The 249,129-nt window shown below is 35.2% G+C and overlaps 50 protein-coding genes, 3 long non-coding RNA genes, 1 other non-coding gene and 1 pseudogene across 70 annotated transcripts; 24 read left to right on the forward strand and 31 right to left on the reverse strand.

Annotated features, from left to right (window-relative positions):
* The first annotated feature begins 2,019 nt into the window (after positions 1 to 2,019).
* Positions 2,020 to 4,129, forward strand: LOC103871298 (transcription factor bHLH122). The gene is made up of 6 exons (XM_009149532.3): positions 2,020 to 2,701; positions 2,849 to 3,117; positions 3,193 to 3,351; positions 3,432 to 3,497; positions 3,584 to 3,652; positions 3,733 to 4,129. Exons 1-6 carry the CDS (start codon positions 2,224 to 2,226, stop codon positions 3,775 to 3,777), a joined length of 1,086 nt encoding a protein of 361 aa, XP_009147780.1. The 5' UTR covers positions 2,020 to 2,223; the 3' UTR covers positions 3,778 to 4,129.
* Positions 4,130 to 7,605: 3,476 nt separating this feature from the next.
* LOC117126362 lies at positions 7,606 to 7,723 on the reverse strand. The gene has a single exon (XR_004448931.1). It is a non-coding gene; the product is annotated as a U5 spliceosomal RNA (small nuclear RNA).
* Positions 7,724 to 7,878: 155 nt separating this feature from the next.
* On the forward strand, positions 7,879 to 10,225 carry LOC103871301 (non-structural maintenance of chromosomes element 4 homolog A). Its single transcript, XM_009149534.3, has 7 exons — positions 7,879 to 8,274; positions 8,354 to 8,434; positions 8,520 to 8,772; positions 8,861 to 8,951; positions 9,319 to 9,535; positions 9,625 to 9,716; positions 9,796 to 10,225. Exons 1-7 carry the CDS (start codon positions 8,043 to 8,045, stop codon positions 10,021 to 10,023), a joined length of 1,194 nt encoding a protein of 397 aa, XP_009147782.1. The 5' UTR covers positions 7,879 to 8,042; the 3' UTR covers positions 10,024 to 10,225.
* Positions 10,198 to 12,201, reverse strand: LOC103871300 (AP2/ERF and B3 domain-containing transcription factor At1g51120). The gene has a single exon (XM_009149533.3). The coding sequence runs from the start codon at positions 11,345 to 11,347 to the stop codon at positions 10,331 to 10,333; it is 1,017 nt and encodes a 338-aa protein (XP_009147781.1). The 5' UTR covers positions 11,348 to 12,201; the 3' UTR covers positions 10,198 to 10,330.
* Positions 12,202 to 12,439: 238 nt separating this feature from the next.
* LOC103871302 (probable plastid-lipid-associated protein 12, chloroplastic) lies at positions 12,440 to 14,783 on the reverse strand. Its single transcript, XM_009149535.3, has 11 exons — positions 14,473 to 14,783; positions 14,343 to 14,396; positions 14,170 to 14,244; positions 13,962 to 14,084; positions 13,701 to 13,892; positions 13,527 to 13,610; positions 13,361 to 13,453; positions 13,234 to 13,287; positions 13,065 to 13,144; positions 12,879 to 12,986; positions 12,440 to 12,643 (listed from the first exon to the last, which is right to left on the reverse strand). The coding sequence occupies exons 1-11, from the start codon at positions 14,758 to 14,760 to the stop codon at positions 12,571 to 12,573; spliced, it is 1,224 nt and encodes a 407-aa protein (XP_009147783.1). The 5' UTR covers positions 14,761 to 14,783; the 3' UTR covers positions 12,440 to 12,570.
* Positions 14,784 to 15,171: 388 nt separating this feature from the next.
* LOC103871303 lies at positions 15,172 to 16,107 on the reverse strand. Its single transcript, XM_009149537.3, has one exon. The coding sequence runs from the start codon at positions 15,951 to 15,953 to the stop codon at positions 15,318 to 15,320; it is 636 nt and encodes a 211-aa protein (XP_009147785.1). The 5' UTR covers positions 15,954 to 16,107; the 3' UTR covers positions 15,172 to 15,317.
* A 231-nt stretch (positions 16,108 to 16,338) lies between these two features.
* Positions 16,339 to 17,547, forward strand: LOC103871304. The gene has a single exon (XM_009149538.3). It carries the CDS (start codon positions 16,564 to 16,566, stop codon positions 17,407 to 17,409), a length of 846 nt encoding a protein of 281 aa, XP_009147786.1. The 5' UTR covers positions 16,339 to 16,563; the 3' UTR covers positions 17,410 to 17,547.
* Positions 17,548 to 17,748: 201 nt separating this feature from the next.
* LOC103871305 lies at positions 17,749 to 19,558 on the reverse strand. Its single transcript, XM_009149539.3, has 4 exons — positions 18,907 to 19,558; positions 18,204 to 18,560; positions 18,020 to 18,132; positions 17,749 to 17,935 (listed from the first exon to the last, which is right to left on the reverse strand). The coding sequence occupies exons 1-4, from the start codon at positions 18,988 to 18,990 to the stop codon at positions 17,749 to 17,751; spliced, it is 741 nt and encodes a 246-aa protein (XP_009147787.1). The 5' UTR covers positions 18,991 to 19,558.
* A 919-nt stretch (positions 19,559 to 20,477) lies between these two features.
* LOC103871674 (lon protease homolog 3, mitochondrial-like) lies at positions 20,478 to 24,207 on the reverse strand. Its single transcript, XM_033272815.1, has 9 exons — positions 24,098 to 24,207; positions 23,898 to 24,022; positions 23,686 to 23,816; positions 23,327 to 23,431; positions 23,136 to 23,249; positions 22,728 to 22,997; positions 22,467 to 22,649; positions 21,773 to 22,381; positions 20,478 to 21,637 (listed from the first exon to the last, which is right to left on the reverse strand). The coding sequence occupies exons 1-9, from the start codon at positions 24,205 to 24,207 to the stop codon at positions 21,464 to 21,466; spliced, it is 1,821 nt and encodes a 606-aa protein (XP_033128706.1). The 3' UTR covers positions 20,478 to 21,463.
* Positions 24,208 to 33,489: 9,282 nt separating this feature from the next.
* Positions 33,490 to 45,402, reverse strand: LOC103871676 (lon protease homolog 4, chloroplastic/mitochondrial-like). The gene is made up of 17 exons (XM_033274197.1): positions 44,097 to 45,402; positions 43,802 to 44,002; positions 43,654 to 43,719; positions 43,537 to 43,578; positions 43,341 to 43,445; positions 43,018 to 43,113; positions 42,838 to 42,927; positions 42,719 to 42,751; positions 42,513 to 42,519; positions 42,252 to 42,423; positions 41,878 to 42,002; positions 41,662 to 41,792; positions 41,349 to 41,453; positions 41,148 to 41,261; positions 40,803 to 41,072; positions 40,113 to 40,673; positions 33,490 to 40,008 (listed from the first exon to the last, which is right to left on the reverse strand). The coding sequence occupies exons 1-17, from the start codon at positions 44,325 to 44,327 to the stop codon at positions 39,835 to 39,837; spliced, it is 2,523 nt and encodes an 840-aa protein (XP_033130088.1). The 5' UTR covers positions 44,328 to 45,402; the 3' UTR covers positions 33,490 to 39,834.
* LOC103871675 (lon protease homolog 4, chloroplastic/mitochondrial-like) lies at positions 33,692 to 38,129 on the reverse strand. The gene is made up of 15 exons (XM_033272819.1): positions 37,977 to 38,129; positions 37,623 to 37,883; positions 37,471 to 37,536; positions 37,347 to 37,388; positions 37,133 to 37,255; positions 36,789 to 36,977; positions 36,548 to 36,655; positions 35,648 to 35,693; positions 35,370 to 35,541; positions 35,014 to 35,138; positions 34,800 to 34,930; positions 34,492 to 34,596; positions 34,291 to 34,401; positions 33,954 to 34,223; positions 33,692 to 33,826 (listed from the first exon to the last, which is right to left on the reverse strand). The coding sequence occupies exons 1-15, from the start codon at positions 38,127 to 38,129 to the stop codon at positions 33,692 to 33,694; spliced, it is 2,037 nt and encodes a 678-aa protein (XP_033128710.1).
* A 790-nt stretch (positions 45,403 to 46,192) lies between the features above and the next one.
* Positions 46,193 to 56,240, reverse strand: LOC103871306 (phosphatidylinositol 4-kinase alpha 1). Of its 2 annotated transcripts, none has more exons than XM_009149542.3 (26): positions 55,301 to 56,240; positions 54,826 to 55,167; positions 54,511 to 54,672; positions 54,261 to 54,428; positions 53,969 to 54,127; positions 53,752 to 53,879; positions 53,267 to 53,507; positions 52,962 to 53,130; positions 52,617 to 52,834; positions 52,280 to 52,438; positions 52,031 to 52,213; positions 51,206 to 51,631; positions 50,753 to 51,112; positions 50,322 to 50,536; positions 49,981 to 50,161; positions 49,763 to 49,884; positions 49,519 to 49,672; positions 48,904 to 49,170; positions 48,559 to 48,636; positions 48,435 to 48,479; positions 47,944 to 48,116; positions 47,651 to 47,846; positions 47,274 to 47,414; positions 46,989 to 47,197; positions 46,748 to 46,909; positions 46,193 to 46,660 (listed from the first exon to the last, which is right to left on the reverse strand). In XM_009149542.3, exons 1-26 carry the CDS (start codon positions 56,012 to 56,014, stop codon positions 46,402 to 46,404), a joined length of 5,631 nt encoding a protein of 1,876 aa, XP_009147790.1. In that variant the 5' UTR covers positions 56,015 to 56,240; the 3' UTR covers positions 46,193 to 46,401. The 2 variants fall into 2 exon arrangements, with proteins under 2 accessions (XP_009147790.1, XP_009147789.1); XM_009149541.3 differs by having other exon boundaries at positions 50,753 to 51,115.
* A 1,632-nt stretch (positions 56,241 to 57,872) lies between these two features.
* On the forward strand, positions 57,873 to 69,881 carry LOC103871309 (early nodulin-like protein 3). Its single transcript, XM_009149544.3, has 2 exons — positions 57,873 to 68,927; positions 69,012 to 69,881. The coding sequence occupies exons 1-2, from the start codon at positions 68,762 to 68,764 to the stop codon at positions 69,419 to 69,421; spliced, it is 576 nt and encodes a 191-aa protein (XP_009147792.1). The 5' UTR covers positions 57,873 to 68,761; the 3' UTR covers positions 69,422 to 69,881.
* On the forward strand, positions 58,993 to 60,239 carry LOC103871677 (putative FBD-associated F-box protein At1g50980). Its single transcript, XM_009149954.3, has 2 exons — positions 58,993 to 59,760; positions 59,847 to 60,239. The coding sequence occupies exons 1-2, from the start codon at positions 58,993 to 58,995 to the stop codon at positions 60,237 to 60,239; spliced, it is 1,161 nt and encodes a 386-aa protein (XP_009148202.3).
* LOC103871678 (putative FBD-associated F-box protein At1g50980) lies at positions 63,189 to 64,022 on the forward strand. Its single transcript, XM_009149956.3, has one exon. It carries the CDS (start codon positions 63,189 to 63,191, stop codon positions 64,020 to 64,022), a length of 834 nt encoding a protein of 277 aa, XP_009148204.2.
* LOC103871310 (protein disulfide-isomerase 5-3-like) lies at positions 69,541 to 73,839 on the reverse strand. Its single transcript, XM_009149545.3, has 15 exons — positions 73,572 to 73,839; positions 73,282 to 73,372; positions 73,058 to 73,152; positions 72,892 to 72,949; positions 72,006 to 72,190; positions 71,852 to 71,909; positions 71,641 to 71,681; positions 71,478 to 71,552; positions 71,327 to 71,383; positions 71,167 to 71,233; positions 70,676 to 70,801; positions 70,375 to 70,596; positions 70,144 to 70,305; positions 69,874 to 69,951; positions 69,541 to 69,784 (listed from the first exon to the last, which is right to left on the reverse strand). The coding sequence occupies exons 1-15, from the start codon at positions 73,610 to 73,612 to the stop codon at positions 69,707 to 69,709; spliced, it is 1,434 nt and encodes a 477-aa protein (XP_009147793.1). The 5' UTR covers positions 73,613 to 73,839; the 3' UTR covers positions 69,541 to 69,706.
* A 988-nt stretch (positions 73,840 to 74,827) lies between these two features.
* LOC103871679 lies at positions 74,828 to 79,036 on the reverse strand (annotated as a pseudogene).
* A 130-nt stretch (positions 79,037 to 79,166) lies between these two features.
* LOC103871312 (serine/threonine-protein phosphatase 7 long form homolog) lies at positions 79,167 to 82,823 on the reverse strand. The gene is made up of 3 exons (XM_033272823.1): positions 80,387 to 82,823; positions 80,097 to 80,344; positions 79,167 to 80,064 (listed from the first exon to the last, which is right to left on the reverse strand). Exons 1-3 carry the CDS (start codon positions 82,008 to 82,010, stop codon positions 79,708 to 79,710), a joined length of 2,229 nt encoding a protein of 742 aa, XP_033128714.1. The 5' UTR covers positions 82,011 to 82,823; the 3' UTR covers positions 79,167 to 79,707.
* A 324-nt stretch (positions 82,824 to 83,147) lies between these two features.
* Positions 83,148 to 87,714, reverse strand: LOC117125901. The gene is made up of 3 exons (XM_033272824.1): positions 87,188 to 87,714; positions 86,265 to 87,011; positions 83,148 to 86,109 (listed from the first exon to the last, which is right to left on the reverse strand). The coding sequence occupies exons 1-3, from the start codon at positions 87,712 to 87,714 to the stop codon at positions 83,148 to 83,150; spliced, it is 4,236 nt and encodes a 1,411-aa protein (XP_033128715.1).
* Positions 87,715 to 88,388: 674 nt separating this feature from the next.
* Positions 88,389 to 89,626, reverse strand: LOC103871311 (vascular-related unknown protein 2-like). Its single transcript, XM_009149546.3, has 3 exons — positions 89,042 to 89,626; positions 88,883 to 88,954; positions 88,389 to 88,762 (listed from the first exon to the last, which is right to left on the reverse strand). The coding sequence occupies exons 1-3, from the start codon at positions 89,585 to 89,587 to the stop codon at positions 88,643 to 88,645; spliced, it is 738 nt and encodes a 245-aa protein (XP_009147794.1). The 5' UTR covers positions 89,588 to 89,626; the 3' UTR covers positions 88,389 to 88,642.
* Positions 89,627 to 93,890: 4,264 nt separating this feature from the next.
* On the forward strand, positions 93,891 to 97,075 carry LOC103871314. Of its 2 annotated transcripts, none has more exons than XM_009149549.3 (11): positions 93,891 to 94,041; positions 94,209 to 94,367; positions 94,439 to 94,551; positions 94,632 to 94,698; positions 94,807 to 94,835; positions 94,921 to 95,014; positions 95,281 to 95,370; positions 95,472 to 95,667; positions 95,795 to 95,983; positions 96,278 to 96,466; positions 96,666 to 97,075. In XM_009149549.3, exons 2-11 carry the CDS (start codon positions 94,218 to 94,220, stop codon positions 97,019 to 97,021), a joined length of 1,473 nt encoding a protein of 490 aa, XP_009147797.1. In that variant the 5' UTR covers positions 93,891 to 94,041; positions 94,209 to 94,217; the 3' UTR covers positions 97,022 to 97,075. The 2 variants fall into 2 exon arrangements, with proteins under 2 accessions (XP_009147797.1, XP_009147798.1); XM_009149550.3 differs by having other exon boundaries at positions 96,281 to 96,466.
* On the reverse strand, positions 96,888 to 97,718 carry LOC103871313 (protein LHCP TRANSLOCATION DEFECT-like). Its single transcript, XM_009149548.3, has 2 exons — positions 97,414 to 97,718; positions 96,888 to 97,327 (listed from the first exon to the last, which is right to left on the reverse strand). Exons 1-2 carry the CDS (start codon positions 97,684 to 97,686, stop codon positions 97,070 to 97,072), a joined length of 531 nt encoding a protein of 176 aa, XP_009147796.1. The 5' UTR covers positions 97,687 to 97,718; the 3' UTR covers positions 96,888 to 97,069.
* A 4,346-nt stretch (positions 97,719 to 102,064) lies between these two features.
* LOC117126230 (putative F-box protein At1g47790) lies at positions 102,065 to 107,658 on the reverse strand. Its single transcript, XM_033273955.1, has one exon. It carries the CDS (start codon positions 105,816 to 105,818, stop codon positions 104,640 to 104,642), a length of 1,179 nt encoding a protein of 392 aa, XP_033129846.1. The 5' UTR covers positions 105,819 to 107,658; the 3' UTR covers positions 102,065 to 104,639.
* Positions 107,659 to 107,898: 240 nt separating this feature from the next.
* Positions 107,899 to 110,511, forward strand: LOC103871318 (protein MAINTENANCE OF MERISTEMS). 3 transcript variants are annotated; one of them, XM_033273954.1, is made up of 2 exons: positions 107,901 to 109,738; positions 109,775 to 110,511. In XM_033273954.1, exons 1-2 carry the CDS (start codon positions 108,159 to 108,161, stop codon positions 110,283 to 110,285), a joined length of 2,091 nt encoding a protein of 696 aa, XP_033129845.1. In that variant the 5' UTR covers positions 107,901 to 108,158; the 3' UTR covers positions 110,286 to 110,511. The 3 variants fall into 3 exon arrangements, with proteins under 3 accessions (XP_033129843.1, XP_033129845.1, XP_033129844.1); XM_033273953.1 differs by having other exon boundaries at positions 107,904 to 109,709; positions 109,746 to 110,511; XM_033273952.1 differs by having other exon boundaries at positions 107,899 to 110,511.
* Positions 110,512 to 111,829: 1,318 nt separating this feature from the next.
* Positions 111,830 to 112,677, reverse strand: LOC103871319 (protein FATTY ACID EXPORT 5). The gene is made up of 3 exons (XM_009149557.3): positions 112,398 to 112,677; positions 112,224 to 112,311; positions 111,830 to 112,137 (listed from the first exon to the last, which is right to left on the reverse strand). The coding sequence occupies exons 1-3, from the start codon at positions 112,597 to 112,599 to the stop codon at positions 112,056 to 112,058; spliced, it is 372 nt and encodes a 123-aa protein (XP_009147805.1). The 5' UTR covers positions 112,600 to 112,677; the 3' UTR covers positions 111,830 to 112,055.
* Positions 112,678 to 113,230: 553 nt separating this feature from the next.
* Positions 113,231 to 113,873, reverse strand: LOC103871320. The gene is made up of 2 exons (XM_009149558.3): positions 113,534 to 113,873; positions 113,231 to 113,464 (listed from the first exon to the last, which is right to left on the reverse strand). The coding sequence occupies exons 1-2, from the start codon at positions 113,782 to 113,784 to the stop codon at positions 113,368 to 113,370; spliced, it is 348 nt and encodes a 115-aa protein (XP_009147806.1). The 5' UTR covers positions 113,785 to 113,873; the 3' UTR covers positions 113,231 to 113,367.
* A 153-nt stretch (positions 113,874 to 114,026) lies between these two features.
* LOC103871321 (VPS35 endosomal protein sorting factor-like) lies at positions 114,027 to 120,605 on the reverse strand. 2 transcript variants are annotated; one of them, XM_009149560.3, is made up of 23 exons: positions 120,251 to 120,605; positions 119,903 to 120,112; positions 119,730 to 119,760; positions 119,458 to 119,639; positions 119,212 to 119,371; positions 118,928 to 119,024; positions 118,674 to 118,843; positions 118,077 to 118,240; positions 117,690 to 117,881; positions 117,522 to 117,611; positions 117,268 to 117,348; positions 117,046 to 117,189; positions 116,821 to 116,903; positions 116,445 to 116,586; positions 116,281 to 116,364; positions 115,971 to 116,132; positions 115,809 to 115,896; positions 115,308 to 115,382; positions 115,109 to 115,175; positions 114,847 to 114,946; positions 114,581 to 114,697; positions 114,448 to 114,504; positions 114,027 to 114,363 (listed from the first exon to the last, which is right to left on the reverse strand). In XM_009149560.3, exons 1-23 carry the CDS (start codon positions 120,365 to 120,367, stop codon positions 114,253 to 114,255), a joined length of 2,724 nt encoding a protein of 907 aa, XP_009147808.1. In that variant the 5' UTR covers positions 120,368 to 120,605; the 3' UTR covers positions 114,027 to 114,252. The 2 variants fall into 2 exon arrangements, with proteins under 2 accessions (XP_009147808.1, XP_009147807.1); XM_009149559.3 differs by having other exon boundaries at positions 117,046 to 117,204.
* A 1,272-nt stretch (positions 120,606 to 121,877) lies between these two features.
* On the forward strand, positions 121,878 to 126,514 carry LOC103871322 (stigma-specific STIG1-like protein 3). The gene has a single exon (XM_033273959.1). It carries the CDS (start codon positions 124,598 to 124,600, stop codon positions 125,180 to 125,182), a length of 585 nt encoding a protein of 194 aa, XP_033129850.1. The 5' UTR covers positions 121,878 to 124,597; the 3' UTR covers positions 125,183 to 126,514.
* Positions 126,515 to 128,018: 1,504 nt separating this feature from the next.
* Positions 128,019 to 132,005, forward strand: LOC103871323 (AUGMIN subunit 4). The gene is made up of 13 exons (XM_009149562.3): positions 128,019 to 128,648; positions 128,741 to 128,788; positions 129,385 to 129,510; positions 129,599 to 129,919; positions 130,030 to 130,126; positions 130,284 to 130,329; positions 130,690 to 130,783; positions 130,980 to 131,051; positions 131,131 to 131,189; positions 131,274 to 131,342; positions 131,432 to 131,483; positions 131,571 to 131,648; positions 131,749 to 132,005. The coding sequence occupies exons 1-13, from the start codon at positions 128,514 to 128,516 to the stop codon at positions 131,809 to 131,811; spliced, it is 1,260 nt and encodes a 419-aa protein (XP_009147810.1). The 5' UTR covers positions 128,019 to 128,513; the 3' UTR covers positions 131,812 to 132,005.
* A 260-nt stretch (positions 132,006 to 132,265) lies between these two features.
* LOC103871324 (AP2/ERF and B3 domain-containing transcription factor At1g50680-like) lies at positions 132,266 to 133,839 on the forward strand. The gene has a single exon (XM_009149563.2). It carries the CDS (start codon positions 132,342 to 132,344, stop codon positions 133,371 to 133,373), a length of 1,032 nt encoding a protein of 343 aa, XP_009147811.2. The 5' UTR covers positions 132,266 to 132,341; the 3' UTR covers positions 133,374 to 133,839.
* A 244-nt stretch (positions 133,840 to 134,083) lies between these two features.
* LOC103871326 (AP2/ERF and B3 domain-containing transcription factor At1g50680-like) lies at positions 134,084 to 136,308 on the forward strand. Its single transcript, XM_009149564.3, has one exon. The coding sequence runs from the start codon at positions 134,595 to 134,597 to the stop codon at positions 135,609 to 135,611; it is 1,017 nt and encodes a 338-aa protein (XP_009147812.3). The 5' UTR covers positions 134,084 to 134,594; the 3' UTR covers positions 135,612 to 136,308.
* Positions 136,295 to 138,577, forward strand: LOC103871327 (OVARIAN TUMOR DOMAIN-containing deubiquitinating enzyme 2). Of its 6 annotated transcripts, none has more exons than XM_009149566.3 (10): positions 136,332 to 136,497; positions 136,563 to 136,637; positions 136,932 to 137,028; positions 137,119 to 137,164; positions 137,432 to 137,540; positions 137,648 to 137,739; positions 137,815 to 137,877; positions 137,959 to 138,077; positions 138,166 to 138,241; positions 138,316 to 138,577. In XM_009149566.3, the coding sequence occupies exons 3-10, from the start codon at positions 136,961 to 136,963 to the stop codon at positions 138,370 to 138,372; spliced, it is 630 nt and encodes a 209-aa protein (XP_009147814.1). In that variant the 5' UTR covers positions 136,332 to 136,497; positions 136,563 to 136,637; positions 136,932 to 136,960; the 3' UTR covers positions 138,373 to 138,577. The 6 variants fall into 6 exon arrangements, with proteins under 6 accessions (XP_009147813.1, XP_009147815.1, XP_009147814.1 ...); XM_033273957.1 differs by having other exon boundaries at positions 136,932 to 137,025; XM_009149565.3 differs by lacking the exon at positions 136,563 to 136,637 and having other exon boundaries at positions 136,295 to 136,497.
* Positions 137,106 to 137,637, reverse strand: LOC117126231. The gene is made up of 2 exons (XR_004448750.1): positions 137,402 to 137,637; positions 137,106 to 137,305 (listed from the first exon to the last, which is right to left on the reverse strand). It is a non-coding gene; the product is annotated as an uncharacterized LOC117126231 (long non-coding RNA).
* A 516-nt stretch (positions 138,578 to 139,093) lies between the features above and the next one.
* LOC103871328 lies at positions 139,094 to 142,332 on the reverse strand. The gene is made up of 3 exons (XM_009149569.3): positions 141,621 to 142,332; positions 141,329 to 141,442; positions 139,094 to 140,849 (listed from the first exon to the last, which is right to left on the reverse strand). The coding sequence occupies exons 1-3, from the start codon at positions 142,053 to 142,055 to the stop codon at positions 139,377 to 139,379; spliced, it is 2,022 nt and encodes a 673-aa protein (XP_009147817.1). The 5' UTR covers positions 142,056 to 142,332; the 3' UTR covers positions 139,094 to 139,376.
* Positions 142,333 to 150,536: 8,204 nt separating this feature from the next.
* LOC103871329 (stigma-specific STIG1-like protein 4) lies at positions 150,537 to 153,201 on the forward strand. Its single transcript, XM_033273176.1, has one exon. It carries the CDS (start codon positions 151,206 to 151,208, stop codon positions 151,725 to 151,727), a length of 522 nt encoding a protein of 173 aa, XP_033129067.1. The 5' UTR covers positions 150,537 to 151,205; the 3' UTR covers positions 151,728 to 153,201.
* A 4,641-nt stretch (positions 153,202 to 157,842) lies between these two features.
* On the forward strand, positions 157,843 to 159,101 carry LOC103871331 (ethylene-responsive transcription factor 3). Its single transcript, XM_009149571.3, has one exon. The coding sequence runs from the start codon at positions 158,207 to 158,209 to the stop codon at positions 158,816 to 158,818; it is 612 nt and encodes a 203-aa protein (XP_009147819.1). The 5' UTR covers positions 157,843 to 158,206; the 3' UTR covers positions 158,819 to 159,101.
* Positions 159,102 to 164,041: 4,940 nt separating this feature from the next.
* LOC103871332 (probable disease resistance protein At1g15890) lies at positions 164,042 to 166,948 on the reverse strand. The gene has a single exon (XM_009149572.3). It carries the CDS (start codon positions 166,767 to 166,769, stop codon positions 164,211 to 164,213), a length of 2,559 nt encoding a protein of 852 aa, XP_009147820.2. The 5' UTR covers positions 166,770 to 166,948; the 3' UTR covers positions 164,042 to 164,210.
* A 9,209-nt stretch (positions 166,949 to 176,157) lies between these two features.
* LOC103871333 lies at positions 176,158 to 179,499 on the forward strand. Its single transcript, XM_009149573.2, has 4 exons — positions 176,158 to 177,125; positions 178,073 to 178,522; positions 178,763 to 179,081; positions 179,176 to 179,499. Exons 1-4 carry the CDS (start codon positions 176,697 to 176,699, stop codon positions 179,310 to 179,312), a joined length of 1,335 nt encoding a protein of 444 aa, XP_009147821.1. The 5' UTR covers positions 176,158 to 176,696; the 3' UTR covers positions 179,313 to 179,499.
* A 5,142-nt stretch (positions 179,500 to 184,641) lies between these two features.
* LOC103871334 (scarecrow-like protein 5) lies at positions 184,642 to 187,216 on the forward strand. The gene is made up of 2 exons (XM_009149574.2): positions 184,642 to 184,863; positions 185,394 to 187,216. The coding sequence occupies exon 2, from the start codon at positions 185,394 to 185,396 to the stop codon at positions 186,969 to 186,971; it is 1,578 nt and encodes a 525-aa protein (XP_009147822.1). The 5' UTR covers positions 184,642 to 184,863; the 3' UTR covers positions 186,972 to 187,216.
* Positions 187,217 to 191,476: 4,260 nt separating this feature from the next.
* LOC103871336 (pirin-like protein At1g50590) lies at positions 191,477 to 194,403 on the forward strand. Its single transcript, XM_009149575.3, has 5 exons — positions 191,477 to 192,805; positions 192,882 to 192,920; positions 193,279 to 193,307; positions 193,397 to 193,578; positions 193,691 to 194,403. The coding sequence occupies exons 1-5, from the start codon at positions 192,643 to 192,645 to the stop codon at positions 194,211 to 194,213; spliced, it is 936 nt and encodes a 311-aa protein (XP_009147823.1). The 5' UTR covers positions 191,477 to 192,642; the 3' UTR covers positions 194,214 to 194,403.
* Positions 194,404 to 195,102: 699 nt separating this feature from the next.
* LOC103871337 lies at positions 195,103 to 196,847 on the forward strand. The gene is made up of 4 exons (XM_009149576.3): positions 195,103 to 195,481; positions 195,740 to 195,868; positions 195,950 to 196,134; positions 196,202 to 196,847. The coding sequence occupies exons 1-4, from the start codon at positions 195,278 to 195,280 to the stop codon at positions 196,584 to 196,586; spliced, it is 903 nt and encodes a 300-aa protein (XP_009147824.1). The 5' UTR covers positions 195,103 to 195,277; the 3' UTR covers positions 196,587 to 196,847.
* Positions 196,848 to 197,934: 1,087 nt separating this feature from the next.
* On the forward strand, positions 197,935 to 200,409 carry LOC103871340. 4 transcript variants are annotated; one of them, XM_033272554.1, is made up of 3 exons: positions 197,935 to 198,268; positions 198,792 to 198,842; positions 198,976 to 200,409. In XM_033272554.1, the coding sequence occupies exon 3, from the start codon at positions 198,984 to 198,986 to the stop codon at positions 200,196 to 200,198; it is 1,215 nt and encodes a 404-aa protein (XP_033128445.1). In that variant the 5' UTR covers positions 197,935 to 198,268; positions 198,792 to 198,842; positions 198,976 to 198,983; the 3' UTR covers positions 200,199 to 200,409. The 4 variants fall into 4 exon arrangements, with proteins under 4 accessions (XP_033128445.1, XP_033128444.1, XP_033128446.1 ...); XM_033272553.1 differs by lacking the exon at positions 198,792 to 198,842 and having other exon boundaries at positions 198,969 to 200,409; XM_033272555.1 differs by lacking the exons at positions 197,935 to 198,268; positions 198,792 to 198,842 and adding an exon at positions 198,287 to 198,558 and having other exon boundaries at positions 198,969 to 200,409.
* Positions 200,276 to 202,569, reverse strand: LOC103871339 (cytochrome P450 705A22-like). 2 transcript variants are annotated; one of them, XM_009149581.2, is made up of 3 exons: positions 201,598 to 202,569; positions 200,842 to 201,526; positions 200,276 to 200,648 (listed from the first exon to the last, which is right to left on the reverse strand). In XM_009149581.2, the coding sequence occupies exons 1-2, from the start codon at positions 202,507 to 202,509 to the stop codon at positions 200,885 to 200,887; spliced, it is 1,554 nt and encodes a 517-aa protein (XP_009147829.1). In that variant the 5' UTR covers positions 202,510 to 202,569; the 3' UTR covers positions 200,276 to 200,648; positions 200,842 to 200,884. The 2 variants fall into 2 exon arrangements, with proteins under 2 accessions (XP_009147829.1, XP_009147827.1); XM_009149579.3 differs by lacking the exon at positions 200,276 to 200,648 and having other exon boundaries at positions 200,711 to 201,526.
* Positions 202,570 to 202,599: 30 nt separating this feature from the next.
* On the reverse strand, positions 202,600 to 205,255 carry LOC103871338 (pseudouridine-5'-phosphate glycosidase). Its single transcript, XM_009149577.3, has 12 exons — positions 205,000 to 205,255; positions 204,808 to 204,901; positions 204,599 to 204,709; positions 204,379 to 204,461; positions 204,020 to 204,079; positions 203,876 to 203,936; positions 203,665 to 203,771; positions 203,506 to 203,583; positions 203,370 to 203,415; positions 203,158 to 203,278; positions 202,991 to 203,076; positions 202,600 to 202,897 (listed from the first exon to the last, which is right to left on the reverse strand). The coding sequence occupies exons 1-12, from the start codon at positions 205,078 to 205,080 to the stop codon at positions 202,827 to 202,829; spliced, it is 999 nt and encodes a 332-aa protein (XP_009147825.1). The 5' UTR covers positions 205,081 to 205,255; the 3' UTR covers positions 202,600 to 202,826.
* A 1,447-nt stretch (positions 205,256 to 206,702) lies between these two features.
* LOC103871341 (AP2/ERF and B3 domain-containing transcription factor At1g51120-like) lies at positions 206,703 to 209,863 on the reverse strand. The gene has a single exon (XM_009149585.3). It carries the CDS (start codon positions 208,041 to 208,043, stop codon positions 207,021 to 207,023), a length of 1,023 nt encoding a protein of 340 aa, XP_009147833.2. The 5' UTR covers positions 208,044 to 209,863; the 3' UTR covers positions 206,703 to 207,020.
* A 306-nt stretch (positions 209,864 to 210,169) lies between these two features.
* Positions 210,170 to 212,413, forward strand: LOC103871342. The gene is made up of 2 exons (XM_009149586.3): positions 210,170 to 211,731; positions 211,956 to 212,413. Exons 1-2 carry the CDS (start codon positions 210,232 to 210,234, stop codon positions 212,271 to 212,273), a joined length of 1,818 nt encoding a protein of 605 aa, XP_009147834.2. The 5' UTR covers positions 210,170 to 210,231; the 3' UTR covers positions 212,274 to 212,413.
* A 692-nt stretch (positions 212,414 to 213,105) lies between these two features.
* LOC103871344 (ubiquitin-conjugating enzyme E2 20) lies at positions 213,106 to 214,616 on the forward strand. Its single transcript, XM_009149587.3, has 6 exons — positions 213,106 to 213,370; positions 213,631 to 213,658; positions 213,755 to 213,982; positions 214,062 to 214,125; positions 214,216 to 214,275; positions 214,352 to 214,616. The coding sequence occupies exons 1-6, from the start codon at positions 213,252 to 213,254 to the stop codon at positions 214,396 to 214,398; spliced, it is 546 nt and encodes a 181-aa protein (XP_009147835.1). The 5' UTR covers positions 213,106 to 213,251; the 3' UTR covers positions 214,399 to 214,616.
* Positions 214,617 to 214,756: 140 nt separating this feature from the next.
* Positions 214,757 to 218,075, reverse strand: LOC103871345 (formate--tetrahydrofolate ligase). The gene is made up of 4 exons (XM_009149588.3): positions 217,807 to 218,075; positions 215,976 to 217,301; positions 215,748 to 215,894; positions 214,757 to 215,230 (listed from the first exon to the last, which is right to left on the reverse strand). The coding sequence occupies exons 1-4, from the start codon at positions 217,957 to 217,959 to the stop codon at positions 214,955 to 214,957; spliced, it is 1,902 nt and encodes a 633-aa protein (XP_009147836.1). The 5' UTR covers positions 217,960 to 218,075; the 3' UTR covers positions 214,757 to 214,954.
* A 2,100-nt stretch (positions 218,076 to 220,175) lies between these two features.
* Positions 220,176 to 223,904, reverse strand: LOC103871346 (hexokinase-3). 2 transcript variants are annotated; one of them, XM_033272551.1, is made up of 10 exons: positions 223,759 to 223,904; positions 223,063 to 223,619; positions 222,236 to 222,386; positions 221,961 to 222,140; positions 221,591 to 221,665; positions 221,332 to 221,487; positions 221,138 to 221,236; positions 220,923 to 221,050; positions 220,704 to 220,782; positions 220,176 to 220,624 (listed from the first exon to the last, which is right to left on the reverse strand). In XM_033272551.1, the coding sequence occupies exons 2-10, from the start codon at positions 223,332 to 223,334 to the stop codon at positions 220,268 to 220,270; spliced, it is 1,497 nt and encodes a 498-aa protein (XP_033128442.1). In that variant the 5' UTR covers positions 223,335 to 223,619; positions 223,759 to 223,904; the 3' UTR covers positions 220,176 to 220,267. The 2 variants fall into 2 exon arrangements, with proteins under 2 accessions (XP_033128442.1, XP_009147837.1); XM_009149589.3 differs by lacking the exon at positions 223,759 to 223,904 and having other exon boundaries at positions 223,063 to 223,703.
* Positions 223,905 to 227,099: 3,195 nt separating this feature from the next.
* Positions 227,100 to 227,960, reverse strand: LOC117125866. Its single transcript, XR_004448320.1, has 2 exons — positions 227,716 to 227,960; positions 227,100 to 227,581 (listed from the first exon to the last, which is right to left on the reverse strand). It is a non-coding gene; the product is annotated as an uncharacterized LOC117125866 (long non-coding RNA).
* A 234-nt stretch (positions 227,961 to 228,194) lies between these two features.
* Positions 228,195 to 231,165, forward strand: LOC103871347. The gene is made up of 12 exons (XM_009149591.2): positions 228,195 to 228,562; positions 229,178 to 229,260; positions 229,383 to 229,509; positions 229,587 to 229,650; positions 229,755 to 229,852; positions 229,931 to 230,015; positions 230,096 to 230,219; positions 230,304 to 230,405; positions 230,486 to 230,550; positions 230,639 to 230,720; positions 230,813 to 230,892; positions 230,981 to 231,165. The coding sequence occupies exons 1-12, from the start codon at positions 228,232 to 228,234 to the stop codon at positions 231,036 to 231,038; spliced, it is 1,299 nt and encodes a 432-aa protein (XP_009147839.1). The 5' UTR covers positions 228,195 to 228,231; the 3' UTR covers positions 231,039 to 231,165.
* A 239-nt stretch (positions 231,166 to 231,404) lies between these two features.
* LOC117125857 (scarecrow-like protein 3) lies at positions 231,405 to 236,398 on the forward strand. The gene is made up of 2 exons (XM_033272552.1): positions 231,405 to 234,565; positions 234,740 to 236,398. The coding sequence occupies exon 2, from the start codon at positions 234,838 to 234,840 to the stop codon at positions 236,170 to 236,172; it is 1,335 nt and encodes a 444-aa protein (XP_033128443.1). The 5' UTR covers positions 231,405 to 234,565; positions 234,740 to 234,837; the 3' UTR covers positions 236,173 to 236,398.
* A 137-nt stretch (positions 236,399 to 236,535) lies between these two features.
* On the reverse strand, positions 236,536 to 241,190 carry LOC117125856 (helicase-like transcription factor CHR28). The gene is made up of 10 exons (XM_033272545.1): positions 240,768 to 241,190; positions 240,194 to 240,687; positions 239,697 to 239,768; positions 239,545 to 239,622; positions 238,536 to 239,460; positions 238,264 to 238,394; positions 237,950 to 238,168; positions 237,286 to 237,861; positions 236,998 to 237,207; positions 236,536 to 236,915 (listed from the first exon to the last, which is right to left on the reverse strand). Exons 1-10 carry the CDS (start codon positions 240,838 to 240,840, stop codon positions 236,811 to 236,813), a joined length of 2,883 nt encoding a protein of 960 aa, XP_033128436.1. The 5' UTR covers positions 240,841 to 241,190; the 3' UTR covers positions 236,536 to 236,810.
* Positions 241,191 to 244,669: 3,479 nt separating this feature from the next.
* On the reverse strand, positions 244,670 to 247,065 carry LOC117125859 (probable mitochondrial import receptor subunit TOM40-2). Of its 2 annotated transcripts, XM_033272562.1 has the most exons (9): positions 246,842 to 247,065; positions 246,658 to 246,753; positions 246,512 to 246,562; positions 246,334 to 246,426; positions 246,076 to 246,177; positions 245,904 to 245,972; positions 245,745 to 245,828; positions 245,550 to 245,645; positions 244,670 to 245,459 (listed from the first exon to the last, which is right to left on the reverse strand). In XM_033272562.1, exons 1-9 carry the CDS (start codon positions 246,935 to 246,937, stop codon positions 245,400 to 245,402), a joined length of 747 nt encoding a protein of 248 aa, XP_033128453.1. In that variant the 5' UTR covers positions 246,938 to 247,065; the 3' UTR covers positions 244,670 to 245,399. The 2 variants fall into 2 exon arrangements, with proteins under 2 accessions (XP_033128453.1, XP_033128452.1); XM_033272561.1 differs by having other exon boundaries at positions 244,670 to 245,645.
* Positions 247,066 to 248,610: 1,545 nt separating this feature from the next.
* LOC117125864 lies at positions 248,611 to 249,128 on the reverse strand. The gene is made up of 3 exons (XR_004448317.1): positions 249,076 to 249,128; positions 248,824 to 248,946; positions 248,611 to 248,704 (listed from the first exon to the last, which is right to left on the reverse strand). It is a non-coding gene; the product is annotated as an uncharacterized LOC117125864 (long non-coding RNA).
* Between the last annotated feature and the right edge of the window lies 1 nt (position 249,129).

Raw genomic sequence — 249,129 nt, forward strand, 5'->3', positions numbered from 1 at the left:
ATTTGAAAACAAGAAAATTATTGAATACATTAGGCTTAATACCTTTAGGGAATCTTACTAATAAACAATTAAAAAAACACAGCATAGAAGAAATATAAGAAAAATTCTACGATAACACATCTTTTTTTTTATCGAGTTAACGTTTTAAATAAAATAAAATTAAAAGTTATAATTTTTTGAATTTTTTTATGCAAGTCTCTTAGACTCTTACCGTTAAATTACTTACTTAAAAGAAAGATTTAATTTATTCTTACTGTTAAATTGCTTTATTGATCAAATCATAATATACAAACTCAAAAAATTTAAAATAACAGCCGTATGAAGCATATATATCAGAAAATGGGACTCTACATAATGAAGTACTAATCCGATTTATATATACGCATTTCATTTCTTAATTTATTAACCTAAATGTATATTGATGAGACTGCTTAATTTACTAAAACGTTTGAAACAAGGGAAAATTTGGAAAAATACATCAATATAAGATTTTAATTTGAAAAATACACTATTATTTTTTTTTTTTGAAAACTACACTTGTGTATATGTAAATTGACTAAACTACCCAATATATATATATCTATCTATTTTAAAATTATTCTATATTATCGTTTCTTCTTTTTTTGTGCATGGTATATTCTCATTTCTAGTATCACCGACATCGTCTCTTTCAATAGCAACATCAACTACGTTTTTCAAAACTTAGAGAAACAGACATTTTATGGTGGATCTGTTGAAAATTATTATGCTTTTTGTTAATTTATTGCAGGATACTATGCTTTTGATCAAAACTATACAGCTAATGAAACAAGAAAGAGCTATGTTTTATTCACGAAAAACAAAGTAAATCTGTTTTATACACAGAAACAAAGCTCCCAGATATAAGCATACAAGCAAACCAACACAAACACGAACCAAAATAACCACAACGTATTCATGAATTAAATAATCGAACATATATACTAAAATGCTTGTAAAGAAACTTTGATTAAAAAAATGCTTGTACAGAAAAACCGAACACGACCTAACATCAAATCACCACCTCCGAACGACTTAACCGGTTAACCCTGAATCCTAATCAAGAGCAATTTCAAAGCATAAGAAGAATTCACTCATGAAAAGTCACATACGTAACACTTCCAACCAAGTCATCAATGGAATGTGTTACAATTCCAGATATCTACTTTAAGATCCCTAAGGCCTTCAAGCAAAATGAATTGTAACTTCTCATGGAATACAAGGCTTGTTTCATCATTTTAAGAATTATAAAATATTAACTTTTTCAAACTATACGAATGAACAATAGGGATTTCTGCAGGTTCTGGTTTATAACGTAGTGGTCTAAGTTTTTGTGGTTCAACTACACATTAAATTGTCGAATGTATTTAACATTAAAAACAATTCTAATACACGAACAACCAAACATACATGAATCCAAAAATCATATAGTGATTCATGAATTAAATTATTAACATGTATTTATTTCATAATTGTGTTTATCTCAGAACAAATCATTTATTGTTTTAATTTTGTTTTTAGTTTTTAGTTTAAAACAAAATCTGGATATAAATGACTTTTCACATATAAGAAAGTGCAGTTTTCAAAAAAAAAAAATCAAAATGTATTCTTCAAATTTGAAATCATAAATAGGGTATTTATCAAATTATCCCTTGAAACAACTGGTTTAATATGACAATATTACTAGATAATAGACTAGATATACATCGAATATCCCATTCCAACTTTTAGTCGCCAAATTCATGTCTCAAATCTGAAATGAACTCGATTCTACAGTGAAAACAAGAAAAAATTGACATAAAAACTATTTTATTCAGAGAAAGAAAAATATTACTGTTATAATAATTCTATACAAAAATAATACACAAACAATTAAAAACTATGGTCCCCACATGACCCATACGTGTCAGCATCATCGGTTACCACTCGTAATAAACAGACAACACAAAGGGCACTTTTGTCTAAACGTAAATAAATCCCAATCTCTACCTGCCCTCTGTTGTTTCTTCCTCACCTCTCTCTCTCCCACATAACCTTCCCTCACGTTCTCTTTTCACCTCTCTCTTTCATTTTATATTTATCATCATTATCTCAGTGAGATCTCTCGCCGGGAAAAAAACTCTCCCGGCGAACTAGCTAAACGCCCGGTGTTGTCACCCTCTTACGAAAATAACACAGGAGGAGAAGAACTCTAAAGCTACTAAGATGGAGTCAGAGTTTCAGCAACACCACTTCCTTCTCCACGATCACCAGCACCAGAGACCGCCGAGAGCCTCCGGTTTAGTTCGGTACCAGTCAGCTCCGAGCTCGTACTTCTCGAGCTTCGGAGAATCCATCGAAGAGTTCTTGGATCGACCGACAAGCCCCGAGACGGAGAGGATCTTGTCTGGCTTCTTGCAGACCACCGACACGAGCAACAACGTCGACAGCTTCCTCCACCACACCTTCTCCGAGACGGAGAATAAGCCTCCGGAGGTGAAGACAGAGGAGGAGACGGTGGTTGATGATATTCCGGCGATGGAGGTCGGTGAGATGGCTCCTCCTGTTTCGACTGGGTATGCTTCGGTGGTGAGGAGTTTAGGTCAGAACAAGAGACCAAGAGATGACCGGACTCCGGCGAGTAATCTCGCTCGGCATAACAGCTCACCGGCGGGGTTATTCTCATCCATAGACGTGGAGACAGGTTCGTGTGAAAACTTTCCTTTTTTAATCTTTTTAAAGTTATTTCCTTATTTGGAAACTTTTTCTGGTAGTGGAAAGTCTTTCTTTTTTTAGAATCTATAAGCATACCTGGTGTTTATTGTTGTTGTTGTTTGTGTCGGAACGACAGCATATGCAGCTGTAATGAAAAACATGGGAGGTTTTGGAGTGATGAACATGAGTAATAATAGTACTGAAGCTTCATCTCTTACTCCAAGAAGCAAGCTTCCTCCTCCTTCCATGGGCTCAATCCCTGAGATTGATGATGTCAAACCCGTTTTCTCCTCGAGGTTGCCTCCTAGGACGCTCTCTGGTGGGTTTAACCAAGGCTCTGCTTCGTCTAAGCGTATGGCAATTGCAAGGACACAATCTGGTGGTTTAGATCAGTACAAAACCAAGGTATGTGTTAATAATGAGTTATGTTCTGTTTCTGTTGGTGTTCTTGATTCGGTGTGATGAAATTAATTTAATCAGGATGAAGATTCGTCAGCTAGTAGACGTCCTCCTTTAGCGCATCACATGAGTTTGCCTAAGTCTTTGTCAGATATTGAGCAGTTGCTCTCAGATTCTATCCCTTGTAAGATCAGAGCTAAACGTGGCTGCGCTACTCATCCTAGGAGCATTGCTGAGCGAGTAATATGCTTTCCCTACTATTTATGCGCAATGATATTTGTTACATGATTGTAAGATTATGTATATATTTTGTGGAACAGGTGAGAAGAACAAAGATTAGTGAAAGAATGAGGAAGCTGCAAGATCTTGTTCCAAACATGGACACGGTGAAGATAGATCTTCCTTTCTTCTCATTTTTCTCTTTTGACATTCTTTGATGAATATGTATTTATAAGCTTTAATTGATATGCAGCAAACAAACACAGCAGATATGTTGGATCTTGCGGTTCAGTACATCAAGGACCTGCAAGAACAAGTCAAGGTAATGTTCTCCCATGTAACACACTACTCTCTCTTTAATCTCTTGCTCTCTTCTTTCTCAAAAGTTGGATATTTGGTCAGGGGCTGGAAGAGAGCCGGGCAAGATGTAGATGCTCTTGTGCGTGAAACTAGAAGCCGAAGTATGCGCTTGTGAGTGCCAGGGAGGGATTTGTGCATAGAAGTATGGGTTCGGTCTTTGGTGAGAGTCGAACATAGCGAAGTAGAGAAGAGATCATGAACAGAGCTATAACTTTGGTGGCTGATGGACAAAAGGGTTTGTAAGCGTTGGAACCCTTTTTTGGTTGGGGGGTAAAAGGAGAAGTAAAGTTCATGTTATGGTTCGAACTCCAAAGCTATTGTATGTTGTTCTTACACCCAAAACTCAATGAAAAAGCAGAAGAGAAGTGATGTACTAGGATGAGAAGCTTCTTTTATTGTTAACTCAATAATAATAATTCAGGGTAATTATTTTACTTTCTTTTGTTAGTAGTACATAGAACCATCAACAAACGTGTCTTAAGTTCTTGCCAAAGATCATAGACAAATTTCATAAATATTGCAACAATAAACACATGACCAAAGAACCTTTTTGATAGTGCAAACACTACAAGAACAAGTACATGATGGTCATAAGTTTCACTCGAGATGTTAAATGATTTTCTTGTAACACAACTTGCTTGCTTTCATTCATTAATTTTCTTGAGTACAAATACAAAAAGAATGATCCATCCTCTTTGATAAATAGCATAAGGTACAATAACAAACCAAACTAAAAAGATACATCTGCAAAGGAAGATGGCAACGAATTTAAGACAAGATTTGGATGCGTCGATGGAACATTCCCGATATAGTCGGATAGCTGAAACTTAGTCATATAATATGTCAGAGATAAATTAAACTCTCACATGCGAGACAATACATGGTAATCTCGATTGCATCTTCTAACCATGTACATATACTGCTACGCAAGATAACAAATCAGTGATAAAGTTGAAATCGATGTTTGGCGACAAGGTCGTAAAAACATCTTCTATGAAAATAATGTATAGTGAAAAATCCTTTTTCATAGAAGAAGAAAAACAAAATAGAAATCGTTTCGATGAATCTACCGATAAATTTTTCTTAAAAAATAATAAACCAATAATATGCAAATTAGAAGTTCTGATAAATCCACTGAAAATCCTTATAAAACAAGCCAATACAAAACCACATTTTTCGATAAAATCAGGACAGTTAGTACCTTCAAAATTAGTACCGTATTACTTGGTTTTTCTTAAAAAATATCTATAACAAAACTAAAAAATATTATATTGCTGCAGGATATAATTTTGAACTAGTAAAAGAAAAAGAAAAAAATTATACTAGTCGTTGTGTTTTTTAATCGGCCGTACCAACCATATACATCACACTCCATAAGTCTTGTCCAAAAGATGGGTAAAATGCTGCCTGCATTATAGTTGGGGACCATTCTCTTGTTTGTTTTTTCCTTTGCTCTTTTGGGGGAAGTCATGTCATGTGAAGGTGCACTAAGTTGTAGGGGTGACAAGTGTTGATATATCATAATTGGTTTTCTTCTAGAGGATACAAGTGTTAATCATCAGCTAAATCTATAAAAGTTCGTTAGGTGAAAAGGTATTGCTCAATGATTACTTTAGCGATTATGCGCATATTAATGTGTTGCTCTAAAATGTTCGCAGACAAACTTATCATACTCACGTACCCTTTACGAATCGTTTTTGCTTTTAATCAGTCGGATGAATTGATTTGATTCTGTTGAATTAGAACAACGTAGCTTATCTAAATATGGAATTGAGATATGCAACATCTTATGTAAGGGAGTGACCATTTTGTTCAATTTACATAATTTAACTATTAATTTTGAAATCTAAAACTAGGCTTGGTTGGTTGGTGAGCAATTTTTTATTTTTTTAATAACCACGGGGTGGTGGGTTAGTGGTCTTGAGGTAGTTAACACACCAATATGGACCCGGGTTCGAATACCTTTGTGGCCACGGAATGCTTTACGCCCTCCCCAAGTTTAAAGTTATCGCGGCGTTGGTGCCGGGTCCTTAGGTAATGGGTATTAGTGCCGGCTGGTTCCGGGCCAGGGGGATTAGATGGTTGGCAATCGGAAACCACGTGCGGATTACGGATCACCTTTGAACCTCCTGTTAAAAAAAAAATAGCCAATTTTTAAGTATATCATCTAATTTCGCCATTTACTACTTAATTTTCTCTAGTTAATCTCTTTACTATTATTTGAGGAACATTCTAAATAATAAATCTTTGCCTCATGTGTTATTATCAAGATTGCCATTACTTATGTGTCATCATGAGAGCTCTTCTCATAGCATTTAGTGAATAAACCTTGCTTGCCTAGACTAATTACATATAGTGTCATTGGACATTTAAGTTTCATATTTATGAATAATATAATTGGTTTTGATAAATTATACATATATCTCTTATTTTTATACGAGTTTTAAAAATGTATTTATTGCTTTCATGCTTATATCTTCTCATTCTTTCTTGGCTGTATTTTTTTTGTTTGCAACCTAACAATAGTAGTCAACTGTATTGTAATCAATATTGCATTGTAAACAAGTTTCTATTTCTTATATTTCTTATTAGATGATTTATATTCTACAAATATAATATTGGTGTATGAGTTTTATATGGAGTAATATGAGTTTTTATATAGAGTGATAACATATTTCGTAGTTTGAAAAAAATAAGACCATATATTGATCAACGTTGTAGAAAGTTGCTATATTTCTAATAAACTATAGTTTACTACATAAATATAATGCATAATCTAACTTCTTTTTTTAATGGTATACGTACTATGTAAGCGTATAATTTAAATATTATATATAATATAATGCATAATCTAATCTTTTTTAATCTTGTATGTACTATGTATGCGTATAGTTTAAATATTATATATAATATACAATACTTGAGTTTTATATAATTGTAAGATATAAACTATTAAAATTAAAATTGAAAAACTTTATGTATTTTCGTCCCCACGACTAGGTGGTATCCAAACAAATTATATATATGGAAATTTTTCAATGTAATTTAATAATATTTGCCCAATATTTCAAATAATTGAATGTATAACAATATATATGGCATTACTTTCCGTTATATATGCACAAATTAGTATTCTAAAAATTATTATAGGAAAATTTTGACTCAGACCAGTATTTGTATGGAAATTAGAACAAATTATGCTATAATTATTTATTAATTTAAAGTTCTATACAAATTCTATTCAATTCCTTAGATTAAACAAATTTTCTACTCTATAATAGTGTAAACCTATTTTTTACTCTATATATAGAGTAACTTTTTTATTTTTTGTTCATCACTCTATTTTTCACTATAAAATTGAGTGATAAACAAAAAAAAAAGTTACTTTATATTTGGAATAAACCTATTTTTCAATTATAGAATGAGAAATAGAGTACCATTGGAGCATTTTTACTCTAAACTCTATTTTAGAGTGAAAAATAGAGTGTAGTTGGAGATGCCATTAGTTCATATATTGTAGGGTCTGTTATTAAAATAATTTATTATTCAAAAAGAAAATTATTTTAATTGTTGAAAAAATACATTTTAATTTAATGCAATCACAGTTCTTGTTAAATATTTCACTTATATATACACTGACATTAACGAAATGGGTAAAGCATAAACATTTCGAAAGCCCGTTTATGTCTAACAAAACTAGCCCAACTATGTAGTATGTAAGAATCGTTTGGGCCGAAAGGATTAAAATGATGTTACCGAGATAATGGCAGTAAGACGGTTCAAACAATATTTAACAAGATTAAACAGAAACCAAAACGCAACTCCGATTCGTAATATCCCATTAATCGTGTTACAACTAGTCCAGTCAAAGATTATCAGTCGATCCAGACAAAAACTTTTAAACTAAGAGCTGCTGGGCCCACTCGAAAGCAGGACCCTCCAAAAATAGGCGTATGCCACTTAGCATGGAGAACACACGGTATTCTTTAGTAAAAGGCGAAAGAATAGTTCGCTTTGTGTTCACCACATGGCTGCGTGGTTTGCAATGATCAGTGAGAGCCTCTATTTATAACACAACTTCTACTAAACTACTCCAACTCTTCCGATGTGGGACGTTAGATCAAAACAGCGTTAACTTATACAAAACTCCCCGTGGGCTTTAATGGGCCTAGCATTAAAAAGATATCAGGCTTTCGACTTTTCATTCGGCCCAATAAAATTGAATCGGAAGCTTTGTTATTTGCTTTGGGCTCGGCGGGAAAATCGCCGTTAGGGTTTGCTTTTCCCTTATTTGTTCTTCTCCTTCTTCGAACGCTTCCCCTTCCCTCTGGTGATTGTGGAATCAATCAATCATGAGGAGGACGAGGACGGTGAAGCGAGAATCGGAAGCAACCAGCGGTGGCAGAGACGGCGACGAGTCCGCGCGGTTTAGGGCTGTGAAGAAGGAGAAGAACAAAGGCGTAGCTTCCTCCGTGCGAATCGACGAGCCGCCGAGTCAGGAAGCAGAAGAGGAACGTGAACAGGGAGTATCTGATCGGAGGGTTCTCAGATCTCAGTATCTCGCTCTCATTAACAAAATCAGCGGTACTTACATACGGTAGCTTCTCTAATTGCTCATTGATTGATTTTGACAATTAGTTTTTTTTTTTCGTTTGTTTTGCAGATTCTAAAGATGATTTGACGAATGTTGATTCTGACAAATTCTCCAGAATTTTCAATGAATTTGAGAATTTGCACCAGAAAGGTAACTCTTTTATTGTATTAGCAATGATGTTTTGCTGAAAAGACTTTTTTTTTTTATGTTTGGTTTTGTTTTAATTGACTTGCAGTTCAGAAGCCTAGGGAGCAGATTGCAGATGCTGAGGCGTTTCTGGATATAGCGAACACCATGTTGTCATCTGTCAAGTCTCAGTCTGTTAATGGGGTTTCTCCGGCTGAGTTTGTTAATGCTTTGGTCAATGGGTTTGGTCAGCCTTCTCAAAGGATTGACACTGATGAATCTGCCCCTGTGTCTATCAAATGGAAGGATCTTGGGCTTGCTGTATGTTCTACTGTTTTGGTATCATGTGGTTGTTCCACAATGTGAGTTCTCAAAATAGCCACTTCATTTTGACTTGCTCTGAGCATGAATTAAACAATGTAGTTTTTTTTTTGCCTGTTTCGTGGTCAGGTTGGGACCTATGGACACTGAACTGAAGGAAAGGAAAAAGGCAGTCTACAGAAAACGTACAAAGCCTGGTGAAGGCGTTCGTCCGGATGAGGTAAGAATTGTTTTTTTTTTTGTAGATTCCATCTTTGTTTGAGGTTTTGACCAATAATGAGAACTAATATGCAGTATTAGTATACATGATTGTTCAATTGTGTCTTGTAGACTTCACATCTGTAACTTTGCGCTCGTCCCACCTAGGCTATGCTGAGTGCTTTATATCTCTGCCACTGACGTTTTAGATTCATTTGCATGGTCTGCAATGTTGTCTATGTCTTGAGCATTTTTTGTAATCTCTCACCTGTTGATTGGGTTCCTTGTGAAATAGGATGTGATGCTTTGTATGAAACTTGTTGATTGTAATGTAGTTTGAATTTAGATAAGAACCAAAAGAGCTGATTGTAGTTTATTGTGATCGCCAGGTAGACGATACCCAATCAGAAGAGAAAACTGATACAGACAAGAACATGGCGATAATGTTTAACGTCTTACGGCAAAAGAAGCGCGTGAGGCTTGAGAATCTGGTGCTCAACAGAAGATCATTTGCGCAGACTGTAGAGAATTTGTTTGCTCTATCTTTCTTGTCCAAAGACGGACGAGTAGAGATCATTGTTGACAAGAATGGCTCACATTTTGCCTGTAAGATCACATTTACATCGTCTTAATGTCTTTGTTTGGATATTCAATTCATTCCACTCACATCTTGATCTCCTAATCTGTCTCTTCAGTGCCGAGAAACGCACCGGCTGCGAACCTGGTGGCGTCTGGGGAAGTCACTTACAACCACTTTGTGTTTAGATTCGATTTCAAAGACTGGAAGGTAACTAAGTAGAATCTCACTCATACTCTCTATTGGTGTAGATTATTATCCTGAAGATGTCTTGTATTTGTGGTAACAGCTGATGTCTGAAATGGTGCCGATGGGGGAAGAGCTAATGCCACACAGGGAAACTGCAGTCGCTTCATCTTCTGGTCCCTCTGACTTCCCTCAAGATTCTCAGACAACACCGATAAGAAAACTCTCGAGAAACAGAGGTTTGGTTGTACAAGAAGACACTGTTGTAGAAGATTCTCCTGACGTTGAGGGCGATGGAACTCGGAGGAGATGTAAGCGCAAACTCACCTGAGAAGATGAGTCTCATTGTAGGGAGTATATAGAGTAGTACTAGTGATCTAAAACTCATTTTGCTGTTTGATTTTCTGACATTCAACTTGATGTCTTCTTTAGGATTGATATATTCATGGTAGGTTTTGTTTTAACTGTTAACCCTTTTTAAGTTTGATCAAGAGAGACATTAATCTAATTAATGTCAAATATCAAAATCAAAATCAAATCCCAAGTTTGCAAATCTTAAGGCTACTTAATACAAATCAAAACCATACTCTAGTTAAGTTTTTTTTTTAAAATATAAAAATCACCTAATATGAAAATAGCTATTGAATCCTAACACCAAACAGCATAAACCCTCCTTTGGTTTCTGTTTTCATTTCTTCCTCGGAAGTGTTGTGAACCATCTTGTCTACTTCCTTGGGAGCCACGGGACCCTTGTCAGTAAAGTAATCAACATCAATCATCAAGAAGCTGTTGTTTTGACCTTGTAATGTCATAACATTGGTCGGGACATCACAATGGTAAAAGACTATCGCATCTTTCTCCTTGAGTCTCTTCTCCCTGACGAAACCATTCCATCCTCTGGTGAAGACAAAGCTCTGGCTACTTCTCCAGTAGCAATACCTAAACTTCCATTGTCTCATCGCCCTGTCATAAAACACAACCTCAACGTCGTCTAGAGCTCCTCCTATTTCGCCTTCTTCCCTCTCTTTCTGACCGTCGCTTATGAATGGCAAATGCTTCACCGCATGCTTCTTTGGTATCACAAGCCTGTTGAGTTTCCCAACATCGCTCGGCGTCAGTTCCTTGCTAAAAAGCGGCGTGCAAGAGAAAGGCTCTTGCACTCCTCTCCCTCCTCGGCTCTGTTTTGATGCCGCCGCCACGATGTTGATGTTGGCGAAGTCCACCAGCTGAGATCTTCTTCTGAGATACTCCATGAACTTGTGTTGGTAAGAACAGTCTTTGATCATGTTCAGCACAGCTTCTGTTGTGTAGTTGGCTTGAAAGGCCGGTTCATGGGTTGTGATTTCACACCAAGGGAAGTTCCGGTACGAGTTAGCATCAATACCTCGGAGTTTGATAGATGCGCTATCGTAAGAAGCAGCGGCTTCAGCGGCGGACTTGAACGTTCCAAGCCAGATCCTTCGATGCTCAGAGTATATCTGAGCGCCCCAGTGACCGTTCGGTTGTTGAACAACACCTTTGTATTTTGTGTTGGACAAGACACTTCTTGTGGTCGTGGACACGTGAGGCTGCTCCATGGGGTTTGCTAGACACAAGACAGAGTTACTTGAGCCTGAAGTTTCCGTCATGGTCTTGGCTTCATTGAGGCTATTCATCGCTAAAAGAAACACAAAAAGAAAACAAATACAAGAGAGACAGAAGCAACAAGAAAAATATATTTGAAGGAGAGATTTGAGGGGAAAAAATCAGTATTATGGTTCTCTGTTGTATCGTTGGTGATTTGTTTGGAATGTTACAGACTTACAGTTTCCTTTTATGGTTTTTCTTTCTAGTTTTTTTTGACAGAGTAATTAATTACACCAGAGTCTGTTTATGGTATGTTTCCCTTTTGAATGATTTTCTTTTTGTCAGATTTATTTTGCTTGGTAGAAAATTAGTTTTACTTGAGAGTTAAGACAAAACAGGAGTCTAAGTTTTTTTTTGGGTCTTAATTTAGACAATTAATAGCGAAACTTATATAATTATTGTTATATACCCGTCCAATAGAACGGTCAAGATTAATTTTCAATAAGAGATACGGTCCAACAATAGATTTTTTCTGGATATTCAAATGAACCGTAATTAATGAGTCCATATCCACATAGTCAAACAATATAATATAGTGGGATGTTTTCGAATCTAGATTACTTAACACTAAATTTTACCACTAGATTAATCGGGTCGAGATCTAGATTACTTAGCGTGGATAAAATTTCTTATTAGTTACATTACATCTAAGGAAAAAAACTATTTTGAACAAAGAAATTTAACTGTTAACCTCCATTGCTGTGAAATTTCTTAAAGTTTAACAGTTAGACAAAAAAACATTTGAAAGTTTATTTATTTACATGAGCATTATAACATTTTTTTGGTAACCTAAAAATAAAGTCCCCTGGACGCGGCTAATCTCTCGGATATGCAGGAAGATAATGTTATCATATAACAATTTCGTATTTCCTTTGTTGTTCTTGTTTCTAGTTTTTGACAGAGTAATTAATTACACCAGAAACTGTTAGTGGCAAGTCTTCCTTGTTAATGAGATTTTTTCTATTTGTCAGATATATCTTCTCGTTAAAAAAGTTAACTTTCCTTGAACAAAGCTGGAAAAATATTCAGATTTTTTTAAAAGTTGTCTTGATTTAGACAATTAGTAATGAAACTTATACCATCATGTCATGTGGTTTCTTGTTTTTTTTTTCGGGTTCTTGTTAGTTAAATCTAAAAACTATATTGATCAGAAAAATTTAACAATTAACTTAAACAGTTTACAGTTTTTTTTCTTTACATGCATATTCATATAGGAGGAGCACTATAAATTTTTCTTAATCCCCTAGCATAGCTACATTTCTCGGATGTGCACAAAGACAATGTTATCAAAGCCACGACTTATTCTCATCTTCTCATCTGTGTATCTGCAGACACCAAAAGTAAACAAACATTTTTGTATTAACAACACATTGTTCTTTATTAGCAGTTAAATGAATCATAAACACTCTTGTGAGGCCAAGAACAAAGATAAAAAGATATCTTACAGAACTTGAAGCAAACAAACATGTTTGTATTAACAACACATTGTTCGTTGTTAGCAGTTAAATGAATCATAAACTCTCTTGTGAGGCCAAGAACAAAGATAAAAAGAGATCTTACAGAACTTGAAGCTTGATATTGTTTGTCAATTCGATCGGATATCCAAACGGACCACCTATAATTGCTGCATCGTCCATCTTCAACTCATAAGTGCTACCTCCTGATTTCCTGCACATCATGAAACCAATCAGGAACACACACAAAAATGTAGTAAAATGACATTGTAAAAAGACATAGAAAACTTACAAAAATTTGCCTTTCATGGAGAATCTAAATGCTGGTATGATGTTAACTTCAAACTTTATTCTTCCATCCTTCTCAATGATCTAAAATCAAAATCCTCATACAAAACAAGCTTAAAGCAACATATATTTATATTATACTATGTAAGACATGTAATAAAGTGTGTGTTTACCTGCCTTCCCATAAGACCATTTGCTGCATTCTCAAGCCAACTATCTGTATACATCTGCAACACAAAACCCGTAAAATCGCTTATCCTTGTTCTATCAACAGGGGGAATGTGTTATCAAAGTAGCAACCTGTGAACTCCAAATCATTTGCCAGTTTCCCTCTAGAAGCTCATAATCATCTTCCTTGGAGTTAGTATTAGAAGCAAGAAACTCATCTATAGCCTGTGGTTACACTATATGAACATGATCCATTGATTCTACTTCAAATGTTTTTGTTAAATGCATTACACATTACCTCTGCTACTCCTTTGTCTTGAGATATGGTAGCTAACAGTTTCTGCCTAGGCACTGTTTCTTTCTGAAGAACAAACGTTGTCCCCTGCGCTAAAGACATGTCACCTTATTACATGAAAACACTACAAAGCATTTTAGTCTTGTGTATCAGAATCAAGAAACTCATTTTTTTTACCTTGTTTCCTCTTGAGATCCTAAGGTTTCCTGAAGGCGACAAGTACGTAGTATCTAACCAACCTTTTGCTTCATCACCAAGAAGTCTAAAAGGAACTGGATATGGAACTTTGAATGGAAGGAACTTCAATGCGAATGCTGCTCTATCGAAACGAAACAGAACCCTTTTGGGATCTTTGATGGATGCAACTGCCTGTTCATGGAACAAAGAAGTTTAGATTCTCTTCAGTCTTAATGATGCAAAGAGTTTAAAGATGCTGACCTCAACTTTCAGCTCTCCAATGAAGTCAGAGAACTTAACAATGTTTGAAACACGAGGATCGTTTGTTGTCTTTAAGTATACATCTTGAAACACAGTGAACACATCTACTCCTGTAAATGTTCTCTGCAGAGAAACAGATTCTTCTTTCTTACATTCAAATCATCAAGAAGATAGAATACTAATAATGACTTGTATGCGAAGAGCTAACCTGGATTGGAGATGCAGTTCCAGGTCTTGTGGTGAACATTAACTGCCAACGACCTTCAATCAATTCAGATTCAGCCTAAACATTTAAAAAAACTACAATGAGCAAATACACAAAACAAAAAGAGAGGAGTTGTAACTTGAAGATGAAAGGCTTCACAAAGAAAACATTCATACAGGATTTGGAATGCCCTCTAAACCTTCAAGAACTTTCACAGCAGACTCCACATCCTAACACAGCAAAAAAAAAAGATGTTTCAAACCAGACATAACTCAAGAAACATGCAAAAAAGTTTTGAACACATACATTAAGCTGTTTAGGAGAAGCAGATTTGCCACGGCCTTGAATACCGATCAAAGCGTCAATGAGTTTCATCTCAGCGTCGTTGAATGACGACTGTTGTGTTTGTCCTCCAGTGAAGGTAGAGGAAGATGAACAAGTTACACGCAGAGTTCTAAAGCTTCTGAACGAGTCTACTCTCTTGTTTGTTCTGTTAAGAAGGTGGCATCTCGGAGAAGACGATGAAAGAGGGCATGGACATAATAGACATGGTGATGACATCTCTACGCTGTAGAAGAATCTAAGAGACGCCATTGTTGATTGTCTGAGTAAAGCTAAATCATTTAAATGGTAATAATCTACAATTTTATTGTGTGGTGTACAACGAACCAATGAACTGATAAAAAAATATCTTTCAAAGAATGAAATTAGTGGAAGTATATTTTTCTCAATAAATTAAAACAAAAGCATAAATCTTTTTTATTACAGAACTAAACTAGTTAAGATCCTAATGGTCTTAACAAGAAGAGTTTGAAAACCAAATGGTCTTAGAAAACAAAAGCATTGAATCTTTTTTTTCTTATTACAGAACCAAACTAGTTGAAACTATAAACAATTCATAGGCAGTTGAAGAGTGTGAAAACCAAATGGTCTTATAAAATAAAAAACATGAATCTTATGAAAATGAGATTAGTGGAAGTATATTTTTCTCAATTAATAATTTTGAAAAGCATAAATCTTTGTTATTACAGAACCAAACAAGTTGATATCTTTTAAAGAAACTATAACCAATTCAGACAGAACAAGAAGAGTATGAATCTTTGTGATTATTACAGAACCAAACAAGTTAAAGATCTTTTACAGATTGGGTCTTAAAAAGAATTAGCAACAAGAATAGCTTGTCTACATCTCGCTCTAGCTTGCTCAATCCTCTCACTAAGAGTCTCTTCTTTAACAGAAGCTTTAACCATAGCCAAATCCATCTCCATCAACTTCAAAACCCTGAAAAGCTCAGTCACCATCCTCTCCTCAACTTCACCTTCATCTCTCAAAACCTCAGCTTCTTCTCTCGCTCTCTCGGCCACTATCTCCCCAGCTTTAGCCAAAAGCTCCTTGGAACCAAACTCTCTCGCCATCAACCCTTCGAACTTCTCCAAGAAGTCCATTATCACGTACCCTTTGGGCTTCTCCAAGTTTATCTCTTTCGTTCTCTTCCAACCTATCTCGAAGTTCGGTGGCTCTGGCTTCTCGATGCCTCTCTGTCTCCTGTCGCGTATGATCTCGGATCTTCGACGTTTCTCGATGGGGAAGGTCTCGGTGCTCGTGGTGTTGATGGAGTCTGGTGAAGGTGTGAGGTCGAGGAACTGCTGATCTTTTGGTTCTGGGGTTGAAGAGCACTTCACTGTTCGACGAGTGTTGTGTGCGTTGAAGGTATAGGTTCTTGGAGCTGCGACGTTGAGACTCGTGGGAGAAGAGAGAAGTTGAGGAACAACAAGTGTGGAAGCCATTGAGTTTTAGCGCTTAAACGAGGGAGAGGACTGGAGAAAAGATAAGGCCTTCCTTTAAGTTACCAGTCGTGTCGTGTATATATTTTATATAAGAACGTCACGTCGTTTTTCGTATGAAAACGTCGCCGTTGCGATGATGATTTGATTATATAATGTCATTTTAATATGACAGTTAGTAATAATATATATTATATAGCGTATTAAGATAATATTAGATTTTAATCTACTTTTTAAATTTTTAAAATTCAAAGTTATTTTCTTTTATTTTTTTTCTTCTGATAATTAGTCTTTTTAATATTAGTTGTAGACGTAAAATTTGAAAATATGTTGATTTAAGAGTTTTTAACAAATTTCATACATCAATGTATTAAATTTTTGTTTAAAAAAAAACTGTATTAAATTTTGACTTTAATAAAATGTATGGTTCAGACTTTTTGGCTCTTCAATTCTACATTTTAGAGAGAAAATTTGGTAGACAGTAGTACCAAGTAGACCAACATGTTACATATGTAAACAGACTAACATATAAAATAACTGTGTGGATGTATAAGATTCAAGAAAAAAAAAAGCAAATTATTGGAGACACAACACAACACAACACAACACAACAATGAGTTTCTCGGTGGTCTTGTTCCACAAACCCTACTCTGCAGCACCAATCTTACCCATCACTAACATCTTCACAATCTCATCATCATCATCTTTCAGACCAAGAAGACTACCACCCTCTTCAACCAATCGCATCTTCCCCGTAAACCAACCAAAACCCATACTCAAAACCCCCCAAACCGAAACCCTCGCCGCCAGAGACACAATCATAGACTTCGGCAAGCACAAGGGCAAAATGCTCGGCTCTTTACCCTCCTCTTACCTCAAATGGGTCTCCAAGAATCTACGCGCAGGAGACACCGAGTACTGGGCGAAGCTCGCAGACCAAGTTCTCGACGACGATGTTTATAAAGACAGAGTTGAGTGGGAGTTTGCAGAGAAAATCCTCCACGGAAGTGACGAGAGTTTAAAGAAGAGCAGAGAGGAAGAGCTAAGCTCTGTTTCGATGTTGTTGGAGATTAGCGAGAGGTTTGGTTGGGACAATGAGGATAAGATTGGTTGGAGCAGAGTCAACTTCGAGCTTCTGGGGACAAGCAGAGGTGGTCGGATTCCTAGGTTGGGAGAGGAGAGTGGAGATATGGTGAGAAGGAGAGAGGTCAAGAAGAAGAAGGGAGAGGAGGAAGATGGTAGCGGGTGGAGGAGGAGAGAGAGGCGTGAGAGGATGAGGCAGAGTCTTGGGAGAGAGAAGGAGAATGTTGATGGCAAAACTGTGAATATGAGTGATCAGAAGGGTGTTTTGGGAAGGTCAGGAGAAGTAGAGAAGCAGATTGAGCCGAAGATTTATAGTCCTTTTCCAGGACGTGAGAGTTTGTTGAAGAAAGTTATGAACAAGAGAAGGTCTCAATGACACATAAGATTCATAGTCCATGATTGAGTTTACATTTCACATTATTCACTAGAAGTATTAGTAAAGGCAGTTCCTTATGTGTATCTGAAAGATCAAAACTTTATTTATTCATCTCAACTTCCAGTAACTTCCTAATCATTTTTACAATTTTTTTTAAAGCAAAAAAAAAAGACTTTTGCACAATGAGTTATATTATAAGAACCAAGACTTCTAGTGGATTATATTTGGAAAGGCAAAAAATATCCGAGTTTTTATGATTTGTCCATGCAATTATTAAAATCAAAGGTCTACCATGTATTATATTTATACAACAAGTAAAAGGAAGAAGCTAAAACTTTGTTACCGTGGAACTCTGTTGCCATCATGCATGTTGTTCATACTGTTTCCATAGCCAATGTCGTAGAAGTAAAGATGTTCCAAAGTTGGGAAGTGGACCTTGACCAGTTCTGACCAAAACCTATCGCCTGAAACAAGCTTCTCCATATTCTTCTGCAGAACTCCAGGAGCAAAATGAAGTGTATGTATCCTGTTGTAATATAATAAGATCATTATGTATAGAGCTGGAATCACTTTTAAATGGTACTAAAAAAAAGGCAAAAATAAAAAAAACCTGTTACGAGAAGCAGAGTGATTACGTGTGAAATCTTGATACAACTGTTGCCACTGAGTGTGTTTTCTCGCCTGTGGATTAGTCTCTATGAAGAACGTTGGAGGTTTTCTCAACTGTTGAGAAAACATCAATCATTAGAAAGCTCTAAAGAGTCTTTGACCAAATGTGTATGAGTAGTAAGTACCTCGACTTTAAGGATTCCGGTTTGGTCATGTGGATGGTACCATGGTTTAAGAGACAAGACATCACCCCATTGCATCTCAATCTTCCTATTCATCCCAGTTGTTGTTGAGACATCTTCGACACACTCCCACATGATCTTCTTCCTTGCGAAATAGATTTTAGCCTTGAGATCTTGCTCGTAGACTGCGTCAAGGGTCCACTCACCAATTGTGATCTTTGAGATTGGAAAACTCATAGGTTTTGTTTTTCCAGGAGGAGTTGAGTTGGAGTCTTGTTCTTGTTGTTGTAGGAGTGATTCAATCTGCTTGAGAAACTCTGGAGTGATTGTTAGAGCCAAGTTTAAAGGTCCATTCTCTACCTGAAAAAAACAACCCATTGAACTTAATAATAAAATTTCCAAAATAAATAAATTTTGATCGTTAAAAGAGTACAATTACTAAAAATATCAGAGAGATAAACAATAACAAAATAACTTGAAAATGCTAATCAAGATCGAGAAAATGCTTATTACTATATCACAAGAAAAACAGAGTACAATGGCGGAGAGAAAAGGATTTAGCAGAGTAGATTAGCGATATCTTAGAGATAAACCATAACAAATAACTTGGAAACAGTAATCAAGATTATGAAAATGCTTATTACTATATCACAAGAAAACAACAAAAACAGAGTACAATGGCGGAGAAGAGAAAAAAACAGAGTACCTCTTCATCAACAGATCCAGGTATCTTGTTCGGTGATGATCCGCCATTGTTGGAAGATTCAAGTTCTTCTTGGGATCTCTCCATCGAACGTCAAAGCTCCTCTCTCTCGCTCTGATCTCTCTCTCTGTAATCAAATGTGTTTGTTGCGTAGTTTAGATTTTGCCTCGCTTCATGATTATATATATATAAGGCCCGTTAAAGTCGGGTCCACCCCGTTTGGACTACCGGGTCGAAAACTTTTTATCCGCTCCCTAATTAATAATTACGATAAAAAATTATAATCAGGTCTATCTTTTTCTACGAGTTTACATTAAATTTTGTATCAGTCTGAACTTTTAACCTAGGACGTATTTGTATTTTATTTAAATTTTCTACAAAATTTATATTATCCTCAACAGTTAAGAATATTTTCTAAGGATTAAATCCAAAAATCTTACAAAACAATACGAAAACGAATAGAAATCGTTTAAAAAAAATCACCGAATCTTAAAAAATATTTATAAAGAAAATTCCACAACCAAAAGGTGAAAAAAAAAGAAATTTTTACTCTAGGAGACACATTCTAAGTTGTCAATTACACTAAGAGACACATTGGACATAGAAGACACATTACCCTAACAAAATTACCAACATAACCTCTAACTAAAGGACATCTACCTAGACAAATAAAATAAATTAAAAATCAAAATATAACATCACTTTATTTCTTTGGCGTCTGTTCCTCTTTCAAACAAAATTCCTAATCTGAGAAAACTGTGAAACGACGAAACTCTATCCCCTTTCTTTCGTGCGACAAATTTGTAATCTGAGAAAGATACTTTCGATGCCGCTCTAAATCTTCTTGATTTGTCTCTCTCGACATCGTATTACGGTATTCCACCTCTCGATTTCAGTATATGTATCGTTCCTTGGCCTGACCGCCGCCGCGTAGTCTTCAAAGCTCTTGCTGATTAGTTCTTGATCTCGATCTCTGTTCTTCTCCGCCTCTTTTGATTCACAGACAAACTCCACATGGAAAGTTAGACCCCGCTTCTTAGATCAACTAGTTGACTTTGTTTTTTCGGCCAAACCCTATGAAAGTGACGGTGGCTCTCTTGGTCAATGTGTGCGTGGATATTGTTGATGTGGTCGGAAGAATTGTGGATGATGATCTCGTAGTCAGTGGTTGTGTTGATGTTGTTGATGTGACCGGAAGAGTTGTGGATGGAGCTCTCGGTGGTGGATACGAAAGTGGTAATAGAGGGAGAGGAGATACTGGAGGTGGTGATTAATGGAGGTGATGATAGCTCTTTTGGTCAATGTGTGTGTGGATATTGTTGATGTGGTCGGAAGAGTTGTAGACGGGGTTCTCATGGTCAGTGGTTGTGTTGATGTTATTGATGTTGTTGATGTCGTAACTTGTGGATGAGATCGGTGTGTACGGCAGTTGTGTGGATGTGGTGGTTGTGGACAGTTGTGTGGATGTGGTGGCTGTGGACATGAGAGTGGGGGGGGGGAGGGTCAAGTGCGCAATGGGGTGGTCAGATGAGATATGGATAACAATGAAGATCCCACTTTTGTCTTCCATGTTCTTGGTATTTACAAGATTTTTATAAGATGAAAGTTTCTGCATTTTGTAAACGTTTGTATTTTTTTCGTATTAACTAATTAGATTTTGTTCATATACATTTTTGTTTAAAAACCAAAAGAAAAATCTATCAGTGAAAGGGTTAAAGCTGTGTGGTTCACATGACATCACGCTACTCTCACAAACAAAAACTATACGTTAAAGAACAACATTTATTAAAGCCAAAACTATACGTCTCTTCTGAGCCATTAGATCTTGTTTCACAAAAAAAATCAACGGTCCAAACAAGAGACCCTAAAATCCATATACCTACTTTTACTTTTTCACCTTCTGCATTTATTCCAACCAGAGTGTTATCTAGTTTAGTTCCTTAAAGGGATCATTCTCTTTCCAAACTCACGCGGAGGGCTTTAATGTCCAACGAAAAAACAGCTGTCTCAATATGTGTCCCATCTACACAATGTGTCTTCAAGCGTTAACAAAAGAGAGAAAGTGTCCCTCAGCGTAAACGTCTCAAAAAAAAAAGAACACAAAAACAAAAAACAAAGAAAGGTGAAACAAAATAAGTTTGATTTATCCACTAGGAAAAAGTTGTTGACTGCATGGTCCGCAACATATTGATATCGGAGAGGGCCTTACGTCTTTCAAACTCCACTGCAATAGCATTCACCAGGTTGATGGTTAACGTTTTCCCAATTTCTTATATCTAAAGGAGTCTGATTTATCAACAACAACATTTCATGATTAGAGTTTAATTTGATTACTATACTCAAAGTACAACCACATATATATAATATGGAGAAAAAAAGAATTTGATAGAACGGAAAGAACTTTGACTCTTTTATAGTTCATCCTGTTTTATGAAATATAATACATAACAATGGTAAAAAAAAATCAAGAAAGTTATAATATCAGCCTATAGAAATACATACCAATAGTATATAGTAAAAACAACAAGAGAGGAAGATCCCAAGTGAAAGTGACATTCTTCTAATGGTCATGGCCAAAGGCTAGCTCGAAGATCTGCTCATATTCATCGACAAAATGAACATCGAGCCCTTCTTTAACGCTTTCCTCAAGACCCTCAAAATCTCTCCGGTTAGCCTCTGGGAATATTATCACCTTCACTTGACTCCGCCTTGCAGCCATAGTCTTCTCCTTAAGCTGAGAAATATAGATGTTTAGTGTATTAAAATTCACTTAACAGAAACTGGTAGCTAATAAAACCAAGTAATTCTAGTCAGGCTACAATCCAGTGGCAAAAAAAAAGCAATTCTAGTGTGTTGGTTGTTTACTTACGCCGCCAATTGGAAGAATCCTACCGGTCAGAGTGACCTCTCCGGTCATTGCAAGATCCTTTCTTACAGGCTTCTTCATGGCAAGTGAAAGCAAGGAAGTGATCATTGTGCAGCCTGCACTTGGACCGTCTTTTGGCGTGGCTCCTTCAGGAACATGTAAATGAAGCTTGGAGTTCGCAAAAAAGAGGTTGCCAGGATCTTTATCAAACATTATTCTTCTGGCAACTGTGTGAGCTATCTCTGCGCTTTCTTTCATCACTTTCCCAAGGTGACCCGTTATATGAAGACCACCTTTGCCTTCACCTTCTTCTACAAAGGTTGTCTCTATGTACAATGTTGAGCCGCCCATGGATGTCCAAGCTAGACCCATTACAACCCCTACTGGCGTCTGCTCATAGATCTTTTCTCCTCGGAAAACCGGTTTGCCTACATAATCTGCAAGGTTTGATGCGTCAATAGTAAATTCAGGTACTGCTCTACTCTTGTCGCTCATTGGACCCCCAGCAAGTGCGTATTCTAATTCCATTAAACGTAAATATTCATTGTAAGACTTTAAATCGGTCTTAGCCGCTTTGGTGGATGCTTGCTGGCGTCCAAGTTTAAGAGCAATCTGTTAATAAACCAATATAATTTCAGATTGCGTGGTATCCAAGTTTAAAATACTTTTGGAATATATAGTGTAATTTTTCAGCTACCTCTTTGCTCTTCTCCCTCGTTGGACCCCCACCAACTGCGTATTCGAATACCTTAAGAACGTCAGCTAATCGTAAATATTCATTTGTCAACTCAATGGATCCTTTAGCAGCGGTTTCCGAGGACTTTAAATCGGTCATAGCCGCCAAAGCGGATGCTTGTTGGCGTACAAGTTTAAGAGCAATCTATTAATAAACCAAAATAATTTCAGATTGCTTGGCATCCAAGTTAAAAAAGTTTGGTAATATTTTAGTGAGCTTTACCTTACGAAAAATCTTCTCAATATGCTTCTGGATATTTCGAACTCCTGCTTCTCTGCAGTAGTTCTCTATCAAGGAAAGAAGAGCCGTGTCGCTCACATCAACCTGTTCAGGCTTAAGTCCACATTTTCTTTTTACATTTTTCAGCAAATAGTCTCTAGCAATATGCATTTTCTCATCGGTAGTGTACCCTGCGAGTTCTATAACCTCCATTCTATCTAGCAATGGACCCAAAATCTTATCTGTATCGTTTGCTGTGCATACAAACAAAACCTACAACAACAAAACTCATATGCTTAAACCAAGTTTTGATCGTTAGAAATATTATTTGAGGAACAAACCTATCTTCAATAGTGTACAAAATGATAAATGAAAGTAAACAAAAATGGTGAATAATATAAAAGAGAATACCTTTGATAAGTCGATAGTAACATCAAGAAAGTAATCTAGAAAATGTGTATTTTGCTGTGGATCCAGAAGCTCCAACAACGCACCCTCTGGATCGTCTCTACTACTCTTTCCAAGCTGCCAAAGAAATAAATGGCCATTGATGCAAATAATCTCAAAATTTAAAAATCTAATTCAAGTCCTAGCTTAACTACCTTATCAATCTCATCGAGCAGAACAAGAGGATTCTCTGTTCCCACTTCCTTTAGACATTGCACCATCTTTCCTGGAGCGGCACCAATGTATATTCCACGTTCCCCCTATAGGTGCACACATTGTAGATGATGACATGTTATAAAATTATTTCACTTCTCTAGTTTTTTTGTAGGAATCCCTTAAAATATTTTACATATTACTTAGTTAGAAGTTTGCGATATGGAGTTCTTTTCTCTATTAGTTTTTGTCAATAATTTTATAAGTGAATTGGCCCAAATTTCTTAAATTTTAATTTGTTAAGAGTTTGCTATGAGAGATATTTTCTCCAATAGTTTTTGTCATGCAGTAGTATGTATACCTTGATCTCCGCACTATCAGATAGTCCTCCAACAGCGAGCCGAAAGAACTTGCGGTTAAGAGCACGTGCGACAGAACGAGCAATACTTGTTTTTCCTACCCCAGGAGGGCCAGAGAGACAAATGATCTTTCCTGTTTCACACACAAAAAAAAACAGTTCAGTTTCACAATTTATATAAAGAGAAAGTGAACCCGAAAAGGAAAAGACACGACCTTGTGGATTGCTCGTAAGTGTTCCGACAGCAATAAACTCTAGTATTCTTTCTTTTACATCACGTAAACCGTAGTGATCCTCGTCAAGAATCTTTTCTGCCCGTAAGACATCAAAACTATCATCACTGCAAAACAAATAAATCAAGTTTTATATAACTCTCTTAAGAATAACCATCAACATATGAAGCAAAATGGCAAACCTGCATTCTCCCCAAGGCAACGCTGTCAACCAATCAAGGTAGTTATAGATACTTTCGGTGCTACGGGAATCTTTTTCTCCCCTATCAAGTTTTTCAAACTTTTCTTCCATGACTTTTACTACATGTTTTGGAATTTCCTCCAAAATAAGTTTACTGTAAACCCTTTCCCTAAACTTGTCTGCAGAAAATAACAGACTTTATTAGCTTCAATTGCTTGATAAGAAAATTACTCCTAGAATACTATAGTAGTAGACTAACCAGAAGGTTGAGTTTTTTCTACGTAATTAGCAGAACCAGACTCCTCCTGCATTGAGACACTTATAAGTCATACAAAACATCATACACTTAACATAAATGTAAACTGTTGAAAACCTTTTTGTCTTCAACAGTTTTTGCTGTGGATTCCTATATATGAGTGCAAAGAGATAAGGATTCATTCTATATAAAACATATAATTTACTAAAAAAAATCTTGACCAGCTGAAAACCTGCTTGTCTTCAACAGTTTTTGCTGTGGATTCCTATATATTACGAATGAAAAGAGATGAGGATTCATCCTGTATAAGAACATATCATCTACAAAAAAAAATCTAGTAGCATGAGTCACCGGGAAAATGGAGGCATGAAACACTTGAATTTTGTCAACTTCCACTTGTTTTTTAACCAAGACCAGACGCTTATGAACCTAGATTGAAAGAAACCAATATGAGAAGCTTACTAAAAATGGAATACCATAGTAATTTCAGCATAAAATGGTAATAGTTAAACTACTTACATCCAATTCTTCAAGAACCTCCTGAATTTTATGTTTGTTAGCACCAGAGATCCCGGCCCCAAAATCGGCTAACTTTTTATAATTGAGGTCATTAGCGTCAAAGACCCCAGCTCCAAAACCGGTTAACTTTTGATAAAAGACGTCAATAGCCTCAAAGATCCCAGCTCCAAAACCGGTAAACTTTCTTCTTCTTTTTTGTAGTATAGTCTCGGCCAACTTTCGATAGTTGGAGCCACCAATATCCTATAGAATTCAAAAGAAATCTACTAAATATTCGATTCTGCATTACTACTATGTAGTTTACTGTGCGTTTGCAGCTGTGATATTCTCCGACATATATAATTTGTGCTCAACATGCAGTACCTTATTTGGAGAGAACATACCTGTGTATATGTCTGAACTTGATCCCTCCAGAGTGATTTTGTCTCTAAGACATCCCTAAGCATAGAAATAACTTCAAAGTATGTTGCCTTGATGATGACCTCATCGTCCTTGTCATATGGCTTATCCTGCAAACAAAGAACACAAAGGCACATATGAAAAGGATTATAGATGTTTTTTTTTTTCATGTAAGGAAAGGCTTGAAAACAGAAACACACCTTTATATGATGAGTTTTGACAGTTAGAGGATCTTCACTCAGCTGTATAAAAGACAAAGCGCATGGTTACTTTTAATGAACTTTTGAATGAGTAAAGTTGAAGAATGTTTCTCCATTAACTTACCATCTCTGTTATTTGAAGTCGTTTGCGACCAATAAGGATGACTTGCTCACCTTGGATACTTAAAATCTGGAATTTTTTTGGCAAATGGTTAATATTATTTCAAATAGAGACAAAGAAAAAAATACAGTGCTAACGTATGGTATGTAACCTGAGCAAGTGTGCCAACTTGGTGAATTTTGTTAAGCAACTCTTTGCCTTTTAACTTATCTAGTGTATTCACTGTTTCAAAGCTAGAAGAAGATGAAGCGTTTTTGTCATCCTTCAAAAGGAAAGCACCTGCATATGCAGCTTGACCTCTTTTGCTCTCTTGTAAAGCTGCAAGTACTTTAGGATCCTTGACATAAAGTGGCATGTAAAAACCAGGAATAAGAGGCTTGCTGAGCAACGGCAATGCTACAACCTGCAAGTTAACCAACACAAAGCTTAATGAAAAGAGTTGTACCCAACTATGCCTCATTATTAAGTTAATGAAATTCACATACTTAACAAAAAAAAAAAAAGTTGTACCCAACAGTAACGTTATAGAAGTTTCTAGCTTTTCAGAGAATTTCTGCTAACCGTTTGACAATCGTCGATGCATGGTTTAGCAGAGACAGTGTCGGTAGGCTTGGAATCGGTTAGTGTCGAGAAGAAACCTCGGCGAGCCAATTTGTGGGAACTACGGTTCTTAAACCGGCTAGCCACGTGATGGGATGTGAAGAGCTTCAGCATGAGGAGAGAGGAAGATCGATATTGAGTTTAAAAAAATCGGGAACTTTAGGGTTACGCTGCGCCTTAAGAAGCAAGGAACTCGAAGAACTAATGGTGACAACAGTCAAAACACTTCATAATAATTAAAAGAAAAGTATTTAAAAAGTCTGATTTAATCGCCGGAAGTTAGTATAGTAAAAGTTGCTTCACAAAGAAACCGGAAGCAGTTTGAACGTAAGAAGAAGACTTGACTAATGGTGTCATAAACACTTCCAAAAAAGGGAAACAAAAATGGAAACAAAATTTAAGAGGAAAATAGAAAAGCGTATTAAAGAAAGAAAGAGCGATACAACATTATTTCCATTTATATCAGTCATTCTTAAGAAAAGAAACTTGAACCTGCTTTTAGGTCTAGCTGTCGGCAGCAAGGAAATTTTTTCTTGTGTATGCCCTAGTGGCTTTCGTAACACCAACGCTTTGATTTCTTTTCTAATAATTTTTTTTCTATCATTATGGTTTTATTCTTGTTGTTTTTCTCAAAATTTCTAGAAATATTTTCGTTTTCTTCCAACTTTTGTAATAGGAAAACATACTCGTTTTATTCTGATTTTCGCTTTGTAATGGTTATTCAAATTGTTAGAGTGGTTTTACAGCAAACTTAGTTGAAGCGGCTTCATCTGAAACATATTTTAACCAAAACAACTTTTCAGGCATGCAATCAATCTTTATATGGAGAACCGATCTCAAACCCTTCTATGTATCTAAATTACACTAAGATATTATTGAGTACCTAATATAATTGTCTAGTACATGACTAACTAATTCAAATACTTAGGCTAATATGTATTTTTGGTATTTGTCAATATTTAGTTTTTATGTTTTAACAACTGTATGTGAAGTTCACTACTCTTACTCTCAGAAGAGGAGGTGGTGCTAAGAGCAGTCAAAGAAGCCAGAGCATGTCAAGCAGCTCAAAAGACAACTCGAAACCCTATCAACCGGTCTGAACCTTCTCGTAAGTTTTGCTCCACCTCTTTGGCAACTCCTGGTATATCTTGCTTTGTGGATGCAGCTTGGGATGAGAGGTCGGGTAATGGGGGTATGGGATGGGTTTTCACTAATCGACCAACTGGTTTAGCTCTTCAAGATTCAACAAACCGACGACATGTGTCTTCTGCTCTAACGGCGGAAACGCTCGCGGTTAAAGCTGCTCTTTCCGCAGCCGTCTTGTCTGGACTCCGCTCGCTCACACGCTGTTCTCGGATTCCAAGACCCTCGTTACTCTGCTTACTTCAGGTGGCAAGTGTATCGAGCTTCAAGGTTTGTTACATGACATCCATATGCTATGTACCTTCCTTGATTCTATCTCCTTCCGCTTTGTTCCCCGTTTACATAATGTTGAGGCTGATACCTTAGCTAAGGCAGCTCTCTTTAATCTTTCATGTTTGGCCTCTGAGGCTATGTAAGACTTTTTATGATTATGAAGGTTTGTTCAAAAAAAGAAAGAAGTTCACTACAAATAAGTTTGACTTTAAAGTTAAAACAATAATTTTAAATAGTGTTTCTTATATTTATAGAATTAATAGTTGTTAATTTTAGTTTGTGTACATTTCATTCGCACAAATCTTTGGTTTGTCATGAATCATGATGTGTCTGATGTTTTCACATATAGTTCAAAGACAAGTTTTGTATGGTTGACGGACGAGTCTTCCAAAATTATTTAAAATGACAACAATATGGTTTGAAGAAACCAAGTATACAAATTTATTGAAAATATTAGAAATAGATTCAGTTTAGTCAAGTACAATTTAATAATTTTGAACCGACAACTCGATTACTATCCGCAATATATTGAAACTATTTCGAGCTCGACAAAATCTTGGAAATGTAACTAAACCCAAACCAAACCCGATTAAATTCAAACCGAATCCGACAAACCTGAATGAGCCACAAACCAAAATCCGATTGGGATCCGAGCGCCAAATCCTGATTATCACAATAGATATATTTCTAATTTCTTAACGCTACAATTTTTTTTGAGAATATTTAGTATAACTATATTTAAATTGTATGGTAGAGATCTCATATACACTAGATAATATGATAAAATAATATCAAACTCGAATTTATAAAATTTAATAAAAATATAAACTGTAAGTCAACTATAAAATTTAATAAAACGAATTTACAGTATATATATATTCTAAAATGTAGAAATCTGAAGAATGTTTTTTTTTTGTATACTAATAAATCGATAAATTAATAAAATACCATTGTCCCATTATTATTAATATATAGAGTTTTTACTATAAACCATATAAAATATATAAAATATTGGATTTGATAAAGAAAGTCAATTAATAAAAAATAGTAAAATTCATAAACTTATATTTGTATGAGATTGTATTTTTTTTTCTCGCAAGAAAGTCCATTTATACAAAATAGTAAAAAAGGTTGATGGCAAATAAGGAATTGGGGGACCAACGACAGAGGATTATATTAAGTGAAGAGTATGGTAATCGTCCTGATAATATTCTACAAGCCTACTTTAGTTGTATATGCATCTATACGGCTCTGCCAGTTCCTATAAGTGTTACAATGAAACTGTAACTAGAAAAATGAATCTGAGTTCATTAAGTAATAGTCTGGATGAGAAGATTAGGACAAAGACTATGGTTATGAGAGCAAAGTTTGATAAATATTGGGAAAGTCTAAAAGATATTAATAAATTGTTGTTTGTGCCAGTGTCTTTGATTAGAGGAATAAAATGAAGTTTACCGGTCTTTGCTTTGATTAACTTTATGGAAAATATAGTATACTGTCAAAGGATCGCAATGACTCAATGGGTAATGTTACGAACATACATTTTGAAGAGTATAATAGTTTAGAGCATCATCTAATGATCCAACAGTTGGGTCATCATCTCTGAGTGGACAAGAGTCATTCTGTTGCAAGTGATTTGTTTGATAGGATGGAAGTAGTAAATGAGTGTGGACATGAAAGAATGGACTCTGTGTACAAGGAGATGGTGAATTAGTTAGGATTTTTTTTGAATTAAACAAGGTATCATGACCCCACAGAAGTGGTCAAGACAAGTCACGTATTACCACGTGTCGGTCTTATATCCTTGCCGATGCCAAAATGTTAATTTTTCAGTAGCCAGGATTTGAACCCTGGTAGTTTACCGTATTAGGCTTTTGACTTCAAGTTAATCACTACCAGACCACAAACCCTGGTGTTATTAGTTAAGATTTAAAGATGCAAGGACTAAACTAGTTCCTGTTATACTTGAAGGAGAAAGCGTAAAATCTCAAACCCAATCTTTTTGGAATTCCTTAAGATGTTTTAAGATGGTGGAGGATCTAACAGTTCAAAGTATCATATATTAGCTGCAATAGCTAATGTTCTAGCTATGCAAGTCTCTTCTCGTAGTTTGGTTTGTTATTTGTTTTTTATTGGGTTTACTTTGGATTTTCGGTTTTTTTTTGGATTTTTGAGTTTAAACCTGAATCTGATCAAATCGTAATTAATTCGATTATGTTTCAGATTTTACAATAAAACAGAAAACAAAACAAAGTTCATCCTGTTGTATGAATTATAAATACATAATAATGGTGAAAAAATTTTAAGAACCGTTAGAAGATCAGCCTATATGTAATTTCAATAGTGTATATAGTAAAAACAACAAAAGAGGAAGATCCCAAGTGAAAGTGATTTGTGGAACTGTCTTCTAATGGTCATAGCCAAAGGCTAGCTCGAAGATCTGCTCATATTGACGAAATGAACATCGAGCCCTTCTTTAACACTTTCCTCAAGACCCTCAAAATCCCTCCGGTTAGCCTCTGGGAATATTATCACCTTCACTTGGCTCCGCCTTGCAGCCATAGTCTTTTCCTTAAGCTGAGAAATATAGATGTTTAGTATATTAAAATTCACTTAAAAGAAACAACAAAGTAATTCTAGTGTGTTGGTTGTTAACTTACGCCGCCAATTGGAAGAATCCTACCGGTCAGAGTGACCTCTCCGGTCATTGCAAGATCCTTTCTCACAGACTTCTTCATGGCAAGTGAGAGCAAGTAAGTGATCATTGTGCAGCCTGCGCTAGGACCGTCTTTTGGTGTGGCTCCTTCAGGAACATGTAAATGAAGCTTAGAATTCGCAAAGAAGAGGTTGTCAGGTTCTTTCTCAAACATTATTCTTCTGGCAACTGTGTGAGCTATCTCTGCGCTTTCTTTCATCACACTTCCAAGGTGACCCGTTATATGAAGACCACCTTTGCCTTCTTCTATAAAGGTTGTCTCTATGTATAACGGTGATCCGCCCATGGATGTCCAAGCTAGACCCATTACTACCCCGACTGGCGTCTGCTCATACAGCTTCTCTCCTTTGAAAACCGGTTTGCCTAGATAATCTGCAAGGTTTGATTCATCAATAGTAAACTTCTCAGCTACCTCTCTGCTCTCCTCTCTCGTCGAACCCCACCAACTGCGTGTTCGAATACCTTAAGAACATCAGCTAATCGCAAATATTCTGATACGAACCGGACTGATGAAGATGGGCCAACAATTGGGCTTCGTTTACTTTATTTATTTAATTACTATCTAGGCCTTTTACACAACTATATGTACTCGAAAACATATCTGAGAAAGGTATCGATTACGATCACAATATCAAACTGGGTAAATCCCCAACTTCTACCTCTATCTCTTCTCTTCTCCCTTTGCTCTTCGTCATTTCTCCCTCCCTTTCTGTTCTATTCAGATAAGCTCAATCCTGGGCTTATCATTGGTATCAGAGCTCAAGTTCCTTTGACCGTGAGTTTAAAAAAAAAAAAAAAATATATATGGTTTTCAGTGAGAAGCTCGAGAAGCTACTACAATCATTCAAACAGATGGATGTGGATCGGAAACTGCGTGAGGAGCTTCGAATGGACAGTCAGAGACTGCATGAGGAGTTCCGTGAGGAGTATCAGAAGCGGCGGAAGCGACCGTATGGTGAATCTCATCCTTATGACGCTTTCATCCCTAAAAGGTTTGAAGATCTAAGGCTTAATGGAGGTAGCAAGCTCAGAAGGATTCCGATCAAGCTAAACTACCACAGATCTCGATTTAAGAAACTGAAAAGTAAGTCACCTAGAAGAACTCTTGATTCAAAGGGTTTGTTAGATCGTACGTTTCAGAGGAGGTGTGTGGGAATGAAGAAACAATACCATCAGAAGAAGAGAACAGCTCAGGTGAAGCTTGCGCAAGCTTGTAAGAGCTTGGGGATGTTCCTAGTCTCTCCAAGTTTTAGAGATCCAAAAGACTGTATGAAGATTTGTGTGGTTAAAAGGCAGATCATCGACACAGGAGTGAGGCCAGAGACTCATCTCTTCTGGTATGAGTTTACTTCCCATGAGCCTACGGATATAGATGGTCATGTAGATACGAGGATAGGAGATCAAAGTATCTTCGCTGAGGATGTTACAGCGCTAGAACATGATGATCCTGATGCTGCGATGGAGTCTGTGAAGGATGAAACAGTACTGGAGTCAGAACCAGAGGTAACGAGCAACGATAAGATCCGAGTTGAACTCTCTGAGGGTCAACAACAGAAGGAGCAACGAAGATTTCACAAGGTTCGGTTCAAAGGAAGACGTCACCGGAAAGCTCTTTACACAAGACGTGTTGTGCTCCAGAAAAAGCTCTCAGTAAATTGGTCTTATCACAAGACTAGAAAGAAGGAGTTGATTAATCTGAACATTCCCGTTAAGGCACTGAGACAGTTAAGCAAAGAATCAGATGGTGCAGAAGAGATACGATCCACCAGATTGTTGCAAAGATTTCAATGGGAACCAGGCCCTGCGGTGATGTTAAATGATAACATTAAACAAGGTCAAGTTCAGTGGCTGAGGCTAACATCACAACAAAATGGCGATATCAATTTTAGCTTGGGGAACGCTGAAACTTCAGAGCTGTGTGAAAGAGTGGACGCTTCGGTCATAGATAGCAAGGGTCAATACAAAGAAAGGCACAGAGGAAATGAGTTGTACATCGAGGTCAAGCGTGTGGATGTTCTTGGTCTTAAGAGATCCCTAGCGAGTCAAAAGACAAATTCAAGTGATGGGGTTAAGATCATGGGATCAGCTTTTGTATCCTTCAGCCTTGAGGACAAGACTGTTCTTCTACCGGGGAGAAAGCTCAGGCTCTGTGGTGAGAAAATAATGGATGGTCGCTTTGAAGGTTTAAGTAAAGAAAAGTCAGGAAGAGCTGCAGGTTTATGGAGGCAAATGAGGAAGGTGATCTTTGATGCTGCTGTGATGCCGTTGTATTTACGTCTGCAGAGAGATGAAGGATCTGAACCTATGATTGGTTATGAATGGGATCCTGGTGGGGTTAGCATTGAGAAGATTCAGGAATTCGTTTTCAATATAAAATGTTGCTTGCTTGAGATGGAACAGAGTATGAAAAAGTGTTCTGCTAACTCAGAGTTGGAGTTGCTTACGAGAAAGGTCCATCACATGAAAGCGGAAGGTGCTGATTCTAACCATGGCAAGGGTGATGCTCTAGTAGTAAAGCTTGAAAAGAGGCTTAGAATGGTTCAGTGGGTGGAGCAAGGCAGGAGAGACAATGGTGCTAGAATTGGAACGATGCGGAATGAAGGGCACATCGTACTCTCTACTTCTGATACGAGAGCTTACTCTGAGTCATTATTAGATTATGGGAAGCACAACAAGCAGATGAGGTGGCTCCTTGATCACACTATGACAGCAGTGGTACTGGACGAAGATGCACCTGAAAATGACACAGATGGACGCTACTTGTTTATCAAGTTTATCAATTCTGATCCAAGAGAGAAGGTGGTGTTCTTTGTCTATGATTGGTTTCAATCACCAAGACCACCAGAAATGAATCACGACAAGGGTGGGCTAGGTACAATGGTTTCTGTGTCAAGGAAACGTGGTCTCAGCCAGAACATTGGTCTTGTCTCTGTGTCTAATTTTAATGGCAATGGAATGAACAGAAAGAAGGTACAAGGACATCCGGAAGACATAGTTGGGGAGGAAGCTGTTTTAAAGGGTCAAAAGTTAGAGATTGCTATCATCATGAAGCTGACCAGAGGCAATCACAAGTTGAAGATACAAGAAGGCAACAGCAGTTCATACAACTTGAGGACAAGTTGGATCTTCAGGAAGGGAGTATTGATACGAACCGGACTGATGAAGATGGGCCAACAATTGGGCTTCGTTTACTTTATTTATTTAATTACTATCTAGGCCTTTTACACAACTATATGTACTCGAAAACATATCTGAGAAAGGTATCGATTACGATCACAATATCAAACTGGGTAAATCCCCAACTTCTACCTCTATCTCTTCTCTTCTCCCTTTGCTCTTCGTCATTTCTCCCTCCCTTTCTGTTCTATTCAGATAAGCTCAATCCTGGGCTTATCATATTCATTTGTTAACTCAATGGATCCTTCTGCAGCGGTTTCCGAGGACTCTAAATCGACCATAGCCGCTTTGGCGGATGCTTGTTGGCGTACAAGTTTAAGAGCAATCTGTTAGTAAACCAAAATAATTTCAGATTGCTTAGCATCCAAGTTAAAAAAGCTCGGAGTATATAGTGTAATTTTAGATTGCTTGGCATCCAAGTTAAGAAGTTTGTACTATATTTAGTGACCTTACCTTACGAAAAATCTTTTCAATCTGCTTCTGGAGATTTCGAACTCCTGCTTCTCTGCAGTAGTTTTCTATCAAGGAAAGAAGAGCCGCGTCGCTCACGTCAACTTGTTCAGGCTTCATGCCACATTTTCTTTGTACAATTTTCACCAAATAGTCTCTAGCAATATGCATTTTCTCATCGGCAGTGTACCCTGCGAGTTCTATAACCTCCATCCTGTCTAGTAGAGGACCTGGAAGCCTATCTATATTGTTTGCTGTGCATACAAACAAAACCTACAACCAAAAAAAATTGATTAGGATGAAAGTTCAAAAAAAGGTGAATAAGAAAAAGAGAGAGTACCTTTGATAAGTCGATAGGAACATCAAGAAAGTAATCTAGAAAATGTGCATTTTGCTCTGGGTCAAGAAGCTCCAACAACGCACCCTCTGGATCTCTACTACTGTTTCCAAGCTGCCAGTGAACCAAGTGACAATCGTTGCAAATAATCTCTAAAGACAAATTCAATTCAAAAAGACTAACAACTCATCCTAGCTTAATTACCTTATCAATCTCATCGAGCAGAACAAGAGGATTCTCTGTTCCCACTTCCTTTAGACACTGCACCATCTTTCCGGGCGTGGCACCAATATATACTCTACGGTCCCCCTATAAGTGAACACATTTTAGATGATGACTTATGTTATAAAATATGTCAGTTCTCTAGTGTTTTTTTTTTGTTGTTGGAGAAAAGACAAGTTTGCTATGTGAAATATTTTTCTCCAACTGTTTTTTTTGTTGGAGAAAAGACAACTGTTTGCTATGTGAAATATTTTTCTCCAACTGTTTATGTCATGCAGTAGTATGTATACCTTGATCTCGGAACTATCAGATAGTCCTCCAACAGCGAGCCGAAAGAACTTGCGGCCAAGAGCACGTGCGACAGAACGAGCAACGCTAGTTTTTCCTACCCCAGGAGGGCCAGAGAGACAAATGATCTTCCCTTTTTGACACACAAAAAAAAAAACAGTTCAGTTTCACAATTTTTATAAAGACAGAAGTTAACCAGAAGGGCAGAGACACTACCCTCTGGATTGCCTGTAAGATTTGCAACAGCAATAAACTCTAGTATTCTTTCTTTTACAACATGTAATCCGTAGTGATCCTCGTCAAGAATCTTTTCTGCCCGTAGGACATCAAAGTTCTCATCACTGCAAAGAGAGACTGTTATATAAGAGCATCTGGTTGATTGAGTTTCTCACAGAAATTTTTAATATTTAAATTATAATAACCATTGACAATTTAACACTTGTAAAAATGTCTCTAGAGAAGTAGTATGTTCATTGACAATTCAAACCTTTTTCTTTTTGGGAAAATTTCATACCGTTTTTATATTACATTCTGTTAAAAAAACCATGAACATATGAAGCCAAATAGCAAACCTGCAGTTTCCCCAAGGCAACGCAGTCAACCAATCAAGGTAGCTATAGATACTATCGGTGCTACCAAAACCGTATTCTTTCCTATCAAGGTTCGCAAGCTCTTCTTCTATGACTTCTAGGACATGTTTCGGAATTTTCTCTTTAATAGGTTCAATCCTTTTCCTAAACGTGTCTGCAGAGAAAGAACATAATTTATAAGCTTCAATCACTTTACACTCATCGATGCATAACTCTCGGTACTCAAACTATAGAAAATACTCCTACAGTAGTAGACTAACCAGAAAGTCGGTTTTGTTTGACGTATTCAGCAGAACCATATTCCTCCTGCATTGAGACACTTAAATATCAACCAATAATACGAAACATAATACACCAAACATAATTGTAAATTTTGTGTGGAGAGCTGAAAACCTTTTTGTCTTCAAAAGTCTTTCCTGTGGATTCCTAAAATACGAATGAAAGGAGATGAGGATTTATTCTATATAAAATAGGGGTGGGCATTTCGGTTTAGTTTCGGGTTCGGTTTAGGTTCGGTTTGGTTTGGGTAATTTGGGTTTTATAAAACTCAAACCAATTAAAACCAAAGTAGCTTTGGTTTGGGTTCGGTTTGGGTTTAATTCGGTTCGGTTCAGTTCGGTTTGGTTTAGATTTAGTTCGGTTTACATTATTATGGTCTAGTTTGGTTCGGTGTAGTTCGGGTTGGTTATAAAATATGAAGGCATCAGTTTTATACTTTTATTAAAAATAATCAACTCATAAACGATAGAGTGAGAATATAAAAACTTATGCTACATGATTTTATATATAATAGTATTATTTGAATCGTATTTATAATTTTTTTTTAAAGATATGGAAGTTATGAAAAAATGAAAAACGAAACTTTAACTAAAATTTGCAATATGTTAATACATATATATATATCATATATATTTTTACTATATATATATATATAGGATTATTGGTTTGGTTCGGTTTGGTTCGGTTTAAACCCAAACCAAACCAAACCGTTCGGGTTGAGTAAAACATGAACCAATTGGGTTACATAAAGAGCACGGTTTGGTTTGGTTCGGTTTAACTTCGGTTTGGTTGGTTTGGTTCGGTTCGGTTTGGGTTTTTTGCCCACCCCTAATATAAAACATATATTGTTTGCAAAAAGAAAATCTTGATGAGCTGAAAACCTTTTTGTCTTCAACAGCAGCATGAGTCACCGGGAAAATGGAGGCATGAAACACTCGAATTTTGCTAATTTCCACTAGTTTTTTAACCAAGTCCAGACGCTTATGAATCTGGATCGAAAGAAACCAATATGAGAAGCTTACTAAAAATGGAATATCATCCTTTTAAAAATAAAATAAAAATGGAATATCATTCTTTTTGAGGTAATTTCAGCATAAAAAAAGAAACCGTTAAACTACTTACATCCAATTCTTCAAGAACCTCCTGAATTTTATGTTTGTTAGCGCCACAGATCCCGGCTCCAAAATCGGCTAACTTTTGGTAATTGAAGTCAGTAGCATCAAAGATCCCAGCTCTAAGGCCGGTAAAATTTCTTCTTCTTTTTTGTAATAAAAACTCGGCTAACTTTCGATAGTTGGAGTCACCTATAACCTATAAAATTCAAAGGAAATCAACTAAGATACTGGATACGATCCTGCATTATTACTGTCTACTTTTACTGTGTTTGCAGTTAGTTTATCGGGTGCTATTTTTTGATATATATCATTTGTGCTCAGCAAGCAGTACCAAATATGGAGTAAACATGCCTGTGTATAGGTCTGAACTCGATTCCTGAAGAGTGATGTTGTCTCTAAGACATCCCTAAGCATAGAAATAACCTCAATGTATGTTGCCTTGATGACCTCATCGTCCTTATCATATGGCTTATCCTGCAAATAAAGAACACAGAGGCACATATATATGAAATGGATTATAGATTTTTTGTATAACAAAAGGAAAGAATTGAAAACAGAAACACACCTTTATATGTTGAGCTTTGACAGTTAGAGGATTTCTATTCACCTGTGTAAAAGACAAAGCGCATGGTTACTTTTAATGAACTTCTAAAAGAATAAAGTTGAAGAATGCTTCTCCATTAACTTACCATCTCTGTTATTTGAAGTCGTTTGCGACCAACAAGGATGACTTGCTTACCTTGGATACTTAAAATCTGGAAAACAAATTTGGCAAATGGTTAAAAGTATTTCAAGTAGAGACAAGGAAAAAAAAATACAGTGCTAACGTATGGTATGTAACCTGAGCAAGTGTGCCAACTTGGTAAATTTTTTTAAGCAACTCTTTGCCTTTCAACTTATCTAGGATATTCACTGTTTCAAAGCCATAATAAGATGAAGCAGTTGAAGCGTATTTGTCATCCTTCAAAAGGAAAGCCCCTGCATATGGAGCTTGTCCACTTTTGCTCTCTTGTAGAGCTGCAAGTACTTTAGGATCCTTGACATAGAGTGGCATGTAAAAACCAGGAATAAGAGGCTTGCGTAGCAACGGCAATGCTACAACCTGCAAGTGAACCAACACAAAGCTTAATGAAAAGAGTTGTACCCAACAGTGACGTTATAGAAGTTTCTAGCTTTTCAGAGAATTTCTGCTAACCGTTTGACAATCGTCGATGCATGGTTTAGCAGAGACAGTGTCGGTAGGCTTGGAATCGGTTAGTGTCGTTAAGAAAGCTCGACGAGCCAATTTGTGGGAACTCCGATTCCTTAACCGGCTAGTCACGTGATGGGATGTGAAGAGCTTCAGCATGAGGATAGAGGAAGATAGTGAGTAGAAAACTTGGGAACTTTAGGGTTACGCTTTGCCTTAAGAAGCAAGGAAGAAGACTAATGTTGTCAAAAGTTAAAACCCTTCCAAATAATAATCAAATAAAAGTATGATTTAATCACAGGATCAGCAAATTAGTATAATTAAAGAACCCTATATAGCTTTAGTTGCTTCACAAACAGATAAACCGGACGAAGCAGTTAAGAGCGTAAGAAGAAGGCTAATGTGTGTCTCAGGCAAACAATCCCTTTCATAAACACTTCCAAAAAAGAATGGAAACAAAATTTAAAAGGAAAACAGAAAAGCGTATTAAAGAAAGAAAAAAATGATACAAAATTATTTTCCATTTCTTGTGCCGGGTGGATTTCGTAACATCGACACTGCGATATCTATTAGTTTTTCTCTCTCTTTGTATTCTGACATTATGGTTTCTCAAAATTTCCAGAAATATTTTCATTTTCTTCCGGTCTTTGTTATCAGAGATATATTTGTTTTACTCCGACTTCGTTGTTATGGTTATTAGAGATTTTTTAATGGGGTTTAGAAAAAACTTCACTGAAGCGGCGGCACATATTTTAACCAAAGAAAAATACATATGTTTATTAGAGAAATTTAATTTATAAGAAAAGTGACTATAACACGTTGTAACGCGGGAAATCACTTCAATTGTTACAAAGTGTGGAACAAGACCATTATGGTACTAATGTATTGGCATAATCCAACCTAATTTCTTGTGGACATATCATCATTGATTTCTCTTGAAGTCGTATATGCAAGATCATATTTTCTAATGGTTTAGATGTTTTTTTCAAAAGCTTGTTTTGTTTTTTTCGATGCAATGTATTCTATCAACTTTTCCGTTATTGTCTTTGGTAATAAAAAAAGTTTTAGACAAAAATAAACTTGAGAGGCCTGATTTAAAAGTAAGAAAACAACATTATAAGAGAAAGTGTAGATATTTAGTTATTGTAGCTCATCTTATCTTGTTCATATACTACTTCTGAAGCTCTTGTTTCATGTATTTACTATTTGGCCTTCTCAAATTTGAAAATTTCTTCGGTTAATGAAGCAAATTTAGTTATCTCTATACATGCCAATAAGCCATTTCTTATACTGTTTGTTATTTGTGAATCTTATTACAGTATAAAATATATAATTAATATTCAATAAAGTAATAGACAAGATAAATTAATAAATTTTATCAGTTCTGTGTTAAATTTTATCGAGGGTTGTTAGGTCATCTTCTTCATCTAGTTTCTGAGTTCTTCTCCAATTGTGTGTTCTTGGAGATTTGTTCAATGTTGTTTTAGAATCTTTCTTCAATCATAGATTCGTTAGTGCACGCTTCTTTCCATTTACATGCAAAGAGCCGCATGAAAATCATAAATTACGGTTGCATAATAATCCTAAATCACAGCACAATTAGCACATGTAAAACTGCAATTACAAGAATATGAGAACTACATTAAAAAAAAAACAGACTAAGAAGTAACTTGAATAGTGCAGTGAAAGAGGTAGCTAATTGAATTGGCTCTTATATAGTTCATCCTGTTGTAAGAAATACATACATAATAATGGTAAGATAAATCAAGAAACGTTAGAAGATCACCCTATAAATTACATATCAATAGTATATAGTAAAAAAAACGAGTTCATCCCAAGTAAAAGTGACTTGTGGAACTGACTTCTATTGTTCATAGCCAAAGGCTAGCTCAAAGATCTGCTCATATTCATCGACGAAATGAACATCGAGCCCTTCTTTAAAGCTTTCTTCAAGATGCTCAAAATCTATTCGGTTAGCCTCCGGGAATATTATCTCCTTCACTTGGCTCCTCCTTGCAGCCATAGTCTTCTCCTTAAGCTGAAGAAGATAGATTTTTAGTGTATTAAAATTCACTTTATAGAAACTGGTAGCTAAAAATAATAATAATAATAGTAATCCTAGTGTGTTGGTTGTTTACTTACGCCGCCAATTGGAAGAATCCTACCGGTCAGAGTGACTTCTCCGGTCATTGCCAGATCCTTTCTTACAGGCTTCTTCATGGCAAGTGAGAGCAAGGAAGTGATCATTGTGCATCCTGCGCTAGGACCGTCTTTTGGTGTGGCTCCTTCAGGAACATGTAAATGAAGCTTAGAATTCGCAAAGAAGAGGTTATTGGGATCTTTATCAAACATTATTCTTCTGGCAACTGTATGAGCTATCTCTGCGCTTTCTTTCATCACACTCCCAAGGTGACCCGTTATATGAAGACCACCTTTGCCTTCCCCTTCTTCTACAAAGGTTGTCTCGATGTACAATGTTGAACCGCCCATGGATGTCCAAGCTAGACCCATTACAACCCCGACAGGCGTCTGCTCATAGATCTTCTCTCCTCGGAAAACCGGTTTGCCTACATAATCTGCAAGGTTTGATTCATTAATCATAAACTTTTCAGCTACCGCTGTGCTCTGCTCCATGGATCCTTCTGCGGAGGACTCTAAATCGGTCTTAGCGGGGGCTCGTTGGCGTACAAGTTTAAGAGCAATCTGTTAACAAACCAAAATAATTTCAGATTGCTTGGCTCCCAAGTTAAAAATGTTTTAGAGTATTTAATGTAATTTCCTATTACTTGGCACACAAGTTAAAAAGTTTGGTAATATTTTTGTGAGCTTTACCTTACGAAAAATCTTCTCGATCTGCTTTTGAAGATTTCGAACTCCTGCTTCTCTGCAGTAGTTTTCTATCAAGGAAAGAAGAGCCGTGTCGCTGACATCAACCTGCTCAGGCTTAATGCCACATTTTCCGCTGACAATTTTCACCAAATAGTCTCTAGCAATATGCATTTTTTCATCGGTAGTGTACCCTGCCAGTGTAATAACCTCCATTCTATCTAGCAAAGGACCCGGAATCATATCTGTAACATTTGCTGTGCATACAAACAAAACCTACAACAACAAAAATTTGATTAGAAACTTGAAAATGAAAGTAAAAATAATGGTGAATAAGAAAAAGAAAATTACCTTTGACAAGTCGATAGTAACATCAAGAAAGTAATCTAGAAAATGTGAATTTTGCTGTGGATCCAGAAGCTCCAACAACGCACCCTCTGGATCTCTACTACGTTTCTTTCCAAGCTGCCAAAGAACCAATTGACAATTGTTGTAAATAATATCAAAAGTTAATACGTTCGAAAAATCCAATTCAAGTCCTAGTTTAACTACCTTGTCAATCTCATCGAGCAGAACAAGAGGATTCTCTGTTCCCACTTCCTTTAGACACTGCACCATCTTTCCGGGCGTGGCACCAATATATACTCCACGGTCCCCCTATAAGTGAACACATTTTAGATGATGACATGTTATAAAATATTAATTTCACTTTTCTAGTGTTTTTGTTGGAGAAAAGTCACATCTAAAACTTTAAAAGAAATTATGTAATCTAAGTGAATTGGCCCAAATCTTTTATTTTATTACTTAGTCAGAAATTTCCTATTTAGGTCTTTTCTCCAACAGTTTTAATCATACAATAGTATACCTTGATGTGGGAACTATCAGATAGTCCTCCAACAGCTAGCCGAAAAAACTTGCGATCAAGAGCACGTGCGACAGAACGAGCAATACTTGTTTTTCCTACCCCAGGAGGGCCAGAGAGACAAATGATCTTTCCTGTTTGACACACAAAAAAAAAAACAGTTCAGTTTCACAATTTATATCAAAAGAGAGAGTGAACCAGAAAAGGCAAAGACACGACCTTGTGGATTGCCCGTAAGTGTTCCGACAGCAATAAACTCCAGTATTCTTTCTTTTACATCACGTAATCCGTAGTGATCCTCGTCAAGAATCTTTTCTGCCCGTAGGACATCAAAATTATCATCACTGCAAAGAGAGAGAGTGTTGTATAAAATCCTTATGTTTGATTGAGTTTCTCACACAAAATTTTAATATTTAAATAATAATAACCATTGAAAATTTAACACTTGTAAAACTGTCTTTAGAGAAGTAGTATTCTCTCTTGTAAAAGAAATTTTCAAATCATTTTTTCTCTATTTTTATTTTTATTGTATAAGAGACTCGACAATGCTGATGCTCTAATAAACTATGAACGTATGAAGCAAAATGTCAAACCTGCATTTTCCCCAAGGCAACGCAGTCAACCAATCAACGTAGGTAAATATATCATCGGTGCTACCGTAATTGCGTATTATCCTATCAATTTTCGCAAACTGTTCTTCTATGACTTTTAGTACATGTTTCGGAATTTTCTCCTTAATAGGTTCAATCCTTTTCTTAAACGTGGCTGCAGAAAAAGAACAGAATTTGTAAGCTTCATTCTCTTTACAATATAGTAGTTAACTAACCAGAAAGTTTAGTTTATTTTAGCAGAACCAGACTCCTGCATTGGGACATTTAATATTCATTAGCCACTGATATACAATAACATCATAAATGTAAAATTTATGGGGAGATTAAAACCTTTTCGTCTTCATCATCAGTGTCTGATGTGGATTCCTATATACGAATGAAAAAATATGAGTAATTCATTCTATATAAATCATAATCGTTTACAAAAAAAATCTTGACGAGCTAAAAACCTTTTCGTCTTCATCAGCTTCTGCTGTGGATTCCTAAAATAAGAATGTAAAGAGATGAGGATTCATTCTCTATAAAAACATATCATCTACAAAAAAAAAAAACCAGTAGCATGAGTCACCGGGAAAAGGGAGGCATGAAACAATTGAATTTTGTTCATCTCCACTTGCTTTTTAACCAATTCCAGAGTCAAGTTCAGACGCTTATGAACCTGAAACCAATATGAGAAGCTTACTAAAAATGGAATACCATACTGTTTGAAGTAATTTAAGCATAAAAAAGTAATAGGTAAACTCTTTACATCTAATTCTTCAAGAACCTCCTGAATTTTATGTTTTTTAGCGTCAGAGATCCCGGCTCCAAAATCGGCTAACTTTTGATAATTGAAGTCAACAGCCTCAAAGATCCCAGCTCCAGAATCGGTTAACTTTCTTCTTCTTTTTTGTAGTAAAAACTCGGCCAACTTTCGATAGTTGGAGTTACCTATATTATCCTATAGAATTCAAAGGAAATCTACTAAGATACTTCGGCATTAGTGTACTTTATTGTGCGATTGCAGTTAGTTTATCGGATGATATTTTCCAACATAATATGGAGAGAACATGCCTGTGCATAGTTTTGAACTTGCTCCCTCCAGTGTGATGTTGTCTTTACAACATCCCTAAGCATTGAAATAACCTCAAAGTATGTTGACCTGATGACCTCATCGTCCTTGTCATATGGCTTATCCTGCAAACAAAGAACACACAATGGCACATATGAAAAAGATTGTAGATGTTTTGTATAATGAAAGGAAAGACTTTGAAATAACGAAACGCACCTTTAGATGATGAGTTTTGACAGTTAGAGGGTCTTTACCCACCTGTATAAAAGACAAACCCTTACTTTTTTAATGAACTTTTAAGGTAACGTTGAAGAATGTTTCTCCATTACTTACCATCTCAGTTATTTGAAGTCGTTCTCGACCAATGACGATGACTTGCTCACCTTGGATACTTAAAATCTGGAAAAATTGGCAAATTGTTAAAAATATTTCTAAATAGAGACAAGGAAAAAAAACACAGTGCTAAGGAGCGGTATGTAACCTGAGCAAGTGTGCCAACTTGGTGAATCACAGACGAACCAGTTGAAGGGTCTTTGTCATCCTTCAAAAGGAAAGCCCCTGCATAAGGAGTTTCTCCGCTTTTGCTCTCTTGTAAAGCTGCAAGTACTTTAGGATCCTTTACACAGAGTGGCATGTAAAAACCAGGAATAAGAGGTCCGTCTCGGAATGGCACTGCTATAACCTTCAATTTAAACAACAGAAAGGTTCAAAGTAATGTTATAAGAGTTTCTAGCTTTGGCCATTCACTATAAACTCTGAAGAGAATTTCTACAAACCGTTAGACAATCGTCTAGGCAAGGTTTAGAAGAGACTATCGCTGAACATGACACGGTAGGCTTTGAATTAGTTAGTGTCGAGAAGAAAGCTCGACGAGCCAAATCATGGGAACTCCGGTTCCATCGGGTTTGCTGACTCCATGCCTTGAGGAGGAGTAAACTCCTATTAGCTGGGGTAGACCCAACCCTAATAGCCAGAGGCATGTGGTGGGAAGTGTAGGGCTTCAGCATTAGGAGAGGGAGAGAGAGAGAGAGAGAGAGGAAATTTCAGAAAATTTAGGGTTATGCTTTGACCTAAAGAGAAAGAAACAGTCAAGATATGCAAGAAGAAGATAATTCGTTTCACAGACGAAAAGCCCTTTTATAAACCCTTCCAAAAAAGGAAATAAAATCAAAAAGAAAATAGAAAACCCTGATAAAAAGTAAAAATTGATTTATTGTTTACGATTAGCATTAATCTAGGATTAGGTTTTACAAATATGACACCTATTTGGTAAAGACAAACGTGTAACACATGAAGTAACCGACTATGAGATGTTTTAACCTTGAACATTATGGCTGCAACTGGAATGTATGTTTTTGGAATAAAAACTTCCGGAATGCTTAATTCCTATGCATTCCAAAAATTGTTCACCATTTACAAAAGAAAAATGGAAAGGGTATTCCATTCAATTCCACATCATTCCATATTATTCCAAATAAAATTTTAACTATCATTTGAAAAATCATTCCAAATCAAAAATGTTCATGAACAAATGGAATACTGATTCCATTCCACAAAATTCCATAAATAGTGATTCCTATCATTCCATATGTTCCTTTTATTTGTCACCAGTTACACCCTATATAATAATTTCGATTCAGTTATGATTTGTATTAGAATCGTTCATTATTTTCTTCTTTAAAATAAAATTTAAAAACATTTGAAACTTACATTTAAGAAAAAGAAAGAGCCAAAGAAGATTGTGAAAAAAGAGACAAGAAACATGAAGAAAGAGAGAGGACAGAGAAAAACAAAATTTAATAGATTTTGTGTTTTGGCATAAAATCAACTAGATTTTCACCCGCACATCTGTATGGATAGATTTTCATTTTATAAATATATAACGGATACCATCGCAAAACTTTAAAAGATATTTACATTTTAGTGTTATATATTGTGTAAATCTATAATGTTATCGGTTATGTTTCTTATTCGATATTATTAATATATAATGATTAGTTTTATATATTTTACTTTATTATTATTTGTTATTAAATATTAATATATTTTTGAATTTGGTAAAATAAATTCATAGTATGAAATAAAAAAATTGAGAATCTCTCATTTTTTCTAATTTTTACAGACTGAATACAATACATTTTAAAATTTTATTTAGTTATACTATAAAACTGATATTTTCTTAACATAATATATATTTTTATTTTATTTATTTTAGTATATTGTGGAATTTTATAAGTAAATACATTATAATAATACTATATTATTAATTATGAAATCAATCGCTGCATTAATTTAAAATTTTTAAAAAATTTATTAAGATTTTGTAAGGTTTTTCAACATATTTTTTTATAATTAAAAATAAAATTTAAATTTACAGTTAAAATTTATTTATTAATATCTATATAATTTATAAGATTTTTTTTAGAAATGTTATATATTAAATAGATTAGCTTAAATAGTTAAATAGATGTAATTGATGAAATATACCTAGTATGAATTTTATGGTATTTTTTTTTTAATGTCTGATTAATTATGCTATTACAACGATGAGAAATATTACATAGATGATTTTACAGCCGACAATTCTACCATCATATAAGAATGCACGTCTGACTGCATCGCTCCGAGCCGCCCTATAAGATCCATGTTCGATGATACGCCCTTTTTAATAAAGAAGATATAGAATATAATTATAAAATTTGAAAAATAGCACACTTTTATTTTATTTTATTTTATGATAAAATTTTATTTAAATTAATGTATAATATTATATATTATTAATTACGAAATTAATCAATGGTATTAATTAAATAAACTATTTTAAAATTTTAGAAAGATTTTGTTAGATTTTTTATCAACATTTTGTTATAACTAAAATTAAAAACATATTCATTATTTTACATATATCTATTATATAAAGTAGGATGTATCAAAATTAGTAATGTAGAAACGTTAAAAAAAAATTATACAAACCTAAAGCATATAAGTAAATGATATTTTTCTTTCAAAAGGGAATGTTTATTTACCATAATACGGAAACTATTTGAAAAATGGTAAAATTATATTGGAACATTTTGGCGTTTATTTCTCGATGCCTTGCTGCAGATACTGTATCAAGTCGTAACCAAAAGTGGTCCATTTGTTGTAGGCATCGGTACATACATTGATCATGAAGTGTGCAGCTTCACGCTCACTCATCTCAGGATGAAATCTCTTGCGAAGTTTCTCAATTGGATTCCCTCTGCTAAAGCAAGGCAATCCACTCTCCACCATCATTTCCACTGTACTAATGATCCCCTCCATGTACCGGCGAGCAGCCAAGTAACCCTGAACACACAAGCTATAACGAGAGAGAGAGTATAGAACCGTCTCAGAACCTCTCTTTGGAATTAGGTCAATAAGATAACGTGTTGAGGAAGTTTTTTACCTGACAAACTGATGCCAAGTTTCGCTCTTCATATCACCTGATGGATCAAGCAACTGTGTCATCTCGTGGCTCAGTTTGAAATGTGCGCTCTCAAAACGCATGTTTCCACCAGGGGAAGTTTCGAAAATGAAACCAAAGTCAATGTGAACAAGCCTTCCCATGCTACATTCACAAAAAAAAAAAAATGTAATGGTCATGTCATGAAATGATTCAGAAGAGAGGTTTCAAGAGGTTATCATACTTGTCGAAGAGGAGATTTCCGTTGTGTCTGTCTTTAGGCTGGAGTAAGAGACTGGCCACCGCGTAACCAGCACTACTGGTGAGGAAGTTACCCCTTGCAGTTTCAAAGGAGGGTGAGCCAACGGGTCCAAACTCCTGTTGAAAGATCTCATACAAGCCTCCATCGGTTGATTCACCCATTTGACTTCTGCTTCTTGTATTTGGCACTACCTGTTATAAGAAGAAAAAAATAATAAAACACACAATTCACATTTGGATTGAGAAATGCGAATGAGTTAGAACATACCTCAATGATCCCCCTCCCAGCCCCAGTTGGAAGTACTCCATATGGAAACAGATAAAGATTAAGACCAACCGCTTCAAATATGTCTCTAAGAAGTGATATCACTTGAAGGGCAAGAACATCTTGACGACAATCATCTCCAACCTAATGAAACAAGAGAGGATTAGGTTACCTTATACCAACCGGTGCAGCACATATAAGTCTTCAGCTAACACTGGCATAACAAAAAGGAGTGTATAGAAGGGAATGATAAAATAAATGGGAGAGGCGACAAGAGGAAAGGGGTATCTATCTATGTTTGGTCACTATGTAAAAATTACAGGAGACCAGTTTTCAGATCGGCTCATAAACTTAGGAAACGTATATATGCATAAGCTCACCTTGAAAATACAAGCCTGTGGTTTCACATCATTATGGTTACCATCACGATCGACAACGTTAAAAGTTATCATGATAGGGACTTTGGCAGCTGATTGTAGGGGTATGCCACTGTCTATCTGGATACCCTTAACAAGCTTGTTAGGAGCCGTAGGCAAATAAAGGTCTTCTCCTTGCATTTTGATTTTCTCCAACTCCCTGCCACATAAAATATTATAGTTCATGTTGCATGTTAACGCGCAGATTCATTTGTACCATTATATCCAGTTACAAAAATTAAATATTAGAATGCTACCTCCTGATACCAGCTCTTCGTTCTTCCTTTGGAAGAGGAAATAATACCCCAGATATAGATGTAACCTTTTCAAAGAAGTCAAACTCTCTATTGAACAAGTCCAATGCCTTGGGAGTAAACCCATCGATGATATGCTGTCGAACCTCTGACAAGATTGCTTGGAATGATGCATTCTGAAATATAACAGAGACAAGCCCACGAGCACAGAGTGTTACAGCCAACATACTATTGGCCTTTTCATGTTTTATGACTTGCTCTTATCAATGCTATCTCCAGAAGATTATTTTCAAGAAAAAGGTAAAATATAAAAGCAGAACAATAGACCATCATGAAACCAATTTTGAAATCTATTGGGATAATTTGCATGTTGTGAATAATAAATCTAATCAGTTGCATAGTTACTTAATTGGACAAACAATACTACGGTAAAGATTCTACACTGAAGTTGAAACCAATGCTATAAGTACAAAAGGGGTAATAGTGAACAAAACCTTATCGAAAGCACCATCTTTCACTGTTTCCTGAAAAGACTCACCCTGACAGTATATAAAACAGAGTTCAGGAATTTAAGAAAAAATAAATGGTCTTTCGCAAACACCACAAAATTAAACTCACCTGCAGATGCCAAGTGAGGATATGAGCAAATATGTCACTTCTTTGGGCAGCCCTAAGAAGATACCCTTCAACCAGCCTCTGTTAGCAAAAAGGTTTAAAAATGAGCATTATAACCAGTGAGAGGAAACACATATCAAGTAACATATCACACAACATCAAGCCCCTGGAGATATGTAAATTTTTACAATTTTTGAAGATCAATTAGAAAAACATACAACTGAGAGCCTAACGAGAAGAAGAACAGGCTTGGCTTCTGAAAAATGTGTGACTGATAGAAGAACACAGATTTGAAAAAAAAAACGTGGAAAGAAAGAGTGATCTGTAGATTTTCACTTTAAGACTTACCCCTTCATCATAGCGCAGAGACTGCACCAACTGTGGCATGAAGAAAGTGACTCGCTCAGGGGGGTAGGACTCTAAAACTCGCAGGACATATGCCATGACACGCGGATGGCCCTTATAATTAGGAGTGAGGAATTCAAGAGCCTGTGTAATTGAACAAGCAGCCCAGTGTGGCAGCTGCTGCAACAGCACTGAGTTCTCTTCAACAGTTTTAGGTGTGAGAAAATATGGTAATGCCTCCGGAATTGAACGAAGATCTACTATATGAGCCTGCAAAAGAGTACTATTGGTGAGAACTTGAAGCCAACATCACTCAGATAATACAAAAAATAGTCATAAATCAGTTTGTGACTTTTTACACCAAGAGATCTGAAGCTTGCGTGTATAGTATAACTAACCAATCTAATTGTCAACAAAAGGTTTTATAACTTTGATAAATTAGTCAAATAAAAGTAGCATATAAGATATTCGTTTGGTATTCATCATGTCTCACTAGTTTTGTTGATATCCTTCTCTTAACTTACTAACAAACTTTCAATATAGTTCACCTCTAACCAAAAAATATACAAAAACTGTCTTTTTCAAGTCCTAAATGTAATGACCTCTGTAAAATCGTACCTGAACTAGCTGAGTGACTTCGGATTTCAAAGCAATATTTGCTGGAAATCTTGATACTAATGATATAGCAATCCTTGGATCCACTAAAAAGGCAGTTTTAGCATGTTCAGTCCATTTCCCAGAGCTTACTTTTAGCCGTGAATATGGACTGTCCCTGTACATAAATTGCAAGTTAGAAGACTATCAACAACGTAGGTATGTGAAAAACCTAATAATTGGAAACACCATAAAGAGGATCTGTTACTTTGAACAAATAGGTTGTGCCCAAACGTCAAGCCTATCAGATTCATGTTGGCAAAGAATAAGAAGCAGTTGCTTCCTCTTCTCCTTTCCCACTGCATAGTTGTCCATTTTACCCCAGACAATCTGTAAACATCCATCCCAAATAAACATCTTTTTTTGCATCCACATGCTTTGTATACCAGCATGAAAGTAGAAAACTAAAGAGGACAGCTACCATACCAGTTCAGCTAATTTCCCGTTTTCATGAGCTATTTCATTGGAATCAGATTGGCTAAAATCTGATCGCTCGTTTAACAGATACTGAGCAAAAATTGACACAGATTGAGCCTCACTCTGACAAAAGTTCGGAATGTTTACATCGTACCACTCTGGCTGACGAGAAAACCATCCTAAAGAAGCCCTGGAATACGTTCAAAATACAATATTATCAGAGATAACGATAAAGATCTAAGAAACTCTTAATCTAATCGCCACCTGTGAGACGACTACCGAACATTGTAATATGTTTAACCAAGCAAATCTACAATGTGACAAAAACAGGGGTAATAACAAAAAGTCACCTGTAGATTCGATCTTCCAGCAGTTCAAGTCCATGTCTAAATTTATGCATATTGCCTTGTTTTTGGCATGAGCAGAACTTCAGGCCAAGGAGCATCAAGGAAAAAAAGGTACCAGTCGCTGCCGGGTGGTGGGTAAAGCACCAGTCAAGACTTGTACTCCGTTGTAACAGCCGACCAAACAACAAGAGTTGCTCCACGCTACTATGCCGAACGACCTAAAAAACATGGAAGTAATAAACACAAAATGACTCAGTATGAAAATTCTAATAATGTTACAAGGACAATAATATCAAATTCAACTACGATCATAATAAAAAAAAAACTCAGTTACTCGTAACAGTTTTGTTCGTCTTATCTAACTTCAAAGCAGAAATAATGTTAATGGTTTACATACAATTGCTATGCGTAATGTATTTAGCATAAAGCCTAACCTCAAAGCGATCTATTAAAAATCCAAGCCATAGTCTGTGAGCGACTATTTGATCGACAGGGTCACTATCAGGTGACTCTTCTGGTTCTCCAGGGGCAAGTTGGGGCTTTAACTTTGCAGCTGGGCCATAGTATCGCACATCAGATGCAAATAGTCCTCGTTTTGAATCAATTGTCCATGTCCAAGCATCAACAAGTTCCGCAAGAACAAGAGATCCCAGTTGTGGAGCAGCAGAAACCAACCAGGTCCAAATGAATACTCCAGTTTCCATAGCATCTGGAGTTAATATATAAGCTGGACTCCAACAAAGGAGACGCAGTAAACGAGAAGACCCCTTGATATCTGTTTTAGGCTCACCAGCCTGCTGCAACAATGAAAAGAAAAAATAGAACATGTAACCGTATAAGATACTAATTAGCGGGAAGATATGGGAAATACATTTGTCCTTACTTACCAGATTTGACAGTAGTACTGCTGTTGCCTGAGAACAAGTTTCTCGAAATTGCGACTTGTCAGTAATTCCTCCATTCGTAGAAGTATTAACAATTTGTTGAAGGCTCCGAACAGAACTATTTATCAAAGTGTCATTGCCAATACTGTTTCCCAATCTAACCAAGCCAGAAATTTGTCCGGTATGCTTACACTTATACATTGCATTAACGAAACCACTACCAAGTATCTCCAAGTTAAAGGCTTCAGAAGCTTTTAAATTTTCCCCAGACGCTGCAACTGCTGCATCCATCACAGCTGGAATATTTGCTGTTTTTGCTCCAGACCAAATTTCATTTTCCCCAGTTCCGATCTTTATCTCATTTAGAAGAGAAACCACATCAGTTGTAGTTTGTGTTCGCTGCAATGTGTTTGCCTTGCACAGTTTATCCTGAGATGTATTAACGGAAGTCAATAAATGCATGCAACAAACACTCTGGTGATTCAAGAAAAGAATCAACAAAATAAATCCTAATTCCACTCAAAGTAGCAGCAGGCTGAACCAATATTTTAAGCAATGCATAATCATGAATAGAAAACTATTTTCTGTGAGTGACCAGTGAATTAATTCAGAAACATTGAATAATAACAGTGATATAGAGAGAAATTAATAAAAGGAGACCTCACATATTCAAGCATTTCGAGAAAACAGGGGAGCCTAAAGTTTTAAAAGAGATTTAGATGCAGAACAAGGATGTAATAAAGCACTTCCAGACAGAAGTATTTGATTGCAGCAAGGTTCTCGTATCAAAGTGTTCATAAATATATAACCAGGCGTAAAGAAGGAAACCTGAAGCAAACCCTGAATAGTGCATGGAGCATATGAAAGTGATATACAGATCCATTCTCGAACAACTTTTTGGTATAAAGATCGAACGGCAGCAGTCCAAGCAGGATCGTTGACAACCGTTGAAGGTGCATTGTCATGAACCGAGAATAGCAAACTATCCAGACAAGATGAGCTCCAGAGGATCTGCATATATTATTGTTAGCTGATTCATGTTGCATTAAGTAATGCGTGATTGTCGATTATTCCTACCTGGGGAAACTTGTCCCTAATCTGATTCAACAGCTTCACTGAGATATCTCGAATGTGTTCATCTCTCTGTGACATATTCTTTATGAGGAAGCATGCATGTGCATTCATAGTAGATTCCCTAATACTATCATCTTTCCCAGTAAGAGATATCCGATCTTCCTGAAACGAGATGAACATATCCATAACATTCATCTACTGCTAGAATGCTTACAAACACATAAGGAAAAAATATAACAGAAAACCCAAGCTGGTACTTCTGACAGTTGACATAAAGACCAAACTGCTTATATAAGCTAAGAATTGCCCACCTAATAAACATAATCAGGAAATTACATACCAGCCATGATATTGCTGCTTGAAAGGCTCTATGCACAATTGCAGTCAAACACTGGGAAACAGCATGAGTGAGGTTTGGAGATTTCAGGTATTCGAAGGCACAACTGAAGGCACTTCGAGAGGCAGACACACTTGAGCCACCATTAAGGATACCCCCATTGCTAGTAAAACGTATGATCTCCAAAATGGCTACTGCAAGTAGATAGGTAGCCTTCGCCCCTGAATAAAAGAAAGAGAACTGTTTAGTCATTGTACTCGTTGGATCAACAACATTGCTATATATCTAAAGCTAACAATATTGTCATATTTCTAGATATCGAATTCAAACACATCGCATATGTTGGACCTGAGATAGTGTTCAGTGCTGAAACTTCAACTCGACCACCCAAGGCAATTGCAAGAGCAGTTCTCTGGGTTGAAGCTACCTTCTTATTCCCAATTCCTCGAGAACTATCAGAACTACGAAGCGCATTGAGCTCGAATTCGTCTTCAAGCCATTTTACAGAACTGACGACCTACAAAGACCATATACTCAATAAGTTAAAATTAAAACACAGAAATTTTTTGTCTTGGAAGATGTAAACCTCAGTACATAATACATATAAGCTGAGATGGAGCCAGTAAAATGATACAGTCGTTAGGCTAACTTACTAGGGGAGGAGTGCCCTGAGAAATCCTCTGAACAGCAAGAGACCACTGAGTGTTCCACATGTAAGGCCCTCCTGCAGGTTGAGGTTTAACAATAGGAGGCGCTAAGCCAAAAAGGGCTATATAGAACCACAAATTGCGAAACAGTTTCAAAAGTGATGGTTCCACATTTGAAGTAGGATCCAAATCTGAACATATTTCCGCAACAGCAGGAAGAAGAGGACCTAACATGTCTGCACCGCTCCTATAAGAAAATGAAGCACGCATTAAAAGTACAATCATTCTCAGCAGAAAAAGTGATTTAACATGGAGAAACGTTACTGGATCAATTATTATACTGAGCTATATAAGGATAGTCGGAGAGTTAAACATGATTTCAATTTCTCGTACTGTTGAGTTGCGGGAAGAATTTTGTATTCTATGTTTCTCTATTTAACACCTATAAAAATAGATTTATACAAACTAGGATCATGTAAATGGTTAATTACCCTCCACTTTTAGACTCAGAAGCCAGGCTTACATCCGAACATAAGGAAAGCAGCAGATGGCGATAGTCTGCACGAAGTTTTGTTTTCATAAGACCATTAGCAATTGTAAGAAAGCCTGCAGCAAGAGTCTGCAATCCAACACATGTAAGCATTAGTGTAATAGGAAAGATCAAAAAGAAAACACAGAAAATGAACAAAGTATCAGATTACATTATACCTCTACGTGCTCCTTTCTAGATGTTGGTTCTGAAGTTTTGCTTTCCACAGATACTACCGTCAATATTTCTCTCAAGTAACCTCTAGTCATGAGAACTACTGTCTCGCGGTAGGACTTCTCAAATCCTAATGTTGCTATCCGAGATACAGCGTCAAGAAGCTACATATATATGCATAAGTAAATATGCCAAGAAGAAAAGAAAAAAGAAAAAGATATCTGTAGTCGCTCTATTTCCAGAGTTTGAGTAGATAGAATAATAGCCAGAAAGTTATCACTTGAAATGGAGCCATACCTGGAGTCGCAAAGAGCAAGGAGTTGAAGTATCACCCTCTTCTAGGCTTTCAATAAAAAATGGGAAAACCATATCCGCTACTTCAGGCTTTTTAACAGCAACGCTGATATCAGCAAGCAGCCGTACAACATTCAGCGGTATAGTAGGAACTTCCCTCTCTCTTCCAACCTGAAGGCCAAATGATTAGGCTTATTAAGAGTGCAACACAAGAAAGGTGACTAATCAAGCTAAGGGAAAGGTTAAGAGTAACCTGCTCTTCGTAATCACTTTTTTCATGGATCCTTGAAGCTAACCCCACGATGAAAGTGTTAACTAAAGCTCGATCCGTGGCCCAAACAGATTCAATAATCTCACAACAGATTTTAGATACACTCTCAAAGATATTCCTCTGATTTCTCACCCAAGTATCAGGCTGTTCCAACAAAAAGAAACCTCTATTAGTCACTTAAGATATATCCAGACTCAAGAGGAGTCGTGACATGATGTGTTCAACTATACTTCGGCCTAACACCCACCACTAGCCTAAACCATGTTTCTCAAATAAGTTGCCACAAAACAGAATTACCTGTGCGCAGACAGCTAGTACCAGTGGTCTAAGTCGGACAAACAGCCCATGTAGTAAACATCTTCCCTTTGCGACTGCCATTTCCGCAATCCCAGAAAGCAGAGATATGAACAGTTCTTCGCAGGCCTTCATTTTCCGCCACACGGATGTCAAACAAGCTTCCGCAGCATCAAACAGCAATGTAAGAGTCTCCATTGCCAGCTTTTTATATGTCTTTCCGTCTGTTTCAAGGGACACAAGACTCTTGATTTTCATTTTCGCTGCAGCTTGATAAACAAACAGTTTGGCATCCACTCTAGTTTTCAAAACCGAGTCTTGGTCATTCCAGTCCTGCCTTCTTGACTGTGAAACAAAAGTCAGAATTAAAATCATCATCGTAAGACCTCAATCACCAATGCCAATAGGCACTACATCTCTCGGCCTATTCCTTCCCATTAACTACACAAATATGTTAAGCAGCCACAAAAACAATTACCTTGAGAAATGCAGACATGGACTGAAGCTGCCTCTTAGCTATACAACTCAACTGATCATAGAGCTCAGAATCAACCTTCACTTTATCCAAAACATGAGCCATCAACTTGAAAGTAATCTCTTGCTTCTCCAAACTCTCGACAGACTCGTCCTCAAAGGAATCAACTTGCTGCCTAAACACAGAGAAAGATCCTCCACTACATGACGCATTCTCATTCGTGCTAAACTGATGGAGCAGCATTGTAATCATCTCATCACCATCAGACTGTTGAATCGATGGGAATCCATTATGAGAAAGAGCAACCAAGAAAGCCCTAGAGATTGCTGGATCCATGTCCACGTCATCACCGATGGCCTCCCCTGCAATCTCCACAACCTTACTCCCAAATTCATGTGACAGACACGAGACGTACGCTAGGAAGGTGCGATAGAACTCCGTAATCGACTCCAGCGTGAACGAGCACGGCCAGAACGATCGGCGGAACGAGGTCGGAACAGCGTGGAGGAAATCGAGGACGGCGAGTTTGCCGTGATTCTCTGACGTGTCGACGTTCCTGGAGATGATCCGAGCTACGGCCAAGAGAGCGTTGAGGTGGCTCCGAGAGACGCTGGCTGATTCGTGCGGACACTGCCGGCAAATCCAAACGAGATTCTCAGAGAAGTTGATCGGATTCTCCTCGATGATTTCGCAAATATCCGTCAATGCCGGCTCCATCTCCGATCAGAATCTCCGATGGCGATGATGATGGGAGAGTCGAGTAATGTGAGTGATGGGTTTGGGTGTAGAGAAAGGTTTAGACTTTAGAGGGAAAATATCTGATGATCTATTCAATTAGCTTTTTTTTTTAATGTATTACATTTGTTGGATGATAATTGGGAAAATTCCTTAAAAAATTTCTAGTTGTTAATAAAATACGTAAATTATTTTGAATCTCCGTTTAAGACACGAACTAATTTTTTTGTCTATTAAATACACACTTTTGAAATTCATAGATTTTACACTTCGTTTTGGACGACGTTGTTAACAGAAATGATGACGACGTTAGTGTTTAACTCTGAAATACATGAACTAATTTTTATTTTCTCATAAAATACATAAACTATTTTGGATCCCCGTTTAATACACAACGTAATTTTCGTATCCAATTACATAAACAAAATTATAAAATTTGTAGCTTTTACACATATATTTAGACGACATCAACTATGTTTAACACAAGTGAAAACGATATTACCTTTCACTTAAAAATCTTTTAAATCCTCTCATATAGATTATATTATTAGTTTTCTTCTCTGTTATGCTTCCACAGTGTACATTAACTTCGACTAACTCATTATCACTGCAATCAAAGCGAATAGGGGAAGAATCAGAAATGCATAACACTAAACTAATTCCAAAATCAGAAACTCGTTTGGAAATTACCACGTTTTTTGTCTTTTTCATAACATGGAAATCGACTCATTCAAAGCGATATAAAAGGAATTCAAAACGAAAAAGAAGAAGAAAAATAACATTTGGAGAATAAGAGAAGTTAGAACATACTAGGGAACTCGGTTTGAAACTAACTTGAATTAAAATTGAAACTAAATTGAATTAGAGTTCAATTGATTTGAGATTTTGTATGAAGGTGAGTTTGTTTTTCATAGTTTAAATATGTGTTTAATTAAACATTAATGTTTTCTTCACTAATATTAAACATAGTTGACAACGTCTAAATCAATGTGTAAAATCTACAAAATTCAAAAGTTAGTGTATTTACTGGGATACAAAAATTAGTTTGTGTATTAAGTGGAGATCCAAAATAGTTTGTGTATTTTATGAGTAAATGAAAATTAGTTCATGTATTTTTAAATAATTTTTCTTTCAAAGTTTGGAGAATAAGAGAAGTTAGAACATACTAGGGAATTCGGTTTGAAACTAACTTGAATTAAAATTGAAACTAAGTTGAACTAGAGTTCAACTGATTTGAGATTTTGCATGAAGGTGAGTTTGTTTTTCATAGTTTAAATATGTGTTTAGTTAAACATTAATGTTATCTTCACTAATATTAAACATAGTTGACAACGTCTAAATCAATGTGTAAAATCTACAAAATTCAAAAGTTAGTATATTTACTGGGATACAAAAATTAGTTTGTGTATTAAGCGGAGATCCAAAATAGTCAGTGTATTTTATGAGCAAAAGAAAATTAGTTCATGTATTTTTAAATAATTTTTCTTTCAAATTTTAACCACGTTTTTAGTTAAACACTAACGTCGTCATCACTTCCGTTAACACAGAGTTGGCGTCATCTACATCGAAGTGTAAAATCTATGAATTTCACGATTTGTGTGTTTAATAGGCAGCAAACTCATTTCTCTCTCTCTCTCTCTCTCTCTCTCTCTCTCTCTCTCTCTCTCTCTCTCTCTCTCTCTCTCTCTCTCTCTCTCTCTCTCTCTCTCTCTCTCCTCATAAAGTTATTTTCTTTAACCAAAAACTTGATTAGAATGATAAACAATTGTTGAAGTGTTATTTTGTTTATGTAATATACTATTGCAGTCCAAATAAATAAAGTCGAAGAACCATATTTATCATATCTTCTATTATTATATCTCCCTTTCTAACATGTTCAATTAAAATGTTTTTGGTAAAAAGAAAATAACAGCTTTAAAAATATAATTTTAAAAAGTGAAAAAAAAAATCTCAAATGTACATACTTCATTTTAATATTTTTAAAGTTAATCAACAATATATTCTTTTTTCTCTCTTCATAGATATCATATATACATTTTTGTAATATCATTTTTTAAAAAAATTTAGTAAGATAAGATAAACATAATGCAATTTTTTAATTATCTTTTTTTCTTTCAAAGCCGAAATAACATTTTATTTGAAGTTATGTAACATTTCATTTTATAGAAAAGAAATTATAAAAAATCGATATTTCATATTTATCATGCGTCACACTTTCTTGTTTTACTCAGTCATATCATTTTAATTTACCTTATAATTACACGTTTTAATTATATATTAATTTTTACACGGTTATATACAGCATATAAAGTTTGACTTATGTTTACTAATATGTTTGGCCATTTTGCCTTATGTGGTATAAATCTGTAAAAGAATTATTTCTTTTATAAAATATATTTAAACAAAAGGGGGATTTACCAGTGATCGATTTAATAAAATTTAAAAAGAAAAGAGCAGATATATGTGACCCATACGGTTGTGGTTTGATTATTATCCAACCAACTGTTAAGGGAGAACAAGTTTAAGTTTTATTAGTTTATAAAATATTAATTTAAATTGTTTCCATTCGTTAAGTTTTCTTTCTTTGTCAAAAAAAAAAAATCTCATGCATGCATTTAGGCTATAAATCCATCTCTATTCTGATGTGGAAAAGTATATATACATTTCTGGTAACCACAATGACTATGAATATTTTTGTAATAGGGTGTTTCATTCGTGTTTCTTCGTTTTAAGATGGAAATAAAAAGAATAAAAAAAGGAAAGGAAAAAACGTAATGTATATTTGAAAAGCAAAGTCTGAACATGATTCTCATTGAGATATCAAAACTCTATAAAAACATATATACACAGTTTTATAGAAATGAAGAGAGCGCAATCGCAAATACAAAATAAGGTTTAGATCTTTAAAAAAAAAAACACCTGTTGAGTTTAGGGTTTGTTAATTGGTTATTGTCAAAGCAATGAGGAATCAGATTCGTAGGAGGGGTACAAGGAGGAATCCGATTCGTCGGAGGGATACAGTGAGTGAAATTCCAGACGAGTTGCTGTTGACGATACTGTCTTTTCTTCCTAGTAAAGATGTTGTAGCCACGAGTGCCATTTCAAAACGGTGGAAGTCTCTTTGGAAGGAGGTAACGACATTCAGATATGATGATCCATATCCTCTCCCTTTTAACATGTTTGCGCTATTCATTAGAAGCAGATCAAGTGTAGACATCTTGCAGCTCAAGTTGAGCCCAGGTTTTTCGAGAACAGATATCAACCCTTTGGTTAATGATGCAGTGGCTCGCTCTTTGAGAGAACTGAGGATAGAGATGCTTTACATATCCTTTGAGTTGCCCCAATGCTTGTATTTCTATCAACAACTTGAAACCCTCATACTCCAGAAACTTAGTCTTGTGGATATTCCATCTAACGTTTCTTTGATTGGTGTCAAGAAACTCCATATTTTATCGGTTAGATTCTTAAGCGACGAATCAGTGATTAAGCTTCTAAGCATATGCCCACTTCTTGAAGACTTGGTAGTGAGAAGAAGCCTATATACCAATGTGATGATATTTACTATTGATGTTCCTACACTGAAGAATTTATATATCTACAATTCGTGGAAGTCAAGGCCTGAAGGTGTTCATGGGTTTGTGGTTAATGCACCTTCTTTGAGGTGCTTCTATATTAAGGACAGCTTCAGCAACTATTTACGGTTTGGTAATATGACGGAGCTGGTCAAGGCGAGTGTCAACATCGTGTGTGACTAACCTGAGGACATTCTAGGATGTCTTGCCTCAACAAGATATCTCTCTCTCTGTGTTTACAGTCTCCATATCTTCCTCTTGCTACTTCGTTCCTCTTTCTTGACCACCTAGAGCTATACTCATGTCCTTCCCAGTGGTGTAATTTACTCAAAGACGCTCCAATACTCCGAGTTCTCAAGTTGTATCAGAAACACTCTCAGCCCAACGACGTGACTGATTCATGGAACCAACCAATTTCTGTTCCTGAATGTTTAATGTCCCATCTGGAGATCTTCGAGTGGAGACACTACAATGGCACCGACCAAGAGAGAGAAGCTGCAAAGTACATCCTAGGAAATGCGAGTTGTCTAAAGAAGGCGTCATTTTACTCAAAATCTGCAAGGAAACATGATATTCTGAAGGAGTTGGAGTCTGTGGAAAGAGGCTCAAAGACTTGCATGCTTGTCTTTGAGTGAACGCTTCTTTTATTAATAACTTGGGAATAGTATTTTCCATCATATTTCTCTTATTTCCGTACTCAATTATGTGTTTCCAACTAAATAATCGTTTTTATAAATAATTTTTTAGAAAAGGTAAAATTTATATTTTCTTATTATTTAGTAAAAAAATAATTAACTCATAGAAATTTAATCTTATATAACAGATTTATTCGTAAATATTTTGATTCTATCACAATACCGAAAACGTGACCTGAAATTCAATGGGTACTATTCAAATCCTACATTAAAAAAAATCCGAAAACGTGACCTGAAATTCAGTGGGTACTGTTTTCCGAAAACGTGACCTGAAATTCAATGGGTACTATTCAAATCCTACATTTAAAAAATTTATGATGTAGATATATCTCTTATTTAAGATTTTCTTATGATTTAGTTATATTTTGCTAATAATTACTAAATAATAAAAAAATTAAAATTTTATATTGTGTAAAAAGTTATTTTTTTAAAAACGACTATTTTTATTTTTTTCTAAAAACAAATTTTACATGTGGCATCTTCGTTAGCAAAATTAGTTGACGTAGCATCCTTATTAGTAAAATAGATGACATGACAGCTGATGTGGTTATGGATGTATGATTTTGCCAAAAAGATAAAGAATATGTATATTATTTGAAATTTTCGAAAGTACATATATGTTTTTGCACGATCATATAAGTCATGTATGAATTGGACATATCACAATGTGTTGGGTATGAAATAGTTGTTTTCCCGTAAAATATATGATTAAATAAATGGTAAATCTTCATAAAACTAAATAAATGGTAACTTACCCTCAACCGAACACAAAGAAAGCTTAAAACCATCACCAATAATGCATCATTTTGAGGAAAACATCAAAAAAAATGAAAGAAAACTCTAAGGGAATAAATATTTTTCACAACTCCGTTTTGATGTTAAAATTTTAATTTACAATTTCGACGTACACTTTTGCATAGCTTTTTATATCTAAAAATATTAGATATGTATGTTTTATACTTTAACAAATTTATTAAAAGGAAATCAGACTCAAAAGCTTTATACATGTGAAATTGTAACCACCTGCGATAATGAATATTTTGCATTAAAATGTGGCTTCTTAAATATATAGACTCATTCTAAACATGTTCTTTATGTGCTTCTACTCAAAACCGCTTTGCTGGTTACCGTACTCAATTTTGGTTCTTTCGAATTCATTTGGGGATGTATTCAACTGAGAGTTTTAGGTGATTTGTATTAAAATGATAATGCCACTGTTATTCAAATATGAATTTTAAAAACTCATTTAAAATCTACTGTTATTGAACTTAACATTTCGTAGAGTATTCTAAATCCACTGTTATTGAAAATATTTTAAGTTGTGGAGTTTTAAAGTTTTCAGGTGATTTTAGGGTGTTTGAATGGAGTTTCTTAGTTCAAAAAATTAAAACTCAAATCTCATGTTTTTAGATTATATTCTAGAGTGGTTTAACAAAAATCACCTAAATCTCTACATCTTATTGAAATCATCTAAAACTCTATTAAAAGTCAAATCACCTCAAATGTTATATTGAATACACCTTGGTGTATTTTTGAAGGCTCACCTATGATTCAAGTTTGTTAGTATGTGATATGTTTACTATACAAGTTTGGAATCTGTACAACTTGTTATTTCTGTATATAATAAATGTTTAAACAAAAGGAATATATACCAGCGATGATCTGATATATATAAGAAAACTTAAAAAGAAAAGAGTATATATAGTATGACCCATATAGTTTTGGTTTGATTATTATCCAACCAACTCCTAAGAGAGAACAATTTTTAGTCCTACTAGTTTTATTTAAATGTTAATTTAAACTAGAATTCTATCTGCACATCCGTATGGGGGTGTTTTATTTTTGTAATGAACTAAATATAAGAAAGGCTGTGCTTTTTATTTTTATATGATATTATTTGTTTATACCGATATTTAAATAATAGCAAATCTTTACTATAAACAAATCATCTTATGAAAAAAATTACGGTTTTCATTTATCATTTTATATAGTTAATAATAATATTTTTATTTTATATTTGAAAGAGATAAGAAAATTACTTTCTAAAAAAAAATTTAAAATATTTTTAAAATATATATTTAAAAATAATCAATTTAAATTTTTATTATCTTTAAAAATATAAATATTTTAATATGATTTTAATTTTCATTTATAAGAAATAATAAACTAATTTTAATATCTAATTATAATTATGATAATTAAAGTTTAAATTAATTAATTTCGAAAATAAGTTTTAGAAAGGTTCTTTATAGATTTTGTTAGAATTTTATTTTATAATACACATTTCATTTCAAATAAAATGATAAAGATAATGAAAGATATTATATTTACATTATGTAAAATTTGATATAGTTTCTATGGAATGGTTTTTTTTTTTTTTTTGAACAACTGTTTCTATGGAATGGTCGAAACAAAAAGTCACACATAAAAGAATTCATGACTTAAATAGTATTAGATTGTTACCATTAGTAAAGTTTTATTTCTTTTCAGTCAACATCTAATGCATGCATTTAGGCTATAAATCCAGATATATTCTAATAACTTTTTTTAATATGGAAAAATATATATACATTTCTAGTAACCACCTTGACTATAAATACTTCTGTAATAGGGTGTTTTATTCTTTTTTTCCTCGTTTTAAGATGGAAATAAAAAGAATAAAATAAGGAAAAGAAAAAATGTAACGTATATTTGAAAAGTAAAGTCTGAACACGATTCTCATTGGGATATCAAAACTCTATAAAAGCATACATACACAGATTTGTAGAACAGAAGAGAGCACAATCACAAATACAAGATAAGGTTTAGATCTTTTCAAAAAAAAAAAAAATCACCGGTTGAGTTTAGGGTTTGTTCCTTGGTGATGAAAATTTGGCTATTGTCAAAGCAATGAGGAATCAGAATCGTAGGAGTCCTAGGGGGGATAAAATCAGTGAGTTTCCAGACGAGTTGCTGTTGAAGATACTGTTTTTTCTACCTAGTAAAGATGTTGTAGCCACGAGTGCCATTTCAAAACGGTGGAAGTCTCTTTGGAAGGAGGTAAATACATTCAGATACGATGCTACTCCTCCATATCCTCGCACTTGTCAAATGTTTGATCTATTCATTAGAAGCAGATCAAATGTAGAGAGCTTACAGCTCAAGCTGAACCCAAATAACTCGATACAGGACATCAGAGATTTGGTTAATGATGCAGCTTCTCGCTCTTTGAGAGAGCTGAGAATAGAGATGGTTTACAAATCCTTTGAGTTTCCCCAAAACTTGTATCTTTACCCACAACTTGAAACCCTCATACTTGAGAAACTTAGTCTTGTGGATATTCCACCTAATGTTTCATTGATTGGCCTCAAGAAACTCAACCTTTTATCGGTTAGATTCTCAAACGACGAGTCTGTGCAAAGGCTGCTAAGCATCTGCCCACATCTTGAAGACTTGGTGGTGAGAAGAAGCACATATACCAATGTGATGGTATTTACTATTGATGTGCCAACGCTGAAGTGTTTATCTATCGATAATACGTCTGGGGAATCTCGTCCTGAAGGTGTTCATGGGTTTGTGATTAATGCACCTTCTTTAAGGTGCTTTAGCATTAAGGACACCTTCAGCAACTATGTTCGGTTTGGAGATATGCCCGAGCTGGTCAAGGCGAGTGTCAACATTATTTGTGACCAGCCTATACTGACCGCGAGAGAGAAGGTGCAAAGTACATCCTCGAAAATGTGAGTCGTCTAAAAAAGGCTGCTGCATTCTACTCAAAATATGAAACATGATGTACTGAAGGATTAGAATGTGTGGCTTGTATTGTATGCTTGTGTTTTAATAACTTCTTTGTTATTAATAAGTTGGAATAGGTAGTTTCCAACATATCTTGTTGTTATTTGCTATCTGTGTTTATTATTAATAAGTTGGAATAGGTAGTTTCCAACACATTACTTGTTAGTTGCTATCTGTGTTTCTTATTATTGAGTCAGTGAAGGATTGATTGTTCGTTATTATGTATGTTTCTCGGTTTCATCATGTATAGAAAAAAGGAAAACATTGCTCTATAGTCTATGATCAACTGTAAGAAAGTGTGCAAATGTAACATGTTCGTAATCATAAGAAAATAATTCCAAACAATAAAAAGACAGGGATAGTGTTCCAACTTATACACCAACCAAAGTCACAAAACATCCATGTCTCAAGTTACTTTTTAAGAAAACAATTAAAACAAAAACTCCATAGAACAAGAGTTTTCGAGGAGAGTAATACATACACATTTGATATATTTACATTGAATTTGCGATGATTCAGCACAACAGATACCCAAAAAGTATAAGATATTTTTTTATGGGTTGCGGAATTCACTTTAAAAACTCATATTAGGCATGAATTCACAAGAACATTTGTTTTAGGGTTTCAAACGGGATGATCTCCCTAAATATATATCATGTAACCTGTTTTTGCTTATTTTCTTTCATCCGCTAAAACACAAATAAGTATAGGATTGTTCGTAGATAGATAATACTGCAATAGTTTCTCAAGTTGAGTCACTCTAGTAATTTTTCCAAGTAACAACCAAAAGGAAAAACAACCAACGCAAAGTAACAAAAAATGTATTACAACGAGAAACAAAATTACAAACCCAACAACAAAGAAACTGGATCGTTCCCTTGCCAATGGATTTCTAGTTTGCCAAATAGTGTTGCTTCCTTTCTCCTTCACAGACGTCAAATAACTTCCTCCGAAGCTGAAGACGGTCATATAGTAATTGACTCAGAAAAATATACATACATTTCTGGTAACCACAATGACTATAAATATTTTTGTAATAGGGTGTTTTATTCTTTTTCTCGTTTTAATATGGAAGCAAAAAGAATAAAAAAAGAAAGGAAAAAATGTAACGTATATTTGAAAAGCAAAGTCTGAACAGGATTCTCGTTGAGATATCAAAACTGTATAAAAACATATGTATATACACAGTTTTGTAGAAATGAAGTGAGCACAATCGCAAATGCAAGATAAGGTTAAAATCTTTTTTTTTTGTTAAAAAATCGCCGGCTGAGTTTTGGGTTTGTTCCTTCATTCCTTGTGTATAAGAATCTGGCTATTGACCTATTGTCAAAGCAATGAATAATGAGGTTCATATGAGGGTTACAATGAGTGAGTTTCCAGACGAGTTGCTGCTGAAGATACTGTCTTTCCTTCCTAGTAAAGATGTTGTAGCCACGAGTGCCATGTCAAAACCGTGGAAGTCTCTTTGGAAGAAGGTAAAGACTTTCAGATATGATGATACTCTTCCAAATGATGGCACTTTTTATATCTTTACGCTATTTATTAGAAGTAGATCAAGTGTAGAGAGCTTGCAGCTCAAGCTGAACCAATCTTTTTTTGAGTGTACTCATCAACCCTTTGGTTGATTATTTAGTTGCTCGCTCTTTGAGAAAACTGAGAATTGAGATGCTTTACAACTCTTTTGAGTTGCCTGAAAGCTTGTATTTCTATCCACAACTTGAAACCCTCAAACTCGAGAAACGTAGTCTAGTGGATGTCCCATTAACTTTTCTTTGATTGGCCTCGAGAAAATCCACCTTTTATCGGTTAGATTCTCAAACGACGAATCAGTGAATAATCTTCTAAGCATATGCCCACGTCTTGAAGACTTGGTAGTGAGAAGAAGCACCTAAACCAATGTGATGGTATTTACAATTGATGTTCCTACGCTGAAGAGTTTATCTATTGATAATTCGTCTGGAAAATCTCGGCCTAAGGTGTTCATGGGTTTGGGATTAATGCACCTTCTTTGAGGTGCTTTAGCATTAAGGACACATTCAGAAATGATGTAAACACTGTTTCTGACCAACCTGAAAGTTCAACGGCACCGACCAAGAGAGAGAAAGTGCAAAGTTCATCATAGCAAATGCGTCGTCCAAAGAAGGCTGCTGCATTCTACTCAAAATCTGCGGAGAAACATGATGTAGTGAAATAGAGGACGTGGAAATCGTGGGAAACTACGGTAGAAGCGACTTTTACCCCTCTCTAAAGTCAACCAAAGTAATGCTTTGGTAGTCTCTTGCATGCTTGTGTTTGAATAAACGCTTTGTTATTAACAAGTTGGAAAAGGTAGTTTACAACATATTTCTTGTGATTGATTGTCCTTTATTTTGTTATGTTTCTCTGTTTCATGTCTAACAAAATCGAATACATTTCTTTTTAGTCTATTATCAAATTGTAAGAAAGTGTGCAATGTACAACAAGATCTGTGAGTATTAGTGTGGTAGGATAAATAAAAATAAAGACAGAAAATAAACCATGTTGATCATCCTAGAAAAAGTCTTAAGCAATAAAAAGACACATTGAAAGTGTTCAAGCTTATACACCAACCCAAAGGCACAAAACATCCATGGAGAGACACAAAACCAACTTACTACAGGTTTCTTCTGTCTCAAGTCACCTTTTAAAGACGTACAGTTTAAACAAAAACATCATAGAACAAGAGTTTTCGATGAGAGTACTACAAACCTATTTGATATATATATATATATATATATATATATATATATATGTATACATTGAATTTGCTATGATTCAGTGCAAGAGATACCAAGCAGTAAATATTTTTTTATGTATTGCGGTTTTAAGTTTAATTACTCTTATTATCCATGAATTCACAAGTACGTTAGTTTTAGGGTTTCAAACCAGATGATCCCTGTATATATTTAGACCACATAACCCTATTGTTTCTGAACGTACCTTCAGCCTCCATTTTCAAATTACCTTCACTGGTTCCAATCAGGGTGAATATCGTTTAAAAGCTTAAAGATCAAAATCAAAGTTCAATTAAAGTCCAGAACATAAAGCATCCCAAAGATAAAAAGTGGAGCTTAAAGATAAAGTTCCAGATTTAGTAGCACGAGATGTAGATCCATCAGGTTTTGTAATCACTTAGAAAAGATATATCTCTTGTCATATGATGTGAGGCACCTGTGTCAATAATATATAACATCATGAAGATCAGTGTTACCTGACAAACAAACCATCTGTGGTCAGTTTTGTTCGATGGTTTTTTAGAAGATTGATGAGTGCGGCGATTTGATCAGACGAGGTTGAGAGAGAGACAAATTGTCTGATCCACTCAAGGGTGTGTTGCCTGTAGCATTAGCTCTCCCGCAACCGCGTTAACCGACCAACAACTTCATTAAACTTTGCGTATAGTGAATGAGGAGAAACAAGATCTACAAATCTTTCAACATCCCAACATTGTTCTAATTAGCTTAAGCTTTGTCCTTTAACTTAACCAAAGATCTGATAACGCCAGGAGGAACACTCTCAGCAAGAGCCCCAAGTTCAGATAGAAAAAGAGTCTTCTCCTTAACTAAACTCTGAAAATTCTTCGATTCAAACCCCATCTTCGCTTCATCTACACATCAACAAGAGATGCCAATTTCTCATCAGACTAGTAGAAGAAGGAACACTAGTCTTTGTTGTCCGGGCTTTCTTCCTGAGTGATGTAAGAGCCTCTCGGTTCGCATTCCTCTCCCCTTCTCCACCATCTGTTATTACACACTATATGCTCCATATTGGTTAACGAACTCTCAGGATTGGTTACCTGACTTCGGATTAGGAAAATCTGATCAGCTTCAGCTTCATATTTCTCCAATACTTCAAAAATCCTTTTTGGATCCAACTTCATCTTAAGTTTAATAGAACAAAGCTGGAACAGCTAATTAATAAGTGAATATGTCATATCTACTCACAAAACCATGCTGATCAAAAGAGAAAGCATTCTTGTCTAAAGAGGTGATAAGGAGCACATTCCGTCAATCTTCTTAAGTAAGATAACATAATATTGAATGAATACCAAAGCAAATTTTTCTCAAATATTTAAGCAGTTGAAGAGACAGTTGCAAAACAGTATAAAAAGTAAAAAGAAAAATAAAAACTCAATAAAAAAGGCCAATTCCTGGTTTCGCCTCTGGCTTCATTTATAAGCAAATCATTTGAAGCTATATTATTATTATCACTTAGCTAGGGCTTGGTGTTTCTTACAAGGAAAAGTTTTTTTCTCAGTTGCCTTGCAACTCAAGCAATCAGAGGGCAAAATAATTCTTATGACAGAACCCGTTTCCATTAATAAAAAATAGCAAAACAATTCTTAAGAAATTTTTTTTTCTGTTCTAAATGCATCACCAGCTTTCTTAAATCTTATCACAAATTCTATCAAATTGATTCAAACTCGTTACTTGTTAACAAAGTCACCAAAGATTCCAAACATTTATGAAGTCACCCAAAGATTCTAAACATTTTATGCTTTCCTTCGCTTTTGTCCTCAGGAAACCAAAAGGAATTGAGACAATCTGAAGAAAGTTTGCCTAAAAGCCTTACCTTTTGTATTAAAAACTCTCTGTCCTTTCACCATATACTCCTATACATACATTCATATAAACTCTCAAAAAGTTTAAAGAGACCTAAACATAACAAAGATGCTTCACAGGTTCAGCTTTCTTGTTTGTCTTCTTGTGATTATTAACACGGTCTGCGCCAGAGAGTTTGTTGTAGGAGGATCAAAAGGTTGGACTGTTCCCTCAGATGATCAACTATACGATCAATGGGCAGAGAAAAGCAGATTCCAAATCAGTGACTCTTTGCGTAAGTTCATAGTAAACCTACTCTGCTCTATTTGATACATAGATCTTTATGATGGCATCATACTCATGGTCAAAAGTAATGCAGTGTTTATCTACCAACCAAACCAAGACTCAGTGCTTCAAGTGACTAGAGATGCTTACGATAGCTGCAACACCGATGAACCCACTGCTAAATTCACAGACGGACACACTTCCTTCAAGCTTGACCGGGCTGGACCATACTACTTCATGAGTGGAAACAAAGACAATTGTCACAAGAACCAGAAGCTTGTAATCATTGTCATGGCTGATAGAAGCAATACAAAGACAACAACCACATCTTCACCACCTCCTTCACCTTCAGTAGAATCCTCACCCTCTCCTACTTACACAGGAACCTTTGAAATAACCCCGGCGCCTTCACAAGATACTCCCGGAAACTCAGCTTCGCCTTTTGCCTCCTCTGTTCTGCCTTCTGCTTTCATTGTTACAATGTTTCTTTCTCTTTTCAGCTAAGTTGGTAAATTAGTGTGTATATGTGTGTGCTGTTCTTTTCTCTTTTCAGATAATGTAAATGATATGCAAAAACTTATATAACCATTAGACCAATATATATGAAGGATAAAGAAACTATAGATCAAGAATCATCAAGATGCTATTCTTTATCTTCTCTTTGATACTGTTATTGCAAAACAAATAGAGTCTACAAATTATTTAAGAACCGAGTTCTTCTTCTATGGTTTTGTAGATCATAAGAAATAAAACTGAAAAATTCAACATGTAATCACTCGCTCGTCTCTTTCAAAAGTTCTTCCCTAGCTCGACCTTTTTCATTATTCCGTAAGTGCTTTGAAATATCGAATCTAGTATCCCGGCAACCTGAAATCCAACAAGCAGAATTATAGTTTCACCATGGAATACATAAGAGAATGATGGAAATTTAGAGGAAGAAAAAAATAATACTATACCGTGAAAACACCACCTATTATGGCGCAAACATTTGTAATGAAGTGTGAGAATGACTTTGGGTTCTCGCTTATCAATACCTAGAAAAGAAAATGAGCACAACAGTAAGCAGGGAGGGCATCTTCTAAGCACAGCCGGATGAAACATTCTTGGCTCCCAAATTTTTAGAGCCATTATTCATATGTTGTGTGAACCCATTGTCGATTTTTTTTAATTTTAAAATTAACATAAAAATGTTTATGGTAAGAGAGAGATACAATGAAGAAAGAAACCTGCATGGGAGAGAGGTCGAAGTGAAACTTTGCAACAGGGTAATAGTAACCATGAGCCACACTGCTATGAGCTGTATATTCATATTCCTCAATCACTGAGTGTTCTTGACCGAACCTTCTTGAAACTACTTCTGTTTTGACTACTTGAAGATAATGTTCGATCTGTATTTTTCCCCATGTTAAAAGAGAAACCAAGTAGTAACTTCACGTAAAAATTATGTGAAAACTTACAGTAACATTGGCAGCAAACTTTCCTTCATTAACGAACCATTTTCCATTAAGCCTGTCATGGCTTAGACCAAGATAAGGCAGTAGCCGCTTCATATCAGTCAACAACCTATCTGAAATCAGTCTACCAAATGAGAGATGATTTACAAAATGTGTCATGTTCATTCGAGAAGCATCGAATGAATGAGATCCTGAAACAGCTGAGATAACGAGTTCACCAGGAACCTGAAAAAACAAAAAAAAAACAAATAATTACCAATAACAAACCATTAGAAGAAGAGATAAGAACATTGTAAACTCTTACCTTCTTGGCACGCACATAGCCTTCGATTCTACAACCTCCACTAACTGGTGCCTTTCTAATACGTGAAGCCGCATGATTAGTTGTACCATCAAACTTCTTGATAGGTCTGAGCAGTTCTTCCACCATCTGCAAGAAACAAATCTTCTTATGTATATATAGTGATAAATTAGATAGAAAAATGTGTATCTTACAGGTCAAGATTGTAAAATCCATAAAGCCTATAATGATCCTGAAATATAGTTATAGCATATCTACACTATTACTATATTTTCAGTTGTGTTAAATATGAATTAATCAAAGTTTATATTATTTAGTGTTAGCAATATGTTTATGCCAGTCACTATATTTATAAACCTTGTATCAGACACAACACAATAACACAGTCTAACATTCTTATTCTATAATTTTTTACATGTATACAGAGTGGTATAAGGATGAAACAATTAAAATTATATATTCCTAATGGTATAATATAATTCAGTTTAGTCTACCTTGACTAGGCTCTCTGTGTCCCGATTTCCATGGTAAGAATCATGTTCTTGGTGCCCATCATCCCCCCTGAGCAAGATTAGATAGTCAAGATAGTAAGCAAAACAGTTGATCAGCATGCTACAGGTAGATTTAAGCAGCTAAAGGCCACAATAAGCTCACCTAAGATCACTACCGTTGTGGAAAATACGAATAGATGGATAGCCTTGTATATGATACCTTGATTTGATAGATTACGATATGTCAAACTAAAACAAAACTATTTTGAAAACAAGATAAAGGAATATGGGAGTGAAACATAACAATGATTTACTTTGTGCATAGAGTAGGTTCTTCAGTGCAATCAACACTTCCAAGAAGGACACGTCCGTCATTCTCAGGGCCATATCTGCAATGCCAAAGAGTCATCAGAGAAACATACGACTTGATGATTCTTCAAAGTTTACTAACAAAATAGAAAAGAACACAATACACACTTCTGTCTTGTAATTTCAGCTGCTTTCTCCCAAGATGGTCTCTGAAAAGTTTTAGCATATATAAGAAAATGAACACTGTAAAAGACTAAGCATGAACATACGGTAAGCAGACCAGTAAAAACTCACAACATTTTTGTTTCATCTATCAATAAGAAACTGTTACCTAGTCTTTATAAGATATTTTAATGAAAAAAATTAAGAAAAACATTACCAAGCGACTACTCCAGTAGCACCACGGCGCGTAGAAGTTAACAACCAAAATTGGGAATCTGCATAAAGAAAGTTCGGTTTCAGTAGTTCATCAAACACTTGGACATGTACTTATAGTAGTAGTAAATACAAAGTAAAAGAAGTTGCCAACTTACTTATGTGAAATCTTGTCAAAAGTACCACCACTTAAAGGTATAGCAGCATAAGTATTGTCGTCATGGTGTTCGTCTCCATGGTTGATGAGATCTGAGTCAGGGGTGGGGTGGTACTCCTCACCAGTGTCTCTTAAGTGCGGATCAATTGGAACTTTCTTTATTGTTTTCGTTAGGTTCAACCTGTTCTGAAGAATTACCAACAAAGTTTAAACATAGGTTATTTGACACAACACCTAGCGTGAGTGCTACTTTTGCTGTTATTTTCCTCTCATTTCATGTTTTTTTTTTGTCTTCAACATGCATAAACTCAATTAACTATCCAAACAGTTAGGCTTTGACATTCATGTATTAAATTTTTAGGGTCGGTTATTTTAGATATCATATACTATGGTTTGTATAGGAGAGTTTAGGATCCATTAAAAACCTGGGAAATTTGGTATGAGTTTGATAATAAAACCATGAACGGGCTAATATCTAGGAATTTTTTTTTTAGTTCCGGTTCGGTTTAGTTTTTTGGGTAATTCGGGTACAATATGGGTAATTCAGATAAAATATCGCATAATTTGGAGAGTTCAGATAAAAAAAATCAGATAACTCAAATTATTTCGGATAAAAGAAAATCGGATACTCTCAAATATTTTTAGTAGGGTTATAAATCATCTTAAAAAATTATGGTTATTTTATAGGTATAAAATAAGTTATCAATTTAGTTTCGGTTCAGTTTGAATATAGAAATATAGAAACCATTCAGATATTTCTGAATTTCGATCGGTTTTTGATTTTTATATATCAGTTCAATTAGATACTTAAGATTTCTGATAAATTGTCCAGGCCTACGAACAGTCGCTAGTAATGTATTCTGGCAGAAGTAGAAACAGAAACTTACAGTTGACAACACGTCGCTTACTTCAAAAGTTGCAAATTCACATGAGAGAGCAGGAAAGCTACCAAAACCAAAATATCAATGTATCAAAAAAACCAAACATATAACATATACAAAGAAGAATGAATGATACTAACAAAATAGCATGCAGGTGTATTGTTCATTCTACCTGACATTGAAATCAATTTGTAAGAAGTCATCGTCAGAGCTATTGTCAACCACTACAGATGTTTGAGTGGTAACTGCCAAATAAGTACTCAGCTCCTACAAGTACAAATCATTAGATAGAATCATTGGACAATGCAGAAGCATATGTGATAGTCTTTACACAAACAGAATCAAATAGATCCGAAAAATCCGAAGCGAAGGCAAGAAAGAGAGGACGTTCTTTACCATTCCAAACAAAAACATCATAGCCAGGGCAGCTATAATGGATAAACCAGCACCAGAGAGAGATGCCTCTGTCAAATCTCTTGGAATTTTCCTAAAATAAGAACACAAAATTACACTCATACACAATTTTCTGTGAAATGTTATCCATAATCTAGAAAACAGGCATAATTAATGCAACACACATAGTGTCCAAATATATACATAGACTTTTTTTTATATATATACATAGACTTTACGCATATGTATCATCTAAAATGGGACATAAGAGAGGAAATGCAAGAGAGGGTTACCTGTAGAAATCAACGGACTTGATCTTGGTAGTGGAAACCATGACTGCGACAAAGAAGAAACAAAATTAAACAAAAGCAGATCTCGACAGTGATCTCTATCTCTTTATTTTTTTTTTGAATGATCTCTATCTCTCGTCTGAAAATAAAATAGGAAAGTATTTCATACTATATTTAGAACTAGAATTAGGGTATCACTCACACGTGAAGTACTCTGCTTCGATCATGAACTTTGACCCTTCTTTAAAATAAAATAATAAACTTTAAAAAAAAAAAACTTTGACTATTAAAAACGTCGTCGTTTGCTCTCACATTTTCAAACGTTACCGTTTCGAAAACTCGACCAAGTGATCGGAATCTGACTGAAGAGAACCAATCAGAGGATCAATGACGAGAGCGGTTCTAATAGTCAACACATTTTGTAGGTACTTGTTGCTGAGTCAGATACATGTGAGTACTCTCTAGCTGAACCTTGGGCTAAATTGGTTCAATTTGTTCGGATACATCCTTATGTGTTGACTATTAGAACTACATCTTTTCCTGTTACCCCCAATAACTGCACACTCCGAGTCAAAGAAGGCTATTATCTCTCAATTTCAAAGAAGGTTCGTTAAGTATTCTCTTGTGCATCCCTGTTCTAAGCCTTGTCTTTTTCAAAACACTGAATATGCTATTTCTTATTGAAATGAAGACCCAACGAAAACAAAATATGAAGAAATAATAACTAGAATAGTATAGTAGTATAAGCACTAGCTGTTGGAAAAGAATTAATTATGCATACTCGGGAATCGAAGCAAGTTCTAGGAAATGAAGATCTCTGCATGCACAACAACTATTATCCTAGGAAATGAAGATCTCTTGCATGTTCAGCTTTTAAATTATTCATGCAAGAGCATGCAAGTGTTGTTGCATTTATTTTTCGAATCTTGTATTGCCTATATAAAGGTTGTGGCTTCTCTCTTGTAAGATACGCTGAAATATAATTAATATACATAAAATAGACAAGTTCTCTGATCTAAACACTTGCTCTCTCTTCTCCCTTTACTTGTGTTTAATCAATGTTTACAATGTAAAGTGCTTGAGGATCATGGTTTAGAGGCTTCCTTGTGGCAGCATAATACTTGTCTAGATACTAAACTCTTTTTATTTTATTCTTAACTCTAGGTTACTGATTCTTAATCCTTTTTATCTCTGGTACTCAAACTCTTTGTGTTGTGTTGCTTCTTAAGGATTAGTCTCAAACTAGATTGTTAATCTCCTTTGTATAACCGATTTACTCGATCTGTAGTATTCTTGGTTGTATGGTAGGTTATTTGTATTGTTTCACATACAGATTATATATTGGTTGTTTCTACTCTTGTTGAGGACGAGTTCTATGTTGTGGGTGAAGGAGATTCAGTCACAAGTTGATTGTATTCTCTCTTGATATAAGTCAATCTCTCATAAATTCTCACATTTCTGTCAGCAGATCTAGATACGTGGGACAATCAAATCTGGATACAGAACGACCTGAAAAGTGTAGATGCATAAATGTTTATGTGCACAGTTGGTGCTACTCGTGCTGCTGTTGATGCTAGATAGATTCCTAATGACCTTCATGTAATATTTTTGGATCTTCTCTTTACTACACTCCTTCCACTGCAACGGCTTTTAAACTCCAGGAAGAGCATGTGTGTGTTAGGTGGGACAAAAGCTATACATGGCGTTTGTTGTTTCAGAAGCCATTCAGTACTTAGATAATTACAAAGACGCAGATGCACCTATTTTCCAGGTAACAAACACAATAACAAAACCTTTTCTTCTAATCGTAAATCTTATTATCAAAGTTAGTACCAAACTATTGGGTATGAACTTATTGGAGATCTTTTTGAGGTGATACTCGAGTTAAGCTTCCTGAAAAGAAATGAGAAACTCTTAAGCTCTCAGGTGAAGACCACAGTAAAGTAGTAGTGTAAATAGCAAAACTGCAATAAAAGTGGTCTGAAGAATCATATGTCATAAGCTCTCTCTTACTTCTGATTCTCTGCTACTAATATGATACACATTTATTTGCAAAGTGTTCAACTTTCAATATGAATTCGATATTAACTTGCTTGTCAATAGTAAATTGTATACATCAAAGAATTAGAATGATAAATAGTAGTTATCACAGTTAGGACATAAAACAGATAAAGGAACTATGCAGAGTCCTCTCTGCGTCTATTCATATCTGTATGCATCCTCTGGTCCTATAGTTCATAAATCCATATTACTTGGATTATCTATGATGATCTATTTCACATGTTGGATTTCACAAAATATACTAAAGCATAAAAAGCCATATCTGATCTTACACAAAGCAAATACCTCATAACTGAGTTTAAAACGTACAAAATGAAACTAAAGCATAAAAAAAAACATTACTCAGTTAAATATAGATGTTTGATATTCTTTTACTTGCATTTGACTTCACAAAACATTATTGAACTTTCCTTAGATCAAACGAGCTGCTGCTGCTGCAATTTTCTTCTGTTTTGCGGCTTTCCTTTCTTTCAACCATGCCACATTTCTTTCAGCCCTGGCTATACGCTCGTCTATTGACAATGCCAGCTTCTCTATAGACGATGCAAGCTTCTTCACATTGTGTAGACTCTTTTCGTATGAGTCATTACCACCACCAACATCTTCGTTTCTCTTTTCTAACTGCTCAGTGGACTTCATATGTTCCTCACTTCCGAGGACAGTGTCATGAAACAAGCAATCATGTCCCTGAGTTTCATCACCTACAGCATTGCCACTGTTTGACTCACCAAGTACTTCAGAACCTCCGAGAGCAAGATTATGACAAGGAGTTGGTTCATTGTTGTCGGCTTCTGATGCAATCTTTGTCTGGATCTGACAGTCATCTTCCTTCTTCTCCGAGCTCGCCTTTTCTCCAGCCATGCCACCATCTTCATGGAGCAGACACTCTGGCTCCTTGTTGCCATCATTTGGCATAGCCATCTTCTCCACATTGCTTCCATGTACATCAAGCTCATCATCATTACCTTCATTCCTTTGCTCTATCTCTGGTGGTGGTACAGTTTCATTTTCGTCAGCTCTTACCGAACCAAGCTCCTGATGAAAGCCCAAATCATTGTTATCCACCTCAAACCTACTCTTCTTACCAAGCGGTTCAGAACCACTTCTCCACCACTACACTTCTTAATACTAAATCTCCTAATTTGAGCAATGGTAACGCTAAGATCTTCATCATCATCACTGTCTTGTGTTTGACAACAACCCATAGTACAAACTCTCTTCCTGCGATTCCGTTTCCTAGAACCTGAAGCAGATGTATCATCACCTATGATGTTTCTTGATGATTCAACAACACATTTTTCCTTCAGTGAACCCTGGAGTTATGGATACGACTTCCTCCACCAGTCGCAGAACATTGAGGTAACACGAGGTACCGCAGAACGTGAAGGGATGAACAATGTCAAATCCTCAATAGGCTTATCATACTCATCCCAAGCTTCCTCCTCTGAAAGGTTGCTCCTGTTAACAATACAAGGAACATCCTGAAGCAGACCAAACTGTGAAGTTACTCGGTTAGGAAAGTAGTGTTCCACACAATTCACTCCACCAACAAGCTCAGACACCTTGATGCATCTATCAAATGAGATGAATTCCTCGTCAAGATCAGGAACAACACGAACCCATATGGCTTTCTCCGGGTAAAACTTACGAAACTCCCAGTTTCTCACAGCTTTTGTGAATGGTCTCCACTCAAAACTGTCCATCTTTGAGTTGTCTAGTATCTGTCTCACATCGGTGTCTCCCTGTTCCACGTCAACCCAACGAGCCAATCTTGGCTGACCTTGTAGCAGAAGATTAGGCTTTGGCCTTAGTTCCTTGAATCTCTCCCATGTCCAAACTTGGACCAACTTAAACAAGGCATTCAGCTCAATCTTGTCGTCGATAGACTTGGATCTAGTGTGGTCTTTCAAGAGAGGTAAGTCAGCATACAAGTGAGCAAGCACAGCTGGAGCCAAAGCAATCCTAACACCACTTGAAAGATGAACAGCTATAGGCAAAATAGCCTCATCTATATGATAATAGCGTGATGAAAACACAAAGTAGCTTAACCACAAGACAAGGAAAGCCACATGCTCAAGCTCCTCCTCGTCATCATCACCACTGTCCATGAATCTCCCCATCCATGCAACTTGAGTTACGCAATTGACTTTATCTCTCTTAATCTTGACCCATTCTTTCTCCACTTCCCTTAAAATCTTCTCTCCTGAGCCATCCAGTGGAGCAAAAACAGGAGAACCCAAAACAGAAAACCCAAGAAGAACCATCACATCCTCTAACGTTACCGTTGCTTCACCCCAAGGGAAGACAAAGGTGTTGGTGTCAGGACACCATTTCTCAGCAACACCAATAACTAGATCTGAGTCTTTAGTGATCTTTAGAGTGGATGCAGCCACTGCTTCGAAGATTCCAGCTTTTCTCCAAGTGGGTTCGTGTAAAAGAGACATCTTTGTAGCCCAAGACTTGAACTTTACGTTGGGAAACCTCCACCCGTTGAAGTAAACACTCAAAGACAGAGCCTTTAAGTCAGTAAGAGGAGGAAGAGTAGTAGGTTGAGATGTGGTGAAACAGGGTTTCAAAAGATGGGTTTTTCCATTGCTTCTGCTACGTCGTCTGTTTCCAGAGGGAAGCACCATGGATTCTTCTCTCTCTTCAACAAGCTCTTCAACTGCTGGAGAAAGTTTTGTCCTTTTCTCCTTTTTCTTCTTTGATTTGGTGTTTGAGGTTCGAATGTGGGGCAGAGAAGCTCTGTTTTCAGAGAGAGATACCATCAGCTCTTCTCTCTCTTCAACAAGATCTTCGTTAGATGAGGAAGAAGAAGATGAAAGCTTTGTTTTTTTCCTCATTTTTGGTGTAAGAAATTTGAAAGAAAGTCGAGATGAAAATAAAACAATGGTGTTGCAGAGGTGGTGATAGAGCTCTAGAGCTGGAATGCAACAGTGATTTTAAGGTAATATAAGATCTAATAAATTACTTATGTCATCTCAAAATCTTTTATAAATGTTTGGTTTGTCTTCTTATGGCAAGAACATTATATTTTCAAAAATAAAAATTATGCTGGTAACAAATTTTATCAAAAAAGAATGGTACAGTGTCGAAAATGTTGCATTTGGAAAAGAGACAAAAACTGATGCTTATTATTACACTATATGCACACATCTTAACAGAAACTGATTTAAATTTCTTACAAACCTTATTTATAAATATTCTCAAATCATAAACTGAACTTAATCACACTATACTAAATTATAAATTTAAATTCTACTAAAAATAAATATACTACATGGGAAGCCATATGACTAAGTTTCTTGTTTTGGAAGTTATAGATTATGTGACCTCTCAAAGTTTCTCTGCAAAGCAAAAGTATTGGTTTCCTCATTTGATCATATAGGTTGTCCACATAGGTAAAAGATCAAAAAGAAGTCTTTGTATCTTTTCTTCCACTGTAACGGCTTTTAAAATCCAGGAAGAGTTTGTGTGTGTGTCAGGTGGGACAAACGGGGGAAATAGTAGCACCAGAGCTATACATGGCAAAGTGTTTAACTTTCAGTATGAATTCAATATTTCATAAACTTGATTGTCAATAGTATACATCAAAGAATCAGAATGATGAAGAGTAGTGATCACAGTTAAGACTTAACAAAAGAATCATCAATCAATAAAGTTAGATAACATAGATAAAGGAACTATGCAGAGTCCTCCTCTCTGTGTCAATTCATAAGTTCATTTATCTTACAATGTATGTCTGTTGTGCAGCCTCTGTCCTATAGTTCCTAATGTAACAACATGGATCCCTTTCATAAATCCATATTATATATGATGATCTATTTTCACATGATGAATTCAGACTGTTTCATTGACATTATCTGAGGATGAATTAGCTACCCTGCAAGCCAAATTTGATCTTACAAAAAGCAAGAAGCAATAAGCTCATAACTGAGTTCAAAACATACAAAAGGAAACACTTAAACAAACCAGTCTTTCAAAAGATACTAAGCATAAAAAAAACCACACAGTTAAAGATAGATGTTTGATATTCTTCTACTTGCATCTGACTTCCCAAAACATCATTGAACTTTCCTTAGATCAAACGAGTTGCTGCTGCAATTTTCTTCTGTTTTGCAGTTCTCATTACTTTCAACCATGCCACATTTCTTTCAGCCTTAGCAATACCCTCCTCTATTGACAACCCCAGCTTCTCTATCGACGATGCAAGCTCCTTCACATTGTGTAGACTCTTTTCATATGAGTCATTACCACCACCAACATCTTCTTGTCTCTTTTCTAACTGCTCACTGGATTTCATTGGTTCTTCACTTCCAAGGACAGTATCATCAAACAAGCAATCATGTCCCTGAGTTTCATCAACTACAGCCTTACCACTGTTTGACTCAGAACCTCCGGGAGCAAGATTTTGACAACTAGTTTGTTCATTGTTGTCTGCATCTGATGCAATCTTTGTCTGGATCAAACTGTCATCATCCTTCTCTCTGAGCTCGCCTTTTCTCCAGCCATGCCACCATCTTCATGGAGCAGACACTCTGGCTCCTTGTTGCCATCATTTGGCATAGCCATCTTCTCCACATTGCTTACATGTACATCAAGCTCATCATCACAAGTTTGCCTTGTCACTAGCGGTGGTGACACAAGAATGTCTTGAGTTGCATCATCAAAACCAAGAGGAGGATCTGAAGAGTTGTTTGGGCTCATAACCATATCCTTCCCTGCTTTGCTTCCAGTTTCATCATTAACTTCATTCCTTTGTTTTATCTCTGGTGGTGGTACAGTTTCATTTCCCTCAGCTCTTACCGAACCAAGATCCTGAGGATTGCCCAAATCATTGTTATCCACCTCAAACCTACTCTTCTTACCAAGCGGCTCAGAAGCATCTTCTCCACCACTACACTTCTTAATACTAAGTCTCCTAATCTGAGCAATGGTAAGGCTAAGATCTTCATCATCATCACTGTCACGTGTCTGACAACAACCCACAGTACAAACTCGCTTCCTGAGCTTCCGTTTCCTAGAACCTGAAGCAGACACATCAACATAGTCACCACCAACACATTTTTCCTTCACTGAACCCTGGAGTTGTGGAAACGACTTCCTCCACCAGTCGCAGAACATTGACGTAACACGAGGTACCGCAAAACGTGAAGGGATGAACAATGTCAAATCCTCAATAGGCTTATCATACTCGTTCCAAGCTTCCTCCTCTGAAAGGTTGTTCATGTTAACAAGACAAGGAACATCCTGAAGCAGACCAAACTGTGCAGCCACTCGGTTAGGAAAGTAGTGTTCCACACAGTCCATCCCAACAAGCTCAGACACCTTGATGCATCTAGTAAAGGAGATGAATGCCTCATCAAGCTCAGGACCAACACGAACCCATATGGCTTTCTCCGGGTAAAACTTAGGAAACTCCCAGTTCTTCACAGTGTTTGTGAATGGTCGCCACTCAAAACTTGAGTTGTCTAGATTTTGTCTCACATCGTTGTTTCCCTCTTTCACATCATCCCAACGAGCCAACCTTATCTGACCTTTTAGCAACGGATTAGTGTCTTTGGGACGTAGCTCCCTGAATCTCTCCCATGTCCAGACTTGGACCAACTTAAACAAAGCATTCAGCTCAATCTTGTCGTTAGAGGAGTCTCTAGTGTGGTCTTTCAAGAGAGTTAAGTCAGCATACAAGTGAGCAAGTACAGCTGGAGCCAAACCAATCCTAACACCACTGGCGAGATGAACAGCAACTGGAAAAATAGCTTCATTGATCTGATAGTACCGTGTGGGAAACACAAAGTAGCTTAACCACAAGGCAAGAAAAGCCACATGTTCCAGCTCATCATCATCGCCACTGTCCATGAATCTACTCATCCAAACTGTTTGAGTTGCTCTATTACTTACTTGATCTCTCTTAAGCACCACCCGTTCTTTCTCTAGCTTCTCCTTAGTCTTCTCTCCTGAGCTATCTAAACTAGCAAAAACTGGTGAGCCCAAAACAGAGAAACCTAACAGCAACAAGACGTCTTCAAGTGTTATGGTTGCTTCACCCCAAGGGAACACAAAGGTGTTGGTGTCAGGACACCATTTCTCAGCTATTTCAAGAACTAGATCTGAGTCTTTAGTGATTTTTAGAGTGGACGCAACAACTGCTTCGAAGATTCCAGCTTTTTTCCAAGTGGGTTCGTGTAAAGCAGACATCTTTGTTGCCCAAGACTTGAACTTTGCGTTGGGAAACCTCCACCCGTTGAAGGAAACACTCAAAGACAGAGCCTTTAAGTCAAGAGGAGGAGACCCTTCAATGGAGGTGGTGAAACAGGGTTTTAGAAGATGGGTGGAGGGAGACACCATCAAGTCTTCTCTCTCTTCAACAAGATCTTCCATTGCTGGAGAAGAAAGTTTGGCTCTTTTTCTCTCTTTAGTGTTTGAGGTTTGAGTGTTGGGAGGAGAAACACCATAAGCTCTTCTCTGTCTTGAAAGATGATGAAAGCTTTGTTTTTTTTTTTGTAATTTTTGGTTTGACTGTACGTTTGAAATTTGAAAGAACGTTGAGACGGAAACAATGATGTTTGCAGAGGTGATTGAACTAAAGCTGGAACTGGAAGTGCAACAGTTTCTTTTTAAGGCAAGCTGGAAAAGAAACTCTATTAATTAATTAATAAAAGGTCTATTCAGTAAACATTAAATGAATTACTATTTTATCATCTCAAAATCTTTTATAAATGTTTCTTTTGTCTTCATATATATGAGCCTTCAAGATCATTTTGTTTTCAAAAATATATATATATATGATGCTATATTTTATAAAATAATGTTATACTGTTGAAAAACGATCTGATACTATAAATTGCAGTTGGAAAAGAAAAAACGTTAATTGTTCTGATAATTGGTAGGATCCAAACCCGAATTGAACCGAAAAAATGGTTTGGTTCAGTTCAGTTTTCCGATCCCGGAGAGAATAAGTAATGTAGAAAATAGGAATTAATATTTTGTGTTAAAATCAGAATTCAAGAAAAAACGTTAATTAGTGCACGTACTTGAAAAATAAATACATATTGTAATAAAATATATTCTCAGAACATATGAAATCTAAAAATTTATTAGCTTTATTAGATCTATGTTTATAGTTTCCTTTTAACTTATAGATAAAAGGTAAATAACTTTGTAAAGTTTTGATCAAAAAGAAAAACTTTGTAAAGTAAAATGAATAGTTTAACTAAAATAATACTTTAGGAAAAAACGCATACAAAAAAAACCGCACCATATTTGAAGATGTATTTGACCAAGTGCATTATTTGTCATAATCAGAACAAACAAACAAAAAATAGACAAAAAAACATGTTGAGTGCGTTATTTGAAGAAAACGTCCCGCACAATAAATTTTCTTATGATTGGTAACATCTGCGTAATTCCACTCAAAACAGTGTAATTACGTGCCGCACCGCGGTCGTCAATCACAACCATAAACTCATAATTACTTTTTTTTTTTTTGAACGACTACTTCATTAAAAAGAAAGGAGATTACACATAGATTGTTTCAACTAATACTCTCTTAGCAAGAGCATCAGCGGCCATATTGTCTTTGCGAGAATTAAAAATGAAGGAGGAAACAGAGAGGTAACAAGACAAATTTAGGATATCCTGTAGGATTCCGCAAAGTTCCTTGATTGGGTCTCTCCTATTGATAGCTCTGATGATGATCTGAGCGTCTGATTTGATGCATAGTTTGTTAAAGCCAAGAGCTTGCGCATGGAGTAAGGCTTCTCTTAACGCCATGCCCTCTGCCACTAAGGGGGAGGGGACGTAGAGTTCGAGCGAGGTTCCCCGTGCCAGTATCCTGCCTGTGTTATCCGAGAACAGCCAAGCCAACCCCGCTTTCTGTTCTGATTCCTTCCAAGCTGCATCTGTGTTCACCGTGATGATATCTGGGTTCATTTGGGGAGGAGGCCTTTGGACAATTGTGTTCTGCTCAGTGGCCAGACCAGTGATAGACTGTTCCTGAGCTGTTTGCCATTCCAGTGCGTCCGCAATCGCTTTCGAGAGGACCTCCTTCGCCTCAAAACACCTGTTCTGAAATATCTTATGGTTTCTAGCAATCCATAGGTTCCAGCATATCCATGGAAAGAGAGACCCCATTCTCATTCCTATGGGAGGAAGGTTTCGGGCCTTCTTTGAGTCTTTGAGGGCTCTTTGGAAATCTGCAGAATCAATTATGTTCATCACATTATGGATCGGGGTTTGGTTCCAAATCTGTCTCGCAAAAGGACATGTCAAGAACAGATGGTTCGCCGTCTCTCGATCTCCACAATGAGTGCAAGCGAGGCACGTTGCTGGGATACCTCTTGAAGCTAGCGTATCTCCCAACGGTAGCGCACGCTGTACTATCTTCCATAGGAAAACTTTTATCTTGGGTGGGATGGGGAGCAACCAAATGTCTGCCATCCAGTCACATATCATCGGTTGGGGGGGTGGACTCTGTTCGGGCTGTAACTGCTTCAGGGCTGTATGATAACCTGTCTTTGTAGAGTATTCACCACTTTTAGTCGCTAACCAGCAATGCTTATCTTGGCCTCCTGTTCTACTTGGTTTAAGGAGAAGGATTTTATGAGCTTCATGGGGAAGCAGCAAATCCACTTTATCTCGGTCCCAAGCTCCTGTTGGTTGAGTTAACAAGTGTGAAACTGTTAGGTCCTTTGAAGAGAGGTTCGGCGGGCCAATCGGTCTAGTTGGTACATCCAGTGAGATCCACGGTTCTTCCCAAATCTTTGTACTCTCTCCATTTCCTATAGTTTTACCCATGTTCTGCAGTAAGAGATCTCTTCCGCATAGGATGCTTCTCCATCCATGTGAACATGAGCTTGAAGCTGGTACAGCCAGGAACGAGGAAGTGGTACAATATTTTCCTGTCATCACTTTGGCAAGTAGACAGTCTGGATTGTTTAAAATCCGCCACCCCTGCTTAGCTAGTAGGGCATCATTGAAAGCCTCAACGTCTCTCACTCCTAACCCTCCTTCCGATTTCGGTTTTGCAACTCGCGACCAAGCGATCCAGCACATCTTCCGCGTCTCCGGGTTATCATCCCACCAGTATCTCGTGAAGGCTGATTGTATCCTATTGGTGAGACCTTTCGGCAGTTTAAAAGCCATCATAGAGAAAGAGGGAATTGGTAGCAGGACTGACTGCAACATGGTCAGTTTTCCTCCGGCCGAGAGCTTACGAGTACTCCAGCTTGCCGCTTTTTGTCGTATACGATCCACAATCGAGGTGAAAAGATCTCTCTTCCTCCTCCCAAAGTGCTCTGGCAAGCCTAGATACTTTCCTACCCCCCCTTCCTTAGCAATACCCAGGCATTCTTTAACCCTTTCTCTCACTTCAGCTGGCGCCTTTTTGGAGAAAGTGATCGCAGATTTCTCTGTGTTGATCATTTGACCAGATGCAGCTTCATATTTCTTCAGGACTTCCTTTAGTGCATTGACACTACTGATGGTCGTTTTGGCAAAGAACATCGTGTCATCAGCGAATAATAAGTGATTTATTCTTGGGCTAGCTTTTGCGACCCGAACCCCTGCCAGTGAACCTCTTCGCTGCGCCTCCATGCATAAACCCGATAAAACCTCGCTACAAAGTATGAAGATGTAAGGGGACAGCGGGTCTCCCTGCCGGATGCCTCGAGTTGGGTATATCATTCCTTGGACCTCGCCGTTGAATAAGACAGAGTATGTCACTGTCGTGATGCAACTCATAATCCAACCGCAGAAAACCTCATGGAATCCAAATCTCCGGAGCACCGCCTCAATAAATTTCCACTCTAGCCTATCATAAGCCTTGCTCATATCTGTTTTCACAGCCATAGAGCAATGTTTTGTAGCTCCCGATCTCTTGAGAAAATGAAGAGTTTCGTGTGTTATCATTATGTTGTCTGTAATCACTCTGTTTGGCACAAAAGCAGATTGATTTTCGGAGATGATGGAGTCCAGTACCGGTTGCAGCCTTCTCGTGATGATTTTCGAAATAATCTTGTAATAGACGTTAGTCAAAGCTATCGGTCTATAATCTGCCACTGTCTTTGGTGCTGTGATCTTTGGTATTAGGCGCAGGTGAGTATGGTTGATGTTCTGTGGGAGAGTTCCATGTCTGAAGAAGTCCGTAATTTCAGCTATGATGGCGGGTCCAACCGTAGACCAGTTTGTCCTGAAGAACCCTGCCGAGAAGCCGTCAGGCCCCGGGGCCTTATCTGGGTGGATCAAGAACAGGGCTTCTTTGATTTCCTTAGCTGTGGGTATACCTGTCAATGCGTCCCTATCTTCTGGGGTGATGGACTTTCTTAAGGCTTCCTCCACGATGTTAGATGGGTCTGAGTTATTTGTCGAGAACAGATTAGCAAAGTACTTTGTAATGACCTCAAAAATCTCTGGTTCTTCATAGACTGCATCTCCTTCTGCATTTTCTATAACTGAAAACTTGTTGATGGCTCTTCGGACCCTGGTTGTGGCATGGAAAAACCCAGTGTTCCTGTCTCCTAGGGCCAACCAAAGCGTCCTGCTCCTCTGTCTCCAGTAAGCCTCTTCCTCCTTATATGCCTTCTTTAAAGCATGTTGATCTCTGTTATCTCTTCTTCAGCTCTAGTCGGATCAGACATTGCTTTCTCTAAACGTAACTTCTCCTTACTGATCGCTGCCTGGCTATTTTCATAATGTTCGCGATTCCATTTCGAAATGGCTCTTCGGCATGCTGCTATCTTGTGTTCCACAGATTCTCTGTTTGACGACCATGCCACTGCTATGAGATCCCTGACTTCTTCATTTTTACAGAGGCGCCTATCGTACCTGAATAGACCCCTTCTTCGTTTTGTATCTGGTTCGAAATACGATATTAATGGGCGATGGTCAGACCCCTCGAATTCAAGATACGAGCACCTTCCTGATGGGAATTGTTCTGCCCAAAGGCTGTTGGAGAGGGCTCTGTCAAGGTGGCATAGTACGGTGTGAGTGTATCTAACACCTCTCCACGACAAAGGATTTCCTGAGTGTCTCAGATCAAACAGGTCGCAAGTTGACATGAATGTACGGAAATCCACAAAAGTTCCTTCTGCTCGAACTGGTCCGCCTTCCTTTTCACTATTATCAACGATGTCATTGAAGTCACCCGTCAAAAACCAAGGCCCGTCTCTACTCTGCGAAATATCAGTAAGCTTTTGCAACACTAATCTCCTGTTTTGGTGTTCAGGAGCTCCATAAGTGAAAGTCGCATGAAACCGTTTCTTTTTATAGATGATCTCAGTATCAATAAAGTTGTCACACGATGATACAACAGAGAGCTCTACGGAGGGGTTCCAAAGTAGAGTAAGTCCTCCTCCTCCCGGACTATGAGGTGGAACATGATAGCTTGAAACGAAGTTTAAAGAATCTAACTTTGACATAACAAACTCCAGGGGATTTTTTGTTTCCATTAGGAAGATGATATCAGGGTCCAAGCTTTTCTTGAGGGCCCTTAATCTTTGGACTGTTGTAGGATTCCCCAACCCACAACAGTTCCAGCTCAGTATCTTTAAGGAAGAGACCTTTGCGGATCGTGAAAATCCGCCGTCCTTGCTTCATTTCTTGGGGAAGTGGCGCCTCTTCTGCTACTAGATGCTCTCGATGTCTCTGTCTTTTGTGCTTCAGCCTCTCCGTCTGTTGTTACTGTAGTAGCCCTTCGTGACGGTGGTTTTGGGACCTGGGTTGCTCTGCTCTGGTTCTGAGGGATAGTTCTCCTGCTGTTTTGAGTAGTCCTGGAGGTACTCGATTTTCTAACTCTTGGGGAGTTTTGAATGGCAAGCACCTTCCTTTTCTTTGGTCCCGTTCCACTTAGGCCAGTGTTTTTTCCCGCTGTAGCGGTTTTCCCAGAGGGTCTGCCTCTCTTCTTTCGAGTCACCAGTGGTATGATATGTTCCGGTTCCGTGTGCGTCTGCGTCTGGTCTTGATCAATCTGCTCTAATTGAGCCTCAAGGTTAAAATTGGTGGCAGCGGCGATAGTCGCATTCTGGTGCTGGTTTTGAAGCGCCCGAGTTAGCATAGCTGCAGCTGTTCTTGCCATTAAGTTCTCCATTTCCCCTTCTAGAACCCTTTGGCGTCTTGCAGCACTTTCGATCGGGTCAGGTATGTTAACATAATTGGCAGTGGCTTCCTGTAGTTCACTTAGAATCTTATCATGGAGCTTTTGAGTTACTGGGTCCAAAATGAGAGTTTCCCCATCATGGATGGGTGGGGGGGGGGGGGGGGGGGGTGGGGGGGCTCAGAGTGATTATGCTCAGCGGCATGTTCTTTTTCCTTCCAAATCATTCTTGATTCAGCCGGCGGGGCTCCGAATGAGAGTGATCTTCGTCGGGAAACATCTCTTGGGTTCCGGCGAGCCTGGTCTTCAACATGTATCTCCTCTCCGGCTGATTCCCATTCCTACAGAAGAAATAACTCATAATTACTTTATAAGTGTGGTATTGAACTCTACATAGAGTTTTTTGTGTGTTATAAGCTGTCTACTGTCTAGCATGCAAAAGTCAAAAATAAATCACACCAAAAGATTGATTATGTGTGACAGTGTTGTTTTGTTTCCATAAAATTTTGTTGGAGTTTCACAGCAAATGGTTAGACATAAACTAGCTAAGTAAGTTATTGAAACCTTCTTGCGGACTAAAGTTAGTCCCAAATCATGCTAAGTAACAATTGGCTATGAAACTGTAGATTTATGGACGAAATAAGACCCGAGAAACCAAATTTGGTATGTTATCATCTCCTAAGCCCTTTTGTATTCTGAGGTGCAGTCCATACAAACTGAGTAGTCTATATTGCTAAGCTGTGTTTAAAAGGGTCTAAAGTATAAGCTTTGTCACACTTTTGATATTTGCAAAGTGCTTAACTTTCAATATGATTTCGATTTTCTGTACGTTAATTTACAATAATAGTAAATCTTTTACATTAGAGAATCAGAAGAATAAAAATAATAATCACAGTTAAAAACTTGTGTTTGAAAAGAATCATCAAGCAATAAAGTTGGATAAGATTGATAAAGGAACTACACAAAGTCCTCTCTTCTTCAATTCTGCTAAGAAGAATTCTTCATTTATCTTTGATACTGTGTCTGTTAAGCATCCTCTCTCCTATAGTTCCCAAGTGATAAGCATTTATTGTTAGACAAAAATCAAGTTTAGGTTAAAATGGAAATATTAACCTCAATTTACTTTTTGCATGCAACAAACTGTTTCTCATAGAAATATTACCTCGGATGTAACATTGTCCACGGATTTTCCATGTTTTGCCTTATACTCCGCACCATCCAACACACTTAAACCCTGAATAAACCACACAAATGAAATTTAACTTAACAAAAAAGGAAAAAAAAAAATCCACAAATTAAGATACACTCATATGTATCTAACCTTGGTTTTATTAGAAGGAGAAGAGGCTGTGTCTTCTTCTTCCTCCTCTCCTTTTTGTTTTTCTTCTTCTTTGTGTTGATGAATGAATCGTCTCTTTTTAGGGTTTTTATTAATGCTATAATCCTTTCTTCGAACAACATTATTAGTCTTTGTGATGTGAACAGGTGAAGCAGCGTCGGAGATCATGGAAGAGTCACTATCGTAGTAATGAATCGTTTCTTCTCTGCCTTCTTCATGATCAATGTCTTCAAAGTAGATTATCCAACTACTCTCTTCTTTTTGATCTTCATCTTCGTGTATCATTCTGACTCGTTTCACGCTGTTGTTTACGGAGTTCTCCATTGAAGTGTTTGGGGGTATGCAAAAGGAAGATGTGTATGTAAGTTGAGACGTTTGTTGGCAAATGATTTTGTTATAAGATATGCTTATATAGTAAAAGATAGAGAGAAGAAGATCATGGAAGTTGTAGGTGTGGCTCATTTTAGTCCCTATCTCCTTTTTTGTTTTTATTTTAATTCTTATACTTAGTAATTTTAATTGTAACATTAATTGTCTTTATACTGACTAGTGTCGGTTCTTAGACATATCACAATATGTACCTTTTTCAATTAGGAGATAAAATGGATCGCAAGATTCAGAACACCATCTACCTGAGGTAAAAAGATGTTGGATCTTAGACATGTGTGCCTGCGTTTATATGTGAAATATTTTTCTTTACGTTGCTAAGTGTGAAATATTATGTTTCACAGTTGATAAAGTTTAAGAGCATTCCTTTGTCAAGTATTTTCTACAAACGAAAAACAAATACAATTTAGAGAATTTTAATATTTTTTGTTTACATTTACATTTTGTAAGGAAAGTGATAAGATATACTCCTATATAGTTTTGTTTAAATAGATATACCATGTTTAAGAATAAATAAATAGATATACTATGTTTTTAGTGTAAATGTTATAGATATACTATGTTAGCATATAAATCTAAATGCAAAAAAGGAAAAAAATTACATATCTTGAATATTTATAAATTATATATATAGGTCGACTAGTTTGGTTTCTTGATATGCAAGAACAATAAAAGGAGGGAAAGTGGTGGACCTTCTCGTTGGTTAGTGGATAATGTGATTGTGCACGTTTGACAACTCTCGTTGGTCTCTAATAAATGAGTTTGCTAAATCTAAACGCCACTCAGATTATAATATATTAGCATGCATCATTATAACATATTTTTCTTAAAGAATAAAAACACAATATGAATAATTTCAATTATAACCCATAAGATTTACTCAATGAGATTGACACTATCTGAGGAATTTAAAGTAGATAACCCATAAGATTCACTCAATGGTAAAAATCCCTAAAAACCATGACTAACAACACCTGAAACATCATGTTCAAAGTAGATATCATCTTTCCTACTTAAATGAATTTCTATATATAGAATCATCGATGGTTCGATATATAATACTAATTTTTCATATACTCTGAAAATTTAACATTAGAACTTGTTTTATTATCATAACAAGTAGAATTCATTTTATATTTGAAATCCACTAATATTATAATTATAACTATATCATTAACTTATTGTTAATTTCATTGGTTTGATCTTATACTATATGTCAACCATACATTAAGCATATATCATATTTTATAGAAGATGTATTCAATCTAATACTTGAGAGAGTTTAAATGAATTGTAGATGATTTTAGGTGAGATAAATAATTTTTAATTTTAATTAAAAATCAAATTATATCTAAAGTTATTAACCCGTTCGACTAGCCAGTTCTTATCTCAGATTTTGTTTATTATTATTTTTTTTTTGCAGAATAGTTCTGAAAGTTTGAGTTTAATACATATCTATAAAAGTTTAGAAATAAATGCCGTGCAGATTCATTAGAAAAAGATGTTAGAACCAGAAGTATAGTATTTTCTATGTAAATAAAACATGGTCGAGTAAAATTATTTTCAGAATAATCTTTAATTGATCAAAACTTGTTTCATGTATATGATAAGTTGATTAAAAAGGAATATTCCTATGATAACTACCACACAATAAGTACTTACGAATATTCTCTAGTGGCAACCAATATTAACCAACCCTTTTCACTATGACGAAATCCAATGTAGATCAGGTTTTTGACACCTTAAACTGATTACGCATCCTCTTAGCGTCATTCATTTTATGCGTCAGAAACAAAAGTTATACATTTCATTTTGATATTTCTTGAAAGTGATATTGACAACCCAATCCAAATGGGTGTTTACATCAAACTATGCTGTTTAACCCGAAAAATATTTTAAATATTATCAAAATATGCTCTGCCGGACTCAAAAGATTCAAGTAGTGTGGACCAAATTATGTATTCAAAGTTTTAAACAATGGATTAAGTACATATGTCGCTTTCGTTAATTTGGCGTTAACCCCACTATTATCTTTGTGTTTTTAAAAATCAATGCCTAAGTATGGACCAGACTATTTTCGCCTGCTTACCACGTTATAAAATCACATTCTCGTTGAATCTTTGTTAACACTTCCCCACGAATTACATGTCTTAGTCATTGACCATATTTATTTATTTCAAGAAGTAAGAACCAAGTACTATGCCGTCTCCTAATATCATATTTAATTGTGAAATTTATTTTACACACATGCCATCTTGTGTCTTCTAGTTCGTAGATCAAACTAACATTTCAGTTTCTCCAAGAAATTTTTTTATTTATTTTTAACTGAGAAAGAAATCAAAATACAAAGGATATGGATAACAGTAGAAAGCCAATTGACATTACATTAATTTATTTTATGTTTAAATTGTAAAAGTAGTAATTAACAGTACAAATACATGATCAAAGATTCAAAACTATGTAAAAGAAAAATAAACAACATTTGTTACAAGATTCTCGAATTTAGTTTGTCAAATAGATTCATTTAAAAACAATTATCTGCCGACTGGTGTATTTTAACCACTCTCTTGTCACAATGAGCTAGCGCAATATCTTTCATCACACATGACTGTGCTTACGTACTATCTTCGCGCATTAAAATTTCGAAAAGAAAACCTTTCAAAAATCTAATTAATATTTTAGGTTGATAAGAATTTATATATTTATGTGTTATTTGTCATTTTGTTGTTATTATGAAAGAGTATGAACATTAAAATTCAAAAAAAAAAAAACTAAAAATAAGACAAGTAGACTCCCTATCTTCGTACCACAAGTCGGAATGTTACAGACTTACAGCTTGGTTCAAATAGGTTGTTCTTGAAGGTTAAATCCATAACTATTGGACTATGAAAAAATCATATCTTACTCTTGTTTCGCTAACAAACTCTTTAAAGCTAAAGGATATGTCTTCCTACTCTTCAAGGTAAATCTGGAAAGCAGAAACTCTGCAAAGTTTTGATTTGATAATTGATCACCCTTTGACAGTTTAGCAACTTTTCTTAACATCTAAATTACATGGTTTGGTATATACCCCCTAAAAGCATTAATGTCTTCTTTGAGTAGGAATGGCTCCAAGGAATTCTTTCTGCAAGGACAAAGCAATGACTTTAATTGTATACTTTTCTTTACTACAATCAGTCTGACTCAAAATTAAACTATTATGATTGAAAAGTTGTAGGAAAGACCTATTTGACTTACCACAAAGGTGGTATCACACACATTTGCATGGGGAAATAGGTGATATGCACTAGGCTACTGTAATTTGGTCAAGCTATAGCATCCCTCGCCATAAATTTCCTCGCTTGGCTGGTGATTAAAAAATGATGTCCAATTAGGAATATATATGTTACTTAGTTAGGAACTGTAAGTTTCACCGCTCTACCTCTTATCAAACTTTTTACCGAAAATGCGTAATCATCTCTACTATGAATGCTTCGTCAGCTATGATTTATGATCTCTGATTGCAAGAAAACGCGGACTTACCCCCTACCGTGATTGGGATAGAACAATGGATCAGATGATTAGTCTTCCTTCCAGTAAAGCACATCGACTAATCACACTGCTGACTCAGCTTGATTGGAAATCAATCATCTACTAGATATGGTGAGAGGAATGCATGAGTACACTCCAACACTTTTTGTTTGGGGATGCCCTTTACTCCATCTTCGATCGACAACTCATAAAACGAATTCAGAGCTTCAGAGATACAAACTTTAATCATTCCTCATATGTGATGCAGTGATGGTTCTGATGGGGGATATATATACTTTAACCCCTCTATTTTCATCTGCATGTCTTTCTCTTTTTCTCATTCCAAGATTACCGGTCACAATTTTTTTTTGTTTCTATCAAACAGTTAAAGTGCTTTAGATTTTCAGAAGGATGTTTTATCACCAGAAAACAATCATTTCATATCCAACATATCACTATATGTTCAATACGACCGTGTAAAAACAGACACGTATTTTAGAAAAAATCAAATAAAATATATTTTGTTTAATTTTTGGTGAAATCATATCCAGTTGCCATACTAGCTACCACTTAATCTATTTTTACTTACATGAATATTACATTAGCTAATTTTGCTGACCATGATGCCACATGTATAATAATTATTTAAAAAATAAAATAGTCGTTTTATAAACTATTTTTTAGAAAATGTAAAAGTATATAAATTTTATTATTTAGTAAATTAGCAAAAAAAATAATTAAATAATAAAAATTGACACGTCATCAAAAGCGTAATTCCCTAATGTGTTTTTTTTTTCCAGAGTCATCTTTGTTTCTACACCTGAACCGAACCATACTTGCCGGAGGTGAACTAAACCGATTTGGAGGGAAAAAACCGACTGGCAAATTCACTATTTAATCTCGGTCACCGGTTCGGTTCGGTAATGCTGAACATATCGGTTTGAATTAAACGATTAAACCCTAGTTTAAAATTCTGAAACAAGGTTCTGAAATTTCCCGACAGCGACTCAACTTTGGTTTCTTGTCAATCCATCGCTTCACGACGGCGACCATCGATTCATCTCTATAAACCATAGAATCCAGAGGTGAGTCCTTCTCGACTTTCATCCTGATGTGAGTAGTAGAACGAGTCACACTCGAAGTTGCCTTGGTTTGAGCTGAGTCTCCTCGTGTCAGGGCGTGTTAATACTTTAAGTTTCTACTTTGTCTCTAGTTCGAATTTGTATGAATCTGATTGTAAGTTTCCTTACAGAACAGTACCATGGATGATGATATACAAGCCAAAGCTCTAGAGGAGAAGCTGAAGAGTCAGCTTCGTCTTCTTGAGCTTGAACATGCAGTCTTCGAGAGAATGGTTTACAAGAACAAGAACCAGCATCGTAGATGCTCCTACTTTCAGTACCTTCTCAAGGTATCTATCTATCTACATGAGATTAATTTGTTTCTTGATTTCAAATCTATAATCGATTTTTATTAATTTAGGTGAGAAGGGATTTGAGGCTATTGAGAACAGCAAACATGGTGGAGATTCTTAGACCTTGCTTTCATGTTATCGCTGGGACAGGAACTAAACAGAAACTCCATGTTTTGGAGAGGTATTATGGCTTATCTTTCTTACTGATATATATGAGAATGTAATCTGAGCTTAGCTCTGATAGTTTGGGGTTTTATGCAGCTTAAAGTTGAAGAAATCTCCAAGTATCTTGGACCGACTTCGTGGAGCTCTTCATCTACTCTCACAGGTATACTCTAATCTCTCTATATTATAGAGGTTTCGTAGAGATTAGCTGCATGAACATAAGTATGAACAAGATCTGAGTTTTCTGACTGGTCATTGTGTGTTGGTGCAGATGACTGAACCCATCTTGAAGGCAGCTAGGTACTACTGATTAGTTTATGAATTAAACTGTTTTTGTGTAATTTTTTTTGAGCTAATTGCATTTGGTTCCTAATTGTTTTTGCAGTGGCATATCCGTTTTGCTAGCATGTTCATTTTTCATAGGATCTTCCATGACATTTTTGGCGCTGCTTGCTCGTCTCCGAGTGTTGATTCAACAAGTAAGTTAGACTTTCATTTTAATTCTGTCTAATCCAAAGAAACTAGAAAAACACAATTTAGTTAGTTTATGTAATCCATGATGTATTACATACATATTGTTATTGATCTTATTGTTATTATAGTGTTCATAATCTATCCACACTGAAAAAACGTTTTAGTTACTATCTGTAAACCATATGTATTAAATACACACTGTAATTTATCTTATTGTTATTATAGTGTTCATAATGTGCTTTAATTTGTTCATCGTTTTGATTTTGTGCAGATACTACTTGATGCGGTTTCAGTTTTCAACTCGGTAACCTCTACATCCTTGAAGAAACAGTCTGTGAAGATAGCTCAGGATGGGATTGAGGTCGGTCTAAGCTTCTTTGTTGGACCATTTGGTTGATTTCTCACACTGTTCAATGATCATGTCAGTAAACTCTTTTTTTTCTTCTATTTGAAACGATACAGGTGTTCCGAGAGTTTTATCCAAAGGATGAAGAGTGCTTCACTTTGTTGGACTGTGTATGGAAGACTGATAAATACGTCCTACTTGAGACATTGCAGAACTGTGAGAGTAGTAAACCTTTAGAGGAGAATGTTTCACAAGACGCTACTACTAGAGATTCGTTGGTACAGTATCAAACATCTGTTTCTTCTCTGGGAGGTAAGAACACTCACATAATTACTATTTGGTTATTATTTTTGGTTCTGTAGAAAGAACATAAATTATTTGTTACTTCTGTACTTAAACTGAAACATTTGTGCTTTTGATTGAACTGTCTCACTTGCAGAAGATCTCTCTCCTTTGCCTGAAGCTGACAACGGTGGAGTTACTGTGACAGAAAATTCAACTCCCATTGTTGAAACAGATTCTTCCAAGACTAACAATGCGTTGCAACCAGAAGTTTTAGAAAACTCAGGAGATGCTACCACTAGGGATTGTTCAATTCAGTACCAAACATATGTTTCTCCTCTCGGAGGTAAGAATTTCCACAGAGTTACTGTTTTGTCCTTTAGAGAGGATGCTGGTTATGTCCTTAGCACCTATCCAATAAGTAGGCTTATTTATACTTGTTTAGACCTTTATAGTTTTAGTACTTAACCGAAACATTTGTCTGGAATCCTGCATTTAGACTTTAGAGTTTAAAGGAATCAAAGGTTGTAGAATTTGGGTGTTAGATGGGTTTATTGGTTAAAGCGTATTAGCGTAGCAAGATCCAAAATTTTTTTTTTTTTTTTTTTGAAATACTCCACTGAAAGATTTGTTCTTGCAGAAGATCTCTCTCCTTTGCCTGAAGCTGACAGCGGAGGTGTTACTGTGACAGAAAGTTCGACTCCCACTGCTGAAACAGCTTCTTCCAAGACTAACAATGCGTTGCAACCAGAAGTTTCAGATAAGCCAGATGATGCTACAACTAGAGACTGTTCAGTTCAGTATGAAACATTTGTTTCTCCTCTTGGCGGTAAGAATCTCCACATAATTACTGTCTGGTTGTTTATTTTCAGTTTCCTAGACACTGCTGGTTAAGTACTTAGAATCGATTTGCTAAGTAGGCTTATTCTTGTTTAGATCTTCACAGATTTAGTGTTGCAAATACAGACATTCTCTGCTTTGTACTTCACTAACAATTTTGTGCTATTGATTGAATTGTCCAATTGCAGAAAATATGTCTCCTCCTCTGCCTGAAGCAGACGAAGACGTTGGTGGTACTGTTACAGAGAGTTCAACTCCCATTGCAAAGGCAGAACCAGAAGATTTAAATAAACCAGATGATGAATCTACAAAGCCACCGAGTCCAGCAAAGATCAACACAAACACAACCAAACCGAGTTGCAGAGCAACAAAGGTGGCTTTCCTACCTGTGAAAAGACCTTTCGCCGCAATAACACCAAACCCCATAGAAGAACCTCCAAGAAAGAAACAAGAAACAGGCGAGAAAGACAAGAAGGAAGCAGAAGAAGAAGATGGATTTTATAACCTACTCATCCGGGGAACTCATAAAGACAGTTTGTTCTAGCACAACATTTCTTTAAAATAAACTCAGGAACATAATATGCGCAGTTCCTCAAGCCTTCTGAGTGGAGTAGCCAAGGATCAAGTCACGTATCTCTTCACTGTTAGCTCTGTCGAGAGCAGTTCTTCCATCAGCGTCCTTAACCGAGTAGCTAGCACCAGCTCTAAGCAGCTCCTCGATCTTTGGTTTGTCACCTTCCGTGGCTGCTAACATCAGTAGGATATCGACGGGATGAATGTTTAGGTTAAGAAGAGCTTCCATCTTTGAATAGGTGCCTTCAACCGCAAGCATCCCCATGTAATTGAAATACTGCAATACACATTAAGACATTATTTCAATATTTAAAGCTTCTTCACATCTACAATGAGTGTTCGTTCAATAACTAGAAGACAAACCTGTTCAACGTCGTCTTTATCGAAGTCATCACGTGTTTGACTGCCATAGATGCCGGCACTTTCAGCATCGACGCCGTTCTTGCCGAACTTGAACCAGCAAGTGGTTCTTGAACCGTTGGAGGGTCCGAGTCTGTTGGGTCGGATTCGAAGCTTTAAGTTTCGGGTTCCGAGGAATCGAGAGGAGAGCTGCTCTGGTGAAGAAGAATGGTTGATGGGTTTGGTGGAGAAGAGTGAAGGTGCGCATGAGAAGGAGATGGAAGAACAAGAAGCCATTGCTGTTCTGTCTCTTGATGATTCAGTTGTTTTGTTATCCACTCATTTTCTCCCTTCCTATCTAAACGAATAAAAAAAAACAAATCTGATTAGTGTCCCACCGTTAGATTTCATACTGTTTTTGTGTGCCAACAAAAAAACAAAACAGTTCAAAATCCGTAATGTTGTTTTAATCCATCTACGAATCATTATGTGGCAAATTTCCACTAGTGACCACCAGCAAAAGAAATAACACAATGAATATAAGATAATTAAGAAAATTAAACAAAAAAGTTTTGGAAATAAAGTATAACTAGATTTTGACCGGCGCAGGCGCGCGGGTGTATATTTTGAAAAATATGTTGATATTTGTTTTTCATGTAATTATTAGGATTTGGAAAAATGAATCCGAGGAACATAACCGATACCGATCCAAAGATATAGTACCAAACCCAAACATAAATTGATTAAATATTCTAATTATTCAAAATTTTGTTATTTAGAGAACCAAATCTGATCCGAACCGAAGTATTTGGGTATCCGAATTTATCTAAAAATAGATTTATATACTTATATATATTAATTATTTTTAGATTTAACGTATATAAAACATCAAAAATGATACTTTTAAATTGGTTTAAATACTTGAAAATATATATAGATAGTCAAAAGTAAATATCTGAAATAGTTAAAGTATACTCAAATCACCAAAAATACTTAAAATAATTATTGATTTCGTATCCAAAATTTTAAATCAAGCCAATTGATATGTTAAGCTTAAGTATTATGACATATGTTATTCAAATTTATACGTAATATATTATTTTATTTATACATTTTGAGAAATTTAAAATATATAATGATTTAAGACTTTAAAAATAATTTAAATTAGTTATCCAAACCCAAACCAAACCCGCAAAGATCCAAATCGAACTCAAACCAAAATTGAGAAACATTCTAATAAGGCTGAAATCTTTGACCCCGAAAACTCAAAATACAAACCGATCAGAACTAAACCCGTATGGGTATCCAAAAGTCTATCCCTAGTCATTATTATATATCGTATTTTATCATCATATAATTAATCGTATTTTATATGTACCATCATATAAGTAATCATATAATTAATAGTATTTTATACATACCATCATATAAATAATTACATATATTATATTTTTAAAACTTAATATGAAATATGAAAACTATAATTTGAGTTGGTATTTCAAATTGGGCTTTGTATTATATTTTTCTTATATATATTGACAATATTTTTTTATAATGGTTATTGAAAAATAGTTTAGTAAAAATCCATTTTTGAATATATGTATATTTTTGAATCAATTTTTGATATAAATCAAATTTGAATTATTATTTTGATTTGAAATATGTATATAAAGTTTAAATTTTGTTTTATGGTTAGTTTAGAAAAAAAAATTTTAGGGAATTAGATTGACCCATTTTGGTATATTTTAAAAGTGGCCTAGATAACTTTCAATTTTTTAAAAAAACATAAGCCCATTATTTTTTTTTTCTTAATACTACTATCCTTGTTTTCAAACAAAAATATTTTTTTTTAAAAGACTGCAATCCATGTTTCCAAACACTCCAAATTTTTAAAAGTCCTATCCAAGTCTCCAAACACTCCAATTTTGTACTTGAGTTTTAATAAGATAGATTATTTTTAAACAGTTTTTAAATGATTGCTAATAATATAGTAAATTGAGCAACCCGTAGGTTCTATATATACCTCTCATTTTAAAGATTAATAAAATAAATATAAATGATTTTAAACTATTTATAAAGTGATCAATACTTTATAATAATTTCTCATTTTTGATCTTTTTTGTTAATTCTCTTTAATTTTATGAAAATAAATTTTAATTATAATTTTTAAAGAGAAATAAAAAATGAGAATGTTCAGTTAATTTCTTTTAAATGATATAAATTTTTAGGAACATAATTTTTGTTATTCATTTTATATAAACACATTACATAATTGTAATAAAAAAACTATAGAAATATTCTCAAGTAGCACAATATAAAAGAACTAATTTTTAAAAAATACAATAAAGAGTTTGACCAGAATAAGGAAAGTAGTTCCGAGTTAATCTGAGACTGGAGTTGGCCTAGTGGATGAGGGCGTTATCAAATGATAAATTATATAATAATATATTTTATAGTTAGCGTTTATGGTTTAGTATTTAGAAAAAAATATTCTAAAATAGAATTAAAACATTTTTTGACCAAACATATTTTATTCTAAAATTAGCCCGTACGATAACTATTTTTCAAAATAGCATAAGTTAAGAAAAACTAAAATTATATTTTATTTGGGTTTGAATTTAATAATTAAGATTTAAGGTATATTATTTAAGGGGTGAGATTAAGAATTGATGTTTTTGGCGTTAAAAGTAAATTAATCGTTTTATCTTTTTATTAGTGCTAATTTGGAGATTTGTTTTCGTCATGTGCTATTTTCTTCATAATTTTGTGATATCTAAAATATTTATTATAATATTTTAGGCTTGTTTAGTAATGAATGGTATTTTGAAGATTTTCCCTTTGTGTGCTATTTGCGTAATAAACTAATTTTGTTAATGTTATCTAAGGGATTAGCCCAAAAAACTATTGTCTTGTTTTTGAAGATTTTGTTTTCTATATTAGACAGTGTTTACGAAGACATGAGACTCTATGTGATTCAGTATAATAAGGTCACAATCCAAACGTCTTTTTCCAAGTCCCTTTTTGAGCCTTAACTCGTCGTTCGCGATTGCTTAAATGTTCTAATCTTGTTGATTAATGGCTTGTTCATTTGTTCATTTTTATTAAGATCATAAAAGAGTTTTGGTAATAAAAACGATAAGTCACAACAAACTGAGGAATCATAATATTATGAACAAAATAATCACCCAGACTAAAAATAAAATATGAAGAAGATAAAATAATGCAATTGAATAAAGTTACTATCATTCTAACGAAATAAAATAAAAATAAAAACAAATTGTTTAAAAAGACATAAGACTCTCTATGTGATTCATAACAACAGGGATATTATACAGACGACTATTTACAAGTCCATGCTTGAGCCTAGACTCGTCGTCTGCGATTCCATTAAACCCAACTCTATGAAACTTGTTTCTCTTTGGATCATAATATAACACATAATACAATTTGCGAAACCTATTTGGTACGTAAACGAACTCACCAGCATCCGTGATGCCTATGAAATTGAAAGCTGTTTCCAAACTCCGATCATAGAAAGGTATAGGTATGGGGAAGTCGCGACGCGACCATTCATGTTTCTCTGCATCCATCAAAGTCCACAGTATAGTGCCATCACCTGCCGTGTTATGAGTAACACAAGCTAACCTTCCCTCATATGATGCGAGTATACCACCAGGTCTACTATTATTGCATGGTAGTTTTATCACATGGAACTCTTCAGATCTCACATCAAAACTCATTATAAAGCCAAATCTCTCTGTCTTGTCACTATATGCTTTATAATAAATAAAGCCGTTAGTGCATACATGACGGGTAGGGTAAGAATTAACATAATGCTTATGGCTAGTTTTGATCCTTCTCCATGATTCTTGACCTGATCCTAGTGCGAACACCCGATACTCGTCCATGGTTTCATCAAAACGCATGCACAAAACTTTGTGTTTAGCATCAACTGGATCATATCCTAAAAAGAATGTTGCATAGTCCCAGCTCTTTTCGGGTTTGGTTAGGGTTAATAACTTTCTCGTTGTAGGGTTCCAAATTATGGGTTTTGTTTCTTCTTGAAAGCAAGAGATCAAGCCATGGACAGATACCCTAGGGAAGAAACGACGTGATTTAGGGTATGTCATATGATAACTGTGAACAGGCTGAGAAGCAATTGAATGATACTCGTTGGAAGACTGGCGGTCTTGTGGAATCGAGAAAACAAACAACCTGTCATCTCTTTTGAAGGTGACAAGAAGACTTGGCTTCTTTTGTCTGGATTGAGTTTCGAACTTGTCGAGGAAGTATGGATCGGTGGTGACAGATGACCAGAGCTTTGAAACACAACGAAACCTGCCAACAGATTTCGCAGGCAATTTTGAGAGTATCTCCGAGATTAGATCAAGAGGAAAAGAAGATCTCACAACAGATTCTTGAGATTTTGTTCTTGCTTTCTTGTGGATTTGTTCGGTTGTTTCCTGTTGACGATCCATGGTCTGTCAACCCTAATATATTCCCTCAATAAATTCTATGTTTTTTTTATCTGTTATAAACTTTCATTAGTAAATAAAAAGTAGATAGGTTCCTTTTTAACATAATAAAAGTCCTTTTTCTTTATAAAAACGGGAAAAGGGAACGGATAATTATCACTTTTGGTAGGATTTACTTCAGTTTTCTTTTAAAAAACAGTTTTGAATCTATTTATGGTTGAGACTTTTAAATAGGGGTGGACATTTCGGTTTAAATTCGGACTGATTTTAGGTTCGATTCGATTTAATTTTGTTTGGATCTAACAAAATTTTAATAAAATGAACCGAAGTTAGTTTGTTTGTGTTCGGTTTGGTTTAATTTTTTTGGTTTGCGTTTGGTTTTATTTAGTTCAGTTTTGTTAGTGTTTGTATAATTTAATCAATTTTTTTAGTTTTTTTTCTAATTCAGTTACAAAAATATAATTTTAATACATACAAAATAATCATTTGACACTAATTTTTTTTAATGTTTAAACGTAAAACTACACATTGTTATACAATGAAAATGTAGAAGAGGTAATCTAATAATTTTATTTTATTATCTTTGAACTTAATATAAGTACTATAAGTAGTATTTATGTTTTGATGATAGTGTATGAGATATTTTGTTTTTTATTGTTAATTGTATTTACTTAGAAGTAAAATGTATAAAATTATGTTTAGATATTTAAGTTAGATGGTTCAATACCTTAAATATCAATATTATTAATATATTTAACTAATAAAATTAAATAAACACTTCGATTTTTCAGTTCGGTTTGGTTTAAAATCACAAATCAAATCGAATCGTTTGGATTGATAAAACATTTAACCAAATGGTTGGAACAGATATTTTGTTCGGTTTGGGTTTAGTTGGATCAATTCGGGTTGGTTCGTTTTTTTTTCCATCTCAGACTTAGAATATTGAGATTGCATGTTTTAGTTTTGGTTCCGTTTGTTTTGCTTAACTATATAGAACACCAATAAATGAATAAACTAAATCGGTTTATTTTCTCTTTCATTAAAATTAGTGAAGACAGAGAACATTTGAAAGACCATGGACAGTGTCTTAAGGTCCCAAAGCCGACCCTCTATGTGATTCGAGACAATATGGATATTAAACAGACGACTTTTTACAAGTCCATTCTTGAGCCTTGATTCATCTTCTGCGATTCCTTTATACTCAACTCTGTGGAACTTGTTTCTCTTTAGATCATAGTATATAATATAAAACGATTTACAAAACCTTTCTGGTACATAAACAAGCTCGTCTGCATCCGTGAGACCAACTTAGTTGCAAACTATTTTCAAACTCCGCTCATAGTAAGATAAAGGCGCAAGAAAGTTTTTAGGAGACCAAACATGTTTTTTCTGCATCCTGTAAAATTAACAATGTAATGCCATCACCTGGAAGATTACTTCCAAGACAAGCCAACGTTCCCTAATATGTGAGTACACCACAATACTTAATATCATTCCACGGAAATTTTATCATATGGAACTTTTCAGATCTGACATCAAATCTCATTATAAAGCTAAATCTCTCTATCTTGTCAGTATATGCTTTATAATAAACAAGATATGAGCCCGTTGCGTTGCAACCGGATTTTTGTTTGATGTTTTGATTTAATAAAAATCATAACATAATAAATCATTTTATTATAGTATTATCATTGTTTTTTGCATATGTTGTTTGAGATTTATTTTATAATTAAAATATTTTCATACATAAGTTCAAGTTAATATTTGTATTTTATAATCATGGTCTATAGATGAGTTGTTATAAAATTTATACTAAAGATTAGAGAAAATACGATATATAAACATTTAAACTGAACACAATCCAAAATAATAAATGAAAAGTAAAAACGAAATGAACGTTAAATACACCAATCGAATCAATGACAACATTATACTATTTTTTAGGATTTTAAAAAAGGAAAATTTCTAAAAACATTACTACTAAATATTTTTTAAAAATCGTTTTTACTATTAACTAATTTTTAAAAGTAGTTTTTCAAAATTCGTTTTTATTATCTTATATATATTTTTAATCTTTTATATATTTATACACATGTCACAATATTAGAAGGATAATTATTATCAAATAATCTTTTCCAATTATCTTTTGATTAGGATTTAAAAAAAGGAAAATTACTATTAAATAATATATATAATAAGATTTTTAATATTCGTTTTTGTTAATATCTTAGTATATATATTTTTAATTATGAGATAGATTAACACATGTCACAATCTTAAATATATAATTGCCATGTGTCGCGATCATGTTAATTAGCAACTTCGAAGAACCAAGCTTTATATAATAAGATATTTTCGGGTTTGGATATAAGTGATGTATTCGGGTTATTCGGGATCCAAGTGGTTTTTGGGTGCCACATTTGAAAACCTGGACAGTGTCTTAAGGTCCCAAAGGCGAACCACATGCAGTGATTTCCAGAAGAGGCAGTTCAAGCCATACCCCAGTAATATTCTTATCCACTGAGCAGCAGTTTGCCTTAGCCTTAGTATTTGTTTGAATATGACTTGTTTTTTATACATCTTCTGATCAGATTAATATAACAAAAGCTAGTTTCTTATAACATCGTAGAAGAACTTTGATGATATTACGAAGAACAAAAACTCTCTAGATTACAATTAAAATGTAAAACCATTATAAGATACGATAAATCAAGAAATCGCATTAATTAAACGTCATTCTACAAAAGAAAAAAAAAACAGGAATTGTTCCAAGTGTTAAAAAGACATGAGACTCTCCATGTGATTCCTGACAATAGGGATATTAAACAGACGACTTCTTACAAGTCCATTCTTGAGCCTTGATTCATCGTCTGCGATTCCTTTATACTCAACTCTGTGGAACTTGTTTCTCTCCGAATCATAATATATAACATAAAACGATTTGTAACACTTTTCTGGTACATAAACAATCTCGCCTGCATCCGTGATACCAATTAAGTTGCAAACTAGTTTCAAACTCTGATCATAGTAATGAAAAGGCACAAGAAAGTCTTTAGGAGACCAAACATGTTTCTCTGCGTCCTGTAAAATCCACAATGTCATGGTATGACCTGGACTATTACTTCTAAGACAAGCGAGCGTTCCCTGATATATGAGTACAGAAAAATACCAGAAAGTATCCCACGGATATTTTATCATACGGAACTTTTCAGATCTGACATCAAAGCTCATTATAAAGCCAACTCTATCTGTCTTGTCAGTATATGCTGTATAATAAATAAAGCCGTTAGTGCATACATAGGCAGGGTAAGTGTTAACATAATGCTTATGGTTGGTTTTGATCCTTCTCCATGATTCTTGAGCTGATCCCAATGTTAAAACACAACCCTCGTCAGTGGTGTCACAAAAACGAATGCACAAAACTTTGTATTTAGCATCAGTTGGATCATATCCTAATAAGAATGTTGCATACTTCCTCAATCTTTTTTCGGGTTTGGTTAGGGTGTAAAACTTTCTCGTTGTAGGGTTCCAGATTATGAGTTTTTTTGCTTTTTGAAAGCAGCAGATCAAGCCGTGGACAGATGCCCTAGGAAAGAAGCGACGTGATTTAGGGTATGTCATATGATAACTGTGAACAGGCTGAGAAGGAATTGTATGAGGTTCGTCTGAAGACTGGCGGTCTTGTGGAATCGAGAAAACAAACAACCTGTCACCTTTTTTGAAGGTGACAAGAAGACTTGGCTTCTTTTGTCTGGATTGAGTTTCGAACTTGTTGATGAAGTACGGAGCGGTGGTGATTGATGACCAGAGCTTTGAAACACAACGACACCTGCCAACAGATTTCGCAGGCAACTTTGAGAGTATCTCTGAGATTAGATCGAGAGGAAAAGAGGATGTTGATTGTATTCTTTTTTTTTTGTTGATTTGTTCGATTGTTTCTTCTTGCTGATCCATTGTCGATCAAACCCTAATCGGCCTCCCCTCCTCTATAAGCTCTCTTTTTATCGTCGTATAGTTTCAAGATATATATATTGTTATTATCTTTACGTAAATTGCCACAAATACCACATTCATATTACCAATTTTCATGTTTACACTAATTAAAATAAAAAAAAACATTTATACCTCTAGATTTAACTAATCTAAACTTAAGGTTTAGAGTTGAGAGTTGTGGTAGAGTTTTTGAAATGTGAAATTTAGGATTTTAATAAATATATAAATAAATACTTAAAAATATAAAAAAAATTAAAATAAGTTTCAAACATAACTTTTGATTTTCAAAAAGAAATTTTGAAAAAAAAATCAAAAAAAAATTATAAAAAAGTTTGAATTTGAAAATTATAAATCGGAAACATATTTTTATATTTTTTTAAGTCTTTGTTGAAGTTAGTTCTTGTTTTTGGACAACGTTGAAGTTAGTTCAAGTGTGGACTTGGGAGAGGTTCAAGAACCTAAGACGAAAAGCTAGAGATATACCCAAAGGTGAGCCAAGAATAGCTCAGTGGGACAGTCTTCAACAAAGACATAAGAATGTGAGGTTAAGGTTTGATGATTTCGAGTGGCGTCCATACACTAAGCCTTTGAAGAACTAGAACCCACTTCTGGTTTACATTGAAGAAGCTAAGTGGGTGACTGGTTATAACAGGCTTGAATATAAGTTTGCTTCGCTTGCTAGATGTGTGAGAGTCTCTCAGCTTGCTGGAGATGGTTTTATAGAGAGATACTATCCGAATCGAGTGAAAAGGCAATTCGGTTTGGCTCAGGATCTTCCTGATTACAACAAGTCACTTGAAGGTTTCAAGCTGTATATGCCTTCTCGACTTGCTAGAGGTTATGTTACTGTAAGATACAGAGACTGGTGGGTGAAGTCAGTCTCGGAGTTAATGAGATGTGAAGAGATGCGCAAAGAAACAACTGAAACTTTGAATGGAAGGAATAGACTTAATGATGATGATGTTGATGCATCTCCCAAGGTATTGCCTTTGAGCCAAGTGGTTCAGAATCTGGAAGAAGGCTTTGTTTCAGAATCCAGAATATCAACTACAGTCAAACCTCGAAATATTTGACACTCTTCTATAAAATTTTGTTTCAAAAATATATTTTCTCCATCTTTTTAATACTTGATATTTTTAAAAAAAATATTGTTCTAATTAGATGATATTTTCAGTGTTCATTGTAAAATTTATTAACAATTTATGTGTACATGACTAATGGTATTATACAGTCTATTTTATTGTTCAAATTGTAGTTAGGTGAATACTTAATAATATTTTGCTACAGATATGCTTTCCGCATCCACTAAAGTTAGCTAGATGGATCTTGGACATCTTCTGCTAACTTTAGTGGATGCGGATGGGCGTGGATGGATGGGTCTGGGAATGCACAGTTTATGGGGACAAGGAATTTCCCTCGGTGTGAATCAGCCTTGCATTCGGAAGTAGAGGCACTGCGATGGGTGATGGAGAATATGCTGCAACATTCGAACTGCCAGAACTTCGGGACAGATTGTAAGGAACTGATAACAATGGTGAAGGACCCTTAGGCATGGCCAAGCTTTGCAACGGAATTGGAGAGGATAAAGACGCTACAGATATGCTTTCCGGATTTTAAAATCATTCACGTCCCACGGGCACACAACCAGACGGCTGATTTTTTGGCTAAGACTGCTAGATCCTTCCATAGGGAGTTATGTTTTATTGGTTGTTCTATTCCGGTTTGGTTACCCAGGCCACCTCAAGTTTGAGTAATATAATAGCCTTTCGACGTCAAAAAAAAAAGAAAAAGAATACTTAATAATATTTTTGGTGAAAAAATATAAAAAAATAAATGTTTTCTTAATCTACGTGATTAATCCTAAAATTTCATTTATTAAAAAATTGAGAGGGTAAATTTTTTGTTATTTTTATGCAATTTTTAATAGTTAACAAAAATAAGTTGTAAATTTCAAAAAAAAAAGAATTATCGTTATTCAAATAATATTAATTTAAAATTATTAAAATAATTAAACATAAAATAATGCATTTATAACCAACTTTAAACATTTTTTGGTAAACACAACAAATTCAATCATTTAGGTAGAGAGAGAAAGAGTAAAATTTAAAAACCAAAAATTAATACTTTTTGTTTGTATAGTACCGTCAACATTTATTGAGCAAGAAGAAAATAGCATTTGCTTGTTTGCCAAATAAAGCAAGTGTTACGTTCACTCTCCACCATTTTTCTCTGCCTATACATTGCAAACACTGATCACTTCTTGACTTTCTAAATCCCTAACTTTGCTTCTCCTTCTTCTCCATGGCGAACCCATCTTCATCTTCATCACATCCCATCACTGAAGAGAGAGAAGAAGTCATGGTTTTTGAGAAAGGTCACACCTTTATCAAAACCCACTTCCTAAAACCCATCGCTACCTCTTCCGTAGCCGTAGCCGAGCTTCCCCGTCAACGTCTCTCTGTTTCATCATCTCCTTCAGAGTTGCTAAAGCGCTTGTCTTCAGCAAAATCCTTATCTGGGTTTTGGGTTGCAGAGCGTCGTTTCGTCTCCTGGGTCGGAAAGATGGAAGCTTTACACGAACCCACGTGGAGAAAAGCTGGGATCTTTGAAGCCATCAAGGCCTCGACTTACAACATCACTAAGAACCCGTCTCTGCTTCTCTCTGTTTCTCAGAAATGGTGTCCTGAAACGAACTCTTTCGTCTTCCCTTGGGGTGAAGCAACGGTAACTTTAGAGGATGTGATGGTTCTCCTTGGATTCTCTGTTCTGGGCTCCCCTGTTTCGGACTCTGTACACAGCTCCGAGATGGAAGATGCGGTGGAGAAGCTGGAGGAAGCATGGGAAGAGAAGAAGGCTGGACATGGTATGGTGAGGGAAGAGCCATGGACGTCGAGATTCTTCGGTAGAGGTGATCTGGAGCATGAAGCTTTCCTTGTCTTGTGGCTTTCCTTATACGTCTTTCCTGCGATGAGAACCCGTCGCTCTATCTCGAAACGTGTTGTTCCCATTGCTGTTCGTTTAGCTAGAGGTGAAAGGATTGCTCTTGCACCTGCTGTTCTCGCTGGTGTATACAAAGACTTGGGTCAAATCAGTGGAAGATGTGATGGCAAACTCAATCTAAAGTCTTTGTTGAAGTTAGTTCAAGTTTGGACTTGGGAGAGGTTCAAGGACTTAAGACCAAAGCCTAGAGATATCCCCAAAGGTGAGCCAAGAATAGCTCAGTGGGATAGTCTTCAGCAAAGACATAAGAATGTGAGGTTAAGGTTTGATGATTTCGAGTGGCGTCCATACACTAAGCCTTTGAAGAACTGGAACCCACTTCGGTTTTACATTGAAGAAGCTAAGTGGGTGACTGTTGGTAAGAGTCTTGGTGATGAGTTTGCTCCGTTTGCTAGATGTGTGAGAGTTTCTCAGCTTGTTGGAGATGGTTTTGTGGAGAGTTACTATCCGAATAGAGTGGCAATGCAGTTCGGTTTGGCTCAGGATCTTCCTGGTTTGGTAACTCGTCATGGAGACTTCACAGAAAAAGAGGCTTGGGATGATTACAACAAGTCCCTTGATGGTTTGAAGCTGTACATGCCTTCTCGACTTGCTTCAGGTTCTGTTACTGCAAGATACAGAGACTGGTGGGTGAAAGAAACAACTGAAACTTTGAATGCAAGGAATAGATTTGATGATGATGCTGTATCTCCCAAGGTGTTGCCTTTGAGCCAGGTGGTTCAGAATCTGGAAAAAAGCTTTACGGCAACAAGATCTAGTATGCGTAGATTAGCAAACAAAGATAAGATAGGTGAGTTGGTGAAAAGTCTTGTATCTTCAAGGTGGAAGATGAAGGGAGCTCAAGAGCATGATGAAGAAGAAGAAGAAGAAGAAGAAGAAGAAGAAGAAGAAGAAGAAGAAGAAGAAGAAGAAGAAGATAACATGACCATTGCTCAAATTAGATCTAGGAGGAAGTATAGCGATGCAGATAAAGCTGGAGGAGATGTTTCTGAGCCACTTGGAAAAAGAAGGAGAAAATTTCAGGTGATGGATAGTGATGATGACTCAGGATCTTGTCAAAAGCTTGCTTCAGTGAAAATAGAGGAAAGGAACGAGGAGTATGATGAAACTGCGAGCAACATACAACAGATGACGAAGCAAGTTTGTGATGATGAGGTTAATGAAACTGGAGATACTCCAGGGAAGAGGAGTATGATCGCTGATGAGGCCAAGAAAGCAAATTGTTGGCTTCTTGAAGAAAGAGAAAAGAAGAGATGCAATGAGAAAAGAAGAGAAGATATTCTTGAAAAACTGAAACTGAGGAATCTTTCGATAAAGGAGAAAGAGTTGAAGTTGGAGGCACGTATCATGGAGGTAGAGAAGACTTTGAGGAAGATCAGAGAATCGAACACCCGAGGAAACAAGATCAAAATTGAAGCTTCTGCTTAGCTAGTTTGTGTCTGAAACTTTTCAAGAGGAGCCAAGACAACAGTGCCCCACATTTATCAATTCTTTCGGTGTGATGTTTTTTTTAGCCCTTTTGAATTAGACAGAGAAGCTTTACTTGGTTAGTATCCAAAAGAAATATCAAATGAGGGATCAATGCTATTTTGAATTCTCGGTTTATGATTTGAGAGAAAAGATAAACCGTTCGGTTTATAAAACTTTTGAATCAGTTTTCTGGTCCATTCAGGTTCGATTATGGTACAAGAATATTTCAAATGTCATTGCACCTTTCCTTGTGTTGTGAAGATAGTTTTGGAGGTGGGTTTCACCCTACTCCAGATCCAGTCCAATGCCACTGAATAACGAAAGAAGACAATCGGTCCACAAAAGTCACATGCCCATCTCAAGCTGAAAGGATGATCAATGTAAAGCTACATAGTCAAACCAAAATGTAAAAAAAATTAAGGTGTTATTCATTAATGAATTTAAGTAGAATTTAAATCTAAGGAAAATCTGCTGTTATTCAATTGTTGATTTTAATTCCTTTTTATAAATCTAGTGTTATTGATTCTTGTATTTAAAATATTTTGTGAGACATTAGTTTCAAAATACTATCACAAATGTTTTACTATATATAGTTATTATATGATTGCAAAATGGTAGCAAATCTTATGATTTTTATGAAAAAAATATGATTGTAGTTACAAATTAGTAGCAAACTGCGACAAATTATGTAACTCTTTCGAATCCATACTTTATCCAAAAAAATTAAATCTAGTGTTATTAGTTCTTGTATTTATAATATCATAAGTAAAATAATTTAAACTCTATTGTTATTCAATGTAAGAGTTGAAATGATCAGTTGAAATTTAGTTTTATTCATATATGGATTGATTTTCATTGTGAAAAGAGTTGAAAAAGAGTTGAGTGATTTTGCTATTGCCTTATGAGTAAATAAGAATCCGTACTTTACCCAAAGATTTTCAGTTGATAATCAGAGTTATCAACTCATTTTTCTTTACGTGAGTTTTGTTTTATTTTCTTCTTTTTTTCTTTCATATATATTTTCTTCCTTCTATAAAAACAGTCGTAAGTTTCCATGGTGAAATGAGTTTCCATGATGAAGCAAATATTTCAATTTTATTATTGGCACAATCTTCAATAATGGTTCCATACCTCGTAAGTTTTCTAACTGCAACAAAGAAGATATGTATTTTGTCAATTTCAACATACGTAATATGAAACATGAAGCAGAGCCCTTTTCAAAAAAAAAACATGAAGCAGAGCAGGAAAGCGTATGGTTACGAGCCTATCTGATGAGTTAATTAGCCTCCACATTGCTCTAGGATATGGAGCTCATGGACAAGATTGTTTGTTTCCCTAAGTCAAATAAATACAGGAATATCAAAAACCAATCTCACCTGTGTGATCTTTTGCTTTAGTTTCCTTTTATTTTCCCTGATTAGTATCTATAGGTTTGGTAACTTTTCTACTCAGTCATGAGATTATAGCTTTTTTGGCTCTCACAGATCAAAGCTTTTCGTATATAAACCAAGAAGACACATTTATTAAAAGCGATTAGAAACTATAATTTCAGATGGTTACATTAGGAACTATAATCTCAGATGCAGAATAAACATGTTCACCTAAGGACCAACATAAACAAATCTCTCTAAAGTGTACACCATACATAGTGTATTAAATCCAAAAATTCATATACTTGATCTCAACAATTGGAGAATACATTGAAAAAACAAGAGTGCATGAGCATCATCATTCAGCTTTCGTTGTTGTTTTTGGTATGTGGTTGCCACCGGTTAAGATCTTGTACAGGTAGAAACATGTCATGAGACCACTGCAAACACACATACAAATAGTTTGTCAGGTTATAACCGAAGTTAAACAATTAAATATCAGCTAATGTTTTGTATAGAAAATGACCTGATCCCAGAAACCAAACCAGCCGGCATGATCTTCTGAGTTTTCAAGTACCGTTGTCCCATCACGAACGTAAGACCAGCTGAAATCACTGTATCAAGAAAACAAAACCACACGTAAGATCTCGAGATCCAAATGGGAACACGACAAGATTTGAATGCTAGGACAGGAACTGACCTGTCTGGAGAACGACAGCGAAGACAGGAGACTTCTTCTTCTTCTCGAAAGCCTTGAGTGTGATGAAACCAGCGAGAAGGACGAGGAACCCAGTGCCTGCACCTCCAGCGAGAGATGCGATGCTTCCTTTCTTGAAATAACCCATAGATCCTCCGACCATCAGGAGCATCCCGTACGGGATAGTGAAGCAAAAATCGTGCATCTTCTTATTCTTCTTGTTCTTCTTGATGTGGAATGTTGCGGAGAGATGGTTTGGTTTCTTTGTCCGAACGACTAATAATGGAGATTTTATAACGAAGGGAGTGTGGTGGTTAGCGCGTGTGGAAGAAGTCCGCTTCGGCGTTTTCTTCGTCAACGGATCTCTAGAAGTTGTAATAATATTCAACAACTCCCCCCACTTATTTAGATCTCATGATGTCTCGAAGTTATCATTATACCCTCATTCTTAATCATATTTTTAATGTGATTAAGGAATGTTTTAATAAGTTTAATAATCAGATAAGATAACCTTCTCTATTACATATAGTGGTTTCATGCACCACACAGGAATAATAACTTTTGGTTAAAAAAAAACTCTTGTCTTAATCTTATTGGTCTATCTTGTACTAAATTCCACTTTAAACCTATAATCAATTATTATTTTAGTTATTATTTAGATCAACAAGTAAACGTGCTCTTAGTAGCTCGTTAAGCTCTTTTTGCTTTCAATTGTAAAATAGTCTCTTCGGATTCTATTATTTTGTATTATTTTATATTTGATTACTTTGTGGATGTATGGTGGTATAAAATGTGATTGTTAGTTACTTAGTTGTATATATATGTTAAACCTTATATGAATTCTAGATCTAGTTTTAAATATATTAGATGACACAAAATCTAACGCAGAAATTAGATGAAATGAGCTGTATTAAAGTAACAAAAACATTAATGTAACAAAGCAAAAACTTAAAATCAAGGGGACTTAAAGTTCTCAATCAGAGTCTTCCTCCTCTTCACCTTGGAGCGACTTGAAAAGCAATGACGGAACCACAAAGTTCGCTACCAAATACATTGAGATCATTGCTACACTGCAAATAAGTAAACAATTCAACACAAATAAATACTAATAAATTGGAGAGCAGAGATAAAATATGTACCTTACTAGGAGGAAGGTGGTGATATCACCAGATTCAGACGGAGGCACCACACTAGCTTTTGGTTTTAATCTGAGCCCAACTTTTGGATAGTTACAGATTTGCCATTGATGTCCTCTTAAGCTTGAAGTTGAAGGAGATGAGGATAAGAACAAGAACACTTGTTTTCTTCCCAGACTCTCTGTTTGCTTCGCGTGCCGGTTCAAGACGCTAGTACTGGCAGGTAATGGCTGATGGTAACATGCGCACAACATTTTCTGGACTCACACTTCTCTTCTCTTTTTTTCTTGACAATGTTGGAGAAAGAAAAAAAATCTAGTTGAAGATTATGTTTCCTGTCTGAATATGGTGGAGATAGATTTTGTGCCAGTCTTATGTAGCCACGTCACCATGTAATGTAATGATTTTTTTTCTTATCTTTTCCTTTTTGGCTTATTACAAGAAGCATAAATAATTAAATTTGTACGTAGCAATAACATACGTGAAGTACGTAGAGTTTGACAAAAAAAAAGATATTACCAAACTTTTGGTTTAAGACGTGATTTTGATTCACAAGATTAAAATGTGATTGAATATGAAACAACAATTGACGCGCGGTTAAAACGTTAACCCTCTCAGACGTAACAAGCTTCAAAAATGTCACATTTTCCAGGTTAAATTCAACAATGTCACACACACGCACATAATTAAACAATATTCACTTGGTAGGCAAATGAGAATCATCATAATTGGAGTGATTGCTTAGTGGCTTCAAGGTACCTGTCCGTGGCACCCAAACAACCTTTTGCTGTTTCGAGCAGTCTCAAGCAAAGTTGTGAGACTTTCTCATTCATCTGCACCAACCCAGTTAAAATGAATAGTTTTAGTTTATTCAGGAATGAGAAAAGGAAATGCAAAACTTAGGAGAAGAACAGTACAACTAGTGCTGATGATATGCAATTGCAAGCTTCAAGCGCAATGTTCCCGCGAGCAATCTGCAAATAATATCATGTAAACTTAAGTTGATTAAGAGAACAAAACAAAATTGGAATAGAGATAGTAGATTCCGACCTGTGACGATTCTTGCTCAATAGCGTCTACAAGTTCACCAACAACTAGCTGAGTCCAAGAGACAAGTTCATTCTTGTATGATGAATCACCAAAGAACAGTAAATCGTTTCCAATTATCTGCACACAAAAAAAATACATCTCAAACTCTTTCTTTAACACAAGTTTAGATTTAGATTCAGCCATCAGAAACACAGCTGCCCTCACCAAAGCATTTCAACAAATGTTTTACAAGTAATAAGATGACGAGAGCCATATATAATACATACCTCTGGATTGGCAGAACGGTAAGGCAGATTATCCTGGGCAAGTGTCGACAAGAGTGAAATGATAGCACAAAGTATTTTCACCTTCACTCTTGGCATTGCCCTACAACATCACAAAATGTCACAACCGAAGAGGCAGAAGAGGCCGCAAAACGTAATAAAGAAGAAAAAAAGACAATAAAAGCATAGGACAAAGAAGCGAATGTATGTCCATTTTGCATATCAAATATGTACAACTGAATCAAACATTACGTATCAAACATACCGTGAACTAGAGCAAGTAGCAGAAAATATGCTCTTGAGGATCTCTATCACGCCTTTCTCAGGATTACCTTTCCAATTAAATACACAAACAAAAAGCTCAGTTATGAAACTTTGAAGACGAGGACAGATGAAAGCGACTCGGTGAAAGAATCATATCTATATTGTTGAGCAAAAGCAATTCAAGAGGTTCCACAGTTTACCTGGAACCATTACCAGGAGGCTACACAATTTGCATACCACGGAGGCCATACTATCCGCATCAATTGACTTTAAACCTGATAGAGAAAAACGTACATGCTATTATACCATCAAATACCAGATGCATATCAATTTACAGAACGATAATGCCTCTACATCTACGTACAAAAATAAAAAAAGTGCCGTAATGACCAGTTGAAAATGGGAAAACAAAGAAATCTCGAAGCTAGAGTAACGAAGAACAAAGATAGTCCTATATGCAACCACCAGCCTTAGAATCGTCAACTAGCTACAAAATTTAAGCAGGTAACTGGTTATAGGGTGGCTACAATTAACAGACTAGTTTTATTACTTCTCACTTGTTCATCCAGTATCAAGTAAACGTGTCTAGACAGATAAACTCACCATCTGGTTATAGGGTGGCTACAATTAACAGACTAGTTTTATTACTTCTCACTTGTTCATCCAGTATCAAGTAAACGTGTCTAGACAGATAAACTCACCATCTGGTGGCGTCACATCCTCTAAACACTCAATAACTGACATGAGCAGTCCATCGGAATGAGAAATCAAACCACCTAAAAGCGCAACCTTTAAAACATGTTTCAGTACGTACATACTTTGACTTCTGAGTGCAAAATACTACAAATAAGAAAAAGACACACCTCAGCAGTTTCGAGGTAAAGATTTAACTGTTTTGTTGGAATTGTAACAGATGGAATGGTAACTTCGCTGAATGCTAGACAAGACTTTACAAAGTTGATATGCTTCTTTTCTGCTTTTAGTGCTTTTACTGCCATTGTGTTGCTTGAACGGACAAGTGTCTCCTGCAGCCAGTGACCATAACACAGTATAAATTATCACATCATTAAACCAAGCAATGGTGTTACCGAACAAGAATGGGACTATACAGGTAGTAGCAGTATCCATAATTGAAACTGATACAAAAGAACATTGAACTGATTGATTGCTTACCTTAAGTTCATGTACACCACTAAAGGCGTCACGACACTCCGCCAAAAACAACAAATGGCGTTCCCTTTCTGCCCCATAATCAACCTAAGCATCAAAAGTTAAGTTAAAATCAACAAACTTAACACAAACGAGAAAGTACTCAATGGTAAGTGTAACTTAGGTACCATCTCAACAAAGCGAGAAATTAAATGTGATGTCTGTCGATTATCATCATCCTTTATGTTGACGAAATCTGTAGCATCATAAAGACCCTGAGAAACTTCAAAAAGCAATTGCACGGTTGTTGAATCACATATGCAGCCATTCCTAATCCAAGGAAGAAAGAAATGAGTATACTTTAACCATGAAAGAAAAAGGAAAGTCAATACATAAGCAAAAGAATCATAATTACAGATCCCTCAAACTAGGATCTCCAATATATTTAAAGATGCAAGGTAACGGTCATCAACTTGACAACGGTTTACAATGGACTATGTGACCCATCCAGTTGTGAGAATTTCCTTTTACGTTAAAAACGATGGAAAAAGGAGAAGGCTTTACCTAGTACCCATGCTCAGGAGATGCATGTTAACACTTTTTTTTGACGTCCCAGACATAAGATCCAAGAACTCGATGAAATGATTCTAGAAAGTAAGCAAAGAAGTCATTAAACAAGACTTGATAATGAGATCATCCAAGGGATTAGACAATGGCTTTAGTTGAATGTTGGGTACTGTTTCTTTAAAGCCTGAAAGTATATAAAGGAAAGAGGGAAGAAGGTATTACCAGAGAAAGTACTTTTTGCAAGTCCTCGAAATGAGACAGCAGCTTCAAAATTATGGATTGCAAACTTGCTTGTTCTTCTTCAGAAAGAAACTTGTCACGAGCTAGAGTTACAATATCATCCAAGAGCGCATCCAAATGATTTTCCTGATACCGTTGAAACTGGTGATTAACAGGAACGAGATAAGAGATTCTCATGTACAAAAACTAACACTTCAGACTCACCATCTTGTTCTGCAACAACAGATCCACATATGCGTCCATAATTCTCAAGTAGTCATACAGCATCTGATACTGAGAAGCAGCCTGTTGCAATATTCAGACGTAAATGTCAGCATGTTTCAGGAGGAACTAAGATGCATCTTTTGGTATATGATTACACATACGTAAAGTACGAACAGCGCAGGTACATAAACTTTAAAATTTATCTATGAAGATGAATTCTTAGTTTTGTTGAAAGAAAAAGGAAACAGTAAAACCTGCATAATTTCATTGACGAGTGAACTCAGAAAACCTTCTTGAGATCTCCCTTCACACAACCTATTTCCAAGTAACCTGTAATTCAAAACCTGATCGAGGACAACATAAAAGGAAGGGTTAGAGCCAGTGGATAGTATAGCTTATTCAATCTGAAATGAGGAAACAACCTGACTGAAAGAACAATCATTGCTGCATTTAATCATATGCAGGATCTCCATAGCTTGTGAACTAACTATTTCGGATGGAAGTGCCTTGAGTAGGTGATGAAGTAAAATGGACACGTGTGAAGAGTTGTCGGACGGCTGAGATTTATTCCTTCCAAATCCAAGCTCCTCAAGTATGCCCAACACATTGTTCTCCTTTACATTAAGCAAACTTTTAGGAGAACAACCAATTCATCATAAATCAAGGAAAGAAATAACAATCTGCCATTTCTAGAAAATTCAAAACACATGAAAGTGTTATATTCCTTGTGGAAATGGGATTCTACACAACAACAAGAAAATACGAGCGAAATGCTTTCAGCCACTAACTGGTCAAGAACAGTTACTAACCTGACGTCCAGTGAGCAATAAGCACTTCATTATATACTCAATGGCTGGTTCCATCAAATTAAAAAGCAACTTTTTGTCGTCTGTAATATAGGAACACCCGTCCTTGTCCACTAAAATAGGTGCCAATACATCTTCAATATCCTTGACGCATTTGATTAGATATCCTGTTATATCATGGTCAAACATATAACATTATGTGCCTTCCTCAAAGAGGAAAAAACAGCTTACAGAACTCTAAACGTTGGCATGTAAAAGGCTACATTTAAAATTCTCAAACAGGAACAGGAGGTGGCTAAGATTATGCATCAGCATGCTAAACGCAAAAGGATAGAACGAGAAATCTCCCTGTGCTATAATCAAGTTAAACAGCTTTCCCTTAGTCTCTTCACACGTTCACTCATGACAAGGAAACTCATGACTTCTAAGATCTGGATTCGTTCCCATAACTAGCAAGTAAGTGTGGCTAGGCTACAATTATGTATTCATTTCGATTAAGAAAGCCAAGCTTGTTAAGCATATTACAAACCATTATGACTCGTCCACTATTCGTCTATCCAGTATTTATGTGAAAGAAAGAACATAGAATAAGGAGGGTACCTGAATTGCAGAAACCCAACTTCTGCATACGATGCACCATATAAAGACGACAATACAAAGATGCCAGTGGATCTGCAAGACCTCTCACCATCATGACTAAACGATCCAGAACTTCTCTGGGTTGATTAATGAGGAAACGCCAGCAAGGTAAAATTGCCAGCTCCAAGTAACTATGGGGACAGACAACAAAGCCAAAAAAATAAGAAAAAAAAGGTAAGATGAGTAAGAAGAATTATTAACGATAGAGGCTTTACATGCGGGGAAGAAGTTCTCGAACTGAACCAACTTTGCAGAACCAGTTATAGCAAGTCTCTCTTGCTTCAAGGCAGATATCATTTGCTTGAAAATCATCTGTCTTTAGCACAGGTTCAAGAAAAAAAATTATAATCCGCAACTAGAAGACTGCATGTTGTGCTATAAATTGATTGTGATCATGAACAGACTCCCAGATCACGTAATTCTAATCTTGATAACACTACGCTCATGACTAGAGGTCTTTTTATTGACAGAACTATAGGATTAGAAAAGAGATGCATACTCGGTAAGGTGCAGATCACTGTTCCATCTACATCATATTCTGCTTTCTCCTTGATCCGTTCCCACACCATATCCCCAACCATATCAAGCATGTCAGTGACTACAACAAAGACTGTAGGATAAAACTGTAAAACTGTTGTGTCCATCAGAAGTTTTGTGACCTGCAGAACAAAACACAGAATTGACCATTTTCAGAAATTTTACAGCTTTTTGTACCAAAACAGAATTGATAAGTTAGCAAATTAACCTTTATTGATAACTTTAACGATGTTACTCGATCTTCAACCTGCCAAGCTTTAGTTATTCCATCTATTAGCTCGCGTACTTTGGCTAGATATTCCTGTTGGTCCATCACTTTAGCAGTTCCTTCCAGAGAAGCCTGTTCGCTGCCTGTTTCCTCCAAATGTGGTTGAGCGGAAGGAGTCTCAACTGAGTAAATCAGACCAAGAGCTGTTATGATATGCTTGAGCTGCAACAGAAGGAAATTAAAAAGACATACTAGGCACAACAAAGACATACCTTTGGAACCTTTCGTTATTACATTAGATACCTGTAGAAAATAGGTAAGCAAGTTAGATAAAAAAGGGAAACACCAAGTCTTTCTAGCTATATGATCAGTATTGATGAAAAGGAGAAGAAAAGAAAACTCTTTTCAGCTAACACTAAGAGTTTATGCGAAGAAGAAACGTAACTGGAGAAAAAGAAATGACTTTGGAGACAGGGAAGCGCTGGATCAAGATACGTTTAAGAGACTTCCACTCCTTTGTCAGCTCCTGAGTCACCGCTTCAGTGGATAGAGAAGTATCTTCTTCTTCAACCTTGTCTTCTGCTGAAGCATTCACATCCAATCCCCTCAATGGATCAAAGAAGTCAGGAGGATCCTTATCTCTGACAGTTTTCATCTACAATTTATAAAAAGATCAAAACTTTTCAAGTCTTGTAATGCAATCAATCCGCTTTAAAGAATCAATCTCAAGGCAAAAGAGAATAGCAATACAAACTTAGAACAATTAAGTATATACTCAACAAAAGCTATTAACTTGGTGTTGACGAGAAGCAGTTGGAGAGGAAAGAGGGTGCTTTTGAGTTCTTGAGCGAGGAAGGAGATGAGATTCATGGTCAGCTCCATAGTCGCGACGCCGGAACTCGAACTCCATGGGTTGATTCTTCTCTGAGGAGACGATCTGTGATTTTGACTGGAAGAAGCCGTTACGGTGTCGTTTAATCAAAAGTCAAACCGAGCCTAACCGGGTTTATTTGTTGTCTTACGTTGATGGTTGTAAGCCGGGGAACCCCAACCAAAATTCTCAAGGGTAAACCCGAACCAAATAAAAAAAGATAGCTTGCATAATAGAATACAAATTATATATTAAATTATGAAATTATTTAATCTTGAATCAAATGGATATAAATTTTGTAAAACTGAGCTAAATGAACCCTATATAACCTAAATTTATAAAAATCAGTTGATTATTTAGTTTAATTATACTATTTTAAACAAAACCCCCCAACAAAAGCAACCCAAACATATTTTAATAGCAAATGAGATTTATTTTCTAAAACCTAAAATAACTAACTCTAAAAGAACCCAAACAAACTAAATTATACAAGTATAAGTTAATTCTAAATAAATTTTTAAATTTGACAATGTTGAAATCCACAAAAAAAAAATAAACTCAATTAAAACAATAGTTGAATACGCACCCTACAAATGGACTCAGGCCTTTACTTTCTTGAGATTTACTTACTCAATTTACCTTCGCTAAGTTATATGATAACTGAATCAAGCAAATATGTTAGTTTTCTCTTATTTATAAATAAATACGTACATATGTTAAATAGAACCAAATATGAAAATCTAAAGCATTTGTGTAATAACTTGATAAGTGTATCAACCAATTTCATAAAAAAATGTTGGAGCAATATGATTTGAATTCATCACAACTGCCCAGACGTCGCCATTGCTAGAAGCATTGATCAAGAGTCCATGAGCTCTTTTAAGCGATCATATCCTGTAGTAACAAGATTCTTAGCCAACCAATGTTCGGTACCTTGCACAGTCACCTTACAACATTATTGTAAACACTTGACAAAAAAATATTAAGTTTTATTTTCAACTTAAAACCAATTAACAATAAATTGATCATTCTTTTTTTTCTTTGCTAATTTTTCAATGTGAAATAATTTCGTCAACATTTTCTTTCAAAATAAATGATTCTTCTACCAATTACTAGTTTCAACAAAATTCATTATATCTTTTCTCATATGGTGTTCTTTCTTAGTTATTACGAAGGATTGAACTTTATTTATGTCATCAATTAATGGGATGACTGGATCATTTTTGAGATCGGATTAATAGAAAAAAGTGTGAATTAGCTTTGATACTATATTAATTTTGGAAAAAATATCTAACTTAAAACCAATTGACGATAAATAGATTAGCACGAGTCTCTTATATATTACTTCGTTTCTTCTTAATTTTATTATGACCATTGTAATCAAACCATTATGTTTTAGGGCCAGAGGCGTGCTTACCTTGTTATGAAAAAGACAACTGCCTTAGACCCCAACTTGTATAACACATTTTAGAGGCCCTATTTTAATTTCATTTTAATTCCACTTTAAATTGGTTATATTGTATATATAAATTTATTTTAGTTTTGGATTTAAACAATAATTTATTTATGCTATTTAGACTTATTTTATTCTATTTTAGACTTTTAGATTTAATTTATCATCTATCTTCATAAAATTATTACTTCATTTATTTAACTTTTAGACTTTAAATTATAAATTTTTAGCTTGTATGATTTTATTTTTACTATTGTAGTAATACATTTATAAGCTTACCATTTAACATATCTAAATAAGCACATATTTAATTAAACAATTATAAAATCTTCATAGATAATTTGAAATCTTGCATTTTTGGTTTAATAAACTATGTATTTTGTATTCTTTTAAGAAATAATATGTTCACTTTTTCATATGAATCTATAAATATTAATTACATACTTTTTTGTAAAGTTTTATGTAATAGATATTTATTACTAATTATAAAAACTTTTTTATTCTAGCCTTAGGCCCCCGAACACTTAGGCACGGCACTGTTTAGGGCATTTAAAATCAAATGTTTGATCTAATTCGATATATCGTAGATTTGTCCACACAATACAAAGAAAATTTTCATTTAAAAACTAGATTTTGATCAAAACTATCATTCTTACTTTCCTGATAAATTGTTAATTAATGAAAACAACAAAAAGTATGGATTACATCACGGAAAACTTAGTTGATATACCTAGTACTCTAGTAGTTTGATGATACGTTATACAAAGCACACCATATGCCATGATATCAAGAGATGGCACATTCGTTTGACATTAACAAATTCAAGTACTAATAATGATACATATATATATATATATCAAATTGTCAATCACATAAATAGCTTACTTTTTTTATACTTTTCGACCCCTTTTGAAAATTAAAATTAAAATTTACTTTAGTTATCACTTATCAGTCTTCATAAAAAAGCGGGAAACTATATTCCATCATGATTAATTTTCCTTTTTTATATAATTTTGTACTGAAACTAAAGAATTGAAAACAATATGGAAATATATAAATTTAATTATATAACAACATCTAAGACCGAGTCAAGCCTGATTAACTACAGATTGTAAGGTATTGAAATATTCAAAATATATAACTAACTATCTTCATTCAAAAGGTACATGTCAGCTCCAAAAAGATATAAACAATCTCATAAATCCAAAGCAATCAGTGGCAGTACTCCTGAAGTTAGACGATAAAGAAGATCAAAGTAGAAAAGAGAAACTGATAAAGCTGAGCCTATCAAATGATAATTGATAAACACATAGGTAACAATTCAAAACCACTCCAAAACTCTGACCAGAGATGAAGAGTACATTTGCATCACAAAACCAAAGAGATATCAGCTCAAAAAAAAAAAAAAAACCAAAGAGATATCAATATCATAATTATGATTAATTTACCAGAACTAAAAATGTGAACCGAACGAAGGAATATTCAAGGAAAATAATTATTATAATTATTCTGCCGACGGTGTACGAGAGGGCACAAAGACTTGGAACGAAAGTCTAGATCAATCTATTAGATATTTGATTAACGTTGCTTCACCATGCAGCATGCCTTTATTTTCTCGTCCAGCCACACTTTTACGATCACATTCTGACTCCTTGATAGCCGGTTTATCCTTCACATTCTCCCCACTTTTAAGCATATATAACTCGATCAAGCTGGGCACATTGTATTACACTAGCTAGTAGCCTAGTATTTTATTGATTATAAAATACTTAAAAATTAATATGCCATTTTATTGGTTTAAGTCGTTTTAGCGGAGAAGGTTTTTATTCTATCGTACTAAAACTGAGTTTTCAACGTAATGCACGTCATTTCAGCTGCCATAAGTTTTATATTAAGACCTAGGAGGCTAGGACTATATCAAATTGAAACCTAAACACTGAATCTTACGCACTTTCTACATGGTACATTGATTATGGATGCACTAATTGTGCTTAAAAGTTATTTCAGAATCGTTCATTTTGTTTATCTTGCTTGTGGGTACTTTCACATCTGGCATGAATTTTACGTTGACCTCGGGGGCTAGGACTATAACAATTTGAAACCTAAAGATAGAATCTTACGCAGTTTTTACCTGATACATCATTATTCAGTAACCGTACTTAGAAGTTAGATCAGAATATATCGTTCATTTTTGTTTATATCTTGCATGTGGCTACTTTCACATCAGTCAGGTGTGCTAAGTTTGAACCCAAGAAGCATAATATATGTATATAGTTATTGATCCAATACAGAATTGTATAAATATATAATCGATGACAAGAAGAAATAAAATAGTATAATATATGTATAGTCAATTAGCCTTTAATTATATAAAATACATATGTGTTCCTGCTTCCTCTGTTCACAATTGGATCTAAAAGCATCCTCAATGCTACAACTTCTCAAATGGGTTGTTATCAGATTTATATTTATCTAATTAAGATATATTTTGTTATAAATATATAGTTATACCAATTATAAAATGACACATGCATGTGTAGAGTATCTATGATTTTTCATTTGAGAAATTTCTTATTTTTTATTACTGAGATATACAATGAGAAACAAGCAATGAAACTACTATATGGAAGAAAAGTAAGTGAGACCAAAACAAATACACAAACTTACGCTATAAAACAAAAACGAGTTGTTCGAATATGAACTTGAACTTGTAAAATTCTTGGAAAACTAATTACAAATCTTTTGGACTTTGTGAGAAAAATATTCAACATTAATGAAGAATTATTCAAACGTACTCTACTCATTCCACCACATGTATGGCTACTGCAAAAAAAAAAACGACTCGTCATACCCTATATAAACGATATATATTTCCTTCGTCCTTCACAAACATTTTATGCCCCCATATCTCTCTCTACGAGCAAAAAAAAAAAGAGATGGGGCTTAAGAATATCATTTTGGCAATATTTATAATTGCCATAACCATCATCGTACTGATTTCTACAGTATCCGTTAGCAACAGCGAAACAGAAACGCATATGCAAACGCAAACGCAAACGCTCGTTACGAAGGAACCTCTTAGGGTGAGTCGTTTCCTAGCGCAAAACGAGAAGAAAGGTCATCGCAACGCTAACGCGGCTGATCATTGCAACAAGAACGAGGAGATATGCAAGAGTCAAGGATCGTCCAACTCCACAATGGCTTGTTGTAGCAACAAGTGTGTTGATGTGGCGTACGATAACGATAATTGCGGCGCATGTAGCAACCAATGCAAGTTCACGCAGACTTGTTGTGGAGGAGAATGTGTTTACTTGGCTTATGATAAGAGGCATTGTGGGGAGTGTAACCATCGTTGTTTGGTTGGTGACGTTTGTGTCTATGGGTTGTGTAATTACGCTTGATATATGTGGTTAGTTAGTTTTTCTATAGTAAACTTTGCTATGTTTACTAGTGTTCCAGTTAATGTGATTTTATAATATAATATTCTTGTTTGGATTGTTGATTTCTTATATAGAAATTTGGATCAAGAAATTGATAAAAATATGTTGGTTTTCTTAGTGTTTGATATTGCGAGAAGATTCAACGAAATGGAAAAGCACTAGTCACTGGATGTTCTTGGGTTAGTAACTGCAAGATTTATACTATTGTAAAATTCAATTTTTGTAACTTAATAATGCCTAACAAGCTAAACCATGTTCGTTTTTGTAACTGGACGATGTATAATTGTATACATATGTTGCATTGAAACGGTGTTTTAGTATGATTTTTATACATAATTTTTATATTTAGTTGTTGACTTGTGTAGATGTTTAATTTGTCCATTTTTTTCACAGAGTACTTAATGCAACTAATTACAAAAATAAAATTTATCACATTTATTAAAAAAAATATATGTTAATTAAAAATAAATAAAAACAGTTCTAAGAAATTTTCTTTTCGAAATTCCAACAAAATTCTAAAATTTTATTTTAGAAAAGCTTCGTATTACTTAAGGAGCTGTTTCTATTAGTAAGCCTTGCCAATTATTTGAAACCCTTACTTAAGCGGATCTTATGATATTTAATTTGGGGTTTTCTTTAAAGTTAAACACAGTTTAAGCACTACGATGGACAATAGAAATTATGTTCCAGCACTCGATATGTTAGAGCTTTGGGACGGATTGCAAAGATTTGATCACCATGATCAAGGAATCTCATACTTGGTCAAGCTTTGCAACAGAATTGAAAATGATAGAAACTCTACAAATATACTTTCCGGACTTCAAAATCATTCATATTCCATGAACGAAAACCATATTTCGGATTCTTTAGCTACGATTGCGAGGTTTTTCTACAAGGATTTATATTTTATTGGTTGTTTTATTCCGGTTTAGTTACCCAAACCACCTCAAGTTTGAGTAATAGAATAACATTTCATTGTAAAAAAACACAGTTGTTTAACAAGTTCACTAAACAACTTAACCAAAGTAAACACAATTGTGTATCAACAAAGTTAAACTTATTTGTGGTATTTCTCAGTAATGGTGACTAATATTTAATTAATAATTAAATACAGTCGTTTAACAAGTTTATTAAACAAAATTGTTGTTCAATAGCTGCATTAATTTAAATCAAATCTTGCAGTAACGTGGAAATCAAACAAGGAGAATAAACAAAGTATGCAATTGTTTAACAAGTTCAAAACCAGCAAATGACACGATCCAAGAAACAAAAGTACATGAATTTAGTAATAACTTAATAAAGTCAAATTGTAATATTCGAAGTTAATATCGCTAGATCCTAAACTTTCTTAGATGCCTAGATCTCATTTCACTCAACTACTACAAGATTAGAATTACACAAGCTTTGTATTAAGATTGTAAGAGCATTAATGGGAAGTTTTTAGGGTGGTGTTCTTAGCGGAATATAAAAAACTGTCTCTTAATTTTTAACTAAAAAACTAAAAACCGGCTCTTAAATATCTGATTCATATTTTTGTGAGAGTAATCTCCCTCTCAAAGTTGACTATAAAATCAAAAGTTACAGTATATTCATGAAGATTACAATCAGACTGACGCAATGTTGTTCAACCCATTGTAAGCCCATATTGATCCATGCTTAAAATACCAAGATAAGTAAATATAAACTTCACAACATCGAGAGGTTGTCAGTAATAACATCCCACATTAGAAGTGAGAACCGGTCTAGAGCAACTTATAAAAGATACATGACACAAGTCACTTTGTTATCAATTGATTTTGAGTTAGAAACTTTATGATATTTAACATTGTAAAATATTATATTCTTGCATTAGAACATAACATTTGTCAGGTAGATGGTGGTTTAGTGATTCTTCAACTCTACTTCAGAGATGTGATTATATTCTGAATACAGTTTAATCAACGGTATATCGGAAGAAGTTATGGAGAAAAAGATGAAAACATTCACAATTCCAAAAGACGATCATGTGACAGTCCACTTATTGTCAGTATATTTTTTGAGTTAGAAATTCACATAACTCAACATTTACCAAGTAAGTAAATAGTGATCTAATGATTCTTGAGACTCTGAGAGTACTCAAGATATGCTAGTTACGTTCAACTATACTTGAGAAGGGTTTTAACAGGACCGTCTCAAATTTCATTAAGAGCCTGTTCAAAAAAAAGTTAATTATATATTTAACAATATAATAAAATAGTTTTAAAAGTTAATATATACATATATCCGAGGTTTTTTTCTCCAAATTATAAACTACTAGTGGTCGGCCCGCCCTAGTAGCGGGCCGACCCTAGTTTACCTATATAATTTTTTTAGGGTAGTTCCGTGAGCAACGTGCAGAACTAGCCATGGACATTCGGTTCTCGGTTTGATTCTATAATTGTAGGATGCGTTCGAACATTTAGAAAGTTCGATTGGGTTTCGATTTGTTTCTTTCGGTTTTTTGGTTCGGTTAGGGTAACAAACTTGGGAACCGGCTTACATCAGAATAATTTCGGATCCCATTCGGTTCTGGTTTTTTGATTAATTCGGTTAAAAAGGTAAAAAAAATCGAGTTTTGGATTAATGTCAATTTTTTTGAATTTTCGTATAATTTTTGGATAATTAAGATAATTTAAAAGTATAAACTATAAGTCTAAGAGTATATCTAAAAACTTCAAATTTTGAATCAAATTTAGGTATTTATTTTTGAAATTTTTTTAACTATTAGACTTGGACCATGTTTGACAGTTCCAATAGGACATGCTATTAGACGGTTATGTATCTAAAATACAGGTCATGTATCTAAAATGCAGTATCTAAAAATGCAGTTTTTGTAAAAAAGAAAAATTTACTCTGCTTTAGTTATATCCATTTTAAATCTAAATAATTTTTTTGGTAAAGTCTTTGGCTCACATATATTTGTATATATATATTATATATGCGTACATAATTGCGGGTCCGAGAAAATAATCCGTCTATAGGCAAATAAAATGTAGTAAAAAATGCAAATCATTTTGAATTGGGTCTCATCGTGATTTCAATAAAGTCTGGACTTACTTTTGTAAATACTTTTCAAAATCATTTTAACTTGGGTCTCATCGTGATTTCAATAAAGCTTAGAGTCACTTTTGCAAATACTTTTCAAAAGAGATAAATAAGTGAAACTTGGAGATCGAGCGAGCGCCGGAGAATATTTTTTTTCGAACTAACAGTCGCGGCAAGGTGAGAACGAAGCAGATCTCTCGCCGGAAAACATCCACACCGTTTCGAATCAATGGTGAAGGCACTGCAAGGCGCGGCTCAGAATCTGCCGGCGGATGTGAACCAATTGATCGATCAGTTGGAGCGTCACTGCTTGGCTCCCGACGGATCTCTTGTTACCAAATCAGCCTACTACGATCTCCAACTCGTAATCTCTCTCTCTCATTTCTTACGAGTATTAAGGTTCAGATTTGTGTCCTGAATCCTTTAATTATAAGCTTTTGTTATCTGACATTGCAGGCGAGAGAGGAGATGTCTCGGGAGAGACTGCGTTATTTGGAAGCTATGGTAACATCTCATTCTCTTAGTCCGAATTAGGGTTCGGTATTTTGTGATTCATGTCGGGTTAGAGCATGATTAACTCCGGTCTGTTAGCCGCGGTTCTTAACTCACAATTTGACATTTATAAAAAAAAAAAATTTGCGGCTAAGATACTGTTCTTAGTTTTTATTAGTTAAAATCTAAAAAAAAAATAAAAATCTCTTAGCCGAAGCTAAGAACCCTAGTTAAAAGACTGGGTTTAATCATGGTCTTAGGCCTGAGCCCGGTTTTTTCGGTTCTTAATCGGGTCGAGTGGAGTTTTGGAACCATATAGATATCCATAGAATATTGGTTCGGTTTCAGACCAGTTCTACTCAGTTTAGATCATTCTTTTATTGGGTTCAGATTTACTCGGGTCGGCTCTTATCGTGTCCGGGTTTTTCAGGTAAAATAGTTCTGGACCCATTTATGTACCTGGATTTTGGATTGGTTTAGGTTCAGTTTTTTTGGGTAGATTCCGGTTTAGATTTTCGGGTCAGGGTAAAATGCTACCCATTACCTTTGGATAACTACACTGATCAGCAGTGACAGTTTTTAATGGGGTGCGTTTTACAAATTGGTAGGCTATATATTGTGAAGCTGCAGCTATGGTTGAAGAATATCAGCAAGCTCTTTCAGTTGCTAACCATGGAGGAACTCGGGATGTTCAGGGTCTTTACCCTCAACTCGGCTTAAAGAACTCTCCTCAGGTCTCTAATCTAAAAATATATATTTTCCTTTCTGGAATTCAATTTTGTGATTGTTTTGATCTCTTAGCAAAGTTGTTGACTTTTTCAGGTTTATGAGACTCTAGAGCATAGGTTGGTGGTCGCTGAGGCAGCTCAGAAGCTGAGGCTACCTCTTATTTCAGATGATGGTGAAATTCATGAGGAAGAGATCGAAAAGTGGAGTATGCTATCGAGAAGCTCTCTTGATAGTGCAAGCACGAGTTTTACAATCAGCTCCGCTTCTAACTCGGTGAACTATCCGAATAGCTCTGCAAACAGCGTTGCTTTTGGTGCTGCTGATACTGACGGAGTTGGTGGTGTGCCGAATCGCTTTCTTGGAATAACACCTGCTTATCTATCATATGTCCAGCTCCAGAATACTATGTCCATGGTACTGTGAGATCATATTGTGTCTTGTATTGGTTTCTTGTATTAATCTTCCAATTCTTATGGAAGATTAATTTTGATTAATTTTGTTTCTTTTAATAACATTTGCCTTAGGATATGGCTGACTACCAAATGTTTCTTGCTCGAGAGATAGAAGGTCGATTGAAGGACAAGTGTGATAAGTTGGCTGATGCCATTGTTGATGACACTGGTAAGATCTTCTTCATTACCAGCACACTCTTGAGTGCGAGGTCTCTTGTTCCTTACTGAATTTCGTTTGCTCCTGCCTAGTGTGATACTTGGCCCTTCGTGTTAAGTTGGACTGCACGTAATGACCATATTTTCCTGCTTGTCTACATTAATGACAGATTCATCTACAGGAAATCAAAATTCAAGTGCCAGACTCCCAGAGAGGTTAGCTTTACTCCTCAGGTTTAACTATGGCTAGAAACATTTAGAAGAAAAAACTTGCTTTCCTTTATCTGTTGAATATCCTAACTCTAAAACCAAACTAATCTGATTTATGATAATTATGAAAACTGCTAGCTACTCCTTTGTGTCATATATGTACTGATAAGGTAGTTCTAAGCCAAGAAATAAGAACCTTTCTTCAGATATTATATCCACAGAGAATTAATCTTGTTGGTGATCCGGATTCTGTTTCTCCATAAAGTTTATCTGAAAGTCTTGACGGATCAGATGACTTTGTCACGCTTACCCATCCTCTGATTCTCTCTAGCACGGATCAGTGACAATGTTTTCCTGCATTTCCAGGGTTAAGTTTATAATTGAGGAGATTGAAAGGGAAGAAGCAGCTCTACGAGAGGACCTCTACTCCGCTGATAGGAAATTCGCAGAATATTACAATGTAGGTGAAAAGGAATATGATAATCCGTTATGCAAAACGAAAACCCCATTACCTGGCTGTTATATGATACTTTTCTAAGTATAAATATTTATAGTTATGTTTCTACATTTATATCAATGCTACTGCCTATGAGTTATCCTTGTATGCCCTAGTGCTAGTAAGTTCTGATGACTGTTTTGTTTTTATTCTGAACAAGGTCCTGGAACAAATACTCGGGGTGCTTATAAAGCTTGTGAAGGATCTGAAGTTAGAACATCAACACAAATATGTAAGCGGTTTCAGTGTTTTCCAATTGATTCTGTTGCTGCACAGCTCTCATTTTCCTTAAATTATATATATTGTTACAGGATGAGATGCAGAAGACTTGGTTGTGTAAAAGGTGTGAGACCATGAACGCAAAATTAAGGTATCATTCTCATCCTTCGCTGTTTAGAATCTAAACTTGATGCTATTGCAGTAACTAATGTTTTATTCATTTCTTTGCCTGAAGGGTTTTAGAACATATTCTACTACTTGAAACATACACCCCTGAATCTATACCAGCCTTGCACAGCATCAGGTGCGGAACTCAAACTTTCCAAAAGTGTATTTCATACCATGAACTCATGAAACCGGCTCACATCTCTGATTTTGTCGTATATTTTCTAGGAATTATCTAGTCGAGGCTACAGAAGAAGCTTCAGCTGCATACAACAAAGCGGTTTGTGTCTTATCTTCTCTTTCATTGCTTAGCTTTAAGCCTTCTTATCCCATCCAATAAACTAACCAAAGCCTGCAAAATGATCAGGTTACACGGCTGAGAGAATATCAAGGAGTAGATCCGCATTTTGATACAATTGCGAGACAGTACCATGACATTGTTAAGGTATGTTATTACAAAATAAACGAGGATACCATTAATTACATTACTAATCCTGTGTGGGAATGCAATAACATAATGATAATGAGAACTTGTTGTGCTGCAGAAACTGGAAAATATGCAGTGGACAATCCATCAAGTAGAAATGGACCTTAAAGCGCATGCTTGAGATCGCTACATTCTCTCTCTCACACGTTCATTTTGCCAACAACAGTTATGACATATTAACAAATCTGTATGGGAGAAAAGGTCAGTGTAATCTTAAATGTTTCATCAACTGCTTGCATTATTCTATAGTCGCTCGATTGCTTCAGGATTTTTGTAATATGAAAATTGTCGAGTTTCTCGTTTGTCTGAGAGATATTTTAGTTTAACCAATCAGAAAACAAGAAATAAATTAACAAAAAGGAAATTAAACAACCACTGCACATGGGATGAGAAAATAGCATAAAAAAAACTAACGTTACTTTTCCTTATTCAGCTGCTCTTTACCAAAAAAGGAAAATCTTAAAAAAAAAAGGAAAATCTTTATAAATGGAAACTCATTTGCTATTAAATACTACCACTGCTCATGCAACAAACAACACAAACTAAAGAAACATAGCACTGACTATTCCTACGATTTACGACATTCATATACTGCTCTACGTTGTCTAGCTCTTTGCTTCCTTCTCAACCCAACACACTCTCTTTCTCGCTATGTTTCTCGTATCCTCTGTTATTCAAATGGACGTTTCAAAGTCGAAGGCTTCAAACACAAGCGACTCTTACTTACCTCCCAAGAAACGGATGAGACTCAGCGAACCACCCACCGAAGCTGCACTAGTTTCCGCTGCTATAAAGAAGGGTTCGTTTTCAGACAACATAAAATATAAAGGAGTGGTTCAGCAACCGAACAGTCGTTGGGGAGCTCAGATTTACGTAGACCACAAACGGATATGGCTCGGTACTTTCAGTTCGGCTGTTAAAGCCGCCATGGCTTTCGATAGCGCTAGCATCAAGCTTCGAAGCTTTGACACTAACTCGGAAAGAAACTTCCCATGGTCTGATTTAACGGTCCAAGAACCGGTGTTTCAAAATGGCTACACAAGAGAAGCTGTCTTGAACATGATCAAAGACGGTTCTTACCAACGCGAGTTCATTGATTTTCTCAAAAACCGGTCTCAGGCTGTCGTGGGATTAAAACAGAACCGAAGAGATGAAGAACCCAACAAGTGCTTCTCATCCAGGCAACTTTTTCAGAAGGAACTGACAGCGAGTGATGTTGGGAGACTCAACAGGCTTGTGATACCTAAGAAGTATGCGGTGAAGTATTTGCCTTTCATAAGCGAAAGAGAAGAAGGCGAGATAATAGACGATGTTGAGGTGGTGTTTTATGACAGAGAGATGAGACCATGGAAGTTTAGGTATTGTTACTGGACAAGTAGCCAGAGCTTTGTCTTCACCAGAGGATGGATCGGTTTCGTCAGGGAGAAGAGACTCAAGGAGAAAGATGTGATCACTTTTTACACTTGTGATGTTCCTACATTAGAAGGTCAAAGCAGAAAGTTCTCGATGATCGATATCCATCGATTTTCAGACAACGACTCCGTGGTCACTGATGAGGAAGTAAACAAGACAGTTCATGATGTTTCTGATGATGTAATGAAACCAGAGAAGTTCTTTAACTCGAAGTTGGGAGAAGGAGAGAACAGAGGAGGGTTTATGTTGTTTGGTGTAAGGATCCAATAGTTTAAAGAAAATATATGTAGCATGTCATCGAAAATAATAAATAAAAAAATGGAAACAAAACACAGTTATAACGGTATTGTGTAAACTTAGTTTTCAAAATAATTAAAGGCTTAGTCTTTCTTCTCTCTTCTCTCTCACTTCCACAAACAAAATAGTAAAAATCTGTTAAAAAAGATACTTTTATGGCACGCTCTATCCAAAAAACAAATTATATTTCTGACATGGTCAAGGATCATAACCATGTAGTAAATGATCATCATACTAAACCAACATGAGAGATGGATGATCAGTAAGAAGCAGAGCGTAATTGGTCTCGAGTGCCATGGAGAAAATGCGCCACCCTCCAAGACTTACCTTCACAGCTCTCACGTATTCAGTATTTGTGTAGGTACAACTCAATTAAATAGATTAACAAAATTGGCGTCAACTATAAAATTTGAGAATACACCTGAAACAGAGGAACTAACAAAGATTTAGAAGGTTCCTTTTAACTATTAAGAAATTGGTTGAGCAAGAGAGCAGGGATATATATCACTAAGTCATGTTTTATTGTTATTTTGTACGTATAAGTATAAGGAAATTAATGACTTAGTGATAGAATGATAATTTGTTTTATGTTTTATAAATTATATTTTCTTAACCGAAGTAAAAGAAATTAAAAACCAAACCAAACTTATTTCGATTTGACTTCTGTTAAAATATGCATAGAACCAAACAAACCTTTCGAAATGTTAAGTTTCTTTATCAAACAAAATTATTAGTATAGCCTATCAAAACAACAAACAAATAAAGGAAGTAGTATCATTTATCTTTTGTCAAAAAATAAACAAATAGGAAGTAAAAATATTCAACGACATGGGATGATATTTTTTTGCTAATGACCTAATTTATCTCGTTAACGGCAGTGAGATTTGTTTTTGTAAACGGCGGTGAGATTTGTTTTTGTCACAAACAAATACATCAATTTTAATGACAACAATTAAAAAAGGTAAATAATTTAGCCGTCTTCAGCAATAAGGAAACTTTATAAATACCCATATCTTCCGTCAACAAATTATAGAAACAACAACAAACGAAAAAAGGAAATTAAGTACTTGCAGAACACTCTACCACAATTTTCGATCCTACAAATATTTATCTCAATTCACTTTCTTCCTTCAGTTCCATCTTTATCTCTTTTATTTGTTTTCTTTTGGTTCTCTCTGTGACTGTGTTAGCGTCATGAACACGGAAGACGCAAAGACGGAGAGTCCAACAGTCTCAAGCGGTTGTTTCTTGCCTCTCAAGAAACGCATGAAACTTCATAACAACCCACCAAACAATGCCCTAGAGGTTGTGGTTTCAGGCAGTGCGAAGTACAAGGGAGTGGTTCAACTACCAAACGGTCACTGGGGCGCTCAGATATACACAGACCACAAAAGGATTTGGCTCGGCACTTTCAGATCCGCTGCTGTAGCCGCCGCGGCGTACGATAGCGCATCCATCAAGATCCGAAGCTACGACGCTAACATGCACCGGAACTTCCCTTGGAGTGAGTACACCGTCCACGAACCGGCCTTTCAGAACGAACACACGACCGAAGCTGTGTTGAGCATGATCAAAGACGGTACTTACCAACGCAAATATAGAGAGTTTCTCAAGAAAGTCCAGTCCAAGATTGTCGGGGGATACAACATGGTTGGGTCAAAACAAGATCAAGAATCAAAGAAGGGTTTCTCGTGCACGGAGCTGTTTAGGAAGGAACTGACGCCTAGCGATGTTGGGAAGCTCAACAGGCTTGTGATACCTAAGAAGTATGCGGTGAGGTATTTGCCTTTGTTAAGAGATGATCAAAAGGAGAGAGAAGAGGGTGAAATAGTAGAAGACGTTGAGGTTGTGTTTTATGACAGGGGAATGAGACAGTGGAAGTTTAGGTATTGTTATTGGAGAAGTAGCCAGAGCTTTGTCTTCACCAGCGGATGGAATGGTTTCGTCAAGGAGAAGAGCCTCAAGGAGAAAGATGCGATAGTCTTTTACACTTGTGATGTTCCGACGTTAGAAGGTCAACGCAAAAAGTTCTTGATGATCGATGTTCATTGCTCTTCAGATGAAGGTTCTGCTGTGTGTGATGAGGAAGTAAACGAGACTGGAGGAGTAAAAACAGAGAACTTCTCTAACTCGAAGTTGGAAGAAGAAGAAGAAACCAAATCAGTGGAGAACAAAGGTGGGTTTATGCTGTTTGGTGTTAGGATTCAATAGCTACTTTGTTCTTAGGGAACCTTTTATTCTATAACTAAACTAGAGTTTTTTTTGTTTGTTTAGATGTCACATTGTACTTTCTTGAACTTCAATACTTAATGATTGGTAATAAAACTCTATTAGTCAGATCATCTTATCATTGGTTTCTTAATATATATATGAATAAAAGTGTAAGATACGAAGTTTGATACCAGTATCTTGGGAGGTTAAGCTCCAACGATGCCAAATTGCAAATTGGAATACACTGCAAATAGATCAAAAAATTAAAGGAAATCAAAACAACATCAGATGAAATAGTGAAAATAGTTTCATAATTCATTGTGGTTTGTGGATTTTTTTAAGCCGCATAAAACAAAAAAAAAAAAATAAATGGAAACGGATAAATTTTTTAAATATAAAATTGAAATTTATGAATTATTTTCTTATAAGAAAAAAAAAAGTTCACAGTTTACATTCGGTAAAAAATTATTGACTGGTCAAGAAACTGTAAAATTTATTGTTTTGTTTATTTATTTATTTATTCTTAAATTTTTGAATGGTGGAATTGAATAGCTTAACGTCTTGTTTTGTTTTATTCTTAAAATTTTAAACTGCAAAATTTTGAAGAAGGAAAAAAATGTTATAAATTTAGTAAAACAAAATCACAAATAAAGAGATATATCATGTAAGAGTTTTTTTTTACCATCAACCATCTGAAGAAAATTACGAGCAAAAATAAAGAAAGGAATTAAAAATGGTTCTTTTCTTGGTTTCTGGGGTTGTCTTTACGTAACGAAGCAAAGTAATCTAATGAGCAAAAGCGGCAACCCACCATTAAAAATCTAATTGTATATTTCTCAATTTTCCAGAATCAGATCTCTCTCCATCTCCCTCTCTGCCCCCAACGGTGAGTCCTCCTTTCTTATCTAACTTTCATTCTTTCACACACGTGTTTATGCCATTCTGTGTTAGGTAGATGGATCCAACAACGAGTTTCTGATTGAAAGTTGTTTGCTTTAGTCGTGTTTGGTGTTCATTCTCATCTGGGTATTTCATAAAAAACCAAACTTTACATCTTCATTTCTCTATCTGATTGAATAAGTTGTTAGCTATTCCGAATCTGTGTTTCTTGATCCATAATAATTTGGTTTGGTGATATATTAGATCGAATCAAGACTCTTCATTTTAGCTCGTTTTCAAGTTTTGTTATCTTCCCTGAGTAAAAGATTTTTTTTTCTCTGTTTCTCTTGATATGGTTCTTGGTTAAATGAAACAGCTATGGAGTTTATTTGATTCTTGACTAATTGAGTTTTTTTTTTTTTTTGTGGAATGCAAGTATAGGCTTTTCTTGCTAGTTTGAGATTGTTATCATGGAAGGAGTCATTGTGAGGAGAGTTATACCATCTGACAACAGTTGTCTCTTCAACGCAATCGGGTAATAATAATAATAGGCTTCTTTTTTTTTAGTCAAGAAGAGAATGTTTTAAAGCTTTTGTTTATTTTCTGAGGATTCTCTTTTTGTTTACAGTTATGTCATGGACAAGGACAAGAAGAAAGCTCCTGAGCTAAGACAGGTTTTCTTCTTCTTCTGTCTTAGCTTCTTTCATCTATTTAATGTTTAGCTTCTTCTTTTGAGTTTGTAGTTATCCGCTTCCTTATGGTATCTAAAGCTTAGTTTTAGCTGCATTCAGTGTTTATGTACACCTGAAAACAATCTAAAAGTAGTAATACATAGGGTAGGCTAATGATGTTTCCACATGAATTGAGTATTTGAACTTTGAAGCAACCAGCTTTGGTAATTTCTCGAAAACAAGACATAAGCTTGGTGTTGTTATGCTTAGGTGATAGCTGCAGCAGTTGCAAGCGACAAGGAGAAATATAACGAAGCATTTCTAGGGAAGCCTAATGAAGAATACTGTACTTGGATTCTCAATCCAGAGAAGTGGGGAGGTAGAATCTCATTTGCCTTAAAATATCTCTTTGGTTCATGATGCTTACAAAGTTTCATGTATTGATATGAGTGTCTTTCCACTCTCGTTTGCTTTTTTTTGTGTTAGGTGCGATTGAGCTTTCGATATTAGCAGATTATTATGGTCGAGAGATTGCAGCTTGTGATATTCAGACTAGTCGATGTGACTTGTATGGACAGGTATCATACTAACTCAGACATTCAAATTCTGCAAAGATTTAAGTATTAAACAGTAGCTATTACTCTGTTCTGCAGACCAAAAACTACAGCGAAAGAGTTATGCTGATCTATGACGGTCTTCACTACGATGCTCTCGCTGTAAGTTGATATAAACTCATTTGAGAAGATGGTTAGTTGATAATGAAACTGGTAGATTAATGATTGCAATTTTTTTTATAGTTGTCTCCATTTGAAGATGCTGAGGAAGACTTTGATATGACTATATTTCCGGTTGGTAAAGATAGGTCCATTGGTTCCATTGAAGGGCTTGTTCTAAATCTAGTTAAGGACCAACAAAGGTAACAGATAAGAGTTACCTATAGTTTTGTTAAAATGTGGCTTATGGAAACAAGAGTAAGCCCTTTGAGTTTTGTTTATCTGTTTCAGGAAAAGGAGTTACACAGACACTGCAAACTTCACTCTGCGTTGTGGTGTTTGCCAAATTGGAGTTATTGGACAAAAGGTCATTTACTTTTATTATCTGTACTTCATAGATCAATAGAGCTTGAATTGATGAAAATATATTAACTGAAACAGGAAGCTGTGGAACATGCTCAAGCAACTGGTCATGTCAACTTCCAAGAATACCATTAAGGGAATGATTTGATTTTAATTTTATCTTGTCAACAAATTCAAATTCTGTGTGTTGTACAATTCATATTATGTTGTTTTCTTCCTTAAGATGTATCCTCTCTTCAAGGGGAGCATCATTGTTGTCTCACCAATAATGTCATGAAAATTTGGACATATTTGTCATTCATTTTTCTCTTTGGTTCAAAATAAAAAACATTCCAACACATGTTGAGGAGTCAGAGCAGCTTTTATCCTTTTACTGCAGGGACATCAGAATTGTTCTTCTGTTTTTTACCACCAAACACATAATATTTCTTTTAATTATTTTAAATTGTAACAATTTTTAGAAAATAACACCGGCAGTGTTGCAACTATTAAGCTGGAGATTTGAATATGTAATAAAATTTAGTAACTAATTTAAAAAACAGAAAGCATGGTCATTTTCAAATCTCTACCATAAAGGGTTAAAAGATAGCATATTTTTAGAAAATAACAGGAACATAATCATTGTTCAAAAGAAAAAAATACAGCAACATAATTATAATTATAGTGGTACAGATTGAAATTGCATCAAATTTTATAACTTTGTTAATGGAAAAACAATGACATTTTAATATATAACATAAAGTGCTAGAACTTGCACCTTTGCATATTTGTAGGAAACTAAATATAATATTATTATTTAAATTTTGATTCTTCAAAATTGTTAAAATTAATACATGTCTTCTACTACAATTTATCATACTTATCACCATCAAGTAGTATTGAATATAATGTTTCTAAGGAACAAATAGCCTTCTCTTACTCTGCTAAAAGGTTTTATCTTCCATAATGATGAGATAACAAATATTATAGTACAACAGTTTTGCTTAATTGCTAATGACCAAAACGACATACATAAATCTAAAAACTCCGGTCTTGCTGGCTTCTCCTGACTGCTTCACCGGAAACATTTTATTACTTCATACAGAATCACAGCCCCGGTGAGAGATCATCAGATAAACCACTCTTACTGGTTGTGTCATCTAAATCTTCTGCTTAAGGACATGCTTCAACTGAACCTTCTGGCTTTCGATCCGCGCTTCAATGAGTTTTGCCTTCAAACTATGCTTCTGTGCAGCACCTCTAGGCCACTCTATGCAACCTTTCATCCCTCCTCGGTTCACATGAGGATGGCTTGCAGATTCAGGTGAAGAGCTCCACTGTCCAACCAAATCCATCATTGGACTAAACCCTCCTTTGCTCGAGCCTCTCTCCGGTGATGAAACCATTCCAACGCTTGATTTTCTCCCTTCCATTGATATCACCTTGAAGCTGTTATTATCTCTATCTCCGTTGTTGCTTGCACCTGATGATCTCCAGAGTTTAGCTATTGATGAAACCTTTCTGGATGATGACCGTCTTGGAACCGAACACACTTCGCTTATCTCTGTAGTTGGAGTCTCTTCCCATCCTTTCCCACAACTTGAGGCATTGCTCTCTCTGTGATTGTTCACTGAAGGTATGCTCCCATCTGGTGAGTAGCTAGACCCTTGCTCTTCCACGTGGCTAACCGTCTCCCAACCGCTATCATCCTCTTCATTCTGGTGAGTGTAAGCAACAGGCTTCTTCTCCATCTCTTTATCATCATGACCTTCACCGAGATTCATCTCTTCCAACATAGCGAAGATATCGTCAGGATTCGCAGGCTCATACGCAAACTCCTTGATCTCTTGGATATCAACAGAAGCAGCGGTCTCTCTCAACACCTCCGCCTCTCTCACCTCCTTCACATCAACAACAACGTCTCTTGTCTTGAGAAAAGAATCCAAGCCTGCTACAAGCTTGTTCATCTGTGAGTACTTTTCCTCTAACGCTACTTTAGCATCAATAAGCTTCATCTGAACACGCTCCTCGCGCCACACCTCAGCCATTTGCAGCATCCTTCTCTCATCGTCTACCTCTTCTCTCAGGGACATTGACTCTCTCTTCAAGGCTTCGATCTCAGCTTTGTCTTCTCCTATCTCCTTAGCGAGCTCATCACAAACCTCCTCGATCAGCTCTCTAGCTTTCCTCTCCTTTTCGAAGTCCTGCATGTAACGCTTTGCAGCTAGCTTGGCATCCGCGAGCTCGTTGACGAGTTTATGATTCACGATCTCTAATCTCTGACGTGTCTTCTTTTCTCTGCTCATGTCAGCTTTCATGTCGTCGATGATTGCTCGGACCTTCTCGTGCTCTCTGCTCCTCCACGCGGCTCTCTCCTCGCTGACTTTCCTCAGGAACTGCTCGAGTTTCTTCTTGTGGGAACGCTTCTCGCTCTCGAGTTCGTCGATGCGTGCGTGTGCTTCCTCCAGCTCTGCTTCGAGGGATGTGACTAATGAGACGGCGTTCACTTGTTGGTCAATGCGCTTCATGTTGCTGTAGATTTGGTGGACTTCTTCCGTTGTGTCCATGCATACAGGATCCCATTTTGTTGCTCCTTCCATAGCCGAGTGTGGAAATGGCATTGAAGGCTCGAGCTAACAACAACAATACAGACTTGAGGTCAAGAAACTATAAATGACTAACACGAAATAATCAAAAGAATAAAAGAACCTTAAGGACTCCAACAAGAAAAGCCAAACAGAAACAGTGTATGTGGCTAATATGAAATATTCACCCATGGCCCCCATAATATAAGTGGCTAATATGTATTAAATTGATTAAGAAAACTGATTATTTAACTTCTAGTCCATAATTGTTTCAAAGTCTTATAATCTCATGAACAGAAGAAATGTACAGTTATATGAAGACTTCACAGCTTTCAAAAAAGGTGCAAGACTGACCAAAGATTCATTGAACTATTAACTCTCAACTTCAATATCTCAATCTCATTTTTTTAAGTTTTATTTTTTCCCATTTTGCAGCCTGGGAATAAATGTATAAAGTTCCATGCATATATCCACGATTCATTTAGATAATAGACTTAGAAAGATTGAGAGGATGAACAACAACACACCGTACACAAGAATCCATTCTTGGTGGTAGCAATAGTGCTAGGGTTCTGCCTTATCCTGTTCTTTGAACCACCAGAAGCTTTGTCACTGTGGTGATAAAGATATGGAACACCTCCCTGCAAAAGGAACAGCAAAGATAAAGCTTTTTAAGACAGAACAACAAGATTTTTCTCTTTTCAAAAAAAAAAACAACAACAACAAGATGTTCTTCAAGACAGAACACACATCAGATCTTTCACTAAAGACAGCTGTTTTGAGAAACAATAAAAAACATTGACAAATTGAATTTATTACCTGAAACCCTAATCCCTCTTTCACCTTTCTCTCTCCGCCGCTAACCACCGCGTCGGGAACCTGCAACCGCCACAGCCCGGCGGCGAGTTTCCTAACCGAAACAGGCCGAGTTGTTTTCCTCCGATCCTTGCGGCGCGTACTAGTCTCTCTCTCATCCTCGTAATCATCGTCTTCTTCAACAACGCCGCCGCCTCTCTCTGTTTTCCGATCCTCGACTTTCCATTTCAGAAGAGGAGTCTCCGGCCGGCTTCTTCTCCCGCCGGGAGCGGCGGATCTTCGCTGACGTGTCAAGCTGGGGTTCCTTGCTCTGCGTTTAGTGACTGTGGTAGTAGCTCTCTGTATAGCCCTGAGATCTGGAGGGTTAGTGAACAGCTTCGTCTCTGACTCCGAGGCCTGTAATGTCGCCGTAGGATACGGCTTTCCGGTGACTTTCATCTGCTCTTCGGCTTATTAATCACCATCACCGACCAAAGTCTCTGAAAAAAGTGAAAACGAGAAAGCTCGAGAATCAAATGCGTGACAGAGAGAGAGAGGGAGAAGCTTTGAGCTCGTGAAGCGGAGTTGCTTTGTTGGGTGAGTCGTCTTGTGACTTGCTGAAACGAGAGAGAGAGAGAAGAAGAAGATGAGTAGATGTACTGTTCTCCTACGTATATTTGCAAAACCCATGCGTATTTGGTCAACGGTATAAGACAACACGACGTCGTATCAACGGAGAGTGGAACAAACGCGCGTTTTTGCGAGTTTTTGGCTAATGAGAAGCTCTCGCTTGGTGGTGCGTGTTGCAGAGAGACGTTGGGAATATATGATTAAATAATTAAAAAATAAAAAAACATTTGTTTTCTACAAAAAAAATAATTGAGGTACGTATTTTCTTTTATTTTTTAAAAAAGTAAAATATTTGTAATATCAAAAATAGTGAAATGGGGATTGTTAACGTATGGTCTAAATAATATATATGTAGAAACTTTATGAACATGCAATGCATAAACCTAAGATCATTTTTATCAATGGTATTAGTAAATAAAAAAGGAAACAGAGATGTTTATTTGAGAATCTTAATTAAAAAACACAAGATACTTTATGTTCTCTCTTAGATTAACTTTTTTTCTCCTTTAGGTTAAGGATTTAACTATTTATTTATTTACGATAAAATTATTATTATTACTATTGTGAAATAATTTTAAAATATCTTACCATTAATAATGCACTTAGTCAATTTAACTAGATCTCAGCTTTCTTTTTTGCTTCCCTAGCTTAGGTATATAAAAAGGTTTTGACTAGAAAACAAACAAAGAGACGACGAAGACATCAAAGGGTATCCTAGGCGGAGATGTCGGCTCATTGGATTCACCAGCCTAGGCCACATGACCTAAATATCTTTTACCTTCTTTTACTTTGTTTAATGGTTTATATCTTCTTTTCTAGTTTGTTCTGTTTCATTTGATTTGGTTTCGTATTCGTTTGTGTCTCTCTTGTACATGTTTTTGGTTTTTAAATGTTCGCTATATACTTGTCGGCTCCATTTTGAAAAGAATTTATGATTTTGTGAAATTAAATGTTAGTATATGATAACACCGCCTAAACCGCTTCCAAACCTACTCATATTCAAGATAATCCTAAGATACTGCACAAATGTCCTCAAATATAGATCAATGAGATTGAAAAAAACCAACCAAGCAATGCAACTTGGGTTGCCCAGCAAACTACAAGTATGGATTATACTCAACTATTCTTATTTATCTACCACTATGATAATGAATTCTTATATGAACATGGAAACAAATGTAGATTAATGAGCCAGCCTCTTTAAACGTGCCCTCTTTGGGTGCTTTACTTCCCAGTTCCCATGCTATTCCTTGTTTTTGGTGTGTCTTTAATTTTTTCTTGTTTCTAGTATTTTGGTTCATAGTTTCATGATTTTATTTTATTTTCTTGAATTTCTTCTAATGCTAATCCTAGTCCCAAGTTCTATCACTGGGGACCCATTTCCACGTATTTGAGACGTTCACATTACTACTGTAACAATCATATTCAATATTCCCAATAAATTCGATATTAATGATCTTAAATTAATATGATGACCGTGATTTGAGTATAGTATTTTTGTTTTAGTAAAAAGATAAAGATATTATTACCAATTTTTCAGACTTTTGACAGAATTACAATAGAAATAAAAAACGGAAGAAAGAAAAATAACGCTAAACAACGACTCGATCTAGCCTAAGCCAACCAGTTCAACCAAGAGTCAAAATCCAATAATTTGAATATAATTCTTACAATTGAGTTTAGAGTTAGATACGATCATCTGAAGTCCAAATTAGACAGTGGAGAATGATTATTTTGTTCATGTAAAAAAGTTTTAAAGGCCTCCAAAATAAATTATGAAAACTAACTAACTAATGCCCAAATATGATATTATCCACTAAAAATAATTTATCTTGGAGAATATAAAAGGGATCAGTAAGGCATCTCGTCCAAGGATTAAGCCTTCTATTGATTATGTGAGGTAGTGGTCAGGGTGTGTTGGAATGTTTTAACATAATGGAATTGAATGCTCTCTTAGAAAGTTCAAGTAGTATATGAAAGCAGATTATAAACCAAGTAGGAAAAGCATTCAACTAATATATATATAGATTATAAAGACAGTATTTTTGTCTCAATTTTTCATGAACTGTGCTATGTTTTCTTATGAGCCGTCTCCTTGTGAACCGTCCTCCATGACTCCTCTTTCCAAATGTAAATTTCATCCATCTTTGGGTTGATCGCACCACCTCAACATTCGATGTAGTTTTTGTAGTGTTCTAAAACATGTCGGACGTTCACTAACGATGTACGCCTAAACTGCAGCGCCATATACATAAACATTTAAATAGAGTTTAGACACATATAGCTCTACATAATAATATATTATTAGGTTAAGATCCACGCTTTGCGCATGATAAATATTATATATAAATTAGTTTTATGTATTATATGTTTTTATATAAATTATTAAATAATACAAAAATATTATTAAGATCTACGCCTTGTGCGGATAACTATTACGTATATGATTAAATTGGTGCAAACACATAAATAAATTTTATCAAGTCAAACAAACACTTTTCTATTTTGTATGATATAAAATTAAGTTTTAATGATACTAACATATATATATATATATATAGTATATTTTTAATAATGATATCTGTTAAATAATATTTTATAATTTGTATTTTTATAACAAAAATTTTGAATCACTGAAAACCAAATTTTTTTGTGGGATGTTTAATAGTTTTAGTCATGTGTAATTTTAAAAAAACATTATGAAAAGTTTTAAAACTAAATATTAAGTCGTCAATATTTATTCAAAAATTTTATCAAAAAAATCAAAGCAAATTTCAAAATTAAGATACATATGTATTTTTATATGGTACATAATTTATTTGAAAAAAGTTAATATATTAATATTTATTAAATGAGACTTCTTGTTATATTATTTTGTAATAATTTATATCTTTTATAACAAAAACAAATTGAACCATGGATCAAAAAAATAAAATGTAGATTTTTAATAAATTTAGTCATTTATAATCGTTTTAAAAAATTCGAAATATAACATATACAGAAAAATCTAAATTTAACTATGTAGTTAATGTGGTTGTTTAATTTATTTTAATAGGTTATTATTTTTAAAAAATGATAGAGAATATACTGATTTTATCATATTTTTATTATTCAAAATCATTAATTATCATATATACCTTATTTTTATTTAAGAAAACAATAAATAATATTAATAATTAATTTATGATTAGTTTAATAAAAAACTTATTATATATTTTTATGGATCAACATATTTTCTAATGATTCTAGAAATTATTATGGTGATGACACGTGACTACAAAAAATGTTGTAATGTTTCTCTTTTAATTTATATGGGATATATATTTATCTATATATTTTTTTTATTTTCTAACTTAAAATAAACTATTCTTCAAATATATAGTGTATCTCGTTTCATACTATAAACGTTATTATGTATATGAATTATTTAAATTTATATAAAATATTGTATAACATGGAATTAAGACGGTCCATCACCGCCTAGCATATTTAGACACCCGCTTACTACGAATTTTAGAACACTTGATTTTTTGTCTATTGATCACGTTATTAAAAAAAAAGTCTATTGATCACCTAATTAGAAAACTTTGAATATTAATATGATGATGATAGTAATTCAGATCAATAGCTCTTGGCTTTATTTGTTGATCCCTGCATAGTTCGGTGATAAAAAAAATATGCTTATTTTATAAAACCTTTAGATCTGAAGTTTTTGTAGTTTTGTACGCAGTTACTATTAATTTACTATAAAACTACACTTGCGTAGTTAGATCCATAATTCTATATCTATATAAAAGCTACAAACATTAAACCAACATAATTCTATGTCTTTTGTCAAAAAAAAAGTCTTTCTAATGGTGGTAAAGATAAAAAATGATATCATGATAGTAGTAAACATAAATTTTTTCCGTTAAAAAAAACTTAATTTAATTGAGTTTGCATATTGTCCTTAAGATATCCTTGAGAGCAGGTAAATGCTCTTTATATACTTTATATATTGTTATAATGGTGAATCGTTAAAATATTTTTCGGTAAATGTTTTATATACTGAAGCATATAATCTTTAGTATTTTTTAAAAAAATTTAACCACATTCTACTTTTATATTTATGTATGCTAAACTTTCTTTCATGGTACATAAGCGTCGTTCAAATTTTTTTAATAATTTAATTTAGTAAAACTTTATATACTCTCAAAATTGGTGGACTAAACATTTTAAAATCACTATTCTCTAGAGAAATGGAGACAACAAAGGTTCTAAACCTCTTTGATCATCATCATATATTAGTACATGATTCAACTATGTATTAAAATAATATTTTAATATTTTTTTGAAATTTTCTCAAAATCTATGTGTAAACTCATACGCAAAATATTGAGTTTTATGTTAAATGCTCTATATACTGAAGCCTAAATTTTTTAGTGTTGTTTGAAAATTTCTAACCACATTCTACATTGTATTAATATATGTTAAACTCTTTTTCATGGTATATGAGAATCGTTTATAATTTTTTATCAATTAATTTAGGAAAAATTCATAATATCCCCTAATCGGTGGAATAACCACTGTAAAATTAATATTTTCTTAAAAAAAAATAGATACAACAAAGGCTCCAAACCCTCTTTAAACATCATCATATGTTAGTGCAGATGCAACTATGTATTAAAATAATATTTTCATATTTTTCAAATTTTCTCAAAATCTATGTGTTAACCCCTACGAAAATATTGAGTTTTCGGTAAATGATTTATATACTGAAGCATATAATCTTTGGTGTTCTTTAAAAATTTTTAACCACATTCTACATTTGTATTTATGTATGCTAAACTCTCTTTCATGGTACATGAGCATCGTTCAAATTTTTATAATAGTTTAATTTAGAAAAACTTCATATACTCCCTAAATTAGTGGACTAACCATTATAAAATTGTTATTCTCTAGAGAAATGGAGACAACAAAGGGTTCTAAACCTCTTTAACCATCATCATATATTAGTATAGGCTTCAACTATGCATTAAAACAATATTGTTTTATTTTTTAAATTTTTCTCAAATTCTATGTGTTAACCCCTATGTAAATATTGAGTTTTATGTTAAATACTCTATATACTGAAGCCAAAACTTTTTAGTGTTGTTTGAAAATACCTAACCACATTCTATATTTGTATTAATATAAGTTAAACTCTCTTTAATGGTATATTGGAATCATTATAATTTTTATATCAATTAATTTAGTAAAACTTTATAATACTCCCTAAATCGGTGGAATAACCACTATAAAATTGTTATTTTCTTGAAAACAGGAGAATACAAACGCTCCAAACCCTCTTTGAACATAATCATATGTTAGTGCAGGATGCAAATATGCACTAAAATAATATTTTCATATTTTTGAAATTTTCTCAAAATCTATGTGTTAACTTCTACGAAAATATTGTGTTTTCGGTAAATATTTTATATACTGAAGCATATAACATTTAGTGCTGTTTAAATTTTTTTAACCATATTCTACATTTGTATTAATGTATGCTAAACTCTCTTTCATGGTACATGAGCATCGTTCAATTCTTTTCAATAAATTAATTTAGAAAAACTTCATATACTCCCTAAATTAGTGGATTAAACATTATAAAATTGCTATTCTCTAGATAAATAGAGACAACAAAGGTTCTAAACCGCTTTTACTATCATCATAGATTAGTACATGATTCAATTATACATTAAAATAATAGTGTTATCTTTTTTTGATTTTTTCTCAGAATCTATATGTTAACCACTACGAAAATGTTGAGTTTTATGTTAAACGCTCTATATAGTGAAGTCTAAAAATTTTAGTGTTGTTTTAAAATTTCTAACCACATTATACATTTCTATTAATGTATGTTAAACTCTATTTCATAGTATATGGAAATCATTATAATTTTTTTTATCAATTAATTTAGTAAAACTTCACAATAGTCCCTAAATCGGTGGAATAACCACTATAAAATTGCTATTTTGTTGAAAAAGGGAGACAACAAAGGCTTCAAACCCTCTTTAAACATCATCATATGTTAGTGCAGATGAAACTATGCATTAAAACAATAATTTCATATTTTTTGAAAATTTTCTCAAAATATATGTGTTTTCGGTAAATGCTTTATATACTGAAACATATAATCTTTAGTGTTCTTTAAAATTTGTTAACCACATTCTACATTTGTATTAATGTTTTCTAAACTATCTTTCATGGTACATGAGCATCGCTCAAATTTTATTAATAAGTTAATTTAGTAAAACTTCATATACTCCCTAAATTAGTGGACTAAACATTATAAAATCACTATTCTCTAGGGAAATGGAGACAACAAAGGTTCCAAACCTCTTTGACTATCATCATATATTAGTACATGATTCAACTATGCATTAAAACACTATTGTTATATTTTTTGAAATTTTCTCAAAATCTATGTGTAAACCTCTACGAAAATATTGAGTTTTTCGTTAAATGCTAAGCCTAAAATTTTTAGTGTTGCTAAGAATTTCTAACCACATTCTACATTTGTATTAGTGTGTGTTAAACTCTTTTTCATAGTATATGGGAATCCTTTATAATTTTTTTTATCAATTAAGTTAGTCAAACTTCATAATACTTCATAAATCGGTGGAATAACCGTATAAAATTGCTATTTTCTTTAAAAAAACGGATACAACAAAGGCTCCAAATCCTCTTTAAACATCATCATATGTTAGTGCAGATGCAACTATGCATTACAATAATATTTCATCTTTTTAAAATTTTCTCAAAATCTATGTGTTAACCCCTACGAAAATATTGAGTTTTCGGTAAATGCTTTATATAGTGAAGCATATAATCTTTAGTTTTCTTTAAAAAATTTTAACCACATTCTTCATTTGTATTTATGTATGCTAAACTCTCTTTCATGGTACATGAGCATCGTTCAAATTTTTATAATAATTTAATTTAGTAAAACTTCATATACTCCCTAAATTAGTGGACTAACCATTATAAAATCGCTATTCTCTAGAGAAATAAAAACAACAAATGTTCTAAGCCTCTTTGAACATCATCATATATTAGTATAAGATTCAACTATGCATTCAAAAAATATTGTTTTATTTTTTGAAATTTTCTCAAATTCTATGTGTAACCCCCATACGAAAATATTGAGTTTTACGTTAAATACTCTATATATACTGAATCTAAAACTTTTTAGTGTCGTCTGAAAATATCTAATCACATTCTACATTTGTATTAATTCAAGTTAAACTCTCTTTCATAGTATATGAGAATCGTTATAATATTTTTATCAATTAGTTTAGTAAAATTTCATAATACTCCCTAAATCGGTGGAATAACCACTATAAAATTGCTATTTTTTTTGAAAACAGGAGAATACAAACGCTCCAAACCCTCTTTGAACATCATCATATGTCAGTTCATGCAACTATAAAAGTAAATAAATTTTTTAAATAGACATTATTATTTAGTCTTAATTTGGATTTTATTTAATTTAATTTTAAAATTTTATTTATACCAACTGATCTTGTCAAAAATATATGCTCTTTCGTATTTTCAGATATCTGCGGCTCAAATCGAAAAATTGATTATTCAAACTAAAAAAAATCAAATGATAAATATCTCTAAATATCCGGATATCCACTCTGTGTCCCATCCCTATATTTGTCCACCCTCGAAATCAAATTAAATTTACTCTCTTATTGGGAGTGATTAGTTCGACTATAACTGTAGAATTTAGACTGTAATTTTTTTTATTTAACTTTAAGTGATGTAGCTTTAAAATTTATTGCTACAACAATATATTTTTTACAACTAAAAAGATGAGGCTTTAGAAAATAAGGCTGTTACAACCGTTTTTTATTTTGCTGTAACTTTAAAAAACAATTTAAAACATAATTGGTGAGTTTAAGGGGGTGAGTGAGACTTAGATTTCTACAGAGTTTGTTGATTTTAAACGTTAAGAGACTTGTTAAATTTTGAAAGTATTGTAGAGAATTTTGTATATTATAAAAATCTATGAAAATAAAGTAATGTAATGATTCTAAAAATTCAAGGAAAACATGTAGTATTTTCAAAATCTTGTTTTGTGAGTTAAAATGTTAAACAATAAACTCTCAATAACATTTACTTTAATAGATTTGTAGAATCATTAAAATCTAAACTTTTTGAATAACAAATGATTTTGTATAGAATTATAAAAACATCAAACCAATAACATTAGATTTCAATGAGAGTGTGAAAAATCTATAAACCAATAACACTATAGACTTGAAAATTCTAAGTCTCGTTATAAATCCAATTTCCACTAACACTCCCTTTTGTATATAAAAATTAAAGCTAAAATCACCGTTGAAACCCAATCAATCACACTTATTGTCCACTGAGTATTAATTCTTAGAGTGAACGAAAAAGGCATATCCAAGTTCTTTCTTCCTGTCATAAAGCCTTTGACGTTACGGGCTGGCCTAATTTCGTTATTGACCTAGAATTTCATTTGCATATACTCTCTTTTAACAATAAACTATAAGGGACTCATTTCTCGTTTAATATCGTTTTGTTAACTACATAACAAAACATATAACTATCTATATGAGCATAATGATATAGAAATATTTATTAACAACCTTTTGTAACCTCCATAAAAATAAACCTTAGCAAAATTCATGTGGGCTTGGCAAACTCACTTTTATTCTCTCCAACTACTTTGTCATGTGATGCCCTTTTCTTTTCTCCGCACTAATCAATATAAATGTACTCCTCGCGGTTCAAAACATAAAATAGTTATATTTTTCACAAAATTAAAAGAGTCTAATCCATGAAAAGAGATGAACGTAACATGCATCATACAACATCAATCATCCATGCAAGAAAAACATGAACACTCCCAAATATTTCTCTCACTTCAAACTTATATAAACCTTACACTAATTACACAACCCAATCAGCATTTGATACAGTATGGTGATCATCAAGTTATTAATACATGTCTTATTCTTCTTCCTCGTTAATTCTTTTCATCAAGTTCTTGGTCAGTATAGCCAACTAAACACAACTTCTTCATGGCTAAAGAAGCACACCAAATCACTCACACTGCCATTGGATAAACCACCAAAGCCGCCGATTTGTAAAATTATTGCTTGCAAACGGTCCGGACCACCAACGGCTCGAAAGAGATGTTGTCGTAACCAATGCGTTGATCTCTTGTCCGATCCAAACCATTGCCGGTTCTGTTTCAAGAGATGTCGGTTTGCTTTGTCTTGCTGCGGTGGAAATTGCGTAGACACTAACAATGATCCTTCTAATTGTGGACAATGCGGGAACAAGTGTGAGCCTGGTGCACCTTGTGAATTTGGTATGTGTGGCTATGCTGCTCCTTCGTCTCAGCCTGGAAAACGTCGTCGTCATCCTAAACGGCCACGTCCTCCTCCTTCACCGAAAAATGACGGTGAACTTCATGATGACCGTGATGATGATGAATAAAATCTTACCGTAAGAAGAAAATGAGATTGGGTATTGTTGTTCTACATTGATTAGTAATTATCGTGTGTTTTCGAGTTCATTTATTCAATGAATTTTAATAATTTGTGCTAGTTGAGTTTGATTTGTGTTTAGCTTTCATCATGTTTCGTATGTTGTAGTGTTATATGGTCGGTCTAGTTGTTATGGTTGATTTACAAATGAAATATCAGTTATATTTGGTTCATTTCGATTTTTTTTTTGGTTCTATTTTGTGGTTTCTTCTCAAAATGATAACCATTATAAAATTGAAACATGTTATGGCTGTAGCTATAGCTTAACTGTTATTCAGTTGAATCAGGAGATTTTCTTTTTTGCTTTATGGCCTTATTGGTGAGGGAAGACGATGTCGCCAAATTATTAGTTAAAGTTATTTTGGCCCATGATATGCATGTGCATAGTTGTAATGTATAATTTTTTTTGCTATCTATATTCTAGCAACAAAAAATATTCGTATGAATCTGAATCAAATATTGACTGTATTTATTGATTCTGAACAAATTATTGATAGCATGAATTGTTATGAATGAAACTGTGAAAATAACAAATTTTGGATAATTAATTATGTTACTACACGTATACACACAACTTGCAACAGACCACGAAAAACAAAGAAACATTTTCGTTATCAAGCTGTTTTTCAGATGGATAATTAATTATGTGAAGTAGCTAATAATCTCTCTGTTATCAAGCTGTATTTCAGATGGAAATCCATTACAAACCACAGGTTAGGTCGTACTTAAGTTTTTCGGAACGGAGATGTAGTTGTTGTACTTCTAGTGTTTATCAAAAAAAAAAATTAGGATCTCAGATGATATTTTCGTCTGTTATTGAACATGGCCTCTTTCTTTTTTGTGACATAAAAGAAGTTTATTCGGCTAGATATCTGCAAGAGTCATTAGGTCTACGCTCAAATATATTTTTTGTTCTTGAAGTTTCTCGCAATAAGGAAATAATCTATACTATCGCACAAGGCATGGTTCATTGGGTACTATAAGCCATTTGAAACTCGTATCTTGGAACTACAATCTCGTCGAATATGAAGTATAAGTATTCCACAGATCCAGCCAGACATCATCATCTAGTGGGCCGATTGGTTTATCTTGTCATGATCAGTCGTCCTAAACTTAGCTACGTTGTGCAACTTTTTGAACAGTTGCCACGACAATGACATTGGGTAACAACTATTCTGTATTTTTATTAACCTTAAAGGTCCCTAGCCAAGGTATTCTGCTATGTTTTCAGCCAAGTCTTCACATAAATGCTTATTGTGATTCATATTGGCTTATCCCCATACTCATTAAGTTTATGGAAAACTAAGAAGCAAAAATTGTTTCTTGTTCTTCTTAACAGGTTGAATGATAAGACATGTCATTCACATATTTTGAATCACAGTGCCTTCAAGAACTAACCATCCAAGAAGGACCCTTATTAGTTTAAAAAAAGAAAACGAAGAAGGACCCTTATCCGCCTTCTCAAAATACATACTGCACCAGCTTCGAACCCGGGTTTCACCAACATAGACTATTATCTGCATGCTATACCACTAGACTAGGGTAGCTTTTTGAAAATATGTGGCCAAAATATTTTGTTAAAACTGTCGACCGGAAGCATGGATTTCATTGGCTTGGCCCAATGACTGACTCTGGTTGTAACCGTGTTTTAGGTTGCATAATAGGTGATGTAGTTATATAACTACATCCCCTATTCCAAAAGCAGGAGTAGGTGAACATATTATACCATATATTCTGATAAATTTTACCAAGTTGTAAGCATTTATTTATGTTCATACATATTATAGGTCATATTTAGTATCAAAAATATGCCATTAGAACATCTCCAATGTATTCCTTTATATTTTCCTCTAAAATGGAGATCTCTATTATAGAAGTGGATTTGCTCCAATGTATGACTCTATCATAGAGTTCCTTTATTTTAGAGAAAACTATAGAGGAAAATTACTTTTTACCTCTATATTTAAAGATGAAAATAACACATCTCTATATTTTCCTCTATAAATAGTTATATAGTTATAAATGCATACATTAGAGCAAATCCACCTCTATAATAGAAATTTTCTATTTAAGAAAAAATATAGAGATGAAAATATAAGTAGGTTGGAGATGGTTTTAGTTTCATCAAAACATCTTAACCCTTTATTACCTTTTCTGACTTCCTCACCAGTTGTGGACAATATAACACATGGCTAGATCTAATTCTTAAGTTGCTCTTCATGTATGTGCATAAGATATGAAAGAACGCAACTCTAGATTTCATGTATCCACACATTGTTTGTATTTTGTAAAGCAATAATCAGGGCTAACAGAGATCTTGCAGCGCCATTCTGTGAGGAAACAAATGGAGATCTGAAAGAAAGAAAAATTAAAATGTTTCTTAAAAAATTTGGACACCTAGAACTTAGTTCAAATATACTTATTATATTTGAAGTTTGTAACTCATCGTCCATCGAGATAAATGAATGATTTTTTTTTGTGATTTTTGTAAAGACGAATCTTTTTGACCACTTTAATATAGTAAGAGTCCCTTTCGCTAACTACTAAGTTTGATGTGTGTATGAGCACATTCTCTTTCAATGTTTAGATTTACTACTTTTAGTTTGGTAGAAATCACCGTCTAGCTATGCTGCTATAGCATGTGACCATTTTTTTTCATCTATTTTGTGGTTATAGGTTTCAACGTTAGGGGTAAAAACCAAACAAGTATACCTTGTAGTATATGGTTAAAAAATGAAATTGATTGTATTAACACCCATATATATCTATGTGCGGGGCCATGGGTGGGTCTTGGAAGATGTTCTTCAAAAGTGAGTGTTTTCGTTTTAAACAATTATTCAAAGTTTGGGTCTTCGTTCTGTATGTAGCGGTTATGCGACACGTTTTGTTAATATTGTTAGTGTTGTATTCTAATGGAGTAGTATATCTTTTTATCTTCTGTGTTTGGCTCTATTATCTCCTTGATGTATGAGTTTTCTTGGAAATTAATATATTATATAGTTGTAATTAGTTTAGCGATGGGAAATTAAAAGTTGAGGTGGAGATGTCATTAGGAAGACAAAAGAGAATGAAAAAGCGTGGAAGGAGCTAACTGGAATCAAATACCGTGTGTCCCACTTTTCACCACTCGCTAACGCGTCTCTCATCCCTCAACGATCAACATGACTATCTATTTATTTATTAGGGCATCTCCATTCCTACTCCATTTTTTCCTCTAAAATGGAGTAAAAGTGAATATAGAGTAAGGAATGCTCCAACCCAACTCCATATCTCACTCCATAATGAAATTTACTCCATAAATGGAGTAATCTCTTTTTTGTTTGTTCATCACTCCATTATGGAGTGGGAAATGGAGTAAGGTTGGAGCAATTTTACTCCATTCTCACTTTTACTCTATTTTAAAGGAAAAAATGGAGTTTTACATTGGAGATGCTCTTAGTTTCAAAAATCTGAGTCATGAAAAATTCAAGAAACAGAATCGACTTTAAATTAGTAATTTATAGGATAAAGGAATAACCGTGTTACAAAAAAAGGATAAAGGAATAACTTCACCACTAATTAAATTTGTGTCATTGTAATTACGTTCACTTATAAAGGTTATGTAAATAGTTTTTTTTGGTTAATCTGAAGCTCTATATTTCATAATCTTATACCATATTCGATGAACTTTTATAAACAATTTTTATTTGGTGATATAACTAAAAAAACCTTAGTTTTATGGCTGCACAATATTCATTATTTTGGTTAGAACTGTAAGAGAGAAAAAAAACAAATATTTCTAGTCTTTTTTTGTCGGCATGCAAAAAAAAAAGTAAAAATAATACTACTTATTCGTAATGTGAAATAGATCACTAGTATCTTGACAAAAAAAAAGATCACTAGTATCAATATTTGAAATATATATATTTAGTGAAGTAATGGGAAATGAAGTCCTTTAGAGCATTTCTAATGTAAAACTCTATTTTTTCCTTCAAAATGGAGTAAAAGTGAAAATGAAGTAAAACTGCTCCAACCCTACTCCATTTTTCACTTCATAATGGAGTGATGAACAAACAAAAAAAAGATTACTCCATTTATAGAGTAAATTTCACTATGAAGTGAGATATGGAGTTGGGTTGGAGCATTTCTTACTTCATATTCACTTTTACTCTATTTTAGAGGAAAAAATGGAGTAGAGATGGAGATTCCCTTAAGTGTGGCGTGTAAAGAAAGAAGAGAAATAAAATAAACAAGAAAATGGTGGGAAGGTGGAGCAATGAAGAGAGCGCAGAGAAGCAAGTGCCAATCTCTTTCCCTTGTCTCCTCCTCTTACCACACTTATCGAGTACCTTTTTCTCTCTCTCTCATCCCTTCTCTATTCGAAATAATAAGTTAATCGTTCTTGTTTTTTTTCTTTAGATCATTTCGAATTTGAATTGCTAATTTGTTGTAACTACTTCAAATAATTATTCTAAATCCGAGTAAAGAATACGATATAAATCAAACAAACGATATAAATCAAATGTTTGGTGTCGCCTCTCGATCACATAAATAATGATATATATCTAATTAAAACAAAAGCATTCTCTGAAAATAATTTTTGTGTTACGTAAATATCTTGGATTATCCTATTGAAATTTTGTAAATTTTTTATTAAATTTAATTTTGAGATATCTTTTTATAAAATTAAATAATTTTTAATATTTTTAAAACATAATAACTAAATATTTGATTATATTTAATTATCTTTCAAAAAATATTTTAATGTTATTATTTATAAATAAATTCTTGATTTCATTTAATATTTATTAAAAATATTCAAGTAATCTAATAATTAATGTTAAATATTTTCTATAAATCAATATTAATTCAAATTATATAATAATATTCTATAATACAATATATTAGTTCACCAAATAACAAATCTATTTTATTAATTTTATAAAAATATAGAATAACATTTCAAATAAATTATTTCTCATCTGTTTTTTAAATATATATAAATTAATAAATTTAGATAGCATGGATCAAAATTCTCTTCAACAAAAAAATAATCTACCTAAAACAATCAACTAAATTATGTACACAAAACTAAATACAAATAAATTTTTATATTCAAATTATACAGAGATTAATTTATAAAAATTAAAATACTTGTCAACCAAAAATTAATCCCGCATTTGAAATTGTGAATAAAAGTTAGATTTATTCTAAATAAATTATGTTTGGCTCCCAAAATTAGTTATAAGTTATTGTTTAGTCGAGCTAGCCCAAAAGGATTCATTTTGTAATTGTTTAAATATATATCATAGTTAACGTAATTACAAAATTTTAAATAAACAAGAAATATATCAGGTATTGAAATATTGAATGATGATTTTGCATAGTCGTAAAACTAATATATGACTATGTGTAGGTTGGAGTTTCAGTATATTCCGGACAATATATCGACTGTGTTTGAGAAGTCAGCAAATATAAAGTAAGTACTCCTCAATTAGGGTGTGAACCCAGTTAGGATGTCTTTACTCCTTTTGAACCTCTTGAGTATTGCCATCGTATTAACATCACCTAAAAAGTACTTGCACATGATAGAGTTGATACCGGGAGGGTTCACCACACCACACCACAAGAGCCACAAGAGTTCCAACTCTATTTCTTTAGAGGGATTACCTAATTCAAACCACCACTATTGAATAGATATGAACCTTGATTTGGATAAGATCCCTCACTCAACGATGACTCAATTTCTAATAGTTATGATATGCGTGGACATTATCTGATTTGAGCGTTAAAGAAAAATGTATGGAAGAAAAACTCATTTTCTCTTTTTATTTTAAGATTTTCTGGCACGTATTATGCATGTGTATTATGCATGTATGTAGTCATTTTTAGATAGTCGCTATTAATTATTGTTTAGAGTTTAGTATTAAAGGATTAAGGTTGAGTTTATAAATGTTCTATAAATATTTTTTAAAACTAGTTTAGTGTTATTTTATCACAAATTTAGAATATTTGTGAAAATATTTATTCTTATTCATCAATAATAAATTTAAAAAGTTATATCAAACTTGTGGCAAAATTGAAATTTACCCATTTCATGACTACTTTTGTACGTGTCAAGTCTTCCTCAATCTCGGTTGGGTTATAAATTCAAAAACGTAAAAACAAGAGAAAAACGAAAAGAAGAGAAGCAAAATGATAAGAAACCGAATTGGTCGGTCTTGTGTGGGGCTGGCGTGAACTTAGAGAGAAAAAGAGGTTAAAAAACCTTTATTTTTTTAAAAAAATAATTAAAAATATATCACAAAACCAGTAGTTAGTTAAAAAGAAAAAAAAAACAAAAAAACGAATTAAATAAAAAGAAAACTCTTCGTGTTGAAGAGAGTTCCCTATCTCCTCCATCTCCCACCATCTCCCCCATCATCTCTCATCTTCTCTCTCCATTACATTATGAGGAGAGGTAGAGTCTCTACCCCCGTCGCCGCCAACCACAACGCATCCATCAAGGAGACGCGCTTCAGAGGCGTGAGGAAGAGACCATGGGGTCGCTACGCAGCAGAGATTCGCGATCCCTATAAGAAATCTCGCGTCTGGCTCGGCACCTTCGACTCCGCCGTGGACGCCGCACGCGCTTACGACGCCGCCGCTCGTAACCTCCGTGGCCCCAAAGCCAAAACCAATTTCCCCATCGAGTCCCCTCCTTCTCCTCCCCGAATCGATCCGTTTATGGATCATCGGTTATACGCCGGAGCATCTTCCCGTCCGACGAGCAGCAGCATGAGCAGCACCGTCGAATCCTCCAGCGGACAGAGAAGCTCCGCCGCGAAACCGTTGTCCACGACGGCGAAGAGGTATCCTAGGACGCCGCCTGTGGTTCCGGAGGATTGTCACAGCGATTGCGGTTCGTCTTCTTCGGTTATCGACGACGGAGACGACGACATCGCGTCGTCTTCGCGCCGTCGGGAGCCTCCGCCGTTTAAATTCGATCTTAATTTTCCACCGTTGGATGATGTTGGTTTAATCGACGGTGTGGATGATATATGCACCGATCTACGTCTCTAATCCACAGATCAGTTATTATTGATTAATCGAAAACAAAAATTAATCTTTTTTTTTATTAAGTTTCTGTTTCGTTGATCTCATAAGCTTGTTAGCTGGTTTCTGTTTCTTGTCTGATGATGATATTGTAAGAGTATTGATATATGATTATATTATTACACATCTTCAAGTCTAAGTCCATAAGATGAAGAAAGAACCATCATCTGTGTGTGTTTGTAAGGAAAAACCAGATCTGTTTTTTATTTTTTTCTTTTTAGTTTTTAATCTGTTTCTTGAGAAAGATCAACAACACCTCTTTGTAACATATACATCTGGAACTGATGATTCTAAATAAACGAAATCTACAAACTTTCTTTGATTTTTGTTAATTTCTTATCTGCATTTTCATACGCTGTTCAACATTCAAGAACATTGTTGGAGTTGATTCCACTCAGTGTGTTTGATGGATTTTTGTTCAAAGATAAGATCTTGCACAGAGATGGTTATGGCTTCTTTACAATCATGGATGTTTTCTGTTTACACCTTCTGGTAAATTACGCCACAAGCAAAGATCACTGAGGCTTGTTTTTGGACTAGACCTATGTATTTCGGTTTCGGTTTGCTCTTTTTGTAATTTCAGTTTTAGAGATAAATCTGTTAAGAGTATCTATAGAATTCGGTCTGATTATTTTGGTTTTCTATTCGCTTCATGTAATAAGGTTGAAAATTCAACTAGTAAGGAGAAAATTTCGAATCCAATTCAATTATGATTTTAGATCATTTCAGTTATTTTGGATAATTTTATTTTTTCAGAAAATATCAACTAATTCAGAATTTTCAGATAAAATATCAAGTAACTTGGGTAATTTAAAATATTTTGTATAAAAACATTCAAATTCTCGGTAATTAATCTTATAATTAATATTTTAAATAAGAATTTAGGAAATATTGTCATTTTAAGTTAAATATAATTAATATATTTAGGTATATAAATTGTATTTTTGTAAAAAAATTCAATATTCATTTTGTTCTCGGTTCATTTTTGATTTTTTGTTTTTTTATTCAGATATTCATGGAATTCGTTGATTTCACTTTTTTTTTCCCTTTGGTCTATTGATTATTTGATTCCAAGAAAATGTAGCCATATCTGTTTTTAAATTTTATGGTAAGGACATATCCAATCATTTACATTATTTTTTTCTCTCAAAATGGGTTTGTATTTTGTTCTATTGGTTTTCCTCATTTTTCCCTTCAAAAAACAATTCAAGTACTACTACTTATTATTAATTCCAAAATACTTATAAAACCAATTTATATATATATTAGTTACCAAAGTATTAATTTCTTTAGAGTATAAAATATAAATATTGAATCTTTTTAGATATAAATTAATTATTCAAAAGTTTAACAAAAAATTATAAATAAAAAGATTATTTATTCTGAGGAAAAATATAAAAAAATGAGGGCTTTGTTATGGTGCACCATTAAAAAATATTTTTTACTCAAACTGAGTGACCATTGGAAATAGTCTAAGAAGTTCAAACAAGTTTGGTTGTATACTAAGCTATTGGGTATAACAAAATAACATATATAGATTTTTTGGATAAATTGTAGTATGTTTGTTCTTATAATACATTTGAAATCTTATAATTTATATGCTTTTGGGTGGAGCTTCACTGGTTTCTAACGACCCCATCGGACCGTGTGGAGGGAGCAACCTTCTTTCGGCATCTGAGCTTTTACGGAGACGACGGAGGCATTGGTGATGCCTCTCTTTCTCTTCCGAGTCGATTGGATCCTTGCTGTGACGGATCCCTAGGAGAATCGCAGAGGTCTTGCTGGTTAGTGAGTCGACATTGGTCGCTTTACTAGAGGACGGTGGAGCAGTCGGAAACTGCAAAAGGTGTTCGTTTTGTCGGCGGATCTGGCTACTGAGATGGAAATTCTCCCGGTTCTAATTCCTCGACAGCACAGATTACCTCTTGAACCGGGTGTAGAGGGATCTACATGTGGATGCTAGTACCTGTAAGACGGTTAAGCCCTTCGCAATCGACAATGGATTAGGGTTTTGGTACTCAGCTTCTTGCGATTCCGCCTTACTGTGGCCGCGGTAACGACTCTGTTGGGGGAACACTTTGATGGTACACCGCTAACGGATATTTCAGTCAGTTTGGACACCATGTCTCAGTGATGTTGGGGACAACCTGATTCGTTTGCCACCAGTGTTCAATGGAGTTGGAGGCTCTGCCTCCTCTGTCTCCTTACCCACGCCCTTAACCTCTCTTTTTATTTGCTTTAGATTGTATATGTAGGCTAAGTTTTCTTCTGCATGTAACCTAATATTCATCATTTGTCCGATGTGCTAATGGTCGGTTAATTTTCCGATGTTCCCTCCGAAAATTGATTAATAATATTTTAGTAAGAATTCAAATATTGGTCCTATATAGTATTATTTATAAAATTTTCAAAAAATCTTTATAAACCTAAAATTTAAATATAATTATATATTTTGTAATTAAATTTGTTTTATATGGTATTTTAGACTTTTTCTTTTGTTAATGGAGGATTTAGGTAAAATGTTTATTTGTAAATAACCCACAAAAAGTAAATTTGTAGAGAGTGTAGATAGAGAAAATGTGTAATTTTGGTTAGTTAGTGAATTATGATTTTTTTTTTGGTTAGTGAATGCGATTTTCATTTGGTAAACTGAGACAACTTTTTGGGTTGGGTTTGGTGGACAAAATGATGTTATTGATATTTTGAGGGAGAGTTAGCTATACATTTGAGTTTGTGTTCTGTTACCTTTTTCAGACACACTGACAGTGCCTATGCAATCTTTGAGTCTTAAACTAAACTCACAGGATTCTGTTTTATTTTTCTAAACTTCTTCTTCTGTTTAAAATCCTGTAAAGAATCTATAGCTAAATTCTTTCTTAATCTCTCAAATATTCAGTAATTTGATTATTTTATGGATTGATCTTGGTCCATGAAGATTGAATAATTTTGCTGCGTAAAATACAAGATTTTTCTCTCTCTAAATTAGTAACATAATGAATGCCAAAATTGTAGAATAACTTGACGTACCAGTTCGACTAAGAGCATCTCCAACCCTACTCCATTTTTGACTCCAAACTCAATTATGGAGTAAAATCTTCTCCAATCACACTCCATATTTAACTCCAAAATGGAGAAATGACTAGGGTTACTCCATTTATGGAGTAATCTTACCAATTACTCTATTTTGGAGTTGAATTTTTTCTATTTATGAAATGATCCTTTTAATTTTTAATATTTTATTTCATACTTAAAATAATATAATAACATGAAAAAATATAACACTCCGCAAAAGATTATTTAATAGTTTACATAAAATATGCATAAAATCATAAAAGTCAAAACTAAGGATAAATAATATAAAATAAATATAATATAATATAAATAAGTAATTTAATAATTAATTCGGTAAATTGTTTTCAAAACTACCAAAATCGGTGAAGTATTATTCATACGGAATAGATGAGTTTTTAATCTTGTGGGTCAAAATTTCTATTGATAACATTTGTACTTTTTGAACTTGATATATGCACAAACAATAGGACCCAATACATAATTCAAATAACAAAACAAAACTTTGTTTTTTCTTTATGTTCTTTTAATTCATATAAATATTTTCGAATTTGAAAAATTGCATATGATAAAAACTGCATGAATTGAAATGGGAAGATAATCTCTAGTTATATTTTAATGATAAATACTTAATTTAAATAAAATATATTATTATGAAAATTTTGTAAACATAAAATAGTTGTGTTAATTGTTAAATTTTTATAAGTTGAAGGTACTACTAACAATAAATGAAAAAGGAATATATTTTTTTTGGAGTAAAAAATGGAGTAATACATTGGAGTAAAACTCAACTCTATTTTGGAGTTACATCATTTTGAAGTAAAATTTGGAGTAATACATTGGAGATGCTCTTAGAGAGTTTAATTTTGAATATGATTCACTCTTTGGGAGTTTAATTGCTTCAACTCAGTCTAAGTTCTTGGTGAACATCTCTCACTGTCTCTTATCCCAACGGTTCTTTATCATTCTTCTCTATACCCTTTATATTCTCTCCTTCTGTGCATCCGGATAAGGAGGTTTCAATAGAGTCTTAGGTCTTGTAAACTGTGTAGCTTTTATTTAAAGAGTGTTCAATTTTGAATATGATTCACTCTTTGGGAGTTTAATTGCTTCGACTCAGTCTAAGAGCATCTCCAACCCCACTCCATATTTTACTCCAAAATTGGGAAAATGGAGTGGGAAATGGAGTGATGAACAAAAAATAAAAGCATTACTCTATAAATGGAGTAATCCTTTTATTTTTTGTTCATTACTCCATTTCCCACTCCATTTTCTCAATTTTGGAGTAAAATATGGAGTGGGGTTGGAGATGCCCTAAGGTCTTGGTGAACATCTCTCACTGTCTCTTATCCCAACGGTTCTTTATCATTCTTCTCTATACCCTTTATATTCTCTCCTTCTCTTGTTTTCTTGCTTAGTTCTTTAGTTGGAAGGTCTTAAACTTTCTTTCAGCTTCTTGAATACTTTTTTGTTTTGTTTTATTACTACTTTCTAAGCTCCATCACATGATATAACTGTAGTGATACACAACCTTCCATCTTTGCTCAAAACTTTCTGAGAAAAACAGAGAAAACTAAATGCTTGAATGAATGAGCACCAATAATTTAAATAAGAAACTAACAAGTGAAAACTGCAATTTGCAAACTGTGTAACTTTCATTTATACCTCTTGAGAAACATCGATCAGGAAGCCTTTTTTCATTTGACTCTGTTTGAACATAAATCATTCAAACAGAAAATATATCTCTTTTCTCATCACTGATATTTAATCACTCAAACTCCAGATCACAGGTTGATATCATTCAAACATGGCTCCTTTCTCATTCCTCATTCATCTGTGTATTGAGTCAAGTTGAGAGGTTACATAGAAGACCCACGAGTGAAATTTACGGTTCTTCGGAAACGCACACTCTCACTCACTCTCTCTCAGATATTACATGTAACACTTGAATCGAACTGTTTACAGAGAAGTCGTTGCTTTAAAGTCATATATAAAGTCCCAAAATTCCGTCAAATTAAGAACTCCCTCTATTTGCTTGTTCTAGCTCTTAAATTCAAGGAAGAGAGAAAAGCCATTAACCAAGTTCAGAACCAGCAGCCGTGGCGAGCATCAATCACGAGATTCCATGAAACAAAACACACACAAATGAAAAGCTTTGAGGAAAATGTATCAAATGATTACAAACTGGAGAGAAGGGGAAATGCAAACAATGAAAAAAGTTTCCAGCTTTGAGAAATACAACAATGACACATATGCAACAGGGGATTCGGAGCCTCATTCATTAACTTCATTACTCCTGTTCGTGTCTCTGAAACTCTCTAATGGCAGCTTTAGGTAGCATTGGGCAGAGTTCGACATCAAACTTTTTCAGGGATGGAAGAGCAGGAGGAGGACTTGAGCATATTCTCTTTAATTTACCCAACTCCTTTAAACTGAGTAATTGTAGCTTCTGAAAGGGAACCATCATATCAGGAGGATGCACATTGCTAATACTCATTCCCTTCTCCTTATTTATTATTTCTTCTATGCTTTCTGAATCTTCCACATGTAGATGCTTGAGATTTGGAGCAAACAATAACCAGCTCAATTCTTTTGAACCTTTCAATGCTAATATAGCAATACTGGAGAGGTGCTTGAAGCATGGAGAAGGAAGATCTTCTTTCTCTTTGCTTTTCCAATCTATCTTTATCTCTGAGATTTTGGAATAATTAATATAAAGTTCTCGAAGACCACCCATAGCTACCGTGTTCAATGTTACAACCTCTGCGGACATTTTGTAAATCAAAAGGCATTGAACACAACTCGCCAATCGCTCCATTCTTTGGATACTTTCCAAGATTAAAGCATCTTTCACGTTTCCTGTGAAAATCTTCAAGTGCTCTAAAATTTGTAGCTCTTCAATTGATCTTGCATCAATATCAACATGAGAACCAAATAGTTTCAACACCTGAAGAGTTGGTAAGCTTGTTCCTATCCCATCAATGCTTTTAAGGCCGGGACAGTACTCCAGGTCCAGGCTTATTAGTTTACTCAACCCCTTCAAAACAACTGGTAACGAACTTATACGTGTGCGTGATAAATTGAGGTATTGCAAGGAAATCAAGCTGCAAATTTCTTCCGGCAATTCCAAAAGAATTAGGTTACGCGAAAGATCCAAGACGACAAGGGACGGCATAAACTGAAAGAATTCACCCGGTATAACCTTCAACATGTTATCCCCGAGAAACAGAGTCGAAAGGTTGGGGCATTTGGGACTGCAAGATATCTTTTTAATTTGATTACTCCTCAAGGAGATCCTTCTCGAAACTGACCAGTTGATGTCATCTGGTATAAAGCTTAGCTTCACACCGGACTTGACGCACTGTTTTTCTTCCTCTTTTCCTATCCAAAGAGCCATTTCACGTAACACATCATGCATTTTCACCGCACGTGTGAATCCAGATTCGAAAATAGTGGATTCTTTTTCGCACTCCATCAGTAGATGTGCACGAACTAACGAACCAATAATAACATGACCTTTGTTGTTACTTCCATCTTCATTTCTCTCTCCCTTTATAAATCCTTCGCTGATCCAATACTCTATCAACTCCTCTTTAGTTATTTCATAATCTTCCGGGAACAAAGAACAGTATAGGAAGCATGATTTCACCTTTTCATCCTCTAAACCATCATAGCTGAACTTCAAAATCGAAAGAATCTTTTTTTCCATACCTGGAAACTTGTCGCTAGACGTTTTGAGAACATCAATTGCATCACGCCATTCGTGTACATCCTCTTTACATGACATGGCTTTGCCAATCACATTGAGTGCAAGTGGCAATCCATAACACTTTTCACAAATTTGTTTTGCAAGTGTGGGAATATCCGGATGCCCCTTTAGTCGGACTTCTCCAACTGCATTTTGAAACAGTTCCCATGCTTCATTCCTTGTCAAACAATCCATTTTCAGCTCATCATCAGCTCTCATGTCTCTGCAAACTTCCTTTGAACGAGTGGTGAAAACTATCTTTGATCCATTTTCTTGAGTTGGACTTGGAACTCCAATCTTGTCCAAATCTACCTCGCTCCACAGATCATCTAATAGCAGAACAAATTTCTTTCGTCCTAGGATATTCTCTATGAAAGATGCTTTCTCCTTCTCTGTTTCCTTTTCCCAATCCTTGTCAACACATAATCTTCGTAGAATCTGATCCTGAATGCCGTCGTATTGCAAATCTTTAGAGACCACAACCCATATCACAACATCAAATTCATCCTTGAATTTGTTGTTGATTCTAGTTAAGAGGGTTGTTTTCCCAACTCCCCCCATGCCATAAATACCTAACGTTCTTCCTTCAGGCTTCATGATGCTGTCCCATGCCTTTCCAACCATCGAATCCAAACCTACTGTTTTTTGGATAGGTTGCTGCTCCACCTTTGGTAAACGTCCTTTTATGGCCACCTCTCCAAAAGCTTCTCTAGATAGAAGCTCTTTAACTTTTTCCAACTTCTTCGATACCTCTTTACCATACTCATAGCTTGATATACAATTTTCGGAAAAATATCCAAAAAGACACAATCTATTGATTTCAGCTGGTTTAGTCGTAAGCAGATCACTGACCTGAGAGTCAATACTTTCTACCCTTGCCAACCATCTTTTTACTTCAGCAAGCCGCTGCAAACCTTTATCTTCTTCTATGGAAACTCTGGTTAACAGATCATCTCGCCTGTCTCTAAGTGTTTGCATAGATGCCTCCAGAGCCTCAAGATTTGCCTTCATCATGTGAATGTAGTTTCCATCCCCAAATAAGCTGTTGCAGGCTTGAGTTACCGCTTGACCCCATGGTAATACTGATAGACAGCCTCCCATCTTAGCTCAAACTTTCAGAAAGAAACCAAAATCAAACTCACTGCTTTGGTGAATGAACAAGAGAAAGAGGGAACACCAATAATTTTGATTGACTTGATGAGAAAATAGTAAGCCACCAGCGAAGACCGACCAATGACTCCACACAAATAATTCATAAATAATAATAATGAAGGCCACACTTTCCTTATCCCTTAGGATGTCTAATTAGAGTCACATGAACCACTTGTGGACTTTAAGACTTTGGATGTTACAGTCCAATCCAATTTGTTATGTTTATTTTCCTGAGCAATTTACTGAAACGAAATACAGCATTAGAAGCCGTAACGGGGTAGCAGAGGAGGTCCACGAAAACATATTTCCTCAAGGCAGAATCAATGAAAAAGTAAAAGGGGCCATAAGAGTGTTCAGGAGGAGGATTGCTTGCATCTTGAGTGAGACGGTTTCACTTCATAATGCTGTCTCAGAGATAAATAGATATCACCTCATCTTGCTTAGTGATATCCGGGGCACTGATGCTTGGGACTATCCTCGTCATTTTAACAGAATGATAAAGTAGTGTCTTATCTAATTACTTGGACGTTGTGTCTTCTCCAAGTAAAGTCATGAAACATGTAATACAGATGGTTTCTGATTTTTCAGATGTCTCTGAGCTGAAATTGTTTCTTACACTAGTGAAGCTCCCGGGAGTTTTTCCTCTGATCCCAGTGCCTTACGTTTATGGCAGTGCAGATTAGTCCACCACCTGTTTATAAGAAGGATGTATTAAAACCAAACACCCGTACTGTCTCAAAAGGCAATACCACCAATTGCTAACTTTGACTTACAAATACGTCACAAGGAAATGAGACAGTAAACAGATCATTTCACGAGTAAAACGGTAATACAATGGTATCAAATGAGTAGAGGTTGTTCTACCCACACAGATTCTGTAATCACCTCCACATCAATCACAAGATGCAAATGATGCAGCCAGATCCAACGCTGCGTTCACTTGAGAAGCATCCATTCCCTGAAACCAAAATAACATGCTCAACAATTATCAACCAATGTCAAAATATATTTCTCCGTTGGAACTTAGATTGAGATCCATTGGCACATGATCCCTAAAACCAGACACATACCTGTCCAGATGCGAGACAACTTTTTCCATTTCCCGCATCTCTCTTTTAGAGGACCCAATGCAGTTGTCAGCCACTCAGTGACGTCTAGTTGCTTGAACTCCTGTACACACAACCGCCTTGTTGGCTATTTCATCTGTGCTGAACACCATTATCCACATTCCCAACAAGATTCACCAACAACACTGTTATTTAGCTTTCTTTACCTTCTCTATGAGTAGTAAGTAGAAGTAAATGGAGATTTTACCTTCTTCTCCACAACTGTCGAAACAGCCTCTCGCACGGCAGCTGCATCAACACCTACATCAAGCCCGTAAAGTAAAAGGGAAAGATTCACAGAAAACAAAAGCTAAAAACGGATTGCAATTTGCAAGAGAACTGGTGGACAGCTTACTTCACCAAAAACTTCTCTTAGACCTTTGATTCGCTTGGCTTCAGAAAGCACTGATTCCTTGGAAAATACTTCCAACTCATCCTTGATCTGTTTATTCACTGTGGCTTCGATCTTTCTCAAATCTTCAGGATCAACCGGCTTGCCTACTCAAAATGAAAATATGACTTATTGAAGAATGTACCGTGGGAAAATCAAAATGCAGTTTTTCTAGTGGTTGCTTATCACTTTCATATGACCTCTTGAGAAAATAAATCATTCAGACAGAAGATTTATCTCTTTTCACATCTCTGATATTTAATCACTCAAACTCCAGATCACAGGTTGATATCATTCAAATATCGAGTCAAGTTGACAGGTTACATAGCAGATCCACGAGTGAAATTTAAGGTTCTTCGGAAACATCGAACATTTGAATCAAACTGTTTCAGTTGAGGGCCACACTTATCTTAAAACAGAGATGCCGTTTCTCTAAAGTCATATATAATGTCCCAAAGTTTTGTCAAATTAAGATGCCCTCTATTTGCTTGTTGTAGCTCTTTAATTCAAGGAAGAGAGAAAAGCCATTAACTAAGTTCAGAACCAGCAGCCATGGCGAGCATCAATCAAGAGATCCATGAAACAAAACACACACAAATGAAAGCTTTGAGGAAAATGTATCAAATGATTACAAACTGGAGAGAAGGGGAAATGCAACAATGAAAAAGTTTCCTGCTTTGAGAAATACAATTTTGACAACAATGTCATTCAAGCAAAAGCAGAACATAAAACCCAAAACCAAGAAGTTTAAGAAACTGAGAGGATACACACACACACATATTATTCGGAGCCTCATTCATCAACTTCCTTACTCCTGCTCGTGTCTCTGAAACTCTCTAATGGCAGGTTTGGGTAGCTTTGGGCAGTCTTCGACATCAAACTTTATCAGGGATGGAAGAGCAGGAGGAGGACTTGAGCATATTCTCTTTAATTTCTTCAAATCCCTTAAAGTGAGGGATTGTAGCTTCGCAAAGGGAACCGTCATATCAGGATGCACATTGCTAATACTCATTCCCTTCTCCTTATTTATTATTTCTTCTATGCCTCCTGAATCTTCCACATGTAGATGCTTGAGATTTGGAGCAAACAATAACCAGCTCAATTCTTTTGGACCTTCCAAACCAAATATAGAAATACTGGAGAGGTGCTTGAAGCATGGAGAAGGAAGATCTTCTTTCTCTTTGCTTTTCCAATCTATCTTTATCTCTGAGATTTTGGACATCGTAATATCAAGTTCTCGAAGACCACCCAGAGCTGCCGTGTTTAATGTTAATACCTCTGCGGACATTTCGGAAATCCAAAGGCGTTGAACACAACTCGCCAATCGCTCAACTCTTTGGATACTTTCCAAAATTAAAGCATCTTTCACGTTTACTGTTAAAATCTTCAAGTGCTCTAAAAGTTGAAGCTCTTCAATTGATCTTGCATCAATCAAAACACTAGAAAAATATAGTTTCAACACCTGAAGATTTGGTAAGCTTGTTCCTATCCCATCAATGCTTTTAAGCTTGGTGAACTCCAGGTCCATGCTTATTAGCTTCCTCAACCCCTTCAAACCAACTGATAACCAACTTATACCTGTGTATGATAAAATTGAATACCTTTGTCCATTGTGGACCAACCAATTATAGTCCAAAAAATATGTTTCTTAGTTATCATGAAAGGAATCCATCCCACTCTTCTCGGTTGATTCAGATGTGGAATAGGAACTCTGTTGAAATTTCTACTCCGCCTTCTCCGACATGCAATCCTCCGTTTATTCGGCTTCAACCAAAGCCCCCGATTAACTGATCGTGTGATTTTTAATATTTGGGCTTAAGTCTGTATTGGGCTGCATAACTTAATTTGAGTTTCAAAAACTCTAGGCCGAAAGGCTTTGTATCTTTTTTTATTCTCTTGCAATTAAATATGAAATTAAGGGTATGAATGGTGACCAGGGAACGACGAGGAATAATGCATTCCCTAACGTTCCTGAAAAAAATCACCATTCACAAGGAATAATAATTCCCTCTCATTCCTTTTCATTCTTTTTTTTGTAAAGAATTAAAGAACAAAAGTATTCCTTGTTAAAAGTGATAAGGAACGATCATTCCTTTTCATTCCTGCTATTTTATTCCCGAACATTCCTTTTTAATCCGTTCCTCTTGTTTCCCGAATGGTCACCAGTCAGACCCTAAGTCAGAAGAAAATAACATAACATGCATGTTAACTTTAGTAGGAATTACGGTGGCGGATCCAGAAATTTAGTTTTCTGGAGACAAAATTAAATAGTGATATATAATCCACTATTTAATTATAAAAGTAACATCTTCAAACGCTTTTTTCTTTATTTTCATAAAATATACATTTTTTAGCAAAAAAATATACATTTTCAGCAAAAAATCTACATTTTTTAGCAAAAAATATGCAATTTTTAGCAAAAAATATGCAATTTTTTAAATAAAAAAAAATCAAAAACCTTCACAAAATATAAATATATTTAAACTCAGTTTTTACGATGATTCTCAAATTTTATTTTATGTAAATCTTACCAAAATCCAAAAAAATTAACATCACAAAACTCTAGCTTTATAAAGGTTTAGGAAAAAAAACAATAAATGATGCAAAAGACTAGTATTACAGTAGTTTTGAAATATTCTCAAAATTGTTGTTAGTTAAAAAATTTAATGGTATTAACTTAGTGTACTCTTTAATATTTATGCAAAATAATTATGTTTTAGTTATTATATTGTGTATGTAGTAAGTATATATATTTTAGAATGGAATGATGTGGAATGGTGGATTCCATTGATTCCAAAAACTTTTTTTTATCATTTGATATGAATGGAATGGAATGGTCATTCCACCAATTCTAAAAATATTTTGATAAAATACAAAGAAAAGTATTCCATAACAAAATTGTTCATGAATGAATGGAATGTACTTCAAGAGATCGTTCTTTTATATCAAAATTCAAGAGTGAAGTCTCAATCCAAATTTGGAACAATTTTTGGGAGACTTATTGTCGTGTTGTGCGTGTTAATACTTTCAAAAGATTGTTTTATTTTCATTTCTTAGATTTTTGTCAAAGTTCCCGTTCCACCCTCTATGGTTATGTGGCAAAATGTCCTGGTAGAGACCGTTGTCGCATCACATCTACAAATAGGCGTCATAATGAAATCTACAAAACGTAACTATTACTCAATCTTCAAATAAAAAATGAAAAAATTAAATCTTCAAAAAAGAAAAAAAAATATAAATCAAACTTATGATATATATATATATATATTTATTATGTATTTTATATATTGGTGACGTGTATTTCGAGAAAACGCTGCACAAAATTAGCACACATACGGATTCTGTTAAGGAAACACACTCATGGAGAAGATGTAGTCCTTATCCATTGAAATTCAGGTCTGGGGACTAATATCCGCTTTCTTCATACTATGATATATCTTCACATCGATCTGTACATTTTATCTATTAGTTGCTTTGATCATGAATATCATCTATTATTTGATTTGTTTTTCCTCAGCGTCAGCATATGTTTGGTTGATAATTGTATCAAATACAACAGGATAACAAGTTTGTAGCTCTTGACTATGGAAAGAAAGCTACATTTGAATGCCACATGGAACCTTCTTTTATAGGGTAAGTATAAATGTGTCCTCTTTTTAATGTATAACTAAGTGGTTGCCCGAGGATTGCAGATATAAATATTGTATAAAAATATATATTATATATACAATGTCATAATTTTAAATAATAATTAAAAACATTAAAAATATAAATTTTAACTTCAAATAGTTTTAAAATCAAATGTAAAATTTCTATAAATTTGATGTAAAAATAACAGATGAATATTTAGTAATAACAAATGTTTGTAGAATTATATATATATATATATATATATCACATTAACTTCACCAACACATATTATGCATTTTTCGGCCTCTTTTCTTTTTCTCATTATCATTTCGTTCTTTTTACTAATTTTTTGCTACTGTTTTCCTAATTTTTTACATATTTTTGTCAAATATTTATTGCTCTCTCTATATAGTAATACAAAACATACAACCAATAAACCAAAAATCCATCTTAGAATTCTTTTCAATCATAACATATTATTTGACTTAATTGCAAAACATTTTTTAAATCAAATTTCTCACATGTTTTATTAAATATAGTTCGCCCAATATTCAAAGTCTAAATGTTTATGAAGCATATATGGACATTATAAGAGATTAATAATTATTATAGGTCCGACTATATTTTTATATCAATGTGAAATCATTATATCGATTACTATAAATTGTTTTTTTCCAGTATTTTATGTAAATATAAAAAGAATTGATCAAACATTATAACACTTTCTATAACTTTGAAAATTAGGTACAATTATTTATTATTTGTAATATCATCTGGGTTATTTGGCAAGTGATAATAATTAGTTTTAGATTTACCTTTGATTTTAAATCTAATTAAATAATTAAAAATCATAAAAAAAATTCCGTTCATTATATTATTTAGTTTATAAATATAAAAAGAATTGGTCAAATGTTATTCTTCTTTAGATAAATTCAACAATTAGTTTCATAAATCATTATTTGTAGTATAATTTAAATTATTTGGCAAGTGATATTAATTGGTTCTAGATTTTTTTTATCTTTAATCTAAACTAAAATAAATAAAATTAAAATTCGATCAAGAAAATCATAATAATAATTTTCTTAAGACTTCACAAATGATTGACATGTAAGCAAAAATCACTTAAGTGACTTCTTGTTTAATATTCTGAAATTTTTTATTTTATATTATAAATGTTTTATAAACGCATATAAATAATTTAAAATTAAGATAAAATATTTTTGTAAGCCATGATAGATAATTTTATAAATGTTTTAATTTTTAACAAATGACTTATAAGACATATATCGACATTATAATACATTAATAATATTATAATTATTTATATAAAAATGTAATGTTTTATATAAGAATATGAAATCATTATATTGATTTCTAGACATTGTGTTCTACTAATTATTTTATGTAGTATATAAATATTAAAAAAATGAATCAAACATTATTACAGTTTCTATAATTTTGATAATTAGCTACCATAAATTATTATTTGTAATATCATTTAGACTATTTGGTAAGCGATATTAATTAGTTCTAAACTTAAATTTTATATTAGATCTAATTAAAATAATTAAATATTGAATATCCTTCAACCAGTCAAATTATAATAATTTTTCTTAAATTATCTCTATGATTGACACTTAAGTAAAAGTCAATTAAGTGAATTCTCATTTAATATATAGGAGGACTATATATACTTAACCAAAAATCTTGTTACAAACAGTTTATGATAGTAAATCTATATTATTATTTGCGAGGTAATTTTGCGCATTCAACCTTTCATATTAAAAGTTAGAACGGTTAAACCCTATGTTATACTTAATGAATTTCATATATAATTTATTGTATAACTAAAAATATATTTTTATTATTAATATTATATTTTAGAAAATAAGATAATTCTTTTGTATTGTATTGTTATCTTGAAATGATATCTTTCAATTATAAAAGTTAAAACTTAAATATAAAATAATTTATAATTAAATATTAATCAAACAAAAACACTTGATCTTAGATAGTGAGTTTGGACAACGAACAAGCCGAGAAATGGATCTTTAGACTTCGTAAGCTTAGAAGGAGAGGTGAGAGTAGTAGATTCTTGAGGAAACAGGAGAAAGTGTAGTAGAATGCTCTAGATCTATACTGTCCTTTGATCTGAGATGGTTGAGTGTGTGTGGAGGATGCTACTTCGAGAAAAGGATCAGGGTATCTATCCTCTTTGAAAGAAGAAATGAGCAATTTGAAAAGTTTCTAAAAACAGCAACAGAGTGAAATGTCACTATCCCTGAAACAGAAGCTCAGTTTCATGAGTCAAAGCCTCAGAGAGAGTGCCTGGGAGAGTCCTTCTCGACCAGCAACTCAGCGACTTTTACAAACTGGAAACTGTGTATTTTCCTTTATTTATTGGAAAATTTGTGACTTAAAACTCATGGGTAGTTTCGTATCCAACCGTAAACCGTAGTATATTATCTTGTGATCAGAACGTCTATTACTAACGATCAATAAGACTCAATGTTATCCTCATCATTTCACATGGATGATAAAGTGCAAATTTTTTTCATGACAAGGAGGTTGTTTTATACGATCCGAGAGCAGTGCCGTCCCGAATATCATTGAGGCTTAAAGCATGTTAAAATGATGTGGCCTTTATAGTTATATTAATACTGCAAAAAAAAAAATATATGTGAATGAGAGAGAGCAAGACTCTAACCAAAGGAAAGGAGGTCACTAATTTCTCTTTTCAAACCATTTGAGCTGCACTTAATTTGTAAATGTGGCACAAATTTTTTTATATTATGTGGCCTGAAACTGTTACTTTACCTGATTTAAAGCAGGAACGTACCTGTCGGGAGGTGTACTTATGAAGATGGCTATTGGAGAAATTAATTCACGAAATTATATGATTAATAATGAACATGTGAAATAAGTAATTGATTACAGTATAATTATGTGGTTCCATAGTGTGTATATAACATAGCCACTAAGGCACTGACAAGATCATAAGTAATCAACCAGATACAAACAAGCGAATTGATTTCAAAGCATCACAACTATTAACTTTTGAATTAAAAAATTATGAATAATAACATATTCAGACTGATCATTAGCATTGGCTGAGTTACACATTTTAAGATGCCTTTTTAAAAAAAAGATACTTTTCTTCCAGTAAACTCAAGACATCTCCCGCTCGGTGGTTATAAACAGTTCTTAAAGGTCTTCGTAAAATAATTTAGTAAGAAAATCATCGTACATTCACAAAGATCCAATGATGCTTTTGTTTTCTTGCATAATTTAAATCGACTCGTTTAGTAATTTAAAAATGAAAATGGGTTATTAGGAACAGCCTAACAACAGGCGTGGCGATGTTTCTACGGTGATCTGTGAAGACCTAAACACATGCTAAAGATGGCCCACTAGACAGTCTGTGTTCACCTTCTGCTTCATTTCTTTTTTTACATCTTGTTTTTTCTTCTTATAACGTTCTTTATGTCCAACATTATTAAGTTCTTATTAATAGTTTGGCACGAACATGTTAATCTATGATTAGTTTATATATATGAATATTATCAAGTAGTTTCAATCAGCTAAACCGCTTTCCTAGAGCTCAACAAAATCCGGCAAATCCAACGTTCTCCCATGACAATCCACATAAATTCAGTCCATCCGCGAATCGTGAAAACATTATCGTAAACAAATGTTATATCACATTTAGTATATCGTTGCATTGCACTATATGACTATGAACGTTCATTAATTGATGCAAACAATTATAAAAGCATTTGTAAGCAAACACTAAATTAGGTGCTAGATTTTATTGTAAAGAAACTAAATTAGGTGCTAATTTTAAAATAACATAAATTTAAATATGAAGAAAATAAATAGAAAATAAGTAGACATCCATCTGCTTTGATCTCAGACATTAAGCAAACTCTTAGAGCAAAGCTGGACTTTCCTCTCTCGTGCGCAAAGAAACCATCCGTCGACTATAACCTTCTTATCGACTTGGCTTTTGTATTTTGAGTAAATTTTTTTTTTTTTGAAAAGGTATTTAGAGTACGTTTTTGTAGCGCATTCTTTTTTTTTTGTATCCAGGTCGTCTGTAATCTGTTGTTGTTAGGCTATAATCATGTGAAATCCCTTGTAATTTCTTCATATTTATAAAAATGGAATATCCAGTTAAAAAGTCATGCATGTCTCTTAATAACATGCTGTTTAGTAAAACTTTGTGTCGTTAAAAGAAAAACAGCATACACCTAAATATTGTTTTCAAGAAAAAGTTGTTAGTCATTTGATAAGAAGAAATATATTTTGATATTTTATTCTATGCTACTCCAACTATTATTACATTTATATTTGGAGTATCATAAAATAAAGGATCAAATACATTTGAGAGAGTTAATTAAGAAAATGATATAATATTTCTCTAAATACTCTAATATTTTAGATAGTGAATCAATATTTGATCCTAATTTCATGTTATTTAGAGGAGTATTATATCATTTACTTAAATTACCTCTCAAAAATATTTTTGATCCTTAATTTTATGATACTCCAAATATTATCTCTCACTATACGCCAAATATATATTTGATCCTGAACTTACAAGACAAATACACGCAAAACAAATAAAACTAACTTATAAATAGCGTTTTCCATCATTAACGTCTGTTCACAAATCGTGTCACCGAATACCAAAAAGGAAACGCAAACGCGACATCTCTGCTTCTCTCTCAAACTCTGATTCTCTCGTCCATGGCGGACATCGACATCACCACCGGAAACGAGCCGCTGATCAACCGCGAGAACAACAGAAACAAAGTCTTTAACCGCTGCGTCTCGCACCAGCAAGACGAGCTACAGAGCTTCCGTAAATACCTGAGATGGATGTGCGTGGACCACTCGAGTCCATGGACTGCGATCCTCTCGTGGACCATGTTCGTCGTCTTCACGCTCGTGGTTCCAGCGATCTCTCACTTCCTCCTCGCTTGCGCTGACTGCGACAGTTATCATTCAAGACCGTACGACTCCGTCGTACAGCTGTCTCTAAGCAGCGTCGCCGCCGTCTCTTTTCTCTGCCTCACTAGATTCGTTAGCAAGTACGGTCTCCGACGGTTCCTCTTCTTCGATAAGTTATGGGACGAGAGCGAAACCGTACGCAGAAACTACACCAATCAACTCAATGTGAGTTTATAAAAAAAATTAAATTTATTTTTTTAGTTTCTACCGTTTCTTCGAATTCATAAAATAAATTATTACAGAACTGAACTGGTAAAAGACAAATCTGTTGTGTTCTGTTAGAAAATTTTGGATCGTACTTCGTCCAGATCATGTCGGAGTATGTTGAAGCTAAACTACAATAAATCTTTTTTCGCTAATGGTGTAAAGTGTTAAACAAGTAATCTCTGCCACATAAAAAAATAAAGTTGAAAACATCAATTATTGTAGAATTTAATTTTCTAATGGCAGGCAAATAAAGTGTACAAAGAATATGGACAAGATGGACAAAAAAATAATAGAACAAATGAAAAGATAGGGGGAAGAATCATCATGATTCATGAATATTATAAAGTTAGGAAACTACTCGACGCATCTTTAAGGGTTGAGTATCGTAAACAAAAGAAAATATAATTATTATACGATTGTGATTTTCTTCCTTAACTTTTTAGGAAAATAGCCTATTCCCTTATAAATCATACATGAAATGTTGATTAAGACAATACATACATAAAATCTTTAAATATTTAAACTTGTTACCTATTCTTTTGCAATATGATCAATTTTATCAAAATCATAAACAATACTAATTTTACGTTAACAGTAAAACACCGGTTTAATCTGACTTAAAATTGATTTAACTATTTTTTAGTTTATTGGTGAGATCATATGACGTCACTTTGATGTTTTATTAAACCAACATTCCACATGTTACTCAAGTCAGCAAAATTTAAACAAATTTACAGTTTTGATAATATCATATAGCAAATTCAATATTTAGGTGGTTCATGTATTGTGACATTAATCAAGTCCAGAACTTTGGTGAATTCTCTGTAGTTGATTTACCATATTACTTATTCCACAAGCATTATCATCTGAATCAAAAATTTATTAAATGTGCTTTGCTTTTGCAGACGTCGCTTCATATTGTCTCCTACTTCGTGATCCCTTGTTTCTTAGCAATGAGTGCTTACAAAATATGGTGGTACGCTTCAGGTGGATCTCAAATACCGTTTTTAGGAAACGTTATCTTAAGCGATACAGTCGCTTGTGTTATGGAGCTTTGTTCTTGGCTTTACCGAACAACCGTAATCTTCCTTGTCTGTGTTCTCTTCCGTCTCATTTGCCATCTTCAGATCCTTCGCCTACAGGACTTTGCTAAGCTCTTTCAGATTGATTCAGATGTTGGTTCTATCTTGTCTGAACATCTTCGTATCAGACGTCATCTCAGAATCATCAGCCATAGATATCGTTCTTTCATTCTATGCTTGTTGGTTCTTGTCACTGGAAGTCAGTTTTCTTCTCTGCTTATTACTACCAAAGCTTACACTGAAGTTAATATGTACAGAGCTGGAGAACTCGCAGTAAGTTTCATTTACTCAATCTGAGATTTTGGAAGATAGAAATATTTATGAGTTAATCTTAATTAAAAAAATCGCAATTTGGGGGTCATGTGACTATGATAGCTCTTAAATTTTAGGGGACAACACGAATGTTTCATCCGGTTGTGGTTAAAACCCGCCATAATCACTCACTATAGTAATGTTTGTTTCTGAATATACCTATTTAAAGAAACTCATTTTGTGTGCCTTTTTTATCTTCAGCTTTGTTCAATGACATTGGTCACTGCATTGCTCATACTATTACGAAGTGCGTCAAAGATCACACACAAGGCTCAAGCCGTGACATGCTTAGCTGCAAAATGGCATGTATGCGCAACGTTAGAATCTTTTGAGATAGCAGATGGAGAGACTCCAACTTTGGTTGCTAGAAACAGCAATAACAATAAAGGCAATGATGTTATCACGTTAGCAGAATCAGATAGTGATGATTATGGTGACGAAGAAGATGATCTAGACAACAATAACATCATTCCTGCTTATGCTTTCAGTACCATCTCATTCCAGAAACGACAAGCTCTAGGTAAATTAAACAAAATAGATATTCTGCAATGCCTTTTGTATTAATGGTCTCTTACTTAACTATGTCTGGTTGGATTTATTTTGTTTGTTTGTAGTGAGTTACTTCGAGAATAACAGAGCAGGAATCACAGTTTATGGATTTACACTTGATAGAGGTACACTCCATACAATTTTCGGACTTGAATTGTCTCTTGTTCTCTGGCTTCTTGGTAAAACCATTGGCATTTCTTGAATCTCTTATCTGGGATCATCAAGAATGTTTTGGCACTATAATCACTTTCAAATTATTTTTTCCTTTATTTATTTTTACTGTGAATTGGTTATATGTGCTTTAAATATCTAAGTATTCTTATTGTTATAGAGTTTATGTTATTGTAAATTAGATTCAAAATAAAAAAGTTCTCTTTTCCTTTTCTACATTTCATACTGTCTTTTAAATTCTGCAAATGATTTTGTACTTATAGGAAAATAAATATAAATTTATGCTTAGTATCTTGCATTACAATTACATCATGTGTACTAGATGCTGTAGGAATTTATAAGAGTACAGTCAAGGAGTTGTCTAACAAGAGTGAGTGACGTAGAAAAACAACAACTGAATCATTCACTAATTAAGCTCAGAGAGATTATTAAACAGAGGACAAAGCTCCAGTAATCATCACTTACTATGTAATATACTTGATCCATCAACATCTTTGCTCGGATCTTCTTTGTTCTCTACTTCCGGACGATTACGAGTCTCTGAGTGAGACACCGGTTCTGAAGGATCATCACACTCAGCATCCTTCCCTACAAGACCTTGTGATCATTGTTAGTATCAACTGCTTGATGCATAGAAGCATATTCAGCTTCAACCGTTTGACTTATAGTCGCTGCATTTTCAGCTTCAAACGTTTGACTTACAGTTGCTGCATCTTCAGCTTCAACTGTTTGACTTGTATCTGCTGCATCTTAAGTTTGACTTATAGCTACTGCACCTTCAGCCGAACTTATATTCGCATTGGCAAAGAAGAAGGAATTGTTCCCCCTGGAGGCGATATTCGCCAACACATTCTTCTTCGACTAAAGCATATCTTGAAATGCATTAGCCTTTATCTCTCAAGAGAACCGGCTATTAGACAAATACAAAGATCTCAACGAAGTAAGCCTCTTAACCTGTGGCATTAGGCCATTAAAATCATTGTTCATTAGAATCATGGTTGGTAGATTCTTCGTAGGAACCAATTGATCGAGGTTTAACATCCTGGTTAAGCTCATTCCCTCAAGTTGTAAACCCCAAACGTAGTTGCATGCTACAAAGAACACCGAACCAGTTGGCGTTGTTTCCTTGACGTGGTGATGTTGATGGATCCCAACTATTAAACGCTGAACCATTTGCTAATGTATCTTTGAATATGTCATTTGCTTTTGTCAAACCCAAGTTTTTTTTATCCGTCTATAGATGATTTATGTTGGTGTTAAAAAATTCAAGAATTAGTTATAAGTTGGTGGTGATTATGTATGATATCTGAACTAATTAAACAGTACTAGCTTATCTTTTCTTGGCCTGGATATGTCACATGAATCAAACTATCATGTATAATGATATTTTTGTTTTCTACGCATAGCAAGAATAGTGGTCTCTTTATAGAAGGGACCTTTTTGTAGTAAGGATAATATTTGTTCTTTCCAAAAGTCTTGTAAAGAAATCATGAATGATGACTTTGTAATACCTTTATTGAAATTCTGACTGCGCACGAATTGAAGGAGTTGAATTTTCCCGACAGTGTTACTCGTGAGACGACAAAAAAAAAACAAAGAGAAAATGATAAATTAAATTATACTAGTATATGGTTCAAAATAAAAGTAAAATAAATAAAAAATGAGAGGTCAAGTGTAAAATGTTTCTGAAAATCTTCAAAAGAACGCGTAATATGGTCAAACGCTTTAAAAGCGAAAGTTGGGTCCATTCTGGTCGGCGTTCTTGGTTGTGAATGAAAGTGCAACGTGTGAACATTCGAGTACACACCCTGTGGCCTTGTTGTGCTGGTCCTCGAGCGTCCATACCAATTTTGTTCGTGCTGGAACTTAGTTTTTTGGGGTTAAAAGTGGATATTTTTATGAAAACATTTTCTCCGAATTTAAAGGAAGCTGAAAAGCATTGATTTTCTATCCAACATATTTACTATTTCTGTTCCACAATGATAAATCTTTTGAAAAATTATTTCACAAAACAATTTTTGCGTGTTTCTGAAAATTTCTATTATCTAATAGTAAATTATATATTTTAAAAAAATAATAATTGCTTATTGAATTACTAATGGATGTTTTATTTAAGCTGATAATCACAAAAGATGTATTTGTAATATAAATTTATTGCGTTTTCTGTGAATAAGTGAAAACTCTTTCTTTGTAAAATGGAGAGAGTATAATAATTTTTTGGTTTTAATTTCAGAAAATTTATTTTAGTCTACTGGTGTAAGTAATGTCGTATATAAATCAACATCTCAGAGTCCAAATTGCGAGTTTGCAATTTTCAGCATTTGTTCTTATTAGCTAATAGTCTTCTATATATAAAATACGTTCAGTACAGTACTAGTTGACACTACATTCAAAATACAATGTTTATTAAGAAAACTGATTTCGAAATACAATGTTTTAATCAGTGTTTTAAAAAAATCAGCATAAAACACCAAAAAAAATTGCCTTAAAAGAATATAAACCAATAAAGATGGATCAACTACTTTAGCACATGACAAATAGATGGTCTCTGGTTTCAAGATCCCTAGAGCAGAAGGTACATATAATGTAGAGACCTGCAAACCCCATGAAGCAAGTCTGCTTTTTGTAGCTAGTTTATCAGCATTGGCCACTCACATGTTGAAAGCATGCTTAGGCACAGCTTCTTTGAACCATATTACACCCGCCCAGTCCTTTTCATCCTGTCGATATCTCACAGACTGCCAAGAGAAGAATAGTACATTTTCATACTATGCTTGTCAATAAACCATTCCACAGAATCATCAATCTCCCGAGGCATGGGCAGTTGGATGGTGGCGAGATGGCAATGAAGTTGCAGTTCCTCTTGAGGCTGATTTTACCATTCTCTGATTAAACTACGTTGGTTCTTTCTTAGAAGATAATGAATGTCTTAATAAATTAATACCAGTTAAACTTTACCTAATAAACATACATCAATTTATAATAGTGTAACATCTATATATATATCATTGGCATAAATATATTGAGGGAAATTGGTGTCAGTGTTATTTTGTGTATCATTGGTTATATTATGATCATCTCACTAGTCATTCGTATTTTAACAGCTCATTGATCTTTGTATAAAGTAAAAAACACATATTTTCAAAAATCACATATATATGTAAAACCCCTGAATAAAATTATGATAGTTAGTAAATAAAAAAATGGGAGGATAAAAAGAAGGGAATAATCACAAACTTTTAGGCCTGAAAGGGAGAAGTGTCGGACCAACCTCTGGCTTTCACGTGTGGTGTCATCTCATCTCTTTTCTTTTCGATCTCATCGATGATTGCGCTTGTGTGGACTATTTTAACCTTGCATTACAATACTGAACTATCATACGGTGAAAATAAATTGTAAATGCATTACAAAAAACTAACTGTATGCCCTGTTCGAAAACGCGGCCGCCTAGCCGAATAAGCGGCCGCCTAGGCGCTCGACGGTAGGGAACCGTGGCGCTTTAGACCAATTCGGTCCATAAAATCGGACCCACATAAAATCGGCCGCCTAGTTTGATAAACCGGACAAAACCCGATTTTTAACCGATTTAATTCCCACATAAATTTTAAACTGTTGGCGAGCTTTGGGTTATCTAAAGCCCACATACACATTAGAGCAGCAGAGAAATATGTATATTTATAGAGTACTTGCCGAGTAACTTTTGTTTGTTCTCTCCGATGTAGGATATTGTCAATTCTTAGATTTTTGCATTTTTAATTTCTTATTTATTGTGGGGAGTTTTAAGACAAAACAAATTTAAAATATGTCAAACGTACTACTAGTTCACTTTTCCTCCATGAAATAAACATTTTAATACTATGTTAGATGAAAGGTTGCAGTGAAATTACATACTATTATAATATTTTTGATGAAGTCTGTTTAATATTCACACATGTATCATATGTATATATATTTTTAATAATGGATTTTGTTAGAGATAGATAGTAGTATAAATTCAATATACAGATATTATGTTATATTTACACCATATATCTAATTTTAATATTAAATTAAATAAAATTATATAAAAACTAGGTTCCGCGTATACCCCGCTTAATCTCCGATTTTTTGGTAACTCGTTAGGCCCGGGATCACCGCCCGACTAGCGCCTAGTTTCGAACAGGGACTGTATGTAACCAAAAAAGGAAATCAAAATATGTTTTTTTTGTTTCATATTCGTGATTCGTGCACCCACAGAATCAAATAATAAATCACCATCATCTTTTTGTTCAAAAAAAAAAATCACCATCATCTTTAAAATTATCTTCTTGCAGTCGTCGCAATGACTCGGTTTGTACGTTCTTTATTTTTATTCCAAGGACTTTACATTAACAAATCTATTTAAAAACCATGTGCTACTAATATAGTATTCGATCGATTGATGATAACTACCCGTGGTTTTGCTTTAGCTCGTGTTTCTTTCGTTACAAGGAATTGGAAAACTATATAATAGATACACAAAGGAATACAAATTCGGTTTGTAAATGGCCTACGTGGTTAGCACCGTCCATATATATATATGATTGATCTTGGTTCCCTGAAATTTCAAGGTTGTTAGAAAATGTTCAAAAGTAATATTTTAGGTTGTTTACCAAAAAAACAATAGGTTTAAAATAATATAATGTTTTTAGAACAAAAAATGTGTCGATTAAAAGGAAACAAACAAAAACTGTTACAACTTGAATGACGTACCAGAATAAAATTGACTCTGGTAAAAGATGGTAAGCCCATGACATTTCAACTACTCTCGTTAAATCCCAAGTCTCATATTCGATCATTTGTTAGATGAAAAGCATCATATTAATGGTTTCCATTATTACTAATAAAACCATTAAAGACGGAAGAATCCAAAACCCGATAATTAGTCAAAATTCATGATTTCAAAATTTAATTGATTTAAAAGGTTTACAAAATTTGGAAATCCTTTTACAATGCAAACTGTCAATCACGTTCGTTATGATATCAGATTATCAGTCATAAAGTAATAAGTAAACTATTACAATAACAATTTAATAATACAAGAAGAAACAAAATTGAATTTATTTTTCTCAACAAAATAAAGAAAAAAAAACTAAATCAATTCAGCTAAGTAAATCAGTTATGTAAAATAGACAAACATAAAATATGATTTACAACTGTTTTATTTTATTACAATTTAGGTAACTGAATCGGTTCAGGTCATTTGTTCTATTGTGTTTGACAAGAATATAATTTTCAGACATAATCAAAGCATAAACATAATTTTAATCATAACACTGACTGGATAGAAATAAAGGATATAATATTCTTACGCGCTACAAAAAAAATATCAACAGTGGCAAAAACGTAAATTAGAATAGTCAAAGGGGTATTTACTAAAGAAAGAGATGAGGATAAAAATGAGGTGAGCAGCGATTATTATTATCTCCCCTGGTGGAAAGTGGGCAGCAAGTGGTAGCAACAAAGCACTTCCCTTTTGATTCCTTTGCCCCTTTGATCTTTCAAATCAAGATCAATAAATCAAGAAACCTCAAGAACCTCTCTCTCTCTGCAAACTCAACAAGGTTCGTTTTCTTGAGATTCTTGATTTCAAAGTTTCAATCTTTATCCTCTTCTTCAGTTATGTCGGTTGAGTTTCGGTTCCTGCAAGCTTCTTGCGTCATATGCGTCCTCTGGTTTCAATCTTTGATTATGCATGTGGTCAAATTGAGTTATCAAGCTCTAGTGTTATATAACAGTCTTCTTTAGCTTACTTTGTCACACTTTTTGATATTTAAATTCATGTTTGGATCTTGTTTATGAGTTTTACCTATTGGGTAAGCCTTTGAGCTGAATCTATCTATATAAAGATAAAACCTTTAAGGTTGTCTCTGTGAACCTTAAACACCTTAGGGTTATGTAACAGTCTTCTTTTGCTCACAAATTACTGTTTAAATCTCTAAACTTTGTCTATCTATTGATGATTAAATTCATGTTTGGATCTTGTCCATGGGTTGTCAGCCTTTGAACTGAATCTATCTAGATAAAGGTACAACCTTTAAGGTTGTCTCTTAGAACTCACAAGATCTAAAGAAACTGTCTTTTTTACTGGCAGATGGAGGCAACACAGAAACATATCATTCAAGATGGATCTTCAATGTTTTATCACCAGCCATCAGTCAAGCAGATGGACATCTCTGTTCAGACCTTTGATTCTTACTGCACACTTGAATCCTCTTCAGGCACCAAGTCTCATCCTTGTCCTAACAACAACATCACTTCTTCCACCACAAGCTTTTCCTCTAACGGAAGTCCCGTTTCTCACTCCAACACCAACAACAACACCTCTCACCTTTCCCCTGACAACAACAACTCTCCTCTAAGCGGATCTTCCGCTACAAACAACAACGAGACTGAGCTCAGTCTCATGCTCAAAGACCTGGAGACTGCAATGATGGAGCCTGATTTGGACAACAACAGCTTCAACGGTTATGAGTTTGGACAACAACAGCAACACCAACACAGAGCTGCTTCTTCAGCTATGTACAGATCCATGGAGATGATCTCCAGAGGAGACTTGAAAGGAACGCTCTACGAATGCGCCAAAGCAGTTGAGAACTGCGACGTGGCGATGACTGATTGGTTAATCTCTCAGCTACAGCAAATGGTCTCTGTCTCTGGAGAGCCTGTTCAGCGCTTAGGAGCGTATATGCTCGAAGGTCTTGTCGCTAGGCTAGCTTCTTCTGGTAGCTCAATCTACAAAGCTTTGAGATGCAAAGACCCAACAGGTCCTGAGCTTCTTACCTACATGCACATCTTGTACGAGGCTTGTCCTTACTTCAAGTTCGGTTACGAATCTGCTAACGGAGCTATAGCTGAAGCTGTGAAGAACGAGAGCTTTGTGCATATTATAGATTTTCAAATCTCGCAAGGAGGTCAGTGGGTGAGTTTGATCCGTGCACTTGGCGCTCGTCCTGGTGGACCTCCGAGGGTGAGGATCACTGGGATTGATGATCCTAGATCCTCGTTTGCTAGACAAGGAGGGCTTGAGTTAGTTGGACAGAGGCTAGGGAAGCTCGCTGAGATGTGCGGTGTGCCGTTTGAGTTCCACGGAGCTGCCTTGTGCTGCACGGAAGTTGAGATAGAGAAGCTTGGAGTTAGAAACGGTGAAGCCTTAGCTGTTAACTTCCCTCTTGTGCTTCACCACATGCCTGATGAGAGTGTGACCGTGGAGAATCACAGAGACAGGCTGCTGAGGCTTGTCAAGCGTTTGTCTCCCAACGTGGTGACTCTGGTTGAGCAAGAAGCGAACACCAACACTGCCCCGTTTCTTCCCAGGTTTGTGGAGACGATGAACCATTACCTGGCGGTTTTTGAGTCCATAGATGTGAAGCTCGCTAGGGACCACAAGGAGAGGATCAACGTGGAGCAGCATTGCTTGGCTAGGGAGGTTGTGAATCTGATAGCTTGTGAAGGGGTTGAAAGAGAGGAGAGGCATGAGCCGTTAGGGAAGTGGAGGTCGAGGTTTCACATGGCGGGTTTCAAGCCTTATCCGTTGAGCTCTTATGTGAATGCGACGATCAAAGGGTTGCTTGAGAGCTATTCGGAGAAGTACACACTTGAGGAGAGGGATGGAGCTTTGTATTTAGGGTGGAAGAATCAGCCTCTTATCACTTCTTGTGCTTGGAGGTAACTTATGCTTGATCTGCAAGAGGAGTTTAGATAATGTTTACAGTTCGTTGATTCTGTTTTGTAAAAGTAAAAGAAACTTATGAACCGATAAAACATTTGTCAAATGTTGTAATAGTAGTAGTAGTAGTAAGGTTGGTGTTGGTGTTTAAATATTATGTTTTTATTTTCACAAGAAACTATGATTTGACAAAACTTTATAGCACTCTGTTGTTATGTTTTAATGTGATAAATGATGAGATTTTCTTCCTTGACCTTGTTATCAAGTACCGACACTAGGAAACTGTAGATTTTCTGCGTTTTTCTTTCTAAATAAAAGAAGTGTTTAGTGGACTATGTTCAAGCGTTTGAGTTGGTTTTATTGTGCTTCTAGTTTAAAATCCGGTAAAAGATATCTTAAGCTACGCTAAGCTATGTTTTTGGTACTAATGCAAGTTAGTTTCAGACCAAAGAGAGGTTAAGGTCGGAAAATAAAATTTTCCTAATAAACAAAAGAAGAGTTAACAATTCTCCATATTCAAAACTAAACTTTTGTCTAGTCAGTATTTTGAAACCCTGACCAGACCAGTGGTTGAGCCGGGTGAAACCGAACCGGACTAGTGGTTGAACCGGGTTAAGCGTAAATTGGAGACTAGTCGGGTTGGATTGACCGTAAAACCAAAAAGAAAAAACGAAACCAGATTAAAAACGTATCAAACTAGCAAAAACTCAGAAAGCGGCAAACCATTGGACCAGTTCCCAACTGAGTTTGACTATTATTTTTTTTTTTTACAGCAAAAAATATTTACAGACTCAACTTTTAACTATTAAATTTTGAATTTCAATTAGACAGCTAATTTATTTCATAAATTATTTTTCTTTTTTATCTAACAATATGTAATATATTTTAGATAAATAATTTTATAAAATAAAAGTTCTGATATTTTTAAACTTCTACCATTATACTACTTGTTTAAGATTTTAATCATTTTATAAAAGTTTTTACAAATTACCACCATAAGTCAGTCAAACTTATATCTATTTGATTTTCCATTTTATTTCGTATTCTAATTAATTTCTATTCGAGATATTTTGGTTTACCATTTCATGTATTTTTGGGCTTTACTTTTATGTATTATATTAGAAAATAATTCAAGTGTCTCACTTTCTAAAATTTTAAAATTATAAGATGTTTTGGTTGATATTTTCTATTGAATTTATATACATATCATTAAATATTTTATCTATAGATATAAAATTAATTATTCATAATAAAACTACCAAATCCGCTTAAACCCGGTTGGATAATAGTGAACCATGATCCAAGGGTTTTTTGATTGGGTTGCTTGTCCGGTTTCAAATATATTTTGCTAGTCGTTTCTTTTCAAAAGTCATGTAATTTATCGATTTTTGTTTTGGATATTTTCTAGTTGAGTTACTTGGTACTTTCCTAGCTAATCAATTAGAAAGTTGTTAGTTGTTACAATGTTAAATAGTAATGGACCCTTTTGATACACGTTTGAAAATTTATGAATTATTTGAGTTAATGCAAAATCAATACGTGTTATTAAGAGGATATGACAGTATAATTAATTAAGACGTTTGACCAAATTAGTTGATGGCACAATGTGGCGTAACTTACAAGTTACAACATCAAAGATGTTTTTGGTTCCTTTGTGATTAATTGGAGTTGCTTCGTACGTCTTCGATCCCAAAATTACTTTATTTGCTTTGGAGTTGGCCTGGTAATTATTAATAATTACTTTCTTACCATTTTTATTATTATTATTATTTAATTTTTTTCAATAAATATATTATAAAAACCCGTTAGATGGGAAATAGTTTCGGTTACAAGTTTGATTCAAACAAAAACTTTTTAGTCTATGTTTTACAATAACTAACTTTGCTTAACCATTAAACCTGACACGTTCCGCTAATCTGCTTTTAGTAAACATTAGAAATTGTTTTTTTGTTTTCAACCATCAACGCTGATCACGAGAAAGTGAAGTTCTCCTCGTTACTTCGAATGCCAGAAATTTCCGTGTCGCTTTCGGAGTAGCTAAATCTCGATGATCTCCTTGAAGTTTATAACTGTCACCCCTTTAACGCACGGACGCTATCGAAGAAGAGAAATAGAGCACAACCCCGTTGAAAAACGCTCTATGTTCCTTTGTATAATCTCCAAAAGGGCCAACTCGATCGCAAGCCTAAAGACACAAAGCCTCCTCACCGAGAATGGTAAGCAAAAAGTCGGGAACGAAAAGACCGCTAATCGTGAAACTGAACTGCTCATAGACCTGCAAAATAAGCGTTAGTGTGGCAAACACTACCGAAGCAACCAAGAGGACGCCCAGCGCTGGGATGTGCGCAACACCGCCTGGAGCCACCGACAACACTGAGAGACCCGCAGACCACACGAAGTCTTCAGCATCATCGCCAAACGCCGCTTTAGAGAACCTAAAACGGTTAGCTTACTACTGTCACTGATTGCAAACGGTGACGACGGGGAAATCAAACCATCGAACAGCACGAGCAATGATCAAAGAAGCCCGTCGACAAGCTTCAGAGGTCGGATCTTGAACACGACACGGGAAGTGAAAGACCAGATAGGAGAGAGGTCACAGCAACGTTAGATAATTTGATTGCTCCGTTATGATTACTATTATGATTAGCTACAAATGTGGCTTTGTTTGATTGTGCGTTTATATTGGTAACAAAAAACATAGACACAATCAAGTCGATAACCACTAACGCGGTAATATTACGGTTAAAGAAACTGTAGGTTTGGCTTAAAATGGCGATTTAATGAGGTTTTGTTGATAAGAACATTTTTAATGTAAATTTACGATGTTTTTATAAAATCGAACAATACTATAATAAATGTGGAATATATTCTAATGTATTTACTTCAATGTATTTATGTAAAATACTACTCTTTCCGTTTCAAAAAAAATGCATGTTCAAGAAAAAAAAACTGTTTTTAAAATATACAAATTTTATATTTTTAATTCAACTTTTATCAATTAATAAGTAAAAGTTTTGAATTTCAAAAACATTAGTTGTATTTTTTAAAGTCTTATTGGTTTAAAAATATAAATATAAAACTACAAAAACTAAGTATTTATAACTAAGCTTTAATATGTTTTATTAAAAAATGTGAAAATTTTAAAATATATATTATTTTGAAATAGAAGGAGTATTCATTAAAATATAGAGTAAAAATAGAAAAACAAATTTCCTAAATATAAAATCTTTATATTATAAAAATAAATAGAAATGAATTAAAATAAATTTACCTATACAAATATACAAAAATAAATAAATAATGATGCAAATGTTAGATATGGATTGGAGATACTCTGCAGTGTCACCACTACAAACATGTAACAACTGTCTAATCAAATTGGTCAAACACTCTCCTCATCTACAGTAGAAAAAGCTATATGATCATGAGATGAGGAGGCATTGAGAAAATCCAATATAAATCGTTTTCCATCAATTTTCAAACTTCAAATTCTTCCTTCATTTTAATTTTTGATACGGTCAATTTTGTTGCATGTATTTGATTCAGGAAAAAAAAATATACATACAGTACTTAGATACCTGATGACGTCATGGTTATGTAAACACTCGTCAGATCAAAGTTTCCAGAAGTTTTGAATTAAAAATTATATTTTGTCGTTCTAATTTAAATATAAGTAGTCAAAGACTTGGGTTTCAGGGTTTGTACTTTGTAGTATCTTTGACTCTTCAAATCAGTGGTACGTACCCCCGATATATCGTAACCTTCTATATGGCAATGGCATCATCTTTACGCCATGCTGTCGAAAGCCTTTACGTCATGTGATCCCGCTTGTAAACATGTGCGCTTATCTAGATATGTGGACAATGTAGTAGAATTAGTTTTGTCAAATAAGATAATACTAGAGCTTGACCCGCCCGACCGGACGGGTATTTATTTTATGTTTTTAGTTTTTTTTTTGTTTATATTAAATGACGTATTTGTAATATTAAAACATAAATTCATATTGAAAATTAATCTTTATAGTTATAATAAAAATAAAAATTAAAAGTTTAATAAAATATTCTGATATAAATTTTAAATTTCGTAATTAAAATAATATAGAGGCGGTCATATTTTTTTCAATTTCAAAATCTAATCTTCCTTAAAGACAAAGAAAATAAATTTATAAATACATAAAATATATAAACTTATTTGGAACTATAATTTCAATTAAAAGAAATTTGTTAAAGAAAAATAATCTTACTGTTGTTATTTATTTCTAGAGCTTGACCCGTGACCGTATAAATATTTGCTTTCACTTTAATTTTTTTCTTTGTACTAATGGTATAATATATATATGTAAATTAAAATATATTACATAACTGTTAATATAACATTTTTAAACATAACAATTTTATTTATTACTTTGAATAATTATATTTTGTGATTTTAATCGTCTATTATATCACAATGTATCATATAAACAAATCCAATATTTATAACTAATTGGACTTATATTATGAAAGCACTATACTAATATATGAATAAACTATTTTATATTTTATTTATATGTTATATAAATTGATTATGATGTGTGATTTTTTATTTTATTATTTATTACTTATAAATATTAAAAATATTGAGTATGTTAATACGAAATATATTAGGAAATTTATTTTGGTTATGATTTGATAAAGGAAATCTATTATTTAAATTTTGGAAAGATATTAAATGCTTAAATCTATGATTTAAATTAAGAAAAGACAAGCATGCTTAAATATAGGTTCAATAAATATCTTAATGGCATTCTAATGTAAATAAGTAGTAAAACTAAGGGGTATTTCTATTTTGTACTTCTGTTTTAATAAAGTAGATAGTTTTTTTTTGTAACTTCAAATAAGTCAATAAGATAAAAATTGAAAATAAAATTATGTATAAGTTGTTGATTTGTAGCTTCAGAGAACTTACATTCGTCATTCAGTAGCCTTGCAAATTTCATATTACTCGTTTTTCTTACCCGAGCTTAAATAACTAATAAAAATGAGTCGATTATACGGTAATCATTTGAATTAAAAACAAAAACAATTCTTACAAATGAACATATTTTTCTAAAGTTGGCTTTCATTATATATATAAAAAAATGTTGTTATAGCATTACTATATACTACGTGCATCATTGTTTAAAGCTGTGGATACAAAAGAGAGAATCAAGAAATAGTATAAATATTTCGCATGCAATAATCCACCACGGGGTCCATTAACGAAATAAGAGATGATAGATATGATCCATTCACTTTTTTCTTTCTACCAAAACATTTCGAATGAAACATCTTTATTGAGAGATACTAAAGAGAGGATGATGAATTGATGACGTAATACTAACCATTGATAATTTTAATTCAAATCTTTCTTGCTTCATACATCTGATGAAGTTACTATCTATTGTTTTTAACATTTTATTAAGCAAAAAAGGAACTTATTTGTATAATCAAAATTAGCTAATGTTTTAAAAGAAAAGAGAAGGCGTCTTAAACCAAAATAAAACCCCTTTAAGACAATTGACTTGTAAATCATCTTCTTAAATTTGGCCAACTGTCAACACAACAACTCTTTCCTTACTCTATATAAATATTAATACACATCTTCGCCAACAAAGAAAACATATTCTTCACTAACTCTCTCTTAGAGATTCATGATGCCAATCTCAGAGGAAGCTTCTGGTAAGAAGAGGTTAGTTGTTAAGAAGCTTTTCGCTAGACAGCAACACGAAGGGTTTGGTGCTGTTGTAAGAAGAAGCATCGGAAGGTTTGAGTTAAGATACTTCGACCCATTTCTTGTTTTGGATGAGTTCTCAGGTTAGTTTTTCTTCTTTTCTTGCTCAGAATCCAACTTGTCAGAGATTAATAATACAAACATCTTTCAAAATTTCAGTTACGGCTCCTGCAGGGTTCCCAGATCATCCACATAAAGGTTGGTTTACTTAATCCAATATTATGTTACAAAAAAAAGAAGAAGTTAATCCTATATTCTTAACGTGATTTACACGTTTGCGTTTGTGTTTACATGAGTATTTTTACTTATATCTATTTTTTCAGTTTTCGTGAAAAATGCAACCACCTTTCATTTGCGTTTGACATTTAGTTTTTTACTATAAACAAATAATTTGATTAAAATATTTTCTTTTGAGGTTTAAATTTTGTTACAATACTCAAGTTGTGGTATAAACGATCGAGGCATTACTATAAACAGAGCATGACTACTAACCAACTCTATTGCTAAATATCATTGTATTTCGTGTTTAATATTTTTTATTCTTATTTCAAAACAGGATTTGAGACGGTCACTTACATGTTAGAGGTATTGATCTCCTTTCATCTTCATATTTAAATTCAAAAAAAAACGCCAAACGTTAATTCATGATGTATTATTGTATCTATTATACATAGGGAGAGATTTTGCATGAAGACTGTGAAGGACACAAAGGGGTGATAAGGGAAGGAGGATTACAATGGATGACGGCAGGAAAAGGCATAGTTCACTCTGAAATGCCTTCTTCAAACGGTAATGGCACTACTACTCACAACAAAGGCTTGCAGCTTTGGATCAATCTTTCCTCAAAACATAAACTGTAAGCTTCTTTTTATGTAAAAAATATTCATATAGGTAACCATTGCATAGCAATGAGTGAGGTGGCCAATGGGTTTTAGTGTACTATATTATGTTTCTTCTTACTTCTTCAGAGTAATGCCGAGTTATCAAGAGATTGAGAGCAAAGATATAGCAGAAGCAGAGAAAGATGGTGTGAGAGTGAGAATCATAGCAGGAGAATGGAATGGAGTTAAGTCAAAGATCTGCACAAGAACACCAACAATGTATTTTGACTTCACTCTCTCACCTGGTTCTAAAATCTCTCAGCACATTCCACTTCACTGGAACGCGTTTGTCTATGTTCTTCAAGGCCATGGCCATTTTGGGGATGCCAAGTCACAACATTCAACAGCTGCCGCGCATCACATGCTTATTCTAGGCCTAGGTGGTGACCGGTTAGAGGCTTGGAACGGTTCTGATTCTGGTCTGCCGCTTCGGTTTATCCTTGTTGGTGGTGAGCCTATAGGTGAACCAGTGGTTCAGTTTGGTCCTTTTGTTATGAACACACAGGAAGAGATTGACCAAACCATTGATGATTTTGAGAATTTTACCAATGGATTCGAGAAAGCTAGACATTGGAAGTCTCAAGCTACTTCTGACTTGGGATTCTTCTAATACTTAACAAATTGTTTTAATATCTTCTTACCTTATAATTGTTTATTTTTCTTGATTTTTTTTCCATTATCCAATGTTATTTTAAATTATTTGTATTTTGATATTTCCATTTATTAGAAATAAGGAATTGTTTTATAAATCCATTTTAGATATTCAACATATTAAAAGGAAAATAAATGTGTTATATCTCTAATTATTTCTTTTCTATAAATTTTTCTGTTTCTGATTGATATATTTCATTTCAAAATATTAATAAATGAAACTTTCTATACTTTAGATTTAAGATCGTAAAATGCTATGCAAAATAAAAATATTTTAAGAATTATTATTTCAAAATATTAATAAATGAAACTTTCTAAACTTTATATTTAAGATTGTAAAATGCTATGCAAAATAAAAATATTTAAGAAATGTTATTTTCAAAATTTTGTTGTGGAGTAAACAGTATACCAAGACAATGCTGTGATTTTAATCTTAACCGAAATGAACCTAAATTTTTGTTTTCAATTCAATTCCGGTTACTATTCTGCTTCAATTAAGTTGGTTAAAAAAATTGGTTATCAGTTTAATTTAGTTTGACAGTCGATTAATTTGATTTTTATTCTCTTCTGAAAGAAACCATAACCAAACTATACCCATTTTTTTTTAAAAAAAATGTAAACTAAATTTCAAAAAAGAAAAATAACCGAATTAACCAAAACAACCAACTTAACCGAAAATTTCAAAATTTAATAGAGACTAAACTAAGAGAAAAAATCTGTTAATTTTGATACAATTTTCATTAACAAACTAACTGAATATCAAACACACTCAAATCAATTTCGTTCGGTTCAGTTAAGCACAATTTTGTACTAACAAAAAATCAAAAATCCGAACCGAACTAACTGTTCCAACTTCCAAGCAAACCTGAAGCCCAACCAGAGATTCCCACATTGAACCGGAACCACAATGGTTCACAAAGCCACCTACTGACTGATGAGACAGAGTATCAAAGGTTGCTCCGCCCCCGGCAGCCCTTTCTTCGACAACCTCTGAAGTAGCTACGAACCGCAGAGCATCAGAAAATGGAGGTTTCGATGTTGGGTTCATCACGGAGTTTCCGGCTATCTCCGAAGACACAAACACCAAAACCCGCAAGCTCTTTGACAGAAAGAGGCCAAAGTTGTCTGAAAATGAGGGGTGGTAATCCAATTAGGACATACTCAGCTAGATCCCTCAAATGCAGCTCTGTCTCTGAGGATTTGTTTGAGAGAAGTAGCCCACTTGAGGTAATCTTGGAACTAGACTGTTGGAACTTTCAACTTTGTCCATTAAGTTTTGTTTTGATTGCTAATCTTGTAGTAGAATAACACCTTAGAACAAGCTTCATCATAGGATAAAAATCGAAACTTTATGTTATCTCTCCTGTAAAGTCTTGGCCTTTTTGGTTGAATTGAATGAGGAAGTTTCTTGAATAGTAGACTATGTGAGCTGTTGATTCTCTATCTTATCTTATTCCTTTTGAAATTCTCACTTGTTTGAAAAAGGTTAAGAAAGAGCTAGAGACTTGCTTCGACCTCATACATAGGCTTGGGAGAGGGATCCTCTACTTAGGTTCCGCTAGAATCCAACCAAACCATTCACATTACCTGCAATCACAAGAGTTGAGCAGAGAAGTAAGTACGATCCACAAGAAGTCAGTTTTTATGAAATTTTACAATGTAGAGTTTCTCTCAGAGATGTGTGTAATTGATCAGGCAGCGAATCTGTTGGACTGTACTACATGGTCTGGAGCTGGACCAGGACTCATGGATGCTGTCACTAAAGGTGCTTTAGAAGCTGAGAAACCTGTCGGTGGCATCAAAATAGAAAAAGAAGCTGGTGAATGGACTGCATCCAAGGTTCATCCTTATCTCCCTCCTCAAAACTATCACACTTGCAGGTAACTTAGCTAACACACTTCTTCTTACTCTTGAGTGATCCCTATAACTTGGAATCAAATGTTCTAGGTTTTTCTCGGCGAGGAAGCATGGACTGGTGGATGCAGTGGTTAGGAACAATGTTTCAGACAAGACTGCAGTTATTGCATTGCCAGGAGGCATTGGCACGCTCGACGAGATGTTCGAGATTTTGGCATTGGTTCAGCTCAAAAGGATTGGCTCCGTGTTGCCGGTTCCATTCATTGTGATGAACTATGATTCTTTCTACTCAAAGCTGTTTGAGTTCATTGAGAGTTGTGAAGACTTGGGAACTGTTTATAAAGGAGAAGTCTCTGCGTTGTGGAAGGTATGCAACAGCAACTCTGAAGCTTTGACATACTTAGCTGAGTTCTATGAATTGCCGTATGGTTGTACAAAACGTGAATCTGGAATTAGAGAAACTGCTCGTGGATGATCATCCGTTTCTTACCTCGTTTTGGGGTTTCAACTGTAAGAGATAATATTTGTGACCATGAACAACACAACTGTAAGAGAGATAATACAGAATTTAGCTTCGTGTGTGTAGTTTATGTAGTACCACTAAGATTTCTCATTGTTGTCACTTCCATCTTGTGTTTATTCTCTTAGCACTACATTGTATTTTGATGTGAACCTATTCTCTACTCGGCCATAACCGAGCCTTAATAACTGAGAACCTAAAAATAGCATTTAAACACCTTTTTTGTTCCAATATTGGCACACAAGAAGAAAATCTTGAAGTAACATTCACTAAAAATTCAAAGTAACTTTTGAATTTATATTTAGGTTTGAGTTAAATGATTAGGGTTCAAATAGAATTTCAGTTTTACCACAAATTTGATACCATTATTTTAATTTACCTTTAAACGGAACTATTTTCATAAATATTTCAAACTTGTGATGAAAAAATTAAACTAATCCTTTTAAATCATCTATAAATGCTTAAGAATAATTTTTAAAAGTTTAAAAACCCAACATTTTCCCCTAAATAATAAACCCTAAATAATAATCACTAAATTTTAAATTCAAATATTTTTGATTGAGTGTATTTTTGAAATATGGTAGGCAATTTATGGTATTTAATTTTTTTTATTTAGAGGTTAGTATCTAAGGGTAAGATTAGGATAATGATTTAGGATTTGTAGTAATTTAGTCTTTTTACTTTTTAATTAGTGTTATTTAAAAAAACAATTCGTGTTTTAATTTTGTCATAATTTGTTTCTTATGCTATATAAGTCATTTGGCCTTAATAATTTAGAAATTTGATTGGTCTATTTACCAATAGCAAACGCTGCTGTTTCTTCTTTTCGGTTGAGACTCTTTTACCATTATTAAGGAAACCCATCCGAACAGACCAACCATCAAAAGAAGCATACCAAAGCAATCATGTTGGTTTCTTTGTGTGTAGTTTTGTAAATAACACTCAGATTTCCTCATTCTAGTCACTTCCACCCTGTGTTTCTTCTCTTAGCTCTAGTAGCAGGCCATAACCAAGCCTTAAAAGAGTAGAAAAGTGAGTGGTTTTTCCACTACCAACAACAATCACTACGAATGTGGGAGGTTGCAGAACCATATCTTAAATTTTAAGCTACAAGTGTTTTAATAGGTTTTAACCGAGCCAGAGCCAAACAATTATCTTGTAAAGGAAACCATACCAAAGCTAATCAACTTGGTCCATAACATCCTGCTAATACCAAAAGGAAAAGAAAAAAGATACAAACTTTAAAGATATTTTCTTTATAAAAAGGGTAAGTTTCACTAGAAGCTTTAAGAGCCGTTGTGGTGTTGTAGAAATTGGAATACAAACAAAAAAAGAAATGAATACAAACAAAAAAACTCCACAAAAAAGGAGAGGCGTCTATAATCCGTGGATCGTGCTTGCCTACCTAGAAAAGTCTTCTTCATATTCGTCTTTTGTATGAATATTAAAACAGCAATAAACGCAATTATTGTTCCTCTCTTTACACTTTCTAATTCCACCTTCATCTTCTCCTTCTCAAAGCTCAAGAAAGTAAGAAAAATAAAACCACAGCGCAAAATTCAAGAAGAAGAAAGAAAGAAAACAGAGGAAAGCTTTCTTCTTTTTGACCCTTTTCTTCTCCTCCCAAAGATTTAAAGGTTTAAGCAGAGCCTTAACTTGTTCTTTATTGAATTGAAAGTTTAAATCTTTTTCTAACTTTAATCCTTTAATTCTGGAACATTCGTCCTCGTCCCTTGGTTTGTGGGCGGTTTGTTTGTTTCCTCGATAAAGTTGACTCCTTTCTTGGAATCTGTCTATGCCCTTTTTGTCTTTGTTGTGTGTTTAAAGGATGCTTCTCTGCTTGATTGTTTTAATTAGTAAGTTAGTGAGTTGAGTTAAGCTCCCTCTTGATCATAATCAAAGTTATTAGCTTTTTGCTTTGGATCAGGTAATAAACTTGTTTAAGGAGTTCTTGAGCTTTGTTTCTTATTACATAATCTTAAAAAGGATCTATAATTTGCCAGAGATTTGATTAAAATAGCTTCTGTTAAGACAAGTTTTTGTTTCTTGTGATAGGGTTTGAGTTTGTGTTTATTTACTTAGTTGTGTTGAGAGTTCAGACCGAACTTTTATTGGGATAGTTCCAGTTGAACTGCTGTCTTATTGTTTGTTTGTTTGCAGTTTCTGTTTGATGAGTTCCTTGAGCTTTGCTTCTGATTACATCATCTTTAAGTTCTGTAATTGATTCACTTCTGTTAAACAACAAGTTTTTGTTTCTTGTGATAGGGTTTGAGTTTGTGTGTATGTGCTTAGTTGTGTAGAGAGTTTAAACCAATTGAGCTGCTGTCTTTTTGTTTGTTTGCAGTTTCTGTAATGGAGTCTCCACAGTCTGTGGCCTCAACCTTCAACGGTATCCACTTGAACGGCAACGATGAAAGCAGCACAAAGAAAGCTGATTCAGACAGCTTCATGGGTGTGCTTGAGGTTTTTGTTCACCAAGCCAGGGACATCCAAAACATCTGCATCTACCATAAGCAAGATGTGTACGCTAAGCTCTCTCTCACAAGCGATCCCGAGAGCTCCTTGTCCACGAAGATCATCAACGGTGGAGGAAGAAACCCTGTCTTCGACGATACTCTCCAGTTCCATGTGAAGAGTGTTGATTGCTCGCTCAAGTGTGAGATATACATGATGAGCCGCGTGAGGAACTATCTCGAGGATCAGTTGCTTGGTTTCGCTCTTGTCCCTTTGTCTGAAGTGATTGTGAGGAATGGGAAGCTGGAGAAAGAGTTCTCTCTTTCTTCAACCGATTTGTTTCACTCTCCTGCAGGTTTCGTTGAGTTGTCTCTCTCCTACGCTGGAGAGTTCCCTGAGGTGATGCACATCCCTGCGGCGGTTCCAACGGTGGATGAGACAGAGATGGTTTCTATCGAGGTTGATGAGTCTGAGTTTCTGGATCCGAAGATTGTCTGTGAAAACAATCAGATGGTGTCTAGTTACTTGGCCACTCCTTGTACTGATTCTGATGACTTTGTGAGCTCTGAAGGCGGCTTTGTTGAAGTAAACAGCGTTCAGACTACAGTTGTTGACACTGTTGAAGAAGCAGCAGCAGCTCCAACAGGTACTGACTTCACAAACGGAATCTCTTCTCCATCCATTGCAGTTAGCTCCGGTTCCTCGGGCACTCATGATGATTTAGTACTATCAAGCAAAGGCAACAACTCAGATTCAGACCAAGAAGTGAAGAAGAAGCTATCATCAAGTGAAGAAAACAACTCAGGTTCAGACCAAGGAGAGAAGAAGCCAGCAGATCCCATCAAGAACGGTGATTTAGATAAGGAGGATGGTGAAGAGGTTGTGAAACCGATTCTGACAGTGAACTTTGAACAACCAGAGCAAAAGGTGGTGCAGCAAGATATTGTTGACATGTACACAAAGAGCTTGCAGCAGTTCACTGAATCACTGGCGAAGATGAAACTGCCTTTGGACATGGATAGCCCAACACAATCAGAGAACTCAAGCTCCTCCCAGCAGACGCCAAAGAGCGCGAACTCCCGTGTTTTCTATGGCAGTAGAGCCTTCTTTTGAAGAAGCTTTGGAGGCAATCACAAAGGACTAAGGAGTAGCAACTAATGAAAGTGTAATAATAAGTTGAAAGTTACTTATCTAAAAATGTGCAACTATTATTGCCTTCAGCTTTTCTTGTTATCTGCAACTTTTTTTCTAATTTAGTACTAAAATCTCGCAACCTTGTCCTGTACTTTATCTAACAGATGTACACTTAGACAACAAGTTCTGTAATATACAGTGCAAGGAGCAGTCTCTTCTGTGTTAACCATTGATACTCCACTCAAAACACTGTACCATTGTTCCAACGGCTACCCCAAAGCTTGCACCAGTTCAATGAATCACTGGCTAAGATGAAACTCCCTTTCGACATCCATAGCCCGACTCAATCAGAGAACTCAGTTCCTCCCAGCAAAGATAAAGTGCAAGAGCTCATGTGTTTTCTATTGGCAGTAGAGCCTTCTTCTGAAGCTGGAAACACAACTTTATCATCAGAATTCAGAAGTAGTGAAAGTATAATGATAACTTAAAAGTAGACAATCTAAATTGTGCAACCATATTTCTTGTTATCTGCAACTTTTCACAATCACCATCCCTTATTTAACAGATGTCACAGACATAAAAACAAGTAGTTATGTTATGAATGGTACAAAAACAACGTTACCAGACATACTGTGTGTCTGCAACTTCAACAGCACATATCAAACTCAACCATCAACTGGCTCAAAGCTGGCTGAAGGGTCAACTCGAGCAACAAGAGTGCATTTAAGTGGGTGAGCCATGCGCAGGGTCATATCTCCAGTCTCTTCCATATTCACATTATTTCCATTAACACTCCAGTCAAAACACTGAACCATTGTTCCAACGGCTACTCCAATGAAGATATAACCTAAGTTTGTTCCAGGGCATCCTCTTCTTCCGCTCCCAAATGGAAGGTAGTTCAAAGCTAACTGCTCTCTCATCTCTTCTTTCCCCTTTGAAGGAGAAACCATGAACCTCTCCGGCTGAAACTCGTCTGGTTCCTCCCATGAATCCGGATCTCGCATCACCGCGTAAGAGTTTATGATCATAGTAGTGTTCTGTGGTATGTAAAACTCTCCGATCTTGCATCCTTCCGCTGCAGTCCTCACCAGGATTGGCGAATGAGGGTGTAGTCTTAGCCCTTCCTTCACCACAGCCTGCAGATACGGCAGGTTTGAGAGATCTGTTTCTTGAACCAACCTCGTTTTCCCTACAACTGATTCAATCTCTTCTCTCAAAGTTTTAAGAATCTCAGGGTGGTTAATCAGTTCAGCCATTATCCACTGTGTTGTTTGTGCTGAAGTATCAGTGCCTCCAAGTAAAAGCTCCTACAACCAGTGAACAATGCTTTAAGATAAAGACACTTTGAATGATCCTTAAGCAAAACTCAGAACAGTACCACAAAAAGCGCTTTGATCTGGTTCCTCGAAATCTTAAACTCAGCGTTGTCATCTGCACAAACTTCCAACAGAACATCCACCATGTCTCTGTCCTCTTTCTGATTCGGATTCTCTTCATGTTCCTTAATAATCTTCTCCAGCAACTCATCGTACCTCTGTGAGACCTCCATGATCTCCTTCTCAAACAGCGAGATCCCAACCTTCTTGAGAAGTCGACCAACCGTGCTAGCTATAAGGAACTTCCTCACCAAACCAAGTGACTCAGTCACCAAGCTTCTGATTTGCTCTGCTTCACCGTTCTCCTCGGAGCATTTCCTCCCCATTATCATCCTGCAAATGGTGTTATTCGTCAGCTTCATCATCTCTTCACCGACATCAACAACCTCACTCTTCGCCGCCTTGTCAAACAGCATAGCACGGAATGTCTTGAGTTCTTCCCCGCGGATGAGCCGTGTCCGCTCGAGAGAATGAGAACCGAGAAGCTTTGTGACTAACAGCTTCTTCATGAACTTCCAGTAATCTCCATAAGGCGCTGAGACAAAACCAAAAGATCCAAACAGTAATGATTTTTCCATTATAGGAACCTCACGGTCACGGGTAGCAAAGTTCAGGCCGTTGGTCCTCAAAACTTCGTGGGCCATGGAGCCTGATGAGACTAGAACGATTGGGATATTGAAAGCACGGAGGTGAAGGAGAGGACCATACTTGGAAGAGACTTTGTGAAATGATTTGTGAGTTGGAACAGAGAGGAGATGGTGCAGATGACCAATGACAGGTAGAGATGGTGGACTCGGAGGTAGATCATAGTCTTTTGGTTTCTTGAAGAAGAAAGCAGAGAGGCAGAAGCGTGTGAGGAGCCACAGGAAGATGAAGATGAAGCAGAGCTGAAAGTCAACGGTGATTGCAGCCATTGTTGTCAAAAAACTGCAGAGAGAGTTAGATGAGGCAGAAATAGATATACTCTCTAGATCAGAGCTTTCCTTGAGAACCTTTGTGATAACTTATTAATAATACAATAGTTTATTCTTTAGAGAACGTTGCACAAGGATACAGATCAGGTTCCACATGATATAAAAATATTCATATAACATGTGAAAATATTTTTAAAAAGAAACAATATTGATAAGCAACATTAAAACACTGGATAAACTACCAATCTAAAACATCTTTGATCCGTCCTATATCATGAACCTGAGTCTGAGATTGAGCTTGAGGTTGATAAGGAAGCTCACATCAGCTGAGAAAGAGCTACTGCAATCTGAGAACCAATAAGGGCATTGTTTTTCACAAGCGCAATATCTGAAACTGTGTCAAGGAACTCAAGATCTACAATGCTGTTTCTGAAAGGGTTTGGATTTGGATACATATAGGAAACCTATAGAGAAAGGATACTTGCTGCAAGTGAGGTGCCTCCAGTTAACTCATTTACACGTGCAAGTAAGAATGGAGTTTCTGCATTTCCAGTAACGTTTTGTTCCCTGGCCAAAATCAAACTCAGATTTCAGACTCTGACAAGATAAGAAAAAAGAAAGCAAAGCCCTTAAAAGTATTCTTATGACCTTGCTTCTGTAAGAGCACGCTGTGTTGCTGATTCAATACGATTTCCGGCAGCTGAATGCTGTTTCGGGATTGGAACAGCGAATAGAATCCCCGCCTTACGGTTTAGCTTCATGTTTGCATCTGACAAAAGCAGTTTTTTTCAGGGTGGTAAGATCTCAAAGCTCATATGTTACTGAAAAAAATAAAATTCTGAGACAGTCCACTCTCTTGCCTATTACACGAGCACAGTCTTCAGGGCTATCAACTCGTGAAGGTGCCTACAGAAGACAATACATCCACATCAGAACCAACTATCTAAGTATTACTACCAAGTGATTTAGTTCAGTGCTAATTGACAACTTTTGCACCTTACAGCCGCTTTTCTCTGTGAAAAATGCCGGAAACTCATCGCTCTTGTATGCAGCAACGTACACTTCTTGAGTTTCCTGCATTATCAACGAATAGCTCCGATGAGAACTTAACTCCTAAATGTTGAATAATAATGCATTGACAAGGGATTTATATACCAAATATTCAAGAGTCTTTGGAATATCAAGTATTGATTTAACGCCTGCTGATATCACAGCTATAGGAGTCCTTCCAAGTGCAGTAAGATCAGATGATATGTCCATAGCTGCATCACAACGACACAATATAGCAGGCCATTAAGGAGTGCATATTGGCTTCAACACAATCATTAAAACGGAGTTTCTAACCTCCTATGGACATGAAACTTACTATGGTCGGCATGCCTATGCACACCTCCTATGCCGCCGGTTACAAAAACTTGGATTCCAACCTACAGCAACCAAAATGCTTTGGATGAAATGAATATAAAATAAAATCAGTGTTACTAAAGAAATATCTAACATGTTAAGTTACCATTGAAGCGAAAAACAAAGTTGCAGAGACTGTAGTTGCACCATTTGCTCTTGTCGCCACCTGAGGTAAAACAATATATGGAAGAACAAAAAAGGTCTGCTTTGATTGAAAAGTAAATAACGTGTTGGTCTATAAAAAAGCAGTTTGGAGTAAGGAAGCTAGCTTGAGTGATCGATGCAATTTAATTTTATGCACTACTGAAGAATAGTTTCCTACATGACGAGTACAAGAACAAACTTAATCTTAAGAATAAGCAAGTCTTATGCTCCTCCTGGTTGTACTAAACTACTGATGAAAATTATGATGGTGCAATAAGTAGAGAGCCACCAGAAGTGAAGAGAGCATATAGAGTGACTCACAACATGTGGTATGTCCCTGCCTGCAGTCTTTTGGACACTCTTCCCCAGAGATGCAAGACGTTCTAGTTCTTCTTCGTTCAGACCTGTTTTACTACAAATCAGCATAGAAGATAACACCTACAAGAGTCTCTACTGCTTTTTGATCCTTTGCCTAATAAGAGTTTCTATATCCAAGTTGGGTTTCCAGGATCCTATAAACTACCAAACAAAGTTAACTCACCTATGCAAGGCACTCCGTTTAATATAGCTATTGTTGCAGGGACTGCACCATTTTCTCTCACAATTGACTCAACCTCTTTTGCTGTTTGCAGATTTTGAGGGTAAGGCATCCCTACAAAATGCACAGTTGAAAATAAGACAAAAGATCCAAGAATCCAATTTGAAACCAAACAAAAAGCATAGCAATGGATTGGACAAAACAAAACAAACCATGGGAGATAATGGTTGACTCAAGAGCGACCACAGCACGTCCATTGGATATGGCGTCAGATACTTGTGGAGATATCTTGACCAGACTCCTTAGCTGCTTCAAAACAAGTAGTGAAGAGAAAAAAAAAATCAAGATCAGAGTAAGAGACTTTAGAAACGAAATTGAGAAGAAAAAAGGTTGAATTATTTTACCTTGTTGTTGGCTTCAAGAGGGGAGATATGATTCTGGAGAGTTGAGAGTCTAGAAAGAGAGGACGAAGAATATGAAGCCATTTCTCTCTGAACCAACGGAAAGATTCTCCCTTTATGTGTTTTTGATTATCTTTACTGACAAACACAGTGGGTATATATACGAACACACTCAGATCTTTACTCAAATCTACAGAAGAAGAATATTCACATAAGTGATAGTGATAACGACTACTAGGGTATGTATATTAACAGAATTATATTATACTCCTTTTACCAGAAAAAAAAAAGAATTATATTATAGTGTCAAATTTCGAAATTCTTAAATAAAACTTCCAAAGTTTTATTTTAAATTTAAATATTTAAATCTATAAAATAAATAATTTTTTTTTAAACAATATTTTTAGTTGTGTGATATTTATAAAAAAATCTATTTTTATTTTTTATTCAAACAGTAAGAAATTTTCAGAAGTCCACAAATTTGAGAGAGTTTTAATATGTATTAAATATTAAGGTAATTTAAGAAGAGTATTGAGTAAATTTTGTAAAACAATTGTTTCAAAATCTAACAAGATTTGAAGAAATTGCAAGGTGCAACCGTTGATTAATCCTTAGCTTCCTATCCTAGGCCCGTTGTTCCAATATGATTTGATTAGCTGACCAAACGGAGTCTATTAATCGAACCAGAAACTAGTTAAAGCACCGTCCTACCAAACTGAAGAGCAAGCAGTCTCAGCTTAGCAAACCCAAGAGTCATTCGAAGATGTCTCTAGAGACCAAAAAGCTCTTGTTTTGTAGATGAATATCCCACTGCCATTCTGACCAGAGAGATCCTTTCCTGGACAGCAAATTTAGATGAATCTTAGACAAAGGACTTGGTTCCAAATTAAAAAAAAACTTCTTAGTCCTAGCCCTCCCTCAGTCTTAGGTAAGCAGACGAGTGACCAAGACACCTTTACAATACCACACTTGTCTATATTTCCAGACCATAAGAAGCGAGCACAAAGGGATTCCATGCATTTAATACAGCCCTTCGGAAGTAAGAAAGCCGGCAGCATTCCTGTCCTTGGGAACCTTCTAACACCAGTTTACTTCCAGTTTTCCTCGACAAGGTAAGGTAACTGCATATAGAATATATATCCGATGCCTATATGATGTGATGAATACTGCCTCATTACTTTAGGACCCACATTGTATTTACTTTAGGGTACTTCTTGTATAAGATATAAAGTAGATTTTTATGCTAGTTGTTTGTTCATCAAACATACTCCATTACCCTCTACTAATATTGGAACTGTTATTGCAAAAATCTACTGCCAATAACAGTTCAAGGGGGTTAACTTGACTAACTTTATAGAGGACGACCTTTGTGGAGCTGGCATCATCCCTTGGACCACAGTACTATGCTAATATTTTTAGATGCAAACAACTATCCGAAACTGGAGCTCAACAGGTCAGCCTATGTGCACTATATCCTCCATTTGCATGACTCTCATTATCCCCATTGTGATTTATGTAGTAGTCAACAAGTGACTTGATTAAAATTATCGTTGCCTAGTTTAACAGGTGTATCCAGAGGCTAGTGCTAAACTCAGTCTAGTTATATCACTTTCTCTTTCAGCTTCCCTGCTTTCGTTACTATTGAAGGATTCATTTTAGGAAAAACCTTTTTTATGCTTTGAGAAAAAATGTCTCAGCATGAGATCCGTCTCCAATGTTATGTTTCTGAGCCTTTCTTTTTCAGATGTTTAAGGTTTGGAACATAAATTATTTGTCCTTTGGTTTCACAGATGTTACTTGATACATTAATAGATGCTTTAGTGGTTTGCATTATTTGGTGTCTTGAAGTGATAGAGAAGAAATAAGAAAGAAGAGGGACTAAGCTTGGGGTTTTAGAAACCTTTTATTTTGAAATTTAAGATTTGAGTCTATTAATTTTAAAATATATTATTTTCGCATTATTTTATTTTCTTTCCAATTTTTAGAATCTATTATTTTTGATACAGATATATATATTCTTTGAACTATTGGATCCTAACACCAAACAACATAAAACCTCCTTTGTTCTCCTCTGGTTTGGCTTCTTCTTCACCTCCTAACTTCGAGTTAATCTCTGGTTTCATTACATCATCAAAACTGTTATTATGAACTGTCTTGTTTACTTCCTCATCAGTGACCGCTGAGTTGTTGTCTGAAAAGTAACGAACATCGATCATCAAGAACTTTTTGCTCTGACCTTCTAATGTAGGAACATCACAAGTGTAAAAAGTGATCAAATCTTTCTCCTTTAGTCTCTTCTCCTTAACAAAACCGATCCATCCTCTGGTAAAGACAAAGCTCTGGCTACTAGTCCAGTAACAATACCTAAACTTCCATGGTCTCATCTCTCTGTCATAAAACACAACCTCAACATCTTCTACTATTTCACCCTCTTCTCTTTCGCTTATGAAAGGCAAATACTTCACCGCATACTTCTTCGGTATCACAAGCCTGTTGAGTTTCCCTACATCGCTCGCTGTCAGTTCCTTCTGAAAAAGCTGCGTGCATGAGAAGCACTTGTTGGATTCTTCATCTCTTCGGTTCTGTTTTGATGCAATCTGAGAACGGTTTTTGAGAAACTCTTTGAACTCGCGTTGGTAAGAGCCGTCTTTGATCATGTTCAGGACAGCTTCTGTTGTGTAGCCTTTTTGAAACACCGGTTCGTGGACCGTTAAATCAGACCATGGGAAGTTTCTTTGCGAGTTTGCGTCGAAAGCTCGAAGCTTGATGGATGCGCTGTCATAAGACATGGCGGCTTCAGCAGCTGATTTGAAAGTACCGAGCCATATACGTTTGTGGTCTACGTAAATCTGAGCACCCCAGTGACCGTTTTGATGCTGAACAACTCCCTTGTACTTTGTCTTGTCTGATGCGGAAACTAGTGCTTTGTCGGTGGTGGGTGGTTCGTTAAGTCTCATACGTTTCTTGACAGGCAAGTAAGAGTCGTTTGTGTTTAAAGTCTCTGACTTTGCAACGTCCATTGGAATAGCAGAGGATACTAGAAACATAGCCGAGTTGGATTGTGAAGGAAGCAAAGAGAAAGACAATGTAGAACTTTAAACAGAGGCGTAACTTGTGGGAATAGTCAGTGCTATGTTTCTTTAAATTTGTGTTGTTGCGTTGCATGAGTAGTGGGGTATTTAACAAGGAATGAGTTTCCGTTTTCTTGCAATGTTACATTAAGAAAAGGAAATAATAGAGACTAAGACAGCTGTAAATGTCAAATTAACTTTAAGAGTTTTATGTTAAATTTAATCATTAACATTTTCTCACCCCATGTGCAGTGGTTCGTATTTTCCTTTTGTTAATTTGTTTCTTGTTTACTGATTGGTTAAACTGAAATTATATATCTTTGTTTCAAAAAAAAAAAAAAAAAAATTATATATCTTAGACAAACAAGAAAGTTGACAAACTTCATGTTACAAAAATTAAAAAAACAGTGGGTAATTTTGGTTTACTGTTGCCTGGGTAATGAGTTAAGTGCAAAGCCCAAATAAAAAAAAAAAGCTTCAAAGAATTTTGTTAAAACGAAACAACAAATTATGGTTTCATATTCGTACCGAGTATATATCTTCTTTGGTTATTGGTCCGAAACTTCAGACAAAGCACACTTTCTGATGAAAATTGTTTCGGATTAGGATTCATAACCAAGAAACGTGGTTCCTTAACTGAGTGCTTCTGCCTACCCATAACCAAATATTCGGTGTCACTTATTTATTCTCGTGATTGTAAAAAAATCTGCCTTGGTAATCATTGAAATTGTTACAGAAAAAAAACATTTTTAATTTGTTTTTATTTTCATTCATCCACGAGAATATTAAGTAGAAACACAGATTTGGTTTTTCTTTAAAAAATTGTTCTATTCACTTTTCTAGTATTTAATATTTGATGGAAGCTCCATTGATCAAATAGTTTGACTACGAATTAACTAATGCTAATCTGAGGCCCAAGCAGTTTATCATAAATTAATAGAGAAAACTTTACAAAAAAGTTATTAGTATTAAACAGTTTGTACAAATAAAACGATATTTATTGCCTCTAGAATAATTTTCATTTTAAACAGGAAAATAATTTTTTGTAAACAACTGGTTTAATGTTTCTGAAAAAATCAATACGTACAACCCCGGCTTAAGATCCGGTACAATAATCCCGGTTTGTGATACTCATAAATCTTGGGTGAAATGCTTAGATACTTTTAATGGAACAAAATTTATTTTTCCATATTCTTACTAATTATCACATACTCTTCATTTAGTTTATACTCCTAAAAACATGGTCAATGTCAAAATTACTTTTTTTGACTAAACCAATTGTGTTCAAAAAAAAAAAAAAAAAAAAAAGACTAAACCAATCAAAATCGTTCTATTTCATATTCTATCTTCTTCATTTGTCTCTTTGATGTAGATCTTCAACCCAGATTTGTTCAATCTCCGTTTAATTTGGTATTTATCTTTTTTTTTATTAATTCATTCGTGAAGAATTAGAAATTTTAAACTTTAATTTGGGGTTATTTGTAAAGGTTTTGCTGTTACTGGGTTTAGGTAAACATTTGGGTTTGGGTCTGAGCTCGGGATTGGACCTTCTAACTAATGTAGTTTGTTCTTCTACTGTAGTTGACACATGAACGGCCCTATAACATCGCTTACAGCTCTGTCAAACTCAAACTCTGTTAACGGCTCGATTGAAAATGAATAGACGAGAAATAGTTGGAGGTTTAAAATAAGCAGAATATACAGTTGGGATATTTAACTGGGGTATTAAATAGCTAAATGGAATTTAGTTAGGGTATTAATATGGAATTTTCTCATCTAGTTAATACTTGATGGAAGCTCCATTGATCAAGTATTTTGACTAAAAGTTAACTAATGCTAATATTGAGCTTCAAGCAATTTATCATAAATTAATAGAAACAAATTATAAAAGTTATTAATACACAGTTTGAACAATTGGTTTAATGTTTAATTGGTTTAATGTTTAACAGAAAAATATTTTTTGTAAACAATTGGTTTAATGTTTTCTTTTTAAAAATCAATACGTACAATCCGGTTTAAGATCCGGTACAATAATCCCGGTTAATGATACTCAGAAATCTTTGGAACTGAACCATTTGTTTCCAGAAACATGTCGAAGATGAAAGAATCAAACAAACAGAGATCGATTTGTAAGAAGAAGAAGTAGAAAACAGGTTCAGTAATTATGAATCCGATTTCATCCAGGCTCACCTCAGCCTCTCTTCTCCCTATCCCTCACACAATCTCCCTTATCTCCGCCATGTCCTTCTCCTCTTCTTCCTCTTCAAGGTCTCTGAAAGTCCCTACCTTTAAGGAAGAAGAAGAGAAGCTGAGACAAGTTCTCAAGTACCACAACCAGACAAAACACTCCTTCACCAATTACGCAAGAGGCCCTCGAGGTCTCGACTGGGCCAATCAGCCAAACCCTTTCCGCAGATACCTCTCTTCTCCTCTCCTCCCTCTCCAACACGACTCGGGCCACGACTCTGTTCTCTACTCTTCTCTCTTCGAATCCTCCTCGCTTCCTCCTCCAAAACCCATCTCTCTCTCCACAATCTCCCACCTCTTCCTCCACTCCCTCGCTCTCTCCGCCTGGAAAACCACCGGAGCCTCCACGTGGCCTCTCCGCGTCAACCCCAGCAGCGGTAACTTGCACCCCACGGAGGCTTACCTCATCTCTCCCCCCATCCCTTCGCTCTCCCACCTCCCTTTCGTGGCTCACTACGCTCCAAAGGAGCATTCTTTGGAGGTCAGAGCTCACATCCCGCCTACCTTCTTCCCCAGGTTCTTCCCTGAGAACTCTTTCCTCATCGGTGTCTCTTCCATCTTCTGGCGTGAGGCTTGGAAGTACGGAGAACGCGCGTTTCGGTACTGTAACCACGACGTGGGTCACGCCATCGCTGCTCTGGCCGTTGCAGCTGGAGAGCTGGGGTGGGAGTTGAAGCTTCTTGATGGATTAGGAAGTGATGATCTCAACGTGCTAATGAATCTCCCTGAAGTTCCGGAGATTGAGTCTGAGCATCCTGATTGCTTGCTGCTTGTTTTCCCCAAGGGAGGAGCTAGAGATGTTATTAACATAGACTACAAAGGTATAAGCTCAGCTATTAGAGAAGGGTTCAGTACTTTGGAGTGGAAAGGGACTCCTAATGTCCTGAGTAAAGAGCATTTGCGTTGGGATATTATCTACAATACAGCTGAAGCAGTCAAGAAGCCTTCATTGATCTCAAACTCATCTTTAATCGATGCTTCTTGCTTTAGAGGGAGTGGTGTTGTTAGCAGGAGTTCGTATAAGGAGTTAACAGTTAGTCAAGTCGTGAGGATGAGGAGAAGCGCGGTTGATATGGACGGTGTTACTTTTATAGACAAGTCTGCGTTTTACCAGATGTTGATGCATTGTCTTCCTTCTGGCTCTTCCACCAAGGGAGAGCAGCTTGCACTGCCCTTTCGTGCTCTTTCTTGGGACTGTGCTGAGGTTCATCTTGCTCTTTTTGTGCATAGAGTTTCGGGTTTGCCCAAGGGTTTGTATTTTCTGGTGAGAAACGAGGATCATCTCGGTGATCTCAAGAGAGCTATGAGGTCTGAGTTTGAGTGGAGGAGACCAGATGGTTTCCCTGAGGATCTTCCTCTGTATATGCTCGCCGAGGGTGATTGTCAAAGGCTGGCAAAAGGACTATCATGTCATCAGGTAACAGGCTTTGGATATATCGGGTAGTGTTCTAAAATTTGGTCTAGGCGGAATTGATTTTTTAAAAAAAATTGATGCAAGGTGTTCAAAAAATCGGTCTAGACACCCGCATAAACAATAATTCTTAATAAAGCGTCTAACAGTTGCTTAGCGATTTCTTGAACATTGGATGCATATCACTTGGATCTTTGTTGAACCATGGTGGTGGTGGTTTGTTGATGCAGGACATTGCAGGGGATGGGTGCTTCAGCCTAGGGATGGTGGCTCGGTTTGAACCAGTGATGAGGGAGATGGGCTCGTGGATGTACCCTCGGCTGTTTTGGGAGACGGGTGTTGTTGGGCAAGTTTTGTACTTGGAAGCACATGCAATGGGGATATCAGCAACTGGGATAGGATGTTATTTTGATGATCCGGTTCATGAGGTTCTTGGGATTAAAGACTCAAGTTTTCAGAGTCTGTACCATTTTACAGTGGGAGGTCCGGTTTTAGACAAGCGGATCATGACTCTTCCTGCTTATCCTGGTCCCACCAGTGATGTCTAGATTATACTCTAGTCTTTGTTGAGTCTGTAAACAAATCTTGTTTTAGTGATTTATAGTGTAATAAAAGATACAACTCACATAAAGTTTCCAAACCGGTTCTTTAAAGAGGACACCCATGTATGATCATTTATTATTCATCTTAAGTTTGGTAAATAATTTCAGTTGTGAAAGAAGAAGGGATTCTCTACAAGTTCACAAGACTGGATAAGAGAGGTTTTTTAGTTCTTTTCTTCAAAGAAAAAAAGTTGCAGCACGAGATTGTCTGCTTAATGTGTTGTGAGATGAGGTAAACGTTTTAACAACTTCATCATCTGGTTGAAGTTTCTTGCATACTTTCTCCGGTTTAAAAACTAGGTGAAAGTAAACCCGGTTAACTACAAACACACATAAAACACACAGTTATAACTCTTTACTAAACTTAAAATTTTGTTGATTACTAGTTTACTACAGTTAATGGAGATTATTTAATATGAACCCAAAAAATTAAAGTCTTTGTGATATTTTTTTTAAAAGTTGTAATTTTGGAAAGCAAAACAGAAACAGTAGTAAATCTTTCAGAAATAATATATTTTATCAATATATAGACAAATCTATTAAATACATCTTGATCACTTGCATAATACAGTTAACCATATCTAAGATCTGCAAAGATATTTTTTTCTATTATTTTTTTACAAAGACATTACAGTACAATGTATTTAAAGAAGTTTATGCCATTTGTCAACAAAAATTAACTATTTTCTGGGAAAGAAACAAAAAAAATTGTAAAAGAAAAAGAAAAAGGCAAGTAGCCGTTGGGATATGTTTTCTTCATTCAAAGCGACGTCGTCTTCACCCAGTCAGACCCCCTTTATAACCTTCGGTGGCTCTTCCATCGATCCTCCTCTATAGCTCTCTCACTCATAGCAAGAAGGGAAGAAAGAAGAAGGATCTTTGTTTTCGCTCTCTTCTCTTCTTCTTCTACTTTCGATCTTTTCGATGGCTGCCGTGAATGGGTACCAAGGGAATACTCCTGCCGCAGATCCTCCGGCTTCAAACGGATCAAAGCAATCTGCGCCTCCGACTAAGACTGTTGACAGCCAATCTGTTCTCAAAAGGTTTGTCCTTTTGCATCTCTCCATCTTGCTGCAACATAAAGAACCCGCCTTTGTCTTTTTTTTTGTCTCGTTGTAATTATTGATAGCTCAGATTCGTTTGTCTTTGATTCATGGTTGCGAAGACTTCTCTTATAGCTTTGCATACAAACTGTTCGTTAGAATGTTACTTAGAGAAGAGTGCTATGTTTCTATACTACTCAAAGCTTTGATTTTTATCGTACCCAGATTCTTAATCAAGATTTCTCTTTACTTGAACGCAGGTTGCAATCTGAACTCATGGGATTAATGGTGAGTTAACTTTGTTTCACTTGTTGACATTAAGCAAATCTTGAGCTAGTTTTCTTTGATGTACTTAAGATGCTCATGTATGTGGGTTGTTTGCAGATGGGTGGTGACCCGGGAATATCTGCTTTCCCAGAGGAAGACAACATCTTCTGTTGGAAAGGGACGATAACAGGAAGCAAAGACACTGTCTTTGAAGGAACTGAGTACAGGCTCTCCCTCTCTTTCTCCAATGACTATCCTTTCAAACCTCCAAAGATCAAGTTCCAGACTACTTGCTTCCACCCCAACGTTGATCTCTATGGCAATATCTGCTTGGACATTCTTCAGGTAATACATATATACTTGTGTGCTACACAGAATCTAGAGGAATATCTTTAATTTGTTTTCACATTATCTAATTGGGCAGGATAAATGGTCGTCTGCTTATGACGTGAGGACAATACTACTGTCGATTCAGAGCCTTCTGGGAGGTACTTTATTGAGCATAACCTTTGATTTTCGTGTAAGCCATGTGGCTTGTTAATCCAATATCTGAGTGTGTGTGTCTTTGTGTTTGTCAGAACCAAACATCAGCTCGCCATTGAACACTCAAGCAGCTCAGCTCTGGAGCAACCAAGAAGGTAAACAAATATATGCAGATACTGATTTCACACATGCATTATGAGTTTCTTAAGTCTCTTTTGTATTCTTGTGCAGAGTATAGGAAGATGGTTGAGAAGCTCTACAAGCCTCCCAGTGCATGATTCCTTCAACCTGCTATTGCTTTTGATGATATCACATAATATGATTTTCCAGAAGAAAGAATATGTATTTCTCATTTGCTTTCTTTGTTTATGATCATCAACAGTTTTATCTGTAACCTTTACATTGAGTTATGTGACTTGAGCCAAATAATAACATGATTGTGAACGAGTGAGTTTTATTCAGAGATCAATTAGAAGGAAAGAGATATTCTTATTCATTTCAAAGAGATGGATTCTACAAGCCTCTCATCATTCATCGAAGGAACACATTGATTAATAATAAGCAGCTTTCTCTGTAACATTATCTTGAGCTTTGACTTGAACCATGGCATTATGTGGGGAGCGAGTATTCAGAGACTGATCAGAAAGGAGATAAGTTCTTATTCATATATAAATGTGAAGAGTAAGTTTTCCAGACAATAATCAGAAAGACAATATGTTCTTATTCAATTGAAACATAAACACACTCAAATCAAATGTACAAACATTTTATTGTTGAATTAAGGAGAAAGAAGACTCGTGGAAGTTGGTGATCAGCTTTGAATAATCCACCAAATTAAGAAAGGCCACGAACTTTTCCAGTGACAGTGTCAATGTCAATCTCATAGAAGCAAGGTCTGGTCGGAAGTCCAGGCATTGTACTCATTGTACCAACCAATGGGTATATGAACCCAGCACCAATGCTTCCTCTTACATCCCTTATCGGCAACACAAACCCTGTAGGTGCTCCTTTCTTAGATGCATCGTGTGAGAATGAGTATTGCGTCTTAGACATGCATATAGGAAGGTTGGAGAAGCCTTGCTGAGTGTACATCTCAATCTGTTTCTCAGCCTGTATTCACATATCACAAGTCAGAAATATAAAAGTCCCAGAAGAATGAGTTCTTCTAGTATGCATGCGGGTTTGGTTTCTTCGGGTCACTCAAAATCTCACCGGAGTAAACCGAAAAAGTTTGGTTTGGTTCGGTTTTTTGTTAATTCGGTTTTAAAGAAGATTACCAAAGTTTTCTGTTTTGCAGTTAGTTCATTCAAATTTTCGATTTAAATTGAATAGAATTCAATTTTTTTTTGTTAAGTTCAGTTCAGTTATTTTGGTTAAGTTTGGTTCAGTTATTTTGGTTAAGTTATTTTGGTTATTTCGATTCGGATTTTGGTTAATTTGGTTCAGAATTTTGGTTAAGATTGGTACAGTTTGGAATTATTATTTTTTAGAAAACCGAACAAACTGATTACCGAACCGAACCGAAAATTTCGAACCGATCTAACCGAAAACCGAACTTTTCGGTTCATTTTGGCAAGTTTAGTTCGGTTAAAAATCGCAGTCCTATAGTCTAGGAATGATTAATCACCTGGTCCGAGTATTCAACACCACTGGCTCCATATGACTTGGCTATAGCCTCAATCTTGTCTTTGATGCTGATCTCCAATGGGTAGAGAAACCGAAGTGGCTGAGTAATGTTTTGACAAGCTTTTTCAACAGCAATACCAAGATCCACCTACAACAAGACAATTCTTCTCTCAATATGGTTGAGACTGCAAAAAAGAAAGTCCAGTCCACAAGTTTTAGAATATTTTACCGCTCCTTTGCCACCATGAGCATGGTGGGAACAAATCACAGCATCAAAAGCACCAGCATCCATAGAAAACTTCCTCACAGCATTCAGCTCTGCTTCACTATCCGTCGAGAACATATTCACAGCAACAACAACATTCACACCGTACGCCTTCGTGTTCGCAATATGCTTCGCTAGATTCACACATCCAGCTTCAACCAAGGAAACATTCTCGCTCACGTAGGCCCGGTCAAGAGGCCTCCCGGCAACAACATCAGGCCCACCACCATGCATCTTCAAGGCCCTAACGGTCGCCACAACGATCGCACACTGAGGCGTCAGCCCGCTGTAACGGCACTTGATGTTCATGAACTTCTCCGTCCCAATGTCAGAGCCAAAACCAGCTTCAGTCACCACGAACCCACCAGGTCCCACCAGTTTCAGCGCGATTTTATCAGCAACGATGGATGAGTTTCCATGAGCTATGTTTGCAAAAGGACCGGCGTGGACTAAGACAGGTGTTCCTTCAAGCGTCTGCATTAATGTAGGGTGAATAGCGTCTTTCATAAGAACAGTCAAGGCTCCTCCAACGCCGAGATCATCAGCTGTTATCGGCTCCCCGGCCTTGCTGTTACCGATCACCATTTTCCCAAGCCTCTCTCTCATATCACCAAGAGAAGTCGTCAAAGCCAAAACAGCCATGATCTCACTAGCCACGGAGATGTCAAACCCTGTCTCTCTAGTCATCCCTTTCTCCTCAGGGCCTTGACCGACAGTAATCTTCCTCAAGAACCGGTCATTAACATCCATCACTCTCCTCCAAGTAATAGAATCAGGATCAATATCAAGCCTCGCAAACTTTTTAACCTCCTCGGGTGTAAGCTCCTCGGGGCTGGTCTTGGAGATCCCGAGCTTAGTCAAACGCCTAAACATAATGTCACTGAAGCTACGCTTCCCTTCTTTGTTAACAGGACACAGCCTGTTGAAAAGAGCCTTGTCTGACTGAGACGCCTCGTGGAAGATCCGAGTGTCGATGGCAGCAGCTAAGAGATTGTTGGAGGCAGTGATGGCGTGGATGTCTCCAGTGAGGTGAAGATTGAACTCGTCCATGGGGATCACTTGACTGTACCCACCACCAGCTGCACCTCCTTTGATTCCGAAGGTGGGGCCTTGAGACGGTTGGCGAAGACAAGTAACAACTTTCTTGTCGAGGTAAGCGCCTAAGGCTTGGCAAAGGCCTACAGTGGTGGTGGACTTGCCTTCTCCAAGAGGAGTTGGAGTGATCCCTCCAACGACTACATAGTAGCCGTCTTCTCGATCTTTAAGCTCATCAAACGCAGACAACAGAACCTAAGAAGTTAACAGAGATCAATCATCAGTTGATTAGATCAGAACTTCTAAACCTTAAAATCTATGAACTTTGAGCTTAGTAACATAAAAACATGATCAAAAACAGATTTTTTCGAACAAGACACATCATTTAAGACAGAACAAAGTTCTGTCGGAAACTTGTTTCAACCGAATCTAAAACATCAGCAATCTCTTGAAAACTACCACAGAACACAAAAACATGATCAAAAACAGATTTTTTTCGAACAAGACACATCATTTAAGACAGAACAAAGTTCTGTCGGAAACTTGTTTCAATCGAATCTAAAACATCAGCAATCTCTTGAAAACTATCACAGAACACAAAAACATGACCAAAAACAGATTTTTTTCGAAAAAGTTAAATCATTAAGACAAAACAGAGTTCGGTCGGATCCTTGTTTCAATTGAATCTCAAACATGTCATAACTTAGAGAGTTAGGTTCATGAATAGTTACTATTTAAAGGGAGGGAAGAAATAAAAGACCTTTGCTTTGTACTTGCCATAGAGATCGTAGTGAAGAGGGCTGAGATTGAGATCTTTAGCAATCTCGGCGATGTGTAGAGGCTCGACGGAGTTGGCTATGTCGATGTCGGCGGGAACTGGTGAAACGACCTGAAGCTTTCTTGATGAACTCATCTTTGTTCTCTCGCTGTGCTCTCTAGACTGACTGATAGAAGAAAAGTCTTCCTTTTTGGCTATTGGTGTGCGATGATGATGATAAAATGGAGGATGACTATGATGAGATGGATGATGTTTCGTCCTTTTCAGCTCTTAATAATTCAAAAGATATATTATAATAATTGATGGTAGTTAAATGACGGTTTTATCCTTTGTAATCTATTGGCTATCGATGCCTACGTTTGTTGATTTTTCCTTTAGTAGATGAGAGATCAAACACTTACTTACTAGTGCAGACTTGGATGACTGATTTGAATTCTAGTTTGTTTGTTGGAATGATCTAATGAGCCCTCATATTGGACTCTGATTAATTGATGGATAGCCGGTGTAGTTTGAATCTTCAAGCATAAATAGAGGAGCTTGGAAGTATAGTCGTGGATGATAAAAGATAAATGACATTTGAGAATATGGTCATTTGTAATTGAAGTTGGTCAATCATAGTTTTGAGTTCAAGGTTGTGGGATGGTATCTATGATCATTAATACTCTATTTGTTTCATAAAAAAAAAAAATTTCTATTTGTTCATATATATATATATATATAAAGAAAACACATTAAATTTATATTATCGATTTTCGGTACCAACGGTGCGTTGGGCTAGTGGTTTAGTGTTTAGAGTAGGTTTTATTACACTCCTAATTCGATTCTCGTTGGAAATGATGTTTTACACCATGTTATCGGTATTAGTGATGGCTGGTTCAGACCTATGAAAATTATTTAGACAGAAGGTTCAGATATCTTTTAGTTTACAAAAAAAAAATCATTAATGGTAAACTAATAGTAACTTAATAAACTTTTTGAAGATTACAATATATTATTATAAATAATATATTTTTAGAAAATTAAAAATTCTATCTTTGATAAACAATTTTTCCCACTTTTTTTATAGAAAGGACGGACTATTTGATTATGTCCATTCTTTTAATAGCTAAACATGTGTTCTACTTTTTTACTTTTACATTTTTTATTCTCATTACAAAATATTGATAAAAAAGATTATAAACTTAAAGAAAAAAACAAAAAAAATTGCTTTAAATTAGTTTGTGCAAGGCATTTTTAGTTTAGAAATCTTGAGTAATTTTGAGATTACTCTCTAGATACTATGATCTGGGTGTGTGTGTGTCACTTGTTATTAGTTAGAGCTTAAGCGCTCTATTGGATTTTTTTTTATTACCCGGAGGTTCTGTGCCGAGGTCCTTATTCTCCAGGTCCGAGATCTGGCCGGCTCTGATACCATTTTGGTGTAAAACATTTCTACCACGGTGGATCAAATCCAAAAGCACAACACCAATGCCTGCGCTTAAACCAACTGGGCTGCTACATTCGTAGTCGCTCTGTTGGATCTTCACTCGTTAGAAAAGTGAAGATAGATGTACGATGTGCATCACATGCCGCAACACCATCATGAATCTAGATAAAGGGAAAGGTCAAAGGTGCACCACGTTGTCATTCAGCCACCAACCCTGCAACCCATATTATTGACCAAAGCCTGTGAAGGAGTTTTCCTTACTCATCAAATCTGAAGAGATTTAATAAAAGAGAGAACTCTTATGACAAAGAATTGAAAAGTCAGGATTACAAAAGCCTAAACGTGAAACCTTCAACAGTATTGATAGGGATATCCGCAACACCATCAGTGCGAGAAGACATAGGAGGAAGTTCTCTCTTTTTATGCAACTTTGGATTAGATAGCTCTCTATCTTAATCTACTTCCATGTGACTGCCTTGTTTTTTATTCTTTTTTGCCAAGGTTTCACGTTTAGGCTTTTGTAATCCTGACTTTTCAATTTTTTGAATATTCACAGTTTAGCAAAAATTAAAGAATTACCAGATTTAAAATCAGAATATGATTAAATTTCCTAACTCATTCTAAATGTTTAAGTTTATCTTTTTCTCCTGTAAGCTCATTGATTCCAAGTTTGCAGCTGCTGATGACGATTTTCTTTTAGTAGTTTTGGTCACTAAAAATCAAAAGAAAATAAATAAAAAAGCAAATAGAAGTATAACTTCCATTTATCATCCTCATCTCTTTACATAGTCTAAAAGACTTTTTAGAGGAACCATTACCTATTTTCCCATACACATGATAAGAATATAAGAAACAAAGAATAGATAATACCTTCCTAAACATTTACACAGAAGCTATGTTCTATGCGTCTATATAACAATAATAATTAACAACAAACAAATATTGAATAAATACATTTACACACATAGACGCAGAAACCAATTCTATAGACAATAATAGGAACGATGACTATATTCATCATGACTGCAACGAGGCAACGAGAAGAGCAGAGCCAATGCTAGAACCATCTTCCATGGCTTTAACGACCACGTACTGACTCACTTCTTCTCCTAAAATCTCGACCAGAGCTTCTTCCATGTATTCTCTAAACATGGAGTAGTTCATGTACAAACCTCCTTCTACTGCAACAACTGTTCTCTTCTGCATTTGGATTTCGCTTCTGCTTCTCCCGCTCGTGATACCTCCGCTTCCATCTCTGCCTATCTTCTTCAAGATCCCTGCAATCCCTGCTGCTGCTAGCCTCCCCGCTCTTCTTGTCACCACGTCGCATACTTTCACCACGAGTTTTCTCACCTTCAATGGTACTTCTGATACCTGTTTGTTCGTTTTACATGCAAGTTGAGCTTCATCAAGTTCTATAACAAGTTTTATGATGGTGAGATTATATAGTTACCCCCAAGTCTTTCAAGATTCTTGTTACTTCCTGCAGCTCAGGTGTATCATCTTCATGCATGGCTGAGACTGAGTTTGTTCTGAGAGATTAAAGTAGATACAGTTATAATCAAGTAACAAACTGCTAATTAGATAGTTAGAAGATACACGATGTGAGATCAAGCATCAAATTATTAGACAACAATTCAAAAATTTAGCAAGCGATAGAGAGGAAATGTACCTAAGAGCGTAAGGCTCAGATAACAAAGAAGAGGAGGGTCCAAAGATATCAGATTCTTGTGACATGCGAAGAATAACTCTTCGAACAATGTCACCCAGATACATTCCTGATAACATCTTCTCAAATCCCTGTATAAAAAGAAACCCAAAAGATCTTGATGCTTATTCATGATGCAATACCAGATAGAAGAAAAAAGGAAGTTAAGCAAAGATTACCATTTCGTTTGAATTTGAACTCTCTGCATCCAAGTCAATGTCATATGAAGTCCTTGGCAGGTGTGAGGACCAAAAATTACCCCACTCCATATTGACTACCTGAAACATAAGAATGAACGAAATTTTTTACACTCTGGGATCTTAAAGTATGATAAATGGTTTCTTAGAAGAGACCATGAGTTAATTTTTAGTACCATGCTTCCTGAAGTTGTAAGCAGACCCTGAGACTTGATCATGGCATCAGTTCGTTCCAAGTAACATGCATTACTACCTGTTCCAAATACAACCGCAACAACTGTATCTGGGTCATGATAATATCCAAGTGACAAGGCTCCGACAGTATCATTCACCTGCTCAAAAAATAAGAAAACTCCATGAAGAACTAAGAATTGTTTCATGATATTTTTCTAAAGTTCAGCTAAGGCCTCCAAAATGTGGTGACGAAGCACTTACAAGAACCGCAACATGCATATCAAGGCCTCTTCTGTTCAGCGCTACTTGTAGACATTCAGCTATGTCTTTCCCAACCTATAACGATAAGGATTTGTACGTTAGTTGATAAAATAACTTTTCTCTGCAAAATGTCAACTCCCACAAAATGCCAAGAAATCGATTACAATGTCACAAAATAATAATAACACAGCTAATGATTAAGGTCAAGGTCATCTACTCCTGTTAAGTCAATAGTGCTTTCAGGATATCAGATACACAATCAAGTTAGTAACTGTTGAATAACTATGTGAATGACTAAGAGACAATATCTACAAACCAAGCCATGAGTTGCAGAGAAATTTAAGTACTATAAGAGTATCATTTTACTAACCATTTCACTAATCTCAAAACCTTTGGTCCATTTGATTAGAACTCCTGAAGATATAGAGCTATGCTTGACAGGAAACGAAAACGTAAATGCAAGTTCCCTTTTAACACCTTGTGAACTAGACCCGTCTCCTTCTTTTTCGATGAATCTTTCCAAGGAAAAGGCGAGAAAGTTAAAAAGAACCTGCAATCATGTGAATAACATACACTAAATTAAGCACTTACATTATATAATAGCAAGCAAGGACTGGTGAGAAATAAAAAGAAATAAAGAGTCACCTCGCTGGTGCTATTCATCAAATGTGAAGGTATGGGATGTCGTTCAACATCTTGAACATCTAGATATGACCTTTCACCACCTAGAAGGACTCTCAAAATCCTAAAGTAAGTGCCTCCAAGGTGTAGTGCATAATAAGTTCCTTTCTCCGTCCTGAAATAAAATCAGTCAGTGCATATCCTACACACAAATGCTACAATTGAATGTAGTAAATATAGGAATAAGCAGGCATGATGTAAGCTAACCAACTACAAACCAAACAAATTGAAATACATCTCCCAATGCGCACTTAGTTACATTATCAGACTCAAATGAAGATAAATTGTGGAAGCTTTGTCAATGAATGCCTTAGGAAAATTTAAAAAAGAGCTGCATGCAACACTAAAGAGAGAATCAAGTGCTACAATATGAAGAAACTAGTACATTTTTTTCCTTTGAACAGTAGCAATCTAGTGGATAGGAACAAGATACCAAAGAAAAGGTTAAGAGATAAGAGAGCGAAAAAAGGAAAACTCCTTCAAGCTTTTATAATAGATGTAAACTTCACAATAGACAAAAAAAAAAAGAGAGAACAGAATCAAAGGATCTGTGCCTGCTAAAAATGGTACCCACTGACACTTGTTTAATTCCTTGGCTCCAACTAAAGCTCAAAGGCGAGACCCTTTAGAGCCACCAAGAACAATAATGACCTCATCACTCAGATTCTTGAGCAAAAGACAGTGTACTTTATGAATCAATCAAGCAACAAAGCATTCCACTCCACTAATATCCATCAAACTTAAGGGACACGGATTCAATGTAGATTACAATAAAAGAAAAGCATTATTACCCTTTAGGCAACTCATGGACGAAAGTGAGGAGCATTTTAAGCTTAGAGCCTCCTTCAGAAGCCAATCCAGCGTGCATCTCCACGGCCATAGCATCCACCACTTGCCTCAACCTCCCCACCGGAGTATCACAACCCTCCTCCAACTCCTTCAAAATCTCCACCACAGTCCTCCATTTCCTACGACTCTTCACTCTCCTCCTCACCATCACCGCCGCTACAGAACAAGCGGCCACAACCGCAGCCGCCGCAAACGCAACCGCGACCTTCCCCATCACAACGCCAACCTAACAATCTCCTTTTTTTTTTCTTATCCTTCTCTTAAACCTAAGAGAGTACCTATGAGTTGAGCAGTGAGTACCACCGATCAGACAAAACGAAACGACTCCGTTTCAACATCATCAACGACTTTTTTAATGTTCTTGTCTCTCTCTCGAGAAACTTCTATTACCGCCTTTCCAGCAGACAGAACCGCCTTTTTCTTGCTTAGCTGTTACTCCTCTACACCGTTAAACTAACTGTCACGATTTCGAACTCGAGTTTTCTTACCGGTGGTGATACTGTCGAGAAATATAAAGAGAGAGATTTATGGAAAAGGCAGAAGGAGAGAGAGAAGGGGCTGGAAAGCGAATTGATGAATCAATATATATACACACAACACAAATGTATAAAATATATATTCGCGTAGTTACATATTACCTTCTCGTCTTTTTGGATGTCGACTCGACGGTTTCGTTTTTTTTTTCTCCCAAATTAAATTCCCATTTTTGTAGCAAAAATTTACGAATATATAATGTTCTTATTTTCGTGTGCTAACCAAAAATGAACAAACATAGGGAAACTATGTGTTGCTATAAGAAAAATGAAAATATTGATTGTTTTCTATTTTTAATTGGAGGTCGGTGCGAAACAAATATCCGAATTTTTAAAAGTTTTGTAAGATCAGATCAATATTTCTATTTGTATTTATTTTAATATACTCGAATATCCGGTAAAATCAACATTTTAAAATGGATATTTGATATCATTCGCATAAATAAAGTTAAATTTAGTAAAAAAAATATTGTTCTAGAAAGATTTTACTAAATATGGATATTTGATATTATACTATTGCCGCAGAAAGTCATCTAGTTTATATTTGTTTTTTTCGTATATGTTACTGATTTTTAATTTTCAGACTGAATAAAAATCATAACAAAATCAAAATTCATGATCACCTCCGTTCTTCTCAATAGTCTTTACTCTTTTCCTTTAATGGCACTCTAAGACCATCACCAATGTATTTCTCTATTTTTACCTTTAAAATAAAGGAACTCTATAATAGAGGTGGGTTTTACTCCAATGTATTTCTCTAAAATATAGATCTCTACATATAGAGCAAAATATAGAGAAATGTTATTTCTTCCTCTATAAATAGAGGAGAAAATAGCAATCTCTATTTTAGAGACAAAAATAAAGATAGGTTGGAGTGATTTTACTTCTAAATGTTATTATAGAGATAGAAATAGAGGTGGGTTGGAGATGCTCTAAGACCATCTCCAACCCACCTCTATTTCTATCTCTATATTTTCCCTTAAAATAGAGAAACTCTATTATAGAGGTGAAAATGCTCCAATGTATGGCTCTATAATAGAGTTCCTCTATTTATAGAGGAAAATATAGAGATATGATATTTTCACCTCTAAATATAGAGGCAAAAAGTAACTTTCCTTTATATTTTTCTCTAAAATAGAGAAACTCTATTATAGAGGCATACATTGGAGCATTTTTACTTCTATAATAGAGATCTCTATTTTAGAGAAAATTATAGAGGTGAACATTGGAGATGCTCTAAGGTGAGTTACAAATACCAAACGTAACTACTTGCATTCAAATTCTCTCGTCATTTTAAAAGATAAAATAAATAAATAAATAAAAAGTAAAGAGAGTAGTGACCCCCGGTTGACCTTTGACCGGTCGATTTTAATAAGACTCTTCATTGAATATAATTTCAACGGCGTGCTACTTTTTGCTGCCGTTGGGAATCCCTCTTGACCAACTAATATTAGTTCTAACCATCAAATAATTAATCAGTAAATACTAATAATCTCTCCTCCTTTTGAGCAAACATTACTGATAATGACTCGTGGCCGAATCTAGTCCAATAACCAGCCAGTAATGTAAAGGGGCTGAATTTGTAGTTTTCTAAATTTCTTTCCTTTTTTTGTAGCAGTAGCCAACTTGACAATTTTATGTGATTTTTCCATTGGCACTATTATTTTGTGGCAGCCATCCATTATTGTGCGCAATTTCGTAGTTGTTTATTTAAATTAGTTAATTAATTCACATAACGGTTGATCGTCATTTGTAAACTAATCGGCGGAAGCATTGATAACGTTTCTAGAAAATGATGAGCAACCCCCAACCTAAAAGTAAAATAAATTAAGTGATCTCTTATAAGTTTACAAAATACATTAATTTAATTCATTACTCATAAACAGCAATGATATATTTTTAAACATTGAGAACCAAAACGACAAATATATTTCTCTTCGTTTTTCAACTTAACATCAATTTTATTCAATTAGTCTAAACAATATTCATTTATCATGAAAATAACAAGTCACAAATTTAACTTAAACATTCATTATTATACATAGTTTAACTATTTTAGCTAATTTTAGTTTGAAATCTGTGGGATTTCAAAAACAAAAATACATTATTAGATAAATTAAAGGAAGTATTGATACTTCAATAATCAATAGTACCGAATGTCCTTTTGGTTTGGTGTATGAATGTGGCGAACAGCCGCATAGCAGCTGGCAATTTTGATTTTACATTATAGTTTTTTCATCATTTTTAGAGAAAAAAAAAAGTTTATATAGTTGGGAAATTTTAAAATATCTTACAATGGTGAAGGAGGGACAAACAGCGTCAGAGTCCATGAAAACACACGTTGCCGTTTAACCCCAAAAGAAAAAGAGAAGAAGAGGAAGTAGAAGAAAAGCGCTAGTCCCCAGTTTGACAGCTCACTGCCACTCAACAGTAGGACCCACAGGTTTCTTTATATTTACCAGTTTGACCCTTCTTTGGGGTCTACCTCGGAAGCCTAGAGGTTCTCCGCGTTTTGGTCTCGGTTCCGGACGTGTTTGTGGTCACGTGACATGACACGTCACATGCTTACCATACGCTGACGGAACACTCTCTTCGCCTTCCCGTGTCGACTTGAATACTACCGTTTTTTTCCAACAAGCTTATTAATTTAATTTCACATCAGGCCTATTTGAAATTATTACCGACATTTTGGCACAGATGCGAGCTGTCCAAAATGCGTGCCTCGGAGAAGAGGATCAATGATCTTTTATTTTGAGTGCTCGCTAGTCTTGAAAGCATCGGTTTTATTTTATCAAAATTTTCATTTTTTCTAATTGTTTTTGGAAAACATCTGTATATCAAATATGAACTTCCTATTTTGAAAAACAAAAGATATGAGTTCCAGAATCACAACAAAACAATTATATTTAGATCTTATGGAATATTTGAAAGAAAAATGATACAATTAAAACCGGACCGGCAATAGTCAGACCAGTCCAATCAGTTCAACCAGGTTTCAAATTTTTAATTTAGTTTTAAATTAAATAACTATATATGTATAGCTATAAAATATTTTTATAAGACTTTATGTCATTGTAAGAATCTAAAAATTATATAAAATAAAATAAAACTCTAAAACTCTAAAATAAAATAAAACTAATTTATTTAGATATATATTAAAATAATATGATTCTTCTGATTTTTTTAATTTCAATTTTTATATTTGATCTGAAAAAATTGGATTCTAATATTGAATCAGATCACCTGTTTTAACGAGTTTTTTTTTATCAGTAAATTAAACAAACTCATATAGACTAGTTTTAACGAGTTTGACCAGTCATATTTACCATTTTATTCAAATCCGGTTTTTAACATATTAGAAGAGCGACCCACAGTCAAAACTGATTGAAACAATAAAAAAGAAAAAGAAAAAGGAAACATCTATTATTTATAAGGCCCATTCTTTGTTTTTTTTTTTTTTTGCCACTGGAATAATATTAAACAAAGTCAAATTTACAACAGAAATCCAAAAGAAAGGCCATAGACCAACAACAAAACAAGGCCCAAGAATGGGCAAACTTAAGGACCACGAGGCCCAAACAAAGCCCGGTCACCAAAGGCCCGAAGGGAAGGAGATGGATCAGCTCGACCTCATCCACGCGTTGGAACCTAAGCGTGGGAGGGACACGAACCCGCTGGTCAAGCCGCCACAGAACTTCGCCGGCCGGAAAGTCATCAACGGAGGCTCTAATCGGCATGTTCCACCGGAAACACACCGGAAACAGGAACCCGGAATTAGAGACACCACTAACGACGAGAGGAACTTAGCACAACACCGACAGAATAGATCTTCGCCGGAAGCTCTTAAACCACCGGAAACCAAGAGGGTGAAGGAAGCTCCAAGAAACAGAACCTCCCAAAATCACCAAACCATATTAACGCTGTCGATCTAGACAAGGACAGATCTATGCTTTATAAACGGGATTCAATTGCATGTCCTCAATCACAGAAGATTGATGATAGAATGAATCTTAAAGCTCAAAAGCATAGATCAGGCAAGAAGAAAACAAATCCGAGATTAACCCGGAGCAAAGCCGGCCGAAACCACCGGAGGGGAAGGTGGATCGCCAGAGTCAAAAGCCGGCGACCACATCCTGAGAAAGGATGAGCCCCAGAGTCAAAAGCCGCACAATCCATCCCTTGAAAGGCAAACGGATGTCGGAGACGATCCTGACGGAAGGGAAGCTGACCGCCGTACACGAACCGGCATCAAGCGAAGACACCGACTCTCATCTCAATCTCCTCCCTGTGAAAAGTATGAAAGAGAGAACAGAGAGGGGAGAGAGAGAGCCCCAAGGCCCATTCTTTGTTTAATTGACAATATCCATTTTTTCTTTTAAGACCCCAATTTATTTATTAGGCCCTATAATTTACCAACGTGGCACTTAAAAGCCCATGTATTTCACTGGCTCACAAGGCGTGATTCATTTATCCCGCCGAGATTCCGACACGTCATCAATCACCAGACGGTTGCCACGTCACCGCCTTCGATAAAACTTGCTAACGAGATTGAGTGATGAGTGGAAACAGGCGAGAGAGATGATGGCGCGAGTTCTGCCCCTTCATCATCCGTACAGAGCGACGACGGTACGAGCATCTTCCTCAAACGAAACGAAATACGACGGCGTAGCTCCGGAGGTCAAGCTCGCGGATCCTACGAGGAACTACCGGGTCTTGGTGCTGGGCGGAACGGGTCGGGTCGGCGGGTCTACGGCTGTTGCTCTCTCGAAGCTCTGTCCCAAGCTTAAGATCGTCGTCGCTGGACGGAACAGAGAGAAAGGTGAAGCAATGGTGGCTAAGCTGGGAGAGAACTCTGAGTTTTGTAAAGTGGATATCAATGACGCTAATATGCTTCAGACAAGTTTAAAAGGTTTGGTTCGCTTCACCAAACACATAATCAGTTTGGTCTATATACTTGCAGTTGACACTGGTAATAAATTTAGATAATTTTAGGATCTATCTTAGTGTTTTCACTACACTAAATACATATCAGTTTTGTCTATATGCTTGAAATTTACATTGGTAATGAATTTAGACAAGTTTAGTGTCTATCTTGGGGTTTTGACTTTACCAAACACAGCTCAGTTTTGTCTATATGCTTGAATTTTGATGTGAATTTTGGACAATTGGACTTGTTAGTATGTTTATATGCCTTGAGTCTTTGAGTACAGCACATAGATAGGGATTTTGATGGGCTGAGGTTTTCTGTTTAGTCACCTTTTATTGGATTTGATTCTGAATAATCCCTATATATATGTTGTGTTCATGTCCGTGGACATAGCCAATTTGGTGAACCTTTGTGTCGTTTACTTTTGTTTATTTATCTGTGTTTCTGTTTATCTTCTTGCATTCGAGATAACATTCTAGTTATCTATAGAGGAATTCTAGGATTAAATTGACACTGTTGATGAATTAGACAATGTTAATTAGGTTTTATGTTTTGTCTTGTTCTTGAGTATTGACCGTGAAGTGTGTGTTAATGCAGACGTTGATCTTGTAGTTCATGCTGCTGGACCTTTCCAGCAAGCTCCTAAGTGCACTGTTCTTGAAGCTGCCATAAAGACCAAGGTGAGGATAAGGTAAAAAAAACATTGTCTATGTCACAGAATCTTTACCTTGACTGTCTGAATGAGTTCGATGAAACTTACAGATTTATTTGTTATTTTATTTTTGGTTCATGTCTGCAACAGACTGCTTATATAGATGTTTGTGATGACACAAGCTACGCTTTCCGCGCAAAATCTCTTCAGGCAGAGGCCCTTGCTGCCAATGTCCCGGCGATTACAACAGCTGGAATATATCCAGGAGTTAGCAATGGTGGCTATATCTCCCTCTTGCTTTTATATTTGAGTTACAGTTTCATTGATGCAAAGCTTGTTTAATTTCCTTAATAGTGATGGCGGCAGAAATGGTCGCTGCAGCAAGAAGTGAAGACAAAGGGAAGCCAGAGAAATTGAGGTAACACAAGTAACTTCCTCAGATGTTTATTATTGCAAAAAAAATATTTTTGTTTTAGTAGAATCTTACTTCTTCTACTTGTCCCATCCATGATGCAATGTCAGATTCTCCTATTATACAGCAGGAACTGGTGGTGCAGGTCCTACAATATTAGCAACGAGTTTTCTACTTCTTGGTGAGGAAGTTACAGCATATAAACAAGGCAAGTGTTTATAGAACTTTAGTGAAATCATATCTCTCTATTCTACTGTGAATCTTATATTGTGGGGACTTTGATCAGGAGAGAAGGTGAAACTAAAACCCTACAGTGGAATGATAAACGTTGATTTTGGAAAAGGCATACGCAAAAGAGATGTTTACCTTTTGTAAGTCCCTCCCTCCTCCATATCAAAAAGCTCCATTCCATTGTCATCTTTTGCTTAGAACAGTGGCTGTTTTTGGTTAGGAACTTGCCAGAAGTAAGATCAACTCATGAAGTTCTAGGAGTGCCAACTGTCAGTGCTCGATTCGGCACCTCTCCTTTCTTCTGGAACTGGGGAATGGAGATCATGACAAAGCTCTTACCACAGGTATCCCTTTCTTGAATCAATAGTTTCATATCATATCTTTTATCTTTTATCTTTTATGTAATGAAATTGCTATGCTTGGTTTAGGAGGTCCTTAGAGACAGAACCAAAGTCCAACAAATGGTGGACCTGTTCGACCCTGTCGTTAGAGCCACGGATAGCTTTTCTGGAGAGCGTGTCTCCATGAGGGTAGGGGGGCAAAAACTATTTACAGTAAGTTTATTTTGGGTTTGTCACTCGTTGTTTCTCATCTTAACCTCGTTGGGAAGGTTGATTTGGAGTGCTCGGATGGACGAGTCGCAGTTGGGTTGTATAGTCATAAAAAACTATCCGTGTGAGTCTCCTTTTCATCCTTGTAAATAGGCATGCGACAAGGCCTGCATAGAGCTGTCTTTAAGAATCTTAATCTCTTGAGTTTGCAGAGCCGTTGGGGTTTCAACTGCGGCTTTTGTCGTAGCAATGCTTGAAGGAAGTACACAACCAGGGGTTTGGTTTCCAGAAGAGGTGTCTCTCTCTCTCTCTTTCTCTCTCTGTATATTTACAAAATCGATGTGAAGGTTTGTTTGTTTACGTTGAAGTATGATGTCTTGACGCAGCCTCAAGGGATCGCAGTAGAGGCAAGGGAAGCTCTTCTTAGACGTGCGTCACAAGGAACGTTCAATTTCATACTAAACAAGTGAGCCATCTTTTATATTATTATTTAGCCGATTCTTTATATCCCTTGTTTTCATTCAGTAATGTAGTTTTTTTTTTTGCGTTTAAAGGCCACCCTGGATGGTTGAAACTGTCCCCAAGGAGGTTATTTTAGGAATATACGTATGAGTTTGACGAAGAAGAAGAAAAGAGATGATCATCAAATACATTAATTTGTAAAACCATTTTGTTTCTGAGGTGTATACTGGTACAGATTCACAGTTTCATCAATGAAAAGTATGATTTACAGATGAAATGGAGAGTATAGATAGATCCAGTGAACATCATTCTGAGTTCCATTACATGACTATGCCCAAGCTCAGGAACATTCTTGCAGTCTCGGTCTTTCACACTATATGCTACTTATACATCAACACAATGTTGATCCATAAAGATGTGCCTCAGAACCTAACATTTCACGTAGTTCTTCACCGCAGAACCCCTCTAATGCTAGTATGTTACAATCTGCTGATACATGAATGTTTTGTTCATCTATATAAATGAATTGACTTAACATTACAGGTATGAACCAATCGAAATTCATACGAGAACCCTCCTGTTGCCGTTTACGATCAGGAATGCAACAAGAAACCACTTGTTTCTAAATGGGACTCTTAACTTCTAGTAAAATTCAAGCTCATATAAGAGTGTATAAGGAAAACAAATACACATTTTTTTTTTTTGAATGAATGTTAAATTTTATTCAATCCAAAAAACCCCTTTGTTTACATATTTACAATGCTACATATATAAGAATTTTTTCACTCTTTTCTTAATCTATACTCATCTATGAACTTGCATCTAATCTTGTTGAAAACCAGAAACTGAGCCCATTCTCCATCTTTGCGTCTCCCATTTGCTGAACTGAAGCAAATCTGTTTCTAATGTTTTTCTCCAAAATTCTTATCAGTGTTGCTGTATTCAACGGCTTCTCTCCATGTCTCTCCAAAACAAATACACATTTAAGGACAAAATAAATCTTTGTAGTTCTCCCCACGGTTGCTTGAACCAGTTCTTGCCTTACTTCTCTTTGATCGAGCCAAGAGAGACGATGACTGGTTCAGGGTTATTTGAAGCTTCTTTGATGCATTAGTTGAGACAATTTTTATGCTGATTTATAAAGCTAAAAAAATTTCTAGAATAAGTTATTATATTTTATTGTACCGCTTTTCATTTCATAGAATAAGCTACCCTAAAACTCCTTTTTTTTTAATATACCAATTCAACTTTGTATAGTAGCCATCAGCAATGGTAACAAATTCTACACATTCTAATATTTGAAAAACTTTGATGATTAAAAAGTGACAAGGGTAAAATTATTTTTTCAACACAAAATTAATATTTTTTGTGTAGAATAATGTTCTTATAAAATTCAACTAGTCTTTTGAACCAGATATTTTTTTTCATTTTCATTTTCTCTTTCTTTTACTTTATTCTTTAATTATTAATGAGAAATCTTCAAAATATCTACTATTATTGATGTCTTTAGAACATTTATATTGCAAGTCTCTCACATGAAGTTTTTGTAAGTAAAAAATATTTTAAAAAGAAGAGAGAGTGAAAATATAATATGAAAGCCAGTCAAAAAATATTAAAGAATACAATATCTTCCTTTGTTTGTTTCTGTAATTTCTGTTTTTTTTCTTTATTTCAATATGAGAGCCAGTTAAAAGAAAAAAAAAAAAAGAAAAAGTGAAAATAAATACTGATATGAGAATTTTTGAGAATCTTATGAAAATCCATAGAAACACTTGTATTTTCACGAGTGTTATAGTTTTGATTCTGTTATTAAAACTTAGATATAAATAACCTTTTTTGTGCACGTCTTAGATATATAACTAAATTGTATTAAAGTATTAATATTATTTGTTTGAAAATTCCTTAAAAATGTGTTGACAATATACACAAAAAGGTTTTCGTGTTTCTTTCACAAAGGTCATCCTTCTGTCTTTTTTTTTACACCGGATATATTATGCTAATACAAACTATGATAAATATTATAGACGATTCTACAGCTGACAATGTCTTATAAAGATTCATGTTTGGCTGCATCACCTGAACCGCCCTATCAGATCTATGTTTGATGGTATTTCTTGCACCATGATGCAGATCTCTTGTAAAATGTTTCTTCATTAATTCACGTAATTCCTTCTTCTCTTAGAATTGAAACCCAAATCTTCTGACGTAGAAGAATTAATTTATACTACTATTTTCAATTGATTCCACTTTTCCAATTTATGATCTCAAAAAAGAGAGAATTTGTATTGGTATGAACTTCACAAAATCGTGGTTTATCTTTGCATATTATGAGATCTTATATTACAATAAACATAATTTATCATTATATAATTTTTAATCAAAATTACGATTAAATAAAACTAAAATACTACTATTTCTTTAGTTATACTTTTATCCTTTTAAACTATTTTACTAGTATATTCTCCAGATCAGAGCTTTTAACAGTAAATTAATGTCATTCTTTTCTAGAGAATCTTGGTCAATGTTTTTTTTAGTTTAAAATCTGATTACAGTAAAAACAAATAGAGAGAGAAATAGAAGAAAATGACAAAAGGTGAGCATTTAAAACAAAGAAAAAGGACAAAATGTGGGCATTTAAAACAAAGAAAACGGACAAATAAAAAGTTACGAAAAGACAATGAACATTCAAAGAAGAAGACAGACAAATCCCCACAACCAACCTTCAAGCCATCATCTCAATTTTATAAATATAAATATTTTTTTAACAAGACAACAAAAACAAAAGAGATGGTTTTGGGGTTATGCTTTGTCTTTGTTAAGGTGTGTTTGGACGGTTCCTTCTCAGAATCATATTTTTCCAAAACACCTTTTTACCTAAAACAAAAGATTTTTTGTTTTTATAATTGGAAAACAGTCATGATTCCAAATCCACCTCATGTGGAAACAAAAACCATAAAAGTGGAGGCTCCAAACTCAAATTATGTAATGAGAAAATGCCAAAAGATATAATGACAAATGGGTTCATTGAACTTCTTGCATCATCTAACTTTCTTTTCTTTTTGGGTAATCTCATCTAACTTTCCTTCTTTTCTAGTTTCTCTAAATCAAGAACCATGATTCAAAAGTAAATCAAGAACTAATCAAACACATATCTGGAAATTACCTTATTATTTTCAAGAAAATTACAGGTGAGGCTACTCTTTGTAATATCTTGTTTTGATTCTAAATTTCTAATGGACAGAAATGTTGATACGTGGGCTTAGATGTGTGACTATTCATGTAGTACAACTAGTACCATGTGAATGTGAACATAACAATAACTATAGTTTAACAATGAGATTGAAACTTTGACTATTTTTATTTAATTCCTTAAAACGAAAGAGAAAGAAAAGAACACAAAAAAAACAACAAGGAAGAAGACAAAACCAACTATCACGCATTGTCTGGTACGTAGAACCAAAAGGAACAATACCTCTGTTTTAGTGTTTTTTAGTTACAATCCACACACACATACACACGCTATAACTCACAAGATAACCCACTAGAGACTTCTTTGTTCTTACCCACAAATTACATAGATAGAAGTATAACTCACCCAACAAAAGAAATATAAAACCTTCACATTTTCTTCTAAATTCATTTGTTTTTTTTGTTCTTTCCATTGATGCAAAAATCAAGTAAGTTTCTTGTTTCTTTCCTTTTCTTTATCAAATTCAGACAGTTCTAATCAGTTGTTGTCTTTCTATTACTATCTATAGGTTTAAAAATCTGTACTTTCTATATCAAGAACATTTAAAACCCTTGTTCCTCTGTTCTTTAACCATTTATGCTCTTTTTATTAAAAACTGCAGATTCTCTGGATCTTTAAAAGTATTTCGAATCTTGGGTTTGGTTCTTCTCGTCGCAAAGTTCCAACTTTCCATTAAAAGGATTGACCTTTTGGCCTTCAATGGTTGTGGCTATGCTTCAAGAAGACAATGGAACATCCTCTGTAGCTTCATCACCACTCCAAGTCTTCTCAACCATGTCACTCACAAGACCAGCTCTCCTCTCTTCTCCCTCATCACCCTTCAAAGACCTCAAACCAGAGGAGCGCGGTCTCTACTTGATCCACCTCCTGCTAACCTGCGCCAACCACGTGGCCTCAGGCAGCCTCCAAAACGCAAACGCAGCGCTCGAGCAGCTCTCTCTCCTCTCTTCCCCTGACGGCGACACGATGCAGCGAGTCGCAGCTTACTTCACCGAAGCGCTAGCTAACAGAATCCTCAAGTCTTGGCCTGGTCTCTACAAGGCGCTCAACGCAACTCAGAGAAAGACCAGCAACGTCTCCGAGGAGGTTCATGTCAGGAGATTGTTCTTTGATATGTTCCCTATACTCAAAGTGTCTTACCTGCTCACTAACCGAGCTATACTCGAGGCTATGGAAGGAGAGAAGATGGTTCATGTGATTGATCTCGATGCTTGTGAGCCTGCTCAGTGGCTTGCTTTGATTCAAGATTTTAACTCTAGGCCTGAAGGTCCACCGCATTTGAGGATCACTTGTGTTCATCGCCACAAGGAAGTGCTTGATCAAATGGCTCATAGACTCACTGAGGAAGCGGAGAAGCTCGACATCCCGTTTCAGTTTAATCCCGTTGTGAGTAGTTTAGAGTCTTTAAACGTAGACCAGCTGCGTGTTAAGACAGGAGAGGCCTTAGCCGTCAGCTCGGTTCTTCAGTTGCATAACTTCTTGGCCTCTGATGATGATATCTTGAGAAAGAATGGATGCAGCCTAAGAGGCGACTCAGCTTCATCTTTGCCTCTACCTAGCTCAGGAAGGATTGATAGATTCCTCAATGCAATGTGGAGTTTGTCTCCAAAGATCATGGTGGTCACTGAGCAAGACTCAGACCACAACGGGTCTACACTGATGGAGAGGCTATTAGAATCACTCTACACCTACGCAGCGTTGTTTGATTGCTTGGAAGCAAAAGTTCCAAGGACTTGGCAAGATAGGATCAAAGTGGAGAAGATGTTTTTCGGGGAAGAGATCAAGAACATCATAGCGTGCGAGGGATCTGAGAGAAAGGAAAGACATGAGAAGCTTGAGAAATGGAGCCAGAGGATTGATTTGGCTGGTTTTGGGAATGTTCCTCTTAGCTATTTTGCGATGTTGCAAGCTAGGAGGTTGCTTCAAGGGTATGGTTTTGATGGGTATATGATCAAAGAAGAGAGTGGGTGTGCTGTGATTTGCTGGCAAGATAGACCTCTATATTCTGTATCAGCTTGGAGATGCAGGAAGTGAAAGAAGATGAATGATATATAAACACATGTGTGTTCTCTTTTGTTAAAGAGCAGAGACTCCTTTTCTTTTGTTATACATAGGGACACAATCTTAATTGTTTCATGATGTGACTGTCTCTATTTCTTATTTTGGCCAGTGTTTCTAACTGCCTCTGCATATATGCCTTTTGAGCTGATGATAACTACATGTATGTTCTATTCATGTTCTTCAATAGTTTCCTCTACAAGACTACAATCAATGTTCTAAATATTTATAGGCAGACACCTAGACTGATTTTTCGAATGTTTAAACAATTTTTTTTTAAATAGCCACTATCTACAATTATTAAATCATGATCTCAGAACTCAAAACTGTTGCAAAGAATAAGTTTGACCTTCTTACAGGATATGATTCTGTTGTGTATGAATGAAACTAAGTTGGTGTATATTTAGATTACAATGAGAACACATGCACTTTCTCCAAAGGGTAGTCTGATGTATATAACTATGAAAAAGAAAAGAGTTATTTACAAATTTGCTCAATTCCAATCTGTGAACCTGAAGAACATAAAATGCAGCTCAAAGGTTTCTTCATGATCAAAACTCTGGAAGTGAAACTTGGTAAACCGGAGATTTAGAAATACGCTAAACCAAAGTTGTCTACACCATGAAAAGATATTTGAGATCATCTACTGTTAGTCGAGTTGCAGAGCCTCCACCATGGTCTTCACCAAAGGCAGATGCAACCATTGCTCTTTTCTCTTCCTGATGATACAAAAAATAATCAAAGAGCCAGGAATGAGAAACTGAGGGGAAACATGTACAGTTAGAAGCAAAGAAACCATACCTGGAGAGCCAAAATTCTATCCTCAACCGTATTTGTTATCGTAATACGAGTAACAGTAACTGGTCGAGTTTGTCCAATACGATGTGCTCGATCAATAGCTTGATCCTCAGTAGTTGGATTCCACCAAAGATCAAGAAGAATGACATGACTTGCAGCAACCATATTCAGCCCAAGGTTTCCAGCTTTTAGAGACATTATCATCACTTTTACCTGTGATAAAAAGCAGGGAACATAACATATACTCAATTGCTTAGGAGAAATCAAGTTTAAAAAGTTAGATTGACTTACATCTGGATCGTTGCTGAATTCTTTGACAGCTCTGTCTCTAGCAGCTAGACTCATTGTACCATCTAATCTTCTGAACTCTATAGTCTTTTCATTTAGAGAGAACTCGAGCACGTCAAGCATACTAGTCCACTGAGAAAAGATGATCGTTTTCACTGGCGCTTGGTTGCAAGGAGGAGTTGAAGGCACACTCGTTTGCTCTATAATGGTCACATCATCGTCATCATCGACGTCATATGGCAGCGAGGAAGAAGGCATTCCACCGTTCTGAGTTGAGTTTGGACCTCTTCCTTGGTTAGAAAGCGACTGCAGAATATCTAAGACAGTTTTGATTTTTGACGAGCTGAACTCGCCATTCTGAAAAGCTGCTTTGTTAAGACCTTTAGCATGTGAGGAAGAACTACAACCAATATCATCAGCGGCACAGGTTCGAAGAGTAGACTTGGAGAAAACAACATCATGCGCAAGCTGTTCTCTGCATACAGGGCACGAGTTCTCATCCCCTGTGATGTATTCTGATACACACTGATAGCAGAATATATGGCCACACAAAGTAATAACAGGAGCTTCTGGTGGATCCTGCAAAATGACAGAAGACAAAACATACAGATGAGGTAATCAGATGGTGTGAACGTGATCATTTAAACCTACATCATTATGCACTTACGTTGCAGGCACGGCAGATGGGAGATGATTCTAAGCGATTCAGCAAGCTAACACAAACCTCCCGAGAAAGTTTTTTAGCAGCTTTTTCTGATTCTTTTCCTACAGAATCTGAGCTGAATCCTTTAACAAGTTGGGGATGGTCACAGGCTTGACGTAACCGTAAAAGCATGAGAAGAATGTTCGCATAGTTTTGATTCAAAGTTCCTGCATCAGCATATGCCTGCAGAGAGAAGATAAATATCATCGAGTTGCTAGTTACTACAAAATTGTGCAGACCACAGCTATAAACAAAGGATGAACTGTTAGAAAGAGCACCTTGAACTGAGAACGTGAATCGGATTCAAGCTTCGTGTAGAAAGACCGCTCCTCTACCGAAAAGTCTACCTTGCTCAAATTAATTGTCTTCGGTGGTAGATTAATTATAGGCTGACCATCAAGCAACGTTCCTAGATTGTAGATCAGAAGATAATTAATAGAAACTCTCAAGAGATATAAAGCCTATGGCATAGAACACTGTTATGAAGACAAAGCCCATCACCTGACACCAATTTTATCAACTGAAAACATTAATGAGACAGTCAAAGTACCTTTGGTACGGCGCAGCATGATAGCCTTCAAAATAGCTTGAAGCTTCTTGTAACCAATTTGGGAATTTCTGGAAATTGGAACCTTAATTGTGCTGTAGAATGACTTGTACACGGCATATGGATCATACCTCAGAAACCTGAAATAGCTATACAAATCATCTATCGTGTTTTGAATCGGTGTTCCAGACAAACACCATCTCCTTTTGGCTCGAAGACCACAACAAGCTCTTGCCACCTGGGTTCTATGGTTCTTAATCGTCTGAGCTTCGTCTAGTACAACTCTTAACCACCCAACCTTTGCTAGAGCACCACAGTCAGGGTCAGACTCGTCAGCGTTTTTCTTGCCTCGTTTCTTGCTCTTCTTAGGAGCACCCAACACTTCTTTGCGTTTCTTACTCATGGAGAAGCCAGAGGCGAGACCATGATTATCGGCATATTTTTCATCATTCTCATCGTCATCCTTCAGGGCTTTCTTTGGAACTTCATTTGAGACGATAGCGTAAGTTGTCATCACCACATCATACTTTGCTAGCTCAGTAGGATCTTTGGTCCTGTTACCACCGTGGTAGATTAGAACAGAAAGCTTAGCTTCTTCAGTAACCTTCTCATCGAGTTCTCTTGCCCACTGCCGCACAACACTGGCTGGACAAACAATTAAAGTGCCAGCTGCTGGTCTTTTCCCATTAAATTTCCTTGTTGAAGTACTCGCTTCTTCATCCTTGCCTTTCTTCATGCCAAAGCTGCCATTCACGCCATTAACACTTATAGCCTTCGACTCTTGTTTCACAAATGGATTCTCTGATTCATCATCAGCATCCAGATCCAATGCTTCAGCCACTTGATTGCTTGAATTCTCAGACTTTGATTTTGCCTCGTGCATTTGTTTTAGGATAAGAGCAATTGTTGAGATTGTTTTACCAAGGCCCTGCACAGCAAACCAAATGGAATGAGAGGGGAACGTAGTGAAACTTAATACTTTAGCAGGAAAATAATTACGATTAAAAGTAACCTGGTCATCAGCTAGTATCCCTCCTAGACAGGGGGCACTTCTAGTTTCCTTCTGAAACATCCATGCCAATGCAATTTTCTGAGAAACAACAGTGTTTAGTACGCAAGCCCATTCCAAACAGATACTGAAAGATGAACTAGAAACATGAGTACCTGATGCTTCATAAGAGGAACTGAAAGAAGACCGTCAGGTAAATCGACCTCGGACTTGGGTTGATTCAGATTCTGCAAGGAATACTTACTTGTTTATCACAATTTTAAGCACTTGATAATATCATACAGGGCAATTATGCGAGAGCACCAAACTCTAAGATATCGAAATTATAATCTTTACAAACAGTATGAATCAAGAGACGAATGCTTTTACACATTATCAAAAACTGAGTGAGTCGGCATGTTATTCTGTTTCGAGCACCATTGGTAATAGTAAGACATCTAAACCCTAAGAGTAACATATTAATCTCTCTGACGTATAACTAACCAGAAAGGAACTAGCCTACTCCATTCATTCGTTTCTCTAGTTCAGTACCACTGACCACAAAGCTAATGAAAGAGAGAAGTGTATTGCACATAGACATAGTACTAAACCCACAAAAAGGAGAACTAGTATAAGAGCTACACAAGCCAAGAGCTGGGAGAACGATAAAAACCTGAAGTGCAGCCTGATAGATGAGCCTCTCGTCATTCTCCGAACTCCTATCCTCACCCATGCCATTCCTATGCAACGGATCACTTCCACCATTGAAATGCGAGGTAGAAGCACCTGCTCCATGCGCCCCAGACGGAGGAAACAACCTATCCCCATTAATGACACGCCCCATGCCCATCCCATCATGGAACCCACCATAACCACCACCAAAGTTTCCTGGAGCTGACACAGCTGGAGTAACAGTATAAACCCCACGAAACTGACTCCCGTTGCCATTACTCGCACCAACAATATCAGGCCTCAACGGCATAGGAGGTCGAGTAAGAGAAGGTGGAAGAACCCTTTTAACATCCTGTTGAGAAGATCCAATGTACCCATTAGTCACTGGCTTGGCTTCAAAGCCATTGCGTGAAGAGGGTAGTGGAAGTCCCATTCTAGTGAGACCATTTGCATTTAAAGACGCCCCCCTAACAAAGTGAGGTCTAAGCGTAGAGCCTGCGAGGTAAAAAAACACACACATCACCATAAAGTGAGAAACAAGTAACAAAGGATAGGTGAGAAAAAAAAAACAGAACCTTGAGGAAGATTGGTTCTAGTTTCTTGTATCTCAACATCACTGTCTGAACTGATTTCAATCGCCGAATCCATCGCAAAGACCTCAACTTTCACTCTCTAAATTCTTCTAAAATCAGAATAAACGATCGTAATCACCGTAAAGGTACATACTTTGAAAAAGTCTAAAGGGCTGATGATTTCGACAATCAATTTCGATCACCGAGACTCCAATTGAGAAACGCAATCCGAAGGAGGAGAAGAATCGAAACCCGAAGGAGGAGAAAGGAAGTTGGTAGGGGGGGGGGGGGGGGGGGTTGAGGCGTGAATCTCTCTGTAGGGGAAGGAAGCGAAACAGAGGAAGGAATAGTGTGAAAGGCCAATTCTTTCCTTCTTATTTCATATTATAGGGTTTTCGAGTTGACCATCGTAAAATCACACGCAACGGCGCCGTTTTGGAACGACAGGAACTGTGATTGATTAATTAGTTAGATACGCTCAGAGTTATATCAGCAATTTTAAAATTATATAATTAGAGACCACTTTTTTTTTGTCGACAATTAGAGACCACTTTTAGAACGAACAAAAAACTCAATAAAATATATAAATAAAAATAATAATTTGTAAGTTTTTTTGAAAAGAAGAAAATAACATCAGCTGACATATGTCACCTTCGGTCCATTAAGAAAGATCTCAGCCCATCTTAACTGAACTTCGCAAGATTGAGAAACGTTCATACATCCAAGCTTTTAAATTTCTCTTTGAATTTCATATTTAGCTGGAGTTTTCTAAAACGAGTTTATTTGATGTTATTAAACAAAAAATTCGACATATAGAATACAATAAGATTGCGTTTTTTTGCACCGACAAGATAGTGAAAATAAGCTTTATATTGATAAACACTTCGTATCAAAATTTTAACGTAAAAACAAAAGTTCTACACATAAATAACATACTAGCTTCTAATATTTTTAACCATTTGAAAGTCTTTAGTCAAAAAAATGTATTTTTAACCATTACACGAAATTATTTACATAAGTTTTAATTTACATAAAACATGTTTATTATTTTCTGTTTATTCGTATAGAACTTCAGACTTCACTTTAACGCAAACATAAACTTCATTCATAGCTCCAACAAAACAACTAGAATAAAGTCAATATCTCTCATCCATTAGTACGTAGTCGTTCTAGAATCTATCTTAATTCTTCTGTTGTTGGAGTTTTGATATAGTCACAAGCAAGCAATTTAGTCGTTTGAAGGACTTCAAAAAATTTATGATTCACTGTGTTTTGCGTTCGTCCAAATCCTAGTTCAACATTTCTTTGAACTTTGTTATACATACTAGAGCTGGTGTCCGCGCTCCGCGCGGATTACATATTTAACTAAAGTATGTTAATATTTGTGTTAATGGATTTCTACGTGTTTTCCTGGGATTAAAACAATGGTGTAGAGGTGCCGCATGTTTGTATAGAAAACGATCATCATCTAAGAATCTTCATCACAAAAATGTTTTTTTTTTTGCCAAAGTATTTAATTATTCCTATATGTGTCTTCTAGGGGTGAATGACGAATCTGTTGATACAGTTGGGAGCATGATTTTTTTATTAAGAACTAATTGTGGTTTTTTCATAATTTGTATTTTTAAATAAAAAACATATTTTACTAATAATGTTTATATTTGTTTTATTAGAGTTTTGTAACTATAAAATGAACAAAAATATCTTTATTTAGTACTTATATAAAATTATATAGAGATAGATTATTAATTTATGATTCTGATGAGACTATATATTAATTTGGAACAAATATTAAGCAACTCAATTAGATTCTTGCAAACCAGGAGAAAAGGAGTGGTCGGTCATGTCGTCTGTATTTTTACCTTTTCCCAAGTTTTTAAAACGTTTCGTAGCAATAAACAAAAATCAAAACGTAGCATTGTATTTATATATTTGGAATCTTATCAGATAAGATGTAACTTTTCTTTTTTTTTGTGCACTTCAAATTTAATAAGATGTAAATAGTCAAAAATATAAAAAAAATATATATATATATATATAAAACATAATTTGTATTTTATATTTGTTTTATTAAAGATTTGGATTAAAGTATTAAATTAATATATCAATACTAATAATGTTTTTGATTCAAAAATGCACTTGTAAATTCAAAATACCTCCCATAAGCGGAAGATCTTTGGCGGTTGGTTTGACCATGGTATTGAGGAACAATCAATCCTTAAACAAAGGAAAGAATATTTAAATGTTAGGCAAAGTGAAATGGTTTGATAATAAAGCATAGTGAAAAAGGTCTCAATGGATAAAATCGAACCATGAGATTAATTACAAACTAAAATCTTATAAAGCCAAAAAAAAACTAAATATTTTATATGACCGATAGACGTGAACTACAATTGTAGTAGCTTAGCAGGCAGGAACTATTATATTAAATCAAAATTTTTTGGCGGAGACCAATAGCTAAAGACGGAAGATTGTCGGTCTATGTTTAATCTTAACCAACTAAAATCTTATACGTTTGTTCGCACAGATTATCAATATGAATCTATTATTAAAACAACTGAAAATAAACAGTGGAAGGTGAGCCAAACCCCACGTCCCCAACCGCATACGGACTTAACTATCCAACTCTTAAACATATCACTTATGCCAAAAAATTGACAAAATTGTGACTTTCAAATATTGACTTACACAAAATCTTGAACGGTTGGCGGTGGTGGTTTTTTCAGAGTGAGAGGGGATGAATATATAGTCTTCAGATTAGAGTTCTTGATCCTAATGATAGAATATATGTTATTTAATTTTCAATGAATACAGTATGCATTTTTGACATGAAATATAATGATTTCCTAAATTAAATTGTTCACCAGCTATAAGAATATTAAGTATGGGGCAAGTTAAAGTTGTAAAAATCGATTTTGATTTAGGATGGCAAAGATGTGGTAGCTAGAAGACTAATAATCAACAATCAATGCATGCATTGTTTTATTATGATGTAACTGGAGTTGAACCAGGTTAAACCGTGACTCTTCGCATATTTTAATGGTTGGTTTTTTTTTTTAAAGTCCAGTCCGGAATGACATGGCATAATGGTTGGTTCTGATTATTTTTGTTCATGTGGCAAGGCTTAGGAAGCTAGGATTTAGCTCCTTTTATATAGTAGGATTGTTAGAAACATAATCACACTCTCTTCAATTATTATATTTAATGTTGGTTGTAAGCTATTTTTCCTTTTGCAATATCTCACACAATATACGAAAAGCGCCAAAAGACATTCGTAATAGCTGAAGACAAACAACATATCTTCTTGTAATCGATCTCATATATTTTTCCACTCCAAACCACTATCAGTTTGATTTTTTATATTGTTTTAGTGGATATAAGTGTCTGAGCCCACCTGAAAAATATGAAAAATCAGTTAAACACAATATAAAAGTTCATCATAAAAATTTTTATAAAACGAAAAAGAGAACTTACTACAAAAAAAAATGAATGTATGATTTGTGAGAGAAGAAAATAAAATCTTATGTAGTATTTATAGACAAAGGAAAAATTAAAAAAAAAAAACAAAGCAAAGATGGACATTCATTGGCCCAGTGTCCCCCACCAACCTCTTTTTCTCTGGTTATGCAGGGCAACATTTTTATCATATAATTTCTTATGCACGCATTGGTCTTTATTTTTTTTTTTTTATTCTATGTTCTGCATTTTTTTTTGATTGGGTATTAATTACAGAGCAATCTGCATGTTACTATTTTTTCGATTTCTCATGTTTTTGTTCTGCCACTCATTCAAAACCTTAATCTCAATCCATATTATATTATGTTCCTGAGCAAACAAACAATGCAATGATATAAGAGACTAAAATTCTTCTGTCGGATCCACAACTTAACTTTGATTTTTTTTAATAAGTAAGTAGTTCAAATTTTTATTTTTCATAACATAATTAGTTCAACCTTTTATTTTTAAAAATGTTTTTTCCAATTTCATGAAATATTTTCAACTAATTTAAAATTTACCTAGTACCTGTAATTAAAAGTTATCTTAAACTAGTCATTGATTCTGCTCAATCTCAAATGATCTCCAAAACATACAAACTAGTTTATTCTTTATTATTATTTTTACTGAAGTGATGCTATTATTTATTTTTCTATTTTTGAATTTAAAATGATTTGTGCATTAATTCTACTATTCTCCAAATTTTAAGGATATTATAAACAAACAAAATTCTTAGTTTATGTTTGTTTAACATGTAAATGTAAAGTAAAACAAATGGTGTAGTTATCACAATTCCTGGTTTTTTTTTTTTAAACACACAATTCATGGTTTAGAAATGTGAGTTCAGTACTTAGATATAAATTATTTTGTTAATTCTTTTTAAAGACTGTTTCTAGTGTCGGTATAAGATTTATATTGCAAGAACACAGAAAAGAAATAATCAAAAGTTAACACACATTAGATTAAAAAACGTACTGGGATTAAAAAACGTACACATTATATTCTTTTGGAAGCAATACACAAAAACACTTAAAACCTTAAACAAAGAGTTTGTGAGAGAGAGAGAGAGGGAGTGCCTCACAGTCACTTTCTTAAGCTGATAACTCTTTGAGGATAAACAACGCCTAAAGAAAATAAAATCTAGAGGCCTTCGTATTTTACACCCAAACCAAACTTGTAATCCGTCTTCACATGATCAACCTGATTATTCAAGAAAATGGTCCTTTTAATAAACCAATCATTATAACATTCATGACCATGAAACCGCATGCTTAGAGTTATTTTCTTTACCTCAGCGCATAGAAGCAAACCAAGTCCAGGACACAATTGTTCTTCCACGTGAGCAAAAACAACACCATTAGAATCGATCTTTCCTCTTACTCGACTCTAAAACCAAAACCCCAACAAGAAAAAAAAACACCAAGTTAGAACATTTCTTTGCTGTTTGTTATTTCAAGACTCCAACAGGACAAAGGCACTATGTACCTGTCTGAACATCAGGTCATACCCAACACTAGCTGCACCATCTCTTAACATAAAACTGTAAAAGAATTCTGCTGCTAAAGAGATCTGATTACAAAGAAAAAAAAACATCATGAGTTTTTAGCTTATCCACTCAATAAAGATGAGACTGGAATGTTTTACCTTGTCTGTAACTTTATGAACATAGTTCATGATAGCCACACCAGAGGAAGCAACTTGCCCAGAGGCAACCTGTTTGTAAAATATAATATTGAAAGTTAGCTTGAAGATCAAAAGAAAAGAACATTGAGAAGTTTTTACAAATTATTCTGATTTGGAGAAGAAAGCGTTGTACCATTTTATCAGTCTCGTATCTAGCCACATAACCAACAACCGACTTCCTATGCTCACTAAGATATAAAACCTCGCCACCTAAAGATAGCTTGGGTGTGACATGCTGCAATAAAAAAAAACAAATATACAATTCATAGTGGAAAGAATAGAGTTAATATTTCTTGTAACTAACAAAAGGAAAGATTGATCACATCTCAGTACATACAATACACTTAAGATGGTAAAGCGTAATAGCAAGGACAAGTAGTTCATTTCACACCTGAATATAGTTAGCTCTGAACAGGGAGCTGGTTCCAGGCTTAAACTGATTCTTGTAGTTTCCAAGCTGAAACTGAGTTCTATAGTCGGACCCCTACAAAACATAATGTGACAAGCTAATAGAATCAAACATGGTTCATAGATATAAACAAAAATATTGAACAGAGATAACTACGCACCTTGTAATCAACGGTGAACACGCCTTGTGACTGATCTAGCTCATTTGTCAGCTGGCAGCGAGAAAAAAAAAAGAATATGGTTATAGACAAAAAAAAAAAGAGGCTAATTAGAGCAGAAGAACAAAACAATATGAAACTTGTTGTACCTGAGCAGTAGTCTTGATGGTGAAGTTCTCCTTTAAAACGCTATTGAATCTTGCAATAACTGTACCATCCATCATGAGCCTTCCGTCAAGCATCAACTGGTTTACAAGTTGGTAAATGTTAAATTATAAATTGTTGATGACAAACAGAATAGTAAAATACCACAAACAAAAAAAGTATATACACCTTTGGGTCAATGAGATTTGCACCAAATTCATAACTGGAAGTTGGAGTCTTGAAAATATGCTGAGATCGTTCAGCTGGAAATTCACTGTTTCCCATCAGTAAGCTGTTTTTGAAAACATCAACTCACAAGCTTAGTTACTTAGGACACACAAATATGCTTCTTTTTTTAAAAAAACCAAAACTCAATGTACCTATGAATAAGAGAAAACTTGTGGTTCATCCTCTTGGTGTAGTTGAGGCGAAAAACCCTCAAAGAGTTCTGGCTTTAGAGAGACTGCAAAAGTGAAATCAAAACACACAATCTCACTTAAGGATATATAATGCTTGAAAAGTATAAGAAACCCCCCACCCAAGTCAAAGTGTGACAAAACCATTAACAAGAAACACGTCAAAGTTCATAACCTTAAAGTTATGACCTTTGACCTGAAGTCAAGTTGTGGCAAAACCATTAACAAGAAAGGTTAAAGTGTTATCTATAGGTCTAGAAGAGCGGCATAAGTCTTAAAGAGCAACACCTATTTCGATTTAGGTTTCCAAAAGTAGAGAGTAAAAGAAAGACCCATAAAATCAGAAACCAAGAAGACAGAGACAGAGTGTCTTGTGTGGTACTCAACTGGTAGCTTCGAGGTGGATATCTTCGTAGGGTTTAGGGCAAGGGAGGTTTGAGTAGTCCACTTTCTCTTCGATTTTGGTCTTCGAGTGGAACTGTGCTGTCACATTCGGTGATGCAAAGCCCGCCATAGTTGCTGCACACTTGTTCGAAAAGAGAGGAAAGTCTGAGGGATACTAAAGCGAGAAGCTAAGAAGACGGAGGAGGAGACTCGGTTATTAAGGGTTTTGTCTTTGTTTTGAGATATATGCGTGTGCGCCAAGGGTTTCGTTACCCTTATTTGGACTGACCCAGTTTCCTTTTTTACTTTCCTTAAATGGATACGTCTGGTCGTACCCGAATCAGTTTCGGACCCATTTACTTAAGAGTTTAAGACATAAACATATGAAAATTGGAGGGTTTTTTTTGGTCCACCATCGCAACATAATGCATTTTTTCCACACATGACAACAGATCAAAAGGTTTGGAATGTTATTTGTCATGAAAAACTTCATATGCATGCAATTAGCAACGTTAAAAACTTCTTAATACTCAGAATCAATCAAATCCATTTTAGAATAAAATTAGCAACACAGATTAGTGTCTCCAGTTTAGACGGTCTTTTAAAAGTCTTGAACTCAAGAATATCGTTAAGAAGCATTTCCAGACCATCATTAGGCCTTTTTTATACGGTATTTTAAAAGCCTTTAACTCTTTATTAGCAGAAACATAAAAATGTGTCTATAAGAAATTTGAGCTCCAGAAAAGAGCATAAAATAATCTAAACTCTTAAGAGGCTTAATTGTGATCACTATAGAATTCTAAATTAATAGATTAGATGCATTCGTCCGCCATGACAACCGATCAGAGGTTTGGAAAGTTATATAACTGTCATGAAAACTTCATATGCATGCAATAGCGTTAAATACTTTTTAACACTCGGAATCAATCAAATCCATTTTAGAATAAAATTAGCCACAGAGATTAGTGCTTAGTTTTTTAGATCTCTATGATCTCGCTCACGACCATCGTTAAGAAGCATTTTCAGACCATTGTTAAGCCTTTTTTAATACTGTCTTGTTAAGTCTTTAGCTCTTTTAGCAACGCATAAAAATGTTCTAGAAGGAATCTGAGCTTAAAGAAAAGAGCGCATAAAATAAATCTAAACTCTCTTAGTGGCTTTTTTTCTGATCACTCACACAGAAGCTGGAATCATGTCCAGAACTTTCATCATGAACGCAAACGTAAACGCATCTTCCTGAAGCTTCTCGAATCTGCATTATAGCATCAAACATGGGTCAATCACATAGCAAAAACCAACCAAGCTTAGTTTGAACACAACTCGAGTCCAGTACAAACGGATGTGTTTGTAATGTTGAGACTACGTTCATACCTCCCAGATTTGGAGAAATGTCCAGCGCCAAGCTCACATTTGAACAAAAGCAAGTTGTTGTCAGTCTTCATTCTCTCAGTTTCGCCACAAACTTGGCAGGTTCAGAGTACATCACCCTTGGATCTGTTGGTCACAAACCCAGTTACACATAGATAAGTCAGAAGCTAATCATAAAGATCAGGAAATAACGTACTTTGCCAAAATGAGAAGCAATTTTGATTCCATAGTGTATCTAGACAAATGAATGCTTACCATTTAACCCAGCAGTAACAAGAACATTTGGATATTCTGCGCCGTGACCTGTTA

The sequence above is a fragment of the Brassica rapa genome, chromosome A06 (assembly GCF_000309985.2).
Source record: "Brassica rapa cultivar Chiifu-401-42 chromosome A06, CAAS_Brap_v3.01, whole genome shotgun sequence".
Taxonomy (NCBI): domain Eukaryota; kingdom Viridiplantae; phylum Streptophyta; class Magnoliopsida; order Brassicales; family Brassicaceae; genus Brassica; species Brassica rapa.

What these genes read in the sequence shown, in the direction of transcription:
- LOC103871298 (XM_009149532.3), top strand. Translation starts at nt 2,224, where the DNA reads ATGGAGTCAGAGTTTCAGCAACACCACTTCCTTCTCCACGATCACCAG. An exon ending in ATCCATAGACGTGGAGACAG is followed by an intron (nt 2,702 to 2,848) that starts GTTCGTGTGAAA and finishes TCGGAACGACAG; the next exon opens with CATATGCAGCTGTAATGAAA. An exon ending in ACCTGCAAGAACAAGTCAAG is followed by an intron (nt 3,653 to 3,732) that starts GTAATGTTCTCC and finishes ATATTTGGTCAG; the next exon opens with GGGCTGGAAGAGAGCCGGGC.
- LOC103871301 (XM_009149534.3), top strand. Translation starts at nt 8,043, where the DNA reads ATGAGGAGGACGAGGACGGTGAAGCGAGAATCGGAAGCAACCAGCGGT. An exon ending in GAATGGCTCACATTTTGCCT is followed by an intron (nt 9,536 to 9,624) that starts GTAAGATCACAT and finishes CTGTCTCTTCAG; the next exon opens with TGCCGAGAAACGCACCGGCT. An exon ending in TCGATTTCAAAGACTGGAAG is followed by an intron (nt 9,717 to 9,795) that starts GTAACTAAGTAG and finishes TTGTGGTAACAG; the next exon opens with CTGATGTCTGAAATGGTGCC.
- LOC103871300 (XM_009149533.3), bottom strand. Translation starts at nt 11,347, where the DNA reads ATGAATAGCCTCAATGAAGCCAAGACCATGACGGAAACTTCAGGCTCA.
- LOC103871302 (XM_009149535.3), bottom strand. Translation starts at nt 14,760, where the DNA reads ATGGCGTCTCTTAGATTCTTCTACAGCGTAGAGATGTCATCACCATGT. An exon ending in GGATCTCAAGAGGAAACAAG is followed by an intron (nt 13,611 to 13,700) that starts GTAAAAAAAATG and finishes TCTTTAGCGCAG; the next exon opens with GGGACAACGTTTGTTCTTCA. An exon ending in AAATGATTTGGAGTTCACAG is followed by an intron (nt 13,288 to 13,360) that starts GTTGCTACTTTG and finishes TTTGTGTTGCAG; the next exon opens with ATGTATACAGATAGTTGGCT.
- LOC103871303 (XM_009149537.3), bottom strand. Translation starts at nt 15,953, where the DNA reads ATGGCTTCCACACTTGTTGTTCCTCAACTTCTCTCTTCTCCCACGAGT.
- LOC103871304 (XM_009149538.3), top strand. Translation starts at nt 16,564, where the DNA reads ATGAGTTTCTCGGTGGTCTTGTTCCACAAACCCTACTCTGCAGCACCA.
- LOC103871305 (XM_009149539.3), bottom strand. Translation starts at nt 18,990, where the DNA reads ATGGAGAGATCCCAAGAAGAACTTGAATCTTCCAACAATGGCGGATCA. An exon ending in CCGGAATCCTTAAAGTCGAG is followed by an intron (nt 18,133 to 18,203) that starts GTACTTACTACT and finishes TTTTCTCAACAG; the next exon opens with TTGAGAAAACCTCCAACGTT. An exon ending in CACTCTGCTTCTCGTAACAG is followed by an intron (nt 17,936 to 18,019) that starts GTTTTTTTTATT and finishes ATATTACAACAG; the next exon opens with GATACATACACTTCATTTTG.
- LOC103871674 (XM_033272815.1), bottom strand. Translation starts at nt 24,207, where the DNA reads ATGGAAGAAAAGTTTGAAAAACTTGATAGGGGAGAAAAAGATTCCCGT. An exon ending in TTGCCTTGGGGAGAATGCAG is followed by an intron (nt 24,023 to 24,097) that starts GTTTGCCATTTT and finishes TTTGTTTTGCAG; the next exon opens with TGATGATAGTTTTGATGTCT. An exon ending in CGAGGGAGAAGAGCAAAGAG is followed by an intron (nt 22,382 to 22,466) that starts GTAGCTGAAAAA and finishes GTTTATTAACAG; the next exon opens with ATTGCTCTTAAACTTGGACG.
- LOC103871675 (XM_033272819.1), bottom strand. Translation starts at nt 38,129, where the DNA reads ATGCTGAAGCTCTTCACATCCCATCACGTGACTAGCCGGTTAAGGAAT. An exon ending in TTGCCTTGGGGAAACTGCAG is followed by an intron (nt 35,139 to 35,369) that starts GTTTGCTATTTG and finishes CTCTCTTTGCAG; the next exon opens with TGATGAGAACTTTGATGTCC. An exon ending in TTGAAAAGATTTTTCGTAAG is followed by an intron (nt 33,827 to 33,953) that starts GTAAGGTCACTA and finishes GTTTACTAACAG; the next exon opens with ATTGCTCTTAAACTTGTACG.
- LOC103871676 (XM_033274197.1), bottom strand. Translation starts at nt 44,327, where the DNA reads ATGCTGAAGCCCTACACTTCCCACCACATGCCTCTGGCTATTAGGGTT. An exon ending in GCCTAGACGATTGTCTAACG is followed by an intron (nt 44,003 to 44,096) that starts GTTTGTAGAAAT and finishes TTTAAATTGAAG; the next exon opens with GTTATAGCAGTGCCATTCCG. An exon ending in TTACTATCGACTTGTCAAAG is followed by an intron (nt 41,073 to 41,147) that starts GTAATTTTCTTT and finishes TTGTTGTTGTAG; the next exon opens with GTTTTGTTTGTATGCACAGC.
- LOC103871306 (XM_009149541.3), bottom strand. Translation starts at nt 56,014, where the DNA reads ATGGAGCCGGCATTGACGGATATTTGCGAAATCATCGAGGAGAATCCG. An exon ending in CTATTCAGGGTTTGCTTCAG is followed by an intron (nt 51,632 to 52,030) that starts GTTTCCTTCTTT and finishes AATACATCTCAG; the next exon opens with GATAAACTGTGCAAGGCAAA. An exon ending in CAGTACTACTGTCAAATCTG is followed by an intron (nt 51,116 to 51,205) that starts GTAAGTAAGGAC and finishes TCATTGTTGCAG; the next exon opens with CAGGCTGGTGAGCCTAAAAC.
- LOC103871677 (XM_009149954.3), top strand. Translation starts at nt 58,993, where the DNA reads ATGAGGAATCAGATTCGTAGGAGGGGTACAAGGAGGAATCCGATTCGT. An exon ending in ATATGACGGAGCTGGTCAAG is followed by an intron (nt 59,761 to 59,846) that starts GCGAGTGTCAAC and finishes CTGTGTTTACAG; the next exon opens with TCTCCATATCTTCCTCTTGC.
- LOC103871678 (XM_009149956.3), top strand. Translation starts at nt 63,189, where the DNA reads ATGAGGAATCAGAATCGTAGGAGTCCTAGGGGGGATAAAATCAGTGAG.
- LOC103871309 (XM_009149544.3), top strand. Translation starts at nt 68,762, where the DNA reads ATGCTTCACAGGTTCAGCTTTCTTGTTTGTCTTCTTGTGATTATTAAC. An exon ending in CCAAATCAGTGACTCTTTGC is followed by an intron (nt 68,928 to 69,011) that starts GTAAGTTCATAG and finishes AAAGTAATGCAG; the next exon opens with TGTTTATCTACCAACCAAAC.
- LOC103871310 (XM_009149545.3), bottom strand. Translation starts at nt 73,612, where the DNA reads ATGGTTTCCACTACCAAGATCAAGTCCGTTGATTTCTACAG. An exon ending in TAAGCGACGTGTTGTCAACT is followed by an intron (nt 72,191 to 72,891) that starts GTAAGTTTCTGT and finishes GTAATTCTTCAG; the next exon opens with AACAGGTTGAACCTAACGAA. An exon ending in CACAACGGTAGTGATCTTAG is followed by an intron (nt 71,234 to 71,326) that starts GTGAGCTTATTG and finishes AATCTTGCTCAG; the next exon opens with GGGGGATGATGGGCACCAAG.
- LOC103871312 (XM_033272823.1), bottom strand. Translation starts at nt 82,010, where the DNA reads ATGGAAGATCTTGTTGAAGAGAGAGAAGACTTGATGGTGTCTCCCTCC. An exon ending in ACCACCAGAGATAAAACAAA is followed by an intron (nt 80,345 to 80,386) that starts GGAATGAAGTTA and finishes AAGCAGGGAAGG; the next exon opens with ATATGGTTATGAGCCCAAAC. An exon ending in AGAGAAGGATGATGACAGTT is followed by an intron (nt 80,065 to 80,096) that starts TGATCCAGACAA and finishes TCAGATGCAGAC; the next exon opens with AACAATGAACAAACTAGTTG.
- LOC117125901 (XM_033272824.1), bottom strand. Translation starts at nt 87,714, where the DNA reads ATGGAGAACTTAATGGCAAGAACAGCTGCAGCTATGCTAACTCGGGCG. An exon ending in GATTTTCACGATCCGCAAAG is followed by an intron (nt 87,012 to 87,187) that starts GTCTCTTCCTTA and finishes CTTCGTTTCAAG; the next exon opens with CTATCATGTTCCACCTCATA. An exon ending in TTACGTTTAGAGAAAGCAAT is followed by an intron (nt 86,110 to 86,264) that starts GTCTGATCCGAC and finishes TGCCACAACCAG; the next exon opens with GGTCCGAAGAGCCATCAACA.
- LOC103871311 (XM_009149546.3), bottom strand. Translation starts at nt 89,587, where the DNA reads ATGTTACAATTAAAATTACTAAGTATAAGAATTAAAATAAAAACAAAA. An exon ending in CTCCTTCTAATAAAACCAAG is followed by an intron (nt 88,955 to 89,041) that starts GTTAGATACATA and finishes TGGTTTATTCAG; the next exon opens with GGTTTAAGTGTGTTGGATGG. An exon ending in TGGACAATGTTACATCCGAG is followed by an intron (nt 88,763 to 88,882) that starts GTAATATTTCTA and finishes TGGGAACTATAG; the next exon opens with GAGAGAGGATGCTTAACAGA.
- LOC103871314 (XM_009149549.3), top strand. Translation starts at nt 94,218, where the DNA reads ATGGATGATGATATACAAGCCAAAGCTCTAGAGGAGAAGCTGAAGAGT. An exon ending in TCCGAGTGTTGATTCAACAA is followed by an intron (nt 95,015 to 95,280) that starts GTAAGTTAGACT and finishes GATTTTGTGCAG; the next exon opens with ATACTACTTGATGCGGTTTC. An exon ending in TAGCTCAGGATGGGATTGAG is followed by an intron (nt 95,371 to 95,471) that starts GTCGGTCTAAGC and finishes GAAACGATACAG; the next exon opens with GTGTTCCGAGAGTTTTATCC.
- LOC103871313 (XM_009149548.3), bottom strand. Translation starts at nt 97,686, where the DNA reads ATGGCTTCTTGTTCTTCCATCTCCTTCTCATGCGCACCTTCACTCTTC. An exon ending in ATAAAGACGACGTTGAACAG is followed by an intron (nt 97,328 to 97,413) that starts GTTTGTCTTCTA and finishes TGTGTATTGCAG; the next exon opens with TATTTCAATTACATGGGGAT.
- LOC117126230 (XM_033273955.1), bottom strand. Translation starts at nt 105,818, where the DNA reads ATGGATCAGCAAGAAGAAACAATCGAACAAATCAACAAAAAAAAAAGA.
- LOC103871318 (XM_033273952.1), top strand. Translation starts at nt 108,159, where the DNA reads ATGGCGAACCCATCTTCATCTTCATCACATCCCATCACTGAAGAGAGA.
- LOC103871319 (XM_009149557.3), bottom strand. Translation starts at nt 112,599, where the DNA reads ATGCACGATTTTTGCTTCACTATCCCGTACGGGATGCTCCTGATGGTC. An exon ending in CGCTGTCGTTCTCCAGACAG is followed by an intron (nt 112,312 to 112,397) that starts GTCAGTTCCTGT and finishes TTCTTGATACAG; the next exon opens with TGATTTCAGCTGGTCTTACG. An exon ending in GGTTTGGTTTCTGGGATCAG is followed by an intron (nt 112,138 to 112,223) that starts GTCATTTTCTAT and finishes GTGTGTTTGCAG; the next exon opens with TGGTCTCATGACATGTTTCT.
- LOC103871320 (XM_009149558.3), bottom strand. Translation starts at nt 113,784, where the DNA reads ATGTTGTGCGCATGTTACCATCAGCCATTACCTGCCAGTACTAGCGTC. An exon ending in ACCACCTTCCTCCTAGTAAG is followed by an intron (nt 113,465 to 113,533) that starts GTACATATTTTA and finishes ACTTATTTGCAG; the next exon opens with TGTAGCAATGATCTCAATGT.
- LOC103871321 (XM_009149559.3), bottom strand. Translation starts at nt 120,367, where the DNA reads ATGGAGTTCGAGTTCCGGCGTCGCGACTATGGAGCTGACCATGAATCT. An exon ending in CGAGAACTTCTTCCCCGCAT is followed by an intron (nt 118,844 to 118,927) that starts GTAAAGCCTCTA and finishes CTGTCCCCATAG; the next exon opens with TTACTTGGAGCTGGCAATTT. An exon ending in TCGTCAATGAAATTATGCAG is followed by an intron (nt 117,349 to 117,521) that starts GTTTTACTGTTT and finishes ATATTGCAACAG; the next exon opens with GCTGCTTCTCAGTATCAGAT.
- LOC103871322 (XM_033273959.1), top strand. Translation starts at nt 124,598, where the DNA reads ATGGCTACTGCAAAAAAAAAAACGACTCGTCATACCCTATATAAACGA.
- LOC103871323 (XM_009149562.3), top strand. Translation starts at nt 128,514, where the DNA reads ATGGTGAAGGCACTGCAAGGCGCGGCTCAGAATCTGCCGGCGGATGTG. An exon ending in AATTCGCAGAATATTACAAT is followed by an intron (nt 130,784 to 130,979) that starts GTAGGTGAAAAG and finishes ATTCTGAACAAG; the next exon opens with GTCCTGGAACAAATACTCGG. An exon ending in AGTACCATGACATTGTTAAG is followed by an intron (nt 131,649 to 131,748) that starts GTATGTTATTAC and finishes GTTGTGCTGCAG; the next exon opens with AAACTGGAAAATATGCAGTG.
- LOC103871324 (XM_009149563.2), top strand. Translation starts at nt 132,342, where the DNA reads ATGTTTCTCGTATCCTCTGTTATTCAAATGGACGTTTCAAAGTCGAAG.
- LOC103871326 (XM_009149564.3), top strand. Translation starts at nt 134,595, where the DNA reads ATGAACACGGAAGACGCAAAGACGGAGAGTCCAACAGTCTCAAGCGGT.
- LOC103871327 (XM_009149565.3), top strand. Translation starts at nt 136,961, where the DNA reads ATGGAAGGAGTCATTGTGAGGAGAGTTATACCATCTGACAACAGTTGT. An exon ending in CAATCCAGAGAAGTGGGGAG is followed by an intron (nt 137,541 to 137,647) that starts GTAGAATCTCAT and finishes TTTTTGTGTTAG; the next exon opens with GTGCGATTGAGCTTTCGATA. An exon ending in GATGTGACTTGTATGGACAG is followed by an intron (nt 137,740 to 137,814) that starts GTATCATACTAA and finishes TCTGTTCTGCAG; the next exon opens with ACCAAAAACTACAGCGAAAG.
- LOC103871328 (XM_009149569.3), bottom strand. Translation starts at nt 142,055, where the DNA reads ATGAAAGTCACCGGAAAGCCGTATCCTACGGCGACATTACAGGCCTCG. An exon ending in AAGAGGGATTAGGGTTTCAG is followed by an intron (nt 141,443 to 141,620) that starts GTAATAAATTCA and finishes TTCCTTTTGCAG; the next exon opens with GGAGGTGTTCCATATCTTTA. An exon ending in AGAATGGATTCTTGTGTACG is followed by an intron (nt 140,850 to 141,328) that starts GTGTGTTGTTGT and finishes TGTTGTTGTTAG; the next exon opens with CTCGAGCCTTCAATGCCATT.
- LOC103871329 (XM_033273176.1), top strand. Translation starts at nt 151,206, where the DNA reads ATGGTGATCATCAAGTTATTAATACATGTCTTATTCTTCTTCCTCGTT.
- LOC103871331 (XM_009149571.3), top strand. Translation starts at nt 158,207, where the DNA reads ATGAGGAGAGGTAGAGTCTCTACCCCCGTCGCCGCCAACCACAACGCA.
- LOC103871332 (XM_009149572.3), bottom strand. Translation starts at nt 166,769, where the DNA reads ATGGGAGGCTGTCTATCAGTATTACCATGGGGTCAAGCGGTAACTCAA.
- LOC103871333 (XM_009149573.2), top strand. Translation starts at nt 176,697, where the DNA reads ATGGCGGACATCGACATCACCACCGGAAACGAGCCGCTGATCAACCGC. An exon ending in ACTACACCAATCAACTCAAT is followed by an intron (nt 177,126 to 178,072) that starts GTGAGTTTATAA and finishes TTGCTTTTGCAG; the next exon opens with ACGTCGCTTCATATTGTCTC. An exon ending in ACAGAGCTGGAGAACTCGCA is followed by an intron (nt 178,523 to 178,762) that starts GTAAGTTTCATT and finishes TTTTATCTTCAG; the next exon opens with CTTTGTTCAATGACATTGGT.
- LOC103871334 (XM_009149574.2), top strand. Translation starts at nt 185,394, where the DNA reads ATGGAGGCAACACAGAAACATATCATTCAAGATGGATCTTCAATGTTT.
- LOC103871336 (XM_009149575.3), top strand. Translation starts at nt 192,643, where the DNA reads ATGATGCCAATCTCAGAGGAAGCTTCTGGTAAGAAGAGGTTAGTTGTT. An exon ending in TGTTTTGGATGAGTTCTCAG is followed by an intron (nt 192,806 to 192,881) that starts GTTAGTTTTTCT and finishes TCAAAATTTCAG; the next exon opens with TTACGGCTCCTGCAGGGTTC. An exon ending in CTTTCCTCAAAACATAAACT is followed by an intron (nt 193,579 to 193,690) that starts GTAAGCTTCTTT and finishes TTACTTCTTCAG; the next exon opens with AGTAATGCCGAGTTATCAAG.
- LOC103871337 (XM_009149576.3), top strand. Translation starts at nt 195,278, where the DNA reads ATGGAGGTTTCGATGTTGGGTTCATCACGGAGTTTCCGGCTATCTCCG. An exon ending in AGAGAAGTAGCCCACTTGAG is followed by an intron (nt 195,482 to 195,739) that starts GTAATCTTGGAA and finishes TGTTTGAAAAAG; the next exon opens with GTTAAGAAAGAGCTAGAGAC. An exon ending in CAAAACTATCACACTTGCAG is followed by an intron (nt 196,135 to 196,201) that starts GTAACTTAGCTA and finishes CAAATGTTCTAG; the next exon opens with GTTTTTCTCGGCGAGGAAGC.
- LOC103871340 (XM_033272554.1), top strand. Translation starts at nt 198,984, where the DNA reads ATGGAGTCTCCACAGTCTGTGGCCTCAACCTTCAACGGTATCCACTTG.
- LOC103871339 (XM_009149581.2), bottom strand. Translation starts at nt 202,509, where the DNA reads ATGGCTGCAATCACCGTTGACTTTCAGCTCTGCTTCATCTTCATCTTC. An exon ending in AGATCAAAGCGCTTTTTGTG is followed by an intron (nt 201,527 to 201,597) that starts GTACTGTTCTGA and finishes CACTGGTTGTAG; the next exon opens with GAGCTTTTACTTGGAGGCAC.
- LOC103871338 (XM_009149577.3), bottom strand. Translation starts at nt 205,080, where the DNA reads ATGGCTTCATATTCTTCGTCCTCTCTTTCTAGACTCTCAACTCTCCAG. An exon ending in CTTTGTTTTTCGCTTCAATG is followed by an intron (nt 203,937 to 204,019) that starts GTAACTTAACAT and finishes TGGTTGCTGTAG; the next exon opens with GTTGGAATCCAAGTTTTTGT. An exon ending in CGTGCTCTTACAGAAGCAAG is followed by an intron (nt 203,077 to 203,157) that starts GTCATAAGAATA and finishes GATTTTGGCCAG; the next exon opens with GGAACAAAACGTTACTGGAA.
- LOC103871341 (XM_009149585.3), bottom strand. Translation starts at nt 208,043, where the DNA reads ATGTTTCTAGTATCCTCTGCTATTCCAATGGACGTTGCAAAGTCAGAG.
- LOC103871342 (XM_009149586.3), top strand. Translation starts at nt 210,232, where the DNA reads ATGAATCCGATTTCATCCAGGCTCACCTCAGCCTCTCTTCTCCCTATC. An exon ending in AAGGACTATCATGTCATCAG is followed by an intron (nt 211,732 to 211,955) that starts GTAACAGGCTTT and finishes TTGTTGATGCAG; the next exon opens with GACATTGCAGGGGATGGGTG.
- LOC103871344 (XM_009149587.3), top strand. Translation starts at nt 213,252, where the DNA reads ATGGCTGCCGTGAATGGGTACCAAGGGAATACTCCTGCCGCAGATCCT. An exon ending in TCTGCTTGGACATTCTTCAG is followed by an intron (nt 213,983 to 214,061) that starts GTAATACATATA and finishes CTAATTGGGCAG; the next exon opens with GATAAATGGTCGTCTGCTTA. An exon ending in GATTCAGAGCCTTCTGGGAG is followed by an intron (nt 214,126 to 214,215) that starts GTACTTTATTGA and finishes TGTGTTTGTCAG; the next exon opens with AACCAAACATCAGCTCGCCA.
- LOC103871345 (XM_009149588.3), bottom strand. Translation starts at nt 217,959, where the DNA reads ATGAGTTCATCAAGAAAGCTTCAGGTCGTTTCACCAGTTCCCGCCGAC. An exon ending in ATGGCAAGTACAAAGCAAAG is followed by an intron (nt 217,302 to 217,806) that starts GTCTTTTATTTC and finishes TTAACTTCTTAG; the next exon opens with GTTCTGTTGTCTGCGTTTGA. An exon ending in CTCATGGTGGCAAAGGAGCG is followed by an intron (nt 215,895 to 215,975) that starts GTAAAATATTCT and finishes GTCTTGTTGTAG; the next exon opens with GTGGATCTTGGTATTGCTGT.
- LOC103871346 (XM_033272551.1), bottom strand. Translation starts at nt 223,334, where the DNA reads ATGGGGAAGGTCGCGGTTGCGTTTGCGGCGGCTGCGGTTGTGGCCGCT. An exon ending in ATATGCATGTTGCGGTTCTT is followed by an intron (nt 221,488 to 221,590) that starts GTAAGTGCTTCG and finishes TTTTTTGAGCAG; the next exon opens with GTGAATGATACTGTCGGAGC. An exon ending in TCTGAGCCTTACGCTCTTAG is followed by an intron (nt 220,783 to 220,922) that starts GTACATTTCCTC and finishes TTAATCTCTCAG; the next exon opens with AACAAACTCAGTCTCAGCCA.
- LOC103871347 (XM_009149591.2), top strand. Translation starts at nt 228,232, where the DNA reads ATGATGGCGCGAGTTCTGCCCCTTCATCATCCGTACAGAGCGACGACG. An exon ending in GAGAGCGTGTCTCCATGAGG is followed by an intron (nt 230,406 to 230,485) that starts GTAGGGGGGCAA and finishes CTCGTTGGGAAG; the next exon opens with GTTGATTTGGAGTGCTCGGA. An exon ending in GGGTTTGGTTTCCAGAAGAG is followed by an intron (nt 230,721 to 230,812) that starts GTGTCTCTCTCT and finishes GTCTTGACGCAG; the next exon opens with CCTCAAGGGATCGCAGTAGA.
- LOC117125857 (XM_033272552.1), top strand. Translation starts at nt 234,838, where the DNA reads ATGGTTGTGGCTATGCTTCAAGAAGACAATGGAACATCCTCTGTAGCT.
- LOC117125856 (XM_033272545.1), bottom strand. Translation starts at nt 240,840, where the DNA reads ATGGATTCGGCGATTGAAATCAGTTCAGACAGTGATGTTGAGATACAA. An exon ending in TTCCTCTTATGAAGCATCAG is followed by an intron (nt 239,623 to 239,696) that starts GTACTCATGTTT and finishes GTTGTTTCTCAG; the next exon opens with AAAATTGCATTGGCATGGAT. An exon ending in ATAGAATTTTGGCTCTCCAG is followed by an intron (nt 236,916 to 236,997) that starts GTATGGTTTCTT and finishes TTGTATCATCAG; the next exon opens with GAAGAGAAAAGAGCAATGGT.
- LOC117125859 (XM_033272561.1), bottom strand. Translation starts at nt 246,937, where the DNA reads ATGGGAAACAGTGAATTTCCAGCTGAACGATCTCAGCATATTTTCAAG. An exon ending in TGTTCACCGTTGATTACAAG is followed by an intron (nt 246,427 to 246,511) that starts GTGCGTAGTTAT and finishes TATGTTTTGTAG; the next exon opens with GGGTCCGACTATAGAACTCA. An exon ending in TCAGAGCTAACTATATTCAG is followed by an intron (nt 246,178 to 246,333) that starts GTGTGAAATGAA and finishes TTTTTATTGCAG; the next exon opens with CATGTCACACCCAAGCTATC.